This window comes from Anomaloglossus baeobatrachus, chromosome 5, assembly GCF_048569485.1.
Source record: "Anomaloglossus baeobatrachus isolate aAnoBae1 chromosome 5, aAnoBae1.hap1, whole genome shotgun sequence".
NCBI classification, from domain to species: domain Eukaryota; kingdom Metazoa; phylum Chordata; class Amphibia; order Anura; family Aromobatidae; genus Anomaloglossus; species Anomaloglossus baeobatrachus.
The window spans coordinates 257782586-258070943 of NC_134357.1; the positions used below are offsets into that span (position 1 = coordinate 257782586).

Sequence of the window (288358 nt, forward strand, 5' to 3'; positions counted from 1 at the left end):
ATTGAGGATTAATGCCCCTTAACTGCTACCATTTTAATGTGTAATGGTGGTCATTAAGGGTGAAAAATGATACTTTTGTTATTTTTCATGATTTTGTAATAATTTTATAGGAAGAAAAAAAATCTTACTTTAATTTCCCTCAAGAACAGTGGTCCCCAACCTTTCTTACATTGAGAAACATGTTCAATTCTGAGATATAATTGCGAGCTATATCCGGCCCATCAACCCTTCCCCACTGTAGTGTAACTCAGGGCTCCAATTACCAATGCAATGACAGCCAATGCTTTTCCACAGGCTGTCAGGAGGTCAGAAGTTGCTTAGCAAGCTCCCAATGGTAACCAGAACGAGGCTCTCATCAAGATGTATTGATTTGTGACCTCCAGAAACACTGGAGCACGCTGGAACGTCACAAAACACCGGAGGTTGACCAGAACAACAACGATAGAAGGTGAAGCCACCAGAAGATGAATATCAGACAAAAGCAGGGTACTTAGATTTAAAGGAGCACTCCAGCAGTGCAATAAAAAAAATAATCACTTGAGTGGTACTGTTATGGAAACTATAATGCTTAATTTCACCAGGGCTGGTGCTGCAGGGAAATGTAACACTTGTTATAAGGTTCAATTCCACATTACTGCTGAGTTGCTGAAAGTTGTAGCTTTAGGATGCCCCGTCATAAAAAAGAATAGTCCCAAATGGAACTACCCTTTCAAATCAGATTTTTATCTAAATTCTGGTTAAAAAAGCACTCCCATTAACTTTTTTTTATTCAGTAAATGTGTTTGTAAATGCATGTAATGTACTGAAAGTGTGTTTCTATACTCATGTAAGCATGGTGGAGTAGTAGCCGTGGCCGTGCAATTTACTAGCTGGCTCGTTCTATGTGCTATGCATGAGCTGGAAGTCAATTTTACAATCAAAATCTACTGTATGTAGGCTTAGTTTTATGCTGCATAAGCTTTCATTGTAAAAGTGACTTCTGGGTCACACAGCGCAGCCTGTCCTGGCCAGTCTGAAGAGCGGTGATGTCACAGAGAAGTGTGCCGCCCGCGTGACAACAGCCGGCGCTGATCAGGTCCGGGCCTTCAGGGGTGGTGGCTCGAGGGATTCCACACCCAGGGGTCTCGCAGACACACCGAATAAATGGGGGGGACGTAGATATACGGGCTAGGCCGTAGTAAGTTTGTGACGCCACCCACGGTGCGTGGTGAGTTGGGACACCACCGCTACAGTTACGGGGCACCCGGGGGAGATGTTGTGCAGCAAGTTGTTAACCCCTCCGTGGGCAGGGATGGTGGCCCCAGGACCCGGTGGCTTGGTACAGGGGATGGTAACCGCCGGGGGTGCTGGTGTACTCACGGTTAGTAACACACACAAGTCTCTGGTAAACCAAGGTAATGGTGGCCGGTGCCGCGGCCGGTTGCGTTCAGGTCCCCCACCCGGTTGGTGGTCTCTATCCTCCTCTTGCACTGTTTTGTGTAAAGTGGACGTTCCTAGTGTGAAACTCAGGTGTCCGCTCCTGGCTGGATGTGGCCTAAGGAGCCGTGCCCGCAGACGCTGGCCCGTGAGATCTATGGGCCCTGGCGGTGACCTCCTATCCCAAATCGGTGGGCTGTTGTCTTCTATGAGGGACTTTGGGTGGGACAAGACCTCTAGTCCTGGCCTCAATCGGTTAATTAACCAGTCCGCTTGTTTCCGGTTTCTGGCTTCAGGGTCCAAGTACCCCCTTAGTGCTACGGTTTCCGGGTCGGTTCCCCATGTCGGTACCGTCAGGCCACTACCCTGTCCCGGTCCACCTCGGTTCCACCGAGCCATCTTCCCGTCTCCTGCTGATGGAGACCACCGTCTGCCACCTAGCCAGGGGCACCAGGGCTCCTACCATGGTACTGTTCAACTTGACCTCCTGTGCTGGAGCCGCACACAGCTCCAGCACACCTCCTCTCATCTTGAACTACATATTAGACTACTCTTTTCCCGCCCCCGGGTTGTCTAGACCCCTTGGTGGGCGTGCGCCAACCGCCTGGTCACGCCCACTGGTCTGTCTATCCTCCCTAAGGGGGGGTGACTACGATTCAGGTTGGCTGTGTGTTGCCTAAGTGTGTGAAGATGTTATGCAGGGGCCTAACTGTGACTACCTGGGTTATCCAGGGCGTCACAGAAGCATGGTGCTGGACACTTGAGAAAACAGTGGTAGGTGAGTATAATACATACATTTACTAAATAGAGATGTTAGTGAGAGTGCTTCGTTAGCATACTTGCCTGGTTAGCAATGCTCATACCATTACGATAAAATGCTAATGTGACGCCCTGGCCTATCAGGTTGTCACAGGGTATTCTGCAATCTGCCCTTCTGCACAGTATCCACTCCTCCTTGGTTACGGATCCTGGTCCATCCCCAACCTGCTCCAAAATCGGGGTACTAGCGCACCGATGGGATAGGACTTTCCCAAATACAGTCCAAAGAAATCCTACGCGTGAACCCTGAGAGCAAGCTCACTCCGTTAGCCATACTGGTGAGCGGGACCTGAAAAGTTTCAAGCTTGAGGGTCCAACTAGTGAGAAGGTGCCACGGAGAAGGCCACAGGCTAACAGCAATACCAAGGGCACGGATCCACGCGTGCTCCCTCCATGCTGCAGCGGTGCTCAGAATTCTGGTTTACAACCTGTCGGTGTGATTATTCCTGGACTGAGTGAGTACGCTGAAAAGCCCCTTTTCCTCCACCCAACGGCACCCTCCTACACCAACACCCAACGGGCCCCAGGGCACAAACCCCCTACCCACGGAGGGGTTAAACATCCTGCTGCTACACCATCGCCACCGGGCTCCCCAACAGCAGCGGTGGTCTCCTACACTACCACGCACCGTGGGTGGCGTCACGAACTGACACATCCCCTGTACATACTATCCCCCCCTCTTTTTGAATTCCAGTGTCCGCGCGAACCCTCGGGTCCAGAGACCCCTCGAGCCACCGCAATTCTGGATCCAAGTGGCTCGGCCGCTGGCACGGGGGTGGTACACTAACGATAGAGCTTATTTTCTTGTGTGACAGCTCCTCTATTCAAAATGGAGGACTGGTGAAAGGGAAGAGTCTCAGAGGTCAAATAGACCAATCTACTAGTTATTAGCTATTCTGTGTCAAGTTTGTGCCTTAAGTGGGGATTCGGTAGAATCTACACCCACAATCATTATTGTATGGTGTTACGGAGCATTGTGTTTATTTATGTCTGTTTTCTGTTTATTACAGATAGTTCCCTATCCAACATGAATTTTAGAGCCAGAGATAATACCTGGCAATCCCAAATTGATGACGTACTGAAGACTGGAGGTGGTTTAGGTGATGGGAGTGATGGCACCCAATCTGATGAGACCATGATAATTAAGTATAAAGAGTTATTGAAAAAAAGAACAAAATTATGGTGGAATAAGGCATTCTTGGGGAAATACTTAGAGAAAGACTTGGTACCTCGCGGTCTCCGTATACAGGTTTTCCCGTCCTTCACCCTAGATGATGAGGGATTCAAAAACAAGTGAGAAAAACTTTCCCAGAGCTGTTCCCGGGGTTTTTTGGCCTTATTATGGGACCATAACTCATCCTCTCTGACTTATATTGAAGCAGAGTTGGAGTCCCTCGAAAAGAATCTTACCGATGTCTGTACACCTGCTGTCATGACTCGCTTTAAGTCCGAAATAGACCAAGAACTAGAGAAGTGGGAACGAGAGATCAAGGCATACAAAATAAAAAAACTGAACTGAGACATATCTGATTATTCCACACGGAAGGCTTACAAATGGAGAACAGACACAGGGAGAGGACGTACAGGTGGTTACCCAAATAGAAATCAGCGATCAAGGTCCTCCTCTATGGTGTCACACACCCCTGGCGATGGGTCCTCCCCAGAGGCATTGGTGAGCTTTATTGTTACTGCTGAGACGCTTGGTGCACGGGTGAAGCAGAGGGCTTGCCCACCGATATCATATGGAAAGAACAAACGCCAAGGAAACAGATTGCAGGTAATTAATCTGTCTACTCGGGTGCTTGCAGATGCTCAGGTGGAGGTTCTATTGCATGGTCTAACATTCACCCCCTCTAATTCATTTCATCTGTTCACAGCCTTGAAGGATATCAATGTATTTTCCCGCAAACTAATTCTCAAAAAACTTTTTCACAAGCGAAATACGACATCTGACAGCCAGGTGGAGAGGGAGGCCATACAGAACTTAGAGGATTTACTTCAGGAGCAGGAGACCTCACCAACAGGTACGTTTCCTGGCTCACTCATGCCGAAATCCACAAAATTTCCCCCCTTGTCTTTAAGTCCAGCGGTGGATATTTTCACCAAGATGGTTAGTGAGGACTTTAAACGAATTTCAACCAGATGCAAATGTGATAACCTAACACAAACACAGAGATCAGCTCTGGTTGAACTGCAGGACTGCTGCAATATTGTGATTAAACCTGCGGACAAGGGGGAGAATATTGTTGTATTATCCACTGAAAAGTATGAGTGGGAGAGACAGCTACAGGATAGGGTGACGTACAGGAAACTTCCCTCTAACCCCCTGATTGCATTTTTCGGTGAACTCACTGCCATTCTAAAAAGGGCTCTCGAGAAGGGTCTTATCAATAAGAAAATGTTCTAGGGGTTATGTAAGAAATAACCCAGAATACCCACATTTTACATATTGCCTAAAATCCACAAAGATGCCGTTAACCCGCCCGGGCGTCCGATTGTGTCCGGCATAGAGGGATTGTGTGATTCAGTGTGTAAATTTATAGATCATTTAAAACCTTTGGTAGAAACACTGCCCTCTTATGTTCGGGACACCACGGACGTCCTGTGGCGGCTCAATGGCATCTTTGTGGAGGACGATATGATCCTGGTGACAGCTGATATCGAGAGCCTGTATACCTGCATATCCCACGATGACGGAATTCGAGCGGTCCGTTTCTTTGTTGAGGCGTCCGGTCGTGATGGCGATTTGGGTGAACTGAAGAAAAGAGAAAGGTATACCTATAAAGGGATCACCAAAAGATTGTATCATATAAAAATAGAATCTTTATTACAGAAAGACAATACATGGATCTCCACACTGGGAGTGAGGCACACAAAGTGACTTTTAAAAACACTAAAAACAGACATGTGTCCCCAAGCCAAAAAAACAGTGACAATGGTTATACAAATGTATCAAAAATATTTAAACCCCTCTTATATTCAATGCGGCCTGCTATGTAACATGCACAGAAATAGTATCTAGATATGGTTAGGGCGCCGTAAAGTAAGCACATTTTATCATCATCCGGTGGCGGATAAGGAAGGAGAGAAGGCAATGGGGCCCCTTAGGTTACAGATAGAAGGGCACTCCCACTAGAGCCAGGGGGTATGAATCCGACCCAGGACTAGCATGTTATGGCATATGCACAAGGTGTGGAAATGGGTGGCAAATATAGACTCCCTGAAGTGAGCTCATCAATATTGAATATTCAATACCTAGGCAAAATACAAGAGTAGGTTCAGCCAGAGTACAACAATTGTAAAGCAGGATGGTAGCCAATGTCTATATTTAGCCAGTGCAATTAGTATGTATAGGTCAGCCCCTGTATCCACCAAGTGAGCTAATCAATATTAAACATTCAATATCTAGGCAAAGTACAGAGGTAGGTACAACCGAAGTACAACAATTATTATGCAGGATGGTAGCCAAAGTCTATATTTAGCCAGTGCAGATAATAATTGTAGGTCAGCCCCTGTATACACAAAGTGACACTGTCAGACCAGAAGGTCAGTTGTCCTGGTCGCAGCACACAAGATGCGGAGCAAGCAAAATTAACGCATACATATAAGGAAACTGCACAGGCACAAAGTGCCGCGGTTATGCATGCTAACCTTGCAGTGGTAAAAAATGCCCTATTCGGTGGGAATCAAGAGGCCCATACTCACTATCCCAAAAGGTAGAGGCGCAAGCATAGCAGAGTACAGACAAATTGTATAAAGAGGGGTGGGTTATTTTGGCAGCGTTACCCCACGCGTATTGTCTCCATACGGGAGGCTTCCTCAGGGGAAGAAAAAGGCTGACAGTGTGAGTTCAGGAATGTGCCTTATTTAAGTCATACCAAATTAAATAATCACTCACCAGCTTGCAGCATTGGAGAGTGCAGCGTTGTAGTTTGTAGCGTTTCTGTATGGCGGCCGCCATATTGGCCGAATCACATGATTCGGCTGGAATACTCCCTAAGACCCTACAGCGCATGCGCCGGTAAAACAGCGCTATTAGTCATCAAAACATATATTCCTCCCTCTGTAATAAAGATTCTATTTTTATATGATACAATCTTTTGGTGATCCCTTTATAGGTATACCTTTCTCTTTTCTTTGGTTCATGTAACTGTATACTTGGAGATCCCATAAGGTGGTTCCCTTCTCTCCTATATACTACTAAGTCGATTTGGGTGAACTGATAATCAAGCTGCTCCGGTTTACCCTGTCCCACAACTTCTTTGTCTTTAAAGACTGTTTCTACCTGCAGCAGCGTGGCACTGCCATGGGCATGGCGTGTGCGCCCTCATACGCTGGCCTCATCCTGGGATACTGGGAAAGGCTGGTGTTTGGCGATGGGAGCTCTGAGCTTTGCGCCCATGTGCAGTGTTGGCTGCGATATATAGATGATGTGTTATTTGTGTGGCAGAGCTCCACCGAGCAGCTCAGTTTATGGGGCATTTAAATACCAACAGCCTTAATATCAAATTAACCTATAAGAGCAGTAGCTGCAGGATCGATTTTCTGGATATACTGATCACTGTGGATGACAGGGGATTGGCCCAAATGGACGTCTTCCGTAAGGAGACTTCCGTGAATGCACTACGAGACAGATCTGCTCGTCTAATACAACCTTTGAGACACAGTCGGCAGATCTCAGGGACCGTTTTCGTGACAGGGGATATAGTGGTAGGAGCATCAGGTTTGGCTATAATCGCGCCAAAAAAACCCCTCGAGTGCAACTACTGACTAGTACCCCCAAAAAACAGGAGAAGAGTGTGCATTGAGGTTCATTGGAACCTACAATCAGGAGTGGGAGACAATGCGGCAGATTATGAAGAAACATTCAAATAGGTACAAGGCACTCTCAAGGGTTCATTTTCATAAATTTATTCCAAAAGTCTAAAACATGTGACGTTTCAGCCACTAGGTGGCCTTCATCAGACAACTGGTATCATAAACTGGCCAAAATTGGAGTGTAAAGGCAGCGGTGTCCGCAGCATAGCGGTGGACACCGCTGCCTTGACACTCCAATTTTGGCCAGTTTATGATACCAGTTGTCTGATGAAGGCCACCTAGTGGCTGAAACGTCACATGTTTTAGACTTTTGGAATAAATTTATGAAAATTAACCCTTCAGACTGCCTTGTACCTATTTGACTTACGGTTTGGAAACCAACAAGTGCACCTCAATATACCTCCACTATAATGGCTGTGCCTTATCCTTCTACAAACTATGAAGAAACATTGGCCGGTACTTCTAACAGACCCAGTGTTTGCAGAAGTATTAACCCAAAACCCGTTGATGACCTTTAGGAGAGCCAAAAGTCTGAAAGACATCTTGGTCCAGAGTCATTAAATTCATCCAAGGTCTAATCCATTCGGTTCTCGGGGTCCTCTACAGGGTTGTTTTCCTTGTGGACACTGCCTGGCCTGTAGTAATGTCCTTTGTAGCACAAGCTTTCACTCGTCGGATGGACAAAAGAACTTTCAAATCAGACAATACATCACATGTAGCACCACACACGTGGTGTATTTTGCTACATGTACATGACCCCTGACCTACTTGGGCCTCACCTCGCGTGAGCTCCACGTTAGGGAGCACGTGAGGGACATTGCTGCTGCCAGGTCAGAGACTGACCCTACTCTGCTTAAGACACTGCCCAGGCACTTTAGATCTCACCACTCCTGTGACCCCTATAAGTTAAAAATCAAGGGCATTGATGCCATAGAGGGTGGGATCAGGGGTGGTGACCTCAAAAAGCGCCTGGCGTAGTGTGAGACCAAATGGATTGTGACCTTGGACACTCTGGTCCCTCGAGGTCTCAATGAGTCTGTCAGTTATTCCCCATTCCTGTGAGATCTTGGACTTGCTAGTGTGCATGGTGGTGGGTTTTCCCATAGTTGTGCACACTGGTATGTACATAAAGATATATATATATACAGTTAGGTCCAGAAATATTTGGACAGTGACACAAGTTTTGTTATTTTAGCTGTTTACAAAAACATGTTCAGAAATACAATTATATATATAATATGGGCTGAAAGTGCACACTCCCAGCTGCAATATGAGAGTTTTCACATCCAAATCGGAGAAAGGGTTTAGGAATCATAGCTCTGTAATGCATAGCCTCCTCTTTTTCAAGGGACCAAAAGTAATTGGACAAGGGACTCTAAGGGCTGCAATTAACTCTGAAGGCGTCTCCCTCATTAACCTGTAATCAATGAAGTAGTTAAAAGGTCTGGGGTTGATTACAGGTGTGTGGTTTTGCATTTGGAAGCTGTTGCTGTGACCAGTGACCAGACAACATGCGGTCTAAGGAACTCTCAATTGAGGTGAAGCACAACATCCTGAGGCTGAAAAAAAAGAAAAAATCCATCAGAGAGATAGCAGACATGCTTGGAGTAGCAAAATCAACAGTCGGGTACATTCTGAGAAAAAAGGAATTGACTGGTGAGCTTGGGAACTCAAAAAGGCCTGGGTGTCCACGGATGACAACAGTGGTGGATGATCGCTGCATACTTTTTTTGGTGAAGAAGAACCCGTTCACAACATCAACTGAAGTCCAGAACACTCTCAGTGAAGTAGGTGTATCTGTCTCTAAGTCAACAGTAAAGAGAAGACTCCATGAAAGTAAATACAAAGGGTTCACATCTAGATGCAAACCATTCATCAATTCCAAAAATAGACAGGCCAGAGTTAAATTTGCTGAAAAACACCTCATGAAGCCAGCTCAGTTCTGGAAAAGTATTCTATGGACAGATGAGACAAAGATCAACCTGTACCAGAATGATGGGAAGAAAAAAGTTTGGAGAAGAAAGGGAACGGCACATGATCCAAGGCACACCACATCCTCTGTAAAACATGGTGGAGGCAACGTGATGGCATGGGCATGCATGGCTTTCAATGGCACTGGGTCACTTGTGTTTATTGATGACATAACAACAGACAAGAGTAGCCGGATGAATTCTGAAGTGTACCGGGATATACTTTCAGCCCAGATTCAGCCAAATGCCGCAAAGTTGATCGGACGGCGCTTCATAGTACAGATGGACAATGACCCCAAGCATACAGCCAAAGCTACCCAGGAGTTCATGAGTGCAAAAAAGTTGAACATTCTGCAATGGCCAAGTCAATCACCAGATCTTAACCCAATTGAGCATGCATTTCACTTGCTCAAACCCAGACTTAAGACGGAAAGACCCACAAACAAGCAAGACCTGAAGGCTGCGGCTGTAAAGGCCTGGCAAAGCATTAAGAAGGAGGAAACCCAGCGTTTGGTGATGTCCATGGGTTCCAGACTTAAGGCAGTGATTGCCTCCAAAGGATTCGCAACAAAATATTGAAAATGAAAATATTTTGTTTGGGTTTGGTTTATTTGTCCAATTACTTTTGACCTCCTAAAATGTGGAGTGTTTGTAAAGAAATGTGTACAATTCCTACAATTTCTATCAGATATTTTTGTTCAAACCTTCAAATTAAATGTTACAATCTGCACTTGAATTCTGTTGTAGAGATTTCATTTCAAATCCAATGTGGTGGCATGCAGAGCCCAACTCGCGAAAATTGTGTCACTGTCCAAATATTTCTGGACCTAACTGTATATATGTATATATATATATATATATATATATATATATATTGACAGTAGTAATAATCTACTTGTCTCTATCTCGTGTTGTGGTGCCGTTCCACTCCTTTTACCCACATCTTCTGTGCTTTTATGATTTTAAGATTTTGTGTGCCCCCAGAATGATACCAGGTTTTGTACTTACAGGCCAATAAAGTGACACGCATTTACATCAAGGTTAAATGGATGACATAAGGATGAATGGAGAATAAACTCACGTTACATGAAAAAGAGGAAAACCCTTTCACCTGTGTATCCGGCATGATATTATTAACCTTGTATGATATGTGCGTTACGGTATAACATTATTTATATATCGCTTACCATCTAGCGCCACCCGGCGGTCCCAGTGCGAACGCGCTGGCTCCGGAGCTCGTCCGTGCGTGACTGCCTCTGTCTTAACGTCTCCCGCCTGCGCTCCCGCACATGCGCGATAAGGACGTGACGGCCGATGTCTCGCGAGATGTGACCGGAGCATCAGTGTGAGCGCCGCCCTTGGGACTTCCGGTAGGCCTGGATCATCCATCATTACTATTTAAACCCGGTACATTGGCGGACGCAATTAGGATTCCTCTCCCCTGATGAAGATTTGAAAACACCATAAGAAACATCGAAACGTACGTTGGGCGTTTTCCTGAGGTTCCCTCCTGTGACTGGCTGTTGATAATGTTCTTTCCACTGTTTTGGCAGCTTGCCTACAGCCTTAAATTATATGCATATTGATGCATATGGGATTCTGGAGTTATAGGCCACCTGTGACACTGCTCAGTATGGTGTATATGACATGATTAATAAAACTACTATTTTTGTATTCTGTAAATGGCCTATTTACCCAGGGATCCCTAATGGATTGCATTTGATACCTGGTCCAGGTACCTTTTAAGTGCTTTTATGGTTGTTCCCCTCATGTCTTAATAAAAATTTTGTACGATTTTGCACTATAAAAACTCTTTTCTTCTTTTCTGCAATACCAAGTTTCAAACTTGTAGTACTTGAAACAACCCTTTATTACCAAAATCCTCTCACCTAGTAGATTTGGCTTCCAAATTAAGTTTTCTATTTCTTGGTTTAATATTAAAGTGGAAACGTCAGTGTCTAATTACTCCACTAACTGAAAATGACACAAGATTTCTTTTCACTTCTACTTATTTAGGGGACCAGATCTGAAGCAGGTGAGTTCTCTAATGTATTCTGTATAACCTGCCCTAGCATCTGTACACTGTAATGCACTGTACTTGTCATCTTGTATGAACTGTTCTTTCTCTAGATAGACAGATAGATAAATAGTGCTTTGAAAATGTATTCATACCTCATGCACTCTTCCACATTTTTTCACGTTATGACCACAAACCTAGATGTGTTGTATTGGAATTTTATATGATATACCAACCTTAAGTATAAAGTAATTGTGAAGAGTAAAGGAAATTATATATGGTTTTCTAAATATTTTAAAACTTTAAATTTAAAAATTGTGATGTTCACTTGTATTTAGCTGCCCTGAGTCAATACTTTAAAAGACTAACTTTTGCTGCAATTACTGCAATATGTCTTTTGGGGTTTGTCTCTTCCAGCTTTACACATCTAGAGACTGATAATTTTGCTCATTCGTCTTTGAAAACTCACTCAAGCTAAGTGAGATTGGAAAGCATCTGTGAAAAGCAATTTTTAAGACTTGCCAAAGGTTCTCAGAGGGATTTATGCCTGACATTTCATGGTGAAGATGGTATTTTCCGGGTAATGAGCAATGTTCATTTTACATCACACGTAGTGGTTTGCAACCAGCCCCAAAAGTTCTGCTTTGGTCTCATCTGACCAGAGCACTTCCTTCAACATGATAGCTGTGTCTCCGACATGGCTTTTTGCAAATTGCAAAATGGATTTCTTATGCCTTGCTTTCAAAAATGGCTTTCTACTTGCCACTCTTCCATAAAGGACAGGTTTATGGAGTACATGACTAACACTTTTTTTTGTCGACTGATTCACCCACCTGAGCAGTAGATCTCCACAGCTCTTCTACGGTGACCATAGGCTTCTTGGATGCTTCTTTAATTAGTGTTCGCCTCACTTAGAATTTCAGTTTATGTGGAAGGCCATTTCTTGGTAGCTTTGCAGTTGTGCCACACTCCTGTTTTTCTGATGATGGATTGAACAGTGTTCTGTGAGATGTCCTGAGCTTGGGCTAGTTTTTGATTACCTAATCCTGCTTTATTCTTCTCTACAACTTTCTCCCCGGCCTGTCTGGTGTGTTCCTTGGTTTTCATATTGCTGTTTGATCCCTAGTTTTCTCAAACAAACATCTGAGGCCTTCACTAAACAGCTGTAGTTATACTAAAAATTAATTACACACAGGTGGGCCCAATTGATGATTTAGGTGGCTTCTGTAATTAAATTGTTACTAAGGATTTTATTTAAGGGCATTAGACTTCAGGGGGCTAAATACAAATGCACGTCACAATTTTCAGATTTATCTTTTTAAACTATGTACCATTTAATTAACACTTAATTGTTACTTAGTATTATTATATCACGTAAAATCCCCCCAAAACACATTTAAGTTTGTGTGTATAATGTGAAAAAATGTATAAAAGTTCACAGGATATCAATACTTTATATGTATGTACAACGTGTTGCAAGTTATTATGTAAAACGCTATTTTTCTTTGATGTTCCTAAATTGGCAATGTAAATTAGTCAGTACATTGTATAAATCTTCAACTGCTACAGTATAAATAAATGTTATTAGTCAAACCTCCTTATAACAACAGTCTGTTTTCAAAACTAAAAAAAGCCCCTCAAAATGCATTGTTCTAAATAATTATGCACAACAGTTTCCAAACATTTTATACAGTGGCGTACTGCCAAAGCAATTATGAGAGAAGGAGCGGAGCGCTCCCTCTACCTGATAGAGAGGGCACGTAGAGCCGTAGAGGGTACACGCACTGTCGCCTCAGCAGCTTTGAACTCCTGGTGCGATCGCGCTAGCAGTTCAAAGTTGTGCCAAAGCGGAGGAGACATTTCTCGTTGCTCTAACACTCCTCTCCTAGGTTGCAGGCCTGTTGCAAAGGAGACACCGGGAGCGTCATTAAGCCCCGCGCTGTCGTGTAATGATGTTTTGTGGCCACACGGGAACTGAGGGCCCAGCGGAACGCAGCAGTTGTTGAGCAAGTGTTGGAAGGTGAGTATGTTTGTTTTTTTTTGTACTGTGTGTGACTGTACCAGAATAGGGAACCAGCCAGGATAGGGGACCTGCAAGGATGGAGAACATGTCAGGATGGGGGAACTGTCAGGATGGGGGACATACCAGGATGGAGAACACACCAGGTTGGGAGAACCTGCCGGGATGGGGGAACTTCCAGGATGTGTTACGGGGGGCTGTCTGATAATAAAACCTAAAGGAATGTCAGACAGTCAGGGTCCACCATGCAAAGACTCTGCTGCAGACTATGGCAGAGGATAAGGGGTATATAAGTGTGCCATTGTAAATAATGATAGTGACTCGCCCACCCCAGGGCTATGGGACACCCGGTGCCGGGCTGGACTAGTCCGGGGGTAGTCAGTGGTGGCGGGGCCCGACTCCGTGGCCCTGGTGGGTGTCAATTAATATGGCTGGTGACTTGGGAGTAATTAAAGTTTTTATTTCGTGACGCCACCTGTGGTTTGCGGCTATTAAGCCACCGCTGCTGTATGAGGCCTCCGGGGTGATAATATGGCAGCAATGGTGGTACTGCTCCCCACAGGTGGAGCGGTGCCCCGGGGACACTGTTGGTGCTCGTGAGAGTCTATGGTGTTGTGTGGATAACACGGTGCAGGGTCGACAGGCAATGAAAGAAACAGGCACAAACAACAGTCTCTTTACCTTCTCCTCTTTTACTTCACAAACGGTTAGTCCTGGGAGACCTTTACAGGTGGTAGAGGGCTCCGGCCGGCCTGGAAGTAACTGAGATGTTGTTTTGGCCAGATGAGTATGAGGCCTACTCCTGTTCTTTTCCTTACTGTGATAGGACCCTGCTCTCTGAATTTAGCAATGGCCCTCTTGCTGCTGGGACCGGTGGTACGTCCCTCTCCCTGTGTGGTAGGCTGCGCAGGCCCTCTCTGGTGCTTCTCTGCTAGAGTCCACACCGGGCCCTGATGATGCAGCTGTACCTTCGGGCTGTTTATGGGCCAGGTGCTTGCAGCTCTCCTGCCCTTCGTATTCGGCTACCAGGGAGTATTTTAGGCCCTGGTGGCCACAGACTCCGATGTCCGAGTCTCTTCTGTGCCTCTCTGCTCCGCCTGCTTCACTGGGCCAAGCTGCTCCAGCTCTAGGCCACAGTTCCACAGGACAGCACACTCTGCGTCTGCACTCTCTGTTTTCTCCTACAGACTGAACACTAACTCCTCCCTCAGGCCAGACTTAAGGAATGCTCCCTGGAACTCCAGGTTCAGAGCTCCCCCTGCTGGCCTGAGGGAGAACTGCGTTGGATGTTAAACTTACTGGCCAATAGACCTCCCAATTACCTCCAGGCTCAGCATTAACCCTTTGGAAGGGCAATGCTGTTGTGGCGACCAGGTCCTGGGGCTCCACAATAGCACAAGTGCAGAGCGCAATACCTCTGTTATACCCACAGAGGAATATAATTAGAAAATAAAGCAATTCCTCCCTTACTTGGAGGGTGTGTGGAATGGTCTCTGTTAAAGATCACAGAGACAAAAGCAGTGAGTGTGAAATGGCACCTACCTAGGTCCGTTCCTCTATTGGTGCCAGGAGACGGACAGCAGCGTAAGCCGCACAAAGCTCCTACCTGCGTTCGCTCCACTAGTGTGCGAGGACACGAACCACTAGATATGGCACCTGCCTAGGTCCGCTCTTCTAGTGGTGCAAAAGAGACGGACAGCAGCATAAGCCGCACAAAGCTCCTACCTCCGTTCGTTCCCCTAGTGTGCGAGGATACGAACAACTGCCAGACGCAGTATAAGGAACGTTACCCTAGCGGCAACGTCCACCTACGAGTAGAATCACAAGGCCCAGCCGGACCATGTGCCTCAGGCACCTGCCTATGTCCACTCCACTAAGAGGTAAGGATACAGACTGCAGCCGAAGCTGTAAGGTATAAGAACGCTACCCTGCCGGTAGCGCTCACCTAACATAGACAGAGAGATGCCTAGAGGAACGTGCACAGAGCGTCTACTCGCATGCATGAACCAAGAGGACTGAGCGCCGGGCGGCGTGCGTCAGGGTCTTATATAGACTCTGTGCCTCATCCAAGATGGAGGACACCAGAGCCAATCCGCTGCCAGAATGACAGCAATGACGTCACGCTGGCCTATCGCCGAGCAAAGCGTCACAAGCACATGACCAGCGCCCAATCGGCATAGAAGGTGTCAGAGACATGTGACCACGTGTCACAAGCACATGACCAGTGGCCAATCAGCTTAGAAGATGTCAGAGACATGTGACCTCGTGTCAGCGATAATGTCACCCGCACATGTGCAATGGCTCCAAGATAGGACTTAGTCTCCAGCGCTTGCACATGTGCAGTAGCAAGAAATCCGGACATAGTCCCCAGAGCCACAGCAACTGTAACAGTACCTCCCCCTCAAGGGCCCCCCTCCCGGCGATGCAGGAAATCGGCAACTAAGTCGGGAGCATGGACCGCCTCCTCAGGCTCCCAAGAGCGATGTTCCGGGCCATAGCCCTCCCAATCTATCAAGAAGAACCTGTGCCCTCTAACCATCTTAGAACCAACTATGGCTCGTACCTCATAGCTAGAGCAAGAGGAATCAGAGGCAGGAGAGTGCACCTCACGAGCGTGAGGTAAAATAGCCGGCTTTAGCAGTGAAACATGGAATTTGTCATGGATCCTAAGATGGACGGGTAACTTCAATTGGTAGACTACAGGATTTACCTGTCGAAGAACCTCATAAGGACCCAGGAAGCGAGGAGCAAATTTGACAGAGCTCACTCTAAGTCTCACATGTTTTGCAGAGAGCCACACAAAATCCCCTGGAGAAAAGACAGGAGCCGGGCGACGAAACCGATCGGACACCGTCTCATACGGTCCTTAGCTGCTTGGATCGACTCTTGAGTCCGATCCCAAACCTCTCTGGCATTAGTTGCCCAGTCGGCCACAAGATTGATTGGTACGCTCAACCAAACCATTGGTCTCCGGATGGTATGCCGAAGAGAGATTCAACTCAATTTGCAGAAGGCTACAAAGATCTCGCCAGAAACGGGAAGCAAATTGCGGGCCTCTATCACAAATGATACGATCTGGCATCCCGTGAAGCCTAAAGACATGCTTGAGGAATAGTTTAGCTAGTACCCTGGAAGACGGGATTCTCGATAACGGTACGAGATGAACCATCCGGGAGAAATAGTCCGTAATGACCCACACAAATCTATGTCCCTGTGAACACGGAAGATCAACCACAAAGTCCATGCCTACCACCTCCCATGGTCTATCTGGCACTGGTAAAGGATGCAAGAGCCCAGCCAGTCTCTGCCGTAATGGACAGTTGCGAGCACACGAGTAGCAGGAACCGACATATCTCTTGACGTGGCTGGCTAAGTGTGGCCACCAATACCACCTCTCCAGTAACTCTCGTGTCCGCCTAATACCAAAATGCCCACCCACCTTTGAGGTGTGGGCCCACGACAGTATATCATTCTGTCGATCAGGCGGCACAAAGGCCTTGCCCAATGGGATTTGGTCTAACGTCACAGGGGAGAGCGTATGAAAAACCCTGGAGGGAAGGATAAGACGAGGTTCGTCAATCTCTTCCTGGGTAGAAACCATAGAGCGAGACAGAGCGTCTGCCTTGTTATTCTTACTCCCAGACAGATAGTTGATGGAGAAGTGAAAGCGGGAGAAAAACAAGGACCAGCGGGCTTGGCGATGATTCAGACGCTGAGCGGTTTGTAAGTACGTCAGATTCTTATGGTCTGTATAGACCTGGAAAGGATGTTTCGCTCCTTCCAGCAAGTGACGCCACTCCTCCAAGGCTAATCTCAGGGCGAGCAGTTCCCTATCCCCAATGGTATACTTTCTCTCTGCCGGTGAAAAGGTTTTAGCAAAGAAGAAACACTGCCTTTTTCTACCTGCACCGTTCTTTTGATACAAGACCGCACCAGCACCCACTGAAGAGGCATCAACCTCCAAGAGGAAGGGCTTATTCTCATCGGGTCTTTGAAGAACGGGAGCAGTTGAAATGTTTTTTACTGCCTCAAAAGCCTGAGATGTCTCAGTAGACCAGACTTTTGGATTAGCACCTTTCTTAGTCAAGGCCACCAAAGGGGCCACCAAAGTAGAGAAATGGGGTATGAACTGCCTGTAATAATTTATGAATCCTAAGAAGCGTTGCACCGCCTTCAAAGAATGAGGTTCAGACCATTCCAGGACAGCAGAGAGCTTCGCAGGATCCATAGCCAGACCCTCTTGTGAGATAATGTAGCCCAAAAAAGGCAAGGATGGCTGCTCAAATACACATTTTTCGAGTTTAGCAAACAATGAGTGCTCCCTTAAACGGGAAAGGACACGAACGACATCCTGACAATGAGTCTCCAGATCAGGAGAAAAAATCAGGATGTCGTCCAGATACACCACGACGGAGGATAACAGTAAATCCCTGAACACATCGTTTACGAAGTCCTGAAATACTGCGGGTGCATTACATAACCCAAAAGGCATGAGGAGGTATTCATAGTGACCGTCTCGGGTGTTAAAAGCGGTCTTCCATTCGTCACCCTCTCGAATTCGTACCAAGTTATACGCACCCCGCAGATCCAACTTCGTAAAAATCTGAGCTCCCCTCAGTCTGTCAAAGAGCTCCGAAATTAAAGGTAATGGGTATTTGTTCTTTATTGTGATTGCGTTGAGACCCCTGTAATCTATGCAGGGACGCAAATCACCCTCTTTCTTCCGAACAAAGAAAAACCCAGCTCCCGCGTGAGAGACAGACTTACGAATGAACCCCTTCTCTAAACTCTCTCTTATATAGGTCAACATGGCCTCCGACTCAGGTATCGACAGGGGGTAAACCCTGCCCTTAGGTGGAACCGAACCTGGGATAAGGTCTATGGCACAGTCATACGGCCTATGGGGTGGAAGAACCTCAGCACCCTGTTTGGAGAACACGTCAGCGAAATCCAAATAGGGTGTAGGTATGGGAGAGAGATCAGTTGATGCAACCGCAACGACCTTAGGTGGTAAGGGAAGACATCGGGACTGACATTTCGAACCCCAACTAATAATGCTGTCGGACTCCCAGTGAATGTGAGGAGCATGAGTCCGAAGCCATGGGAGACCCAGAAGGACGTCGTCGATACCCTCAGGCAAAACAAGAAAAGAAATCTCCTCTATGTGACCCTGAGGCAGGGAAAGGCTCAAGGGAACTGTCCTCAATGTAATGGAGTCAGACAACATAGTCCCATTAACAACACGGACAGGAATAGGCGCCTCTAACATGATAGAGGGAATATTGTGTCTCTTTACAAATCCTGAGGACACAAAAGTCCCGTCAGCTCCGGAATCCACAAAAGCCATATAAGGCCATGTATTCTCAGAGAATGAGAGCTGACCTGGGATACTACACTTAGAGGGTGCAGAAGACGTCTCTAGTAACCCCCCTCTAATGGTTACTAGGCCTGGGAGTTTCCCTGACGACTAGAACACTTGTTGGCATAATGCCCAGCCTGATGACATACGTAATATATAGGAGGACCAGACTTGCGTAGTCTGGAGGATGTATGACCTAACTCCATAGGAGTGGGAGATGTTTCAGATGCTGAGGAAGATGGTAGTGGACCCTCAACAACTGGAATAGCCCGATGCTTAGGGCGTGAGGAAGAGACCTCGAGTCTACGTTCCCTATGGCGTACGTCGATCCTCGTTGCTACTGTGATCAAGTCCTCCAGAGAAGCAGGGACCTCACGAGTAGCAAGGGCATCCTTGACATAGCCTGCCAACCCTCTCCAGAAGATAGGAATCAACACCTTCTCTGGCCAATCTAGTTCTGCCACCAGAGTTCTAAAAGCAATGGCATAAAAGCTAGTGGATAACAAACCCTGAGATAGATCTAAGAGTCTCAGGGCCGCATCATGGGTAACCTGCGGACCCATGAATACCACTTTAAGAGCATCAAGAAAGTCTTGATGTCTCAGAGTAACCACATCAGATCGCTCCCATAAGGGAGTCGCCCATTCTAAGGCTTTGTCCTGAAGTAAGGAGATGATAAAGCCTACTCTGGACCTCTCCGTAGAGAAGCGAGAAGAATTGACCTCTAGGTGTATCTGACACTGACTAATGAAACCACGACATGATCTGGCATCGCCAGAATATCTGTTTGGCAGAGCAAGTTGAGGATCATGTGCAGATGTCACCATGGTCTGAGGTTTATCCTCTATACTCTTGAGCCGCGACTCAAGTACTTGTATGTAACGGTGTAACTGCTGATATTCTGCCATAACTGCCAGACCCTTGGCTCAGTCCTAATGTTATGGGGGGCTGTCTGATAATAAAACCTAAAGGAATGTCAGACAGTCAGGGTCCACCGTGCAAAGACTCTGCTGCAGACTATGGCAGAGGATAAGGGGTATATAAGTGTGCCACTGTAAATAATGATAGCACAAGTGCAGAGTGCAATACCTCTGTTATACTCACAGAGGAATATAATTAGAAAATAAAGCAATTCCTCCCTTACTTGGAGGGTGTGTGGAATGGTCTCTGTTAAAGATCACAGAGACAAAAGCAGTGAGTGTGAAATGGCACCTACCTAGGTCCGTTCCTCTAGTGGTGCCAGGAGACGGACAGCAGCGTAAGCCGCACAAAGCTCCTACCTGCGTTCGCTCCACTAGTGTGCGAGGACACGAACCACTATATATGGCACCTGCCTAGGTCCGCTCTTCTAGTGGTGCAAAAGAGACGGACAGCAGCATAAGCCGCACTAAGCTCCTACCTCCGTTCGCTCCCCTAGTGTGCGAGGATACGAACAACTGCCAGACGCAGTATAAGGAACGTTACCCTAGCGGCAACATCCACCTACGAGTAGAATCACAAGGCCCAGCCGGACCATGTGCCTCAGGCACCTGCCTATGTCCGCTCCACTAAGAGGTAAGGATACGGACTGCAGCCAAAGCTGTAAGGTATAAGAACGCTACCCTGCCGGTAGCGCTCACCTAACATAGACAGAGAGATGCCTAGAGGAACCTGCACAGAGCGTCTACTTGCATGCATGAACCAAGAGGACTGAGCGCCGGGCGGCGTGCGTCAGGGTCTTATATAGACTCTGTGCCTCATCCAAGATGGAGGACACCAGAGCCAATCCGCTGCCAGAATGACAGCAATGACGTCACACTGGCCTATCACCAAGCAAAGCGTCACAAGCACATGACCAGCGCCCAATCGGCATAGAAGGTGTCAGAGACATGTGACCACGTGTCACAAGCACATGACCAGTGGCCAATCAGCTTAGAAGGTGTCAGAGACATGTGACCTCGTGTCAGCAATGATGTCACCCGCACATGTGCAATGGCTCCAAGATAGGACTTAGTCTCCAGAGCTTGCACATGTGCAGCAGCAAGAAATCCGGACATAGTCTCCAGAGCCACAGCAACCGTAACAGGATGGAGGACATGCCAGGTTGGGGGAACTGGCAGGTTGGAGAACATGCCAGGATGGAGAACATACCAGGATGGGGGGACCTGCCAGGATGGAAAACATACCAGGATGGGGGACTTGCCAGGATGGGGGAACTGCTAGGATAGAGAACATACCAGGATGGAGGAACTGCCAGGATGGAGAACATACCAGGATGAGGGACCTGCCAGGATGGAGAATATACCAGGATGGGAGAACTGCCAGGATGGAAAAACTGCCAGGATGGGAAAACTGCCAGGATGGGGGAAACACCAGGATGGGGGACATGCCAGAATGGGGGCATGCCAGGATGGGAAACATACCAGGAATAGGGAACTGCCAGGATAGAGAACATGCCAGGATGGGGTACAGACCAGGATGAGGGAGCTGCTAGAATGGAGAACATACAAGAATGGGGGAACTGCCAGAATGGAGAACATACCAGGATGGGGGACATACCAGGGTGGGGGACATTAGCCTGGATAGATTATACTGAACAGAACAACGTACTGGTAACCAGGCAACCACATTAAACTGGATAGGGGACAATTATCAGCATGGGGGACATTTCCAGGATGGAGGACATTTTCCAGGATGGGGACATGATAGGAACAAATATACCAGAATGTAGGAAATGTATATAAGGATATGCAAAATCATACAGTTAGGTCCAGAAATATTTGGACAGTGACACAATTTTCGCGAGTTGGGCTCTACATGCCACCACATTGGATTTGAAATGAAACCTCTACAACAGAATTCAAGTGCAGATTGTAACGTTTAATTTGAAGGTTTGAACAAAAATATCTGATAGAAATTGTAGGAATTGTACACATTTCTTTACAAACACTCCACATTTTAGGAGGTCAAAAGTAATTGGACAAATAAACCAAACCCAAACAAAATATTTTTATTTTCAATATTTTGTTGCGAATCCTTTGGAGGCAATCACTGCCTTAAGTCTGGAACCCATGGACATCACCAAACGCTGGGTTTCCTCCTTCTTAATGCTTTGCCAGGCCTTTACAGCCGCAGCCTTCAGGTCTTGCTTGTTTGTGGGTCTTTCCGTCTTAAGTCTGGATTTGAGCAAGTGAAATGCATGCTCAATTGGGTTAAGATCTGGTGATTGACTTGGCCATTGCATAATGTTCCCCTTTTTTGCACTCATGAACTCCTGGGTAGCTTTGGCTGTATGCTTGGGGTCATTGTCCATCTGTACTATGAAGCGCCGTCCGATCAACTTTGCGGCATTTGGCTGAATCTGGGCTGAAAGTATATCCTGGTACACTTCAGAATTTATCCGGCTACTCTTGTCTGCTGTTATGTCATCAATAAACACAAGTGACCCAGTGCCATTGAAAGCCATGCATGCCCATGCCATCACGTTGCCTCCACCATGTTTTACAGAGGATGTGGTGTGATCATGTGCCGTTCCCTTTCTTCTCCAAACTTTTTTCTTCCCATCATTCTGGTACAGGTTGATCTTTGTCTCATCTGTCCATAGAATACTTTTCCAGAACTGAGCTGGCTTCATGAAGTGTTTTTCAGCAAATTTAACTCTGGCCTGTCTATTTTTGGAATTGATGAATGGTTTGCATCTAGATGTGAACCCTTTGTATTTACTTTCATGGAGTCTTCTCTTTACTGTTGACTTAGAGACAGATACACCTACTTCACTGAGAGTGTTCTGGACTTCAGTTGATGTTGTGAGCGGGTTCTTCTTCACCAAAGAAAGTATGCGGCGATTATCCACCACTGTTGTCATCCGTGGACGCCCAGGCCTTTTTGAGTTCCCAAGCTCACCAGTCAATTCCTTTTTTCTTAGAATGTACCCGACTGTTGATTTTGCTACTCCAAGCATGTCTGCTATCTCTCTGATGGATTTTTTCTTTTTTTTCAGCCTCAGGATGTTCTGCTTCACCTCAATTGAGAGTTCCTTAGACCGCATGTTGTCTGGTCACAGCAACAGCTTCCAAATGCAAAACCACACACCTGTAATCAACCCCAGACCTTTTAACTACTTCATTGATTACAGGTTAACGAGGGAGACGCCTTCAGAGTTAATTGCAGCCCTTAGAGTCCCTTGTCCAATTACTTTTGGTCCGTTGAAAAAGAGGAGGCTATGCATTACAGAGCTATGATTCCTAAACCCTTTCTCCGATTTGGATGTGAAAACTCTCATATTGCAGCTGGGAGTGTGCACTTTCAGCCCATATTATATATATAATTGTATTTCTGAACATGTTTTTGTAAACAGCTAAAATAACAAAACTTGTGTCACTGTCCAAATATTTCTGGCCCTGACTGTATTTACCAGGAAGTTGCCCAGGAAGGGAAACTGTTGTGAATACGTTTTCCAGTTTGGGGCTCCCTCTTGTGGTCAGTGCTGGCGGTGCAGTTGACCTGTGGATTGAAAGCCACACACCTGTGGAGGACTTGTAATCAGGGTCAGATTGGGCTATTTAACTAAGTAGTTTTCTTTTGTTACTTGCTGGTGGTCAATGTCTCCTCTGTGTTAAGGACATTCTATAACCAGCTCTGCTCACTACCAGAACTCCTCTCAGATAAGTGGTCTTTATACCTCTGCTGCTTGTTTTCCACTTTCTTGTTGTTTTTTCTGCTTTAATACTAAGGCTTGATTCCTATTTTGTCTGTGTGGAGTTCTTGGTGGAATGGGATCATTCCCTGCTGGGAGTGTCTGTATACTTAGCTCCATGATTCTGCAAGGTATTGTGTTTGTCATGCTTGGTATTAATTCAGTCCCTCATCTGTATTAGTGTTTTTGGATCCCAGTAACATCAGAATGCTGATACAGTGGGGGAGAGGTTGTGTGACCTCAGGATTTTTCCATATCAGAAGTCCTGGTATATATTAGGGTTTTTATGGCTGCAGACAGTTGCTCTTTCCTATCCTTTCCTATAAAGATAGTTTGGGCCTCACCTTTGCTCATATATGTCTTTTCTGGCTTTGTATTCTGTTGTTCTATATCACCGAGGCCTTTACATGTGGGGGGGCTATCTATCTATGTTTGGGGACTACCCTGAAGCAGATTAGCTTTCTTATATCTCTATCTGTGAGATTATTTATTTCTCCGGCTTTGTCGAGGCGTCCGGGTCATCGTAGACACGCCCCACGGCTACTTCTAGTTGTGTGTCAGGATTAGGTCTGCAGTCCGTTAAAGTTTCCAGCCACTCTGTTACCTTTTTGGGATTCCGCATTTTTTGATCCTCCTCGGTCCCGGAATCCCATAACAGAAGACATTAGTACAGGATGGGGGACATTACTACATAATGAAGGAGGAGGGGAGCAACTCATATGTCTTTATGGGATTTAGTGATGCTCACACTGAAATATAGATGTGGGTTTCAGGGAAGAATCTGATTGCATTCTATTCTAAAATCTATCTAATATACTGCATTTGTTTTCTCATAAAGATCAATCCAACTACTGTGTCTAGAAAAGGCAGTGGGAGTGACTCAGCTTCAATGTGTGGTAAGCACACATGAGCTTGATGCCCCCCTGCAAAAATAAGTTTAAAATCAATAAATTGTTTACATTATAAATTAGTTAAATTGTCATGTTGGCACTTCGCAAAAAATATTGAGTTTTGGGTTGCAGTTTGGGCACTCGGCCTGCGAAAGGTTCGCCATCACTGCTTTATCATAATTCTCCTGCTGTGTCTGTGGCACTCTGACGTGTCAGCTGTGCTGAGATGTGCAGAGAGAGGCAGAACAGTGGACATGCTGAGGAGACCAGAGCAGTGGGGGAACGAGGAGAAGTGAGTATTTATGTATTTATTCACGGTAGCCTGACGACTATGGGGGAGGCATAAAAGTATATGGAGATGCATAATACTATAAGGAGGCGCACAATACTATATACGGGTTGCATAATACTATGTTACGGTTGCTGCGAGCACTGGAGACTAAGTCCAGATTTCTTGCTACTGCACATGTGCGAGCGCCAGAGACTAAGTCCAGATTTCTTGCTACTGCACATGTGCGAGCGCCGGAGACTAAGTCCTATCTTGGAGCCATTGCACATGTGCGGGTGACATCATCGCTGACACGAGGTCACATGTCTCTGACACCTTCTATGCCGATTGGTCACTGGTCATGTGCTTGTGATGCCTTGCTCGGTGATAGGCCAGCATGATGTCACTCCTGTCGTTCTGGCAGCGGATTGGCTCTGGTGTCCTCCATCTTGGATGAGGCACAGAGTCTATATAAGACCCTGACACACGCCGCATGGCGCTCAGTCCTCTTGGTTCATGCATAAGAGTAGACGCTCTGTGCGCGTTCCTCTAGGCATTCCTCTGCCTATGCTAGGTGAGCGCTACCGGCAGGGTAGCGTTCTTATACCTTACAGCTTCGGCTGCTGTCCGTATCCTTACCTCTTAGGGGAGCGGACATAGGCAGGTGCCTGAGGCACATGGTCTGGCTGGGCCTTGTGGTTCGACTCGTAGGTGGACGTTGCCGCTAGGGTAACGTTCCTTATACTGCGACTAGCAGTTGTTCGTATCCTCGCACACTAGGGGAGCGAACAGAGGTAGGAGCTTTGTGCGGCTTACGCTGCTGTTCGTCTCTTTTGCACCACTAGAAGAGCGGACCTAGGCAGGTGCCATATCTAGTGGTTCGTGTCCTCGCACACTAGTGGAGCGAACGCAGGTAGGAACTTTGTGCGGCTTACGCTGCTGTTCGTCTCTTTTGCACCACTAGAAGAGCGGACCTAGGTAGGTGCCATTTCGCACACATTGCCTTTGTCTCTGTGATTATTAACAGAGATCATTCCACACACCCTCCAAGTAAAGGAGGAATTGCTTTACTTTCTTATTATATCCTTCTGTGAGTTAACAGAGGTATTGCACTCTGCCATAGTCTGCAGCAGAGTCTTTGCACGGTGGACCCTGACTGTCTGACACTCCTTTAGGTTATTATCAGACAGCCCCCCGTAACATTAGGACTGAGCCAAGGGTCTGGCAGTTATGGCAGAATATCAGCAGTTACACCGTTACATACAAGTACTTGAGTCACGGCTCAAGAGTATAGAGGATAAACCTCAGACCATGGTGACATCTGCACATGATCCTCGACTTGCTCTGCCAAACAGATATTCTGGCGATGCCAGATCATGTCGTGGTTTCATTAGTCAGTGTCAGATACACCTAGAGGTCAACTCTTCTCGCTTCTCTACGGAGAGGTCCAGAGTAGGCTTTATCATCTCCTTACTTCAGGACAAAGCCTTAGAATGGGCGACTCCCCTATGGGAGCGCTCTGATGTGGTTACTCTGAGACATCAAGACTTTCTTGATGCTCTTAAGGCGGTATTCATGGGTCCGCAGGTTACCCATGATGCGGCCCTGAGACTGTTAGATCTATCTCAGGGTTCGTTATCCACTAGTTCTTATGCCATTGCTTTTAGAACTCTGGTGGCAGAACTAGATTGGCCAGAGAAGGTGTTGATTCCTATCTTCTGGAGAGGGTTGGCAGGCTATGTCAAAGATGCTCTTGCTACTCGTGAGGTCCCTGCCTCTCTAGAGGACTTGATCACAGTAGCAACGAGGATCGATGTACGCCATAAGGAACGTAGACTCGAGGTCTCTTCCTCACGCCCTAAGCATCGGGCTATTCCAGTTGTTGAGGGTCCACTACCATCTTCCTCAGCATCTGAAACATCTCCCACTCCTATGGAGTTAGGTCATACGTCTTCCAGACTACGCAAGTCTGGTCCTCCTATATGTTACGTATGTCGTCAGGCTGGGCACTATGCCAACAAGTGTCCTAGTCGTCAGGGAAACTCCCTGGCCTAGTAACCATTAGAGGGGGGTTACTAGAGACGTCTTCTGCACCCTCTAAGTGTTGTATCCCAGGTCAGCTCTCGTTATCTGAGAATACATGGCCTATTATGGCTTTTGTGGATTCCGGAGCTGACGGGACTTTTGTGTCCTCAGGATTTGTAAAGGGACACAATATTCCCTCTATCATGTTAGAGGCGCCTATTCCTGTCCGTGTTGTTAATGGAACTATGTTGTCTGACTCCATTACATTGAGGACAGTTCCCTTGCGCCTTTCCCTGTCTCAGGGTCACATAGAGGAGATTTCTTTTCTTGTTTTGCCTGAGGGTATAGACGACGTCCTTCTGGGTCTCCCATGGCTTCGGACTCATGCTCCTCACATTGACTGGGAGTCTGACAGCATTATTAGTTGGGGTTCGAAATGTCAGTCCCGATGTCTTCCCTTACCACCTAAGGTCATTGCGGTTGCATCTACTGATCTCTCTCCCATACCTACACCCTATCTGGATTTCGCTGACGTGTTCTCCAAACAGGGTGCTGAGGTTCTTCCACCCCATAGGCCGTATGACTGTGCCATAGACCTTATCCCAGGTTCGGTTCCACCTAAAGGCAGGGTTTACCCCCTGTCGATACCTGAGTCGGAGGCCATGTCGACCTATATAAGAGAGAGTTTAGAGAAGCGGTTCATTCGTAAGTCTGTCTCTCCCGCGGGAGCTGGGTTTTTCTTTGTTCGGAAGAAAGAGGGTGATTTGCGTCCCTGCATAGATTACAGGGGTCTCAACGCAATCACAATAAAGAACAAATACCCATTACCTTTAATTTCGGAGCTCTTTGACAGACTGAGAGGAGCTCAAGTTTTTACGAAGTTGGATCTGCGGGGTGCGTATAACTTGGTACAAATTCGAAAGGGTGACGAATGGAAGACCGCTTTTAACACCCGAGACGGTCACTATGAATACCTCGTCATGCCTTTTGGGTTATGTAATGCACCCGCAGTATTTCAGGACTTCGTAAACGATGTGTTCAGGGATTTACTGTTATCCTCAGTAGTGGTGTATCTGGACGACATCCTGATTTTTTTCTCCTGATCTGGAGACTCATCGTCAGGATGTCGTTCGTGTCCTTTCCCGTTTAAGGGAGCACTCATTGTTTGCTAAACTCGAAAAATGTGTATTCGAGCAGTCATCCTTGCCTTTTTTGGGCTACATTATCTCACAAGAGGGTCTGGCTATGGATCCTGCGAAGCTCTCTGCTGTCCTGGAATGGTCCGAACCTCATTCCTTGAAGGCGGTGCAACGCTTCTTAGGATTCATAAATTATTACAGGCAGTTCATACCCCATTTCTCTACTTTGGTGGCCCCTTTGGTGGCCTTGACTAAGAAAGGTGCTAATCCCAAAGCCTGGTCTACTGAGACATCTCAGGCTTTTGAGGCAGTAAAAAGACACTTTTCAACTGCTCCCGTTCTTCAAAGACCCGATGAGAGTAAGCCCTTCCTCTTAGAGGTTGATGCCTCTTCAGTGGGTGCTGGTGCGGTCTTGTATCAAAAGAACGGTGCAGGTAGAAAAAGGCCGTGTTTCTTCTTTGCGAAAACCTTTTCACCGGCAGAGAGAAACTATACCATTGGGGATAGGGAACTGCTCGCCTTGAGATTAGCCTTGGAGGAGTGGCGTCACTTGCTGGAAGGAGCGAAACATCCTTTCCAGGTCTATACAGACCATAAGAATCTGACGTACTTACAAACCGCTCAGCGTCTGAATCCTCGCCAAGCCCGCTGGTCCTTGTTTTTCTCCCGCTTTCACTTCTCCATCAACTATCTGTCTGGGAGTAAGAATAACAAGGCAGACGCCCTGTCTCGCTCTATGCTTTCTACCCAGGAAGAGATTGACGAACCTCGTCTTATCCTTTCCTCCAGGGTTTTTCATACGCTCTCCCCTGTGACGTTAGACCAAATCCCACCGGGAAAGACCTTTGTTCCGCCTGATCGACAGAATGATATACTGTCATGGGCCCACACCTCAAAGGTGGGTGGGCATTTTGGTATTAGGCGGACACGAGAGTTACTGGAGAGGTGGTATTGGTGGCCACACTTAGCCAGCCACGTCAAGAGATATGTCGGTTCCTGCTACTCGTGTGCTCGCAACCGTCCATCACGGCAGAGACCGTCTGGGCTCTTGCATCCTTTACCAGTGCCAGATAGACCATGGGAGGTGGTAGGCATGGACTTTGTGGGTGATCTTCCATGTTCACAGGGACATAGATTTGTGTGGGTCATTACGGACCATTTCTCCCGGATGGTTCATCTCGTACCGTTATCGAGAATCCCATCTTCCAGGGTACTAGCCAAACTATTCCTCAAGCATGTCTTTAGGCTTCACGGGATGCCAGATCGTATCATTTGTGATAGAGGCCCGCAATTTACTTCCCGTTTCTGGCGAGATCTTTGTAGCCTTCTGCAAATTGAGTTGAATCTCTCTTCGGCATACCATCCGGAGACCAATGGTTTGGTTGAGCGTACCAATCAATCTATGATTATATACCTTCGACACTTTGTTGCTGAGAACCACGATAACTGGTCCTCCCTCCTACCCTGGGCAGAATTTGCCCTTAACAATTCGCTGGCTGAGGCCACTGGGCAGACACCGTTTGTACTCAATAATGGGCAACACCCTAGGGTACCGGTACCGTTTCCCGCTGCTGCACCTCCTCCTCTTGTGGCCGACTGGGCAACTAATGCCAGAGAGGTTTGGGATCGGACTCAAGAGTCGATCCAAGCAGCTAAGGACCGTATGAAGACGGTGTCCGATCGGTTTCGTCGCCCGGCTCCTGTCTTTTCTCCAGGGGACTTTGTGTGGCTCTCTGCAAAACACGTGAGACTTAGAGTGAGCTCTGTCAAATTTGCTCCTCGCTTCCTGGGTCCTTATGAGGTTTTTCGACAGGTAAATCCTGTAGTCTACCAATTGAAGTTACCCGTCCATCTTAGGATTCATGACAAATTCCATGTCTCACTGCTAAAGCCGGCTATTTTACCTCACGCTCGTGAAGTGCACTCTCCTGCCTCTGATTCCTCTCACTCTAGCTATGAGGTACGAGCCATAGTTGGTTCTAAGATGGTTAGAGGGCGCAGGTTCTTCTTGATAGATTGGGAGGGTTACGGCCCGGAACATCGCTCTTGGGAGCCTGAGGAGGCTGTCCATGCTCCCGACTTAGTTGCCGATTACCTGCGTCGCCGGGAGGGGGGCCCTTGAGGGGGAGGTACTGTTACGGTTGCTGCGAGCACTGGAGACTAAGTCCAGATTTCTTGCTACTGCACATGTGCGAGCACTGGAGACTAAGTCCAGATTTCTTGCTACTGCACATGTGTGAGCGCCAGAGACTAAGTCCAGATTTCTTGCTACTGCACATGTGCGAGCGCCGGAGACTAAGTCCTATCTTGGAGCCATTGCACATGTGCGGGTGACATCATCGCTGACACGAGGTCACATGTCTCTGACACCTTCTATGCCGATTGGTCGCTGGTCATGTGCTTGTGATGCCTTGCTCGGTGATAGGCCAGCATGATGTCACTCCTGTCGTTCTGGCAGCGGATTGGCTCTGGTGTCCTCCATCTTGGATGAGGCACAGAGTCTATATAAGACCCTGACACACGCCGCATGGCGCTCAGTCCTCTTGGTTCATGCATAAGAGTAGACGCTCTGTGCGCGTTCCTCTAGGCATTCCTCTGTCTATGCTAGGTGAGCGCTACCGGCAGGGTAGCGTTCTTATACCTTACAGCTTCGGCTGCTGTCCGTATCCTTACCTCTTAGGGGAGCGGACATAGGCAGGTGCCTGAGGCACATGGTCTGGCTGGGCCTTGTGGTTCGACTCGTAGGTGGACGTTGCCGCTAGGGTAACGTTCCTTATACTGCGACTAGCAGTTGTTCGTATCCTCGCACACTAGGGGAGCGAACAGAGGTAGGAGCTTTGTGCGGCTTACGCTGCTGTTCGTCTCTTTTGCACCACTAGAAGAGCGGACCTAGGCAGGTGCCATATCTAGTGGTTCGTGTCCTCGCACACTAGTGGAGCGAACGCAGGTAGGAGCTTTGTGCGGCTTATGCTGCTGTTCGTCTCTTTTGCACCACTAGAAGAGCGGACCTAGGTAGGTGCCATTTCGCACACATTGCCTTTGTCTCTGTGATTATTAACAGAGATCATTCCACACACCCTCCAAGTAAAGGAGGAATTGCTTTACTTTCTTATTATATCCTTCTGTGAGTTAACAGAGGTATTGCACTCTGCCATAGTCTGCAGCAGAGTCTTTGCACGGTGGACCCTGACTGTCTGACACTCCTTTAGGTTATTATCAGACAGCCCCCCGTAACATACTATATGGAGGAATATTGGTCCTGCATAATGCTATATGAAGAAATATAAGGGGAACATAATACAATATGGGGACTGTTTAATACTATATATAGGCTACATACTACCCTATGGTGGAATATGGGGCTGCATAATTCTACACGGAGGAACATGGGGTCTGCATAATACTATGTGGAGGAATATGGGGTCTGCATAATACTATACGGAGCAATATGGGGCCTGTATAATACTATATGGAGGAATATGGGGTGCATTATAATACATGGAGGACTATGATTAGTGCATTAAAGTATATTAAGGACTATGGGGTGCATTATATAATGAAGGACTGTGGGGGATGCATTATAAAATATGGAGGACTATGAGGTGCATTAGACAATATGGAGTACCATGTGGGGCCCATTATACTTTATGGAGGACTTTGGGGAAGCACATTATACTATATGGAGGACTATGTGGGGCCCATTATACTATATGGATTGCTCTGAAGGGCCAATTATATTATTTGGAGGGCTATAATGGAGCCAATATACTTTATATACAGGCTACAGTAGGGTCATCATACTGTGGAGGAATTTACTGTGGGGGATTGTGTAGTGTTTGTGAGGCCCTTTTTGTTGCCATCATACTTTATAGCTGCAATGAAAGGGGAATCTTGGGGTTTCAATAGGAGGAAAATTACCTTGTAATAACGGCTGTTAAGTTGTGAAAAATGCTCTTCTGTGACCTAGCCAAATATTATTTTTTTATTTTTTTTTTGTTGGGGGGGGCAAATAGAATTTCTGCTATGGGGCCCCATGAATTCTATGTACACCCCTGATTTTATAGGTTGCACAGAATTGGAAATGGTCATGTGTTCAATTTGCAGCATTAAGAAGTCACATTTACGGGAATGAAAATCTTTTCAATCAAAAACATCTTAACAGGCCAAGTCACATGCTATCATGGGACCCCTTCTTTGATATCACCTTCACAATTCTTGCATGCATTGAACTTGTAAGGTTTTGAATAGTTTCTGCTAAAATTTGTTTGCAGGATATCAGAATAGCCTCCCAGAGCTACTATTTTGATGTGAACTGTTTCCCACCCTCATAGATCTTTGGCTTGAGGATAATCAAAAGGTTGTCAAAAAGGTTGAGGTCAGTTGAGGTTCATGGCCACACCATGAGGTTCACTCATTTTATACCCATAGCAGCTAAAGACTCAGAGTTACCGAATTCTTTGCAACTTGGGATGGTGCATTGTCAAGCATGAAGATAAGTTTGCTACGGAATGCACTGTTCTTTTTATACCATGGAAGAAAGTGTTCAGTCAGAAACTCTACTTTTGCCAGGGTCATTTTTACATCTTCAGGGACCCTAAAGGGGCCTGCCGGCTCTCTCCCCATGATTCCGGCCTAAAACATTACTTTGCCACCTCCCTGCTGGCCTTGAAGCCTTATTGGGACATGGTGGTCATCCACGAACCATCCACTACTCCATCCATGTGGACCATCCAGGGTTGCACGGTGCTCTTCAGTTGATAATATAGACTGTTCATAAGAAGACTGTTTCAAAATTAGTCTTCATGTATGTCTGGGCCCACTGCCACCATTTCTGCTTGCGAGCACTGATTAGGGATGGCCAAACAGTAGGTTTATACACAACTGCAATCCTTTGGAGGATTCTACACCTTGAGGTTCACGGGACTATTTGCTGCTTTGTAATGGTTTTAGCAGTACTCTCTTATGTGATGAATTTGGCACAAACCTTCCTCATTATGGCTTAATCTGTACAAACTCTTCTGTACTGTGTATCAGCCACAAATGTCTTCACAGAACAATAATCATGCTGAAGTTTTCATGAAATATCTAATCTACTGTTTTCATACCCTGTCCAAGGCATTGCACTATTTGATGCTTTTCGGCAGCAGAAATACTTTTTCTTTCCAATAATGCTTATATATTGTGGTCTGCGTAATAATATGGAAAGTCCTTTATAAATATAGTCAAATCTATATGAAATAACACAGCTATAAGGAACAAGTATCACTAAAATTTCATATAATTAATACAGCTACAGTTTCAAAACCAACTGTAGCGCCCCTGAAACCCTGAGGGTGCTACAAGGTTCTGCATCCCCACCAGGATGCAGGGCCTACCCCCTTAGGGACCCAGAACCCCAGTGCCGGTGACAACAAAAACCCAGGTATTTCCAGTTTTCCCCAACAATCCCCCATACAATGGTACCCAGCTAGGGTGGGACCAATGGATGGCCGCCTAGAGGTGGAGCCACTCCAGTCCACTAGTTGACCTGGTGGGAGAGGCAGACTTTGGAGAGTAGTCTAGACTAGAGTTGACAGTAAAGAGTGAAGGTGTGACTGAGCAATGTCCTGACTCGGGTTGACAGTGACCTGGTACCCAGGAGAAGTGGTTGCCGGTGGAGTACTCCCGGAACTATGCACCGACGGGGTACAGGACCCTAGGACAGGAAAGAGCTTTAAGCCGACCTGCAACTGTACAGCAAAGGGAACCATCAAGGACCTTGCTGAACCTAAAGAATCCGAAGACTCAGTAGCAAAGGCAGAACCGGGGATAGGACCAGAGACTCCAACCCCACAGGATTCACGCTACCGTCAGGCGGACAGAAATGGACAAACCACAGAACGAGGACCCGCAGTGTTCTATACCATGGGGACCCACTTACCAGAGACAGGTGCCGGGGAAGAAGGTACCAGAGAACCACACTGGCACTGGGACGAAGGGGACCTGGAGGCATAACCAGCCGGCCTCAGGCAACCAGTTAACATCTCAAGTGAGTAAACCAGTTGCACTGAATACCTGTCTGGACTCCCTTCTTCCGACGCCCACTGCACCATCCACCCGCTGAGGCAATACCCTACTTGCGGAGGGACTACCATGCTAGCTACTAATACCACAAGCCCCAGCGGAGACAACTTGCAGCGGCAGCTCCCTACACTTAGCCACAACACCGCAAGTGGCGTCACGAATAAACTTTATTGACCAATCCCCTGTAAATATCCCCATTACAAAAAGGGCCCAGGGCACGGAACCGGGTAACGGCCACCATCGTGACATTCCCAAGACGTGCACTGCCCGCAACCGAGTACCCAATACTAGACTGAATACTACAAAATATTCACACACAGAAAAATATATATGGCACATCCAAAAAATTAGTGCATACAGTACAAAAAATATATGTATAAAGGTACACAAACCAGTGTATTTTAAAAACAATAAATAATACACAAATGAATATACTAATAAAAAATAATATATTCATATATACTGTATATGTAGGAATAAATAGATATTGCATAGCCAAGAAAGGAAGATATATAATTCACAGAATCTTAATTTATGGAGAAACGCGCGTCAGGGGGACATGTCCCTCCTGGTTACATAGTTACATAGTTACTTAGGTTGAAAAAAGACCTAGGTCCATTTAGTTCAACCTTCCTCCACCGATTCTACACCCGCAGCATGGTATTCGCAGCCTGACACTTTGTCTTTTATCTTATGTCTGCTCTGCACATCATTTTCATTTTGATTGCTTTCCAGTTTTCTTTCTTATATTGCATTGATATGTGTCAGTGCTATACTTACCATCTAGCATGCTCTTCAGCATATATTTAGCTGTATTAATTATATGAAATTTTAGTGACACTTGTCCCTGATAGCTGTGTTATTTCATATAGTTTTGTCTATATTTATACATTTCTTTACTGAGGAGGAATTTTCTTAGTTTATCCCCTTTTTCTGTTGTTCATGTTTTTTTTTAATAAAGACACATTTTATATATTTTTTGGCTGCAAACTCTAGTTGCGTACTTGTAGGTTTTCTGATGAGATTCTATGTAGATAGAAAAGTGGGGAGGAGCTCTGCCTCTAGCTCCTCCCTCTGCCTCTAGCTCCTCCCTCTACCTCTAGCTCCTCCTTCCTCTCTCACCATAGACTCTCATCAGTAACACTGCCATCTCCTATTTCAGTAATGGGAAAGTTTTCACTGAATACAGATTTTACCTCAGAATTCAGAATTTTGATAATATCTGATCAATTTTGGCAGAAAAAGAAGCAGAGTTGTCTGATAAGATACATTACAAAGTGGCTTATTTTCATGTGTACTATTCATTTATGAAAAAAAAAAAAATTAAAATGATGATTAATCTTTAACCCCTTCACGACCTTAGACGTACCCATACATCCTGGCTCGGCAGGGCTTCCCGACCTAGTACGTATGGCATATGGGTACGTCATGGTGATCATGCACCCCAATAACTGCAGCAATGGTAATCGCATGAAGTTGCCTGCTGTTTCTGTCAGCAGGACACCATGAGTCGTCATCATGGGGGGTTTTGTCGCCCCTCCCTCCCACAATTACGAATTGAACAGCTAGTTACAGCAATTCGGCCAGCAGCTGCCATTGGAATAGCTGTGCTTGAGTCAGAGCTTGTCTCTACGCATTGCCTGCAAATCAATTACTTGAAATAAAGTGCTGACTGCAGCAGCCTCTGCACCAGCCATAATCATCAAAGGGGTCTGCAGGCTGTAAGATGCCTCATGCTGGAGACCCCTGATCTAGAGGGTGAGAAATAGCTGTCAATGCAATCATATGTGCAATAGAAGAATTTAAATTGACAATGTCACAGGTCAAAAATTGAAAATTATCCTGCCATATTAGATTATCAAATGCTTGTATGACCAATGCACTATCTTTTCAAAAACCTGGTACATGTGGAATTAAGGGCTGGAGTTGTTGATCCACCCAGGGGCTTAATCCATCAGAAAGAATTGATGGCTGAAATAACAGGGAGAAGAGGAGGCGGAAATGTAAGTTTGTGCAGCCTCGGCAGACTGTGAAACATGCAATAAGTTTCTTTCAGTAAAAATTTAGAAAGTCTATGATCAAAGCCTAATTCTGAAAAAATCCCGCTACTGCGTTAAAAACCGCGGGAAAACCGTACCCTCGTTTTTGCCGCGATTTTGCCACGGTTTGCCGCGGATTTTCCGCAAGTTTATCCCCGTGGATTTTTACCATTATCTATGGCAAAAACCGCAGGTACCTGAGGAAAAGAGGTGACATGCTCATTAATTTCCCAGTGGTAAATCCACAGGTATAAAAAAACGCAGCATTATTTCAAACCCATAGGATTTGCTGGGGAATGACTGCAGCAATATGCGTTGCATCTTGGCCCAATAGGTTGCTGGAACATAGACCGGAACCATCTGAATCAAATACAACAATCTCGGCAGAGCCGTCATCCTGAGTGCGCTGATCCTGCCAAACCATGAAAGAGTGCCCCTATGCCACAGAGCCAAATCCCCCTCGAGCCGTGACAGGAAGCTTTGGTAGTTTAACTGAAAGAGCCTGGACAGGTCAGAAGGGATCTTGATGCCCAAATATCCAATACTACCGTTGGGTGGCCACCTGAAGGGGAAGTTTGGTTTTATAACATTCACAGTTGCTTGGGGTAAAGAGATATTTAGGGCCTCTGATTTATCGAAATTAATTTTAAAATTGGACCACTTGCTAAAACGGTTTAGCTCCATCACTAAGGACGAGAGGGATGTGATGGGATTACACAGATACACAAGGAGATCGTCGGCGAAGGCAGCGCACTTATGCTCCCGATTGGCGATCCTGATTCCCTGTATGTCTGGGTTAGCCCGGATGGCCGACAACAAGTGTTCCATAACTAAGACATACAGTAACGGTGACAAGGGGCATCCCTGCCGGGTCCCGTTTCGGATGGAGAAGGGTCTCGAGAGAGTGCCATTAATCTTAAGGTGAGCAGTCGGGGAATGATATAAAGCCATAATTTTAGACGAGAAAACCGGTCCCAGGCCTATATGGTCCAGGGTCTGAGAGAGCGACTGCCAGGAGACTCTGTTGAAAGCCTTCTCAGCATCCAAAGACAGCAACATCAAGGGAAGTTTTTTAGTATGTGCGTGTTGGATTAAATCCAGGGTTTTTATGGTGTTGTCCCTTGCCTCTCTACCTGGGACAAACCCGACCTGATCGAAGTGGATCAAGTCGGGGAGCAAAGGGCCAAGTCTATTTGCCAAAAGCTTGGCATAAATTTTTAAATCTACATTAAGAAGCGATATCGGTCTAAAACTGCTACACGCCGTGGGGTCTTCTTACGGAGTAGTGAGGTATGAGCCGTGGTGGAATGGGGCGGAAAGGGGACAGATTCCGAAATTGAATTAAATGAAAGGAGCATTAGAGGCGCTAATTGTTCTGAAAAGGATTTATAAAATTTGGCGGGGAACCCATCGGGGCCAGGACTCTTATTGCCAGGAGTATCGCGAATCACTGCCAATAAATCCTCTAGTAGAAATGAGCTTTCCAGGTTATTAATTACAGAGCTGTCGAGACATCTAAAAGGTGAGGGCATTGAATGACACCCATCACTCAACCTGGGGGGCTCGACAGGTAAATTATACAACTTGGAATAATAGTCGTGAAAGGTATTTGAGATGCCCGGGGTGGCATAAAGAAATTTGTCGCATGAGTTCGTGATGCAGGGAATGAGGGTATGGGCTCTCTCCTCCCTCAGCGCATTTGCCAACAGTCTGCCGGGTTTATCGCCAAACTCATAAAACCTCCCCTTTCCCACCTGTATTAGACGCTGATATGAGGAATCAAGCAGTTTTTTAACCTCGAACCTAGCTCGTAAGAGGGCTTGTAAATTTGAGGCCGATAAGGCTCGCTTGTGGATGAGCTCCAGTTCAGAAACCCTATGGAGAGCTTTTACTATGTCTTGGGCCTTTTCTTTCTTGATTCGGGACCCGTGCTTAATAAAAATACCTCGTAGGACACATTTCAATGCTTCCCACTTATAAGTGGGGGCTGTGTTATCTACTGAGAGGTCCTCCATGAACCTTGCAATAGAGGTCTGGATATCAGAAACACAAAGCTCATCCAGTAGCAATGACTCATTCAGCCGCCACGACACTCTAGGATCCGAAAGAGAGGGGATCTTAATCGTGCAATAAACCGGCGTGTGATCTGACCATAGTATGTTATCCATTCCCGTGTGTTGGATCCAAGAGAGCGCGCTATGTTGTATTAGTATGTAATCAAGACGACTATAGGAATCCTGAGTGTGAGAATAGAAACTATAGTCTCTGTCCGACGGGTGTTGTATTCTCCAGGTGTCGAACAATTTAATGCGCAGTAAAACTTTTTTAATACGTTTAATGGTAGTGTATGCAATGCTAGATTTCCCCTTGGAGTTGTCTAAAGTAGGGTCCAGGGTGACATTAAGGTCACCACATAAAATCAACGTACCCTGTATCAGGGGGATCGCGGCGTCGATCAAACGGGAAACAAAACTGTCCTGTTTTTGATTTGGGGCGTATGGGTTAATTATTGTGAAGATATGGGTCCCCACCCTCAGCGAGAGAATAATATATCTTCCAAGACTATCTGTCGTGTACTTTAGGATTTGATGTGGGAGGGATTTATGGATGGCTATCGCCACCCCTTTAGAGCGGGAGTCAGGGTTATCCGAGGACACCCATGTCTGGTAATATTTATTTTTAAGAATAGGGGCATGTCCTTGTTTGAAATGTGTCTCCTGGAGACACGCTATTCTCACCTTCCTTTTATGAAGATGATACAGTATCTGTGACCTTTTCTCTGGAACATTGAGGCCCCTGGCGTTGAAAGAAGCGATGGTTAGGTCCGCCATCTATAAGAGAATAGGACATGAGAGATATATAAAAGAAGGGATCGAATACGATCAGCCCGGCCGCCGGACATAGAGAGAAGAGAAGACTTGAGGAAGGTAGAATGTAGCGGGAAAAAAAGGAAGAGAGAAAAGAAAACAAGAAGAACAACAGGCAAAAAAAGCCTAGCACAACAGACTAAATACAAACAAACGTTCCTAGGGAACATATCCGCCTCATCTAGGCAGGACAGGGGATCCCAACCTATTTGGGGAAAAAGGATGTCAGACATAACCGAGAAGAGCTCTGTATATACTAAAAAACATTAAGGATAACCATAGACACCGGTAAAAGTGACAAATGCTTATGTAATATGAGCTATGAATAGACTGGAAGGCAACGTGTGGAAGCCAAGTAACTCAAAATACTGTAAAAGGTATAAGTCATACAGGCGTATTCCGCTATTAATTTCCTCTATATAGGTTACCGCAGACGGCCCGCCCTACGGTCCCATTCTCCTCTTGGAGGTAACCCCCTGCTGGACTCAAAAGGTGGAGTTGGTCTAGAAGAGGTAGGCCATCCCCTGGGTACCCAGGGCTGGAGTAGAGTAGTCGGCCAGGTTGCAATAGAGAATGTAGGCAGATTCAGACTCTCAGTAAAAGCCGGGAGGTCCTCTGAGGAACGTAGGACCATCCATCGGGAGTCCTTCTGTACCGATAGGGAAAATGGAAATCCCCACCAGAACGGTAGACCCCTCTCTTTTAGGCATCAAGAAGGGGCTTAAGAGTCGCACGTTGGGCCAGAGTGTGCCGTGAGAGATCTGGCATTATGCGAATGGTAGAGCCATTATATGACAAGTTCTGTTTCCTCCTGGCTGCTTGTAGAATGGCCTCTTTTACAGCGAAAAAATGCACTCTGCACACGATATCTCTCGGGCGGGAGTCATCTGGATCCAGAGGGCGTAGAGCCCTATAGGCGTTATCAAGTTCAAGGGTAGCTCCAGGTGGCCTCTTCAGCAAATTATTAAAAATGGAACGGAGAGCAGCAGGAATATCAGGAGCAGTAATAGATTCCGGGAGACCTCTAACACGTAGATTGTTCCGTCTGTTTCTGTTTTCTAAATCATCTATATGTTGTTGAAGGGCAAATAGTTGCTTGGATTGGTTTTCTACAGTCTCTTGGATAGATTGAATAGACATCTGGGAATTTGATTGCTGCTCTGCCAGGGTGTCAACCTGTGAGTAAGTGAGGAGAGATCCTGCCGCAGTTGGATAAATTCTTGTTTACACTTCGCCACCACTTGATTAGCCAATGCTGCAATGTCGTTCTTGGTGGGGATCGCTTGTAACAGTGACCATAGGTCTGCCAGGGATGCAAGACTATCCTCGCCCATCGAGGCGGTAGCGTGAGACATAGTGGGGTATGCATAGAAAGAGTCCTGTAGGGCTGGACCATATATTAGCGTCTGCGTGCTTTGGGGGCTTTTTATGTCGTCCCATACTTGTGGCACAGATACATGACAAATTGGGGGTGACCCCAGTACCCTGGGTCCCCCATTCATGGGGATCAATGGACCCCTTTCCAGGTCCCCGCCTGCGGCTGTCGGGTTCTCAGCCCAGGATGATCCAGTGGACCACCGATCTGGGGAGGGAGGGGGTACTTCCCTCTTAGGTATCCCCCAGGACTCATTGGCAGCCACCCAAAATTCAGGGGGACCTCCTCTATTTCCAGCTCCCACTGGGGATCGTGTGGCCCCTGATAAATGGCTGATGATGCTGCCGCCCCCCTCTGGCTTGGGCCCCGCTCCCCAGGTCTTCCTGTGGGCCCTGTACCTGGGTCTTGTAGTCCAGCAGACCATCAGGGTTAGCTGCCGCTCCCTCCTCACCTCTGATCGCTGTGCTTGTGGGTGTAGACGGGGGCACTGGTGCCTGTAGTGCAGCCTCTCCGTGCAGCGCCTGCTTCTTCAGTGCTCGGGCCCGCAGCGGTGAGTCATCTCCTGAGCCCGAGCACATGTGCGCCCCGCGCCCGCACGCCGCACTTCCCCCAGCTCCACTGGTGCCGGCCTCAGGTAAGTTAGCAGGGCTCCCCGGCTCTATCAGAGACACAGCGGAGGGCGAGGCGGGCAGAGCTGCAGTCGTGGCCGGCCTGTCCTCCAGCCCTGGTCCGCCTGTCAGCATCTCTGGATCGCGGCCGCCATCTTGGAATGGTACCGCTGATGGTATTGCTTCCTCCATTGCGGGGGATCCGCCAGCTCCCGCCGCCGCCGTGGGTCCTTTGGAGGGTCCTCCTGGATCGCGGGGGGTTCCTGCTGCCTCACATCTTCCTTGGGTCTCCAGACTTGTCGCCCCCTCGGGCACCGGGATAGTGCGCCATTCAGGCCCTGCAGGCCGCAGTTCACTTCCTGGCTGTGGAAGGGTCCCAGGCTTTCGAGAACGGGTGAGGTAAGCCCCGATTGTGCCCTGGGATGCAGGGGGTTGCCCTAAGGTATTGGGCTTATTCTTTTTTGGTGCAGATTTGCCCATTGTAAATAATAAACCGGCTCTATAGGGGATTATTTAGAGGAGCTCCAGCAAGCAGCGTCCTCACTCGGCCATGTCCGGCTCTCCCCCCTACAGTAAGATTTTTGTAGGATTTCAGTAGCTGCTCCCCCTAGTAATTAAGATTGGAAAATATCAAAGTTTAAAAAAAAATTATATTTTCCTCAATTAAAAACAAATTCTAATTTTTAAACAAAACATTACAACATTAATACTTGACATTTTTTCGGATATTGAATTTTTTTTTACGCATCCTTCCCTTTAAGTTTGCACCTGGAGGAAATCAAGGATTATTGATTCTGCTGGTAATCTGATGAATCCCTTTGGAACTTCCTTTTTTATGGGACATAATGCTGCTTTCTAATTTCTTAATAGTTTTTTTTTTAAGTTTCTCATGCAGTATTTCATAGTCAAAACATCAGTTATAAAAGGGTCGATCTTTGCTTTGATATTAACCATTTCTTTTCGTAAAGTTTCCAAAATTATTTCCTCCTACTTTATAAGGAGGTTCATTAATTCCAGGGAAATTAAGTAACATGTTGTTCCATTTGTTCAAAAAATCTTCTGAAAAAATGTATGAAGGGATTTTTTTAACCATTAAGCAGCAGGGAATCATTTGTTTCTCATGCCTCATATCCATAGTAAAAAAAGGGACATATTAAGCCATGGTATAAAAATGGGCAGCATGGCAGAGTAAAAATAAGTCAATAATTAAGCGGCCTATAAAAAGCAATATAGTACTGGCGGGGCAGGGTCAAAATTGTCATCACGGCTACTAATATGTATGGTTATCAAAAGGCTACTTTCAGTATGCAGTACAACAGTGTCAAAAATATTGTTAATAAGTATAGCCACAATCTTTTCCTGGATGATGTTTTGCAGAACATTTTAGTGTCCTTGTGAACATTTGGACATTGTGATGTCCAAATACTGACTACTTCTCTCACCACGCCTTCGGACCAAACAACAATCAACAGAAAGTGAGTGGCAGCCGCAGTGTCACTTCTTGTTGATTTACTCATTTGATTCGAAGGTGGGGAGAGAGAAGCCAGCGGGTATTGGATGCGGGGCTTCCATAACTTAATATAGTCATGCAGGCAGGCCCGGATTTAGGGGGGCCCAAGGGGCCCGGGCCCTGGGCCACCCACCAAGTGGGGACCTTAGCAGCATGGGGGAAACCATGGAAAGATGGGGGAAACATGGAAGAATAGGGGGAAAATTGAAGGATGGGGAAACCATGCAAGGATGGGGGAAAACATGCCAGGATGGGGGAATACATGGCAGGATGGGGGAATACATGGCAGGATGGGGGAAACATGGCAGGATGGGGGAAAACATGACAGGATGGGGGAAACATGCAAGGATGGGGGAAACATGGCAGCATGGGGGAAACATGCAAGGATGTGGGAAACATGGCAGGATGTGGGAAACCGGCAGGATGCGGGAAACATGCCAGGATGCGGGAAACATGCCTCAATGGGGGTACATTTTCCAGGATGGGGTTACATTTACCAGGATGGGGTAACATGCCAGGATGGGATACATTTACCAGGAAGGGGACATTTACCAGGATGAGGTACATTTACCAGGAAGTGGGATATTTACCCGGATGGGGGAACATGCCAGGAGTGGGTACATTTACCAGCAAGGGGGAACATGCCAATATGGGGTACATTTACCAGGATGGGGGGCATTTACCAGGATGGGGTCATTTACCAGCATAGGGGAACATGACAGAATGTGGTATATTTACCATGATGGAGGACATTTACCAGGATGGAGGACATTTACCAGGAAAGGGGTACATGTCGTAATGGGGGAACATTTACCAGGATGAGGTACATTTACCAGGATGGGGCCATGATGGGGACAAATATATCAGAATATAGGAAATATATATCAGGATGGGGGACATGTTGCCCAGGAAGGGGGACATAACTATACAATAGTATAGGGTAGTAACTTGTACGTCTTTATGGGATTTCAAGATGTTCAGACTTTGAAATGTAGATGTGGATTACAGGGTGAAATCTGATTGCATTCCAAGCTAAAATCTCTGTCTGTCTAATATGCTGAAATTTTTTCCAGAAAGATCAATCCAACTGCTGTGTCTGGAAAGGGCAGTGGGAGAGGCTCAGCTTCAATGTGTGGTAAGCATGCATGAGCGTTATGCCCCCTGCTGAAGAGAAGAGAACACTGCAAAGGTAAGGTTAAAATGAATTATTTACATAATAGCATTGGTTGACAATTCGGAAAAAAAAATTGGGTTTAGGGCTACAGTTTGGGCACTCGGCCTATGAAAGGTTCGTCATGACTGTTCTAAGTGCTACCTATTCAGCTATATTGCTCCCTCGGATTAGATCAGAGTTTGTTCAGCTACCTTAGAGTTCACTGCTTCGTATCTCTGCATAGAAGTGTTGTGAACTGTATTTTGTTCGGAAATCTGCGTGTTTGTTAGATGATCTTCAAGTATCATCTGTTGTAGTACATTATGAACTACGTTCCTTTGGTAAGTATCTAAATAAATTTCTACAATATACATACACACAGTACAGACCAAAAGTTTGGACACACCTTCCCATTCAAAGAGATTTCTATATTTTCAGGACTCGGAAAATTGTAGATTCACATTGAAGGCATCAAAACAAAATACTTAAAAAAATGTGTAAAACAACTGAAAATATGTCTTATATTATAGGTTCTTCAAAGTAGCCACCTTTTGCTTTCATTACTTCTTTGCACACTCTTGGCATTCTCTTGATGAGCTTCAAGAGGTAATCACCGGAAATGGTTTTCCAACAGTCTTGAAGGAGTTCCCAAAGATGCTTAGCACTTGTTGGCCCTTTTGCCTTCACTCTGCGGTCCAGCTCACCCCAAACCATCTCGATTGGGTTCAGGTCTGCTGACTGTGAAGACCAAGTCAACTGGCGTAGCATCCCATCACTCTCCTTCTTAGTCAAATAGCCCTTACACAGCCTGCAGGTGTGTTTGGGGTCATTGTCCTGTTGAAAAATAAATGATGGTCCCACTAAATGCAAACCGGATGGAATAGCATGCCGCTGCAAGATGCTGTGGTAGCCTTGCTGGTTCTTTATGCCTTCAATTTCGAATAAATCCCCAACAGTGTCACCAGTAAAGCACCCTCACACCATCACACCTCCTCCTCCATGCTTCACGGTGGGAACCAGCCATGTAGAGTCCATCTGTTCACCTTTTCTACAAAGACACGGTGGTTGGATCCAAAGATCTCAAATTTGGACTCATCAGACCAAATCACAGCTTTCTACTGGTCTAATGTCCATTCCTTGTGTTATTTAGCCCAAACAAGTCTCTTCTGCCTGTTGTCTGTCCTTAGCAGTGGTTTCCTAGCAGCTATTTTACCATGAAGGCCTGCTGCACAAAGTCTCCTCTTAATAGTTGTTTTAGAGATGAGAAGGTGTGTCCAAACTTTTGGTCTGTACTGTACATATGTACATATTTTAATCTTTATTTCCCTTTCAGGACTTCAAGGGTTGATAAGGTCAGTTTGTTACTTTTAGATTACCATCATGGACAATCGTGAAGAAGATAGGCGAAGACATCGCACAAGAATTTGGGAGTCTGGGGCTTCTAAAAGACATAAGGCAAAAAAAGCAACAATGAAACCACCAGAAGAGATAGCGAAGACAAGAAAATTGGACACGTTCTTCACTGTTCATTCAAGGCAATTGTCAGAAAGGAGTAATGACCTTGTAGAATCTGATCAACCTGACAATCTTCAGTGGAAGTAGTTGTTGATCCTGGCAAAGAAAAGGCTGAAGTAGTACAACTGAAGAACAGAAAGAAAAGGAGACTGATAGTGGCACTTCTTATGAAGAAGGTGAAGCTGAGGGCCCACCAGGGGGTGATGATATTGGACTTTGGCCATCCATTATTTCAGAACAGATGCAAGATTACTGGCTGAAAAGGGGGTTTATCAACAATCCAGCATTGTGATGAAAGTTTGTTCATTGCATACTCGGTTCAGCAACCTAGAAAGGACCGTAATATTTCAAGAATGTGCACACTTGGGCTTTTCCGTCGTCAAAATCATAATGTTGAAGTCATAACGAGGAATTGGTTATGCTTCTCTCCCTCTACAGGACGCATTTACTGCTTCACGTGCAGATTGATGTGCTTTATTACAGCATATGAGTCCTCTCAGCTTTCGTCTAATGGATTCTGTGATGCAGTCAGCAGAACATCTGAACTCTAGAATTGCTTTCAATATGAGGTTAAAAGTGATTGGGCGAATTGATATGGAGCTAACACAACAGGTCGAGGCTCAGGAGAATTATTGGAGGTCAGCATTGAAATGAGTAGTAAATGTTATTCAGTTTATTGCTGAGTGTGGCTTAGCATTTAGAGGAGATAACAAATTGGTTGGATCACCTTGAAATGGAACTTTCTGGGCATTCTTGAACTCATCGCCCAGTACGATGACTTTCTTGCACAGCATATCAAATCTCAATCCAATCGCGGCAAGGGTCATACAAACTACCTGTCATCTACAATTATGGAAGAAATTATCAATACAATGGGCGAACAAGTCCTCAGATAAATTATCTCTTGAGTTAACAAATCAAAATACTACTCCATCTCTTTGGACTCCACACCCGATGCAGCTCACGTTGACCAACTAACCCTTGTATTGAGGTATATGGAGAAAGATGGCCCTGTTTAATGCTTTGTAACATTCATGGAAAACAAAGGCCATGGCGCTCAAGACATGTTCAATGCCTTGTTGGAATTTTTGAAGAGACATGACCTAGATCTGGGAAAATACCGCGGTCCAAGTTATGACAATGCATCTGCAATGAGTGGCAAATGCAATGGCCTGCAAGCCAAAGTGAGAGAGAAGAACAATGTTGCATCCTGGATTCCTTGTACGGCACACTCTTTAAATCTGGTTGCTAAAAATGCTGTAGAAAGCTGATCGAGTGCTGTACATTTTTTTGATTTCCTTGAAAAGCTGTTCCTCTTCTTCACACTTTCAACGCATCGGCATCAGCTCCTGACTGAAGCTTTGAAAAATATTGACTCAGCAACAGCATTGAATCTCAAACGTGTCACAACAACGCATTGTAATATAAAGACTATAGCACACATATGTGCTATAGTCTTTATATTATTTTGAGTATTTTTGACTATTTAGCACCATATAGTCCGGTTGAGCCAGAGCTAACCCTTTTCACAACAACGCATTGGTTCTGCAGAGCTGACGCTACTAAGGCCCTTAAGCATCAAACAAACTAGCAACAACCACCAATACATGGTTAAGTATTTCTAAGGCACATTTCCACAATTGAATATGTGATAACCAAAAATATATGGATGCATAATATAACCATGTGTAGGCAAGGACTATATAGGGCAAATCACTAATAATTAACAACACAGAGAAAAAAATGATCAAACGCCCATTATATTATAAATGCAAATTTTATTGTGACAGATCGAACAGACAACATGAAATGGGTGGAGAAAACAAGGTACAGAAAATTCATTCACCCCAAGATAAGTCCCGGACACCTCCGTATACAGGATATAATTGCAAAGACTAAAAAATGCAATATAACACAGTGCATTAATCACTAAGTCCACTAGATGTCGCCATATACCCATAAACATCCCTGAACATATGGCCATTGGAAATAACTTCTGAAAGGTGAATCACCTAATATATAATAAGCCGGTTGTTAAAATATACTTACATGAACAAAGTACAGATGCTGGATGTCAGGGGGGTAAAGGAGGGTCCCGCAGACCATCCTACGGCCATTTCGGAAACACTAGATTACCTTCGTCAGGGACCATGCTTAAAAGGGCAAAGGTGGGAGGCTATTATATGTCAAACAGCCAACCGCAGTACATCACCTCACTGATGTATGCATCCACATGGTGATGGCTCCGCCGCCAGGTCACCTGCCGCGTCACCAGTCACGTGATCCCAGGCACCTAGGACCCGAGACCACCTGACCAGAAAAGACACAGCGTGACGGCCGGGCGACGGACAAACCACGCAGCGCATGCGTATCAGTGTGCACTGCCGTTGGATAAGAGGTGCCAGTACCTGATTGTTAAATAAGCCATGTAGCTCATATAGCAAAACAGCTAAGTCATATCCAGGCGCCTACAATGGAGCGGCACACTCAGGATCTAATCCACCATATAGATCGATCACTAATAACTGGGACATATTAATTTAAAGAGCATTTTAATAAAGATAAAGACTATAACTCATATAATCATATCCAACACACGTCATGGCCCCGTGACTATATAAGGACAAGATCCCCAAATCGTGGGATATAGTGGAAAAACCATAAGTTGCATGTGTACACCAACCATATTATATTTTATTTTACTATAATGTCACACTATATACAGGTACACAGGCAGACCACATGGTCCCATATTGATGGCTACATAGTCAATCTTAGCATGCTCAACTATACAATTTAGTCCACATCCTTTAACACCATAGCGACGGCCTAACGACTCAAGACGTCGGAAAAACAGGGTACTTGTTCTATAACGACGCTTTGAGACGTCATGCCAAAAAAAGCTTGTAGCGCCCCCCAGCGATGGAAAATCTCTGGGGTTTCAGCTACCGGGGGTAGCTGAGACACACCGTATACCGATGATCACGTTACAGTAAATGAGAGCGCCGGTAAAAAATTATTTATCACCCATCTGGCATGATCAAACATGTCAGCTGGGAGATAAATCTCCCCTCCGGTCCCCCAGTATCACCAAAGTGCCCCCCCCCGACCCCACACACCCGCCATAATCCAAGATGGCGACGCGCACAGCAGCGCACTGCCCGCATTCATCTTCCTCCTCTGATTTCTGTCGCATGTGCCATGACACATGTGACAGAAAATTTCTCCCCAGGCCCTTCCAGGTCACCCCCTATTCCCCCCCGGTGTCCTCTGGTGTTCCCCCGTACCTGTCGCAGCGCTGATCCCCCGCGGCCCCCTCCTCCTTCACAGTGCACGCTGGTCACATGTGCAGAGAGCGGCTGTCAGCTCAGCTTCCTGATTTGCTTTCAGAAACGCTGGCTGCTGCTCACACTCTGCTGCTGTGACCCAGGGAGAGTGGGTGCAATGTCATTGCACCCACACTCCTCACATGGAGGGTCTGCACTCCTAGAAAATGGGGTACACGTTCCCTGAGCGTGCCACCCATATTCTAGAAAGTCCAGAATCGTCGTGGGACTTTCAAAATGGATTACAGCAGACCCGATTTTTTTTTTCTCTTTTCAATATATTGGTGAAAGAGGCAATGTTTTGGGAAGTGTTTTTTCAAATATTTTTTTTTTTTGTTGTCATTTTTTTTTTTATTACTGTCAATTAGTTATGTCTGGTATCAGATAGACGCCGTTACATAACTAACTGCTGGGCTTGATGCCAGGTGATATTACACATCTGGTATCAACCCCATTTATTACCCCATTTGCCACCGCACCAGGGCAACGGGATGAGTTGGGGTGAAGCGCCAGGATTGGCGCATCTAATAGATGCGCCACTTCTGGGGCGGCTGTGGTCTGCTATTTTTAGGCTGGGAAGAGTCCAATAACCATGGCTCTTCCTACCCTGAGAATACCTGACCCCAGCTGTCAGCTTCACCTTGGCTGGTGAACTAATTTGGGGGGGACCCCACGTTTGTTTGTTTTTTTTAAAAAAACAAAAACAGCTGTAGCCTGGTTTGCAGGCTACAGCTGTCTGCTTTACCCTAGCTGGCTATCAAAAATAGGGGGGACCCCACGTCGTTTATTTTAATTATTTTTTGGGGGGCTAAATACAAGGATAGGCACCCTTTCGTGCCACATGAAAGGCACTAAAGGGCGCCAGCTTGGAATATGCAGGGGGTGGGACGTTATATTTGTTTGACATCTATCCATTGTAGCATTTTAAGCTATGCGCCCACGATCAGGGTTTGCAGCGTTTTGGGCACAGAGTGTTTTCCCTGCGTCCATAGCGCTGCGTTGTGCAGTAGAAGCACAGTAGAAGGATTTTTAGAAATCCCGTGCCCACTGTGCTTCTTTCCTCCGCAGCATAAACCGACCTGTGGTGCAGCTTCCCGAGCCTCAGCATGTCAATTTATGCTGCGGAGACCAGAGTGTTCTCTGCAGGTAGAATAGAGCTAAAGTCCACAGCAGCCTGAACCCAAATCGTGGGCATGGGCAGCTGCGTTCTCCCGTAGACAACACTCGCATCTCTGCAGGAAGGCTGACACTGTGTACTAGACGCCGTGTCTCTGGATAATGGCCACATAGCCTAAAAGTGAGAAATTTGTTGCTACAGCAACATTTTTGTGAAGTACCTGTGGATTCAAAATGCTTACTATACTCCTGAATAAAATCCTTGAGGGGTCCAGTTTCCAAAATTTGGTCACTTGTGGGGGGGTTTCTGCTGTACAGGTACCAAAGGGGCCCTGCTAATGTGACATGGTGCCCGCAATTTATTTCAACTTTTCCATAATTCAAATGGTGCTCCTTCCATTCCAAGCCCTCTAATTTATTCAAACAGATGTTTTTGGCCACATGTGGGGTATCCCTGCGCTCATAAGGCATTGGATAACAACCTGTGGGGTCCACTGTTTGTTGCTGCCTCTTGAAAAAGTAAGAAATTTGATGCTAAGGCAACATTTTTGTGAAAAAAATGAAAATTTTCAATATGGCAATCTAAGCTTATCAAATTCTGTGAAGTACTCGTGGATTCAAACTGCTTACTATACACCTAGATAAAAGCCTTGAGGTGTCTTGTTTCCAGAATGGGGTCACTTCTGGGGGACCTCCACTGTTTAGGCACCATAGGGGCTTTCCAAATGCAACATAGCGTCCGCTAATGATTCCAGCCAATTGTGCAGTCAAATGGCGCTCCTTCCCTTCCGAGCCCTGCTGTACACCCAAACAGTTGATTTCCATCACACATAAGGTATCAGCATACTCAGGAGAAATTGCACAATAAATTTTATGTTGAATTTTTTCCTTTTACACTTGTTAAAAAAAACGCTACCTGGTTGAAGTAACAATTTTGTGGTAAAAATGTATTTTTTTTATTTTCACAGCCTAACATTATAAACTTCTGGGAAACACCTGAGGGTTCAGGGTACTCACCAAACATGTAGATAAATTCCTTGAGGGGTCTATTTTCCAAAATGGGTCCACTGTATAGGCACCTCAGGGGCTCTCTAAATGCAACATGGAGTCCGCTATTGATTCCAGCCAATTTTGCAGTCAAATGGCACTCCTTTCCTTCCGAGCCCTGCCATGCGCCCAAACAGTTGATTTCCACCACATATAAGGTATCATCAAACTCAGGAGAAATTGCACAATAAATTTCATGGTGATTTTTGTCCTGTTACCCTTGTGAAAAAAAAATATACCTGGTTGAAGTAACAATTTTGTGGTAAAATGTTATTTTTTTTATTTTCATGGCTCAACGTTCTAAAATTCTGTGAAGCACCTGGGGGTTCAGGGTACTCACCAAACATCTAGATAAATTCCTTGAGGGGCCTAGTTTCCAATATGGGGTCACTTGTGGGGGGTTTCTGCTGTTTAGGTACCTTAGGGGACCTCCAAATGCGACATGGTGCCCGCAATCTTTTACAGCCAAATTTCCTTTCCAAAACTCAAATATTGCTCCTTCCGTTCCAAGCCCTCTCATTTGTACAAACAAAGGTTTCAGACAACATGTGAGGTATCACCGCACTTATAGGAAAGTGGGTAACAAATGTTGAGGTCAAATTTTTGGAATTACCTCTTGAAAAAGTGAGAAAATTGATGCTAAAGCAACATTTTTGAGAAAATTATTAAAATTTTCAATATGACAACGTAACGTTAACAAAATCTGTGAAGTACCTGTACCTGTGGGTCCAAAATGCTCACTATACCCCTAGATAGAAGCCTTGAGGGGTCTAGTTTCCAAAATGGCATCATTTGTGAGGGGTTTCTTCTGTTTAGGTACCTTAGCGGACCAGTAAATGCAACATGGTGCCCGCAATCTATTTCAGCCAAATTTGCTTTCCAAAATTCAAATATTGCTCCTTCTGTTCCGAGCCCTCCCATTTGTCCAAACAGAGGTTTCTGACCACATGTGGGGTAATGGCACATTCATAAGAAAGTGGGTAATAAGTTTTGGGGTCCATTTTGTTGTGTTATTTCTTCTAAAAGTGAATACATTTGGGTTAGAGCAACATTTTTAGGTAAAATTAAATTTTTGCTTTTTTTTCATTCCACATTGCTTTTGTTCATGTGAAACACCTGAAGGGTTAATAAACTTCTTGGATGTGGTTTTCAGTACTTTGGGGGGTGTAGTTTTTAGAATGGTGTCACTTTTGGGTATTTTCTGTCATCTAGGGCTATCGAAGTCACTTCAAATATGATGTGGTTCCTAAAAAAATGGTTTTGTTAATTTTGATGTAAAATAGAGAAATCGCTGATAAACTTTGAACCCCTCTAACTTCCTAACAAAAAAAAAATGTGTTTACAAAATTGTGCTTATGTAAAGTAGAGATGTGGGAAATGTTATTTATTAACTATTTTGTGTCACAGAACTTTCTGGTTTAACGCTTTTAAAATTCAAAAATTGAAAATTGCTAAATTTTCAAAATGTTTGCCAAAATTCAACTTTTTTCATAAATAAACGCAAAAAATATTGCCCTAAATTTAGTACTAACATGAAGTCCAATATGTGATGAAAAAACAATCTCAGAATCACTGGGATCTGTTGAAACGTTCCAGAGTTATAACCTCATGAAGTGACACTGGTCAAAATTGCAAAATTTGGTCTGGTCATTAAGGTGAAAATTAGCTCCGTCATTAAGGAGTTAATCTCATTTATCATAACTAGATACCCTGCAAGAAGCAGTCACATGTAAGAGAATGAGGAAAAACTGATACAATTTAGGCATTATATACATGTAGACACCATAACAGTCAAAATGTTGCACTACATATAACACACATATATATCCTAACCTTTCATATCGAACATCTAACGTTTAATAATCATTACATATTATTGCAGTGTGAAAATGAGTACAATTATCTCATGAGTACTCTCATGTATATGCCTATAACACCAGGGAAAACTATATGTACAAGAAATCCTAATATTAAATACCAATATATTCCCCATATTCGTTCACATGCATGAAGGATGCATATGTCCATGACTCTAAAGCCTGCTTTACACCTTTCAATTAAGCATACGATATCGTATGCGATGTGACACGCCCCCATCGTATGTGCAGCACGTTCAATTTGTTGACCGCGTCGCACAATCGATTAAAAGCTGTCACACGTACTTACCCTTCCATACGACCTCGCTGTGGGCGGCAAACATCCACTTCCTGGAGTGGGAGGGACGATCGGCGTCACACCGACGTCACACGGCAGCCGGCCAATAGAAGCGGAGGGGCGGAGATGAGCGGGACGTAAACATCCCACCCACCTTCTTCCTTCCGCATTGCCGACGGGACGCAGGTAAGATCTGTTCATCGTTCCCGGGGTGTCACACACTGCGATGTGTGCTGCCTCGGGAACATTGAATAACCCGACGTGCAATTTTCAGAAAATCTACGACGTGCATACGATGAACAGTTTTACGTTGAATCGCAGTCGCACATAGGTGTCACACGCTACAACACCACTAACGATGCCGCATGTGCATCACTTACGAAGTGACCCCGCCGACACATCGTTAGATATGTTGTAGCGTGTAAAGCCTGCTTAAGAGTTATGAATATCAAGCTCCGAAAATATCCAAATCAAATCTCCAAGTGGTAGGTAATAGATAGAAGAGTAGCCATATTGCAAAGTGCCCGTTCCATATGATGGAAAAATTTAGGTCCAAGCCTTCAACCAAACCCGATTCTAGTGAAAATTAAATAAAATTAAAAACATACAAACCACACACTTAAAATGATTAAAATAAATAAAATCACCGCCGCACAGGGTCAAGTAGCCATATACCATAATTAGCAAGCAGATGTACCTTACAGAAAAGGCGCAAAACTAATTTTCTCATTGAGGCCAGACGGACACACAGTATTCAATGTGTAAATCCATCTTACCTCTAACTGGGCCAGTCTTCTACTCACTTCACCACCCCTGATCCCAAGATCGATCTGATCGATCCCTAGGACTCTAAATAAGGCACTGTTGGAACTATGGTATACAAAAATGCTGGCTGGCTATGGATCCTGCAAAGCTCTCTGCTGTCCTGGAATTGTCCGAACCTCTTTCCTTGAAGGCGGTGCAACGCTTCTTAGGATTCATAAATTATTACAGGCAGTTCATACCCCATTTCTCTACTTTGGTGGCCCCTTTGGTGGCCTTGACTAAGAAAGGTGCTAATCCAAAAGTCTGGTCTACTGAGACATCCCAGGCTTTTGAGGCAGTAAAAAGACACTTTGCAACTTCTCCCGTTCTTCAAAGACCCGATGAGAATAAACCCTTCCTCTTGGAGGTTGATGCCTCTTCAGTGGGTGCTGGTGCGGTCTTGTATCAAAAGAACGGTGTAGGTAGAAAAAGGCCATGTTTCTTCTTTGCTAAAACCTTTTCACCGGCAGAGAGAAACTATACCATTGGTGATAGGGAACTGCTCGCCCTGAGATTAGCCTTGGAGGAGTGGTGTCACTTGCTGGAAGGAGTGAAACATCCTTTCCAGGTCTATACAGACCATAAGAATCTGACGTACTTACAAACCGCTCAGCGTCTGAATCCTCGCCAAGCCCGCTGGTCCTTGTTTTTCTCCCGCTTTCACTTCTCCATCAACTATCTGTCTGGGAGTAAGAATAACAAGGCAGACGCTCTGTCTCGCTCTATGGTTTCTACCCAGGAAGAGATTGACGAACCTCGTCTTATCCTTCCCTCCAGGGTTTTTCATTTGCTCTCTCCTGTGACGTTAGACCAAATCCCACCGGGCAAGACCTTTGTGCCGCCTGATCAACAGAATGATATACTGTCGTGGGCCCACACCTCAAAGGTGGGTGGGCATTTTGGTATTAGGCGGACACGAGAGTTACTGGAGAGGTGGTGTTGGTGGCCACACTTAGCCAGCCACGTCAAGAGATATGTCGGTTCCTGCTACTCGTGTGCTCGCAACCGTCCATTACGGCAGAGACCGGCTGGGCTCTTGCATCCTTTACCAGTGCCAGATAGACCATGGGAGGTGGTAGGCATGGACTTTGTGGGTGACCTTCCGTGTTCACAGGGACATAGATTTGTGTGGGTCATTACGGACCATTTCTCCCGGATGGTTCATCTCGTACCGTTATCGAGAATCCCATCTTCCAGGGTACTAGCCAAACTATTCCTCAAGCATGTCTTTAGGCTTCACGGGATGCCAGATCGTATCATTTGTGATAGAGGCCCGCAATTTGCTTCCCGTTTCTGGCGAGATCTTTGTAGCCTTCTGCAAATTGAGTTGAATCTCTCTTCGGCATACCATCCGGAGACCAATGGTTTGGTTGAGCGTACCAATCAATCCATGATTATATAGCTTCGACACTTTGTTGCTGAGAACCACGATAACTGGTCCTCCCTCCTACCCTGGGCAGAATTTGCCCTTAACAATTCGCTGGCTGAGGCCACTGGGCAGACACCATTCGTACTCAATAATGGGCAACACCCTAGGGTACCGGTACCGTTTCCCGCTGCTGCACCTTCTCCTCTTGTGGCCGACTGTGCAACTAATGCCAGAGAGGTTTGGGATTGGACTCAAGAGTCGATCCAAGCAGCTAAGGACCGTATGAAGACGGTGTCCGATCAGTTTTGTCGCCCGGCTCCTGTCTTTTCTCCAGGGGATTATGTGTGGCTCTCTGCAAAACACGTGAAACTTAGAGTGGGCTCTGTCAAATTTGCTCCTCGCTTCCTGGGTCCTTATGAGGTTCTTCGACAGGTAAATCCTGTAGTCTACCAATTGAAGTTACCCGTCCATCTTAGGATCCATGACAAATTCCATGTTTCACTGCTAAAGCCGGCTATTTTACCTCACGCTCATGAAGTGCACTCTCCTGCCTCTGATTTCTCTCGCTCTAGCTATGAGGTACGAGCCATAGTTGGTTCTAAGATGGTTAGCGGGTGCAGGTTCTTCTTGATATATTGGGAGGGCTATGACCCGGAACATCGCTCTTGGGAGCCTGAGGAGGCTGTCTATGCTCCCGACTTAGTTGCCGATTACCTGTCGCCGGGAGGGGGGCCCTTGAGGGGGGAGGTACTGTTACGGTTGCTGTGGCTCTGGAGACTATGTCCGGATTTCTTGCTACTGCACATGTGCAAGCGCTGGAGACTAAGTCCTATCTTGGAGCCATTGCACATGTGCGGGTGACATCATCGCTGACACGAGGTCACATGTCTCTGACATCTTCTAAGCTGATTGGCCACTGGTCATGTGCTTGTGACACGTGGTCACATGTCTCTGACACCTTCTATGCCGATTGGTCGCTGGTCATGTGCTTGTGACGCTTTGCTCGGTGATAGGCCAGCGTGACGTCATTGCTGTCATTCTGGCAGCGGATTGACTCTGGTGTCCTCCATCTTGGATGAGGCACAGAGTCTATATAAGACCCTGATGCACGCCGCCCGGTGCTCAGTCCTCTTGGTTCATGCATGAGGGTAGACGCCCAGTGCACGTCCCTCTAGGCATCTCTCTGTCTATGTTAGGTGAGCGCTACTGGCAGGGTAGTGTTCTTATACCTTACAGCTTCGGCTGCAGTCCGTATCCTTACCTCTTAGTGGAGCGGACATAGGCAGGTGCCTGAGGCACATGGTCCGGCTGGGCCTTGTGATTCTACTCGTAGGTGGACGTTTCCGCTAGGGTAACGTTCCTTATACTGCGTCTGGCAGTTGTTCGTATCCTCGCACACTAGGGGAGCGAACAGAGGTAGGAGCTTTATGCGGCTTACGCTGCTGTTCGTCTCTTTTGCACCACTAGAAGAGCGGACCTAGGCAGGTGCCATATCTAGTAGTTCGTGTCCTCGCACACTAGTGGAGCGAACGCAGGTAGGAGCTTTGTGCTGCTTACGCTGCTGTCCGTCTCTTTTGCACCACTAGAAGAGCGGACCTAGGCAGGTGCCATATCTAGTGGTTCGTGTCCTCGCACACTAGTGGAGCGAACGCAGGTAGGAGCTTTGTGCGGCTTACGCTGCTGTCCGTCTCCTAGCACCACTAGAGGAACGGACCTAGGTAGGTGCCATTTCACACTCACTGGTTTTGTCTCTGTGACCTTTAACAGAGACCATTCCACACACCCTCCAAGTAAGGGAGGAATTGCTTTATTTTCTAATTATATTCCTCTGTGAGTTTAACAGAGGTATTGCACTCTGCACTTGTGCTATTATTTTTTACAGTGGCACACTTATATACCCCTTATCCTCTGCCATAGTCTGCAGCAGAGTCTTTGCACGGTGGACCCTGACTGTCTGACATTCCTTTAGGTTTTATTATCAGACAGCCCCCCGTAACAGTTAGCTGCTCCTTTTAAGGCAGGAATGCAATGATTTTGAAATGTGTTTTGGGGGTTGAAGTTAATTTTCTTAGCCAATATTGACTTTGCAAGTAATTGCTCTTAAGCTGATTACTCTTTATGACATTCTGGAGTATATGCAAATTGCCATTAGAAACACTTAAGCAGTAGACTTTGTAAAAATTAATATTTTTAGCATTCTCAAAACTTTTGGCCATGACTGTAGATGTGAGAAGGGCACCACCCTCCGGGATCTCCTGGCATGCAGCAACGTCATAGACAAAAAAAAAAAAAAAAAAAGAGTATGCCACATAAAGGATCACCAGAAGAAATGTTTTTTTTAGGAAATTGAAAAAACTTTATTACATCATAAGTGTACAAAATAATGGCTCAAGGGACAATCGAACACAGAGCACAAGGATTAATGTACAAAGGAAAACACACATTGAAACATTAAAAACATTTGCCCAAATAGGGTATGGTTACTGAACACGCTAACCCCAACATGAATGTCAACACCGTTATGTGTCAAATAGCAGTTTTCTCATATATGATAGATAAGGCCCCACTGAGGATTTTATATTCAATATCCTCTTTTAACATGCATTATCCTGAATTGGTCACTGTAAAGCCTGTATCAGGTCGGAAAATTCATCAAAAAGTTGGTACAACTAAAGTCCACTGTTTTGTAGCATGGTATTCAATACATATATTTAAATCAGTGGTGAATTAGTATCAAACATACCACATGTGGAAAAGACTTTCATTATTGGTATTGAACCTTATCTTTCATTGGCTGGTCAGACACTCAACAATACAGAACAGGTACATATAAGTCAGCATAGGTTTAGTGAGGCATCTCGACAGATATCAGATTAGACCTTGAATCAGCACCTATTGGGTTCAGATCATCAGCCCTGGTAGACAGTGATATACACAAGGGGAGGGATAAGATAGTACAATTTCCCACATCAGAGTCTCCAATGATCCTGACCCAGTCACCAATGGGTTAAACACAGAGAACCTCACAGACTCATGACACTGTGGTCACTTTAACCCCGAGTAAACTGACTAGCCTATTAGTGATACAGGGAGGGAACAGCCATGCCAACAAGAATTCATCACAGCTCAGAGGAAAATAGCATGTTATATAGCAGTATAGTTACCAGATGTACCTCAGCAGCAAGACCTAGTGGCGACACGCTTGGGGTTCACCACGCTAACCCCTGTAATCTGTTTGTTTTCTTCCCCCATGCATTACAATAGGGACCCTGTCTTCTTGTTAGTACCCATTTAGGTCTTAACCCTTTTACCTCTAACCCATCAGTGTTCTTCGCACAATAATATTTTAACCACAATGACTATTAATTTGCTCTCCTATAATGTTAACGGTCTAAACTCACCTAACAGAAGATACCAGAACTGGAAAGAGGTAAAGCTTTCTAACGCTGATGTAATTTGTTTGCAGGAAACTAAGTTGGTTAGAAATAACCACCCAAAATTTGAGAACAAAAATTACCCACACTTATTTAGCTCGCTGAATGAGAGAAAATTTTCAGGAGTGATTACAATTATTAGGAATTCCGTTTCATTTCAATTACTATCAGAAACTAAAGACAATGAAGGACGATTCCTAATAGTGACATGTGTAATTAACAACTGTCCATGTACGATCGTTAATTTATATGCCCCTAACCATGGCCAAATTGTTTTCTTGAATAAACTCTGTAAAAAAATCCAAGAAGTTCAGAAAGGGGATCTAATTGTTTTGGGCGATTTTAATTTAATACCTGATAGTAACTTAGACACAACAGCCCCACCCAGACATTACAGACACACTTTAAAACATTGGCTTATTAACCAGAATTTTTAGATATTTTCCGTTGTCTGAACACCTCATCATGAGAATACTCATTTTACTCTGGCATCTATCAGACCTTCTCCCACATAGATTTGGCTCTAACAACCTATCAAACAATTTCCAAATTTAAAAATATAACAATAGGTCAAAGGACTTTCTCAGATCATTCACCAATCCATTGTGAATTAATACTCGGTCCATCTTTCTTGAACAAACCATTTTGGAAAAGTAATCCATACTTAATTAACTCACCAAAATACAATAAACAAATTAAAGGAAAAATTGACCTATATTTTAAGGAAAATAATACTGAGGATATTTGCCCCTTTATTCTTTGGAACGCGCACTAGGCCGTGTTGAGGGGAAGTTTGATCCAGATTTCGTCCATTCACAAAAAAATACAACGTGAAAAAGAAATTAAGATACTTTTTGAAATTAGGAATAAAGAACAAATACAGCAAAATCTATCATCCCCCTCACCTGAGTTACACAGGGAAATCCTATCCCTTAGATTAGCTCTAAGAGCCCTACTCCTTAAAGATTATGAGAATTTCTCCCACTCCATGAGATCAAATTCTTATTGTTTAATAAACAAACCATCCACCTTAATGGCCAGAAAGATCAAACAAACAAGAATAAAAAAAGCGTATACATCAAATTAAAAACCCCAATGGATCCATAGCAATGCACCCAAATGATAGTTAAATCATTTGCAGAGTACTATACTAAACTTTACAACTTAAAAGACGACCATTCGACCCCTCAACCAGATGACACCATAATAAAAAAATTTTTAAATGAAATTAACCTCCCTCAATTAACCCAAAAACAATTGGAAACTCTAAATCATCCATTTTCAGAAAGTGAAATAATAAGAACAATTTCCACCCTTAAAAATGGAAAAGTACCGGGTCCCGATGGCTTCGGCAACGAATATTTTAAGGCCTTTTCGACAACTCTAGCGCCTTATCTGTCTAAATTATTTTCTAAAGCAGCTCTCCTTGGAACTTTTCCTGGAGAAATGCTAGAAGCGGTGATTACTGTGATTCCCAAGCCTAAAGGTGCTGTTGATCAAGTTACCAACTACAGGCCCATTTCGCTTATCAATACAGATATAAAGATTTATGCGAAAATCCTTGCTAATAGATTAAAAGAAATACTTCCAAAATTAATTAATTTTGATCAAATGGGCTTTGTCAAGGATCAACATACTTCTGACGGCACTAGGAAAGTTTTAAATCTTATTTCCCTCATCAATGCCAAAATAATATCATCAGTTTTGGTGGTGTTGGATGCCGAAAAGGCCTTTGACAGGGTCAACTGGAATTATTTAGCAAAAACTTTGTCAAAGTTTGGCTTTAATGACCATAATATAAAAACAATAATGGCCTTATACTTGTGCCCGTCAGCCAGAATTTTTGCGAATAATCATTTGTCATCACCATTTCACATCACGAATGGCACCAGACAAGGGTGCCCATTGTCGCCCTTATTGTTTGTGCTCGCTATTGAACCGTTGGCCGAGAGGATAAGATCGGACAAGGAAATTATTGGCATTCAGACAAATAGCTATCATCATAAGCTGGGTCTTTTTGCTGATGATGTTATTTTAACATTATCAGACCCAATCACATCTGTTCATAAAGTACAAATGGTGTTGAACAAATTCTCAAATGCATCTTATTACAAAATCAACCCAAATAAATCTAAAATCCTACCCTTCATCCTGGATAATCAGACTATTCAGACCATACAAACCATATCGCGATTTAATTGTGAGTCAGATTCTATAACCTATCTAGGGATCCAAATCACCAATAATCTACCATCTTTGATAAAAGTGGAAAACCTCATAGAAGTGTCTCAAAAGGAAACAACTATCCTTGCTAAAACCGAAATGACCTGGCTTGGCAGAATAATGTCATATAAAATGTTAGTTCTCCCTAAAGTATTATAAAAGTATTATATTTTTTTAGAGCAATTCCACTTATTATTCTGACACCATTTATAAGCAAGTTCCAAAGTATTTTAAAATGAGTATGTATGGGAACGTAAAAAACCTAGGATCTCTAGAACCATTCTCATGAGACGCAAAATCAGAGGCGGCTATGGACTGCCAAATTTGGAGTGTTATTACAAAACTAACATTATTCAGCAAAGCCTCCATTGGATATATAATAATTACCATCTTCCATGGCTTGATCTGGAGCTCTCCCTAAACAATTATTCTTCTCTTAAATCCCTTATTTTCCTTCACCTATTAAACCCTAACCTATCTCTCCCAAACTTTCCTACACTGGCTGCTACTATATTTGCATGGAAATCTCTTTGCAAAATTAAAACAAAACTCCCCAAATACAACCAAATTAGTAATTTACCACTAAAATTTCTTTCAAGTTTATCTAATGTTGTGATCCCCCCAACCTGGCATGATCTCGGACTACGATATATACGTGACATACATAACGGTCACGATTTTACTCTATTTTTGAACCTCAAAATTAAATATAAAATAGTAGATTCTGAATTTAAACAACTGTCCATCAGAGGGACTCTCCACAAACTACTCAGCTACAAAAATTTGCTTCCAGAAATTGTAAGTCTACTTCTTTGCGATCTCGACAGCAAGTCAATCTAGAGTACTAAGAACATCTATGATGCCATAAATGATGATACTAAATTACACAATACTAGTTTTATGCTGAAATGGGAGAAGGATCTTAAGAAAAGCTTTACTGAAGACAATTGGCGATCTAGCCTTAAAGCGACATACTCTTCTACTCTTTCAGCAACTCTACATGAATCTTTTTATAAGATTTTGACAAAATGGCATTATGCGCCACTGAGATTAAGTAAATTTGACACAAAACACTCTGATCTGTGCTGGCGAGACTGCAATGAAAAAGGTACCTTGCTCCATATTATGTGGGAATGTCCAAAATAAGAACAATCTGGAAGGAAGTAACTGATTTGATATCATGTATTACCAAATCTAAATTAGTAATCTCTCCACAAATGGCTCTATTATCTTTAGACCTCAAAAATATAAATCTATTACATAAATCAATTAGGATTCATATATTCCTAACCACTAAACAACTGATCTTGGCCAACTGGAAAACCAGAAATGTTCCAACAATATCTGACGTTATCCATTCAGTATTAACTCATCACGATTATGAAAAAACACATGCCATATATAATAACCTCTTCCACTCCTATTATAAAAGATGGAGCACTTGGAGATCTTTTATCAACCAAAACTAATTACCTCATGTATTCCTGATTTATTGATATAAATTCACTTAACTCTACTCTAACAGGTCTTCGATGTTACAAACGATTAATCACCTTCCCTTTCCCTTCTTTTTTCTCCCTTTTCTAATTTCCTTGCCCCTCTTCTCTCCCATTAAAGTTTGTTGTTGTTTTTTTTTCTCATTGTTTTGTTTTGTTTTCACACTTATGAACTCTTCTGTTTTCAAATACTGTGAGTTATTACTAAGCTATTACTAATATAGCCATATTTGTTTCATAATTTTATACATATTTTGATCAAGATGGTTCTCCTTCTACCCTTCTCTTCCCATCCCATTTTACCTCCCTTAAGCGGGCTTTACACACTGCGATATCGGTCCCGATATCGCTAGTGTGGGTACCCGCCCCCATCTGTTGCGCGACACGGGCAAATCGTTGCCCGTGCCGCACAACGTCGCCCAGACCCGTCACACATACTTACCTGCCCGGCGACGTCGCTGTGACCGGCGAACCGCCTCCTTTCTAAGGGGGTGGTCCGTGCGATGTCACAGCGACGTCACTGAGCGGCCGCCCAATAGCAGCGGAGGGGCGGAGCTGAGCGGGACGTAACATCCCGCCCACCTCCTTCTTTCCGCATAGCGGCCGGGAGGCAGGTAAGGAGAGCTTCCTCGTTCCTGCGGTGTCACATGGAGCGATGTGTGCTGCCGCAGGAACGAGGAACAACCTTGTTACTGCTGCAGTAACGATTTTTGAGAATGGAGCCCCATGTCACCGATGAGCGATTTTGCAAGTTTTTGCAACGATGCAAAATCGCTCATCGGTGTCACACGCAACGGCATCGCTAATGCGGCTGGATGTGCGTCACCAATTCCGTGACCCCAACGAGTTCGCATTAGCAATGTCATAGTGTGTAAAGCCCCCTTTATTCCTCTATTACCCCCAATAAGTTGCTCTCTTTCCCTAATACTTTCCTTGTCCCCCAATCTTCCATATGCCACCCCTCCACACACAATTTGTTAATTAGCATAGTTACTTCTAATGCTTTGTTATTATTATCATTATATACACAAAATGCACAAGCTTTTGTTACAACTTGTTCACTTTCAAAGACCAAAATAACGTTTGAAAACAGAGACAAGAAGTCTGACACATAGTCAACAGCTGGAGAGGATGATACAGGAGCATCTCCAAATGAACATCGATGCCATGACTTTGCAACTGGAGCCTTGCTCATTTTGGGCTTCAAATCTTGAAAAATGGCCTGAGCTCTCCACTTACGCCTTGGAGATCTTGTCGTGCCCAGCTGCCAGCGTTGTCTCAGAACGTGTCTTCAGTGCTGCTGGGTGTGTGCTGACAGATAAGCGCACGCGTCTGTCCAGTGACAATGTGGACAGACTAACGTTCATCAAGATGAACAAGTCATGGATCCGCAAGGACTTTACTACCCCTGTGTCATCCTGGGGAGAGTTAAGGCTTGTGGATTTGGAATGTGCTTGATGCAAATGTACCTGTCAAGTTTGCAACTGGGACACAAGTGATGCCACTGAAGGGGTTAGTGTCTGTGTGGCCCAATTTTTGGAAAAAAGGGCGACTCTGCTTGGAGTCCCCCTGCTGTGTTTTTAAAAACGAGCCAAGATGAACAAGTCATGGTTCAGCAAAGACTTTGCTACCTACCCCGGTGTCATCCTGGGGACAGTTAAGGCTGGCGTATTTTGGAATGTGCTTGATGCAAATCTACTTGTGAAGTTTACAACAGGGGCACAAGTGCTGCCACTGAAGTGGTGTCTGTGTGGCCCAATTTTTGGAATAAAAAGGGAGACTCTGCTTGGAGTCCGCTTGCTGTGTTTTACATGATTTTAGAAGGGCGTGCCATGCCTATATCTGTGCCTCGTCCTCTTTTTCCTTGTCCAGCTGTTTTGTTTTCGCAGGAGTATATGTCCTTGTCACTTTCCCATGTGTTTGTGTTGCCTTGGGAGTTGTTTGTCACCTTTTGGACACCTTTGAGGGTGTTTTCCAGGTGTTTTTAGGTGTTTGTGATTGCCTCCCATTGTTTCCTATGGGGTTCGAGAGGTTCGTCGAATGGTTCGTCGAATGGGGCACCGTTCGACGAACTGAATTCGAACTCTAGGGGGGTGGCTCATCTCTAGTTAACACGTGCACATCGCCCAGGACCAGTAGTCATGTGCAAAATTGCTAGATACAAAATCTTAGCTACAGACAGATTTTTTGCTGAAAAAAAAATCCCTTGGGCGAGGTCATACGAGGGACAGACAATATATTGTGTTGAGAATGGTTTATATCACAGTCACCATTGTCAGTAGAAAATAGTGGTGAAAACACAGTGGTAAAAGACAGTGGTCCTAAATAGCACTGTGATTAAACTCAAATAAGGATAATTCAATATGCATAAGGCTAAGTTCACACTTCCGTTGTTTTGCATCAGTCACAATCCGTAGCCTTGAGGAATTACGGTATCCTGCAAAATATTTTGCAGGAATCCTGTTTTTCCCCATAGGCTTCTATTAGTGACGGATTGTGACTGATGATGCTGCGTTGCATCCGCTGCGTCTCGGTCAGTCGTTTTTTAACTGACCGCCGGGCGGGAGCAACGCAGCATGTAACGTTTTTTGAGCAGCGCGATCCGTAGGATTTCGCTGCGCATGCGCTCTCTGGTTCCCCACCCCCATAACCAGGATAAACATCGGGTAACCAAGCAATGCGCTTTGGTTAGTTACCCGGTATTTACAGTGGTTACGGGTGCAGGGAGGCCACGCTAAGCTGGTATCCAAGATAAATATCGGGTAACCAAGCAAAAATTGCTTTGCTTTTAGTTACCCGATATTTACCCTGGACACAGTATGCAAGGAGGCCGACACTTCACCACTCGGCTCCGCCCCCTCCCTCACTCCGAATGTGTACACTCACACACACACACACTCACACTCACACACACACACTCACTTGTCCCCAGCCCTGCAATCCCCGTGGCACTGATGTCCTCAGCTCCACGGCTCCGCCCCCTCCCGCATTCCGCATGTACACACGCATGTAGACACACACACACACACACTCTCTCACCTGTCCCCAGCCATGTAGACGGCGGCACTGACGTCCTCAGCTCCGCCCCCCGAACTCCGCCCCCCGCACACAACGGAGTCCGACAAAGAAATTCTTTTCTTTGTCACCGTTGTCATCCGTTGTACAATGCATTAGTCACATGCGTCAAGCAACGCATGTGACTGATGCAAAACAACGGAAGTGTAAACTTAGCCTAACAAGCTCAACAAATAGCACAATATATGTAGAACAGCATACAATTTTCTCATAACCAATACCAAAACATTAACTGGCAGAAAAAGGAAAGATCTCACCCATTTAGTTGATATTTACTGCCCATCACAGCATTCCTTGTTGACAGTCGGAGTCAGTGGAGGCTGGAAATCCAGCATGGAATAAGCTCACCCAAACCCCCAGTAACTCCCGTCCTAGGAGAAACCAAAACATATGTACAAGAGGCACCCTTTCTGCCACCTATAACCTGGTGTCCCTGGGAGGTATGTTGCCGGTTACTATGACGACTGGGTCTCTGCCTCCTCTGCCGCAAATCCTTCCTGCAACCTTTCTGTGAGGTAAATCCGGAGAGATGACGATAAATCATGATATTCAAGTATGTCAGGAAGCCCTCTCCTGGTGTCAACCCCCCTTTCCTTCACACAACTGGTTTAGCAACAAACTCCATGGCCATGTCCTGTGATATGGAAATGAGGTGGCTTTAGGACAAAGGACACAGGATGACTCCCTGCCGTCACCCTGTAACAAGAGTTGTATCTCATTAGCAAGGCTATGGAACTAGCAGACAGAACGACTCCAGTAAAAAATGGTTCATATCTCGCAAGCCATATTTCCGATAAATATGGCAACCATAAAAATGGTGTCTCCGCATGTGGACGATGCCGGCACCCCCTTTTTATGGGAGCAGGACATTGGGAAATGCCCCAGGCGTGATATCAGCCAATGGGGAACTGGCAGACAGGTCATGAGTCCCCTCGTTCTGTAGCTAAATTCATAACTGTCACAATGAGAGCATTGGCGTCCGCCTACGACGCTCCCAGGCAAAGTTATGGCCAATATCCCCTTTGCTGGATAATTCTGATCCATGCAGGGGGAGTGGCAGTGCTTCCCTGTGAGGTCACTAAGGTAGGAGGGGACCTGGATCTGCCCAGGTTGATAACCCTACTTCGGCCATTTTCCAGGGTTCTTCTGCTCGGGGGCCTGGTTGGGAAAGACCTGGAGAGGGAGTTCCTGGAAACCTGGTCTACAGCGCCCCCCTGTGGCCAGACACACAAGGTAACTGATGTAATTGTATACCTGTTTGTAACCCATGCTTTATCTGTAACTGTACTCTGACATAACTGTATATTCTGTAGATTCCCTATTGTATATATTGTAGTTTCTAGTGTGCTTTAGGCTGATTAAATTATATAATTAATCTTGGGCTGTTCTGTTATCTCGATCTTGAATCCCACGTCTGTGTGTTCGGCTAATAGTTACCGTGAAGCGGTTGGTGGCAGCGAGTTGTGCCAAGGATTATTGTGGGGAGGCCAGTGAGATTCGGGAAGATATTATATATTCCGCCCGCGGAGGTCGGGGGAATATATACCTTACTCTCACCGGGGACCCTTCAATAATCGGCATAAGTAGTATAGCGGCCTCCTTGCTTATTGTCGGGCAATTCCATAATTGGCCTGACTATAAGAGGGGCGCTAGAGAGCGCGTCACGTGCTCTGTCTGTCGGTCGGGAGGTATAAAGGAGGGGTGACCCCCACTTGTTACCCCCCGATTGTGACGTACTGGTAGCCAGCGCGGGGGATTTCTGAGTGACCCCCCGGTGGTTTGTGACATATTGGTGGCAAGCGGTGGGATCGAGATAATAGTGTGTGTGAGTGTGAGACCCATACTCCCAGACACTAAAGACTGCCTGCAGCAGCTGTGGCTGCTGGGGTCTTCAGACTAGCTCAACACTAGAGTGTCAGAGTGCAGATACTGTAAGGTGTGTGGAGGCATCAGGTGTCAGTTCTGTGTCAGTGACCAAAGGTCTGCAAGAATGGCTGATGGCACCAGGAGCAGAGCTATGCAACTGGCCAATGCTAAAGCAGGAGCCGAAGAGAGGGAGGACGGTGCTGTGGACAGTAATGAGGAGGTTGCCCACGAGTCCTCCAGGAGCTCGACGCCAGAAAACAGCTCTGCAGAGGACATTGCACAACCGGGCACTGCTGGACAAGATGAGGAGCAGCTCGCCCAAGGGTCCTCAACGAGCCAGACGCCAGCCCTCCGCTCTGCAATGGACAGTGAAGCACCAGGCTCCGCAGCGGGCCGCAGATCACCACGTGCCATTCCACCGAGCCTGGGAGGCTCGGATAGCCTTCTTCAAATGGCTATGGCCCTACGCCAGGCTGGAGACCGGGAGGGCTACAAGGAACTCATGGCCGAGCGTGAGCGGCAAGCAGCGCGTGAAGAGCGCCAGGCAGAGCGTAACTACCAGCTGCAGCTAGCTCAGCTCCGGCCCTCATCAGCCACCCGTGACCTTCCAGACACCAAACTTCCAAAGGTCCGTGTTGAGGACTTCCCAGTGCTGGAGAAGGATGGAGACTTGGACTCTTTCTTGACTGCTTTTGAACGGACTTGCTTGCAGCATCATCTGAACAAGGACCAGTGGGCCAAATACCTGACCCCCCGTTTAAGGGGTAAGGCCCTGGATATCCTTGGGGACTTGCCTGCTGAGGCAGATCAGGGCTACGACACCATCAAGCGGGCCCTGATCCAACAATACAACCTCACCCCGGAGTCCTACCGCAAGAAGTTCCGGACGCTGCAGAAGGGACCAAAGGACTCCTGGGCTGACCACCGGCGGGCACTTGCCCGAGCTGCCGACCACTGGACCCAAGGCCTGCAGCTTTCCACCGGACCGGAGATCCTGGACTTGGTCATCACGGAGCAACTCTTGTGGAACTGCCCTGAGGATCTCCGCCAGTTCATCCGAGACCAGAAGCCAAAGGGGTCCACGGCTACAGCTGCCCTTGCCGATGACTACACCAACAACCGGGCCCCTGAGGCCAGGAGAGCGGCCACCAGCAGCACCTGGAGAGGGGGTAAGATGAATTCTGCGACTGCCCCACCTGCCCCTAGACTGCAGGGGGTGTCCCCCTCAACTCCCCTCTCCAGGCCCGTGGCGGAACCAAGACGGTGCCACCAGTGCAACCTACCTGGACACTTCAAGGCCATGTGCCCTCAGCGTCCCAAGGCCCCGGCTCCGTCCCCGTCCCAAGGGCCGCCCAAGGTGTATTGTGTGGGTGGGGGTGGTGGTAGGTCCCTGGACAGCTTCCAACCTGTCACCGTCGGCCGGTCTGTGACCATAGGACTGCGAGACAGCGCCTCGGAGGTGACTCTGGTGCGGCCTGAGATGGTGTCCCCCCAAGACTTGATCCCTGGAAAAACCCTCGCTGTCTCCGGGATTGGAGGCACTGACCCGGCGCTGCCTGTTGCTGACATTTATGTGGACTGGGGCGCAGGGCGGGGGGTGAGGGAGGTGGGGGTAACTGATCGGATCCCCGCAAACGTGCTACTTGGGACAGATTTGGGGCAGATAACCTCCCAGTTTGGGCCCCAACCAAGGGCTGAACCTTCAGCCAGTGCTGACATGACTCCTGACAATGTTAGTGTGTTATCTATGAATGATGTAAGGGAGGAGGGAGTGAACTCTGATATTTCTGCTTGCACAGACACCATAGACACACACGCAGCTGCAGCTGTGACAGGGGAGGGGGTCAGAGAAAGGTGTGACAATGCCTCTACAAGTAACCAGCCTGTGAGCTGGGATCTGCTGCCCTCTGCAGGGATAAGCAGAGAGCAGGGTGCTGCAGGGGGAGGACCAGTGTGTGGGGTGGGGGCTACCACAGCAAATGTGGGGTCCCCAGAGATTTCACAGCGGGGTTCTGTTGCTGCAGGGGGGGAACAGGCAGGTGAGATTGGGGCCGGTCCAGGAGCGGAAGTGCTCCCAGGTAAGATCTCGGTGCAGGGTTCCCCCACAATCGGGGTGTCAGGAAGCCAGGTAGGTCTGCCTGAACCGGCGACTTGGTCAGGAACGGAGGAGGAGCAGGCACGACCCACGGTCGCAGCGGCTGTGGCCGCTGTCACCCGCAGTGGGAGTGCTGGAAGCCAAGGGGCCTCCCGGAGGTCCGATAGCTCTTCCCCTTCTGACCAAGTGGCAGCCGAGTCAGGTGGAGGCCAGGACACAGGTCCCGGGGTACTGACCGAAGATGTGACAGTCTCGTCGATTCTGGCCACATCTAGTCAGGAGTTTCAGGCAGCGTTAGAAGCTGACGACAGCCTGAAAGCTCTAAAGGAGCAGGCGGCACAGCCTCCCTCGGACTCGGACCCGGAGCGAGTGGTCTGGGACCAAGGACGGCTGTACCGGGCCACGGTCCAGCAGGGTTCACCGGAGGCGTGGCCCAGGGACCGACAGTTGGTGGTACCCTATCCGTTCCGGACGGAGTTGTTGCGGATCGCACATGAGATTCCGATGGCCGGACACCTAGGGATCGCTAAGACCAAGGCCAGGTTAAACCAGCATTTCTACTGGCCAAAAATGGGGGCCGATGTGGCTGCCTACTGCCGTTCGTGTGAAACCTGTCAGAGAGTGGGGAAGGCGGGGCCACGCCCCAAAGCCCCACTAGTATCTCTGCCAATCATCGATGAGCCTTTCAGGAGGGTGGCTGTGGATCTGGTCGGCCCGCTGGCCATCCCCAGCAGCTCCGGGAAACGCTTCATACTGACGGTAGTGGACTATGCCACCCGGTACCCAGAAGCAGTGGCCTTGTCGTCCATTCGGGCTGACAAGGTGGCCACCGCATTGCTGGAGATTTTCTCCCGAGTGGGTTTTCCCCAGGAAATGCTCACTGACCGGGGGACCCAATTCATGTCCCAGCTGATGGAGGCCCTCTGTAAGCAAGTCCAGGTGCGACATCTGGTGGCCAGCCCGTACCATCCACAGACTAATGGCCTGTGCGAGCGGTTCAATGGCACCTTAAAGCAGATGCTTAAGATGTTGGTCGACTCCCATGGGCGTGACTGGGAGCGGTATCTCCCACACCTGTTATTTGCTTACCGGGAGGTTCCACAGGCCTCAACAGGATTCTCACCGTTTGAGCTCCTGTACGGGCGACGTGTGCGGGGCCCCCTGGCTCTGGTGAAAGAGGCTTGGGAAGGGGATTTGGCCACCCCTGGAGTGTCGGTTATCGAGTATGTCATGCGCTTCCGGGACAAAATGCAGGCCTTGACGCAACTGGTACACGACAATATGGCTCAAGCCCAGGCCGATCAGAAGCGTTGGTACGACCAGAACGCTTGTGAGAGGACCTACCAAGTGGGTCAAGAGGTGTGGGTACTGGTCCCCGTACCACAGGACAAGCTTCAGGCAGCCTGGGAAGGCCCATACCTCGTGTACCAGCAGCTCAACCCTGTGACGTACCTGGTCACCCTGGACCCTGCCCGTGGAAGGCGGAAGCCCTTCCATGTGAACATGATGAAGGCACATCATGAGCGGGAGGCATGTGCGCTCCCCGTGTGCAACCTGCCCGAGGAGGGAGAAGCGGAAACCCTCTTGGATATGCTAGCCCAGGTTAGGGCAGGCGGATCCATTGAGGATGTGGAGGTTGGCCACCAGCTCTTGGAGGACCAACGGTCCCAGCTGTGGGCCACCCTACACCCCTTCCGGGGGTTGTTTACCAACCAGCCCGGAAGGACTGACTTGGCTGTCCATCACGTGGACACTGGGGATCATCCCCCGATCCGGCGTTCAGCATATCGGGTCTCCCTGGAGGTGCAGCAACACATGCGCCAGGAGATTGACGAGATGCTGGAGCTGGGGGTGATCCAGGCATCCAACAGCGCTTGGGCCTCGCCTGTAGTCCTCGTCCCTAAGAAGGACCGAACCACTCGGTTCTGCGTGGACTACAGGGGGCTCAATGCGGTCACGGTCGCCGATGCGTACCCAATGCCACGCATCGATGACCTGCTCGATCAGTTGGCCGGGGCTCAGTACCTGACCATCATGGATCTGAGCCGGGGATATTGGCAGATCCCCCTGACTCGCAAGGCCAGGGAACGCTCTGCCTTTATTACCCCATTTGGACTGTACGAGTCCACGGTGATGCCATTCGGGATGAGGAATGCCCCTGCCACTTTCCAGCGGATGGTCAACACCCTGCTCAAGGGACTTGAAGGGTACGCGGCCGCGTACCTAGATGACATTGCCGTCTTCAGTCCCACCTGGGAGGACCACCTAGAGCATCTAGCACAGGTGCTCAGGCGGATCCACCGGGCAGGTTTGACCATCAAGCCGGGAAAGTGTCAGCTGGCCATGAGCGAGGTCCAGTACCTCGGTCACCGGGTAGGTGGGGGAACGCTGAAGCCCGAGCCTGAGAAAGTGGAGGCCATCGCATCCTGGCCCACCCCCAGGACCAAGAAGCAGGTGATGTCCTTCTTGGGGACCGCTGGGTACTATAGGAGGTTTGTTCCATGCTATAGTAGCCTGGCAAAGCCCTTGACGGACCTCACCAAGAAGAAGCTGCCCTCTGCAGTCGATTGGACAGTGGACTGCGAGACAGCCTTCCGGGCCCTAAAGGACGCCCTGTCCAGCCCGCCCGTGCTACAGGCAGCCGACTTCACGCGGCCGTTTGTAGTACAGACCGACGCCAGTGACTTCGGCCTCGGTGCGGTGCTCAGCCAGGTGGACTCTGCGAGCCAAGAGCACCCAGTCTTGTACCTGAGCAGGAAGCTGTTACCAAGGGAAGTGGCCTATTCTACAATGGAGAAGGAGTGCCTGGCCATAGTGTGGGCCCTGCAGCGTCTGCAACCCTATCTATACGGGCGCCACTTCATCGTGGAGACGGACCACAATCCCCTCAGCTGGTTGCACACCGTCTCTGGGACGAATGGGCGATTGTTGCGATGGAGCCTTGCGCTCCAGCAATACAACTTCACCATTCGCCACAAAAGGGGCCGTGACCACGGTAATGCAGACGGGCTGTCCCGACAAGGAGAGGTCGCGGACGGGCGCACGGGGGAACACCGGAGTGTGCTGCCCCCTAGCGCCCTCAAAAGGGGGGAGGTGTGAGGTAAATCCGGAGAGATGACGATAAATCATGATATTCAAGTATGTCAGGAAGCCCTCTCCTGGTGTCAACCCCCCTTTCCTTCACACAACTGGTTTAGCAACAAACTCCATGGCCATGTCCTGTGATATGGAAATGAGGTGGCTTTAGGACAAAGGACACAGGATGACTCCCTGCCGTCACCCTGTAACAAGAGTTGTATCTCATTAGCAAGGCTATGGAACTAGCAGACAGAACGACTCCAGTAAAAAATGGTTCATATCTCGCAAGCCATATTTCCGATAAATATGGCAACCATAAAAATGGTGTCTCCGCATGTGGACGATGCCGGCACCCCCTTTTTATGGGAGCAGGACATTGGGAAATGCCCCAGGCGTGATATCAGCCAATGGGGAACTGGCAGACAGGTCATGAGTCCCCTCGTTCTGTAGCTAAATTCATAACTGTCACAATGAGAGCATTGGCGTCCGCCTACGACGCTCCCAGGCAAAGTTATGGCCAATATCCCCTTTGCTGGATAATTCTGATCCATGCAGGGGGAGTGGCAGTGCTTCCCTGTGAGGTCACTAAGGTAGGAGGGGACCTGGATCTGCCCAGGTTGATAACCCTACTTCGGCCATTTTCCAGGGTTCTTCTGCTCGGGGGCCTGGTTGGGAAAGACCTGGAGAGGGAGTTCCTGGAAACCTGGTCTACAGCGCCCCCCTGTGGCCAGACACACAAGGTAACTGATGTAATTGTATACCTGTTTGTAACCCATGCTTTATCTGTAACTGTACTCTGACATAACTGTATATTCTGTAGATTCCCTATTGTATATATTGTAGTTTCTAGTGTGCTTTAGGCTGATTAAATTATATAATTAATCTTGGGCTGTTCTGTTATCTCGATCTTGAATCCCACGTCTGTGTGTTCGGCTAATAGTTACCGTGAAGCGGTTGGTGGCAGCGAGTTGTGCCAAGGATTATTGTGGGGAGGCCAGTGAGATTCGGGAAGATATTATATATTCCGCCCGCGGAGGTCGGGGGAATATATACCTTACTCTCACCGGGGACCCTTCAATAATCGGCATAAGTAGTATAGCCTCCTTGCTTATTGTCGGGCAATTCCATAATTGGCCTGACTATAAGAGGGGCGCTAGAGAGCGCGTCACGTGCTCTGTCTGTCGGTCGGGAGGTATAAAGGAGGGGTGACCCCCACTTGTTACCCCCCGATTGTGACGTACTGGTAGCCAGCGCGGGGGATTTCTGAGTGACCCCCCGGTGGTTTGTGACACTTTCCTCTCCCAAAACTTTGTTCTGCAGCAAAATCTTTCGAAGAGGACTTTTGTTTTTCAACACAGGTCCACTTCGAAAAGGCTTTGCTGCAGTATTAGTCTGGTAGTGTGCACAAATGGTGCAACTATTTACAAGGCAAATTTTTGCTACTATCAGTCCAGCAGCTGGTGGTCCATTTTTTATCAAAACCAACATTATGCAAAACCAGGTTAAAAAAACAAAAAAGAAAAAACCGAACTAGAAGGTCACTTAATATATCTTTATTAATATAAAAAAATTGTATACATGAATAAAAAACACAGGGCTGTTGACTGGAAAAACGGCGTCAAAAACCTACATATCATATAATAATAATAATAGTCATAGTCATAATCAGACAGTAGTACAATAGGGCAAAGGGTAGTGTAAGGGAATTCAGAGGCTATGCATAAATATAATGAATGAATAAATAAATAAATATAGACATAGCAAAAAGTATCAAGTGCTAAGGGTTATAGCAGCAATTATATCGCAGTATGGAAATACAATCAACAAAAATTACAGCTGCTAACACCCAACAGAATCATCATGCATGAATTCCACGAATCACTAAGCCGATGGCCTAAGGAATGCAGGTGAAATGTAGAGGGAGGAGGACGGCTCAATTAGTATTAGCCAGTAGGGAAGAAAAATATACTTTTGTTTAAGTAAAGTTAAGAAAGTGTCAGAATCGGCACAATAGAGGTGTCAGAATCAACAAGATAAAGCATTGGATAATGGTATAATCACCTATGGCCACAGAGCACAGCCTCCTCCAGGTATGCGACGCCTGCCCCGACGCGTGCACGTTTCGTAGCCCTGAGGAAGTCGCTACGAAACGTGCGCGCGTCGGGGCAGGCGTCGCATATCTGGAGGAGGCTATGCTCTGTGGCCATAGGTGATTATACCATTATCCAATGCTTTATCTTGTTGATTCTGACACCTCTATTGTGCCAATTCTGACACTTTCTTAACTTTACTTAAACTAAAGTATATTTTTCTTCCCTACTGGCTAATACTAATTGAGCCGTCCTCCTCCCTCTACATTTCACCTGCATTCCTTAGGCCATCGGCTTAGTGATTCGTGGAATTCATGCATGATGATTCTGTTGGGTGTTAGCAGCTGTAATTTTTGTTGATTGTATTTCCATACTGCGATATAATTGCTGCTATAACCCTTAGCACTTGATACTTTTTGCTATGTCTATATTTATTTATTTATTCATTCATTATATTTATGCATAGCCTCTGAATTCCCTTACACTACCCTTTGCCCTATTGTACTACTGTCTGATTATGACTATGACTATTATTATTATTATATGATATGTAGGTTTTTGACGCCGTTTTTCCAGTCAACAGCCCTGTGTTTTTTATTCATGTCTAGAATTTTTTTATATTAATATAGATATATTAAGTGACCTTCTAGTTCGTTTTTTTCTTTTTTGGTTCAGTATCTAATCCGAATGGTCCCATTGATCCTATATCCCCACATTTTGGTTATATATCATTGACCTTATATTTAATATATACTAGCAATTTAAATGTGGTACGGATTTTATCCTTTAATTATTGGTGTTCAAAACCAGGTTAAAGGATAATCAACATTTATCAAACATTATGTTAACTGGTGAAACACTCTGGTAGCAACAGGTTTCAGCTACCGGGAACTTGATAACAGGGAATCCGGTTCAGCCAGCGTCCTGGTTTGGGTGTGTGACGCCCTGGCGCCGCTGTACCGCCCCGCGCTCGGCTGCAGCCGAGCCGCTCGGATCCGGGCTTGTTGGTGGGTGGCTCGAGTGCCTCCGGCTCGGGGGTCACTTCGCTCTGAAAGGGGGCTGGTGCTACTTAGGGGGTAGGTAGGTGTACGGCCAGAGCCGTGTATGAGTTCGTGACGCCACCCACGGGACGTGATGAAGGTGCACCACCGCTGCAGCTATGAGGCACCCGGGGGAGATGGTGATGCAGCAAGATGTTAACCCCTCCGTGGGCAGGGATGATGGCCCCGGGGCCCGTTGGGGAGAATAGCCGGGCGGTGCAGGGCGGCGTGCTGCCAGATGGCACTGTTGTACTCACAGTTACTGACACACACATGTCTGTGGTAAGCAAAGTTGATGGTGGTCGGTGCCCGCAGATGGCTGCGTCTGGTCCCCCACCCGGTTTGGTGGTCTTTGCCTTTCTCCTGCACCGTGTTGTAAATGTATTGACTGCCTATGCTTCAGCAACGAGAGTCCGCTCCCCGGCTTTGTGTATGTCGGAAGAGTCCATTTGCCCACAGAAGCTGGCCCGTGGGATCTCTCTGCTTGTGCGGTGGCTTTCTATCCCCCTCGGTGGGCTGTTGTCTTCAGTCGGAACTTGTTTGGGAAAGGACCTATAGTCAAGACCGCAATCAGTAGATTTGACTCGGCCCAGTGGCTTCCGGACCTCGTTCAGGGTCTGAGTACCTCCCTTGTGCTCCGGTTTCCGAGTCGGTTCCCCGGGTCGGTACCGGCGGGCCACTATTCTGTCTCGGTCCACCACGGTTCCACCGAGCCGTCTTCCCGGCTCCTGCAGGTTAGGCCACGGTCTGCCTCCTAGCCAAGGTGTGCAGGCTACGACCCTCACACCTGTCAGTCTCCGCTGCAGACCTGTCACCACAGGCCTGCTGCACTTGAACTCCAAACTCCTCACTAAACTGACAACTGACAACTCACTAACTCATTTCCTGCCTCAGGCTCTCTGAACTCCTCGGAGTGCGTGGAAAACCGCCTGGCTCCGCCCCCTGGTGTGTCCATTAAGCTCTGCGGGAAGTGACTACGGTTTGTAATGTCGTTGGCTGCTGTTACCTTAGTGCCCCGCACAACACCTTCCCCCAATATCTGTGACTACCTGGCTAGTCCAGGGCGTCACACCGCCAGATGGTCACAGAGAAACAATACACCCGACACAACACCATCCCACATCAGGTACCATCTGCCACAAAATCCTAGCCACCCCCCTCAGGGTAAGAAGGACACACCAGTGGGCAGGACCAGGCTGATTGGGAGCACCCACCTAGGGGTCTTGAGGATCCGGGGGAGGGAACCAGTGAGTTGCGCTGCAGTTTAGTTTGAGTTGAGTTCGGAAAGAGTCAAGTGGAGGTGCAGTTTGGAGTTGAAGTCTGAGCCTAGTGAAGGGTAGCCAGGGTAGTGGCCCTGGTCTACTGGCTAGGTGGCAAGCAGTGGACCGTGTACAAAGGCGACAGGAGTCCGGTCGCCGAAAATCCAAAGTGGACCGGGGCAGGGATGGAGCCTGCCGGTACCGACAGTGGAGATCCGATCCGGAAACCGTGCACAGGCGGGGTACCTGGACCCTAGTTAGAAGACGGTTGCAAGCCCCTTCTCTAATTTACCAGGCCGAGGACAAGGTTCCATATGTTATTCCAAAGTGTAAAGCGGGCTTTACACGCTGCGACATCGCTAATGCGGAGTCGTCGGGGTCACGGAATTTGTGACGCACATCCGGCCGCATTAGCGATGTTGCTGCGTGTGACACCGATAAGCGATTTTGCATCGTTGCAAAAATGTGCAAAATCGCTAATCGGCGACATGGGGGTCCATTCTTAAAAATCGTTACTGCAGCAGTAACGAAGTTGTTCCTCGTTCCTGCGGCAGCACACATCGCTGCGTGTGACGCCGCAGGAACGAGGAAGCTCCCCTTACCTGCCTCCCGGCCACAATGCGGAAGGAAGGAGGTGGGCGGGATGTTACGTCCCGCTCAGCTCCGCCCCTCCGCTGCTATTGGGCGGCGGTTCAGTGACGCTTCAGTGACGTCGCTGTGACGCCGAACGGACCGCCCCCTTAGAAAGGAGGCGGTTCGACCGTCACAGCAACGTCGCCGGACAGGTAAGTATGTGTGACGGCTGTTGTGCGACACGGGCAGCGATTTGCCCATGTCGCTCAACAGATGGGGGCGGGTACCCACACTAGCGATATCGGGACCGATATCGCAGTGTGTAAAGTAGCCTTTAGCCCAGATGGAGTGAAACGGCAGCCCACCACGGGGGAGAGGGTATCCGCAAACACCCACTGAGATCCTAAGGGTCAGTTTTCGCGGACATGTCTCCCAACCAGAACATACCGGGAGCGGACTTTCCCGTTCCATACGAGGTCGTCCAGAGGAAAAGTACAGAGTGCCGGAGGAAGGGACATTGGTACTGCAGCCGGGTGTGGGAACCGAGTACACCCGGACGCCGCGGCCGGCCACTGACACCTTGGTTTACCAGCAGACTTGTGTGCAATTATTCAACTGTGAGTACACCAAAACCTTCCGGTCCGGCGTGCCACCTCCGGCAGCCATTATCTCCCGTGTCCTGGACACTGAGCCCCGGGGCATCCACCCCTACCCACAGAGGGGTTAAACAGCCAGCTGCCACTCCATCGCCCCTGGGTGCTCTCCAACAGCAGCGGTGGTACTCCATATTACCACACACCGTGGGTGGTGTCACAAAGAATCTATAACAATCCCCTGTACAAGTTACGTCCCCTTTTTATTTGAGTGTCTGTAGACCCCTCGAGCCATTGCGGATCCGGATCCGAGCAGCCCGGCTGCTGACGTGGGGGGCGGCACAGGTGCACTGATCCTTTGCACTTCTACTGCCACCTGGTGGTACTGTGGTGACTGGTGCTGGTGGGTAAGACTGTACCTGGGAACCGGTCCCGACTCCCTGGTTCTGGGCATCCACTGGGCACACACGGGTAAAGTGCCCTGGCTGATCACATTGATGGCAAATCGGTATCAGGACGTCGGTTGCGTTTGAAGCAAGCTTCTCACCCAAGGTGGACTCCTCCTCTCGCTCCAGCACCAGGATCTCAGCACTAAATGCATGGTGAGCAACGCACAGAAGCCATTCGCCCTTGTGCGCAGTACCCACGCTGCCTCCGGAGTGCTGGAAGCCAAGTCTGACTCCCCCGGTTCTGAGATAGCTCTCCGCAAGTAGAGCTAGGCTCCAGGGGAGAAGGTTGGTGGTTTAGGAGTTGCTGCCACTCGGTTTGTGCTGTTCCTTACCAATACGATATTCCCTTTGTTCCAGTGCTGGTGTAGTGAACTGGTGATATTTACCTCCATGCATCCTGTAGTCTGTAGTTGGTGGGTCCCCATAGCGTGGAGCGGATTTGAGATCCCCTCCTGTTGTCTGCGTCCTGGCCCGTACGGTAGGCAGCTTGAACCTCTCAAGGGTCTGACCTCTTTCACCGTTCCCAGGTTCCCTCTCTGCTGCTGTGCTCTGGACACCAATGTCAGTAAGGTCCTTAATGAACCCCTCACCGTTCAGGTATTTATCAGGCACGCCTGTAACGTCTTCCTGAATTTGGGCCCTGTGCCCCACCGGTGCTCAGTCCTGTGAGAACTCACACATACTCTCCCAGCGACTGTACTCCTTTTTTTTTTTTTTTTAACATATCATAACATAAACATGAGATAGACATTAATCACAATTGGGTCATAATAACATTGGACTGTACTCGTTTTTACCCACGATTGGATGTGTCCCAGCCTATAGGTGACCACCCGTCAAGTCCATCTCTAGCCCGTCACCTTGTCTGGGGAAAAGGGCGTGGTTTTGTGTGTGCTGTGTTGTTTTACCAGCACTGGTCTTCTAGTAATCCGGGGTTGAATGTAGTACCCTGTGGAACCTGACAGTCAGGGGCGCCACAATTATATAGGATTTTTTTATGTTAATAACCTCTATGGATTAGTTGTTTGACAGTTTATACATAATCTCCTACTACAATTAAGGTTGAAAACTGAATAACATATTGAGCTGCAAAATATTGTATTGGTGTTTTTTTGCATAACAAAATTATATTTGCGTGAGTTAATTTTATTTCATCACCACTTTTGTAGTTTTCAGAAAGATTACACTTTTAATTTGTGGGTCACAATAAAACTGGTATATAACATGATAGCTCTTATTGTTTTGTGCACTCAATTTTAGTGGAAAAAAGGAGGAGGATCCAGCTTCCGAATAGTTCTAACATTCTTTCAAACTTTATTTTCCAACGATAAAAATAGGGTACAGTACAGGTCAGGAAGCCCCAGCATGGCAACGCGTTTCGAACACAGCCTGCGTTCTTCGTCAAGCCCAAAGGCTGAGTTTGAAACGTGTTGCCACGCTGGGGCTTCCTGACCTGTACTGTACCCTATTTTTAACGTTGGAAATAAAGTTTGAAAGAATTTTATTACTATCCGGAAGCTGGATCCTCCTCCTTTTTTCCTCTTGAACTGCAGCACATTCAGAGTGCTTTGATCCGTGCATGCTGGACCTCCCAACAGATGAGCTGGATACCTCTGCTTTTTCCACTCAATTTTAGTACATTGTTCCCAGGTGGAAAATCCAGAAAGGGGGAAAAACAGACGTTAGGTGGCCAATGAGAAGTGTCTGTAATAAGAACCATACACACAAGTTTTCCAGACCGGGGAAAAACCTGCTAAGGTTACAGTCACAAAGTCAGTTCTGAGCAAGAAGCAGAACATTTTACTTCTTCACACAATTTTATAGTAGGAAACCTACTGTGAACAATGCCTGTATGGGTGTGATCCTTGTTTTGTGTGATCTATCCTTTAATAAATCATCACATTTTTAGAAATAAAAGTCAAAAATTCTAACGTGTATAAAATGTTCTAATTTTTTTCCCGTTTAGAATGTTGGTCCTGACTTGTTCTTCAAAGCTTGCCTCCCTCAGAAGACTGCTGACTAATAACCTTCCAGAGTCTTTAAAGGTAGGAGCTGAAATACAGAAATGTTTGTTTTACTTTTTGCATGCGTTTCAATAAGTATTACCGGTAGTTGCTCTTTTTGCTATATGTTCATGTTGTTTTTTATGTGCTTCTTCTCTGCATATTGCATGTTTTGGCAGGAAAAATGGAGCAGAATAAAAGCACATTTTTTTTGCATTTGTGCGTTTTTTCATATGCGTTTTTCCTGCTTTTTTAAGTCATGGCGATTGCAGGGTTCAGACGCTGTACCTCAGTGGTAGCCGCCGGGTCTCCACCTGATGTTACAGCCGGGACTCGGCTCTCACTGTTCGGAGTGGTGGCCGCACCGCTTCTGGTAGCTTAACCCTCTAAATTCTGTGATCAATGTGATTGCAGCATTTAGAAGGGAGGAAAAGGGATCGCTTATCTTTCCATGGTGATCGGGTCTCTGGAATGCGATCACAGGGACCCGATCGCTGCTATAGTAACCCTGGGTCGTCACCATGATGACCCCGGGTTACTGAGCTACGGAGAGCCTCACATACCATGCTGTATGTAGAAACAATTGATATGCTACTTCTTTTTTCAATAACAAAATCTGCAAGGAATAAAGAAGCAACATGGCACAGCAAGTCACAATTCTCATAAACTTTGCTGGGATGCTTTTTCCTTGCTATTATTTATTATAAGAAGCAAGGAAAGTACCATGAAAAAAAATGCAACCCCCCCCCCACAACATGTGCTTGTAGCCTTAATAGTTTTTTTTTTTACCATATCAATAGAGTACATCATAATCCTCTGATGGGAACCCCATCATTCAGAAAAAGAGGGATCCAAAATTCTTGGTAGAAAGATTGCTGCACATACTTGGTTCTTCTTCATTGTCTTGGATGGAGATACAGAAATAGCTGAGTGAGCAAGACCATCTTCTATGGCGAGAATGAGGATCTTCCGAGGTGTTAGACATTCACTACTGAGCTCATTATGGCATATGCAACCAAACGGATATACTGTTATGCCTTGAACAGGGTCTGATTGGGAGCACGAACTTTGACTTCTTAATTCAGTGATTTATTAATCCTTATTTCTTGTCCTGCTCCCTCTGCATCAAGCAGGGAAACAACTAATTTGGACAGCACAGTTTACCTTTAAATATCCCGTTTCAAATTGCAAAGTAGGTTGATTGGACAGCCAGGAATTTCATGGTACCAGGGTGATGTCCTGCCAGTTTTTTGGCTGTCAAGAAAGCCATTTTAGGAATGTACGATAGCATATGGGGCACTTGCACCTTGACATAGGCTGGAACAGTGGTGTAATAACAACACACTTCCCTGCACCAAGCTGCAGGAGAGGCCTATAACCTATGCAGTACCATTCATCAAGAGCACTAGGTAAGGTGAATACTAAATAGAATATTTTTCAGCGGCACTATTACTAAGTTGGGGTACAAACAAGGCCCTGTTATTGTGTGGAAGGCATTAAGATGGGTCACTTTTATGAAGTTGGAGGCACTATTACTGTGTAGATGCTGTAAGAAAGCTGTGGCCATCCGACATGACCGATATGGTGGCATGAAGTTTATTCTTTATTGAAGAGTGTACATACAGTACAGACCAAACGTTTGGACACACCTTCTCATTCAAAGAGTTTTCTTTATTTTCATTACTCTGAAAATTGTAGATTCACATTGAAGGCGTCAAAACTATGAATTAACACATGTGGAATGAAATACTTAACAAAAAAGTGTGAAACAACTGAAAATATGTCATATTCTAGGTTCTTCAAAGTAGCCACCTTTTGATTTGATTACTGCTTTGCACACTCTTGGCATTCTCTTGATGAGCTTCAAGAGGTAGTCACCGGAAATGGCCTTCCAACAGTCTTGAAGGAGTTCCCAGAGATGCTTAGCAATTGTTGGCCCTTTTGCCTTCACTCTGCGGTCCAGCTTATCCCAAACCATCTGTCTGGTGACTGTGGAGGCCAGGTCATCTAGCGTAGCACCCCATCACTCTCCTTCTTAGTAAAATAGCCCTTACACAGGCTGGAGGTGTGTTTGGAGTCATTGTCCTGTTGAAAAATGAATGATGGTCCAACTAAACACAAACCGGATGGAATAGCATGCCGCTGCAAGATGCTGTGGTAGCTATGCTGGTTCAGTATGCCTTCAATCTAATATATAAAGCTGAATGTGTGCGTGTCTGTATGTATTTATGTGTGTGTGTGTGTGTGTGTATCCGGGATTGGCATCTGCACTGTCGCAGCTACAGCCACAAAATTTTGCACATTCACACATCTGGACCCAGAGAGCGTCATGGGCTATGTTGTGAGGCGAAATTTTAACCCCACACGTTCCAATTTACCAATCAATTTTGCCACTATCTACATAATGGGGAAAAAGTGAAACGAAAAGTGTTGGCGCAAATTGACAGCTGCCAGATGTGATCAAGGGGGACTTAAAGAATGAGAGCGATGGCGCCAAAGAGTATATACCGTACAGTTGCTAAAGTGGGGAACGGACATGGGATACTCACCACACTCGGGGATATGAACAGACACACAAAATGTGCCACACACTACCACGTGCTTGAACACATATACCACCCTCAGCACACATCTCACCACACATACATCAACCTCGCTACATAATCGCTCTAAAACACACACAAGTCTGGTATTATCCTTCAAAAATAAAAATCTGATTAATAAGCAGCCAAACTACAAGAACAACAAATGTACCATATAGGAAATACAGCAGCTGTCCGTCACATGGCCTGTCTATTATGTGTATGTGTGAGCTAATATATACTGTCAGGGGGGAGGGCTTTCTGTTGCCTGGGGATTTATCAGGCTGCCAATAGCAACCAATCACAGCTCAGCTTCTAATTTGCTACAGTTAATTAATCTGAGCTCTGATTGGTTAATATAGGCAACAAAGGGCATTCTCAGTATAACAAAGCTTGTGTGAGGTAATAGGATGTCAGTTAGGGTATGTTGGTGGGAAGGCTGATATCAAGCGAGGCTTGCAGATATAAAAACAAGAGCTGCTTCCTTAAGAGCCAATGAACTTTCTGAGGAGAGGTAAGTGAGGCTTGCTGACATGAAAACAAGAGCTGCTTCCTCAAGAGCCAATGATCTTTCTGAGGAGAGGGAAGCAAGGCTTGCAGATAAAAGAAGAGCTGCTTCCTCAAGGGCTAATGAGTCATCTCAGCAGAGAGAAGGCCAACTTGCCACTAAAGGTCCAGTCACACTAAGCAACTTACCAGCGATCCCAACAACGATAGGGATCGCTGGTAAGTTGCTAGGAGGTTGCTGGTGAGCTGTCACACTGCGACGCTCCAGCGATCCCACCAGCAACCTGACCTGGCAGGGATCGCTGGAGCGTGGCTACACGAGTTGCTGGTGAGCTCACCAGCAACCAGTGACCAGCCCCCAGTCTCCTAGTTACAGCACACATCAGGTTAATTAACCCGATGTGTGCTGCAGCTAAATGTGCACAGAGCAGGGAGCAGCGCACAATGCTTAGCGCTGGCTCCTTGCTCTCCTAGTTACAGCACACATCGGGTTAATTAACCCGATGTGTGCTGCAGCTACATGTGCACAGAGCAGGAGCCGGCACTGACAGTGAGAGCGGAGGAGGCTGGTATCAAAGGTAAATATCGGGTAACCAAGGACAGGGCTTCTTGGTTACCCGATGTTTACATTGGTTACCAGCCTCAGCAGAAGCTGGCTCCCTGCTCACTGCACATTAGTTGTTGCTGTCTCGCTGTCACACACAGCGATCTGTGCTTCACAGCAGGACAGCAACAACTAAAAAATGGCCCAGGACATTCAGCAACAACCAACGACCTCACAGCAGGGGCCAGGTTGTTGCTGGATGTCACACACAGCAACATCGCTAGCAACGTCACAAAAGTTGTTCGTTACCAGCGATGTTGCTAGCGATGTTGCTTAGTGTGACGGGGCCTTAAGAGAATTGCTATTTCTTCCACCAAGGAACAGGAAATGGTTGGAGATTTGAAACATGCTGCCTTTTGTTACCAGTCAACTATCAAGATCATCCTAAAGTTCAGATAGGAAAAATGGATGTGGTCTGCATGTACTGCAGTGGCCTGAAATGGAAAGATGAACTGCCAGGTTTATGCTGTGCAAATGGCAAGATAAAACTTTCACCTCTCCTGTCACCACCAGATCCCCTAAAGTCTCTTATGACAGGTACCAGTACAATATCAAACCATTTCTTGGACAACATTAGGAAGTACAACTCCTGCTTCCAAATGACATCATTTGGTGTAACAAAAGAATGTTTATCAAAAGGCTCTCGAATAATGAGTAGAAGATTACTTCACATTACTTGGCCAATTTAGTTAAATCTGTGTGGAATATCTGTGGCGTTTAAATATATGTTGTGAAATGCTTCTATTAGTTTAGTTTTTGCCTTTTAATAATTACATTTCTATCTATCTGTTTTGTGGTTTTTGTGTGCAGAATACATTTTTGTTAATACATTCTATTTTATTAACAGCAGTTATTAACCCGGGCGAAGCCGGGTAGTACAGCTAGTAATTCCATAAAACATGACCATAAAACATAACCACCAGCAAAGGAGGGGAGGTAATTGAAGAGTACTGTTGTACATGATTGCAACATCAGCTCCACCATCATGTGCCCTCAGCCACACCACACCGACTTGAGGACACCCAGACGAGTGTTGCCCAACCACTGCCCTGCTGGAACCGAACCCAGCAGGGACCCATATTAACATGTCCTGATGTGACCCAGCACAGCAGGGACCCACCTTAACCACCATACCATTGCACCACCAGGGGTAACCTGTTCCTGCACTGGGTTCCCCCCAGCTCTTTGTGCAATCCACCGACTTCAAATAACCCCGTCCTTTCCGCTGACTGCTGCGACAAGTGAAATCTTCTCTCTGCGTCGATTCAGAAATCTCGAAAATAGGGAGGGTGGGTGGGCGATTCCGGATGTCTTCCAGGTACCAAATGACCAGCCCCCCAATAGCTCTGCCCTATATATACTACCCCACACTGACCTGCTGCTGAGCAATCAAATGTCCCTACAACTCCTATAACCCCAACTTCCAGTTTACCCTCCCAAAATAGCTCACACCTTAACCTTTTGCTATACCCTCTGGCCTAGCATCCCTCCTATTCATGTCGCCCTTCCTTGAGCCCCTTTGAGGCAGCAGACCGGGCTGTCTTGATTCTGGAAAGTCTGACTGACGGCCTTACCTGCTGTACCTCCCTAACCCAGTAACCCCTAACCCAACTTCTTAACCTAAAATAAAACACAAGACTGTGTGACATTGGATGTAAAAGGCCACAGCAGCCCCATTTATTATCACCAAAATAATCAATAACACTTTATCCATAAACATAGTAATAATTCCATAAAACATAACCATGAAACATAACCACCAGCAAAGGAGGGGAGGTAATTGAAGAGTACTGTTGTACATGATTGTAACATCAGCTCCACCATGCGCCCTCAGCCGCACCACACCGACTCGAGGACACGCAGCCGTGTTGCCCAACCACTGCCCTGCTGGGACTGAACCCAGCAGGGATCCACATTAACATGTCCCGCTGTGACCCAGCACAGCAGGGACCCACCTTAACCACCATACCATTGCACCACCAGGGGTAACCCGTTCCTGCACTGGGTTCCCCCTCCCCGCTCTTTGTGCAATCCACCGACTTCAAATACCCCCCCTCCTTTCAGCCACAGCAAGCACGTATGACACCTTGTACGTGCGAGTCCCGCCACCAAAGACCAACCAGAGCCGACACCACGGCTCCATTAACCAATACCTGAATGTCCACACCAGTCAGACTAAACCGAACCCCATTAGACCTCAAAATTCACCAGAGACTCCAAAGCTCCCCTGCCCCCAAACCATCCATAAAACCTGTACCCAGCTGGCTCTCAGCATCTGCCCAATGCACAGACTGCGTGACCAGTCCCCAACAAAAAGCATGAGACACCGGCCCCATCCTGAAGGAATTGGATGCAAACTCTGCCTCGTTTAGACCGCAACACTGCAGGCACCTCCAAAAATGCAGACAAACTGATAATTGAACAAAGCCAACCAGTCTTGATGTAACCAACAGGGCCCACATGTATTCCCTTAACCTCTGACACCTCTATGAAAACATGCTCTGTCAACCAACAAAGATGTCCCCAAAAGAAGTGACCCTCTACAAATGACCACACGAGCACAAACACCCAGGCGGGCAGACATGGGCCCAAGGCGGTCATGCCTGATGTCACGGAACAAACCCCTTGACGTCCCGGCACTCAAGTCCCTTCCAACTGGGTGCAGTACCAAAACATCCATTCAGTGGTCGCTCCTCCTAATGGGATAGCACCAATCCTAATATACCCCACTTCATGGCCATACCAATCACAAACCATTAAAACATCCCAATTACCCTAGCGCCATCAACTGAAGCCAGTCAAGACAAATGGAACTACTTAATATTATCGCTGAGCAAAAGTTCCATCCCCAAAAGAGGGTCCAAAACATCTAAAATAACAAGACACCTGACCGTTCGAGTAGTGCCCAAACAACCTAAACAACAAATCAGACCTGGCGTGCAATCCGCGGCCAGCCAATAACCCCGGTCAATTGTACGCCTCAAAAAGCAGCCCTAAATCCCAAACAAACAGCCAACCCCACCCTATTAAACTGAATAGGTCTCGACCTACTCCCTGAGATTGCCACTGTCAAGCAAACCCGTGGAAAACTCATAAAACCACAAGAAGGCGATAAGGCTTGTCATGTGGTTCCAAAGGATTCTGACCTTTGCTAATTGAACACCGTAAGGGCACCTCAGACAATTGAAAAAATCCTAATGGCAGTCCCGATTTGCCACCGCTGTCCCTTGCTTCAAATAAGTCCAGACACCACAATTCCAAACTGAGAAACTTGAACCAGACCTCTCACGGAACCTTGCATCCTCAAAAGACCAAACACCAACCACATTCTCACAACTCATCCTTGAACAACTACATCCAACACCAAACTCCCTTTGCTGGTAGCCGCCAGTCATGCCTGCCACTATACGACCATCAATCCTAACTAGTTGAAGAAAAAACCTGTGCCTGTTAAATGGCCCAGCCCTATTAAACAAAACTGCCTCCCAAATCACCAGAGTCATACAAATGGCGAAACACTTAGTACTAAAGTTGAGCGATGTTCGAGGTTCGCCAATTTCATGTTCGAGTGATTTTGGGGGGTGTTAGAGAGGCTCGACGAACTCGAGCTTTTTGCTAAGACTTTGCTTCTCGAGTTACGTTCGAGAACGGTTCGAGCACCAAAAAGCCAAGCTAGTTACTCGCTGGCTTTTCACTGTAATAGTGTGAGTCACTGTGTGAATCACGCTATTATCAAAATTCAGCGTATAGTGTGCGGGGGGGGGCGCGGTTTAGATCAGTGCTGCTGCTGAGCTGAGTGCTGAGAGAATGCCGATCGCCATTTTTTTTTTTTCACCCTAACCGCGCGTACAGTGGGGCGGGCCAGGCTGTCAGCAAATCACAGATACACACACTGCACAGTAGATTTTGGCCAGACAAGCAAGGGCTTGTGTCATAGGCTGTGCATGTCACATGTCTTTGCTCTATAAGATCCGGCCATTTTCCCCGTCGCCGCCATTATCTGTCTGCTGCGTGTGGGTGACAGTCACTGCTCCCGCTCCCACTGCTACTGCTGCTGTGTGCACTATAGAGATACAGTGCAATCTACACAGCGCTTTAGGAATTAGGGATTACTGGTTATTTAAGCCCTTTTCAGGGCTGATTTAAAGGCGTTCATAGCCATAGCTGCTAGGCAGGTCCGTGCAAACGCTGTGCTGGGCTTTGCTGTCCTGCTACCTACAGCACCCGTGCATTCTACCCACCTGGCCATTTTTTTTCACGCTATTTTATTTCCCCAAAGAGCTGACACTTTTTGTGGCATCCTAAAAGTGTCTGGAATACTAAGCTAGTGTTCCTTTGCTGTCCACTGACCCACAGCACCATGCATTCTACCCACCTGCCCATTTTTTGCCAGGCTATTTTATTTCCCCAAAGAGCTGACACTTTTTGTGGCATCCTAAAAGTGTCTGGAATACTAAGCTAGTGTTCTTTTGCTGTCCACTGACCAACAGCACCCGTGCATTCTACCCACCTGCCCATTTTTTGCCAGGCTATTTTATTTCCCCAAAGAGCTGACACTTTTTGTGGCATTCTACAAGTGTCTGGAATACTAAGTTAGTGTTCCTTTGCTGTCCACTGACCCACAGCACCCGTGCATTCTACACACCTGTCCATTTTTGGTACGCAATTCTAATTGCAAACTGTGCTGCCACTGTTAGGGGCATACTAAAATTGTCTGGGATACTACCTTAGTGTTCCTTTGCTGCCAATCACTGTACAGCACCTGTGAATGCTACACACCTGTCCATTTTTGCTACGCAATTCTAATTGCAAACTGTGCTGCCACTGTTAGGGGCATACTAAAATTGATCGGGATACTTAGTGTTGGCTCTTCAGCTGTCAATAAAGCTAGACCATCTCTGCATTGTACACACCTGTCAATTTTTAGCTACGTAATTCTAATTGCAAACTGTGCTTCCACTGTTAGGGGCATACTAAAATTGACCGGGATTCTTAGTGTTGGTTCTTCAGCTGTCAATAAAGCAAGACCACCTATGCCTTATACACACCTATCAATTTTTAGCTACGTAATTCTAATTGCAAACTGTGCTGCCACCGTTAGGGGCATACTAAAATTGTCTGGGATAGTCAGTGTTGGTTCTTCAGCTGTCAATAAAGCTAGACCACCTCTGCATTGTACACACCTGTCAATTTTTGCTACCACATTTTAAGTGTCCAATCTTGTTGCTAACAAAATGAGTGGCAAAAGGACAAGTCTCCACCCGCCATGCAGACTATGGTGTAACAGAGATGGCTGAGTCTGCAGAGCTGTTCAGTCACACTATACCCTGGGAATCAGAGGTCTGCTCCCAAGCTACAGTGAGTACAGACCAGTAAATGGTCTGCAGTGATGCCCAGAAGCTTTGTGAGTCTGATTAAGGCCCCGATGACCAGGTTTCTGAGCATAATGTAGACCCTCATTCCCCAACTGTAACACCTGTTGGTGGAGACAATGAGGAACATACTGATGGCGATGAGACGCAGATACCTGATTGGGATGACAACTTAACTATTCAGTCAGGGCAGGAAGAGGTTAGGTCTGAGGGCGAGGGTAGTGCAAACACAACGCTTGATGATGAAGTTCTAGATCCCACTTAGGCGGGCTTTGCACACTACGACATCACAGGTGCGATGTCGGTGGGGTCAAATTGAAAATGACATACTTCCGGCATCGCATGCAACATCGTAGTGTGTAAAGGCTTGATGATACGATTAACGAGCGCAAAAGCGTCGTAATCGTATCATCGGTGCTGCGTCGGCGTAATCCATGATTATGCTGACGTGACGGTCTGATGTTGTTCCTCGCTCCTGCGGCAGCACACATCGCTGTGTGTGAAGTCGCAGGAGCGAGGAACATCTCCTACCGGCGTCACCGCGGCTTCTGTAGGATATGCGGAAGGAAGGAGGAGGCGGGATGTTTACATCCCGCTCACCTCCGCCCCTCCGCTCCTATTGGCCGCCTGCCGTGTGACGTCGCAGTGACGCCATACGACCCGCCCCCTTAATAAGGAGGCGGGTCGCCGGCCAGAGCGACGGTCGCAGGACGGGTGAGTCCATGTGAAGCTGCCATAGCGATAATGTTCGCTACGGCAGCTATCACAAGGATAACGCAGTTGCGACGGGGGGCGGGGACTATCGCGCTCGGCATCGCAGCATCGGCTTGCGATGTCGTAGTGTGCAAAGTGCCCCTTACTGTCAACCCACATTCACGCACTAGAGGAGGTCAGCAGAGGCGGTGGAGGAGGATGCGACTGACGACAAAGTTACCTTGCGCCTTCCTGGACAGAGTCGGAGTACTGGAAGCACGTCTACAACTGCATCCTCAGCCACAACTCGAGCCCTGGTGCAATACATTATGACGTATAGCCTGGGCCAACGAGATGCAGAGGTGGGGCAGATTACGCTGCTGGAGTGGTCTCAGATCAAGGACCTATGCACCTTTCTGCAGAGTTTCGACATGGCGACGAATATGTTTAGCAATGACAATGCCATTATCAGCATGACAATTCCAGTCATTTACATGCTGGAGCACACGCTAAACACTATTCGGAGTCAGGAGGTGGGACAAGAGGAAGGGGAGGAAGTACAGGAGGAGTCATATGCACAAGGGATACCAACATCTACAAGGTCCAGACGTTCAGCATTACCAAGGCGGCAGGCATGGGACAGTGAGGGAGAGGGATTAACAAGGGCGCATGGTAGCAGCCAAAATGTTGAGGAAGGTGCAGGAGACCAGGAAAAAATGGAGGACGAACTCTCGATGGCCATAAAAAACTCAGCAGATGAGGGAGACCTCGGTCAAATTTCAGTTGAACGAGGTTGGGGGGAGATGTCAGAAAAAGAAAGCACGGTTCTCACCTCACCGCTACAAACACAGCGAGGACTTGGTCCACATTGATGTGCAAGACACATGTGCTCCTTCTTGCTGCACTGCCTACAACATGACCCTCAGAGTGTCCGAATTAGAAGTGATGATGACTACTGGGTTGCCACACTATTGGATCCCCGGTACAAGTCCAAATTTGGCGAAATAATTCCAGCCATAGAAAGGGACGCACATATGCAGAAGTATCAGCAGAAGCTGTTACTCAATCTTAGCTCGGCTTTTCCACCAAACACCAGTGGTGCACGGAGTGAGTCTCCCAGTTGTAACTTGGCAAGCATGGGACTGTCTCGTCATTATCAGTCAAACCGTACCAGCAACACTGTATCTGGTGTTGGTAACAGCAATTTTATGGAATAGTTTCATAATTTTTTTAGACCATCCAATGCAAGGCCACAAGAGACAAGACGTCTGACACATAGTCAACGGCTGGAGAGGATGATACAGGAGTATCTCCAAATGAACATCAATGCCATGACTTTGCAACTAGAGCCTTACTCATTTTGGGCTTCAAATCTTGAAAAATGGCCTGAGCTCGCCACTTACGCCTTGGAGATCTTGTCGAGTCCCGAAGCCAGCGTTGTCTCTGAACATGTATTCAGTGCAGCTGGGTGTGTGCTGACAGATAAGCACACGCGTCTGTCCATTGACAATGTGGACAGACTGACGTTCATCAAGATGAACAAGTCATGGATTAGCAAGGACTTTACTACCCCTGTGTCATCCTGGGGAGAGTAAACGCTGGCGTATTTTTGACTGTGCTTGATGCAAATCTACCTGTCAAGTTTGCAACTGGGGCACAAGTGATGCCACTGAAATGGTGTCTGTGGGGCCCAATTTTTGGAAAAAAGGGAGACTCTGCTTGGAGTCCCCTTGCTGTGTTTTTAAAAATGAGCCAAGATGAACAAGTCATGCAAGGACTTTGCTACCTACCTCGGTGTCATCCTGGGGACTGTTAAGGCTGGCGTATTTTTGACTGTGCTTGATGCAAATCTACCTGTCAAGTTTGCAACTGGGGCACAAGAGATGCCACTGAAGTGGTGTCTGTGGGGCCCAATTTTTGGAAAAAAGTGAGACTCTGCTTGGGGTCCCCTTGCTGTACTTTACATGATTTTAGAAGGGCATGACATGCCTATATCTGTCTACTCCTCTTTTTTCTCGTCCAGCAGTTTTGTTATCACATGAGTATATGTCTTTGTCACTTTCCCATATGTTTGTGGTGTCTTGGGAGTTGTTTGTCACCTTTTGGACACCTTTGAAGGTGTTTTCTATGTGTTTGCCTCCCATTGTTTTCAATGGGGTTCGAGAGGTTCGTTGAGCCTAACTCGAATGGGGCCTCCGTTCGACGAACCGAACTCGAGCCTTTAGAGGCTCGCTCATCTCTACTTAGTACATCAACCTGGCATACAGGGCTCGACGTGCACAAAGTTCGATAAGCCAACGTAGGCTAAATTGCCACGCCTTGACTTGTGCAGATTTGCCAAACTCATCCCCCCAAAACAGTACATGGCATGAAAACCCAAAATTAAAACCAAGACTGTCAATCCCAAGTCGCAACAACTCATGAACCAGCCACACCCAGTGGTATGATTAACCAATGCAGCGCTGGAAGAACTGACCCCACCCAAATTATCCCCTGACCAATGTACAAATACCATCCCCTCCCACTAGAGTCAGGGGCTACTCAAAAAGGGGGAAAAATCCAAACATGCCTGATATTGAAAGGAGCCAAGATGCCCAGCTACAACCATACCCTGTGGTACTAGAAACGGACATGAAAGCCCAAAAGTTTAACCCACAATGACCGTTGAAACCCCTGTCAATGTGAAATGATCTTCTAACCCCATGGTCGAACCTTGCAAAGTCCAGAAACCAGAACCGCAGTATTCAGTCCACTTATGCTTACCCATCTACCATCAAAATGCCAAGGTAAAACCCTGCAAATGCATGTGCCTATCGGTTAGAAATCCACACTTAGAAAGAAGTCTGCCAGCAGCGTCTGCTAACCCCTCAAAGGACTGCAAATCATGCCAGAAAACTATGTTGGTGTTCAAGAGACCCATAGCAATGGGCAAAGCTACAACGTTAACCACCAACCAGCCCAGAAACCTTCTAGAATAGCGGACTCTACTCCAATACCCATCCACGGCTACCCAAACAAGCACTCAAAAATACAGTGTGGCAAAACCATGAAGCACCGTACCATAGCTCGAGTGCCCCGCCACATTAAGCACAGGATGAAGCACCCCACTTGGCCCGAAAGCCAGCCAGACAATACAGACCCATAGCGGGTTCGGCCCGGCCACACTTTGCACCCAAACCCGAAACAACCAAACTACACAAAAGACAACTGCAAATTACAAACCTGTGAACAAGCAGGAATCCGCCTCATGCTTAGCCACGTACAGCAACTCTACCAGTGAAAGATCAAACAACGCTGCAAACTGACAAACGGCGGCCAAATGTTATCGTATCTAGAAGGATAACTCAGCCAGCGCACACAACCATGCCACTGCTCCGACCCATCAAAAACTGAGACAGACCTCTTACTCTGGAAATTTACAATTGAACTGTAAGGGAAGACACACTATGAATCCACACCAACCCTACGTGTCCCTGCTGCGGGGCAACCCCGCCATTGCCGTGGCTAGAAGGGGACTCCTAACAAACCCCTGACCAACAGGCTTAAAATCCTCTATAGCCTGCCACAACAACCCACTACCGCTTCTGTGACGCCCTGGCCTATCAGGTTGTCACAAGGGTGCCGTGCAACCTGCTCTTCTGCATGGTACCCGCTCCTCGTTGGTTAGGGGTCCTGTCACTTTGGTGTTGCTACCAACAGGTGTACACAAATCCTGAGGAACACTCTGCACCACACCCACTAAACACCCATTGGGCAGCCTTTCGCCACCCTAAACAAACCCCCCTTTTTATTCCTGGTGTCCGCGCGACCCCGCCTCTGATCCGGAGACCCCTCGAGCCACTGTGGATCCGGGTCCGAGCAGCCCGTTGGCTGTCGCGGGGGCGGCACACCTTAGGAAAACTTGGCGTCACGAACAGGATGCGAGCAGGACCCACTAACCTGGGTGAATTGCGCCTTGAAAAGTGAAAATCACAGTCCAAAAAAGAAGCCGAAGCCCCGCCCTTTGTCTTCAGCCTGAAACAAGAAATGGAAGTTCCCAGAGGGCCACAGCGCGCGAAAGAGTGCTGGGAGAAAATCGAGGGGGCGTGCCCGAACGTAGCAAAAGAGGAAAAGAAGCAGGGAAGCCAGGACTCTGCCATTTTGTTCCTGGACAACGCAGAGGCAAGATGGCGGAGCAGAACTGGTCACCGGAACGTGCTGTTCCCGGGACCGCAACGTAGATTGAAGAAGAGACCAAGCAGCTGTGCAGGAGGATGCGAACGCAGTTCCTGTTCATACTAAACCACTGGAGGGAAGAGATGAGGAGTCTGGCAGTGGCGGTGCGAGCCCCTGAGATTGAAATCCGACGTGAAGAAAGGGTAAGCGGTTACACAGTCCCTATTGATTATCCTAATCCGGCCATGGCGGCTGAGGGATCGGTCCGCCCCCGCTTTTGGCAACCACTCCACTGTCACCTACCCCGTCCTCGGCGGACGCCGAGCTGCAACTATCCATCCTGGCAACGGAACCTGCAGTCTGTTTTTATGAAGCTCCAGCAGCAGCCCCAAGGTCCATCGTCATCCCAGTCACGTCAGCGGTTCCCCCGGAGCCCGGCCAGATCAGACCCGGCCGCATCACCGGGCCCGTCCTTATAGGCGGAGCACCCGGACCCTACCACACCGGCTGCGGAGCAGTCTGTTTTCTCATCTACAGCTGCAGGAGTGGGACTTTCCAGTTCAACGGTTCCAGTACCGCGCGGTATCCCGACAGCTGTTGGGGCCACACGAGTCCAGTTCAAGCCGGAGCCAGTTGAGGAGCTGAGGCCGGACTCCGACGCCCCCTACTGGGAGCGGCACAGTCAGGAATTGCAACAGGAGATTGCTACCAGGAAACAGCGGCGGCAGGAGCTGCCCGCTCGCAACAGTTCGGAGAAGGAGCAAGTGAGGAGCACTGCTTCATGTGTCAAAGGGCCATGGTGACGCGGTCTGGTGGATCGCTTCGACCCCGAGCAGGGATGGGGTTTCATCCGTGAAGCAGACCTCACAGCGGGGATATTTGTGTCCCGGCGGGACGTGGCCCCACACCTTCCTTGGAAGCATCCTGGCCGCAACCTAGAGCCTGAAGAAATGGTCAGCTACACCCGACACTGCGGGGAGAGGGGCTGTTATGCCCTAGAGGTGACCAAACATGTCATGTTTGAGGAAGGGTACGTGTCCGCAGAGGTAGCACGCAGGCGGAAGGAGGCGTGGCTATGGGACCCGACCGTATATTACTAGCAAAAATATGGTACCATAAAATTGTTAGGTATCTGTGTTTTCCATTTGTTATTTTCCACAGTTTGATATTTTCCATATAGAAAATGAAAGAATTAATGAAAAGCTAATTGTACGGGAAAGTAACCTGATTTTCTCTAAATTGACAACAGTTGTACTACGGTACAGGAACGTTTGGTAGGTTTTACAGAGACTTCCACATTTTAATAGTTGATTAAAAATGGACCATGGTCACAGGACTGGCGTGACCAACATAAACTTGTGTCTTGTAAAAAAAACTGCACCCGTTGTGCCATCAGAGTTGTCTGACCTACCCCGAGACCTTAACCCGACCCAGGGACTTATCTAGGTTTCCAGGGGAAGTAGGTTGTTTGGGAGGGGGGTTGTTGGGATCCGAGACGTTGGGACTGGACTGTCGCAGTTAGGGACTGCAACGTAGAACGTTGGGTCCCCGCTGCCATCAAAACCGGTGGTGTCCCCTGTGGCAGACGAACTCTAAGCTAAACATTGTTGGTAACGGTTTAAGAGAGTACCTCCCCTGTGTGGGATGAACCCGTTTAAAATAAAAATGTTTGTTAACGCTTTTTCTTCCTTTTCAAAAAAAATAAAAATAAATGCTTGGTGTTCTGTAGCTCGCGGACGAGCTACATTTAACCAGGGGGAAATGTGATGCCTTGGCCTATCAGGTCATCACAAGGGTATCGTGCAACCTTCCCTTCTGCATGGTACCCGCTCCTCCTTGGTAACGGGTCTTGTCACTTTGGTGTTGCTACCAACAGGTGTACACAAATCCTGAGGAACACTCTGCACCACACCCACCAATCACCCATTGGGCAGCCTGAGGGGAATAGGGCCACCCAGATGGAGGGGTGGAAGAGGGAGGGCAGAGATGTCAGTTGTAGAGTAGTAGTTGAGCAGTGAGCAGCGGTGACAAGACAGGTCACGCTGTGGAGCTGGGGTCCTGTACCCATCCCAGGTGCCAGACGTTGGCCTGGCCAAAAGGACCTGGAACCCCGGTTGCAGGGGGTAGTGACAGGGGACACGGTGCTGCTACAGAGAGCAGGCCGGCTGCCTTGTGCTACAACCGGGCAGGGACCAGGACACGACGGGGTATGCGGACCCTAGGCTGGGAAGAAGCTTCACGCAGCCCAGTAATTCACTCGACGGGAACGGAGTCTTCAGGAACCGTTCACCACCCACTCCAGAATCGGGGGTACTAGCGCAACGAGGGGGATAGGACTTCCCACAAACGTCCAAAAAATCCCAAGCGTGAACCTTGAGAGCAAGCTCACCCTGCTAGCCATGCAGGCGAGCGGGACCCGAATCGCTTCAAATGATAGGGATCCATACGTAGGACACACAGTGCCAAGGGACAAGGCTTCAGGTTAACCTGCAACACCAAAAGGGCACGGAGTCAGCGTGCTCGCCCAAAAGAAGCAGGACATTCAAGAGTTTGGTTTACCTGGTGTCAGCGTCAGTGACTTTGGACTGTTTGAGTACCCGATATCCCTTTGCACCCGACGGGTTCCCCACTCCATCTATCACCGGATCCCAGGACACTACTCCCTCTGCCCACGGAGGGGTTAACATCTCGAGCTGTCCCACACCATCGTCCCCGGGCTCCCCCCAAATGGCAGCGGTGGTCCCTCATGTTACCACATACCATGGGTGGAGTCATGAACACTATCCCCTTTCACCACCCTAAACAAACCCCCCTTTTTATTCCTAGTGTCCGCTTGACCCCGCCTCGGATCTAGAGACCCCTCGAGCCACTGTGGATCCGGGTCCGAGCAGCCCGTCGGCTGTCGCGGGGGCGGCACACTTCAATAAACAGAAAACACACAACTCTGCCAAGTTTGGTAACCCAAACAGGGCGGTGACTACCAATATGCATCCCAATCGGGTCCACGGGGAGTTTTTTTTTTTATATACATATGACCTTCTCTCAAATTATTTCATCTGAACCAAAGCACCGAAGAAACTGTAGAGTCCCCAACTACTGTAGGATGTGAGGAACATCTCCCAGACCATAAGAAGTCTGTGAAACACAATCTAATTCAACCTATCCTGATAGTTAAGGGTCAACAATGCTCCACACACAATGAGACAATGAGTTGCTGATGTAGTACTGTCTTATAGATGATGCCTGTATCTGTCTGTCCTGCTCACTGGGTGGAGACCACAAGGGACATAATGTGGAGCCACTGGATGTGGCCTCTGAGAAAAGGAAAGAAAAACTGAGGAAATGCTTGGATCTAAATCCACATAAAGTTCAGAATCTGCTCTATCATAAGAGGAAGAACATCAGTAAGATATTTATAGACTCCTAATTTGACCTAACGACCCAGAACTGCGCTTCATATCAGTGAACAGTCTGCGTATACCCCCACCTCCCAAAGAGAATGCGAAACCTCCATAAGTGCGGTGACTAATTCCATCCATCAAACTTCCAGGAGACCCTCCCCAAGCTGAGGACCTTTGTCCGGGTCGACCCGCCAGCAAAGGACCACCAAACCATCCCACCAGGCTTACAACATTTCCCCATATGAAGCCTAGCCACAATACCTGTACCAAAGCACGACTAACTACACCACAACCATAACACTATAGTTATCCCCAGCACCCAAGCACAACTTGCCAAACGGGCATAACTGCAAAGCATCGCTTAAACCCGCGAAAGGGCAAACAACTCGAAATCAACCGTAACCTTTAAAGAAACAAACCCTTGAACAAAACTACCATCAAAATACAAACCCGAAACGTGCTGCATCACCAACCCCCCCACCTATATCAAAAAGCAGAGTACGAGGTGCAAATGAATCATAATTCTTACCAGGCTGACTCAAAGGTGTCCTCGAAACAGCAGTCACGTATGCTCCACGTTGAGCAGCCCCAGGCCCCGGGACCTCACCAGCTTCACCGGCAAGGTCGACCAACTGCCCAGGCTGGAAGCCATTTTTGAGATGGTTGTTGACCCAGAGCAGGAGTTGGGTAGTTCCGGCTGCTCCTCCATTATGCATCTGCCAGTTGTCATCCAAAAGGGGAGTGGGGTGTGGGGCCACCAACCCTCGGTCCATTGTCATCCCACCTCAGCGCAGCTCCAGGACCACAGGGCTCGTGCCCCAGTGTGACCCTGTGCCTCGTCGACTGACATGCTCCGGTGCTGTTAAGATTTCCAGGGTCTGGGCCTAGCTTAGCCCTGTGCTCCGCTGACCTCCTAACCCAGTGGAACAGGCCGCTGCTGCCCCATATCCCGCATAGGCCCTGCACAGCTGCACGGCTGCATTTCATGTGTCAGCTTTCGGTCACATGGATTCACAATGTCAGGGCATGTGATCGCGGCACCAAGCCACGTGACCATGCCCCGGGTCATGTGGCCGCGCCGCCTGCACCCCTGCTCAGCTCCGGTATCCAGGTCTTCGCTCGGCTCTGTCACCCGCTGTCCGCCTGAACCATGGGACAAACCGCCGCAGTCCAGAGTCCCACACTGGCCCTGCATGGCTGCGAAGGCTGCACTTCCAGTGTAAACTTCTGGTCACATGAGTGCCCTGGCGGGCCATGTGGCCATGCCGCCAGCGCATGTGACCACACCCATGTTCAGCTCCAGTCTCTGCCGCTGCCCGGGATCCTGCACCGGCTCTGCGCGGCCTAGCAGGCCGCACTTCCGGGTTCAAACGCCTGGTCACATGACTGCAGTGCCGGGCCATGTGACCATGGTGTCCGGACACCAGGGCCATGTGACCATGATGTCCGGACGCCAGGGCCATGTGATTGCGACGCTGGACCACGTGACCGAGCCGCCCAAATCACCATGCTGACCCCGCGCCGCAAAACAGAGGAGGTAGGAGGCCGGTGACATCACTCACCCCCTCATCGCTGCACTCTGCACGGCGTTGCTATACCTCCAACGTCCTCGATGCCGCTGCTGTCCCGGGTCCTGCTGCCCTCTGGATCCTGTGAGCCACCTGGATTTGGATCCTGCGGAGGCCTGGAACTCCTCAACCATCCTGGAAGCAACGGGAGCTTAGTCATCTCAGCTTCCCAATCGTCTACCATCCACCGCTGCCGTGTCCCCTGGAACCAGCGCTGCCCACGCCGCTCCACCAAAGCCAACATCCTTTAGGACAGGGGCCTCCTTTCTGGACCATTCTGGGTTCAACCACGATTCCGGACGTCTTACAGGTACCGAATGACCAGCGCCCAATAGCTCTGCCCTATATATACTACCTCACACTGACCTCCCCCTGACTAATCAAATGTCCCTACAACTTTTTTTACCCCTTTAACCCCACCTTCCGGTTCACCCAAAATAGCTCACACCTTAACCCTTTGCTATACCCTCTGGCCTAGCATCCCTCCTAGTCATGTCGCTGTTCCTTGAGCCCCTTTGGGGCAAAATTCTGGGCTGTCTATATGGATCAGGGACATTTTCAGCCCCCTAAACTCTAGAACTCAAGTGTGACTGCAAACCATATGCTTTCTGTAGCTTCTCCTCTGCATAAGTTACACGTGAACAGTAAAATGCAATTATCATCACAGCATAATATCTGGAGCTGAATCTCCACAATGCCCCTGTATGATACCATTACATGGGCTCTGCAGAGCTTCATCTTGAATAGAAAGTTTCCATGTTCAAATCCAGTACATTCATTGTTTATAGAACGGATGTAGAAAACCAAGTACAGTGGTACCTCGCTTAACGAGTAACCCTCTTAACGAAAATTTCGCTTAACAAGCAAAGCTTTCTGTAAATTTTTAAGCCGCTTTACGAGAAAGCTTTGCTGCATGAGCGAAATTCTCACCGCACACACTTCCGGTTTCGTCCATCCACCACACTCTGACCCGCACTTGCAGTCCACACAAACACACACATGCACGCACAAACACACACGCACGCACACACATACAGTATTATGCTCACCTTACCTTCCGTTCCACCGCCGGGCTCATGGTTCTTGTAGTTCCTGGGTACATTGCGACGTCCTCGCGGCGAACTACAAGACCCAGGAGGCTTGCGATGGAACGGAAGGTAAGGTGAGCATATAATATAACATAATATGTTTACCTTTCGTTTCATCGCCGGCCTCCTGGGTGCTGTAGTGCACCGCTGTGCTCCAGTCCACGCTGTGTATCTGCATCCATAGCGACGAGGGAGGAACTTCCTGTCACCGCTAATGGAAGGCAGAGCGCTGGCCAATCAGAGGCAAGCGGCTCTGCCTTTGACGTCAGCGCTCTGGCCAGGAAGTTCCTGCCTCGTCGTTATGGTAACGCGTTACACAGCCCAGCCCCGTACCAAAGAACAGCAAGTCCCAGCAGACCGGCGATGGAACGGAAGGTAAGGTGAGCATCTAATATGTGCGTGTGCGTGCTTGTGTGTTTGTGTTTCTGTGAGTTTGCTTGCGTGTGTGTGTGTGGTTGTGCATGTGTGGAATGATAGAATAGGGGACCAGGATGGGACATTTTAGAAGTTGTGGAACGGATCGTCAGCATTGCAATGATTTCCTATGGGAAATCTTGCTCTGCTGAACGAGTACCTTGCTTAACAAGCACACTCCCAGAACGGATTGTTCTTGTTAAGCAAGGTTCCACTGTACAGTAATCAGCTATTTCCAGCAGTCTCATAGACAGTGGAATGAAGGTTGAGCATACAAACCTTTGCGCTATTCAAGAAGGGTTTTTGCAGAGTCCATTTCCTTTTGAGCCCTGCTTTCTGAATTGTTGGGAGATCAATATTCGGTTCTCTACTAGTGAATCCCAATGGAACTGTGTAACCACCCCTATTGCATATGCCCATCTGTCTAAGACTAAAGTCACATATGTTTCATGGATCCAATTTGGAGCCCCCTGTCAAATGTTCCATAAATTTCATTACAAGAAAAAAGCAGCATCCAGTGTTATTCAAGCAATCAAAAAGGCAGAAAGAATGACAAAACCTCAATTAACTCCATTATATGTCACTGAGGTCTCTTGGAAGCCTTAAGGGTTTATTATACGACGGCTCCTACATAGCGTTGTAGCATTTTTTATGAATATATAACTACACAAATTATACACAATTCTTAAAACTAGTCTAAAAATTAAAGCATATATTTTTTTGGACATCTGTAGAACTATAGATTTGTTACAGTATAAAAAAGTCCATGAAGAAATAAAATATAAACAGGTGTAAAATTCACAGTAGAAAAATCTTAAAATTAAAAATTCTATTGGGTAAAATGCTAATTTATATTCCAGAATACTGGCCTATAACTGAAATGCAAAGTGATAATGGTTCATGATTCACTTCAATATTACAAGTTTAAAGTTTCCACCAATAGTGTATCAGTCAGTGGTCTACAAATATCTGAAAGGTAGTCACAGTGCAGAGGGAACTACCCTATTCTCACAAGTACAAGAAACAATGGGATGAAATTAAAAGGAAGGAGATTCAGATTAGACATTAAGAAAAACTTTTTGACAGAGAGTGGAACAGGCTACCAAGGGAGGTAGTGAGCTCTCCATCAATGGAAATCTTCAAGCAGAAACTGGATAATCATATAGCTGGGATTATTATTATTAATAATAATATTTTTTTTATAGAGCACCATTAATTCCATGGTGCTGTACATGAGAAGGGGTTACATACAGAATACATTTACAAGTTACAATAGACAGACTGGTACAGAGGATAGAGGACCCTGCCCTTGCGGGCTTACATTCTATAGGGATGACTTAGGAAAGCCTGCACTCGCTGGTAGTTGGACTCGATGGCCCTTGAGGATCCATCCAGTCTTCAATTCTATTATTCTATGTGCCTGCCTCAGCCTTAAAATGCATTTCATGCGTCCACTTCTTCAGGGAGTCTAAGTGGTGCGCCCTGTTACAGGGATTTTTCAGCAATAGGAAAAAGTAAATAGCTAAAAGAAATGCATTTAAATAAATTCCTATTTACTCTAAGGTAACAAATGACACTCCTTATGACTAAGACAATAATCGCTACAGAGTTAAAATGGCCTCTGTCTGATAACACTGATCGAAATTTGTCCTAGAATGTCAATAGGACAAGTGCCTGTGAGCATGTGCAATAGGAAGGTCAGCTGAAAACCAGGAGATAACCTAAACCATAATATATCAATTTCACTCTCACAGCAGTCTCAGTATTCAGAATGAGGAGGGGGGCAGCAGTGTGAGCAGCCTTTTCTTACCTCAGGACAATGGTATTGCCAGAATTATATCAGAAAGACAGGCTGGACTGCAGTATAGGCAGCCTCTTATTACCTCAGCACTTTTGGTATCTTAGGTAATAAATCAGAAAGATAGGATGGAAAATGGATAGCAGTGTGAGCAGCCTCTCATTACCTCAGCAGCACCCCTGGTATCTCTAATATTAATTCAAGAGGTCATTAGTATACCTCAAAAAGCAATGCACTTGGTTCTTGGTCTGCCCACCATTGTCATCAAACACCAGCCTACCTGAAAAACAGAGTTGCATATGAAGGCGCACAGGTCATGCCCATAGCAGTGCCTTTTTTCTGTAAAAGCAAAAATAATTTTTAGACAAATTATGTGTCAGTATTAGAGTTAGTGCTAATGGATTTGCAGAATCCAGTCCAGTGACCAGGTTGGCAATCTCTGACCTGAGACCCATTTTCTAAACACTAGTCCTTGCGGCTCTTTTTTTTAATAGCAGCTTGGTGAAACATCATCATTGTCTCTTGCTGCTCATGTATTGATGTACCAGGAGGTCTGATCAATAGATGAACCACAGACACTGGCAGAAAGGAGGTATCTATCAGGTCTCCTGTCAATCAGTCAGAGATTACAGACCTGGCTGCTGGAATGGCTCCTGCAAATACATTTCTACCAACTCTAGTCAATATATACTTAACAGTTTCAATAACAAATCAATCATAGACCAATGGTTATCCCCTTCGAGAAGCGAACCCCTACTTGCAGACCCTAATAATGTTTAATACTTGTGTATAAAGGTTCGATATCTGCAGTCACTAAATACATTTTAGGTTCCAAGATTCCAGTGAAACTTCCTCAGGACGTTATTTGCATCTCTGATATAGAAGGACAAGCAGTCGTCCACTGGCTAATCAATACACTTACAAATTAAGTCACATAGATGTTTTAGCAATTAAAATGCCACTTGTATTGAATGTTAATCTGAAGCCTTTTCCTTCTTTGTAGGTGTGTGGTGCTTTACATCATGTTATCAACCAAAATCCTTTTGGGCTTCAGGTTCTGGTGGACCAGTGGCCAGACGTTACTTCTGTCATATGTCGCCCACCAATGGAAGTGAGTTCTAAAAGAGATATTAAGGTTGATCAATGCCCCTGGGAAATTGTCCCTCTTGCTTTCCTTATCTGAAATTTAAGACACAGAAGATGAAATTGCATTTAAAAATGAGATTTAAAAAATCTGGATGTAATCTTGCAGATTAAGGATCACTCTAACCCGGCACTAAGTCCATTGGACCATGTCCAGCACTGATTGGATTTGGTGACCTGCAATACCAGACACAGCCTATGGATAAAAGTGGCACGGTCTTTGAAGAAAAAAAAAAAGAAAAAAAAAAGAAAACAGCCTTTAGATATATTTAGAAATGATATGAATCAAAATGAACCACTCTTTCCCCTGTAGCTCTACAAAAGCTTTAGCGTTTCTCTGGTCAGTGTTGGGATATACAGCTCTGGCAAAAATTAAGAGACCTCTGCAAAATTGTCAGTTTTTCTGATTTTTTTCTTTACAGGTATATTTTTGAGTAAACTGTAAATTATTATTTTATTCTATAAACTACTAACAACATGTGTCCGAATTTCCAAGCAATACATTTTGTATTTATTTTCTAAAAATGAGAAATGATCAAAATAACAAAAAAATGCATTGCTTTCAGACTTCAAATATTGCAAAGAAAACAAGTTCATAATCATTTAGAAACAACAATACTAATAATGTTTTAACTCAGGAAGAGTTCAGAAATCAATATTTTGTGGAATAACAATGATTTGTAATCACAGCGTTCATGCGTCTTGGCATGCTTTCCACCAGTCTGTCACACTGCTTCTGGGTGACTTTATGCCACTCCTGGTGCAAAAATGTAAGCAGTTCTTCTTTGTTTGATGTCTTGTGACTATCCATCTTTCTCTTGATTAAATTCCAGAGGTTTTCAATGGGGTTCAGGTCTGAAGATTGGGCTGGCCATGACAGGGTTTTGATTTGGTGGTCCTTCACCCACATATTGATTGACCAAGCTGTGTGGCATGGCACATTGTCCTGCTGGAAAAAAACAGTCCTCAGAGTTGGGGAACATTGCCTGACCAGAAGGAATCAACTGTTTTTCAGGATAACCTTATATAAGGCTTGATACATACGTCCTTTGCAAAGTTTAATCTGCCAAATTTCTATAGAAAACTGAAAACTTTACAGTGGTCCCTTAATTTTAATTTTTGCGAGAGCTGTATGTTGGTCTGTATAAGTAATTGGAAATAACTATATTCCTTAAAAGGGATCAGTCATACGTGAAAAGTGACCTTATTGTATGTTATGTCAAGTGTTCTCATTAGTTTGTAGAATGCATGTTTTACTGTTTTATGATAATGAGAAAAGCTGCGGGACGTGGCCGGATGCAGTGCTGAGCAGACGCTGTTAATCTCGGCTCCTTGCTTTTGTGCCACCCCCGTGACAGCCGACGGGCTGCTCGGATCCGAATCCAGATCCGCAGTGGCTCAAGGGGTCTCCGGACCCGATGCGGGGTCACGCGGCCACTCGAATTGAAAAAGCGGGGGGGTATTTACAAGGGGTGGAAAATAAAGTTTGTGACACCACCCAGGGGTCGTGGTAATGTGGGATACCACCGCTGCAGCGTTTGGGGGAGCACCCGGGAGCGATGGGATGGCAGCTTGTGATGTTAACCCCTCCGTGGGCAGGGGGAAGGTGTCCCGGGGCTCGGTAGTGTAAGGATGGGGACCCGTCAGGAGAAAAGGGGCACAGCGTACTTACACCATCCAGAAATTCTGACACCAACAATGGGTAAACCAAAGTCCTGAATGCCCTGCAGATGTTGTTGGAGTACGCTGGGTCCGTGCCCTTTTGGCATTGCTGGTTGGTCTGAAGCCTTGTTCCTTGGCACTGTGTTTACTCTTTGTGGATCCCTTTTGCCTGAAACTACTCGGGTCCCGCTCACCCGTGTGGCTTACGGAGTGAGCTTGCTCTCAGGGTTCACGCTTGAGATTTTCTGGACGATCTTGGGAAGTCCTATCCCCCTCGTTGCGCTAGTACCCCGATTTTGGAGTGGGTGGAGAACGGCTCGTGAAGACTTCGTCCTCGTCGGGTAAATTACTGGGCTCCGTGAAGCTACTTCCCAGTCTAGGGTCCGCGTACCCTGTCGTATCCTGGCCCCTGCCCGGTTGTAGCACAAGGCCGCCGATCTGCCCTCCATGGCAGTACTGTGCCCCCTGTCACTACCCCCTGTGACCGGGGTTCCAGCTCCTTCCAGCCCAACGTCTGGCACCTGGGATGGGTACAGGAACCCAGCTCCGCAGTGTGACCTTTCACTATCACTGCTGCGCACAAACTCTCTACTTTCTGACCTTTCTGGCCCTCCTTCTACCATCCTTCCATCTGGGCGGCCCTATTCCCCTCAGGCTGTCCAATGGGTGTCTGGTGGGTGTGGTGCAGAGTGTTCCTCAGGATTTGTGCATACCTGTTCTTAGCAACACCAAAGGGACAGGACCCGTGACCAAGGAGGAGCAGGTACCATGCAGAAGGGCAGATTGCATAGCACCCTTGTGATGACCTGATAGGCCAGGGCGTCACACTTCCATGTAAAGCATCTCAAACCAAACAAACACAGCTGGAAACTCCTGATAAGAGGAGATCAGAGACCCCAGAGCAGCGATGGGTCGCATTACCAGGAGGAGAGGAGCCGCTCCGGGCAAGATGTTAATTTTCACACCGGCCCTCAGGAAAAACCAAGATGGCCATAGCAGCAGTGAGAAAGAGGCTGGGGAGAGCCCAGCACACTCCATGAGGTCTGAGTCAGATCCCTCTGATCAGAAGTTACCAGGCATGTCTGGAAACCTCAGCTCCGTGCAGGTGCACCTCCCTCACACAGAGAATACAATCACCTCAGCACCGGCAGCCTAACAGCAGGTATCTGCAGCCCCTGATAATGACCTGAGCTCAGCCCCTGTAACAAAGGCCACTCTGAAGTTTTACATGGAGGAACTGAAGAAGTCCATACACAGGGACATCACCTCAGCCGTCACTGCTCTGCAGAAAGACATAGTACACATTGGTGACAGAACCTCACACATAGAGGAGAAGCTGGAGGAGTTCACCACAGCCCAAATCCAGCTTGTGGATGCTCATAATGAGGCAGATGAGGAGATCACTGCCCTGAAGCTGAAGCTGGCTGACCTAAAGGACCGCTCCAGGCGTAATAATCTGCACTTCAGAGGGATCCCGGAGAGCGTGACCGCAGACGCGCTGAAGGAGTTCCTAACAGACTTCTTCACTGCACTAATCCCCGACACAGAGCAGCGAGACCTCCTCATAGACAGAGTGCACAGGATCCCGAAACCCAAAAGTGCCCCTAACTCAGCACCCAAGTATGTGATCGCCCGGCTCCATTTTTACCACTTCAAAGAAGCTGTGACCAGAGCGACGACAGCAGAACTGGACCTGCCGGACGGGTTTAAAGAGGTGCTGGTGTTCACTGATCTGTCCGCCGCCACCCTGAACAGGAGACGAAAGTTCTCAACAGCCACCAAAGTCCTGAGGGATAATGGCATCTTATACAAGTGGGGCTACCCAGTCAAGCTCACTAGGAATGGAGTCACGCACGCCGTCATATCCCCCCTGGAGGCCATGACCCTGCTGTAGAGGTGGTCGCTGGAGACTGTGGATGAGGATACAAGCTCATGAATGAAGAAGAGGCCGCCGATGCTGATGAAGGAGTGGTCCTGATGCAGACGCAAGTTACATGTTTGTTTCTCTGTTGTTTACTGCTCTGCTTGTCTCCTTTTTATCACCAAAGCAGAGTTATATAAATACTTTCTCCATAACAGGCTGTGGAGGCACGAGGAAACTATCCTAGTTTTGTAGTTTCACCTCCCCCCATTATATACTGGATAACGGTGCATGTCCAGTGGGTTCACTTAGAATCGGACTCTATTTTTGGAACTGTTATAGTTACAATTTTGAGAATTAATATTTGTTATCCCCCATTTTTCTATCTTTCCTAATTTTCTATTGGTGACAAATAGATTTTATTTGTAATTTGTACTTCTAGATTGTATCTGTATATGGTACTTCACATTTCTAGCATCAATGCTAAAAGGTTAAACAGCGCATTTAAGAGATCTCTCCTATGAAGAGAAGCCCGGTCACTTAAAGCCGACATACTGTGCGTTCAAGAAACGCATCTGAATAACATGGATGCACACAGATTGCAGATCAGGCACGTCCCACATATGTATCACTCCCATGCAATAGACAAAAAGAGAGGAGTAGCAATAGCCATCAAAAACACTGTGGCCTTCCAGCTCATCCGCAGCATTGTAGACAGTGAGGGCCGGTATGTTATCCTGGTGTGCAGCATAAACAATAAGACTTACACCATTGGTTCCGTATACGCCCCAAACGCCAAACAAATCGGATTTGTCAAGGACACTATGGCCATAGTAGCTGATGTTAAAAAAGGTGCCCTTCTGGTGTGTGGGGACTTTAACATCACTCCATGTCCCAACATTGACAGATCCGCACATCCCAAACCTGGGGACAAGTCCTGATCACTTTCTCAAAATCTCCTATCAGAAGAGCTGTATGACATGTGGCAGGTCCTGCACGCCTCTGAGCGGGATTACACCTTCTATTCACACTCACACAAAAGGATATTCAAGAATCGATCTAATACTTGCAGACAAATGGTTGTTACAGGATATCCAGAAGGCCACGATAGGCACTATCACGTGGTCGGACTATGCTCCTGTCTCATGCTACATTACAGAGGGATATAACTACCCGACATACTCCCCATGGAGAGTAAACTTACCTGTTCTGCTCTCATATTAGTAGGCCCCAACTACAAGAGACATTAAAATAATACTTCACAATTAACAGTACACCTGACGTATCCTTATCAACAGTATGGTGCGCACACAAGGCTTATATTAGGGGAAAACTCATCCAAATAGCCTCCCGAAATAAAAAGCCATATTACAGCAAATAGTGGAAATCAACCAGAACATAGCCTCATTAGAAGAAACGCACAAGCAGAGTCCCACAAATACAACTCTCTAAAACCTGCAAAAACTGCGGCATGAGCTATACCAATTGCTCCAACAAAAGTACGAGCATACCCTACGGAAGAGTAAAGCCACATACTACTGGCAGGGAAACAGGGCAGGTAAAATACTGGCCAATAAAGTGAAAGCCAAAATGACCAAACAAAGACTACCCCACATATGGAACGATAAAGATGATAAAATATATATTCCTAAAGAGATCGTTAACACATTTGCAAACTATTACTCCTCCCTTTACAACCTCCAGGAAGACAACTCAACGCCACAACCTAATGCCCAATTAATACACCAATTCTTAGATAGCATAAACCTGCCCTAAATACCAGAAGACAAATTAGAGACATTAAACCAACCAATAACCCAATTAGAAATAAAACAAGTAATCAGAGCAACAAAAAGCAACAAGTCTCCCGGCCCTGACGGACTGACAGGCGAATACTTCAAATTATTTGAAGATATATTAATCCCCCATATGGCACTAGTTTTCCAAAATTCATTTGAAACAGGGGAAATCCCTAAAGAAATGATTCAGGCAACAATCGTACCCCTTTCCAAGCTGGGGAAAACACATGATCGAGCCATCAATTTCAGGCCGATATCATTATTGAACATCGATTTAAAAATCTATTCCAAAATTTTATCCAATAGAATATCAGATGTGATCCCGTTGTTGGTGCAAAAAGACCAGGTGGGATTTGTAAAATCTAGACAGACGTTGGACGGCACAAGGAGGATGATTGATATCATCCACATGACGGGGAAAAGTCGGAAGCCTTCTCTTCTCCTTTCCTTGGATGCGGAGAAGGCGTTCGACCGGGTGCATTGGGGGTTCCTATTTGAGGTCCTGTCTAAATTTGGATTCAGCGGCAATATATTCAGAGCCATCACCCCCCTATACTCTAGCTCATTAGCCTCAGTTCTCGTATCTGGTATGATATCAGACAAATTTGACATTACTGGTACGAGGCAGGGGTGTCTCCTCTCACCATTGATATTTGCACTAATAATTGAGCCCCTGGCAGAAAAAATCCATTTGCATTCTGGCATAGCAGATATTAAAATTGGGAAATCAGAACACAAAATTGGATTGTTTGCAAACGGTATTATTTTAGCTCTCACCAACCCCACAGAATCAATAGCTAGAGTCATGGAAGTAATAGATTCCTTCACTAAGCTCTCGTACTATAAATTAAACATCTCCAAGTGCCAAATATTAAACTTATTGCCCTCTGTCTCATATCCTGTGGAGCTGAAAACGAAATATCCCTTCAACTGGGACAATGAGAGTATAACCCACCTGGGAATCCATCTAGTCCCCTTCTCAGATAAAATGCTCTCACTAAATTATGAGGCTCCTAAGAAAAAGATGAAAGCAGATCTGCTGCGCATGAGACAACATGACCTGTCCTGGCTAGGAAGAATCGCATCCATTAAGATGTTCATCCTCCCCCAAGTATTATATCTATTCTGCAATCTGCCCATTGCTCTCCCCATGAAAATGCTCAAGGAAATACAATCCATTATAATGAAGTATATCTGGCAAGAGAAACAACAGAGAGGCAGAGCAGAAATTTAATATATCCCCATGAAAAAAAGAGGTCTGGGATGCCCCTCAGTGCTCAGATACTACAGAGCAGCCATACTCGAGCAGATACGCTTTATGTGGAATAATAACGACGATATGCACTGGATAGTGATCGAAAAACACTTGATCGGAACTACAAATGTGGCATCTTTCTTTTATTCATGTGCCCTAACCAACCCCAATAGAAAGCTGTGTATCTTGCCGACAGTGGACGCTGCTCTGGGGGTGTGGGGTGTACTGACTAATAAGCTGAGCTCTATAAAGGTGGTGCTCTCTAGCGCTCCTGTGGAGACGCTGGAGAAGTGCTTCCCGGACCTCCAGATCCAGACCTGGAAGCCCCTGGCGATCACAATGATCGGACACCTGTATGAGGGAGAGACACTGTCTCCCTTCATTGCATTTACACAGAAATATCACATCCCATATAAAGACTTCTATAAATATTTACAAATAAGACACTGACACTTCTTACATGAAAAGAGAGAGCTGATCTTCTTACAACCCTCTGCACTCCTCACAATGCTGCACAACCCGGATGAAAGCGTTATCCTTAAGTTATAACCAGCTGCTGGAGGACACGCTCCCCTCTCTGGACACATAGCTCCACAAGTGGGAGGGACCTACAGTGCACCATCACGCCAGGGCAATGGCAGACGTCATTCTCAATGATAGGAAAGCATACCAAATGTACAAACCACCTAGAAAATGCACGAAAAGTCCTGTACAGGTGGTACTTCACTCCATATAGATTGTTGCAAATCTACCGCAAGTCCTCAGTGGAAAGAGCGTGGTTTTCAGAGGATGATTCTACAAGTCATCTCCTACATCCAGTTCCTGCAAAACAGAATTCATGACACACAGAGCAATATTGCCCCCCATAGCAGCCACCAGGGTTTCCTGCATCTTTGGATTCTGAAAGGTTCTGTTGATGTCACCAGTAAACATAAAAGAGTTTGCCATGGGGTGAGAAGATGGCGGCCAAAGGGTTGTGAAGTGAAACCAAAACTACATTCCAGGCAGATCTATAGGCCGACGCTGATCCCATATGTCTCTTCTTCCTCCTCGGATAAAGAAAGGGCTGGAGCAGAAAATGAGCAGAGGCCCATATGACAGAGGTTGGTCCATGAGGGAATGGAGGGGTAGCTTTAAGGGAAAGAGATGGGGAGGGGCATGTGACACGGGGTGGGGGTAATACATAGGAAAAGTGCGGGAAGAGGAGCCATTTTAGGGTGCCTCAAAGACTGGAGTGTACCCTCTCTCACAGTCACCTACCTTATGGCAAACATTGAGGCTCTGTTGCGGGAGCTGAGGGCGGCTGCAGGCATTCGGGGTGAAGATTGGCTGCAGGAGCAGGTGTCCAGCCTGCTGGGTGAGGTGGAGCCGCAGCGCAGCACTGAGGGGTCCAAACGGCAGCAACGGAGGACCAGGCCTCCAGAGAGACTGAGCCCAGAGACAACCTCTCGCTCCTGGTGTTGGCTATGGAGCCCCTCTGGGGACCCTCCCACCAGCGGACACCGGAACGCTCCATCAGGTCGACGCTTGCGGTCGGGGAGGAATCCGGTCAGCCAACCTGGGGCTGCGGGAGGTGGCAGGCTGCAAAGCATGGTCGGCGCGAGGCCTGCACCTCCTCAGCAGCATGGACAGATGAATACTGTGGCAGGCCCTGGCGGCGATGCTCTGGTCGCAGGGTCTGCTGGGCGACGTGATGAGGAAGTGAGGAGTTCGGGTCCTGCAAGCTGGAGAGGCCGGGAGTTAGAGCAGAGGAGGCGGTGCATGCACAGTGGCAGGCTGGGGCCTTCTGTGGGTCCTTCGGATGAGGTGCCTTTTCAGGTGCCTGCAGCTAGGTCAGCTGAGGACAACCCCTGCACCGAGGAGGATGAATGCAGGGGGAGACAGCAAGCAAGGAGCAGGTGCAAGAGCATCAGAAGACAGAGCGGGCAATCATTTGTGCAACCTGACAGCTTGGAAGTATCTGAACTTTTGCCACCCCCAGCCTTCTTAGAGGTGAGGGGAGACAGCGGTGAAGCAGATGGAAGCGGTCAGGAGCCCCCCAGGTCGGGATCGGCACTGAGCGTATGGCAGGATTCAGGAATGGCGGCTGGCGGTGTCACAGCAACCGTGCAGCCTGGTGAGTATGGCTCTGTGTTGTGTACGTCCCAGAACTTAAATGTGTTAGGATTAGGATTGGGGGAGCAGTTGGCGTTCCCGGGTGCGGCCTTTGTTGGGGGGGTCCGTCAGCAGAAGGTAGCGGGGTCAGGGACCTATTAGGTAGCATCCGGGAGATTTTGGTGCGCGTCTGGAGCGCGGTTACGGGGGGTGGGGAGCAGCGTCTCCAATGGCAGCCTGGGTGGGTACCCAGGATAGTGCAGCAGTGTTAGGCAGTAGCCGAGGGAGTGTGTCAAGGCAGTGAGACAGTTACCAGTGGAGTTTCGGTGCCTGTTCAGACAGAGAAAGATAAGGCGGATGCGATAAAGTTAGATGATAAAGCAAAGGGTGAGGTTTACGTGTGTTTTGAGGGGCCATTGGGGGCTCATTTAAAAAAGGAGACGAAGGAAAAAATCTGGAAGGACAAGTACGTGGAGATTTTTTCTCTGCTTCCATTGGAAAAATTTAATTTGGATAAAGGAAAAAAGGATGATAGTAATAAGGAAAAAGAGGAAAAAAGGAGGTGGCGCCTGATACCGCAGACTTTTATGAACTGGTTACAGGCTTTTGCTATACTAGCAAGTGTGGTGGGTGAGAAGGCGCCGGAGAATTGTTCACCATTGTTCTGTTATTTAGATTTCATAGGAGAGGCACATAGGACATACGGAGGCCAGGCGTGGTTTCGTTACGATGAGCAATTCCGCCAAAGAAAGGCAGTTCATCCCAGTATTAGGTGGGATCAAAAGGATATTGGGCTTTGGTTGAAGGGCATGGCTCCATCGCGTTATGCTCAGTCCTTTCTTTGGGATGCAGGCGGAGGGTCTCAGGCAGGAAGCGGTGACAGCGGTGGCCAGGTCGACAAGTCTGGGGCATGCTGGAAATTTAATCAGGGGCAATGTACCTATGGGACCAGTTGTAAATTCAAACACGTCTGCTCGCACTGTAGCGGGTCCTCACATGGGGCAGCAAAATGTTTTAAGAAAGTGAAAGGGAAGCCCGGCGCTGGTAATAGCCAAAGGGGGACACCAGTTCGGCTTCACGCGATGGCCCCCTTTCTAAATAGATTCCCGGACAGGGATAGGGCAGTTCTTTTGTTTCAGGGTTTTCAAGATGGTTTCAGGATTCCTCCGCTGGTGCATCGGGTCCCTTTCTCTTTAAAAAAATTTGCGGTCAACATTGTTGTACCCAGAGGTAGTGAGAGAAAAAATTCAAAAGGAGGTGGGGCTTGGCCGGATAGCTGGCCCATTTCAGTTTCCTCCGGTTGAGGGTTTGGTAGTTTCTCCCTTGGGTGTGGTGCCTAAAAAAGAGATTAACAAATTCCGTCTTATTGACCACTTATCGTATCCGAAGGGTTTGTCAGTTAATGACGGCATAGATCCTGAATTGTGCTCGGTGGTGTACACGTCGTTTGATGAGGCGTTGCGGTGGGTACGACGGTATGGTCAGGGGGCATTGCTTGCAAAGACGGATATTGAGGCGGCCTTTAGGCTGCTACCTGTGCATCCGGATAGCATATGGTTGCTGGGCTGCCATTGACAGGGAGGTTTTTATTTGGATTGTTGTTTGCCGATGGGCTGTGCAATTTCTTGTTCGTTTTTTGAGGCATTCAGTTCATTCTTGGAATGGGTGGTGCGAGACGTTTCTACCATTCAGTCAGTTATTCATTATTTAGACGATTTTCTGGTTATGGGCCCACCTAACTCGGCGGTCTGTCAAAATGTGCTGGCAACGGTGGTTTGGGTTGCGCGGCGATTTGGGGTTCCTTTAGCACCGGAAAAGACGGAGGGTCCTTGTACACAGTTGAGTTTTTTGGGCATTTTAATTGATTCTGTGGCAATGGAATGTAGGAAAAGTTGGTGTCCTTGCGACAGGAGGTGGAGAGGGCCTTTGTGTTTTGCTGCTCACTCATTCCGGATAGGGGCAGCAACGGAGGCGGCGTCTAGGGGATTAGGTGCAGAAGATATACAATAAATTGGTAGATGGAGCTCGTTGCATTATAAATCATACATTCGTCAATGAGTTAATTTGTTCAGGTTTTGGTGAGGTGGACGGGGGTTTTTATTTCCTGTCAATTAGTTGGTACTTAGGTGTGTTTTGGTTCGTTTCTCTCTTTATTATAGATGGTGGTCCATACCTGGCGTGGATATTGGGGCATTCGTATGTGTACTGGGGAGTGAGACGTGCGGATGTCCGGCCAGATGGATGGCAGTTAGGTTTTCGTGGAGAGGTAGTGAAGATTAGAGGGGGTTTAAGGGGGATGGTGTGGAGTCGAGTGTTACCAGAGGTTCATAAGGCGGCTCGGTTAGACAGGATGCCTGACATCCTAGATTTGCATGTGGGGGGTAACGATCCTGGTTCTAGATCAGTGCGGGAGTTAATTAAGGACATTCGTTTTGACTTATTGAGGTTGTGGTCAACATTCCCGAAGGTTGTGATTGTGTGGTTAGACATCGTGCCCAGGAAGAAGTGGCGGGTTGCAAGATTGGAGAGGGGTATCAATACGGCCATGGTGAAGGTGAATAAGGTGGTAGCGTGTTTTGTAGCCCGTAATGGGGGTGTTGGAGTACGACATCACGACTTGGAGTCAGGTGAGGGAAATTTTTGGTTGGATGATGGCGTGCATCTGAACGCCATTGGAATTGGCTTATGGACTCTCGCAATCCAGGATGGGATCGAGCGAGCCCTGGAGTTGGTTGGGGGCGCAAACACCTAAGGTTTCATGGCGCGTGTGCGTTGGCGGTGGGGTGGGGTCCTGTTGGTAAAGTTGGTAAAGTTGGGGGCGGAGTTATATGGATAATTCCCTCTCGGATGGAATTGGGGTATTGGGTGATTTGGCACTTAATGGAGCTCTGGACGGGGGTGTGCCCTGGGAGCCGGTATTTATGGTATTTACACATTTTTGGGCCACTTATTGTGGCATGGTGCCTTTGAGCTGGGGGTTCACGGCTGAAGATAAAATAGAGATACCTTGCAATGTGGTGGTATGTGCCAGATCTGGTAAGTTCAAGGACCTCCCCCAATTGTCAGTTATTTAATTGGTTATTGTTATTTATGTTAATAAAATGGTCGCTGTGGCCAAATTTATCCAAAAGATGGTGTGGTGTGTTTATTTATATAGATAAGTAAAAGGGGAGGAAGGGTATGGAAAGGAATAAGGAAGGAATGCAGGAATTGGGCCATACACTATTATGGTGATGGCAATCCATGGCTCGTGTCTGTGACCCCAGACTCTCCTCCCAGTCCCTGCATCCCACAATCATCTTTAGCTACAGCTCTGGAGCTCAGCCCTTTGCTCCTGTAAACTCCTGCTGATTATCTCCCACAGCCTTTATTTGAGGAGGTGGAGATTGACTCTTGGTCATCTGAAGATGTTCAGGACCCTGTACTAGCCTCTGCCTTCTCCCTGGATCACAGCTATCTGTCCTCTGATAAGAGCCACACCTGCCCCTTGCTGCCAACAAAGAACACCCCTCAGGTACCACCAGAATCTGCATGAAGGAGACACATTCATGTGCATGGCAACAAAAGCAAAGCCAAGCGGCAGCAAGCTTCGGTCATAACCCAGGAAAGACCATAGCACCTAAACAACGCAAGTTGTCCCGTCTGCAACTGATCAGAAAGAAGTGTGTGAATAGATTCATCATGTTCTGTAGATTAAACAGGCATCCATACCTGAGAGCACACCCGGGAAAAGCATCAACAGCCGCAACAAAGGACCTGGTAGAGCTGTGGAGACTGATGTGAGCCCGCGAGAGGCGCCCATACTGTATTAAGGCTCTGCAGTTCAGTCTGCTCCATGATCGTCCGGTGAAGGGTGGCTCCTCGCGGCTGCCACATGAGAACGTCTCTCCACCCAAACCTGTGTCTTTGCTGCTGGCGGAGAAAGCTGTTCAATCCCAAGAAGTAATCGAGCCCTAACATGCGCTCCTAGTACTTACCACTGAGGACCCCAATGTTACTGATCCGTTGTACCCCAGTTTAGCTGTTGATGTTCCCCTGCAAAGTTGTGTTTGTTTTTCTGCATTTATAATACAGGATGATAATATTGAAAGAAAAACAAAAAAAAAAAGATCCAGCAGGTAATGTCATCTAGCTGCCCCACTCCATCACCCCGGGTACTCCCAACGGCAGTACTCCCTATCACCGCACACCATGGGTAGCGTCACGAACTATATATATCTCCCCTGTAAATAACCCCCTTCTTCACTCGGGTGTGACCCTTAGCCCCCGGGTCCGGAGACCATCGAGCTACGAGTAGTGATGTCCGGATCCGAGCGGTTCGACTCCTGCTGGGGCATTACAAATACGTGTGATCAATATAAAGGACTGGCACATGACTTATTCCTTCCAAAGACAATACTAAGGACCAGGGGACACTCACTAAGAGTGGAAGAAAAGCGATTCCGACGGCTAAATAGGAAAGGGTTCTTTACAGTTAGAGCAGTCAGACTGTGGAATGCCCTACCACAAGAGGTCGTAATGGCAGATACTATAACAGCTTTTAAAAAAGAGCTGGATGATTTCCTCAGTACACACAACATTGTCAGTTATAGATGATTTAGTGATGAAATGTATAATTGGTGGAGGAAGGTTGATCTAGATGGACCGAGGTCTTTTTTCAACCTATGTTACAATGTAATAAGTAGGTGCCTTTCCAGTGATCAGTTTATTTTAGCTATGTATTGTGGACAGAAGCAGCACAGAATATATCAATCTGCCCCTTTATATCTACCCCATCCTCCAGATTACAAATAAAATGTATCTATGATCATGTCTAAATAACACTGCTTTTTTTCCATAGGAAATGACGGATCCCTCAGATCCTTACACCAACACCTATTTTCTCTTCAGTAAAGACCCACAAGGGCTGCGACAATTCCTCCAAGATCCCCAAACTGTGAACTGGAAGCAGGAGTTACAGATACAAGGTAATGATAGTCTTGGTGATATAACAATTTACAAGGGGGAGATCTGTTCTCCGTGGGTGATATCACGCTTAGGGATGAGTAAACAAGAATGGTAAAGTTTGGGGTTCATCCCCGACACTGGGTGTCTGCTGCTTAAACTCCAACACCAACTTTAAAAAAAGTCTGTGTCCTAATTTGGAGTTCAGGTCTTGTTTGTATGCTAATAAAGTTTGTTGAACAACTGCAGTGTTTTTTCCACCTATTATTGATAAACAGCACAGGTAAAGCAGACATCTATGGGCTGGTATTATCCTGCTGGGAAAGCTCATGGGTATTTGGCCCTTTTCAGCCCACAAATAGGAGCCCGCAGCAGTCCCAGAAGGGGCACATCCATGCTTGTATGACGCCCCTGAACTATCAGGTCGTCACAGGGTATTGCACAATCTACCCTACCGTGCAGTATCCACCTCCCTGCACCACACCCACCAGACACACCAGTGGACGGCTTAAGTGGAACAGATGAGGTGAGAGAGACAAGAGTTGCTTGGAGGCAGAAATTAGAGTATATGAAAAGAGACTACAAGACTCCTGAAAGGAAAAATTTCTAAGTCGTCAGAAAAAGCAGAATTCAAGAGCGCTGAGAAGAGTGGCGAAGAATTGCCTGGATGGTTCTTTTGATATATGGCTGATAAGTGTGGAGGAAAACCCTGTGTATGTAATATATGGATGTCTGATGAGACTGGGATAAAGAAAAAAGATAACTCCCCAATCAGTATGGAAAGGCCCCGGTCTGGAAATTCATTGACAAAAGAAAAAAAAGAGAGAAAATCCAGCGATATAGTATTGCTGCAATCCAAGTGTGATGCCCTGGACTAGCCAGGTAGTCACAGTTAGTGCCCCGCATAACACCTGTCCCCTAATAAGGTGTCATCAGCCAACCACTAAAACCCTAGTCACCTCCCTCAGAGCTGGATGGACACACCAGGGGGGCGGAGCCAGGCAGTTGGCACGCCCACCAAGGAGTTCAGAGAGCCTGAGGAGGGAAAAGTAGACAGATTAGTTTTTGGGAGTGGAGAGTGGCAGCAGGCCTGTGTAGCAGATCTGCAGCAGTCTGACAGGTGCCAGGGTTGGAGCCCGGGCACCTTTGGCTAGGAGGCATATGGTGGCCTCAGCCTGCAGGAGCCGGGAAGACGGCTCGGTGGAACCGTGGTGGACCGGGACAGGGTAGTGGCCCGCCGGAGCACAAAGGGGGATACTCAGACCCTGAAACGAGGTCCAGAAGCTACTGGACTGAGTTAATTAACTGATTGTGGCCAGGACTATAGGTCCTTTCCCACCCAAAGTCCCGACTGAAGACAACAGCCCAACGAGGGGGATAGAAAGCCACCGCTCAGGCAGAGAGATCCCACGGGCCAGCGTCTGTGGGCAAAGGGCTCTCCCGACATCCACAAAGCCAGGGAGCGGACTCCTGACGCTGAAGCGCAGGCAGCCCACCAATACTCAAAAAGGTGCAGGAGAAAGGCAGAGACCACCACCCGGGTGGGGGACCAGACCGCAGCCGGCTGCGGGCACCGACCACCATCATCTTGGTTTACCAGAGACTTGTGTGTGTTACTAATCGTGAGTACAACAGTGCCCTCCGGCCGCACACCTCCCTGCACCACCCAACCGGCTCATTCCCAACGGGTCCTGGGGCCACCATCCCTACCCACGGAGGGGTTAACAACTTGCTGCCTAACATCTCACCCGGGTACCCCGTAAACAGAAGCGGTGGTGTCCACCTTCACCACAACCCGTGGGTGGCGTCACAAAGTCAAACACGGCTCCGGCCGTGCCCCTACGTCCCTTAAAGCGACATCCCCCCCTTTCAGATCGAAGTGGACCACAGGGCCCCCGGGTCCGAAGACACTCGAGCCACTACCCGGCGAGTCCGGATCCGAGCGGCTCGGCTGCAGCCGAATGTGGGGCGGTACACAACCACTTTATAAAGGAAGAGGTCAAGAGTCTCCAAGTTGTGTAGAACTGGGACAGCCCCAATCAGGTGTTTGATTAGATGAGGAAGTGCCTTTTATTAGCTGCAAATCTGTCTTGATGTGCTTCATAGTAAGAGTTATATGGAACATATGCACAAAATATATGAAGACATGATATTTTGAATCTATGAAAAGGACAGTATTGCATACAGTAGTGTTAACTCTGAACACAAATATATATTTTAAATATAAATACATATATATATATATATATATATATATATACACTATGTTCAGAATTACTAGGGCAAATGAGTATTTTGATCACATGATACTTTTTATACATGTTGTCCTACTCCAAGCTGTATAGGTTTGAGAGGCAACTACCAATTAAGTAAATCAGGTGATGTGCATCTCTGTAATGAGGAGGGGTGTGGTGTAATGATATCAACACCCTATATAATGTGCACTTAATTATTAGGCAACTTCCTTTCCTTTGGCAAAATGGGTCAGAAGAGAGATTTGACGGGCTCTGAAAAGTCCAAAATTGTGACATGTCTTGCAGAGGGATGCAGCAGTCTTGAAATTGCCAAACTTTTGAAGCGTGATCACCGAACAATCAACTGTTTCATGGCAAATAGCCAAAAGGGTCGCAAGAAGCGTGTTGGGCAAAAAAGGTGCAAAATAACTGCCTATGAATTGAGGAAAATCAAGCGTGAAGCTGCCAAGATGCCATTTGCCACCAGTTTGGCCATATTTCAGAGCTGCAAGGTTACTGGAGTATCAAAAAGCACAAGGTGTGCCATACTCAGGGACATGGTCAAGGTAAAAAAGGCTGAAAAACGACCACCTTTGAAAAAGAAACATAAGACAAAAAGTCATGACTGGGCCAAGAAATATCTTAAGACTGATTTTTCAAAGGTTTTATGGACTGATGAAATGAGAGTGACTCTTGATGGGCCAGATGGATGGGCCAGAGGCTGGATCAGTAAAGGGCAGAGAGCTCCACTCCGACTCAGACGCCAGCAAGATGGAGGTAGGTACTGGTATGGGCTGGTATAATCAAAGATGAGCTCGTGGGACCTTTTCGGGTTGAGGATAGAGTGAAGCTCAACTCCCAGACCTTCTACCAGTTTCTGGAAGACATAAAAAAACAGCTTTAGAATGCACAGCCAAAGGGTTCAAATAATGACTATAAGATGGGGGTGCACACGTCAAGCAATACACATATTAGAAAAGGAAGAGCAAGAAGCTTGACCATAAAAGGCACTCACTCCAAAGGTATATGAAAAGTTAAAAACAATTTTATCTGTGTACAAAATGTTAAAAACAACAATTGCAAAGCATGATAAAGTGCACAAAAATGTGATAAGACACCAAAGACAACAAACAATACCCAATTAGTCTTCCTACAAGAATATATGTAATGAATTCACCATAGAATTCACAGGGATTAGGTCAACCAATTTAATTTATGTCAGATAAGCACTGAAGTTCAAACAATGTGGTTCAGGCTAAATGACCCAATGATCAAAATATATTTCAGTGCATCAATACCAATACCTGGAAGTCCATAGCTGAACTCCAGTTTAAAGCAGCAAAAGAGATTGATTCAGTGGTCAAAATTCAGATCCACTGACCTAAATAAACATGATCCCTGTTATGGCAAATACTTAACTTATAATAAGATTGAAGACCTAGCCCGACGCGTGTCGCTAGAACAGCTTCATCAGGGGCAAAGGGTGTTGTACACAAATAAAATTGTTTTTAACTTTTCATATACCTCTGGAGTGAGTGCCTTTTATGGTCAAGCTTCTTGCTCTTCCTTTTCTAGTTTCTGGAAGACAACTTCTTCAAGCAGTGGTACAGGAAGAAGTCGGTATCGTTCAAGAAAAACATGATTTTCATGCAGGGCAATGCTCCATCATATGCATCCAACTACTCCACAGCGTGACTGGCCAGTAAAGGTCTAAAAGATGAAAAACTAATGACATGGCCCCCTTGTTCACCTGATCTGAACCCCATAGAGAACCTGTGGTCCCTCATAAAATGTGAGATCTACAGGGAGGGAAAACAGTACACCTCTCGGAACAGTGCCTGGGAGGCTGTGGTGGCTGCTGCTTGCAATGTTAATCATAAACAGATCAAGCAACTGACAGAATCTATGGATGGTAGGCTCCTGAGTGTCATCATAAAGAAAGGTGGCTATATTGGTCACTAATTTTTGGGGGTTTTGTTTTTGCATGTCAGAAATGTTTATTTCTAAATTTTGTGCAGTTATATTGGATTACCTGGTGAAAATAAACATGTGAGATGGGAATATATTTGGTTTTTATTAAGTTGCCTAATAATTCTGCACAGTAATAGTTACCTGCAAAAACAAATATCCTCCTAAGATAACTAAATCTAAAAAAAAAACACTCCAACTTCCAAAAATATTAAGCTTTGATATTTATGAGTATTTTGAGCTGATTGAGAACATAGTTGTTGATCAATAATAAAAAAAAATCGGATTAACAAAAATTATCAGGTGCGGGTACGGAGCTAATTCAGACTAACAAAAATCCTCGACCCCAATTAAAATACAAGTTTATTATAAATTCTTAAAATTCCCAATAAACACACAACATAAACAAACATAGGGTCAGGAAAACCCTTACACCGACTGATGCTAGAGTGCAGGGACGGGAGGGGCGGGGCCCTGATGACCCTAAATAGGAGGGTGTCCCTACCTAGCAACGGAGGGTATGACACCTTACGTTTCCGGGCGCCCCCGTTCCACGTCGGCTATCCCTTTTGCTCACCCTAAATATAGGAAAAGATGACCAGGAGTGAGGGGGGGCTGTCTCAAGTTGGTAAGGGTTTTAACAAAAAGATAATTAAAAGATGTGTATACTAGTTCAGATTTCTGACCCAATTGAAATAGAATACAACCAGGAGAAATTATTGGGTACAAAGTCAACTTCCCTGGCAGGGATGAAGACCTGCTTTTTTCAGGGAAGTTGATTTTGTCTTCCTTTGTTTTCCTACGTTACTGACCAGTATTATCTGTTGAAGGTGCGATTGGCACTCACGTTAGGGTAACAATATCTTTGGATGGTAGTGATTTTTCTGCCGATTATAGCCCTATTGTAATTATAATAAGATTATGAGGGCTCCCTTGTGACATACTATTGTGTGACATATTATTATGTGTCTGATAATTTGAATTGTGCAGAAAACTGTAATCTTTGTACCCAATAATTTCTCCTGGTTATATTCTATTTCTATTGGGTCAGGAATCTGAACAAGTATACACATCTTTTAATTATCTTTTTGGTAAAACCCTAACCAACTTGGGACGGCCCCCCTCACTCCTGGTCATCTTTTCCTATATTTAGGGTGAGGAAAAGGGATAGCCGACGTGGAACGGGGGGCACCCGAAAACCTAAGGTGTCATACCGTCCGTTGGTAGGTAAGGACACCCTCCTATTTAGGGTCATCAGGGCCCCCCTCCCATCCCTGCACTCTAGCATCAGTCAGTGTAAGGGTTTTCCTAAAATAAAAAAAAATCCTCTAAAATACAACTTGCCTAATAATTCTGTACACGGTGTATTGAAGTATATACTGTATGTGTGTTGAAGTATAATACATAATTATACAAAATATCCATAGTACAATGCATAATGAGAATATGTCGTGGGCACAGCAAGGTGCTTATATCAGATTCAACAAAAATAAAATGAAAATAAATACTGACAACACAAATTATAATCATCAAATTCCAGATTTTTAAACTCAATTTAGACATTCTGCATGCCGACTGTATTATACCTGATATTCACAAGAAAAAACTCACAAAGAGTCTTTAACGCATGAATTTTTGAAAATATAGAAAGCTATTTTATTGAAACAAAGATTTTTAAAACCACATAAATTTCAGTGTATGACCCACACAAAAAAGGGTGAACATGATCCCCAAAAATAACGTGCATATATAATTCAATTAATTTCTAAGGCCCGGTGAACACTTGACGTTTTTTGCAGCGGATTTCCTGCGGTTTTGCTGCATGTTATGTTCATAACATCTCTGCAGTGAATCACCAGAAAATCCTATGGGAAAAAAAATGCTGTGCGCACTATGGGGATTTTGACAGCTGCATGTTTTGCTGCGGGATTTCCGCAGCAAAAACAATTGCATGTGATTTCTTTTCCGCAGGTAGCTGCGGGATTTCACTCAATTGACTATAATGTAATCGTGAAATCCCGCAGGGAATAACGCAGGCAGCAAATTCTGTGCGGTTCATTGCGTTTTCCTACATTATTCTCTGCGGTATTTCACTTTTTTGGGACATAATGTTCATCACTGCCTGCGTTTTGCAGAGAAGTGATGTCATTATGACAGGAAGAGAAAGTTGAGCAGAGAGTAAACACACACTTCACACTCACACACAGACACAGACATATAGAATACATACAAATCAAACGTACATATAAAAATAAAAAAACAAAAAAACCAAAAACGTGGGCTCCGCCGTATTTTTACCGTCCAGCCAAGGTAAACATACAGCAGCGGCCCGGTATTCTCAGGCTGGGGAGGGCGAGGGCCAGGGTTAATGCCCCCCCTCCCGCAGCCGAGAATATCAGCCCGCAGCTGCCCCGGGACTGTCGCATTCATTATGCGACAGTCCCGGCGTTTTACCGGCTCTTCCAGATTGCCGTGATGCGGTGGCAATCCAGGTAATAAGGAGTTAAATGGCAGCGTATCGCTGTCATTTAAGTCGAGGCTTAATCATGGCAGCGTCTATGAGACAACTTACATGATTAACCCGTAAGTAAAGTGAATAAACACACACACCGAAAAATCCTTTATTTTAAATAAAAGAAAAACACAAAAAAGCCCCCCCCTTTCTTTTCTTTATTAACCCCTCCCAACACACAGCTCCGGCGTAATCCACCAAGGTCCCACGACACTTGCATACAGCCGCGTCTGACACACTGTACTGAATTCAGCCTCGTAACGAGCCTGCAGAGGTAATTACAAGTCATTTCTCATGGTCAGTAATGTGAACACACTACCGCTCGCGAGAACTGCAGTGTGTCCTCACAGGGACTATCTATTGATAGATAGATGGATAGATAATCAATAGATTAATCTGTCCTCTATCTATCTATCTATCTATCTATCTATCTATCTATCCTTCTATCTATCCATTATTTATTTATTTATCTATCTATCCATTATCTATCTATTTCTCTATCTATCTATAGCAGAAGGAAAATACCATTTTTTTCCCCAATGTGCTTTATTGCATTAAATGCATTAAAACACATGTACCAACTCGCGTAAAAACCGCACCAAAACCGCAATAAAACGCATGCGGATTTCGGTGCGTTTTTTTTTGCGGTTTTTTTTCAGGGCCTGTGGAATTTTCTTAAGAAAATTCCATTTTCTAGTGCGCACAGGGCCTTACTGTGCTCAAATATCATGCATATTACATAAAAAAATAATGTTACGGGTAGAGAAAGCACAAAAGGGAGGCTATAGGATAAGAAAAGAGGCCACTATAACATAGGATACAGCGGTATTTACAGTTGTTTACACCATCATTTCATTTATATAAAATAAATCAATTATTGATAGTAAATACAGTTAGGTCCAGAAATCTTTGGACAGTGACACAATTTTCGCGAGTTGGGCTCTGCATGCCACCACATTGGATTTGAAATGAAACCTCTACAACAGAATTCAAGTGCAGATTGTAACGTTTAATTTGAAGGTTTGAACAAAAATATCTGATAGAAATTGTAGGAATTGTACACATTTCTTTACAAGCACTCCACATTTTAGGAGGTCAAAAGTAATTGGACAAAAAAACCAAACCCAAATAAAATATTTTTATTTTCAATATTTTGTTGCGAATCCTTTGGAGGCAATCACTGCCTTAAGTCTGGAACCCATGGACATCACCAAACGCTGGGTTTCCTCCTTCTTAATGCTTTGCCAGGCCTTTACAGCCGCAGCCTTCAGGTCTTGCTTGTTTGTGGGTCTTTCCGTCTTAAGTCTGGATTTGAGCAAGTGAAATGCATGCTCAATTGGGTTAAGATCTTGGCCATTGCAGAATGTTCCACTTTTTTGCACTCATGAACTCCTGGGTAGCTTTGGCTGTATGCTTGGGGTCATTGTCCATCTGTACTATGAAGCGCCGTCCGATCAACTTTGCGGCATTTGGTTGAATCTGGGCTGAAAGTATATCCCGGTACACTTCAGAATTCATCCGGCTACTCTTGTCTGCTGTTATGTCATCAATAAACACAAGTGACCCAGTGCCATTGAAATCCATGCATGCCCATGCCATCACGTTGCCTCCATCATGTTTTACAGAGGATGTGGTGTGCCTTGGATCATGTGCCGTTCCCTTTCTTCTCCAAACTTTTTTCTTCCCATCATTCTGGTACAGGTTGATCTTGGTCTCATCTGTCCATAGAATACTTTTCCAGAACTGAGCTGGCTTCATGAGGTATTTTTCAGCAAATTTAACTCTGGCCTGTGTATTTTTGGAATTGATGAATGGTTTGCATCTAGATGTGAACCCTTTGTATTTACTTTCATGGAGTCTTCTCTTTACTGTTGACTTAGAGACAGATACACCTACTACACTGAGAGTGTTCTGGACTTCAGTTGATGTTGTGAACGGGTTCTTCTTCACCAAAGAAAGTATGTGGCGATCATCCACCACTGTTGTCATCCGTGGACGCCCAGGCCTTTTTGAGTTCCCAAGCTCACCAGTCAATTCCTTTTTTCTCAGAATGTACCCGACTGTTGATTTTGCTACTCCAAGCATGTCTGCTATCTCTCTGATGGATTTTTTCTTTTTTTTCAGCCTCAGGATGTTCTGCTTCACCTCAATTGAGAGTTCCTTAGACCGCATGTTGTCTGGTCACAGCAACAGCTTCTAAATGCAAAACCACACACCTGTAATCAACCCCAGACCTTTTAACTACTTCATTGATTACAGGTTAACGAGGGAGACGCCTTCAGAGTTAATTGCAGCCCTTAGAGTTCCTTGTCCAATTACTTTTGGTCCCTTGAAAAAGAGGAGGCTATGCATTACAGAGCTATGATTCCTAAACCCTTTCTCCGATTTGGATGTGAAAACTCTCATATTGCAGCTGGGAGTGTGCACTTTCAGCCCATATTATATATATAATTGTATTTATGAACATGTTTTTGTAAACAGCTAAAATAACAAAACTTGTGTCACTGTCCAAATATTTCTGGCCCTGACTGTATATACCACTGGATGCGAATCAATTATTGATATTAAGTACGTGCCACTGGATGCATCTATTTTGGGGATCAGGTTCACCCCTTTTTGTGTGGGTCATACACTGAAATTTATGTGGTTTTAAAAATCTGTCTTTCAATAAAATAGCTTTCTATATTTTCAAAAATTCATGCGTAAAAGACTCTTTGTGAAAACACAAATTACCTGAAAAAAACATCATACTTCTGTAAATCCTATACATAACTATTAATATATGCAGAAATCTGGCGAAAAGTAAGGGTGAAACAACACACCAAATTTAGTATAAATGTATGCAGTCATGTACTGAATCCCAAAACAAAAATGTACACATTTGCTTTGTAAATTTTTTTTTACATGAACTAAGTGAGCAATTGAAATCAAGTTTGAAGGATTCTGAATAATATACAATATCCTATTAATAAAATGGAAGTATATTACGATTAAATCATCCAACATAAATGCGCGCTGCATATATCCTTCACATGTATGCACCCGGAGAGCCAAAATAAAGACGTATAGGTGATGAGTGACCAAGGTTGTATTGTGCCATAAGTTCTAATATCTAAGAACTTACCCCAATCATACATCAGAAGCAAATTATAGATCATACCACAAACAAATAAATAATATCATAATACACTATGAAGAAAAAGACATGGATCGCACATCCCAAAAATACAATGATCTAAAGCCGCTAGGCAAAAAATTAAATTATAGGACATGAGGTTCTTTGTTACCATTCTGATCAGATTGTATTAAGCCCACTCCCACGTCACGGCAAACCTCTGAGTGGCTTCCTATTCTAAACCTTATAGTGCGGCACTGTGCACTAACCGCTGCTGCTCCTTTGGATCCTAGACCGTCACGCTGCCTCATCTGGGTTGGAGAATCGGTATATTGGGGACGCGCCTTATCTGTGGCTGCTGACCTGACAGCATGGGACGTCCTTTCTACAGGGAATCTGGTTTACCCTGAGTGTCTGTGTATGTGGTACCAATATAATGAGAAGATAAGTGACAAATTTCATTTTCTTGAGCATGATATAGCCATATGGAATATGATTTGGGATTTCCCTTATGAAGTATAGCTGGGATGTGGGCATTATCCCTTATGTGCTGAATTTTTGTCCTGACCAGGGAATATATGCATTGTTTTTAGGAATATTGTCTTTCAACTGATGTCCTGCCTGCAACCATACAGAGGGATGTTTTTTCTGAGCTCGAGCCCCAACACAGTACATACAGTATATATGTCTTTAACATCTGATATATTAAATCTGGTTATGTGTGATGTACAGTTAATAGTCTTGTTTATTCACTCCTGAAGAACCCTAGACAAATAGGGGTGGGTGGTTCCCTCCAATTTTTGGTAGGAATAGGTAATGAGTATATATAGGGCGTATTGCCATTGTATATCTCTGATGAAATTACATTGGTCAGATACGTATCTGAACATCTTTCTTTGATTTTTTCACACATTTATCTCCCATTTTTTTCCATCATTGTTGACTGGGCTATTTTTTTTGTTTTTGATCCTATGTTGTGAATCTCCTTGACATCCCATTTAGGGATTGATAGGGTCAACAGGTAAATGTCAATGGTGAGCGAGGGCGCCAACAGCGCAGGTAATAGGGCACTGACCTCCGCTGCAAGGTAGGGGCAGCTACAGGGCCTATTAGGGTCAGCTCCTTGTGTGTTGTGTTTTATTTCTAATATATTATAAACTACACCGTAGCTGTAGCAGTGTAAGTCCTTACAATTGTATATATAGTACATGAAAGGGCAGAGGTCCTTAGAGATAGCCGACACAGGCGCCAAGCCGCGCTCAAGTTTGTCTCCCAATTAACCAGGAGTTGAAAAATGTAACAGAAACATATGTTGAAATCTAGACAGCTTACAAAGTGGAGTTGAATCATTCCACAAGATTTACATGGAGAGAATCGAAAGGAGAAAATGAAATCCAGCTTGGAAATCCAGTGTGGAATTATATGGGTATAACATGAGCATAGTGCAGTCATATAACCGTAGGGCTGAAAATCCCCAGGTCCCAAATAGTGGCAGACACCACATGGAGATGTCTTAGTCTGACTGTTTTTTACAGTTTGGATTTATTAAAAGCTTTTTTTCCGTCAATGACAGAAGCTTCCTCCATGTCGCCGTATTTTCTCTCTTTTTTTGTCATCTGATGAGACTGATCTCGTGTCACTGTATAATCCATATTTAATTTCTGCAGTAAAGTTGTGTTATACTGTATCTACCACCTGCCTGCTTTATGTGTTCATACAGTGCAAGGATAAAACCATCTTTACATTTTGGTGTATTCGGCAAGATATGAACAATTATATCTGAATATGGTGGATTTGCCAAACTTATCTGCATATCGCAGTTCTTATCTCCTACTTCAGACACAATCACATCATGTCTTTGAGTCTGAAGAAGAAGATGCCATCTCCGAAACGCATTACACATTAAATCGCTCTCAAGTTTTCTTGGATTGTCTTTTCTTGCATGGCAGCATGGTGATAAACCCTTTTTACACTGTTTTACTTGAAAATACATGGGTTACAACATGTTCCTGAAAGAGTGGGCAGAGATACTGGAATGTGTAACTCGCCCATATAGGGTCCCACATGGATTTGGCCATACTGCTGCTGGCTGCTGGAAGGAGAAGCCCGTAAAGCTGTGCTGATGGCTCCCAACAATATCAGAAAAAGCCTGTATGATGTTGTGATCTTGTGGAGAATTTAGACTTTTTATATGGCGACACCTCCTCTGCCGCCTCATTGAGAAGTTAATTCTTCTCTGGGTGTCAACATGAAGGCGAGACCTTCCGGCAGTTTGCACAGGCACTGTGAGGCCCAAATGAATAGGTCACACAGCAGTCCATCAACAGTCCAAAGACTAATTAATGGTGCACTTCTTCTAGAACCTCTGCATTACTTGTCAAAGGCAAACCTTTAAACCAGTTTTTGAGAAGAAGATTTCAGTGTCTCCTAAATTTTAATTGTCCAAAGTTACTCACAGAGGCGATTGAGTACAAAAAAAAAGTATTCAAAGTGAATGTACAAGAGGAAGCCACAGAGATCCCAGCCCCAGAAAAAACAAACAAAAAAAAACCAAACCAAAAACACCTCCCCAAGCCCCCAAAACTGTCTTTGGAGTTCTGAATTGATTTCTCTTGACAACCTCACAAATCAATTTGATGACCTGAAGGAAAAGGCAAATGCGCCAAGGCTAGTGATAGGCAGCCATTGTGTGAATCTTGTTGTGGTGCTGTCTGTGGGGAGAGATGCCAGTGTACTTTAGATCAGTTCTGAAAGATAGTCTAAAGAATATGCAAGATGACTCTATGATGTTTCCTACTGCCCAGAGAAGTCGGTGAGTAGAAGCATGCAGACCACTGGCACAGTGAGAACAACTACTGCCAAGTCAAACGTAGATGCAGTGTTTGATGGAATATGACAAAGATGAAGGTGTAACAAACCAGCAGTGGGAGCTGGAGCACCAAGAAAGTGCTAGGCAGAAAATCTCCACTAGATGGCACTAGTCTTCCTAATGGAAATAGCGGATGGTCGTGTGAGCCGGGTTCAGAGCCAGGAGGGTCACGTGGTACCAAGGGTGAGACGGAGTCCAGATAAAGAGCCAAGTCAGAAACCGAAAGAGAATGTCAAAGATCGGAGGAGCGCGGAAAACAAAGTTAAATAACAAGCCAAGGTCGGGACCTGGGAGAGCAGGTAATAGCAGGGTGCACAGGGGGACAGAACAATAAAGGAGGGAGGACGGGTGTCAGAGGGGACGGACACAGTCAAGAGGACGGGAGGCAGGAGGATGGACATAGTCAAGACGGGAGACAGGATCAAACAACTTACATTGACCAGCGACACACTGCTCTGGCATATATATAACTGGCACTGCAGGAACGGAAATAATAATAATTCGCCGTGATTCTGGAAACGAGGTACAGAGGGGGGGCCCCTTCCCCTGGCCACGCTCCAGGAAACACTGACAGCTGTGACTCATGACAGAAGGTTTCAGGAGCTGTGCAGTGGTTCAATGCTAAAGTTATGGCCTCATTAAGAGACATGATAACAACAGTAAAGTATATGTCAGTAGAATTGTAAATAGTCGGCCTGATCAGCTTTCCGGCCATCTAAAAAAGGGGCAATCTCTGGAATTCAACATTATTCATGGACTGCTAGGTCTAAAGGCAGACAATGTAACTGGTGGGCCTGCTCCTGTCTCCCAATTTTCCACTGGGTATCCTGTGCAATGTATTAAGAGTATCCAATACAGGACTGATATGACTACAGCATTGTAGAGGACTACAATAGACAATCAGAAAGGAAGTGTAAAGGGTGCGTGAAAGCACCCGCACCGTCGTTTGTGCGTCACGGGCAAATCGCTGCCCGTGGCACACAATATCGCTAGTATCCGTCACACGTACTTACCTTCCTAGCGACGTCACTGTGACCGGCGAACAGCTTCTTTTCTAAGGGGGCTGTTCGTGCGGTGTCACAGCGATGTCACAGGGCAGGCGTCCAATAGAAGCGGAGGGGCGGAGAGCAGCCGCATGAAAGACACGCCCACCTTGTTGCCGTTAGACGCAGGTACGGTGTTGTTCGTCGTTCCTGGGGTGTCACACGTAGCGATGTGTGCTGCCTCAGGAACAACGAACAACCTGCGTCCAAAAGCAGCAACGACATTTGGGAAATGGATGACGTGTCAACAATCAACGATTTGGTAAGTATTTTACATCGTTAGCGGTCGCTCGTACGTGTCACACGCAATGACATTGCTAACGAGGCCTGATGTGCCTCACGAATTCCGTGACCCCGACATCTCGTTAGCGATGTCGTTGCGTGTAACGGGGCCTTTAGAGAGTTGGATATACAGGTACATCTCAATAAATTGGATCATCATCAAAAAGTTAATTTATTTCAGTAATTCAATACAAAAAGGAAAAGGCATTGTTAGGCTCTCCGGGCGAGCAGAGATTTTAGTAGACCCACTGGGCCGCAACACACAGAAAACCCAGAGGGGCTTGACTATGGACCCGAACCTGGTTTTCAACAGAGCTCCTGATGGTGGAAGTGTTACACTGCAGGTAAAATCCAGGTGCCACTGGGGAAGACTGGTGATGCGTTGGCTGCACCCAGGAGTATGGGAGTGACAGTCTCTGGTATAGGCGGCATGGTGGCTCAGTGGTTAGCACTGCAGCCTTGCAGCACTGAGGTCCTGGGTTTAAATCCCACCAAGGACAACATCTGCAAGGAGTTTGTATGTTCTCCCCGTGTTTGCGTGGGTTTCCTCCGGGTACTCCAGTTTCCTACCACACTCCAAAGACATACAGTTAGGGACTCTAGATTGTGAGCCCCAATGGGAACAGTGTTGCCAATGTATGTAAAGTGCTCTGGAAGTAATAGCGCTATATAAATGAATATATATTATTATTATATTATTATTATATTATAGAGTTATAACCTATAATATATAATATATATTATATAATATATCCTATTATTATATTATAGGATGGATGGACGGGTAGATGGATGGACGGGTAGATGGATGGACGGGTAGATGGATGGATGACAGCGGCTGGAGTAGCGGAGCCATCCGGGATAGATGGACCGCAGCAGCTGGTGACAATACTTCATGGCAACGAGTATTGTGGTAGGCAACCGATGTGGAGGCTCGCAGCAGCAAATACTAGAAGTGGCACTATGCAATACAGGAAAGTATAAGCAATATGTCTAGCACAGCAGAACAGCAACAGCAGCGCAGAACTAGGGGACCTGACAACTAGCAATGACTAAACTGATTTCCTAGGCACCCATCATAGGGCTAGGGTGCCTTAAATACCTACAGCTTCCCAGCTGACCTGAGAAGCACTTCCTGGTTAAAGGGTGCTGGCCTTTTAAGAAAGGGTCGTGACCGTGGGTGCACCCTACGGGCAGAGACTGAAGCTCTGCATGGTGCAAAGATGCTCCTCCGGAAGCCTGTGTCGCGGGCGGAGGAGGGGACGCTGCGCTCTCCCACTGCTCGGGTCCGGCTGCTGCTGCTACTGCTGCTCAGTGGTGGCTCGAGCGGTGGGCCGGATCCCGGGGACTCGAGTGGCGTTCCTCGCCCGTGAGTGAAAAGGGGAATGGTTTTGGGAATTTATTGTCCGTGACGCCACCCACGGTTGTGGTGAGGTTGTGACACCACCGCTGCTCTGGACGGGGATCCCGGGAGCGATGACTGGGAGCAGCTTGGATGTTGGTTCTCCCCTCCGTGGGTAGGGGGTTGGTTGTCCCGGGGCCCGGTGAGGGAGGTAGGGATGGATGGCAGGCAGGTTACTGGGCCTGGCGAGGTGCAGGGTCGCGGGGGCAGCGCTGTGCCGCACGGCACGGTAGTACTCACTCAGCCAATCATGAAGACACAGTCCTTGGTAAAACACACGGCTGGATGGACGGGGCCCACTGACGGCTGCGGTGGTTTCTGCTCCCGGTAGGTTGATGGTGACTGCCTTTCCCTGCACCTGTGTAGTGTGTACGGTTCCAATGGGTTCCCACCGGTAACCCGCTCCCCAGCTTGGATGGGTGCTGAAGGAGCCCCTTTTGCCCGCAGGCTCTGGCCCTGGGAACTTTAGCCTTGGCGGTGACTGTGTTTCCCTTCACGGTTTGAGCTGTCGCCTTCTATCGGGACTTGACTGCTGGGAAACCCAGGAGGTTCCCTTTGCTAACGGATTTGACAAATTGGACGGCGACTCCTAGCCTTGTCGGGGTCCGTAAGCCCTGCCGGATGGTGCTGGCTTCTCTTTCCTCGCCGGTCCGGTACCGCCGAGCCACCGCCCGTCCACGGTCCTTTCGGTTCGCTCCAATCAGCCTCTCCTGCAGACGGTCACCACCATCTGCCAACCTTGCTGTACCGTCCGGGCCACACACCCGGATGTGTTTAGACAGTTGCTCTGCTACCACTTTACTTCCTTCTACTTCCACCTCAAACTCTCAACTCCTCAAACTTCAAAACTGAACTGACTCCTTTTCCCGCCTCCAGGACTGTGAACTCCTCGGTGGGCGGGACCAACCGCCTGGCCCACCCCCTGGTGTGGACATCAGCCCCTGGAGGAAGGCAACAAGGATTTTGTGTTTGGCTTAGGTGTGCCTAACCGGGGTGTGGGGTGTGTTGGTGTAGTTCTGTGACGACCTGGCTTGTCCAGGGCGCCACACCTGCAGCATGAGAAAGACGGGACTCCTGCAGCAGGACATCAAGACAGGTGAGAATGCCAGTGTCCTCACCGGGGGAGGGGAGCAAAAACATGCGAGGACACTGGCCTGGGTGTTACAGGCATATATCATATAAAGTTATTACAAACAGAGTGTTCTTTTTCAAGTGTTTGTTTCTGATAATGTTGATGATTATGACTTATAGCCAATGAAAACCCAAAAGTCATTAGCTCAGAAAATTAGAATATTATATAAGACCAACTGAAAAAAATGATTTTAAACTCAGAATGTTGGCGTCTACTGAAAACTCTATACAGTAAATGCACTCAATACTTGGTTGGGGCTCCTTTTGCATGAATTACTGCATCAATGCAGTGTGCTATGGAGGCGATCAGCCTGTGGCACTGCTGAGGTGTTATGGAAACTCAGGTTGCTTTGATAGCAGCCTTCAGCTCATCTGCATTGTTGGGTCTGGTGTCTCATCTTCCTCTAGACAATACCCCATAGATTCTCAATGGGGTTTAGGTCAGGCAAGTTCGCTGGCCAATCAAGCACAGTGATACTGTGGTTATTACACCAGGTCTTGGTATCTTTGGCAGTGTGGACACATGCCACGTCCTGCTAAAAAATAAAATTTACATCTCCCAAAAGCTTGCCATCAAAGGGAATCATAAAGTGCTCTAAAATTTCCTGGTAGAAGGCTGCGCTGACTTTGGTCTTGATAAAACACAGTGGACCTACACCAGCAGATGACATGGCTCCCCAAACCATCACCATCATGATTGTGGAAACTTCACACTAGACCTCAAGCAGCTTGGATTGTTTGCCTCTCCTCTCTTCCTCAAGATTCTGGGACCTTAATTTCAAATAAAATCCCAAATTTAGTTTAATCTGAAAACAACACCTTGGACCACTGAGCAATAGTCCAGGTCTTTTTCTCCTTGGACCAGGTAAGACGCTTCTGGCGTTGTCTATCGGTCATGAGTGGCTTGACACAAGGAATGTCCTGGATACGTCTGTGTGTGATGGCTCTTGAAGCACTGACTCTAGCAGCAGTACACTCCTTGTGACTCTCCCCCAAATTTTTGAATGACTTTTCTTAACAATCATATCAAGGCTGCGGTTATCCCGGTTGCTTGTGCACCTTTTTCTACCACACTTTTTCCTTCCACTCAACTTCCCATTAATATGCTTGGATACAGCACTCTGTGAACAGCCAACTTCTTTAGCAATGACCTTTTGTGGCTCACCTTCCTTGTAAAGTGTGTCAATAACTGCCTTCTGGACATCTGTCAAGTCAGCAGTCTTCCCCATGATTGTATAGCCTACTGAACCAGACTAAGGGACCATTTTAAATGCTTAGGAAGCCTTTGCAGGTGTTTTGTGATAATTATTCTAATTTTCTGAGATGACGTTTGGGTTTTCATTGGCAGTAAGCCATAATCATCAACATTAATAGAAATAAACACTTGAAATAGATCATGAAGGAGTGAAGGAACGGCATCTTCCAAGGAGCAATACCGTAAAATCAAAAAACCTTTATTCAAAGCATTTTAAAAACACAAAAAAATGCAGCATGTTAACACCTGACACGTTTCTGGTGCACAAAAAATCCCCTTAGTCATAGGAATTCCACCATCCTGATCCCCATCTTGTAGTAATGTCCCCATTCTGGTTCCCATCTTATAATAATATACCCATCTGATAATAATGCTGCCATCTTGTACTGATGCTTCTATTCTGGTCCACATCTTAAAGCAATGTCTCCAATCATGGTCCCATCTTGTAATAAGGTCTTCATCCTGGTCCCTATCTTATTGTAATGTCCCCTGTTATGGTCCGGAACCATGGAAGACCACCACAAATCATTGGTAAAAGGTGACAAGAGCATTGGCAACTAATCTGGCCGCCTTCCCCTCACTAACCATCACAACTAGAAGTAGCCGAGGGGTGAACTAACATCCTGTGCACCGCGAACCCAGCCGGAGAACTAACTATCCTAAAGGAAGGAAAGATGAATAACTGCCTCAGAAAATAGACAAGAATAGCAAGCCCCCCACATTCAAAGACTGCGGTGATATAGGAAAAACACAATACACAGATAGATGATAGGATTATCAAAACGTGAGGCCCCCACTGACTAAAATAGGAAAGGACAGGAAAGGGGCTGATGGTGGCCAGAGTAAAACCCTGCAAAATTCCAAATTCCTGATAGTACAAAAAGGCCCTCAGATCGCACGATCTGAACTCCGTCCTATACCAGGTGCTTTTGTCATAGCAATGAACAGAAAACAAGAATCATAACAAATTCAACAAGCCACAAACACATGTACCCAAAGGAGCTATACTCCAAACAGAACTGCAGGGAGTTCCCCAGCCAAGCGACTGAGGGGAAAATCCCTGCATGCAAATAACTGAAAACAACCACAGAAAATGACAAATCCAGATAAGAGCAAAAGAACCAAACAATAAATAAAGAGCAAGCACTTATCTGGGGTAGATGTGGTGTGGAGCAGAATGAAGCAGGCTGGTGAAACAAAGAACAACTGACATACGGCATAGCCAGCTATCAGACCAGGATTTAAATAAGCAGAGAGTTAGCAAAGGAAACGCCCATTGCACAACACACCTGGTCCAAGTCCAAACCATTCCTGGCCACCAGAGGGAGCCTTCCAGCAGCCAAAACATAACTAACATTCACAACAGTCCCCACCCTGTTCCCCATCTTGTAGTAATGTCCCTCAACCTGTAGTAATGTGATATGATAATAATGTTCCTCATCTTGTAGCAATGTCCCCAATCTTGGTCCCCATCTTGAAATAATGTATCCATCCTGATCAACATATTAATCAGGATAGATACATCTTGTAGTAGTGCCCACCATCATGGTATCCACCTTGTAGTAATGGAAAGTAGTTCCAATCACAGAGCAATGTTCCCATACTGGTCACCATCTTGCAATAATGATCCCACCATGTAATAATGTCCCTTATTCTGATCTCCATCCTGTAATAATGTCTACCATCCTGATCCCTATCTTTTAATTACGTCCTCCATCCTGAACCTCATCTTGAAGTAAGGACCCTATTCTAGTCCCCATCCTGTAGTAATGTCGGCATCCTGGTCCCCATTTTGCAATAATGTCCCCCATCCTAATCTACATCTTGTAATAATGTCCCCATTCTGGTTCCCATCTTGTAGTAGCGTCCTCATTCTGATGCTCTTCACAGAAAAAAAAGACTATTCTCAGCTGGTCTAGCTCCATCAGCAAATAGCATCTTCTTTTCTTCCACAGCCATGGTGGGGCTTGGCAGTGACGTCATATGCCACTCACTACCATGCATGCCGACATCAGCAGCCAGCCTCTGATTGGCTGGTGGTGGGTATAGGTATTCAGGTGCAGAGAACCAGTCTCTGCATCGCAATATACATTTCCATTGAATGTGTGTCCGAGGACACAAATTTAGCTGAAAAAAGTCATAGCATATGTGGTCCTCTGAGTCAGTCTTTAATTATCTTGGGAGCTACAGTGCAAACAGGCACCAGGATACAGCATCAGGGGCTGCATGAGACCTGTTGGTTGGAGACCCATGCTCTATGCGATGCACAAACTGTCACGATTTCCCTGTATTCCCCATGCAGGTAAATGATCACATGATAGCATATATGTGATTTTCATCATTGCAGTCATCTGCTGACTAGTCTCAGGCAGCTTCTCACAATTCTTTTCTACTGACAGAAGCTGGGGCAGACTAGTCCGCACATGACCACATGTATACAAATCACATTCACCTGCATGGGAAATTGTAACAGTATGTACATCACTGTTACGATTCTGCATTCTACAGTCACATAGTGAGTGTAGACTTTTCTTTTGTGACTGGACAGATTATCCCTTTAACCCCTTCAGCCCATTTCCATTTTTGCGTTTTTGTTATTTGCTCGCCTTCTTCCGAGAGCCGTAACTTTTTTATTTTTCCATGAATCTTGCCATAAGAGGGCTTGTTTTTTGCGAGACGAGTTGTACTTTTAAATGAAACCATAAGTTTTACCATATAGTGTACTGGAAATCAGCGCAAAAAAATTCCAAGTGTAGAAAAACTGCAAAAAAGTGTGATCGCACAATAGTTTTTGGGATGTTTTATTCACCGTGTTCACTATATGGTAAAACTGATATGTGGGTGTGATGCCTGAGGTTGGTGCAAGTTTGTAGACACCAAACATGTATAGGTTTACTTGTATCTAAGGGGTTAAAAGAAATTCACAAGCTTGTCCAATAAAAGTGGCGTACGTTTTGCGCCATTTTCTGAAACCCGTAGCGTTCTCATTTTTTGGGATCTATGGCTCAGTGATGACTTATTTTTTGCATCTTGAGCTGACATTTTTAATGGTACCATTTTTGCGCAGATGCTACGTTTTGATCGCCTGTTATTGCATTTTGCGTAAAACTTGCGGCAACCAAAAAATGTAATTTTGGCATTTGGAATTTTTTTGCCACTATGCCGTTTACCAATCAGATTAATTGATTTTATATTTTGATAGATCGGGCATTTCTGAACGCGGCGATACCAAATATGTGTATATTTCTTTTTTTAACCCTTTAATTTTCAATGGGGTGAAAAGGGGGTGATTTGAACCTTTGGGGTTTTTTTTGTTTTTTTTTATTTTTTAAAACTTTTTTTACCTTTTTTTTATTTTGTTTTACTAGTACCCCTGGGAGCTATAGCGATCAGCAATCCGATCGCTCTGCCCTATCTGCTGATCACAGCTATACAGCTGTAAACAGCAGATATGGTCGCTTCCTGATTCATTCGGCTCCGGGCCGAGTGAAACTGAAAGTGACTCGTCATAGCTACAGGTGTCATCACATGACCCCATGCTACCATGGCAACCATCACCGAAAGTCACGTGATCACGCACATGACTTCCGGTGGGGGCGGCGGTAAGTGAAAATCATTGCCGCGCGCATATACATCTCGCTGCCAGACTTTGGCAGCGAGATGCAAGGGGTTAAATGTTGCAAGTGGACGCAATTCCACTCGTAACATGCAGGCACACAAGTCAACTGTTAAACACAGCTGATATCTGCGCGGATCGCCGCATCCTGCCCGCGACAGGGGGCGGGGCTTAACGTCACACGCTCCATGACGGATAGATCCATCAAGGGTCGTGAAGAGGTTAATGCCAAGGCCTCGATAGCGTATAGCATCTGATGTGAAAGCATCGGATGTGACATGCTAATGACACTTGGCTTAAACTCTGCTGCAAGCGTGAGCCAAGTGTCATACTACTATGATATGATTTTTAAGCATGCGAGAATTGGAACATTGGTGAGGAAAAGATGGAGAGATGAATGTTCCATCTTCTCCACTGCCGGCCTCTGCATATATCAGACCACACTCGGATGACATCCAAGTGATGTTTGATGTTGCACTCACACCCATAGACTTGTATGAGTGCAAGTGAACCAAGATACGCAGCCAATTGCACCATGCAATGTCAAATATTGGCCCGAATGCAATGTGAGATATAAATGCTAATGTGTGTGAACCCTAAAACAAACAGCAGATGGCGCTTGTGCCTAAACAATATATGAACCACCTGTATTCCAACAGACTTTACCAGAACCGTGAATACAAGTCTCTTTGTCTCTTTCCTTCCAGTGAGCCTTTTGTGACTGATTCTAGTTTCAAATTCACCAAAGACATAGCAATAACTATCATGGTCATTGCGTTTCATCTAATTTATGATATGAAGCATAACTACTTTTCTCTGAAGAAGGTTGTCAGCAAGAAGGGTTGTCAGAAATAAGCAAAAAAGCTTACTGGTTTTTTTAATTAAAGCTTAATCAATTAAAGTAAAAATAATCTTTACTCATTCCAGCAGCGTCATCATTCCAGCAATATCAACGCTGCAGTTGCCGGAAAGTGACATGACTTGTGCCAAAAACCAAGGCCCTGACATTGCTGGAACGTTGCTGGTGTGGGAGGGGAGTATAGATTGTTTTTATTGTAATTGTGGTCTTGAATTAATTAAGTTGGGGTTGGGCAGTAGTGAATAAATTCATAGCTCGCAACCGTCCTGGATTCAGCGGGACTATCCCGATTTGAGGGCTCAGTCCTGCTATTCACTGCTCTTGTCCCCATTCCGCCTCTCAATGCAGTGCATAAATAAAAAATTCTCTGCAGTTCCTTCTCCTCCTGTCAGTGCAGAGCATTAAATAAATTTTCCACTGTTTTGATTTCCCCAGGTAGAAGAACTCATGAAATCTTTGTCCACGGGACAGTATTTCTAACATTGAGCCACTTGCCTGGACGGAGAGCTAGAATAGGATTTTATAATTTTGACCTGTATTGCAGACAAGGAGCCTGGAAGTAGAATATTCATAACTATATATATGTACATGTATATATATATATATATATATATATATATATATATATATATACATATATATACATACATACAAAAAATATTTTCCTTATATACACACATATGCATGCACACACACATCCCTAGAGGTAAAGGAAAATATTTTTTGTTCCTATAAAACTAGTATAAAATAATGATAAATCCCATCCTCCACCCTACTCTCTGTTTATCACCCCACCCATTCTCTACGCTCTGCAAGCGACTTTCGACTAACATCCACACTAATTCGAACCTCCCACTCCCGGATCCAAGACTTCTTCCGAGCTGCACCAACCCTCTGGAACGCTCTATCCCAAGAAGTTAGGACAAATCACAACTTACTCAGCTTCAGACGCACCCTAAAGACGCATCTTTTTAGGGCAGCCTATCACACTCCCTAATCAGATTCGATTCACATAGTCCCTCTACAATTTCTTACAACATAACTCCACATCAAACTCCATGGCACCCGAAGGCATCTCAAGGCTCGGGCCCACTGGTCCAGGAAACCACTATCTAGCCCCATTTCCGTGAGATGGCTGGATTGTCATTGTAAATAAGCACTTGAACCTTGCCTCTCCCCCCCCCCCCATCTCATTGTAGATTGTAAGCTCTCACGAGCAGGGTTGTGTTTTTTCTTTTTTTTTCCTCTAAATATTGTATTTCTATAACTGTTACTTGTTTGTATATGATCCTCCTGAATTGTAAAGCGCTGCGGAATATGTTGGCGCTATAGAAATAAAGGTTATTATTTATTATTATTATAAATAATTACAAAGATGTCATTTTTTAAAAAATTATCATCGCTCACTGGGACTCAAACCAGCAAGTTACAAACATTTTGCCAAGACACCTAACATTTGAGCTACAGACTCCAGTGATGGCACATGGAGAATTTTCCTTGCTTGAAGCTGCATTGCTCTGGATATAGACACGCATTCTACAGAGTAGTGCAAACATGGACTGATTGATTTTTTTCACTATTAAACCCATAAAAAATGTAATAAACATCTAGCGCTGAGACCATGTTCACATATAGCTTAAACACTACATTTTTTTCTGCAAGTGTTCACACCAAGCAATGCAACAACAATCTTATCTAATTATTGCATGTTTGCTGCTTTTTTTTATGCTTTTTCCCCCATATTTGATATATGTTTGGTGCAGGTGTGAATTCTGTTTCTTAATGCTTTTTAATACTACAGAATAGCTTTGATTCTGCAGTTTAAAAACGCAACAGCATTTTTTTTTTGCTTGCGTTTCTTCCAGGCTTCACAAAGAAGCCAATAGAGAAAAAGAAACCACCACAAGTGCACAGTTAAGCAGCATCTTTAGACAAACTGAGTATGGAGATTTCATGAAATCACATCCACTTTGATTGGATATTTAGTATGGGCTCACATGTAGCGTAAATGTTGCATTTTTTGCTTAGAAATTCTGCTGTTTTTAACTGTCCAAGCAAAGTGGATGTGAGACACGGGGGTCAGTGGGTGCTCTCGTCCGCTGATCCGGCCGCCTTTAGAAAGACAGCATGGTCCAGGGCTCATCCCAACTGAATGCCGACCTCCTTAACCTTGGGCGGAACACTACTCAGACAACACAGGGTGAGGGAATCACAATATTAAGACTTTATTGGATCCCCAAACAATTAACGGCACATAGCACATAACCAGCAAAACACACAAATGTAACAGGCAACAGAGTCTCACCCTTCCGCTAGCTCACCAGGGATTAGAATTTCCATGCCTCAGAGCTTCCAGGGCTACTTACTCCCAACCAGCAGCACCCCGCTTTCGGCGGGCACCCAGCGAGAATGGAATAACGCCGGATTTAGGAAGCTGGCTGAGGACCGCAAAGCCTGTAGTCAGGTGACTGGATTGTCCCAAGCTGGATTTCTTCCTTAGGTAGTCCTTGATATCTCACCCGAATCCTTGCTTTCGATGCTGAAGTCCATGTAGTATTATAATTCAGGTTCAGTTATGGCTTGCCAATCGGATCCGCAGATCCTAGATTGGTATCATGTAGCAAGAGTCTGCCTGGGCAATGGACAGTCCTTCTTATACCCCTGACCTCTCCATTCAGACCATTGGGGTCTTCACGATTGGTGGAAAAACTGGGCTCATATTGGCTAGATTTCAAGCCATATACAAAATATCCCTAGTAGTAATGGTCTCTGGCAGAGATGAGGGAGAGACAGCTAAGTTACATCGTATCTAGCAATACACACAGTAATACAATGGGAGGTTTGCATAATTGATTTGTCTGGGTATCTGACCTTCACTGGCCAAGGCAATTACATGAGTCAACAAGAACTTTAACACTAAACTCCTAAAGCTGGTGTCACACACAGCGACAACGACGTCGCTGCTACGTCACCATTTTCTGTGACGTTGCAGCGACGTCCCGTCGCTGTCGCTGTGTGTGACATCCAGCAACGACCTGGCCCCTGCTGTGAGGTCGCCGGTCGTTGCTGAATGTCCAGCTTCATTTTTTGGTCGTCACTCTCCCGCTGTGACACACACATCGCTGTGTGTGACAGCGAGAGAGCGACGAAATGAAGCGAGCAGGAGCCGGCACTGGCAGCTGCGGTAAGCTGTAACCAGCGTAAACATCGGGTAACCAAGGGAAGACCTTTCCCTGGTTACCCGATGTTTACGCTGGTTACCAGCCTCCGCCGCTCTTGCTGCCAGCGCCGGCTCCTGCACTGTGACATGTGGCTGCAGTATGCATCGGGTAATTAACCCGATGTATACTGTAGCAAGGAGAGCAAGGAGCCAGCGCTAAGCAGTGCGCGCGGCTCCCTGCTCTCTGAACTGTGACATGTAGCTGCAGCACACATCGGGTTAATTAACCCCATGTGTACTGTAGGAGAGCAAGGAGCCAGCGCTAAGCGTGGCTCCCTGCTCTCTGAACATGTAGCACAGCGACGTTATGATCGCTGCTTCTGCTGTGTTTGACAGCTAAGCAGCGATCATAACAGCGACTTACAAGGTCGCTGTTACCTCACCGAAAATGGTGACGTAACAGCGACGTCGTTGTCGCTGTCGTTTAGTGTGAACCCAGCTTAAGAGTCTTGTAGAAACAATGAGGGGCTTATCCCCCATTTATAAACAAACTATCATCAAGTTTGGCTGAATTTTAAGAAACTTAACCCATGCTAGGCACTGACAAAGTCCATGTCGTCACAGATGTGATTTCATGAAAAGATACCGCTGAACTCTGCAGTTTTTTCCATGCTTTTTTATAAGCTCCACATAGAAGCTTCTGGAAAAAAAAAAGCACTGCAATTACATGACCCTGGAATTGTAGATTCCAGACTTTTAGATATAACTATGCAGACACCATTTTATCTTTAGATAATTTTGGCCATAGCAGCCATTTATTAAACAATACATAACATGAAAACATTACAGTGTAGTAAGGTCCTTGAAGCTAAAAACACTGGTGATTCACATATCAAACCATATATCCAACTTGCTCCCAGCTGTTACCCACACTGGCTCAGGAACACCAAACAGTAAGTTTTATTTCCTCCATTAACCAAAAACACCCAACCAAGGGTGACTAACCATTCTGCCAATGAGGGGATCCATACCCGGAAGGATTCCCCGAACTAATTTGAACCAACTTCAAGGACCCACCAGTAAACCTGCCACAACAAGGGCACCTTGATAACCTTCAAGTGCCTGAGACCCCCCCCGCAGCAGCAGAGCCCGCTCAATACCACTTTGCAATCCGAGGGCCCATAAATCAATGCCCACTGCTTTCAAATGCACCCTGTCTGCCAACCAAAATTTTTCCTCTTTTCGTTCCAGCTCAAAATGTCGGACTGAAATTCCACCATTGCAGCTAACAAATTTTAAGATAGCCCTATTGACCTTCACTCGTGCCTTATTCAACTTTTCCACAGACTGCGCTTTTCGCCAAGTCCTCCTCGGAACCATCTCTGACCAAACAATTATCATACCTGGAAAAGACACAAATGATCGCAACAAATCATGTTTGACATCTTTTACTAGAATACAAAAAGGACACCCACCCAAATCATTCCCCCTGACGTGTAATACCAAAACATCAGGGGGCTATCCAACCGGGCATACCAATGAACTTCCTGCAACAGCCTATTCCACCCCATTCCCCTGATCCCGAGCCACCTGATGAGAGCCTTATCCCTCTCAAAACCGAGCTGTCTCCCGTTCTTTCTCGCATCTGCTCGCCGCACTCCCCAGTAAACAGATGAATGGCCCAAAATTCAGACCAGACGGGTAGGTAGGAGGGTTTCTGAAATACAAAATGTACAAAACAAAAAAGGCACAAATTAATTCCATTACTAACACCATATGTGAAACCCCCCCAACCACACCCCTTCTGAACAAGCCAAGTTCAGTTGCCCGCCACAGCCTGGGAGCAAACATATGACTTAAAACGCTGAGACTTTCACCCAACAATACGCTTGACTGTCTCAGCAGAAAGACCACACATTGAGGCCTCCGTCACTGCTCCGATGTGGAAAGAATGTAACGCAAAAGTTCCCGGATCTAACCCCATCGAACTCAGACAGGCCCGAAAAACGCTACTGAATTAATATCTGGACAAAAAAGAACCATCCTCTTGACATAACAAGGGGCTGTCCTGATTCGGGCGGACCCTTCTAAATCTCAAAAAACACTTCACCGGGCACATGCCCTAAACGAACTCGCCTACCCGCTCCTAATTGATCCGTTTTTGATTTCCGGATCCAAAATTTAATCCCATCCTCCAAAGTGATGATGTCACTATGACCCAAACCCCCAGGAGACATCTTACCAGGAGATACTAGCTCACCGACCCGCAATGCCTCGAAAAATGACAATGACAAGGCTAACTGAAACAATAATTTCTCAAACGCAGATGTACAAATTGCTCCCAATTCCCTACCCATACGTTCCAATAAGCTAAAACACACAGGCCTTCTACCATCGCACGGCCTATGGCCCTTACGAAAACCCTTCAACACCTGTACTATCCAAAAACTCTTTGTCAAGTCCCGTAAACCTCGCAACCTGAAACCGAACGCCAAACCTGCAATGAAACGTCTCACCTTCGAGGCAGACCAGCCTGCCACCGCCACTTCACCCAATTTTTCCAGCAGTACTCCTAACTGATCATCCTCAGGCAACACGCAACCGTCCACTCCCAAACACTGCTCCCAAATAACCCATGTGGACTGATACGCCGCCCATGTGTTACAAGACAATGAAGCCCGAATCAGCAATCCTGCTACTTGAAGACCACATTCCAGAGCTGTGCAGAGCACTCCAAGCCGCTGGCCTCTGCCTCCAGAGCGCAAACCCGGAAACGATCACACTGAAAACGAGAGAGGGAATCGGCTATTAGGTTCTCCACTCCTGGCACATGAGCTGCTGTGATGCACGCATTAATTTCCAAACAGATCAACACCAGCTACCACAACACCCGAACAATTGGGGGAGAAGATGCCGAGACATTAATAATTGCCAACACCACCCCCATGTTGTCGCAATTAAAACAAATTTTGTTATTCGACAACTGCTCCCTCCAAAGATGAAGTGCAACTAATATTGGAAAAATTTCCAATAGCGCCACATTCCTGGTCAAGCCCTCCACAATCCAGCTCTCCGGCCACCGACACGCACACTATTGGCCCTGAAAGAAGGCCCCAAAATCTGTACTGCCTGTAGCATCCTTAAACAATTCCAATTCGAAACTGTCCTGTACATCATTCATTAGTAGTGATCGACCGTTATACTGGTCCAAAAACTCGCCCCAAACCAATGAGTTCACTCTATGTTACGCCGACAAACGTATGTATTGGTGAGGGGCGAGTACTCCCGCCGTGGCACAATTTAGCTTCCGCGAAAAAACTTGGACCATCGGCATTACCCAACACGCAAAGTTGAGTTTACCCAATAGAAACTGAACCTCCCTCAATTGCAACTTCTTCACCAGGCATGCCCTCGCCACCTCATCCTTTAGCACGGCGACCTTATCGTGGGGGAAGACAAACTTCCCAAGCTACTATATCAATCATGATACCCAGAAAGCATATACAAGTAGTCGGCCTAACAGTTTTTTCAGGTGCCAAAGGAACCCCAAAACACTTTGATACCCATTCCATTGCTGCAACAATGCTCACACAATGTGCTGAATCAGCAGGTCCCGCGCACAAAAAATCATCCAAGTAGTGCACAAGCGAGGCTAGGCCAGAAACGTTCTGAACAGCCCATTGCAAAAATGAACTAAAAGTTTCAAAAAATGCGCATGATATCGAACAATCTATGGGCAAGCAGTGGTCCACAAAATACTCCCCCTCCCGAAAACAACCCAACAACCTAACACAGTCTGGATGTACGGGCAAGAGCCGAAATGTTAACTCAATATTCGTCTTTGCCATCAATGCACCCCTCCCACATCTTTTTACCCACTTTGTGGCCTCGTAGAATGACGTATATACAACGGAACAAAGCTCAGGCGGTATACCATCACTAACTGACTTGCCTCTGGGATGAGACAAATGATGAATCAGCCGAAATTTTCCTGCCTCCTTCTTAGGAACAACCCATAAAGGCGAGACCACAAAATCAGGAAAAGGAGGGGTCCAAAACATGCCCGCCTTTCTCCCCAACGTGACTTCCTTCCTTAATTTTTCAGCCACAACTGCCGCATGGTGATACGCTGAAGGGAGATTCCTAGTTCTCACCGGAACGTCAAAAGCAGGAGCAGGAATCCTGAAACCTTCCCCAAATCCCAACCTCAAAACTTCAGCCTTTTCCCTATCAGGGTACCCATTTAAGTACGGAAGCTCACTGGCATCTGTCCCTTGGAAATTGGCGGATTTGGGCATACCCTTCTTCACTTGGACACCCTATGGGACGTTCCATTACAGTGGGTACAGAGATATTTGAAACGGCAAGTGGCACCAAACTTGCATTGTCCCTCATTAAATTGTCAACACAAGCTCAGCTTTTTGGACCCTGACTGCCCGTACTGACCACTGCCTCCCTGACTGGCCGGAAGACCCGGCCCCACCCTGAAAGAACTGGCCAAACCTAGCCGGCACCATCACACACAACCACAAACTGATATCTTTTTGATCCCATTTTATGGACGGACGGATAGCCTTCCGCTAACGAAACTGTTCGTCATAGTGGAGCCAAGTTTGCTCCCCGTAGACTCTATAAGCCTCACTAATCAAATCCATATAGCAGAATAAATGAGAAAAATTCTCAGGCACCTTTTCACCAATTACATTAGCCAATATCGCGAACGCCTGCAACCAATTAGCAAATGTCTGAGGAATCAAACGCCACCGCCGCTTCTCTTCATCCTCCTTCTTGCTGTCATCCTTCTTTCCCTTATCCAAATTAAATTTTGCCAAGTGAAGGAGGGAAAAGATCTCAACGTATTCGTCCTTTCAGATCTGTTCCCTCACCTCCTTATTAAGATGGGAACCCAGTGAGCCAAATTAATCCTATCCTCCTTATTTTTTTCTGTCTGAACAGACACAGACACCGGGGAAGAAATGCTCGCGACCGAGGGCTCACTTGCCACAACGACGGACGAATTAACCACTCGCCCAGCCCCCCAATCCACGCAAGCAAAGTACGAATGCTACCTAAGAGCTTCAACAACTCCCCCATCCAACGTAACTCCCCCAATACCCGTCACTACCCCCCGTCCTAACCCCAACTGCCCTATCGCTCTCCGCACATTGAGTACCTGACCAGTTTGTGAAGACAAACATGATATAAAACCATACTCACCAGGCTGCACAAGGGTAGAGGCCCCGCCAACTGGACCGCCTGCATCCTAACGTTCGTCATGCCAATCCATCATGACCTGGCTCCTCCCCACCAACTCCTTGACCCCTGAACCTGTAAGGCCCAAGGACCCCTCAGGCCGCACATCCTGGACTTGTTGCTGATCGACGGCGCAGGCAGGACCAGGGGGCTGCAGACATTGTTCCCGGTCCCATAAGCGCAGCCCCCATCCACTCTCCACAGAGCCCCAATCCCAGGCAAGGCCTCTGCAGCTTCAGGCACTGGACGCCATGCCCGATTTCCAGCAGACCGCCACAGCCGTGGCCTGCCTGCATCCATATTACAGGGACCTGGCCGGATCATTCTCAGTGCAGTGGTAGTGCTCAGAGCGCTGACCAGAGTGCCCCGCCGCACCGCTGACATCACACGCTGACAAGGCGGCAGGAGGCACCGCTCTCAACTCCATCACAGGTCTGCTAACCGCTGCTGGGCCCAGCTGCCCATTAAATTCCTCCTAAGGCGGAGGGCTGCTGTACTTTCTTGCGGCGTCCGGCCTGGAGGGTCCCTAGAGGGGCTTCTGTGGCAACGCTGGGCCCTGAGAGTCAGGTCAGGCGACAACTTGTCTGGCGGCCTAGATGATCCCCGCAATCGTGTCCTGCAGCCAGCCAGTGGGATGGTCGCCAGCAGCAGCTCTCAGCCGCTCCAGGAGTTGATCCACGGACTCCATCTATGCAGGTAAGGGGATCGGGATCTCACTTCTGTCCCAAAAGAGCAGAAAGGTGTCGCTCCTCCCCCAGCTTGCCCTTTTAAACTCTACCCGGGCCCACTCCCCCCCACCCATTACACCCTGACCTCCCCTCCAATCAGTGTCATGCTGGCCTCCACACATGCCCGAAGGGGGGCAGTGCTCTGGCCATTCTTTATTAAGTGCAGAATCAAGGCTTTTCAGTAATATAAAAATGCAGCATCACATCTGCACCAAAAACACATGAAATAATGGGGAAAAGGCATAAAATAAATGCAGTAAAAATGCAATAACCAGAGAAGGTTAATATTGTGTAGTTTGGTGCAGACACCTGCAGAAAACAAAGAAACACGGATTTATGCAATGTGTGAACATGGCTTTATAGGCACAAATAAGAAACATGTTAATCTACTTAAAGAGATGGTGTCGTAAAAAAAAACAAATTTCAATAACTGAAAAAATGTAAAGTAATAATGTTTTAATGTTTTGTTTAAATATTATTTGTTTTTAATTGAGAAAATATAAAAAAAAAAATTAAAAAGTTTGATATTTTCTACTGTTAAACACTAGGGGGAGCAGCTACTGAAATCCTACAGAAATCCCACTATAGAAAAAGCTCACATTACAGCTGCAGTAAAGTGGGTGGAGTCTGCTCTCGTGTGTGATGTCACAGACCCCCCTCCTAATCTGAGTGTTTTCAACAGATAACAGAGAATGACATATAGGGATATAGTGCAGAGCCATTTTGTTGTTGACCAGAAATGTCTAAAGTGTCACCAAGGACAGCAAGAGCATCACACCGGATAGGATTAGATACACAGCTCAGCAGACAGTATCACACAGGAGAGGATTAGATACACGGCTCAGCAAACAGTATCACACAGGATAGGATTGGATACACAGCTGTGCAGACAGTATAACACAGGAGAGGATTAGATACACAACCATGCAGACAATATCACACAGGATAGGATTAGATACACAGCCCTGCAGACAGTATCATACGATAGGATTAGATACACAGCCGTGCAGACACTATCACACAGGAGAGGATTAGATACACGGCTCAGCAGACAGTATCACACAGGATAGGATTAGATACATGGCTCAGCAGTTTCACACAGGAGGATTAGATACACAGCCCTACAGACAGTATCACACAGGATAGGATTAGATACACAACCCTGCAGACAGTAGCAGTAACGGGGGCTGGGTAGAGTGGAGGGAGGGGGTGTCATCAGAGATGGTAACGGTGGGGGGAGGGGCGGCAGCAGTAGTGGGGGCAGAGCGGGGGGAAGGGGTGTCATCGGAGACGATAACGGCGGGTAGAGGGGGCGGCAGCAGTAGCGGGGGCAGAGCGGGGGCTGGGGAGAGTGGAGGGAGGGGGTGTCATCAGAGACGGTAACAGTGCGGGGAGGGGCGGCAGCAGCGGGGCTGCAGAGAGCGGAAGTGTCATCGGAGATGGTAACGGTGGGAGGGAGGGGCGGTGGTAGCAGTAGCGGGGGCAGAGCGGGGGCTGGGAAGAGCGGAGGTAGGGGTTTCATCGGAGATGGTAACGGGGGGAGGGGAGGTGGCCCGTACTCACACATCCCGGCGGTTGACAGGGGTATAGTGGAGCAAACAGCATACGCTGTGAGCTCCACAATGATGGCGCTGATCTCCTCCCTCTGCTATGATCCTGACAGCCCAGGGGGCACGTCCAGGTCACAGCAGACGCCCACTGTAACGTTACTGATGGGGTCGGATCCCGACCACTGTTCTCTATGCACATGGGCTGCCATAAAGGAGTAACTGTTGTTACACACACAGTAAATCCAGCATGGCCCCCAGTGTCTCCAATAAAATTAGAATTAAATAAAAACTAAATAAGCTGCAATTTTCATTTTGTATTAAAAATACTTGGATTTCATAATCACTATTTTTAATACAAAAATAAAAAAACGCGATACGTTACCTTTAAAGATAAAGATCTGCCTTTTAGAAATATGAATAAATGAACATTCCTGGGCATCTACTGAATGTCCCTCACTGCCAAATGGGTGTTTCTTGGGGTGTGGCTAGGGGAGTGGTCAAAACGTGCCGCTGTGCGTGCCTCACAATTTGTTCCTCTTTCTGTTTCTCACAAGTTGGGAGCCATGATAAACCCTATAACAAGATACAGCAGCACTTTAGTCTATAAGCTGTATCTGGTATTGCAGCTCAGCCCCATTAACTTCCATTTAATAAGATGCAATATCAGACACAACCCAACTATCATTTTATCCTTCAATGTAATTTACAATTTTGCAGGGTGTCAACCATCACTGACTGATGTGCTTCAAGAGGTCAGCTCCAAACATGGCAGCCAAATGCATACCACAAGTAATCCGTTATATATGAGAGATGGGATAGAGAGTGAAGACCTGGAAAAGATGAGACAAATAAGGTACATCATTTAGGCTGCAATAATGCATGTCATACGAATGGTGGCACAAGTGCCCATGGTGTTTTGGTTTGTATTGTTTCTATGTCATCTGTATATATGTATGCCATCAGCAAAAAAGCTATCACCATGAGTTATGATCATGAAAATGGTATTGAAGGGGTTTTCCACACTTTTTCATCCCTTGCCATATATCATAGCTCTTCAAAACAATACCTTTTGTAATATATTTGTATTGGATGTATAGCTTCTATGAGCGCATCTCAGGAGGGATCACATATTACTTGATTGTTATGCAATTATTTTTCCTCCTCTGTTATGTCTGATACTTCCAGAAATCAGACCAAATGAACGGAAGTTGTCACTGGAGTCTTAACCCCTTCACGACCGGACGATTTTTCGCTTTCCGTTTTTTTGTTTGCCATTCTTCTTCCAAGAGACGTAACTTTTTTAATTTTCAGTCAATATGGTCATGTGAGTTATTATTTTTTGTGGAACGAGCTGTAGTTTTAAATGAAACCATGAGTTTTACCATAGAGTGTACTGGAAAATGGCAAAAAATTCCAAATGCGGAAAAATTGCAAAAAAGTTCGATTGCACTATTGTTTTTAAGATATTTTATTCAATGTGTTCCCTATATGGTAAAATTGATGTGTCGGTGTGATGCTTAAGGTCGGTGTAGGTTTGTAGACACCAAACATGTGTACGTTTACTTTTATCTAAGGGGTTAAAAAAAAAATTTGAAGTTTGTCCAAAAAAAGTGGTATACATTTTGCGCCATTTTCCGTGACCCGTAGCGTTCTCAATTTTTGGGATCTATGGCTCAGTGACAGCTTGTTTGCGTCTCAAGCTGACGTTTTTTAACGGTAACATTTTTGCGCAGATGCTACGCTTTGATCGTCTGTTATTGCATTTAGTGCAAAATTTGTGGCGACCAAAAAACTTAATTTTGGCGTTTGGAATTTTTTTTGTCACTAGGCTGTTTACCGATCAGATTAATTGATTTCATACTTTCAGAGATCGGGCATTTCTGAATGCGGCAATACCAAATGCATGTATATTTTTTTGTAACCCTTTAATTTCCAATGGGGCGAAAAGAGGGTGATTTTAACTTTTAGTTTTTTTTCTTTTTTCTTTTAATTTTTCAAAACTTTTTTTAAATCTTTTTTTTTTTTTACTTTACTAGGTTTCCTAGGGGACTATAACGATCAGCAGTCTAATCGCTGATTCATTTCTCCCGATTAGAGCAGCAATGCTCAGCCTAGGAGAAATGATCATCTCTTGTAACAAGCAGCACCTGGCTGTTTCTTAAAGGATCTGAGTCATGTGAGCACAGGAGTCATCACATGACCCTGTGCTACCATGACAACCACCGGATCCATGTGATCACATCACGTGACTTCCAGTATTGGCCGGTGAGTACGGATCTACTGCTATCGCCGTTAATACGGCGTTGTCACATCTTAACAGCGCCATTTGAGGGGTTAAAAAGCACTGGCAGATAGTGATTTCGCTCGTGCCTAGCAGGCACACGTCAGCTGTATAAATCAGTTGAGATGTGCGCTGATCCCCGCCTGCAGCTCGCAGCAGCAAGTGGGGATTAACACTATGACCGCTAGGACGTAACTTTACTGCCCGTGGTCGTTAAGGGGTTAATGGTGGGTGTAAACATTCTGGTGTATCACAGTTAGGCTACAGTCACACTGGCATGAGTGTAAGGCAAGAAAATCTCACATTGCTTTCGGCCCCATTTAAGACAATGGTGCAGCTCATATTTGCGAGTTTTTTCTCAGCCCTAATTGGACTGAGGAAAGAAACACAGCATGCTGTAATTGTCTGCAAGTCTTCTATCACTCGCACCCGTACAAGTCTATGGGTGCTAGAGGAACTTCGGACTGCACTCGGATGACATCCAAGTGCAGTGTGATATACATACAGGCTGACAATGGAGTTGATGGAGAGATTAATCTCTCCCTTTCCTCTGCAGCTATGATCTGATTGCAAGAGGGAATTACAGTTGCATGACACTCGGCTCACACTTGCAGCAAAGTGGGAATAGAGGGTTATTAGCATATCTCATCACATGCTATATGCTAGTGTGACTTTAGCCTTATTCTGCACTACTGTCTCTCAAGCTAAGCTTCATTCAGCAGTAACTACAGGGTCACACCTTTTGCTTTTGATATGCAGATTACAACCCTTCACTAGCAAAGGGTTTAGGTAATTCAATCACTGATGAGGAAAGCTGAAGAGCACCAAAATTTGCATTAAAAACACAAGGACAGGGCTGTACTGGTCATCTGGCAATTGCCATATAGGCTAGTACCTACGCTGGGCTGCTCTGACATAATATCTCCCAATATCTTCCGCAGCACAGGGTGCAGAAGGGAGGGGGCATGTTAAGTGTTGGATCACAGGCTACTGCATTGCATAATGGAACTTGTAGTAATAGAGCACGGTAAGCCTGGAGAGAGGAAGTGATGGATGTAAACATCAGAGCTGCAGCTGGCAGACACTATTTAATGCTATCTGCATGATAACAGGTTTATATTACTATAATAAGAGTATGGATGCATTAAGTGGCACATAATAGCACGACTGATGAATAAAAACTGAAATGAGTTAGGGTCATGGATAACTTCTTTAATGATTAGGATTTGCAATCTTTCACCCATCTTATTGCAGTAAAACGGTTTCAGATATGTAGAACATTACTGTCTGAGATGGCGTGAACAAAAAATAAAATACCAGTACCTATGCGAAAGTAACTGGCAAACATATCCAGTGCCAAACCAGGTGTAGAAAAGATTTAAAGTAATATAGAATCACAAAGAACCACATGTACAACACTACCTGGCAATTCGTGTGGTATGGAAATGCCTTCTTAAACTAAATCTACTCTTATCGTAACTGACACCTCTTCTCCCCAAAACACTTGCCAATTTTTTCTCATTAATAAATGCCTGAGATTGAAATAGAAAAGGAAAATAGAACTTACAACTGAGATTCCACCACTTCTATGGCCAATCTAATGTGCACCTACATTGAAAATTAAAACTTTATATTGCTTAGACAAACTAATGTCCAGTACCTATTTTTCAAGGTACAATCAAAATGGTAGCCTCCCATGCACCACTCAGTAGTCTGTGCAGTCTTAGTATAACTCTCCACAAAGTTGTCAAAACATACAAGGCCCAAAATCCAAGGCACCAGACGTGTACATCTTCACCCATTTATAGCTAGAAAAAGGCTCCATGAGGATGAAATGTTGCATGTTTTCTGCTCTGTATATGCTGCATCTGATGTATAGATCAAAGGAGAATGTCTGGTGCCATGGATTTTGGACCTTGTAATTTTTACTAGGACACAAGAGATGTAGCCCAGTCATTGCTCTCTGCTTATTGTGTAGTGAGTAGTGATGGGCAGACACGCAGATAACTGTGACCGGTGGGTCTAAGCTGGTTTAAAAAAAAAAAAAATGGTTACAGATTGGTCCTGGATATCTGGCCGGATGCCAGTCTCCATATAAATATATGGGGACCAAAACCAGGCAATTAAAAATGGTGGTAGAAAAGATAGGGGGATAGCAGTTGTACTTATCGAGTCTCCGGCGCAACTGTAACTGCTTCCAGGCCACTCATTCACTTTCGGGGCCACTCATTACCTTCATTCTATATGCACTGCTTTCCCTGCCCATCAGTGTCTGTGACTGGTTGTAGTCATAGGCGCCCTCACCCTGAGTGTCAGCTGACTTCTATTCAAAGACGCTATGTGTGTCTATCATGGTATAAAAATAAATATATAAATAAAATATTTGGCATAGGGTCCCCCTATGTTATGATACCCAGAACAGATAAAGCCAACGGCTACAGGCTGCAGCCCCCAGCCGTGCGCTTATCTTGGCTGTGTATCAAAATAAGAAAAAAACACATGCAGCTTTTTTTTATTATTATTATTATTATTATTTAAATAATTTAAAAACAGTGTGTGGTCCCCCCCTCCCCCAATTTTGATACCTGGCCTTGATAAAGCCAAACAGCTGGGGGCTGGTATTCTTAGGCTGTGGGGACCTGTGTTTATTGGCCCCTTATCTAAAAAGAAAACATCAAAAAATCCTATATTTGAAATAAAAGACAAAGAAACACCATCTTTCATCATTTTATAAACCCCCAAAACACCCCTGCAGGTCCAACGTAATCCACATGATGTCCCATGATGATTCCTGAAGGCCGAGTATCAAAATTGGGGGGGGGGGGGGGGACCGCACACTGTTTTTAAATTATTTAAATAATAATAATAATAATAAAAAAAGCTGCATGTGTTTTTTTTTTATTTTGATACACAGCCAAGATAAGCGCCCAGCTGGGGGCTGCAACCTTTAGCCGTATGCTTTATCTGTGCTGGGTATCATAATATGGGGGACCCTTTGCCAATTTTTTTTATTTATTTTTACTGTACAATAGACCCGCAGACAGGGTTTGTCATTGGAAGTGTCAGACAAGCTGTCACTCAGCGTGGGAGGGTGTCTGACTTCAAACAATCCCAGACGCCAGTCAGAAAGCTATATTCAATGAAGGATAATGAGCAGCCCCGGAAGTAAATGAGAGGTCAGGAAGCATTTATAGCCACTCCAGTGCCGCCGTAAGTACAGCCCACTTGCTTTATTATTTTTTTTACTTTATTTTTCCTTTATTCTTTTGTATTACACTAGTTGCTGGACTCGGATCATTAGTTGGAATTCCCTGAGAATTCTGGGCCCGGACCCGGCACTCTGGTACCTTTTGACTCCGCGCGGGCCCAGACTTTTACAGTCCGGGTCCGGGCATCACTAGTTCTGAGTCATCAACAGTGGATTAAATAAAGGAGGGGTATGCTGGTCCATTGGAAATACAACCAAATAACACAGAAAAATAAAAAAATATATATGTGATAAATAATAAAAATAAATACTCAAATATATTGTGCTATGTATTTGGTAAAGCAAAGCAATCTAGGTGAAATTATTACATTGGATGAATATTTATTTAATTATCCAGAGATACATAAAATTATTAGGGATGATCGAATACCTCAAATATTCGGCTTTACGAATATCCGAAGAATAGGTCGCTGCTATGCGAATATTCGATGCACAATGTAAGTCTATGGGAAGTCTGAATAGTTCCGAATAGTTGTTATTCGGGTTTCCCATAGACTTACATTGTGCATTTAATATTCGATTAGCGGCGACCTATTCGGCAAATATTCGCGAAGCCGAATATTTGAGGTATTCGATCATCCCTAATAATTATGCATGCATAAAATGAATTAATATGATCGGCAAGGTTAACGCTAATAAGTACATTATATCCATGTAAATTCATGCACTGAAAGAAGTTGCTAAAAAAATCTCTCTCATCTGTTTTAGATATAGGAGGTTTAATATAAAGTCCCTATCCCATTGTTTAGATATAGCAGGAAGGTAAATAAACATATTACATAGTGAGTGCCCAAATGTGTAAAAGTCATAGGTATGAGTTTCCATGTACAGGATACTGCAGATGGAGAATCATGAATTAAGATGGATCACCATGTGTATTGGTTGCCCCAAATACTTTATACACTGAGCAAAAATATAAACTCAACCCTTTTGTTTTTTGGCTCATTTTCATGAGCTGAACTCAAAGAACTAAGACTTTTTCTATGTACACAAAAGGCTTTTTTTCCTCAAATATTGTTCACAAATTTGTCTAAATCCGTGTTAGTCAGCTCTTCTCCTTTGCCGAGATAATCCATCCACCTCACAAGTGTGGCATATCAGGATGCTGATTAGACTGCATGATTATTGCACAGGTGTGCCTTAGGCTGCCCATACTAAAAGGCCACTGTAAAATGTGCATTTTTGTCACACAGCACAATACCACAGATGTCGCAAGTTTTGAGGGAGCGTGTAATAGTCATGCTGACTGCAGGAATGTCCATCAGAGCTGTTACCTGTCTATTGAATGTTCATGTCTCTATGTTAAGCAGTCTCCAAAGGCATTTCAGAGAATTTGGCAGTACATCCATCCGGCCTCACAGCAGCAGACCACGTGTAACCACACCAGCCCAGGACCTCAACATTCAGCATTCACCTCCAAGAGACCAGCCAACCGAATATCTGCTGCAAAAATCGGTTTTCATAACCAAAGAATTTCTGCACAAACTGTCAGAAACCGTCTCAGGAAAGCTTATCTGCATGCTAACTGCAGTTTGTCTTCATAAACTGACTTGAGTGGCAAAGGTTCACATTCAATGGCGTCTGGCATGTTGGGTAAGTATTCTCTTCACGGATGAATATAAAAAGAGATCAAGAAAAACAGCCGTACAAAACACCCGAGGGGAGCAAGGAACTTGCATCACCAAAGTGTGGTATATGGGTGGATGAGCTGAGTAGATGTAGTGAGACCCACGGATGAAATGACATAAAGCACCAAAAAAGTAGAAATTAATTCTACAAAAACCGAATTAAGGTCAAAAAGAATTCATTTATTAGTTACACAAAGGTAAAAAGATACAGTGTTAAGCCACAAGGCAGGAAAACCAAGCAAAAAGACGGTGTCACATGTGAGTAAATACATAATGTGGGGGCAGAGGCTCCATGTAAGACATACAATTTTGTGTGAGCAGGAAAAGAGGGGAGATAAGAGTTCAGTATAGTAATGTGTGGGGGAGGAGATTCCAGTGCACAGAAGTGAAGCATCAAATGGCAGGAGCATTTTACGAGATCGCAAACATACTAATAACAGAAGTAGAAACAGAAGGAATTTTTAATACAGGATTGATCCCTACACAGATTATTAATAATAATACTTCAACACAAAGAAATGAAGCGCAGAACAGTAATGGAAATGTAGCAATCCTAGGGACCACCCATTACTCTGATCTATCCCTATTAACACTACACGAAGATACAAACACACAAGATCCCATACAAACAAATTCAAATACACCAACTACTCTAATAGAATTACAAAAGAATAATAATCCAACAAAAAATGAAAATAAAATGAAGATTACGCAGTTTTTTCAATTGGCTCCAGGCCGCCACCCCAATAGAAAAAGAGGAAGGAGGGGATGTAGAGGAGGAATCAAGCAAAACCGAGGGAGAAAAAAACAAACAAGAGCTGACCACGAAAAAAACAAAGACAACATAGCTCAAATGAACGAATTATTAGGACAAATAAATTCGGACAGAGAAAAAACAGGGATTTTCAATATCTCTAACTATGCACTAACAGATAATGAAAAATCCTTACTGGAACATGGTCTATCTTTCAGTCCAACCTCAGGCCTTGATACATTTTCTTTATATCTTGATCTAAACGAATTTTTTAAAAAACTAACAGTGCAACGTCACATTTTAATAGAGGAAAAGGGTAAACAGGGAATCTGCCCCACACAGGGACAAAAGTATACAGAAGGATCACCCTCTCAGGTGAAACATGTAAACCCAAAAAAACGTTAAAAGCAAATTTTATCCACTACACCATAAAGGTTCCCATGTAGAGACCTTTCAGCAACTAGTATTAAAAGATATTAGAACCCTCGTCCTCCCTAAGAAAAGGAACAACCTAACATTTGAAGAAAGAAAGGCTATCACATCACTACGTGAAAATAATATAATTATTAAAAGAGCGGATAAAGGAGGGGGCATAGTGATAATGGATCGATCCTGGTATATAAACGAAGGGAATAGGATACTCCAAGACCCAGAATATTATGAACTATTGGAGAAAGACCCCTCAGCCACTATTCTCCAAGAATACAATAAAGTCATTCAAGATGCCCATCAAAAAGGGCTACTAAATAAAAAAGAGAAAAGATTTCTAGATGTTACTTGCTATTCAATACCATATTTTTACTTCCTACCTAAAGTGCATAAAGACCCAAAAATCCCCCGGGTCGCCCAATCATATCGGGTATAAACTCCATAACCAGTCACTTATCCCATTATATAGATTTATTCCTCCAGAGTTATGTAATAAAACTAGACTCTTATTTGAAAGATTCCACTCAACTGATCAGAGAGCTGATGGAATTACCTCTAATAGAGAACAGTATCCTTCTCACATTGGATGTCTGTTCCCTATATAACAATATAGCACATGACAAGGGCCTACAAGCAGTTGAATATGTACTGTCTAGAGATATGGAAATATCTGACTCTCAAAAATACTTCCTACTAATAGCAATAGAATTTATATTAGAAAATAATATTTTCACTTTTGAAGGCTCACATTATAGACAAACCAAAGGCAGTGCGATGGGGACTAGATTCGCACCCAGTTATGCAAATATATTTATGAGTGCATTCGGGTCATTCTCCATCGCACAGTCCAAATATGCAAAACATGTAATAATGTACCGCCGTTTCATAGATAACCTGTTCTTGATCTGGAAAGGTCCTAAAGCAATGGTGGATGAATTTGTAGGGGATCTAAATAAGAATAACTGGGGCCTATCCTTTACAGCTACATATTCGGATAAGTTAATACAGATATACAAATCATGGTGGATGGGTCAGGGAAGGTTACAACATCCACCTTTTTTAAACCAGTGGATGTCAACAGTTATTTGAGATTTAACAGTGGACATCTACCCAGATGGATTCAAAACATCCCATACGGACAGTATAGAAGAGTAAGAAAAAACTGCACGGAAGATGACGATTTTAAAATAGAATCAAAGGTCCTAAAAAAACGGTTCCTTGAGAAGGGGTACCCAAAAAAACTAATACATGATGATTACAAGAGAACCAACTCCCTCTCAGAAGAGATATGCATAAAACCAAAAACTGATACCCTGATGGAAAAAAGCGAAAAAAAATGATATGACCAAATTTACAAAATGGAGTCTGGTGACCACATATTGCCAACCACGAACAATTATTGAAAACCTGTTGGAAAAATACTGGTTCATATTGAAGGGAGACCCTATTTTATCTGAACACATACCAAAAAAACCTGTTATTATATATAAAAATGTTTGGGGAACGTGGTCGCACCCAGTAACACAACAATAAAATCAAGAATATCTACAATTGAAAACACTAATATAAATGGATGCTACCCATGCCTAACATCAAAATGCATGTGTTGTAAAGTGATCTCCAAAGGGGCAAAGACATTCACTTCTAAAACTACAGGTGAAATCTTTCCAATAAAATTCAGATTAAACTGCCAATCAAAATATGTAGTTTACCTGCTAGAATGTCCATGCGGTATACAATATGTTGGACGGACTGTACAAGAAATGCACCAAAGATTGAACAAACACCGCCATAATATAAGATCGGGATATCAACTGCATAGTAGGGGGAAGGGGGAAAGGGAGAAAGAGGAGAGAAAAAAAGAGAAAAAAAGGGAAAAAAGGAGGAAAAAAAATAAAAAAGGAAAAAAAGAAAAAAAAAAATTTTTTTTCTTTTTCCTTTTTCTTTCCTTTTCTTTTCTCTTTTTTTTCAAAAAAATTCTAGAAAAAATTATAAAAAAAGGAAGAGAAAAAAAGGAAGGATTTTATAAGGAGAAAGGAAAAGAAGGAAGGGGGAAAAAAGAAAGAGCGAAAGGAAGAAAAGAAAAAGGAAAAAGGGGAGGAGAGAAAAAAAAAAAATATTTTTTTTATTTTATTTTATTTTTATTTTTTTTTATAATTTTTTGTTTAACTTTATCCCTATAAATTTTCTCTAAAAAAAAGATACCCCAGAATAAGGCAACCAGATGGTTATAGACGGATAAGAAAATAATATCCCAGAATACTTTTATCTATAAAATCCTGAAAGGACCCACTTCCCTAGTTCAATAATAATATAATAAAAACAATAAAACCATAAACCAATGAAAATGTCAGAAAAAGACATATACATACACACAAATAAGAGAGAAAAAAAGGGAAAAGAAATTATGTAGGCACATATACATCTAAACAATTAACGGTCATATAGGTTTAGATATATAAAGAAATGTATATGTGAATGTAAAGAAAATATGAGGGAGATGACTTATACTGTACTGACTATTTTTGACCTGAATTTTATTAATAGTAATTTTTTTTTATAAACATAAATTTTAATAAATTTTATAAATATTTATACATATTTTTATATTCATTGTTGTTTAAAATCTATATATACAGATACAGAGATATACGTATAACATTAATATATACAAAATCAGCCATAGTAAGAGTAACTATACAGTTTATTCAACTCCATCTTAGTTTATTTATAATACATTTGGAAAATAGTATGTTTTTAATAGTATATTATTTTAATAGTATATTATTTATTTTAATAATATATCTTTTAGTGGAATTCCTTATACGAGCTCCAGCTATCAGGGGGTTTAAGGGTTAAAATTCTAATGTTCCAAGAGCGGCACACCCAAAAGGTCCACCCTTTTGGTTTTTTAATCTATATAAGAAGTTTTAAACACTGCTCCTGTTATACCTGATGAAAGCATATTGTCTGCTGAAACGCATTGTATTAATAGGAGCTTATAATTAATAAAGTAAAAAAAAAAAAAGTATTAATAGGAGCTTATAATTATAAAGTACAACATTTAATATCAGCAAGTGGTTCCATATGCGCTACATCAGACCGAAAGAACTCTTTTCCACATGGATGTAGCCGACCTATGGGGATAATGCAAGGCACCAAATTTTTAGAACAAAAAATTCTAAGAGAAACTGATTTGGTCAAAGATAACAATTTTATTAATGATTAAAAGTTAATGAATGCCAACTGGCAGAAAGACTAGAACAGGGGCATCACATGTATAAATATTAAAAACTCAAGACCCCCTGACGAAGGTGACGCCGAAACGTGCGCGTCGGGGCTGGCAACACATGTGTACACAGGTCTTCTCCTGCACAGGTAAATACTTCCTATTTATCATGTCTCCTTTTGGGCGGTTTCTTTACATACCTGCCCTGGACATCAATGCTTAACAAGCCATATAAGTTATACCTTTTTGCTGTAATTATACATTTTTCACAGAATTTTTTCACAGCATATTTACAATGCATATTACAGCTATAATCACTGTACATACAAATGTGTTATCTCTCTCTCTCTCTCTCTCTATATATATATATATATGTATATATATATATATATATATATATATATATATTGTTTTAAACACTACATATCCTGGCTTCTATTATCACATGTTTGCTATACAGTGCCTACAAGTAGTATTCAACCCCCTGCAGATTTAGCAGGTTTACACATTCGGAATTAACTTGGCATTGTGACATTTGGACTGAAGATCAGCCTGGAAGTGTGAAATGCACTGCAGCAAAAAAGAATTATTTCTTTTTTTATTTTTTTTTTTTTAAATTGTGAAAAGTTTATTCAGAGGGTCATTTATTATTCAACCCCTCAAACCACCAGAATTCTGTTTGGTTCCCCTAAAGTATTAAGAAGTATTTCAGGCACAAAGAACAATGAGCTTCACATGTTTGGATTAATTATCTCTTTTTCCAGCCTTTTCTGACTAATTAAGACCCTCCCCAAACTTGTGAACAGCACTCATACTTGGTCAACATGGGAAAGACAAAGGAGCATTCCAAGGCCATCAGAGACAAGATCGTGGAGGGTCACAAGGCTGGCAAGGGGTTGGGCCTACCTGTCTCCACTGTTGGGAGCATCATCCAGAAGTGGAAGCTTATGGAACTACTGTTAGCCTTCCACGGCCTGGACAGCCTTTGAAAGTTTCCACCCGTGCCGAGGCCAGGTTTGTCCGAAGAGTCAAGGCTAACCCAAGGACAACAAGGAAGGAGCTCCGGGAAGATCTCATGGCAGTGGGGACATTGGTTTCAGTCAATACCATAAGTAACGTACTCCACCGCAATGGTCTCCGTTCCAGACGAGCCCGTAAGGTACCTTTACTTTCAAAGCGTCATGTCAAGGCTCATCTACAGTTTGCTCATGATCACTTGGAGGACTCTGAGACAGACTGGTTCAAGGTTCTCTGGTCTGATGAGACCAAGATCGAGATCTTTGGTGCCAACCACACACGTGACGTTTGGAGACTGGATGGCACTGCATATGACCCCAAGAATACCATCCCTACAGTCAAGCATGGTGGTGGCAGAATCATGCTGTGGGGCTGTTTCTCAGCCAAGGGGCCTGGCCATCTGGTCCGCATTCATGGGAAGATGCCAAGAACCTCCGCTCCTCCATCAAGGATCTTAAGATGGGTCGTCATTTCATCTTCCAACAAGACAATGACCCAAAGCACACAGCCAAGAAAACCAAGGCTTGGTTCAAGAGGGAAAAAATCAAGGTGTTGCAGTGGCCTAGTCAGTCTCCTGACCTTAACCCAATTGAAAACTTGTGGAAGGAGCTCAAGATTAAAGTCCACATGAGACACCCAAAGAACCTAGATAACTTGGAGAAGATCTGCATGGAGGAGTGGGCCAAGATAACTCCAGAGACCTGTGCCGGCCTGATCAGGTCTTATAAAAGACGATTATTAGCTGTAATTGCAAACAAGGGTTATTCCACAAAATATTAAACCTAGGTAGGGGTTGAATAATAATTGACCCACACTTTTATGTTGAAAATTTATTAAAATTTAACTGAGCAACATAACTTGTTGGTTTGTAAGATTTATGCATCTGTTAATAAATCCTGCTCTTGTTTGAAGTTTGCAGGCTCTAACTTATTTGCATCTTATCAAACCTGCTAAATCTGCAGGGGGTTGAATACTACTTGTAGGCACTGTACATACTATACCTGTGAACACTTGATTCTAATTTTTATGGTATTTTATATCCACACTTACCCTGTATATTTTTTACACTGTTAAATAATTTAACAGCTATAGTATTTTTGTATCCAATTTAATACCTATGCAGTGACACCTGTTCATGACTTTTTAATATTTATACATGTGATGCCCCTGTTCTAGTCTTTCTGCCAGTCGGCATTAATTAATTTTTAATCATTTATAAAATTGTTATCTTTGACCAAATCGGTTTCTCTTAGAATTTTTTGTTCTAAAAATGTGGTGCCTTTCTTTTGTTTCTTGCACACGAGACAAAAAATAGAGAATTTCTACTGTGTAAGTCCCCGTTACCCCCTGGGGCTCAGAAGAAATTGTGTAGGAGTTGCATTTTGGAGTCCATCAGAGAGGAGAACCTACACTTCGCCTCTAGTCTTAGGACTATGGTAAAGACTGAGATTAAGGAGTCCCTTAAGGCCATGTCCCACTTACACCCCAAAGGGTCGCAGAAGGTTGTGTCCCAGGACATAGTCTCAGAAAAATCTTCTGAGTCAGAGGGAGACTCGGCTTCCACCTGCTCGTCACCTTTATTGTCATCTTCAGAAGGGCCAGAACGAAGGCCCTGTTTTGCACAGACTGAGGTTAACCGAATGATTAAGGCAGTTAGATCCACAATGGGTCTGAAGGACACTCGTGAACCTGAGTCCCTGGAGGACCTTATGTTTGGGGGCCTGGAGCGTAAGAAGAGATGCTCCTTTCCTGTTAATCACAGGGTTAAGCAGGTGGTAGAGGAGCAGTGGAACAAACCCGACAGGAGGGCTGCATTGTCATCTACTTTAAAGAGGAAATATTCCCTTTAAGACTCCAGAAGCCGCTTGCTGGGCAGAAGCCCAAAAATTGACTCAGCAGTAGCTAAACTGGCCAGAAAATCTTCCCTTCCATTAGAGGTTCTGGGCTCCTTAAAGGATCATTTGGATCTAAAAGCGGATGGCATTCTAAAAAGCTCTTGGGAGGCATCTACAGGTTCCCTGAGACCCTCTGTTGCCTGAACCTGTGTGGCCAGATCCCTCATGGTATGGCTCCAGTAGTTAGAGGCCAGGTGAAGAACAACACACATAGATATAAGATTCTTTCCTCCCTACCTCTTTGCAGGGAACAGCAGCCTTCCTGGCAGACGCGTCCACAGACTCCGTTAGACTTTCAGCAAAATAATCAGCGTTGTCCAACTATGCCAGGAAAGCACTCTGGCTTCAGAGCTGGCCGGGAGATGCCCAGTCTAAAGCCAAACTTTGTAGCATTCCCTGTGTCGGAAACTTCCTTTTTGGGGATGCCTTAGATGACATTTTGAAGAAGGCTGTGGACAGTAAACAAGGGTTTCCCAGGTTTTCTTCACGGCAATTCCAGCGTCATTCCTTTTGTAACAGAAAATACCCCAAGAGGAAGTCATCCAGTGATCAAGTCACCTGGAGAGATCAAAAAAGGAAATGCTCAAACTTCATGTTCGGTGGCTCCTCCAAGGACACCAAAAAATCAGCCCAATGACATCAGATCCCAGGTAGGAGGAAAACTCTCCTACTTTTTCTCAGGCCTGGGAAAAGATAACAGCAAGCAGCTGGATTATGGATATCGTACAGCATGGAGTCAAGTTGGAGATTCACTCGACCCCCAAGGGGTCCCTAATTATAACATCACTCAGCAGGGTGGAAGAAAGACGCCTTGCTCTACAGGAAGAGGTGTTAGACCTCATCTACAAAGCAGTCCTCATGGAAGTTCCCAACATCGAAGTGGGCGAGGGATTCTAGTCCCTCCCGTTTTCCTGGTTTCAAAACCAGAGGGCACTTACAGGACAATAATAAATCTGAAGAGGTTAAACAAACATCATAAATATCGTCATTTCAAGATGGAGTCAATTAAGATGCTGTTTCCGAATTGCTACAGGGGAGTGTTAGATCTCAAGGATGCATACTACCATGTCCCCACTGACCTCAGCAGATAAATCCTTACTAGAAAGGGGGTTGTCATTTTCACCAGTGGCTAAATTTGATCCGTTTATAGCCACTAAAGACCTCCATATTTTGGCCCGTTCTTTAATTTTTAAGAAATATTTTTTTGATGACACCTTAAATTCTATGTTTCCTTCAGCACAAGAACAGGAGGCTCTAAGGATTCTAGAGCAGTTATCTGATGAGAGCTCGACTAGTGGAGAAGGTAAGATTCCACCCTCCATTAGACCACGTTCCAAAAAGTTTCCATCATTTGCATCATGCTCTAATATTGAACTGTTTATTCAGATAGTATCTGAAAATTTTAAGGAAATTGCCACACAGGTAACATCGAGGAATGACAATCTTTCCCAGGAGGAACGAACTCTTCTATATGAATAAAAAAAATCTATCGAATGTGGTGCTGAAGCCGGACGATAAGGGTGGCAAAATCGTCGTCTGGCCATCGGATATGTATGAGAAGGAGGCATTTCGCCAGTTATCTAATAAAGAGTGCTATAAAAAATTAACATACAATCCTCTGTCTAGCTTCTCTAAATTACTCAAGAACATATTGAAAAATGCCTTAGACGACGGTGTTGTCACCTCCGACCTGGCTTCAGCGCTACAGGTTAATGAGCCATCTGTGGCGACTATGTACCTACTTCCTAAGGTGCATAAAAATAGTTCGATTCCTCCCGGTAGACCTATCATCTCCGGTTGTGGCAATTTCCTTGAGAACGTTAATAAGGGGATAGAGTCCATCCTTCAGCCCCTTGTCCAAACCCTCCCATCCTTTTTAAAGGATACGGGTGATCTACGTAAACGTGTTGATGGTATGCATCTTGGGGATGATACACTATTAGTTTGTGCAGATGTGGAATCGTTATATACTAATATACGCCACTCTGATGGATTGGCAGCCGTTCAGTACTTTATAAATATGTCTAATTTATCATCGCGGATGGTCAATCTTGTCATGGCACTTCTTGAATTTTCTTTAACCCATAATTTTTTTCTTTTTAAGAGGGCCTTTTACCTGCAGCTCCAGGGTACAGCGATGGGCGCGGCCTTCGCGCCCTCGTATGCCAACTTGTTCCAGGGGCTGTGGGAGAGGGACCTCCTCCTATCAGATCAATTGTCGTCAATGGACCATGTCCCATTTTGGGCACGGTACATTGACAACATTTTTTTGATCTGGCAGGGGTCTTCTATTTTGTTACAAGAGTTTTTTTCTGTAATTAATAATAATGACCGTAATATTTATTTGACCTATTTATTTTCTCCTGACAAGATTGACTTTCTGGATGTGGTCCTGAAGCGTGATGCTTCGGGATTCATACAAACGGACCTCTTCCGTAAACCAACGGCTACCAACTCATTTTTACATGCTTTATCCTCCCATCCTGCTTATATGATCAAAGCGGTCACTGTGTGGCAATTTTTAAGGATCCGTAGAGTTTGTTCTACTGATGAAGACTTTGAAACTCAAGCCAGAGAGCTGATGATGATGTTTAGAGATCGCGGATATAGCAACCGATCTATTAAGCATGCTTACCATCGTGCAAAGTATGCTACACGTGACCAGTTTCTGTATCCTAAAAGGAAACAGCAATGCAATGAGGTAGTCAGGTTTGTTGCACAGTACCATTCTCAGTTTCCTGCTATGAGAGACTGTTTATCTAAGTCATGGTCCATTCTTAGGGCAGACTCTATCCTCCGCAAAATTCTCCCTGTCAAGCCCCTATTCGGAATTAGAAGATTAAAAAACCTATATGACCACCTTGTTCGTTCTCAGTATAGGCCCCCCTTGGGCCAGACTATGTTCGGCCAGAAAATACCATCGATTCGGGGTGGATGTGTCCCCTGCGGTAGGTGTGTCGCCTGTCCCAACATATTGCGCTCTGACTCCTTCTGTGATTCATCTAACCACAAAACATTTCCTATTAAACAACGTATCACATGCACTAGTTGTGCGGTCGTGTATCATGCGACCTGCACTTGTTGCAAAATTTATGTCGGGTTAACTACCCAGCAACTTAAAATACGGGTCAGGGAGCATGTGTTTGGAATTTTGGCGGCGGCTATAGTTGAGGACACATCCACCCTTAAGACATTGCCAATAATGATGAGCGAGTATGCTTGTTACTACTCGGTACTCGCACGAGTATCACTGTACTCGGGCTACTCGGCGGGGACCGAGTAATCTCGCGATACTCGTGCTGTACTCGTGGTCTTCATCCCTGCATGTTGGCGCTCTTTTGAGAGCCAGCCCTCATGCAGGGATTGGCTGGCAGACCACTGCAATGCCACAGCCCTGTTAGTTGTGGAATTGCAGTGATTGGCCGGCCTGCACAGCGTGACCGAGCCTTTATACCGGCGGGCGCGCTGTGCTCTGCACACAGCCATCCAGACAGTCAGTGCAGGGAGAGTGTTGCTGCTTCAGGGAAAGGTTTGCGGCCCTTTATAGTTATTTCCGTAGCAGGGCTGCAAACAGTGTGACCAGAAGTCCTTCTCAGGACTATTATATTTGTATACAGGCAGGCAGGGTATAGCCAGGTCGGAGTACAGTAGCAGAGTCCTTCTCAGGACTATTGTTGCTGTATACAGGCAGGGTATAGCCAGGTCGGAATACAGGCTAGCGACCAGAAGAGTCCTTGTCAGGACTATTGTAGAAGTATACAGGCAGGCAGGGTATATAGCCATTCCTAGTGGTGACCGTATACCAGCCTTCATCATATCTGGGGCTGGTGTACACAGTCTAAAACAGTCCTGATAGTGTCAGACTTCTCAGTAATTGTCGCTCCTAAAAACCTGTTAGGTTCTTAGTGCGTCTGTGCTTGCATTTAAAAACCGCACGTGTGTGCCTGTCGGTGGCAGCGTACAGGTGCACGTTTTGCACAAACTATTATATAACGCACAAGTCTAGTGTATAATACACGTCAGTCAGCAGTGTCTGATAGTGTCAGACTTCTCAGTAATTGTCGCTCCTAAAAACCTGTTAGGTTCTTAGTGCGTCCGTGCTTGCATTTAAAAACTGCACGTGTGTGCCTGTCGGTGGCAGCGTACAGGTGCACGTTTTTCACAAACTATTATATAACGCACAAGTCTAGTGAATAATACACGTCAGTCAGCAGTGTCTGATAGTGTCAGACTTCTCAGTAATTGTCGCTCCTAAAAACCTGTTAGGTTCTTAGTGCGTCCGTGCTTGCATTTAAAAACCGCACGTGTGTGCCTGTTGGTGGCAGCGTACAGGTGCACGTTTTGCACAAACTATTATATAACGCACAAGTCTAGTGAATAATACACGTCAGTCAGCAGTGTCTGATAGTGTCAGACTTCTCAGTAATTGTCGCTCCTAAAAACCTGTTAGGTTCTTAGTGCGTCCGTGCTTGCATTTAAAAACCGCGCGTGTGTGCCTGTCGGTGGCAGCGTACAGGTGCACGTTTTGCACAAACTATTATATAACGCACAAGTCTAGTGTATAATACACGTCAGTCAGCAGTGTCTGATAGTGTCAGACTTCTCAGTAATTGTCGCTCCTAAAAACCTGTTAGGTTCTTAGTGCGTCCGTGCTTGCATTTAAAAACCGCACGTGTGTGCCTGTCGGTGGCAGCGTACAGGTGCACTTGTGTGCGTTTTGCACAAACTTGGATATAACGCACAAGTCTAGTGAATACACGTCAGCACAGCATTGCAAAATGCGCAAGGGTGTTGGCAACGAACTAGGAAGTGGACGTGATGGTGGTGCAGGCAGAGGCCGAGGTCGTGGGCAAGCTCTAATTTCGCCACAACAAAGGGCCACATCTACTCGCTCGCACGTCCTGTCCCAAATTCTTGGGGACCGCAGCAGTACACCGCTCTTGAACCAAGACCAGTGTCAGCAGGTTGTTAGTTGGATAGCGGATAATGCTTCCAGTCAGATTGGCACCACCACAAACACTCTGTCTTCCACACGGTCAAGTGTCAGTAGCCGTGATACTGCACCGCACATTTCAGAACCTGATCCTCCTTCCTACCACAAAGCTGAGTACACGTCCTCGGACATTACTGATCCCACACTTGGACACTCGGAAGAGCTGTTCACGTTTCTATTCGCACATTCTGGCCTCTCGCCAGCTCATGTTGAAGTGGGTCATGAGGAGATCGTATGTACAGATGCCCAAATATTTGAGCAGCCACGTTCTCACGAAGTTGGCAACGTGTCTCAACAAGGGGTGGACGATGATGAGACACAATTGTCAGGAAGTCAGGAGGAGGAGCAGGGTGCAGAAGAGGAAGACGACGAGGTGGATGATCCAGTAACTGACCCAACCTGGCAGGAGGATATGCAGAGCGAGGACAGCAGTGCACAGGGGGAGGGAGGCATAGCATCCCAACAGGCAGTAAGAAGCAGGGTGGTGGCTCCAGGCAGAAGTCAGGCAACCGTTCCCCAGAACAACAACACGACACAAGGTGCCTGTACAAATGTTAGGTCTTCCCGAGTCTGGCAGTTTTTTAAGTTGGCTCCAGATGATTCTAAAAAGGGCATTTGCAACACCTGCCGTGCCAGCATCAGCAGGGGTACCAAAACTAGCAGCCTGACCACCACCAGCATGATCAGGCACATGTCAGCCAAGCACCCGACTTTGTGGGAAGTACAACAGAGTCGAGGAGCAGTGCTTGCTGATGTCACTGCTACGTCTTCGCTTGTTGTGCATGCGAGCCAATCCCCTGTCCATGCTGCCTGCGAACAAGCCTCCTCCGGTCCTGCACCTGCAGTTCCCTACGCAGAAATAACACCATCATCAAGCACGTCCTTGTCCAAGCGCAGCGTTCAGTTATCCATTCAGCAAACCTTTGAACGCAGGCGCAAATACATTGCCAACACCCCACATGCCACAGTTCTAAATGCTAACATTTCGCGACTGCTTGCGCTGGAAATGTTGCCTTTTAGGCTGGTGGAGACAGAAGCATTCCGCGACCTGATGGCGGCAGCTGTCCCACATTACTCGGTCCCCAGCCGCCACTATTTCTCCCGGTGTGCCGTCCCCACATTGCATAACCACGTGTCACAAAACATCACACGTGCCCTGAACGCTGTTTCACCCAAAGTCCACCTAACCACAGACACGTGGACAAGTGCTTGTGGGCAAGGCCGCTACATCTCGTTGACGGCACACTGGGTTAATATTGTGGAAGCTGGGACCCAGTCTGAGCGAGGGACGGAACACGTCCTTCCCACACCAAGGTTTGCAGGCCCTACCTCAGTCAGGGTTTCACCCACACTCTACAGCTCCGGAATGTCATGCTCTTCAGCCTCCTCCTCCTGCGCATCCTCATCCACTTTACCCTCCACACCAGTCCCAAGCTGGAAGCACTGCCTCGGCGAAGCGGCAACAGGCTGTGCTGAAGCTAATCTGCATAGGTGACAAACCCCACAATGCAGAAGAGGTGTGGACAGCTCTGAAACAGCAGGCAGATCACTGGCTCACACCTCTAAACCTAAAGCCAGGAAAGGTCGTGTGTGACAATGGCCGGAACCTGGTGGCGGCTTTGAGGCGAGGCCAGCTGACACATGTTCCATGCGTGGCTCATGTGCTCAACCTCGTGGTTCAGCGGTTTCTAAAGTCATACCCAGAGCTGTCTGATCTGCTGGTAAAAGTTCGCCGCCTGTCTGCACATTTTCGAAAGTCACCTACTGCTTCAGCCGGCCTTGCCGGCTTTCAGCGCCGTTTGCATCTTCCGGCTCACAGACTGGTGTGTGATGTCCCCACGCGTTGGAATTCAACTCTGCACATGTTGGTCAGGATATGTGAGCAGAAGAGGGCAGTTGTTCAGTACCTGCATCACCTAAGCCGTCGGGAAATGGGTCAAACTCCACACAACACCTGAGGAGTGGAGATGGATGTCCGACCTATGTACCATCCTCCAAAACTTTGAGGACTCCACCAAGATGGTGAGTGGTGATGACGCCATTATTAGCGTCACCATACCGCTTCTCTGCCTTCTAAAACGGTCACTGCTCAAAAACAAACATGATGCATTGCAGGCGGAGCGCGATGAGTTGGAGCAAGAAACAAGAGTGGGTGTCGGTGATAACACACAGCCCAGCCTCGTCTCATCACAACGTGCAGTGGAGGACTATGACGAGGAGGAGGATGAAGACATGGAGCAACTCTCCGGCCAAATTGAGGATATGACATGCACACCAGTCATATCCTCGGTTCAGCGTGGCTGGCCAGAGGACAGGGTAGATGAGGAGGAGGAGGAGGAGGAGGACAGCATGTTCAGTCATCGTGTTGGTCAGGATACTGAAGTACTGGCTGTTAAGAGTCTGTCGCACATGGCTGACTTTATGGTAAGCTGCCTGTCTCGTGACCCTCGCGTTAAGAACATCTTGGCCGACAATCATTACTGGTTGGTAACACTGTTAGACCCACGCTACAAGGAGAACTTTATGTCTCTTATTCCCGAGGCGGAGAGGTCAGCCAAAATGCAGCAGTTCCGGAAAGCCATAGTCACGGAAGTAGGCAAAGCATTCCCCTCACAAAACGCTAGCGGCATAGGTCAGGAATCAGTGGACAACCAAGGCGTACAGCCGAGAGGGGCACAAGTCCAATCCGCCAGAGGTAGGGGAACAGTCTTTAAGATGTGTGACAGTTTTCTCAGCCCCTCACGTACCACAGCCCCTGAGGTGCGGGGTAGTGCCACAAGAAATCCTAAGTTTGCCCAGATGCTCAAGGACTACCTTGCAGATCGAACAACTGTACTCCGACATTCCTCTGTGCCTTACAATTATTGGGTATCCAAGCTGGACACGTGGAATGAATTGGCTCTCTACGCCTTGGAAGTCCTGGCCTGCCCTGCCGCTAGCGTTTTGTCAGAGCGTGTTTTTAGTGCCGCAGGTGGAATCATTACAGATAAACGCACCGGCCTGTCAACTGAAAATGCTGACAGGCTGACTCTGATCAAGATGAACAAGGGTTGGATTGGGCCAGACTTCACCACACCACCAGCAAATGAGAGCGGAATTTAAAGTTTGTAACGGGAATTTGCCATGTACCTCCACTCACCCATGGGTACACACTTCTGGACTTTGGATAATCGCTGGACTGCTCCTCCTTCTCCTCATGCGCCACCATGATGACCGTTACAATAGTTAGGCCTTTGTTTGAGGTATACCCCCAGTGGTAAATTTTTTCGCCCATTCTTTCAGAATGGACATTACAACGACAGGAGACCCGCTCCTTTGCAATGGGAACAATGTTTTGAGGCCCTCATGCACGTCTCTATCCAGGGACAATGTGGAGCCTCCCAATTTTTGGCTGCCCTGCCTAAGGGCTATACTACAATAGACCCACTTCCTGACAATGGACACTTCAGGTTTACAGGCCCTCATGCACGTCTCTATCCAGGGACAATGTGGAGCCTCCCAATTTTTGGCTGCCCTGCCTAAGGGCTATACTACAACAATAGACCCACTTCCTGACAATGGACACTTCAGGTTTACAGGCCCTCATACACGTCTCTATCCAGGGACAATGTGGAGCCTCCCAATTTTTGGCTGCCCTGCCTAAGGGCTATACTACAATAGACCCACTTCCTTACAATGGGCACTTCAGGTTTACAGGCCCTCATGCACGTCTCTATCCAGGGACAATGTGGAGCCTCCCAATTTTTGGCTGCCCTGCCAAAGGGCTATACTACAATAGACCCACTTCCTTACAATGGGCACTTCAGGTTTATAGGCCCTCATGCACGTCTCTATCCAGGGACAACGTGGAGCCTCCCAATTTTTGGCTGCCCTGCCAAAGGGCTATACTACAATAGACCCACTTCCTTACAATGGGCACTTCAGGTTTACAGGCCCTCATGCACGTCTCTATCCAGGGACAATGTGGAGCCTCCCAATTTTTGGCTGCCCTGCCAAAGGGCTATACTACAATAGACCCACTTCCTCAAAATGGGCACATTAGACTCAAGAGGCCTTCATGTACGTCTCTTCTCAGGGACATCGAAGTGCCACACAATGTTTTCACGTAAAATCTTTCATGTAATCTCCAAAAGTAACATACACCAGCTCTATCTCACTATTGGGTATGTGCCCTTAACATTTCCGCCATGAAAATTCATTTTGGTGTCATTTTGGAAGGTTTTCTGGTGAGTCTATAAAAATGGCGTAAAACGCGGACAATATTGATCACAGCTGTGACTTTTGAGTGATAAATGCTTCAAGGGATCTTCCCCATGCTGTTGCCATGTCATTTGAGCACTCTTCTGAGACTTTTGTGACATTTTTAGGGTTTCTACATGCTGCCGGGGGTAATTTCATAAAAATACTCGGGTCTCCCATAGGATAACATTGGGCTCGGTGCTCGGGCCGAGTACACGAGTATCTTGGGATGCTCGGCCAGAGCCTCGAGCACCCGAGCTTTTTAGTACTCGCTCATCACTAATTGCCAAGACATTTTAGGCTATATTATGGTTCGGATGCAAGGGGTCTCAAGGTTAACGGCATCGATATGCTTAATGTCGATGCCAGGGGTGGTGCTGTTAGTGTGCGTTTGGCTCAACTTGAGGCCAGATGGATTTGGACGTTGAATACGACACATCCATCTGGCCTTAATGAAAATAATAGCTTTTCCTCTTTTTTATGATGTTTTTAGTTTGAAAGTACTGATTTTAATTTTTCTCCTCCCCTTTTTTCATTTTTTAGTAAACTTATCATGCTTTCTCACCCGCGTGTGAACCTGTTGCTACGTAGAATTCTTCACCAGCAAGCGTGGCAGTGGAATTTTTTCTCATGAAGATATTATATTATTGTGGCCATGTTTTATGCTTGACAAAAAAAAAACAAAACAGTTTTTAAACCAGAGAGAGACTTCAGAATAGCGTTAGGTACCCAGTTACGACATATGCCGTGAAGGGGCAACTGGGCAGATATACAAATGGCCATTTATATATGCTAAATATCTCATTTTTCTTAAGATTTTCCTTAGCAGTAATGCAGGTCCATGTTCACACATTCATTGTTTCCATACTTTAGCATTATCAGAGTGCAAGCTGTCTTTTTTTGTATTGTATGTTTTATGCTTGAGATATTTGTATTATGTATCATCATGTTATAATGTCTTTTGAAAAATTGTGTATGTTTGACTGCACTTATTAATCTGGTCTTTGACTATTTTCCCATTTTTTTGCACTATATGGCCACAATATATGCATGTTTATTGTGTTTCTTAGTTCTAGTTCTCATGAGCGTGTGTAATTTTATGCATGTATTAAATGTCCTCACATGCCGATTTTTCGATTGCTAAAATGTTTATTTGCCTATTCACTATTGGTGTAAATAGTAATTGCTATCTTTGCGGTATAATGGCGCCGGATCTGGGGTTGACTACTGTACGTTCGGGTTTCCGTAGGTATGGGCCGCGGACCGGCCTGTCGCGTCTGTATGGGTCACGTGACTATGAGCTCACTCGGTCATGTGGCTCTGACGTGGCCGCCTCTCGGCGTCCCGTGACTTTGCGGTGGCGCGAACGTCATCACGCGGTCCGCCTTTGATTGGCTGCGTAACCGGATATAAACATGGTGCTCTTACCTGGTTACCGCCCCGTGACGAAGGTGTTCGAAACGGCCGTCGGGCTGTCTACTGCTGCATCTCTGTCGCCCAGGTATAACCACTACACCGGCTTAGGCTTACCTTATATGGTTATTATGCTTTAGAACCGACCTCTTGTGCGATCTTTTGTCAGTTTATTCAGGTATTGGCTATTTGTATATTACTGTATTGGGTAATTATATACATCATATTATTATGCTAATAATGGTAATGATGACACCATGTTCCATATTTTAGGGTTCGTGCTGGTAATTTAGATATTTACCCTTATTCACTAATTGACCATGCTCTAAACACCATATATGATTATTTATGGATTCATGATCCCCTTTCTTGTAGGTGTATATTATACACCATATATTATATATTATATTAATAATTCTAGTATGCCCCATATTGGTGGTTTGGGACTGGTCTATTAGTCATTTACTCTGACTAATTACCTTGCTACTCTGACATTATATATGGGTGATATCGATTTTTGGCCCTATTTTTTCAACAGTAACAGTCTGGTCCTTGCTGATCATCATTCGGTCTATTATGAATATGATTATATTTTACATCTGATTACATACCGGATCATGCATTGGTGTAGTATATGCTAATCTTTAGCCTTACTTTTAGCCCAATAATTTGTGTCTATGTGACCTCTAGTATGTGGTAGATTTATTTTGGGCATGAGATTCAGCAGTTTTTTTTAATTGCTCACCACTGATCTACAGTTAGGTCCAGAAATATTTGGACAGTGAAACAATTTTCGCGAGTTGGGCTCTGCATGCCACCACATTGGATTTGAAATGAAACCTCTAGAACAGAATTCAAGTGCAGATTGTAACGTTTAATTTGAAGGTTTGAACAAAAATATCTGATAGAAATTGTAGGAATTGTACACATTTCTTTACAAACACTCCACATTTTAGGAGGTCAAAAGTAATTGGACAAATAAACCAAACCCAAACAAAATATTTTTATTTTGAATATTTTGTTGCGAATCCTTTGTAGGCAATCACTGGCTTAAGTCTGGAACCCATGGACATCACCAAACGCTGGGTTTCCTCCTTCTTAATGCTTTGCCAGGCCTTTACAGCTACAGCCTTCAGGTCTTGCTTGTTTGTGGGTCTTTCCGTCTTAAGTCTGGATTTGAGCAAGTGAAATGCATGCTCAATTGGGTTAAGATCTGGTGATTGACTTGGCCATTGCAGAATGTTCCACTTTTTTGCACTCATGAACTCCTGGGTAGCTTTGGCTGTATGCTTGGGGTCATTGTCCATCTGTACTATGAAGCGCCGTCTGATCAACTTTGCGGCATTTGGCTGAATCTGGGCTGAAAGTATATCCCGGTACACTTCAGAATTCATCCGGCTACTCTTGTCTGCTGTTATGTCATCAATAAACACAAGTGACCCAGTGCCATTGAAAGCCATGCATGCCCATGCCATCACGTTGCCTCCACCATGTTTCACAGAGGATGTGGTGTGCCTTGGATCATGTGCCGTTCCCTTTCTTCTCCAAACTTTTTTCTTCCCATCATATTGGTACAGGTTGATCTTTGTCTCATCTGTCCATAGAATACTTTTCCAGAACTGAGCTGGCTTCGTGAGGTGTTTTTCAGCAAATTTAACTCTGGCCTGTCTATTTTTGGAATTGATGAATGGTTTGCATCTAGATGTGAACCCTTTGTATTTACTTTCATGGAGTCTTCTCTTTACTGTTGACTTAGAGACAGATACACCTACTTCACTGAGAGTGTTCTGGACTTCAGTTGATGTTGTGAACGGGTTCTTCTTCACCAAAGAAAGTATGCGGCGATCATCCACCACTTGTCATCCGTGGACGCCCAGGCTTTTTTTGAGTTCCCAAGCTCACCAGTCAATTCCTTTTTTCTCAGAATGTACCCGACTGTTGATTTTGCTACTCCAAGCATGTCTGCTATCTCTCTGATGGATTTTTTCTTTTTTTTCAGCCTCAGGATGTTCTGCTTCACCTCAATTGAGAGTTCCTTAGACCGCATGTTGTCTGGTCACAGCAACAACTTCCAAATGCAAAACCACATACCTGTAATCAACCCCAGACCTTTTAACTACTTCATTGATTACAGGTTAACGAGGGAGACGCCTTCAGAGTTAATTGCAGCCCTTAGAGTCCCTTGTCCAATTACTTTTGGTCCCTTGAAAAAGAGGAGGCTATGCATTACAGAGCTATGATTTCTAAACCCTTTCTCCGATTTGGATGTGAAAACTCTCATATTGCAGCTGGGAGTGTGCACTTTCAGCCCATATTATATATATAATTGTATTTCTGAACATGTTTTTGTTAACAGCTAAAATAACAAAACTTGTGTCACTGTCCAAATATTTCTGGACCTAACTGTATATATTCTTGTGCCCTCATTTCTTGCTCCTAAATATCTCTATATATTTATTTATTGGAATAAACATTTTGTTAGCATAAACTTGGACTGTGTTCGCCTCTTTGCTCTTTTTTACTTCACGGCAATTTCAGCGTCATTCCTTTTGTAACAGAAGATACCCCAAGAGGAAGTCATCCAGTAATCAAGTCACCTGAGAGATCAAAAAAGGAAACGCTCAAACTTCATGTTCGGTGGTTCCTACAAGGACACCAAAAAATCAGCCCAATGACATCAGATCCCAGGTAGGAGGAAGACTCTCCTACTTTTTCTCAGGCCTGGGAAAAGATAACAGCCAGCAGCTGGATTATGGATATCGTACAGCATGGAGTCAAGTTGGAGTTTCACTCGACCCCCAAGGGGTCCCTAATTATAACATCACTCAGCAGGTTGGAAGAAAGACGCCTTGCTCTACAGGAAGAGGTGTTAGACCTCAACTACAAAGCAGTCCTCATGGAAGTTCCCAACAGCGAAGTGAGCGAGGGATTCTAGTCCCCCCCCGTTTTCCTGGTTTCAAAACCGGAGGGAACTTACAGGACAATAATAAATCTGAAGAGGTTAAACAAACATCTTATACATCGTCATTTCAAGATAGAGTCAATTATGTCGGCAATAAAGATGCTGTTTACGAATTGCTACAGGGGAGTGTTAGATCTCAAGGATGCATACTACCATGTCCCCATTCAACCAGCACATCAGCAGTTTCTGAGAGTGGCCCTTCCTTTGGCATATTTACCAAGGTGGTAGCAGAGGTGATGGCTCACATAAGAAAAAGGAATGTACTCATTATACCATACCTGGTCGATTTCTTAATAGTTGGACACTCACAACATCATTGCAGCACCCAGTGACCAAAATTCTGGAAGACCCGGGGTGGCTAATAAATTTGAAAAGATCCAGGCTAAAAATCCCTTTTTAGGGCTGATTCTAGATTCTCAGACCCAGCTGTACCATCTCCCTGTAGATAAGATCTTCCATATCCAAGCCTTGGTGTCCTCCAGGATACAGGAGCCAATCAAGTCCCTCAGGAAGGGCATGTCTCTCCTAGGCTCTCTCATGTCTTGCATCCCAGCAGTGTTGTGGGCACAGTTTCACACTCGTCCCCTACAGTGGGGGGTATTAAGAGCCCACAGGTAGCTAAGGGGGTCCTTAGAAGTGAAGATAGACCTCCACCTCCCTGTCATAGATTCCCTTCGGTGGTGGTTGGAAAAAGAGAATCTCTCAGTGGGGGTTCATTGGGTAAATTAATATATCAGATACCATCACTACGGATGCGAGCGCCTTTGGTGGTTCACACCTGAGAAGACACATAACCCAAGGGAGAGGGAATTGTCACGAGAGTCAGAGTTCCTCCAATCTGAGGAAGCTATGGGCGGTGGGACGGGCCTTCAGACAGTTTCTGACTTATTATGGGGTCGCCAGGTCCATCTTATGTCTGACAACAGGGTTGCAGTGTCTTATTTGAAAGGGGTGTGGTCTCTGAACCAGGATATTTTCCAGCAGATAGTGGAACTTTGGGGGGTACCGATAATAGACCTATTTGCCACCAGAGCCAACAAAAAGTTCACAGGTTCTGTTCCCTGAATCCTCACGAGAAGTCATGGGCAGTAGATGCCTTTCAGATTAATTGGGGCTCGGGCCTGTTATACGCCTTGCCTCTGCTAATTCTCATACCTGCAGTTCTCCGGAAGATTTGGGAGGACCAAGCAAGGGTTATTCTGATTGCCCCCTTTTGGCCCAGGAGGCCGTTTTTTTTGGCTAAAAAGAATGTCTCTTCAGACCCATGGGTTCTTCCGGGAATTCCGGACCTTCTCTCTCAGTGCCCAGTTGTTCATCCTGAGGTTCCAGGTCTGCATTTGATGGCCTTGAATTTGAGAGGGACCTGTTAGAAAGCCATGGATTCTCAGAAAATATAATTTCTACACTATTAAAGAGCAGTAAACCTATTACCACTAAAAATTACGGTAGGCCCTGGAACAAGTTCCTCTTCTCCTCTGGGGAGCTTCCGGTTGGGGAGGTTCCTCTGGGTTCCATTATTGAATTCTTACAGAAAGGACTGGAACTGGGCTTAACAGTTAGCACTCTTAAAGTCCAGGTTTCGGCTTAGCGGCCCTATACAACTGTGATTTAGCAGGTAATCGTTGGGTCAGAAGGTTTTTGAGATCCTGCCAGAGGACTGCTTCGGTTCCTTCCCCAAAGATTCCTCCCGGGGATTCAAATTTAGTATTGGATTCCCTTCGAGCCCCTAGGTCAGGTTTCACTAAAGATACTCACTTTAAAAACTGTTGCAGTCACATCAGCCAGGAGAATAAGCGATCTACAAGCTCTAGCTTCCAACCCTCCTTACACTCTTTTTCAGATAATAGAATAACCTTAAAAACTGACTCTGCCTATTTACCCAAAGTGACTGGATTATTTCATAGATCCCAGGAGATAGTCCTACCTTCCTTTTTTCCCTTCTCCAAAAATCTGAAAGAGGAAAAACTTCATAATCTGGACGTAAAAAAATTGACTAATTCAGTACTTAGTCTACTAAGGGGTGAAGGAGGAGTCAGGCACTGTTTGTTTGCTTCCAAGGGTCAGGAAAGGTTTGGTGGCCTCTAAAAGTACCTTAGCTAGGTGGGTCAAAGAAGCAATTAGTCTGGCCTATTGTTACGGGGGGCTGTCTGATAATAACTGAAAGGAGTATCAGACAGTCAGGGTCCACCGTGCAAAGACTTTGCTGCAGACTATGGCAGAGTGCAATACCTCTGTTAACTCACAGAAGGATATAATAAGTAAGTAAAGCAATTCCTCCCTTACTTGGAGGGTGTGTGGAATGATCTCTGTTAATAATCACAGAGACAAAGGCAATGTGTGCGAAATGGCACCTACCTAGGTCCGCTCTTCTAGTGGTGCAAAAGAGACGAACAGCAGCTTAAGCCGCACAAAGCTCCTACCTGCGTTCGCTCCACTAGTGTGCGAGGACACGAACCACTAGATATGGCACCTGCCTGGGTCCGCTCTTCTAGTGGTGCAAAAGAGACGAACAGCAGCGTAAGCCGCACAAAGCTCCTACCTCTGTTCGCTCCCCTAGTGTGCGAGGATACGAACAACTGCCAGACGCAGTATAAGGAACGTTACCCTAGCGGCAACGTCCACCTACGAGTAGAATCACAAGGCCCAGCCAGACCATGTGCCTCAGGCACCTGCCTATGTCCGCTCCCCTAAGAGGTAAGGATACGGACAGCAGCCGAAGCTGTAAGGTATAAGAACGCTACCCTGCCGGTAGCGCTCACCTAGCATAGACAGAGGAATGCCTAGAGGAACGCGCACAGAGCGTCTACTCATATGCATGAACCAAGAGGACTGAGCACCATGCGGCGTGTGTCAGGGTCTTATATAGACTCTGTGCCTCATCCAAGATGGAGGACACCAGAGCCAATCCGCTGCCAGAACGACAGGAGTGACGTCATGCTGGCCTATCACCGAGCAAGACGTCACAAGCACATGACCAGCGACCAATCGGCATAGAAGGTGTCAGAGACATGTGACCTCGTGTCAGCGATGATGTCACCCGCACATGTGCAATGGCTCCAAGATTGGACTTAGTCTCCGGCGCTCGCACATGTGCAGTAGCAAGAAATCTGGACTTAGTCTCCAGCGCTCGCACATGTGCAGTAGCAAGAAATCTGGACTTAGTCTCCAGCGCTCGCACATGTGCAGTAGCAAGAAATCTGGACTTAGTCTCCAGTGCTCGCAGCAACCGTAACAGTACCTCCCCCTCAAGGGCCCCCCTCCCGGCGACGCAGGTAATCGGCAACTAAGTCGGGAGCATGGACAGCCTCCTCAGGCTCCCAAGAGCGATGTTCCGGACCATAGCCCTCCCAATCTATCAAGAAGAACCTGCGCCCTCTAACCATCTTAGAACCAACTATGGCTCGTACCTCATAGCTAGAGCGAGAGGAATCAGAGGCAGGAGAGTGCACTTCACGAGCGTGAGGTAAAATAGCCGGCTTTAGCAGTGAGACATGGAATTTGTCATGAATCCTAAGATGGACAGGTAACTTCAATTGATAGACTACAGGATTTACCTGTCGAAGAACCTCATAAGGACCCAGGAAGCGAGGAGCAAATTTGACAGAGCTCACTCTAAGTCTCACGTGTTTTGCAGAGAGCCACACAAAGTCCCCTGGAGAAAAGACAGGAGCCGGGCGACGAAACCGATCGGACACCGTCTTCATACGGTCCTTAGCTGCTTGGATCGACTCTTGAGTTCGATCCCAAACCTCTCTGGCATTAGTTGCCCAGTCGGCCACAAGAGGAGGAGGTGCAGCAGCGGGAAACGGTACTGGTACCCTAGGGTGTTGCCCATTATTGAGTACGAACGGTGTCTGCCCAGTGGCCTCAGCCAGCGAATTGTTAAGGGCAAATTCTGCCCAGGGTAGGAGGGAGGACCAGTTATCGTGGTTCTCAGCAACAAAGTGTCGAAGGTATATAATCATAGATTGATTGGTACGTTCAACCAAACCATTAGTCTCCGGATGGTATGCCGAAGAGAGATTCAACTCAATTTGCAGAAGGCTACAAAGATCTCGCCAGAAACGGGAAGTAAATTGCGGGCCTCTATCACAAATGATACGATCTGGCATCCCGTGAAGCCTAAAGACATGCTTGAGGAATAGTTTGGCTAGTACCCTGGAAGATGGGATTCTCGATAACGGTACGAGATGAACCATCCGGGAGAAATGGTCCGTAATGACCCACACAAATCTATGTCCCTGTGAACATGGAAGATCACCCACAAAGTCCATGCCTACCACCTCCCATGGTCTATCTGGCACTGGTAAAGGATGCAAGAGCCCAGCCGGTCTCTGCCGTAATGGACGGTTGCGAGCACACGAGTAGCAGGAACCGACATATCTCTTGACGTGGCTGGCTAAGTGTGGCCACCAATACCACCTCTCCAGTAACTCTCGTGTCCGCCTAATACCAAAATGCCCACCCACCTTTGAGGTGTGGGCCCATGACAGTATATCATTCTGTCGATCAGGCGGAACAAAGGTCTTGCCCGGTGGGATTTGGTCTAACGTCACAGGGGAGAGCGTATGAAAAACCCTGGAGGGAAGGATAAGACGAGGTTCGTCAATCTCTTCCTGGGTAGAAAGCATAGAGCGAGACAGGGCGTCTGCCTTGTTATTCTTACTCCCAGACAGATAGTTGATGGAGAAGTGAAAGCGGGAGAAAAACAAGGACCAGCGGGCTTGGCGAGGATTCAGACGCTGAGCGGTTTGTAAGTACGTCAGATTCTTATGGTCTGTATAGACCTGGAAAGGATGTTTCGCTCCTTCCAGCAAGTGACGCCACTCTTCCAAGGCTAATCTCAAGGCGAGCAGTTCCCTATCCCCAATGGTATAGTTTCTCTCTGCCGGTGAAAAGGTTTTAGCAAAGAAGAAACACGGCCTTTTTCTACCTGCACCGTTCTTTTGATACAAGACCGCACCAGCACCCACTGAAGAGGCATCAACCTCTAAGAGGAAGGGCTTATTCTCATCGGGTCTTTGAAGAACGGGAGCAGTTGAAAAGTGTCTTTTTACTGCCTCAAAAGCCTGAGATGTCTCAGTAGACCAGGCTTTGGGATTAGCACCTTTCTTAGTCAAGGCCACCAAAGGGGCCACCAAAGTAGAAAAATGGGGTATGAACTGCCTGTAATAATTTATGAATCCTAAGAAGCGTTGCACCGCCTTCAAGGAATGAGGTTCGGACCATTGCAGGACAGCAGAGAGCTTCGCAGGATCCATAGCCAGACCCTCTTGTGAGATAATGTAACCCAAAAAAGGCAATGAGGACTGCTCGAATACACATTTCTCGAGTTTAGCAAACAATGAGTGCTCCCTTAAACGGGAAAGGACACGAACGACATCCTGACGATGAGTCTCCAGATCAGGAGAAAAAATCAGGATGTCGTCCAGATACACCACTACTGAGGATAACAGTAAATCCCTGAACACATCGTTTACGAAGTCCTGAAATACTGCGGGTGCATTACATAACCCAAAAGGCATGACGAGGTATTCATAGTGACCGTCTCGGGTGTTAAAAGCGGTCTTCCATTCGTCACCCTTTCGAATTCGTACCAAGTTATACGCACCCCGCAGATCCAACTTCGTAAAAACTTGAGCTCCTCTCAGTCTGTCAAAGAGCTCCGAAATTAAAGGTAATGGGTATTTGTTCTTTATTGTGATTGCGTTGAGACCCCTGTAATCTATGCAGGGACGCAAATCACCCTCTTTCTTCCGAACAAAGAAAAACCCAGCTCCCGCGGGAGAGACAGACTTACGAATGAACCCCTTCTCTAAACTCTCTCTTATATAGGTCGACATGGCCTCCGACTCAGGTATCGACAGGGGGTAAACCCTGCCTTTAGGTGGAACCGAACCTGGGATAAGGTCTATGGCACAGTCATACGGCCTATGGGGTGGAAGAACCTCAGCACCCTGTTTGGAGAACACGTCAGCGAAATACAAATAGGGTGTAGGTATGGGAGAGAGATCAGTTGATGCAACCGCAACGACCTTAGGTGGTAAGGGAAGACATCGGGACTGACATTTCGAACCCCAACTAATAATGCTGTCAGACTCCCAGTCAATGTGAGGAGCATGAGTCCGAAGCCATGGAAGACCCAGAAGGACGTCGTCTATACCCTCAGGCAAAACAAGAAAAGAAATCTCCTCTATGTGACCCTGAGACAGGGAAAGGCGCAAGGGAACTGTCCTCAATGTAATGGAGTCAGACAACATAGTTCCATTAACAACACGGACAGGAATAGGCGCCTCTAACATGATAGAGGGAATATTGTGTCCCTTTACAAATCCTGAGGACACAAAAATCCCGTCAGCTCCGGAATCCACAAAAGCCATAATAGGCCATGTATTCTCAGATAACGAGAGCTGACCTGGGATACAACACTTAGAGGGTGCAGAAGACGTCTCTAGTAACCCCCCTCTAATGGTTACTAGGCCAGGGAGTTTCCCTGACGACTAGGACACTTGTTGGCATAGTGCCCAGCCTGACGACATACGTAACATATAGGAGGACCAGACTTGCGTAGTCTGGAGGACGTATGACCTAACTCCATAGGAGTGGGAGATGTTTCAGATGCTGAGGAAGATGGTAGTGGACCCTCAACAACTGGAATAGCCCGATGCTTAGGGCGTGAGGAAGAGACCTCGAGTCTACGTTCCTTATGGCGTACATCGATCCTCGTTGCTACTGTGATCAAGTCCTCCAGAGAAGCAGGGACCTCACGAGTAGCAAGGGCATCCTTGACATAGCCTGCCAACCCTCTCCAGAAGATAGGAATCAACACCTTCTCTGGCCAATCTAGTTCTGCCACCAGAGTTCTAAAAGCAATGGCATAAGAACTAGTGGATAACGAACCCTGAGATAGATCTAACAGTCTCAGGGCCGCATCATGGGTAACCTGCGGACCCATGAATACCGCCTTAAGAGCATCAAGAAAGTCTTGATGTCTCAGAGTAACCACATCAGAGCGCTCCCATAGGGGAGTCGCCCATTCTAAGGCTTTGTCCTGAAGTAAGGAGATGATAAAGCCTACTCTGGACCTCTCCGTAGAGAAGCGAGAAGAGTTGACCTCTAGGTGTATCTGACACTGACTAATGAAACCACGACATGATCTGGCATCGCCAGAATATCTGTTTGGCAGAGCAAGTCGAGGATCATGTGCAGATGTCACCATGGTCTGAGGTTTATCCTCTATACTCTTGAGCCGTGACTCAAGTACTTGTATGTAACGGTGTAACTGCTGATATTCTGCCATAACTGCCAGACCCTTGGCTCAGTCCTAATGTTACGGGGGGCTGTCTGATAATAACTGAAAGGAGTATCAGACAGTCAGGGTCCACCGTGCAAAGACTTTGCTGCAGACTATGGCAGAGTGCAATACCTCTGTTAACTCACAGAAGGATATAATAAGTAAGTAAAGCAATTCCTCCCTTACTTGGAGGGTGTGTGGAATGATCTCTGTTAATAATCACAGAGACAAAGGCAATGTGTGCGAAATGGCACCTACCTAGGTCCGCTCTTCTAGTGGTGCAAAAGAGACGAACAGCAGCTTAAGCCGCACAAAGCTCCTACCTGCGTTCGCTCCACTAGTGTGCGAGGACACGAACCACTAGATATGGCACCTGCCTAGGTCCGCTCTTCTAGTGGTGCAAAAGAGACGAACAGCAGCGTAAGCCGCACAAAGCTCCTACCTCTGTTCGCTCCCCTAGTGTGCGAGGATACGAACAACTGCCAGACGCAGTATAAGGAACGTTACCCTAGCGGCAACGTCCACCTACGAGTAGAATCACAAGGCCCAGCCAGACCATGTGCCTCAGGCACCTGCCTATGTCCGCTCCCCTAAGAGGTAAGGATACGGACAGCAGCCGAAGCTGTAAGGTATAAGAACGCTACCCTGCCGGTAGCGCTCACCTAGCATAGACAGAGGAATGCCTAGAGGAACGCGCACAGAGCGTCTACTCATATGCATGAACCAAGAGGACTGAGCACCATGCGGCGTGTGTCAGGGTCTTATATAGACTCTGTGCCTCATCCAAGATGGAGGACACCAGAGCCAATCCGCTGCCAGAACGACAGGAGTGACGTCATGCTGGCCTATCACCGAGCAAGACGTCACAAGCACATGACCAGCGACCAATCGGCATAGAAGGTGTCAGAGACATGTGACCTCGTGTCAGCGATGATGTCACCCGCACATGTGCAATGGCTCCAAGATTGGACTTAGTCTCCGGCGCTCGCACATGTGCAGTAGCAAGAAATCTGGACTTAGTCTCCAGCGCTCGCACATGTGCAGTAGCAAGAAATCTGGACTTAGTCTCCAGCGCTCGCACATGTGCAGTAGCAAGAAATCTGGACTTAGTCTCCAGTGCTCGCAGCAACCGTAACACCTATATAGGCCAAAATGTCCCGGTTCCTAAAGCCATTACAGCTTATACCACCAGAGCAGTCTCAATTTCCTAGGCTGAAAAGGCTGAGGTACCCATCGATCTGATTAGTAAAGTGACTACTTGGTCATCCCCTTGCACCTTTTATAGACACTATAGAGTGGATTTGTCTTACTCAGTGGATTATCATTTGGTAGAAGGGTTCTACAAGCGGTGATCCCTCCCTAGGCTTTGGATCTATCATAATCTCTCTAATGGTACTGTCATAGGGGAAGGGAAAAATCTAAATTATTTACCGGTAATGTTTTTTCCAAAGCCCATGACAGCACCACTGCTTCCTTGTATAGACACGAGGTGCTAGTCCTAGGTTTTTTTACTATGTTGGTGTTGGTTGAATTAATATTATTTTTTGTTTGGTATTCCTCTCTTGCTCTGTAACCTAACTGATGTGGTAGAGAGGTACCACCCCTTTTATTTCAGTGGGTTTCCTGTCTAAGATGGGATGACCTCTCTCTCTGGTGGTTGTGTCATGGGATCTGGAAAAAAACATTACCGGTAAGTAATTTTGATTTTCCCCCATATTCCATTGTATTTTGTGAGTCTATAATTCACTGGCTGATGAGGACAGGAGATAGACATAAGCCATGCTCGCAATAAGGCTCTCTGTTGTAGCCCATTGACTTCTTAAAATATTTTTAACATTTTGATGTCCGTCTTTGTTAATATGTAATAAAAGCTTTGTAATTTGGAGATCCCAGTGTCTTTGCATATTTCTTTCCTTCTTTGTATGTCAATATTGCATTAAGTATGCTCACTGGATGATCCCTTTATATTTGTAGTACCCTCATTCTTTTTTCTGTTTGTGTCTGAACCAATTACAGAGGGTAGAAGTACCTATAAGCTGCTCACCTCAATGAGGAAAAACTCGCAAAGTAACAAGTAACCCGAATGCCATACTATTCGTGCGAGTAGCAAATAGTACTTCATCGGGTTACTCGTTACTTTGCGAGTTTTTGCACATTGACTTGCATTGCACATGCTATTAGAAACGAATACTCGAGTATTAGACAGTATTCGTTATGAGTATAGCGAGTACCAATAGTTAGGTACTCGCTCAACTCTACTGCTAATATGAACCTGTATGCAGTCTGCTCTGTTATTTTGAGCTTTTCGAACATCATAGTTTACAGTACATTGATCGATTTGTTAGAGAATCAAGTGTGAAGAACTTCTGAAAGTAGTCTGATTAATCCCATTGTCTTGCAGTAATGGAGTCCTAGTTTCAAATTCAATGAAGGATAATATTCCTTGTCTGTGTTGCACACAAGTGCCTGAAACTGAACTTGTTCTAGCAACTTTATTGTTCACCAATATCCTTAAATTTGATTATCTGTGACACTTTTCTGTTTCTACATTTTTTGTTTCCTGCAGTGACCTACAATTCTCTAGCCTGAAACCTGAAGAAGCCAACCTGGTCAATGAAGTCTGGGCATTTGGTGGGAATCCACACAGTGAACATTACATTAGTCGGTGCATCCAGAATTTTCCCAATATTTGCGCAAGAAGATTAGGGGTTGGGAAGCCTGTTGCTTGGACAATAAGTGAACAATCTGCCGAAATGCGTATGGGGTTCACCGAAAAAAGTTACAGGAATCAAGGAGTGTTTCAAGCATTGATAATTCAATTGACACATGAATTAAATGCTAAGGGATTTCCGCTCTACGGCCACGTGGCCGCAGACAATAAGAGCAGTCAAGCAGCTACTTTTGGCGCAGGATATCTGTTGGCTGGAAGATGGCAACAGTGGAACTTTCAACCCCAATGACCTTTTCTCAATTTCTTTATTATTCATGTTAACTACTGTAAGAACATGATCATACATGGAGATTATTAAATGTGTCTAACATAAATACATTGTGTTTTATGTATTGCTCTAGTTTCATGCTATGGTTTTCAGCAGCCTAACTGAAGTCTTATGTGTAGATTCCCTTGCAGATTTTGCTTTTCTCTGTCCTTGCTTTACCCTTGCCTGCACTAAATGTTGTGCTGGTTAACCAATAGGAATGATGAGAAAATAGAGAGCCTGTTGTTTTATGAGTGGAGTCTTCCCTTGGCAACCCCATAAGCCTGTCACCAAAGATTGACCGGCTGTTGTCCATGCACTTATTTTTTTTATTTAACACGAGCACATGACATCTTTAAGATGCTGGTGTACCCGCCAAGTTTTTCTACAGGAAAACTATTCAGAAAAATGCTGGTGGTGTTTCTCCTGGAGCCACTTCTTTGGCATCTTCTTTTTTGTAATATTTGTGGCAGCTCAGCTGTCTTTTTTTTCACTTGCATGTATTGAGTAGCTTTCAACCGCAAAGAAGATGCTGTGTGGACATACTCTATCCTGTACGGTGTTGCAGTCTATCATTACGAGTGATTCCCCACTGAGAGATAGTAGAATGAATGCAGGTGTATCCAGGAGACAGAGGGGATTTGGGGTATTCCAATAAGCATGCTGTTAGGATTTTCCGACATTGCCAGTGACAGTGAGTGGTCACAAGAGCACAATTATGTGATTTGCATACTTCCAGACACGTTCTGACTAGACTTGCTCGTCATCACTCAATTCACTTGTATTGAGCAAGGTGAAGCACGGCTAGTTCAGAATATGCCCAGAAGTCATGTGACTGCCAACTCTTAATTGCAATACAGGAAAATCCTGACAGCTTGCAATTTGCATGCTGTAAGGATTCAGAAATATGACATTACATAGAATGACTGCAAACTTTTATAAGAAGACCAAACATCCCCTTTAAATAACTTCTATCCTGAGGAGGAAAGCTGTTACTCTATCCAGAGGCAGCAATCTGGTTGGGTTTAACAATTATACAAGAGGCAATGATATATTTTTAACATAAGTAAATTGTTTGTGTAATGCCCCTGCAGCAGTCGGACTGCTCGGGTCCGGGGTTACTGTGGCTCGACGGTCTCCGGACCCGGGGGTTTGCGGCCACTCGAAAATAAAGGGGGTTATTTACAGGGGATAAGAGTTCGTGATGCCACCCGTAGTTTGTGGTAAGGGGAGTACCGCCGCTGCCGATGGGTGTACCTGGGGAAGATGGAGTGGGGCAGCCAGATGACGTTCCCTCCACGGGTAGGGAAGACCCGGGACTCTGGATGGTGAAAGTGTAGGGGAGCGTGGTGCAGGGGAGGACAGCGTACTCACTCAGGCCGTGCTGGTGTCGGTTTGACCATTAAGCAGACTCTGACACAGGAGTAAACCAAGTCTATGGGTGCTGCTGCCACTTTAGGGGAGCTCGTCTGGGAATCTGCTCCCGTTGGTATTGCTGGTGATCTGAAACCTGCCTCCATGCACTTGTATTTAGATGTTCTTCTGAGTGACCCCTTGGCCTGAAGCTGTCGGAGTCCCGCTCCCTACTGTTAAATAGAGGAGCTGTGCTCTCAATGGCTGACACTTGGGATTTCAGTGAGCCACATAAGCTGGAAAGCCCTATGCCCCTCGTTGTGTTGTTGCCTTAGATCTCTGAGCTCTTGGGGAAAGTTCATAAAGAGACTATCCTCCGCATGTTAATTATCCGGTTGCGTGAAGCTACTCCCTGATCTAGGGTCCAGTACCCCGCCGTGCTCGGTACCGGTTCGGTTACTAGATACTCCGGTGCCAACCGTTCTCCAAAACTAAGTCTGAGCACCCTTCTCCAATACCTTGCGACCTTGTCTCGGACTCCTTCGGTCCCAGACTACTGCGACCTAGCCAACGTCTCCCAGGGAGCTACAACTCCCAGCTCCTCACTCTTTGGGAGCTACTACTCAACTGACTCTAAGCTCTGCTCTCCACTTCCTCCCTCCCACCAGTCTGCCCGACCCCTAGGTGGGTAGCCCTGTTCCAGCTAGACCACGCACTCTTGTGCCTGACAGGGTGTGGTGTGAGGTGTGGCTAGGATTTGAATGCTGATGGAAGCAATACCAATGGTTAGGATCCCAGAACCATGGGGGGGTGAGCTCTGCACCATAAGAGAAGGGAGTGCAGTTCCCTGTGACACCCTGATAGATTCAAAGGCATCACATTTGTATTTACAACCTCAGTAGGCTTGTACTGGCAATACTTCATACAGCCTGTTGGCAATGTCTTCAGCAGCGCTGGGTGGGGATCACAAACTGGAGCGGGCTGGCTTGGGGGGAAGAGGGGCAAATGCTCCCCCAGCAGCAGTTTCGGGCCGCTTGGCTATCAGCGGCCGACACAATACTTTACAAGTGCCGGCCCGGCCTAGTGCTTCAAAATCAACCACACTTAGCACTGACGTCCCCAGCGCGCCAGGCGCGCTGCTTCTTCATTGGAGTCTTAAAGAAGAGAAGAGGTCAGCAGTGTCCATGCAGGGTAGGTACAGGGCCAATCCTGTGTGTCTGTGAAGTCTTTGAGATGTGGGGAGCTATTGCTCCAGCTTCAGCCTCCACACAAATGTTCCCCAGTCAAGCTACCTCAATAACTCACAGTGAGCGACAGCAGACAACAATAAACAGCATCAGACACTGACTGCTCCTACGCTCCAGAACATTATGTATCATATACAGTGCCTTACATTATATATGTGATGTTCTGCAGCCAGGTCCAGGTGTCATCAGTAAGCGCACACACACATATATATATATATATATATATATATATATATATATATATATATATATATATATAAAAAAGACACTGTATATATACAATTAGTGTGGCTGGTATATGACATATTGTGATACAGACATCACACATTACAACATAAATTGCGGTATGATGTGTTTTTTTTGCCAGGAGGTGCAGATTGGGTGCAGGAATATACTATGGAAGTTCCAGCAGCAAATCTGCATCTCTTGGTAAATAAAAACCAGGATTTTCTTCCAAGAGATGCAGGTCTGTGAACTGAGGTCACCTTAGGTCAGTTACCTGCGATCACAGGCAGAGGGCCGTGGGAACCTCCAGCTGTGCCCGCAAATAACCTGAGTGATATTACCGGTTATTAAGCGGCTCATTCTCTGCCTGAAGCTCACAGCGGGCGGTCACGTTCTATGGCTGCATGCTGTGGCTTCAGATGTAGCAGAACTGGAATTGTTGTGGGACCTTGTGTAGATTACGTTGGACCTGGGTGTTTTGGGGGTTAATAAAGGGGTGAAAGAGGGTGGGGTTTTTTTGTATTTTATGTCAAACATAGGATTTTTTCAGTGTTTGTGTTTATTACTTTCCACTTACAGACTAGTAATGAGGGGGGTCTAATAGACACCTCTCAGTGCTAAATCTTAAAAAGGGCTTAGTGGCAGCTATAAGCTGCCATTAAGATCTTATTACCCTGATTGCCACCCCACCAGGTCAATAAGGATGAGCCGGGTAAAGTTCTGGGATTGTGACATCTAATGGATGCGGCAGTCCTGGTGGGCTGCAGGCTGTTATTTTTAGGCTGGGAGGCTACCAATAACCTGAGTCTCTCCAGACTCAGAATACCAGTCCTCAGCTGTCGGGCTTTGTCATGGCTGGGATTCAAAATAAGGGGGACCACATATTAGTTTTTTAAATTATTTATTTAAATAATAAAAAAACAAAAACACGCCTGCATGCGGTTCCTTTTATTTTGATACACAGCCATGATAAGCACATGGCTGGGGTTGCAGCCAGTAGCTGTATGCTTTATCTGTGCTGGGTATCATAATATGGGGGAGCTTAATCCAATTTTTATGTATTTATTTATTTATTTAGTTTTACACCACGATATTGACCTGTAGAAAGGGTCTGTGATTGGTTGCAGTTAGACACGCGGTTATAAAGTGCTTTCTGACTGTAATCAATCACAATAAGGAATAATAAGGAATAATAAGGAATAACGTTTGGAACACCATTCTATGGATGATATGGATTGGCAATAGGTGTGGTTGGGGAGGGTTCACAAACGAAAAACTACTAACAATAAGGAATAACGTTTGGAACACCATTCTAAGTCTGAACTGGGTGCAAAAACCTAAAAAAACATCACTATGGGGAGATAAGGTATGCACACCAGTGACTATGTAAGGGGAATACATGAAATAGCAGAAACTGCTGTGTAAATACTGACTTGAAAAATCCAATAGCTATATGTAAGAGTGAAAATGTGAAAAATGGAATCTGCATTACTGCCATGAACATATGAATAAAGAGAAATTTAGCTACTGAATTGATCAATGCAATAGAGCCCCAACACTACGCCAAAGTATTTCTCTACGTTGGGGTCCCTAGCTTGTGTGTGTCCTCTCATGCAGTTAAAAAAATTATTGTTAGTAGTTTTTCGTTTGTGAACCCTCCCCAACCACACCTATTGCCAATCCATATCATACGCATAAATAGCCTGGGTCTCAGCTTCCCATACACGGTAAGTTTTTTAACTGCATGAGAGGACACACACAAGCTAGGGACCCCAACGTAGATAAATACTTTGGCATAGTGTTGGGGCTCTATTGCATTGATCAACTCAGTAGCTAAATTTCTCTTTATTCATATGTTCATGGCAGTAATGCAGATTCCATTTTTCACATTTTCACTTTTACATATAGCTATTGGATTTTTCAAGTCAGTATAAACACAGCAGTTTCTGCTATTTCATGTATTCCCCTTACATAGTCACTGGTGTGCATACCTTATCTCCCTATAGTGATGTTTTTTTTAGGTTTTTGCACCCAGTTCAGACTTAGAATGGTGTTCCAAACGTTATTCCTTATTGTTAGTAGTTTTTCGTTTGTGAACCCTCCCCAACCACACCTATTGCCAATCCATATCATACGCATAAATTGCCTGGGTCTCAGCTTCCCATACACGGTAAGTTTTTTAACTGCATGAGAGGACACACACAAGCTAGGGACCCCAACGTAGAGAAATACTTTGGCGTAGTGTTGGGGCTCTATTGCATTGATCAATTCAGTAGCTAAATTTCTCTTTATTCATATGTTCATGGCAGTAATGCAGATTCCATTTTTCACATTTTCACTCTTACATATAGCTATTGGATTTTTCAGGTCAGTATTTACACAGCAGTTTCTGCTATTTCATGTATTCCCCTTACATAGTCACTGGTGTGCATACCTTATCTCCCCATTGTAATCAATCACAAACACGAGGACTGCCGGTGGGCAGGGAAAGTAGTGCATATGGATGAGCGATAATGAGCGGCCCTGGAAGCAGTTACAAATGCGGGTTAGACTCAGTAAGTATAATGCACTTGCTTTATTTTTGTTTTGTTTATTTTTCCTTCCCAAGTTTCCGGACCCGGATCGTTACCCGGAGTTCCCTAAGAACACCTGGATACTTTTGAAACCGCGTGGATCTGGACTTTTCTAGTCCAGGTCTGCCCATCACTATTCGCAAGACCTACACCCATTGTATGAATGCCTAAAAGCAAAAAATGTTCAATTGACCTCAGAGCCAGTAGACGCCTTTCACATGTTGAAACAGACATTCACCACAGCACCTGCCTTGGGCATCCCCAATTACACATTACCATTCACTTTGTTCTGCCATCAGCAGAAATGATTTTGCCTCAGAAATGCTCACCCAAAAACATGATGATCGGATGCGCAGATTAGCATATTACTCCAGTGGTCTGGACAGTATAGCCTGAGCACTGCCCACACGGTTCAGAGCTGTGGCTGCAGCCTCAAAGTAAATCCAGCCACACTTATGCCTTTAGACTTATCAAAGGGGGAAAGTGAGAGTGATAGCAACTTACAAGTCTTGCAGGAAGCGGAAGCAGAAAAACATACAGAGTAGGTTGGTAATGATAGTGACTCAGCTATAAATCACAGTGTACATGATTGCTAGGAACTGATGATGGCTGAAATGCAAGGCTTGCCAAATGTGAAACACCTCTAATTAACCCTGATTCAGAGGTTTTTTTGTAGATGGTTCCAGATGGTTCAATGAGCAACAAGGATATTTTGCTACCGGGTATGCAGTAGTCCAAGATGGTAAGGTAACAGTTCAGAAGCCACTCACATCTTGTGAATCTGGACAAGAGGTGGAATTGAAGGCTTTCACTAATGTATGTACATTAGGAAAAGGATTAAGAAATAATTTGCAACAAACCAACAGGGGTAGCTAGAGCACCAAGAAGGTGCTAGTCATAAAATCTCCACTAGATGGCACTAGTCTCCCTAATGGAAGGAGCGGATGGTCCCATGCGCTGTGGGAAATTCTCAAGTAGATGATGCAGCTAAGCAAGCAGCCAGTCTGCCATTACTCACCTTGTCCTTGCCAAAAGCACCAGATTTGACTCTATAAAAATGTGGCGCCCCTGAATATATCAGGATGCCACAGGGTACTGCAATCCTTGCCAAGGGTGCATGGCCTACCTTCCCGGTTCCAGGTTCCTAAGAAATCGGTGTCACTAACATCAGCACAAATCCATATCACACCTCACATCAAGACCTGTAAGACACAGCAGTGGGTTGGATAAGCGGAATAAGGCCACCCACCTAGGGGTCAGGCAGACTGGTGGGAGGAAAAAAGGAAAGTAGTGAGAGCCCTCAAAGAGTGAGAAGCTGGAGTAGTAGCTCCCGGGGAGCTAGACTGAGTTTGGGTCGCAGACAGCGGTCTGGGACCAGAGGAATCTCTGGCAAATAAACAACAAGATTCATATTCCCAGGAGCCTTTATCTAATGATGGTCAATCAGGCACATGGCCCAACACACCTGTCAAAGGGAGCAATGTGCTCCCTGGTTCTCAAATATTGGTTTGCCCCTGCAAATTCAACCCTCATTGCAATGTTTGTTCAGGGATGTCTTACATGTGCAAGACACAACCCTGGGGGGTTATCAAAACCCCTAAGAAACACACTCCTAGATCATTGTATCCATTTCAGAAACTGCAGGTGGACTACATTCAGCTACCCAAAGTAGGTACATATGAGTATGTCCTTGTGGCCATAGATTTGTTCTCAAACTGGCCAAACGTTAGGCCAGTAACTGCAGCTACATCCAAAAACACACCCAAAAAAATATCTGAGGTGGTCTGCAGATATGGGGTTCCTGAAGTGATAGAGAGTGACTCAGGTACACACTTCATGGGTGAAGTAATGGGACACATACTGGAGTCTCTAGGAATTACACAGACCTTACACATTACAAATCATCCCTAGAGTAGTGGTAAGGTTGAAAGGCTTAGTGGGACGAGTAAGCTAAACATTTCAAAACTGTTGGGAGTCACAGAGGTTTATCAATTGGGTAGTGGCCTTACCTGTGGTAATATATGCTATATGTACTGCCCCTACAGGGCAAGAGGAGCTCAGTTCATATGAAATCCTGTTTGGCTCAGATGTCATGAACATGGTTGTACTTCCCACGATAGCTGCATGCAGGCTACCCCCCCCAACTTCCTATTTGGTGGAACTACATGAACACTTGTCAAAAATTCACTCACATGTTTTCTCTTCAATTACAGAACCTAATTCCCTTGAAGGAATGCATTAATTGAATCTTGGAGACTGGGTGGTTTTAAAGAAACACGTCCCAAAAATCCTTGAACCCAGATTTGATGGACCCTATCAAGTGCAATTGATCACGCCTGCTACTGTTAAACTTGAAGCAAGAAAAATGTGGCTGCAAGCCAGCCATTGCAAGAAGGTTCTGGGATCTTCTGCACAAAATGAGAAGGGAAATGACTTTCCTGATTCCATTGCTGATATGGATCAATAACATACGAACAAATAGCGCAGACAGCGTTTATATTGCAACACCACTAGACCCAGAATAGGTTTTTAACAAGTCTTATATTCATGCCACCATAGGGGGATGACCTTCATGACCCAAAAGATTCTACAGGGGTAATCAGGAATATAATTAGCTCAAAGGAGTATCCATGGCTTCTCTTGGATTTAACAAGGAGAAGACATACGTACTCAATATTTAACAAAACAACTAAACTCATTGTTCGAAACATGAAATATCCTGTAGTAAATTTTGGGGAGGTGCCTATGGACAAGGTATATTTCACAGATCAGACAGATTTTCACGGGCAGCTAAATTGTTTGCCAGTAATGACATTTCTGCAGCTCTGCAACCTGAGTTACAAGATTATACACAGCAGCTAGAGAAATTATCTTTAAAAGGGACTCGGATTTGGTGGGATCACACCACACTGAACAATTATGTTCTTAAAAAAATGATTCCCCGTGGTCTGAGAATCAAAAAGATACCAACAACTATTTTCTCTGAAAGTTTCACTGTTGAATGGAACTGCATTTTGTCTGAGTGTTCATTCAAATTAATGAAATTATTCATCAAATATGCAAATGATGAACTCCAGAAATTACAAAAGGAGATTGCTAACCATACCGATGTTATCAAAAATCATTTGCAAGGGGAGGATTTTGACTAGAGTTGAGCGCGGTTCGCGGTTCGAGGTTCTCCAGTTCTAGGCTCAAGTGATTTTGGGGCCTGTTCTAGATCGAACTAGAACTCGAGCTTTTTGCAAAAGCTCGATAGTTCTAGAAACGTTCGAGAACGGTTCTAGCAGCAAAAAAACAGCTAATTCCTAGCTGGCTTTCCGCTGTAATAGTGTAAGTCACTCTGTGACTCACACTATTATGACATTTCAGTGTATAGTGTGCGGGAACAGCGCCTTCAGATCACTGCTGTTTGTATAATGGCGATCGCCTTTTTTTTTTCCTTGTTTTCCTTCCCTAAGCGCGCGCGTCTTGTGGGGCGGGCCAGCATGTCAGCCAATCCCAGACACACACACAGCTAAGTGGACTTTTAGCCAGAGAAGCAACGGCATGTGTGATAGGATGTCCATGTCACATGTCCCTGCATTATAAAAACGAGTATCTGCCCGTCCGGACGCCATTATCTCTTCTGCGTCCTTGGTGTCAGACATCACTGGCGCAGCTCCGTCCTTTGTCCTATCGCCGATACTGCTGTATGCGCTCCATACACAGCGCTAGACAGCTTAGGGAGAGCACTTTCTATCAGTCCTTTTAAGGGCTCGTACCGGCAGGGTCAGAGCCATAGGTGAGGAAGTCCTGAAAACAGAGACAGCGTCTGTGTAGCCAAGGTCAGGGATTTCGTCGCTGCATTTCCCCATTAGGAGGGAATAGAAAGGCAGGCTTCCATTCCTCTACCCAGAGCCCCACAATCCTGGCACTGTACCCTCCTGTCCTCTGCACACTCCAACTCTTTTTAACTAAGCCATTATACTAGCAAACAGTCAGTGTACCTAGTGGCATCCTAAACGTGGCTATTGTACTTTTGTGTAGTCACACTAGTGGAAAGATATTTGCAGCACGTCTGCCTGCATTGCACACTCAAACTCTTTTTAACTAAGCCATTATACTAGCAAACAGTCAGTGTAACTAGTGGCATCCTAAACGTGACTATTATACTTTTGTGTAGTCACACTAGTGGAAAGATATTTGCAGCACGTCTGCCTGCATTGCACGCTCCAACTCTTTTTAACTAAGCCATTATACTAGCAAACAGTCAGTGTACCTAGTGGCATCCTAAACGTGGCTATTGTACTTTTGTGTAGTCACACTAGTGGAAAGATATTTGCAGCACGTCTGCCTGCATTGCACACTCCAACTCATTATAACTAAGCCATTATACTAGCAAACACTCAGTGTACCTAGTGGCATCCTAAACGTGGCTATTGTACTTTTGTGTAGTCACACTAGTGGAAACATATTTGCAGCACGTCTGCCTGCATTGCACACTCCAACTCTTTTTAACTAAGCCATTATACTAGCAAACAGTCAGTGTACCTAGTGGCATCCTAAACGTGGCTATTGTACTTTTGTGTAGTCACACTAGTGAAAAGATATTTGCAGCACGTCTGCCTGCATTGCACACTCAAACTCTTTTTAACTAAGCCATTATACTAGCAAACAGTCAGTGTACCTAGTGGCATCCTAAACGTGGCTATTGTACTTTTGTGTAGTCACACTATTGTAAAGATATTTGCAGCAGGTCTGCCTGCATTGCACACTCCAACTCTTTTTAACTAAGCCATTATACTAGCAAACAGTCAGTGTACCTAGTGGCATCCTAAACGTGGCTATTGGACTTTTGTGTAGTCACACTAGTGCAAAGATATTTGCAGCACGTCTGCCTGCATTGCACACTGCAACTCTTTTTAACTAAGCCATTATACTATCAAACAGTCAGTGTACCTAGTGGTATCCTAAACGTGGCTATTGTACTTTTGTGTAGTCACACTAGTGGAAAGATATTTGCAGGTCTGCCTGCATTGCACACTCAAACTCTTTTTAACTAAGCCATTATACTAGCAATCAGTCAGTGTACCTAGTTGCATCCTAAATGTGGCTATTGTACTTTTGTGTAGTCACACTAGTGGAAAGATATTTGCAGCACGTCTGCCTGCATTGCACACTCAAACTCTTTTTAACTAAGCCATTATACTAGCAAACAGTCAGTGTACCTAGTGGCATCCTAAACGTGACTATTGTACTTTTGTGTAGTCACACTAGTGCAAAGATATTTGCAGCACGTCTGCCTGCATTGCACACTCCAACTCATTATAACTAAGCCATTATACTAGCAAACACTCAGAGTACCTAGTGGCATCCTAAACGTGGCTATTGTACTTTTGTGTAGTCACACTAGTGGAAAGATATTTGCAGCACGTCTGCCTGCATTGCACACTCAAACTCTTTTTAACTAAGCCATTATACTAGAAAACAGTCAGTGTACCTAGTGGCATCCTAAACGTGACTATTGTACTTTTGTGTAGTCACACTAGTGGAAAGATATTTGCAGCACGTCTGCCTGCATTGCACACTCCAACTCTTTTTAACTAAGCCATTATACTAGCAAACAGTCAGTGTACCTAGTGGCATACTAAACGTGGCTATTGTACTTTTGTGTAGTCACACTAATGGAAACATATTTGCAGCACGTCTGCCTGCATTGCACACTCAAACTCTTTTTAACTAAGCCATTATACTAGCAAACAGTCAGTGTACCTAGTGGCATCCTAAACGTGGCTATTGCACTTTTGTGTAGTCACACTAGTGGAAAGATATTTGCAGCACGTCTGCCTGCATTGCACACTCCAACTCTTTTTAACTAAGCCATTATACTAGCAAACAGTCAGTGTACCTAGTGGCATCCTAAACGTGGCTATTATACTTTTGTGTAGTCACACTAGTGCAAAGATATTTGCAGCACGTCTGCCTGCATTGCACACTCAAACTCTTTTTAACTAAGCCATTATACTAGCAAACAGTCAGTGTACCTAGTGGCATCCTAAACGTGGCTATTGTACTTTTGTGTAGTCACACTAGTGGAAAGATATTTGCAGCACGTCTGCCTGCATTGCACACTCCAACTCTTTTTAACTAAGCCATTATACTAGCAAACAGTCAGTGTACCTAGTGGCATCCTAAACGTGGCTATTGGACTTTTGTCTAGTCACACTAGTGCAAATCTATGTGCAGCACCTCTGCATGACACCCTCCTGCTCTGTTTTTAATAAGCTATAATGATAGCAAAAAATACTGCCATTTAGTGGCATCATAGAACTGGCTGTTGTATTCCATTAGTGCCCCACTGGTGACAAGCTATTTCTAGCACCTCTACATGACACCCTCATGCACATTTTGCTACGCTAATGTTATAGCAAACTCAGGGAATTCATTGCTGCATTTGATAATTCGGAGGGATAGAAAGTGAGGCTTCCTTTAGCTTTTCCTTCTGTTCATAGACAGCATCTCCAAGTTCACACCCGAAGAGCAATTTCTCCTCCACGTCTAAGTGTGGAGAGGCAGCTAGTGCGCATGCGTGTGCCGATTTACCCCAGCTGCAGCCTAACTACAGTGTTTCGCCTAGTGAGTATGCTCAGCCTGACTGTGCCATTCCTGACGCTAAGTCTTCATTTCGGGATACAGCGCATGCTCCCACACTAAGTGTCAAAAGCCTCTTTGCACAGGTGCTTGCATTCCGTGCCAAGTCTAAGTCCTGTTTTGTGCCTAGACACCATACTAAAGCTGATAGTCTTTTTTCAGAGACTGTATTTCATGCTACTGAGCATGCTCAGGCACTTACTGCATCAGAGACTAGGTCCGGTAATGAACTCTTTGGCCCTGCCCCTGATGTGGGGGTCCCATATAGACCACAGGGCATCAGGTGTCCTCCCAAATGGCTGGCAGAGGCCCGCCCCTATGACTTGTCACCGCATTATTGATGGTCAGACGATGACTGGTGAGGTGTTTGTGTCGTAGCAGCCATGAGGTCATCATTGAAGTTGCGGTTCCAAATAGGACGCTAGTTATGCCACTCATGACGTGTCACTCTACTTTTGTCTCCAGGAGGTTCATTGTGGTTCACCCTGGTTTGGGGCGGACCCAGGTTATAAAAGGGGCTGGAGCCAACAAGGAGATGCGCATTCTTCTATTATGCTCCGAAAGAGCACACCTCCATGTGTTGAACCCATTGCGGCTTTAGGCCAGAGGTAGGCAGGGATAGGGTGTCGATGCAGGCCACCACCACAGTTGGTAATGCAGAACGGTTAAGACGAGCTCCTGTCCTACCAGTCCTGCTTGTGCAGCCCAGTGGCATTAACAGGCCTGCTGCTGCTGATGCGCCTGCTGTCCACAGGTGTGGCCCCTACGCACACGGTCAGCGTACTCAATGGCCCCTGTGTTGTTAACAGGGAGTTCCTGGGCTGGGTGGGCATGTGGACCCTGTGACGCTAACAGGGCTCCCAGTCTCCAGATCCGAATGGCGTCTAACTCGGTTCAGGCTACTATTAGTTTCATAGCCACACAGCTCTGTATCCTCCACCAAACCTTCCAGTTGCCAACCTCTCCTTTTCCAACTGGGAGCACGGTGGACACTGACTGCTGATGGGGATATATACCTTTCTCTTTCTTTTCTTATTAATTTTCGTTATATAGCGGTAACATAGTATATACCACCTTATCCAAATCTGCCAGTCCCACTGTAACAGATGGTGTTTCTTCAGCAAATGTTACTGTTGCTTAACCACCAAATCCACGGACCAAAACTTTTTTCCCCTTTCCAACACACCTGTTCCCCTTTCCACCAGCATCTGTCCTTTTTCAACTCATTTTGGTATATGACCAAAAGTGCAACTCTGCAGGGACACCGTACTCAACGCCTTCTCAGCACAGCAGCCAGCCCTCGGTCCCTCAGATGTGGACAAGTAAAAGACCATTTCCTCCTATCCATGACAAAGCGTTGAGATTCACTCTGTGCAGCACTGGTGTTTAGTGGAAAAGCAGATCTAAGATTGCGTACCACATTCTGCAGATACTCCTGTATACGTGCGTCCATTTCTATGGCAGGAATCGCCAAATTTTGTCTTGTACCGGGGATCTAACAGTGTGGCAACCCAGTAGTCAGGATTACTTCGAATTCGTACAATCAGAGGGTCATGTAGGTAGTGCAGCAAGAAGGCGCTCATGTGTCTTGTGCATCCAGGAGGACCAAGTCCTTGGTGTGTTGGTGGCAGAGAGGTGAGAATCGTGCCTCCTTCCTCTGCCCTCTCCCCACAACCTCGCACAACCGAAATGTGAGCAAGCTCTCACTCATCTGCTGAGTCTTCCATGCCCATCGCCAGTTCGTCCGCCATTTCTTCATGGGCTCCTGCACGTTCCTCAACACTTTTTGCTGATACTATGCGCCCTTGTTAATCCCTCTCCCTCACCATGACTGCCGCATAGGTGCCGCTGACCATCTGGACCTCGTAGATCTTGTTATCCCTTCCGCATATGACTCCTCCTGTACTTCCTCCCCTTCCTCTTGTCCCAACACCTGACTCCGAATAATAATTACAGTGTGCTCCATCATGTAGATGACCAGAATTGTCACGCTGAGAATGACATTGCCAGTGCTAAACATCTTCGTCGACATTTGTAAACTGTGTAGCAGGGTGCATAGGTCCTTGATCTGACACCACTCCAGCAGCGTGATCTGCACCACCTCTGGATCAAGTTATCCCAGGCTATATGTCATAACGTATTGCAGCAGGGTTCGGCGGTGCTGCCACAAACGCTGCAACATGTGCAGATTCAAATTCCTGCGTGTCGGCACATCGCATTTCAGGCGTTTAACCACCAGACCTAAAGACTTCTGTAGCGACGAAAGTTGTTGAGCGTGCCCGCTGCACAAGGCCATGTAGGCCGGGATGGTGTTTTAAAAATTGCTGGAGAATTAGGTTCAACACGTGAGCCATACAAGGCACGTGTGTCACATTGCCCTGACGATGGCCCGCAGCCAGGTTTGCATCATTGCCGCACACGGCTGTTAAGTCACCAACGGAGTACGCTCCGTCAATTTGTACTCCGGTCGCCAGGTGACAACGTGTTCCTTTCATGCATAGTGCTGATGATGGGAGAGGAGTCGATGCCAGCGGCGCAGGTGGACGCAGGTTATGCTCACCCACTGGGCTGCATTACCTTGACAGATGCAGAATCTCTGGCTGAATGTAGCTGGTGGGTATCTCACAGATGAAATACCATCATTCAGCTACAACCAATGGGAAGACACCACACCCTTTTTTATGCCCATCCTGTCTGCAGACCACTGCCAGACATAGCTCTGCTTTTACCCCCAGTTCAGTTTTATGATTTTGTGTGCTTGTTACCTGACTACTTTTCCTGCTTGCTGTTTATGTACCGTGTTGGCCGATCCGCATTTCACCTCTGCTTGTTTTCTGATTAAGCCCTGGCCGTCCCATTCTGTTCCTGTTCCTCAATTAATGTTTTGACCCTGCCTGACTACTATTCTCTGGAACTGCAGCCTTCCACAGGTATTAATCACCTTGGGCCCTGTGTAATTCCTAATCCCTGTATAGGGGTTAAAGGGTTTCAGGGTTCTAGGGGTCCTGCTTGGTGAGTGACTTCCCTCTAGCCTATCATTTACAGCCCATCTGAGTGTGTGGATCAAGGAAGGCGTTACACCGTGCTCTCTGCAGAAGGCCATGTGGGCCAGAATAGTGCTTTAAAAATTGCTGGACAACCAGGTTCAACACGTGAACCACACAAGGCACGTGTGTCACATTGTCACAGCGAAGGGCCGCACCCATGTTTGCATCATTGTCGCACCCGGCATTCCCTGGCTGCTGGTTGAGTGGAGACAACCATTGATGAAACTCGGTCTCCAGAGCTAACCGTCCACAACTTCTCAGCGGTGTGACTCACATTTCCCATACATTTCAAAGTAAACCTTTGACCGCCTGATGGCATTGAGCTCTGCTGCCAGCATAGTAAGGAGGTGTGTGGTAGTCCTTGTGCGCAGTTACAAGGAAGGGTGGCCTGACCACACAGGGTTTGCGCCAAGGTGGAGGACCCACACGAGGTTGAAGAGGCAGAAGCAGTGTATTAACTTCTACATACAGAAGAAGGATTGACACAACTCGTGGGGACGGCAAGACTTGTACAACAGACCCTTCTCCATCTCTCCCCACAGTAACCCATTGCCCAGTCAGCGACATGTAACGCCCCTGTCCATAATTACTGGGCCAATTATCTGTGGTGAAATGCACCCTGTCACACAGAGTTTCTCAAGGAATCAGTGATGTTTAGTGCGACATGCTGGTGTAGCGCGTGCACGCCTTTGTTGGAGAAGGAGTGGCGCCTGGGCATCGGCTCTTGGGGCACTGCGATTGGCATAAGGTCTCGAAAATCATCGGTTAAAAAGGATGGAAAGGCAGCATTTTGGTAGCCAACAGTTTCCAGATGCTGAAAGTCAACCTCTAAGCCATGTCATGCCCTTCTAAAAGCATGTAAAACACAGTAAGGGGACTCCAACCACAGTCTCCCTCATTTCCACTAACTGGGCCAAACACACCCCACTTGACTGGCATCGGTTGAGCCCCCTTTTGAAAAAGAAAAAGATGCTTTGCATGAAGCACTCTCAAAAATACGCGTGCCTTTCCCGTCCCCTGGCTGACCCAGGGGAAGAAAAGTCCTCTGAGAGCCATGACTTGTTCATCTTGGTTCTTTTAGAAACACAGCGAGGGGACTCCAACCACAGTCTCCCTCGTTGCCACTAATTGGGCCACACACACCCCACTTGACTGGCATCAGTTGACCCCCCCTTTTGAAAAAGAAAAAGATGCTTGGCATGAAGCACTCTCAAAAATACGCGTGCCTTTCCCGTCCCCTGGCTGACCCAGGGGAAGAAAAGTCCTCTGAGAGCCATGACTTGTTCATCTTGGTTCTTTTAGAAACACAGCGAGGGGACTCCAACCACAGTCTCCCTCGTTTCCACTAACTGGGCCACACACACCCCACTTGACTGGCATTGGTTGAGCCCCCTTTTGAAAAAGAAAAAGATGCTTTGCATGAAGCACTCTCAAAAATACGCGTGCCTTTCCCGTCCCCTGGCTGACCCAGGGGAAGAAAAGTCCTCTGAGAGCCATGACTTGTTCATCTTGGTTCTTTTAGAAACACAGCGAGGGGACTCCAACCACAGTCTCCCTCGTTGCCACTAATTGGGCTACACACACCCCACTTGACTGGCATCAGTTGACCCCCCCTTTTGAAAAAGAAAAAGATGCTTGGCATGAAGCACTCTCAAAAATACGCGTGCCTTTCCCGTCCCCTGGATGACCAAGGGGAAGAAAAGTCCTCTGAGAGCCATGACTTGTTCATCTTGGTTCTTTTAGAAACACAGCGAGGGGACTCCAACCACAGTCTCCCTCGTTTCCACTAACTGGGCCACACACACCCCACTTGACTGACATCAGTTGACCCCCATTTTCAAGCTTACAAAGATGCTTTGCATGAAGCACTATCACAAATACGCGTGCCTTTCGCCTCCCCTGGATGACCCAGGGGAAGACAAGTCCTCTGAGAGCCATGATTTGTTCATTTTGGTTCTTTTAGAAACACAGCGAGGCGACTCCAACCACAGTCTCCCTCGTTGCCACTAATTGGGCCACACACACCCCACTTGACTAGCATCAGTTGACCCCCCTTTTCAAAATGAAAAAGATGCTTTGCATGAAGCACTCTCAAAAATACACGTGCCTTTCCTGTCCCCTGGCTGACCCAGGGGAAGAAAAGTCCTCTGAGAGCCATGTCCACATTGTCAGTGGACAGACACGTGTGCTTATTAGAGATGAGCGAACCGGTCGCGGTTCGGCTCGAGGTTGGTTCGCCGAACGGACCTCCCGTTCGAGTTCGGTTCGTCGAACGTTCGACGAACCGAACTCGAACTGCATAGGAAACAATGGCAGGCAATCACAAACACAGAAAAACACCTAGAAAACACCCTCAAAGGTGTCCTAAAGGTGACAAACAACTCAAACACATTGGAAAGTGACAAGGACATATACTCATGCGAAAACAAAACAGCTGGACAAGGAAAAAGAGGAGGACACACAGATATAGGCATGGCACGCCCTTCTAAAATCATGTAAAACACCGCAAGGTGACTCCAAGCGGAGTCTCCATTTTTTCCAAAAATTTGGCCACACACACACCCACCCCTTCAGTGGCAGCAGTTGTGCCCCAGTTGTACACTTCACAGCTACATTTGCATCAAGCACATTCAAAAATACGCCATTCTTATCCATCCCCAGGATGACACCGGGGTAGGTAGCAAAGTCTTTGCTGACCCATGACTTGTTCATCTTGGCTTCTTTTAAAAACAATGTAAGCAAGGGTTACTCCAAGCGGAGTCTCCCTTTTTTCCAAAAATTGGGCCACACAGACACCCACCCCATCAGTGGCAGCACTTGGGCCCTAGTTGCAAACAGGATGTTTTGATTTGCATCAAGCACATTCAAAAATACGCCATTCTTATCCGTCCCCAGGATGACACCGGGGTAGGTAGCAAAGTCTTTCCTGATCCCAGCTCTGTTCATCTTGGCTTCTTTTAAAAACACATCAAGCAAGGGTTACTCCAAGCGGAGTCTCCCTTTTTTTCCAAAAATTGGGCCACACAGACACCCACCCCATCAGTGGCAGCACTTGGGCCCTAGTTGCAAACAGGATGTTTTGATTTGCATCAAGCACATTCAAAAATACGCCATTCTTATCCGTCCCCAGGATGACACCGGGGTAGGTAGCAAAGTCTTTCCTGATCCCAGCTCTGTTCATCTTGGCTTCTTTTAAAAACACATCAAGCAAGGGTTACTCCAAGCGGAGTCTCCCTTTTTTTCCAAAAATTGGGCCACACAGACACCCACCCCATCAGTGGCAGCACTTGGGCCCTAGTTGCAAACAGGATGTTTTGATTTGCATCAAGCACATTCAAAAATACGCCATTCTTATCCGTCCCCAGGATGACACCGGGGTAGGTAGCAAAGTCTTTGCTGATCCCAGCTCTGTTCATCTTGGCTTCTTTTAAAAACACATCAAGCAAGGGTTACTCCAAGCGGAGTCTCCCTTTTTTTCCAAAAATTGGGCCACACAGACACCCACCCCATCAGTGGCAGCACTTGGGCCCTAGTTGCAAACAGGATGTTTTGATTTGCATCAAGCACATTCAAAAATACGCCATTCTTATCCGTCCCCAGGATGACACCGGGGTAGGTAGCAAAGTATTTCCTGATCCCAGCTCTGTTCATCTTGGCTTCTTTTAAAAACACATCAAGCAAGGGTTACTCCAAGCGGAGTCTCCCTTTTTTCCAAAAATTGGGCCACACAGACACCCACCCCATCAGTGGCAGCACTTGGGCCCTAGTTGCAAACAGGATGTTTTGATTTGCATCAAGCACATTCAAAAATACGCCATTCTTATCCGTCCCCAGGATGACACCGGGGTAGGTAGCAAAGTCTTTCCTGATCCCAGCTCTGTTCATCTTGGCTTCTTTTAAAAACACATCAAGCAAGGGTTACTCCAAGCGGAGTCTCCCTTTTTTTCCAAAAATTGGGCCACACAGACACCCACCCCATCAGTGGCAGCACTTGGGCCCTAGTTGTACACTTCACAGCTACATTTGCATCAATCACATTCAAAAATACCCCATAATTAACCGTCCCCAGGATGACACCGGGGTAGGTAGCAAAGTCTTTGCTGACCCATGACTTGTTCATCTTGGCTTCTTTTAAAAACAATGTAAGCAAGGGTTACTCCAAGCGGAGTCTCCCTTTTTTTCCAAAAATTGGGCCACACAGACACCCACCCCATCAGTGGCAGCACTTGGGCCCTAGTTGCAAACAGGATGTTTTGATTTGCATCAAGCACATTCAAAAATACGCCATTCTTATCCGTCCCCAGGATGACACCGGGGTAGGTAGCAAAGTCTTTCCTGATCCCAGCTCTGTTCATCTTGGCTTCTTTTAAAAACACATCAAGCAAGGGTTACTCCAAGCGGAGTCTCCCTTTTTTTCCAAAAATTGGGCCACACAGACACCCACCCCATCAGTGGCAGCACTTGGGCCCTAGTTGCAAACAGGATGTTTTGATTTGCATCAAGCACATTCAAAAATACGCCATTCTTATCCGTCCCCAGGATGACACCGGGGTAGGTAGCAAAGTCTTTCCTGATCCCAGCTCTGTTCATCTTGGCTTCTTTTAAAAACACATCAAGCAAGGGTTACTCCAAGCGGAGTCTCCCTTTTTTTTTCCAAAAATTGGGCCACACAGACACCCACCCCATCAGTGGCAGCACTTGGGCCCTAGTTGCAAACAGGATGTTTTGATTTGCATCAAGCACATTCAAAAATACGCCATTCTTATCCGTCCCCAGGATGACACCGGGGTAGGTAGCAAAGTCTTTCCTGATCCCAGCTCTGTTCATCTTGGCTTCTTTTAAAAACACATCAAGCAAGGGTTACTCCAAGCGGAGTCTCCCTTTTTTTCCAAAAATTGGGCCACACAGACACCCACCCCATCAGTGGCAGCACTTGGGCCCTAGTTGTACACTTCACAGCTACATTTGCATCAATCACATTCAAAAATACCCCATAATTAACCGTCCCCAGGATGACACCGGGGTAGGTAGCAAAGTCTTTGCTGACCCATGACTTGTTCATCTTGGCTTCTTTTAAAAACAATGTAAGCAAGGGTTACTCCAAGCGGAGTCTCCCTTTTTTCCAAAAATTGGGCCACACAGACACCCACCCCATCAGTGGCAGCACTTGGGCCCTAGTTGCAAACAGGATGTTTTGATTTGCATCAAGCACATTCAAAAATACGCCATTCTTATCCGTCCCCAGGATGACACCGGGGTAGGTAGCAAAGTCTTTGCTGATCCCAGCTCTGTTCATCTTGGCTTCTTTTAAAAACACATCAAGCAAGGGTTACTCCAAGCGGAGTCTCCCTTTTTTTCCAAAAATTGGGCCACACAGACACCCACCCCATCAGTGGCAGCACTTGGGCCCTAGTTGCAAACAGGATGTTTTGATTTGCATCAAGCACATTCAAAAATACGCCATTCTTATCCGTCCCCAGGATGACACCGGGGTAGGTAGCAAAGTCTTTCCTGATCCCAGCTCTGTTCATCTTGGCTTCTTTTAAAAACACATCAAGCAAGGGTTACTCCAAGCGGAGTCTCCCTTTTTTTCCAAAAATTGGGCCACACAGACACCCACCCCATCAGTGGCAGCACTTGGGCCCTAGTTGTACACTTCACAGCTACATTTGCATCAATCACATTCAAAAATACCCCATAATTAACCGTCCCCAGGATGACACCGGGGTAGGTAGCAAAGTCTTTGCTGACCCATGACTTGTTCATCTTGGCTTCTTTTAAAAACAATGTAAGCAAGGGTTACTCCAAGCGGAGTCTCCCTTTTTTCCAAAAATTGGGCCACACAGACACCCACCCCATCAGTGGCAGCACTTGTGCCCTAGTTGGGCACTTCACAGCTAGATTTGCATCAAGCACATTCCAAATCCACAAGCATTTACTCTCCCCAGGATGACACAGGGGTAGTAAATTCCTTCTGGATCCATGACTTGTTCATTTTGATGAACGTCAGTCTGTCCACATTGTCACTGGACAGACGCGTGCGCTTATCTGTCAGCACACACCCAGCAGCACTGAATACACGTTCAGAGACAACGCTGGCAGCTGGACACGACAAAATCTCCAAGGCGTAACTGGAGAGCTCTGGCCATTTTTCTATGTTTGAAGCCCAAAAGGAGCAAGCCTCCAGTTGCACAGTCATGGCATCGATGTTCATTTGGAGATACTCCTGTATCATCCTCTCCAGCCGTTGAGTATGTGTCAGACTTGTTGTCTCTGGTGGCCTTGCAAAAGAGGGTCTAAAAAAATTATGAAAAGATTCCATAAAATTGCTGTTACCGGCACCAGATACGGTCCTACTGGTACGGGTAGACTGGTGAAGATGACGAGACCGTCCCATGTTTGTCAAGTTACAACTGGGAGATTCCCTCCCTGCACCTGCACGGTTGTTTGGTGGAAAAGCCGAGCTAAGATCGAGTAACAGCTTCTGCTGATACTCCTGCATACGTGCGTCCCTTTCTATGGCTGGAATTATGTCACAAAATTTGGACTTGTACCGGGGATCTAATAGTGTGGCAATCCAGTAGTCATCATCACTTCTAATTTTGACAATACGACTGTCATGTTGGAGGTAGTGCAACAAAAAGGCACTCATGTGTCTTGCGCAGCCATGCGGACCAAGTCCACGCTGTGTTTGTGGCATAGAGGTGCTACCCGTTCTTTCTTCCTCTGACATCTCCCCCCAACCTCTTTCAACTGAAATTTGACCAAGGTCTCCCTCATCCGCTGAGTCTTCCATGTCCATGGACAGTTCGTCCTCCATTTCTTCATGTTCTCCTGCACCTTGCTCAACATTTCGCCTGCTACTATGCGCCCTTGTCGATCCCTGTTCCCCATGGTCCCATGCCTGCTGCGTTGGTGATGATGAACGTCTGGACCTTGGTGATGTTGTTGTCCCTTGCACATATGAATCCTCCTGTAGTTCCTCCCCTTCATGTTGTCCCACCCCCTGACTCCGAATAGTGTTTAGCGTGTGCTCCAGCATGTAAATGACTGGAATCGTCATGCTGATAATGGCATTGTCAGAGCTAAACATATTCGTCGCCATGTCGAAACTGTGCAGAAGGGTGCATAGGTCCTTGATCTGAGACCACTCCATCAGGGTGATCTGCCCCACCTCTGCATCTCGTTGGCCCAGGCTATACGTCATGACGTATTGCACCAGGGCTCTGCGGTGCTGCCACAGTCGCTGTAACATGTGGAGAGTTGAATTCCAGCGTGTCGCCACATCGCATTTCAGGCGATGAACCGGCAGGCCGAAAGACTTCTGTAGCGATGCAAGTCGCTCAGCTGCGGCGCTTGAACGCCGGAAGTGAGCAGACAGTTTTCGTGCCCTGTTCAGAAGGCCATCTAGGCCGGGATAGTGTGTTAAAAATTGCTGCACGACAAGGTTCAACACGTGAGCCATACAAGGTACGTGTGTCACCTTGCCCAGGCGAAGGGCCGCACCCAGGTTTGCAGCATTGTCGCACACGGCCTTACCAGGCTGCAGGTTGAGTGGAGACAACCATTTATTAAACTCGGACCGCAGAGCTGACCACAACTCCTCAGCTGTGTGACTCTTATTCCCAAGACATGTCAAGCTAAAGACCGCCTGATGCCGTTGCGCTCGACTGCCAGCATAGTAATGAGGCGTGCGTGATTCCTTCTGCGCAGTGAGAACGCTGGTGGCCTGACCAGGCAGGCTTGGGGCGGAGGTGGAGGACCCAGATGAGGTGGAGGATGCAGAAGCTGTGGCGGAACTTGGACAGACAGAGGATTGACACACAAGTCGTGGGGACGGCAAGACTTGTGCAGCAGACCCTTCACCATCTATCACCATAGTTACCCAGTGCCCAGTCAGCGACATGTAACGTCCCTGTCCATGCTTACTGGTTCAAGTATCGGTGGTGAAATGCACCCGTTCACACACAGAGTTTCTCAAGGAAGCGGTGATGTTGTGTGCGACATGCTGGTGTAGCGCGGGCACACCTTTCTTAGAGAAGTAGTGGCGACTAGGCATCTGGTACTGGGGCACAGCGACAGACATAAGGTCTCTAAAATCCTGTGTGTCCACTAGGCGGAAAGGCAGCATTTCGGTAGCCAACAGCTTACAGAGGGATAGAGTCAACCTCTTAGCTTTGTCATGGGTCGGAGGAAGTGGCCTTTTATTTGACCACATCTGAGGGACAGAGATCTGGCTGCTGTGTGTAGACGGTGTTGAGTAGGGTGTCCCTGGAAAAATGCAGGTTTGTGAGGAAAGTGCAGGCGGAGACATGATGTTGCCTTCATCCAACGTTGGTGCTATCGATGTCTGAGAGAGCTGTACACACTCACTTGTTTCCCCTTCCAAACCAACTGACGACCTTACAAGCAAACTGCCTGTTGCGGTTACAGTGGTGGAAGTTTTGCGTGGAAAAACAGGTGTGACAGCTGTCCCCACAGTCCTAGAAGATGAAGAGCGCGCGGATGCACTGGAAGGGGCGGGCGGTGGATGGTTCGCTCCGCTAGCCGGCATTGCAGCACGGTGAGCTTCCCACCGGGACTTATGATATTTATTCATGTGACGATTCATGGAAGAAGTTGTCAAACTGCTGAGGTTTTGACCTCTACTAACAGAATCATGACAAATGTTACATATCACATGAGTTGGGCGATCTTTTTCGATGTGAAAAAAGGCCCAGGCTAGGCAAGGCTTAGAGGCCATGCGACCTGTTGATCCACCCCGAATAATGCTCATAGGCAGAGTGGTGGCTGAGGATGCAGTTGTAGACGTGCTACCAGTGCTCCGACTCTGTCCAGGAAGGCGCAAGGTAACTTCGTCGTCGGTTGCATCCTCCTCCACCGCCTCTGTTGACCTCCTCGAGTGCCTGACTGGGGGTTGACAGTAGGTGGGATCTAGAACGTCATCATCAATTGTTGTGTTCGCACTCCCCTCCCCCTCAGACCGAGCCTCTTCTTGCCCTGACCGAATATTTAAGTTGTCATCCCAATCGGGTATCTGCGTCTCATCTTCATCAGTATGTTCCTCATTGTCTATAACCACAGGTGTTACAGTTTGTGACAAAGGGTCAACATTATGCTCAGAAACTTGGTCCTCACGGCCTGAATCTGAGTCACAAAGGTTCTGGGCATCACTGCAGACCATTTCCTGTTCTGTACTCACTGTAGCTTGGGAGCAGACCTCTGATTCCCAGGCTATAGTGTGACTGAACAGCTCTGCAGACTCAGCCATCTCAGTTCCACCATACTGTGCAGGGCTGATGGAGACTTCAGAGCTGGGAGAAATCAAGTGTGATTGGGATGACAACTCAGAGGAATGGTGTTTTTTGGATGCGGTACTTGAAGTGGCTGAGAGGGCACTTGTTGGACCACTTGAGATCCATTCAAGCATTTTCCTTTTTTGCCCATCATCTACCTTTGTTCCTCTTGTTCGTGTCCGTAAAAAAGGGAGCACATCGGATTGTCCACAATAAGTAGTAGACATCTTACTTTTGCTAGTAGATGGTCTATCTTCAGCAGATGATAATGGAGCTTTGGCACCTTCCCCACTGACAAAACCTTTTTTGCCTTTTCCACCACGCCTCTTCCCCTTTCCACCAGCATCTGTCATTTTGCCACTCATGTTGATTGCGACAAGATTGTGGACTGAAAATGTGGTAGTAAAAATTGAGAGGTGGTGAAGATTGCAGTGGTGGTCTAGCTTTATTAACAGCAGAATAATAAAGAATAAATATCCCTGACAATGTAACTTAGTTATAATTCGTTGGAGTGTGCAACGCAGGCAGACGTGCTGCAAATGTCTTGGCACTAGTGGGACTATAGCAAAGTCCAATAGCCACGTATAGGATGCCACTAGGTTCACTGAGTGTGTGCTAGTATAATGGCTTAGTTATAATTAGTTGGAGTGTGCAACGCAGGCAGATGCGCTCTGCAAATGTCTTGGCACTAGTAGGACTATAGCAAAGTCCAATAGCCACGTATAGGATGCCACTAGGTACACTGAGTGTGTGCTAGTATAATGGCTTAGTTATAATTAGTTGGAGTGTGCAACGCAGGCAGACGTGCTGCAAATGTCTTGGCACTAGTGGGACTATAGCAAAGTCCAATAGCCACGTATAGGATGCCACTAGGTACACTGAGTGTGTGCTAGTATAATGGCTTAGTTATAATTAGTTGGAGTGTGCAACGCAGGCAGACGTGCTGCAAATGTCTTGGCACTAGTGGGACTATAGCAAAGTCCAATAGCCACGTATAGGATGCCACTAGGTACACTGAGTGTGTGCTAGTATAATGGCTTAGTTATAATTAGTTGGAGTGTGCAACGCAGGCAGACGTGCTGCAAATGTCTTGGCACTAGTGGGACTATAGCAAAGTCCAATATCCACGTATAGGATGCCACTAGGTTCACTGAGTGTGTGCTAGTATAATGGCTTAGTTATAATTAGTTGGAGTGTGCAACGCAGGCAGATGCGCTCTGCAAATGTCTTGGCACTAGTAGGACTATAGCAAAGTCCAATAGCCACGTATAGGATGCCACTAGGTACACTGAGTGTGTGCTAGTATAATGGCTTAGTTATAATTAGTTGGAGTGTGCAACGCAGGCAGACGTGCTGCAAATCTCTTGGCACTAGTGGGACTATAGCAAAGTCCAATAGCCACGTATAGGATGCCACTAGGTACACTGAGTGTGTGCTAGTATAATGGCTTAGTTATAATTAGTTGGAGTGTGCAACGCAGGCAGACGTGCTGCAAATGTCTTGGCACTAGTGGGACTATAGCAAAGTCCAATAGCCACGTATAGGATGCCACTAGGTACACTGAGTGTGTGCTAGTATAATGGCTTAGTTATAATTAGTTGGAGTGTGCAACGCAGGCAGACGTGCTGCAAATGTCTTGGCACTAGTGGGACTATAGCAAAGTCCAATATCCACGTATAGGATGCCACTAGGTTCACTGAGTGTGTGCTAGTATAATGGATTAGTTATAATTAGTTGGAGTGTGCAACGCAGGCAGATGCGCTCTGCAAATGTCTTGGCACTAGTAGGACTATAGCAAAGTCCAATAGCCACGTATAGGATGCCACTAGGTACACTGAGTGTGTGCTAGTATAATGGCTTAGTTATAATTAGTTGGAGTGTGCAACGCAGGCAGACGTGCTGCAAATGTCTTGGCACTAGTGGGACTATAGCAAAGTCCAATAGCCACGTATAGGATGCCACTAGGTACACTGAGTGTGTGCTAGTATAATGGCTTAGTTATAATTAGTTGGAGTGTGCAACGCAGGCAGACGTGCTGCAAATGTCTTGGCACTAGTGGGACTATAGCAAAGTCCAATAGCCACGTATAGGATGCCACTAGGTACACTGAGTGTGTGCTAGTATAATGGCTTAGTTATAATTAGTTGGAGTGTGCAACGCAGGCAGACGTGCTGCAAATGTCTTGGCACTAGTGGGACTATAGCAAAGTCCAATAGCCACGTATAGGATGCCACTAGGTACACTGAGTGTGTGCTAGTATAATGGCTTAGTTATAATTAGTTGGAGTGTGCAACGCAGGCAGACGTGCTGCAAATGTCTTGGCACTAGTGGGACTATAGCAAAGTCCAATAGCCACGTATAGGATGCCACTAGGTACACTGAGTGTGTGCTAGTATAATTGCTTAGTTATAATTAGTTGGAGTGTGCAACGCAGGCAGACGTGCTGCAAATGTCTTGGCACTAGTGGGACTATAGCAAAGTCCAATATCCACGTATAGGATGCCACTAGGTTCACTGAGTGTGTGCTAGTATAATGGCTTAGTTATAATTAGTTGGAGTGTGCAACGCAGGCAGATGCGCTCTGCAAATGTCTTGGCACTAGTAGGACTATAGCAAAGTCCAATAGCCACGTATAGGATGCCACTAGGTACACTGAGTGTGTGCTAGTATAATGGCTTAGTTATAATTAGTTGGAGTGTGCAACGCAGGCAGACGTGCTGCAAATGTCTTGGCACTAGTGGGACTATAGCAAAGTCCAATAGCCACGTATAGGATGCCACTAGGTACACTGAGTGTGTGCTAGTATAATGGCTTAGTTATAATTAGTTGGAGTGTGCAACGCAGGCAGACGTGCTGCAAATGTCTTGGCACTAGTGGGACTATAGCAAAGTCCAATAGCCACGTATAGGATGCCACTAGGTACACTGAGTGTGTGCTAGTATAATGGCTTAGTTATAATTAGTTGGAGTGTGCAACGCAGGCAGACGTGCTGCAAATGTCTTGGCACTAGTGGGACTATAGCAAAGTCCAATAGCCACGTATAGGATGCCACTAGGTACACTGAGTGTGTGCTAGTATAATGGCTTAGTTATAATTAGTTGGAGTGTGCAACGCAGGCAGACGTGCTGCAAATGTCTTGGCACTAGTGGGACTATAGCAAAGTCGAATAGCCACGTATAGGATGCCACTAGGTACACTGAGTGTGTGCTAGTATAATGGCTTAGTTATAATTAGTTGGAGTGTGCAACGCAGGCAGACGTGCTGCAAATGTCTTGGCACTAGTGGGACTATAGCAAAGTCCAATAGCCACGTATAGGATGCCACTAGGTACACTGAGTGTGTGCTAGTATAATGGCTTAGTTATAATTAGTTGGAGTGTGCAACGCAGGCAGACGTGCTGCAAATGTCTTGGCACTAGTGGGACTATAGCAAAGTCCAATAGCCACGTATAGGATGCCACTAGGTACACTGAGTGTGTGCTAGTATAATGGCTTAGTTATAATTAGTTGGAGTGTGCAACGCAGGCAGACGTGCTGCAAATGTCTTGGCACTAGTGGGACTATAGCAAAGTCCAATAGCCACGTATAGGATGCCACTAGGTACACTGAGTGTGTGCTAGTATAATGGCTTAGTTATAATTAGTTGGAGTGTGCAACGCAGGCAGACGTGCTGCAAATGTCTTGGCACTAGTGGGACTATAGCAAAGTCCAATAGCCACGTATAGGATGCCACTAGGTACACTGAGTGTGTGCTAGTATAATGGCTTAGTTATAATTAGTTGGAGTGTGCAACGCAGGCAGACGTGCTGCAAATGTCTTGGCACTAGTGGGACTATAGCAAAGTCCAATAGCCACGTATAGGATGCCACTAGGTACACTGAGTGTGTGCTAGTATAATGGCTTAGTTATAATTAGTTGGAGTGTGCAACGCAGGCAGACGTGCTGCAAATGTCTTGGCACTAGTGGGACTATAGCAAAGTCCAATAGCCACGTATAGGATGCCACTAGGTACACTGAGTGTGTGCTAGTATAATGGCTTAGTTATAATTAGTTGGAGTGTGCAACGCAGGCAGACGTGCTGCAAATGTCTTGGCACTAGTGGGACTATAGCAAAGTCCAATAGCCACGTATAGGATGCCACTAGGTACACTGAGTGTGTGCTAGTATAATGGCTTAGTTATAATTAGTTGGAGTGTGCAACGCAGGCAGACGTGCTGCAAATGTCTTGGCACTAGTGGGACTATAGCAAAGTCCAATAGCCACGTATAGGATGCCACTAGGTACACTGAGTGTGTGCTAGTATAATGGCTTAGTTATAATTAGTTGGAGTGTGCAACGCAGGCAGACGTGCTGCAAATGTCTTGGCACTAGTGGGACTATAGCAAAGTCCAATAGCCACGTATAGGATGCCACTAGGTTCACTGAGTGTGTGCTAGTATAATGGCTTAGTTATAATTAGTTGGAGTGTGCAACGCAGGCAGATGCGCTCTGCAAATGTCTTGGCACTAGTAGGACTATAGCAAAGTCCAATAGCCACGTATAGGATGCCACTAAAAAACACTTAGTGTGTGCAAGTATAATGGCTTAGTTATAATTAGTTGGAGTGTGCAACGCAGGCAGATGCGCTCTGCAAATGTCTTGGCACTAGTGGGACTATAGCAAAGTCCAATAGCCACGTATAGGATGCCACTAGGTACACTGAGTGTTTGCTAGTAAAATTGCTTAGTTTAAAAAAGTTGTAGTGTGCAATGCAGGCAGACGTGCTCTGCAAATGTCTTTGCACTAGTGGGACTATAGCAAAGTCCAATAGCCACGTATAGGATGCCACTAGGTACACTGAGTGTTTGCTAGTAAAATTGCTTAGTTTAAAAAACTTGGAGTGTGCAATGCAGGCAGATGTGCTCTGCTAATGTCTTTGCACTAGTGGGACTATAGCAAAGTCCAATAGCCACGTATAGGATGCCACTAGGTACACTGAGTGTGTGCTAGTATAATGGCTTAGTTATAATTCGTTGGAGTGTGCAACGCAGGCAGATGCGCTCTGCAAATGTCTTGGCACTAGTGGGACTATAGCAAAGTCCAATAGCCACGTATAGGATGCCACTAGGTACACTGAGTGTTTGCTAGTAAAATTGCTTAGTTTAAAAAAGTTGTAGTGTGCAATGCAGGCAGACGTGCTCTGCAAATGTCTTTGCACTAGTGGGACTATAGCAAAGTCCAATAGCCACGTATAGGATGCCACTAGGTACACTGAATGTTTGCTAGTATAATGGCTTACTTAGAATGAGTTGGAGTGTGCAGAGGACAAGAGGGTACAGTGGCAGGATTGTGGTGCTCTGGGTAGAGGAATGGAAGCCTGCCTTTCTATTCCCTCCTAATGGTGAAATGCAGGGAGGAAATCCCTGACCTGGGCTACACAGACGCTGTTGCTGTTTGCAGGACCTGTCACTTATGGCTCTCTGACCCTGCCGCTTTGAGCCCTTAAAAGGACTGCTAGAATGTGCTCTCCCTAAGCTGTCTAACGCTGTGTATGCAGCGCATACAGCTGTATCGGCTATAGGACTCAGGAGGACGGAGCTGCGACACTGATGTCTGACACCAAAGACGCAGAAGGCAGATAATGGCGTTCGTGAAGAAAATGTCCGGTTTTATAATGCAGGGACATGTGACATGCAGATCCTATCACACATGCCGTTGCTTCTCTGGCTCAAAGTCCACTTAGGTGTGTGTGTGTCTGTGATTGGCTGACATGCTGGCCCGCCCCACAAGACGCGCGCGCTTAGGGAAGGAAGACAAGAAAAAAAAAAAAAAAATGGCGATCGCCATTATAGAAACAGCAGTGATCTGAAGGCGCTGTTCACGCACACTATACACTGAAATGTGATAATAGTTTGATTCACAGAGTGACTTACACTATTACAGCAGAAACCAAGCTAGGATTTAGCTGTTTTTTGGCTGCTAGAACCGTTCTCGAACGTTTCTAGAACTATCGAGCTTTTGCAAAAAGCTCGAGTTCTAGTTCGATCTAGAACATGCCCCAAAATCACTCGAGCCGCGAACTGGAGAACCACGAACCGCGCTCAACTCTAGTGCTTATCTGCCAGCAGACCCCCAGCAGCACTGAAGACAGGTTCCGAGAGAACGCTGGCTGCAGGACACGACAAGATCCCCAAGGCGTACGTGGCGAGCTCAGGCAATTTATCAAGATTGGAAGCCTAAAATGAGCAGGGCTCAAGTTGCACAATAATGGAATCGATGTTTCCTTGCATATACTCATATATCTGTGTGTCCTCCTCTTTTTCCTTGTCCAGCTGTTTTTTTTTCGCATGAGTATATGTCCTTGTCACTTTCCCATGTGTTTGTGTTGTGAGTTGTTTGTCACCTTTTGGGCACCTTTGAGGGTGTTTTCTAGGTGTTTTTATGTGTTTGTGATTGCCTGCCATTGTTTCCTATGCAGTTCGAGTTCGGTTCGTCGAACGTTCGACGACCCGAACTCGAACGGGAGCTCCGTTCGGTGAACCGACCTCGAGCCGAACCGGGACCGGTTCGCTCATCTCTAATTTTCAGAAAAACGTAAAATCCAAAATTAAATGTTGCTTATAAAAAACGTAAATTTGAGAGACACACAATGGACTACTCAAAAAAACAAGTTTATGAGTGGGGTCGGTGGTCAAAATTTCACAGAACTCCTAGACCCTTTTAAAACATCGCAACAATAACAGCTTTGATAATACCAGAAGATCTTGCATCATTTTTTCCTCATCTGATAGAGAGTTGTCTGATTTCTCTCCCGGTAGTACAGAGGATGAGTACTCCTAAAAGATCTCAATCAAATTATTATAAGACATCGAAAAAATAAAAAAAAATAAAAAAAATGCACAAGACGGGGTGGACGCAAACACCATGGAAATGGATGGCACCGTGAGGAGACAACTAAAAAGTTACAACAGTGCCACCTGCATGTTATCAACTTGTCTTCCGCCCCTCTGAGTGACTCTGATCAACAACTTCTTTCCAAAGGGTTACATTTTGCCCCTATGAATAACAAATTTGCCATTTTTTCTACTGTCAAAGATATAAATAGATTTATTCGGAACATCACAGTAAATAAACATTTTATTTCGGACTCTGACCTGGATGCTACATCCTTCAATACCTTATTTGCAATGAATTCAACAACTTGAATTTTTGGGAACAAATTGGTTTGATTAAAATGATGGATTTGCCATCTGCAGATTCTCTTAATCCTGATATTAAAAAGCAATCTGATTTTGGTGCAAAAAAGATTTTATCCAGTGGAGGCAAGTACACCTGCAATGGATAAATTCCAGGATGTTTTGAACGATTTAAAATATTACAGAATTCCATAAATCCAAAAAAAAGTAACTTAACCACTGCTAGACATACTGTAAGTCTTTAAAATCTTTACGTGACAAAAGTGATTTAACTATTAAAATGTCAGACAAAGGCGGATCACTAGTGGTTATGAATACACATGATTATATCTCCTCTATTGAAAGGTTATTGTCGGATTCTGATGTTTATGTGTAATTGCCTGTAGATCCGTCTATGGTTTTCCATAAAAAGGTTAATGATATTGTATCTCAAGGATTTTCTCTTGGAATTTTTGAAAGAAACATGTTAATTATTTAGTGGTTGAAAATCCTGTCATTCCCATCATGCATGCGTTATTCAAAGTCCACAAAACTATCTCTCCATTTGCTATGAGACCCATAGTTTCAGGTATCGGCTCTATGTTTGAACACTTGGGGGAATGGCTGGATTTTCATCTTCAGCCTTCGGTGACCCGTATTCCTGGTTATTTACAGGACTCACGAGATGTCCTTAAAATGTTTAATGGTGTAAGATGGTCGGAAAAATGAATTTGGGTTATATGTGACCTTTCTTCGTTATATACTAGCATACCACGTCATGTTGCAATATTAGCTATTGATTATCATTTGAATAGCAGCTGTTTTAAGGACATTTCTGATATTGTTCACAACAATCTTTTTTTCCTTAAGGAAGATCCTATTATCAATTCTATTCTAAATAATGGCATTAGAGTTGTTTCTAGAAAAGCACCGACATTAGGACTATTTCTTCCACGTAGTCTGATTAAATCGCATAACTAGGCTTTTTCTGGAAAAACTTGGTTGAGCACAAAAGGATACTTTAAGTTCGTTTTTTTCCCCTGTAAAACATGCTCTTTTTCAGTAAAAAACATCCCTTTTTATAATTTTGATCATAACATATCATATAAGATCCAGAGCTTCCTTAACTGCAACACCGATTTTGTAGTCTATATCATGTTTTCAAATGCCTGTGATGTCAAAGATGTAAGTTCAACCAAAAGAAAATTAAAATGTAGAATCAGAGGACATCTATATGACAGAACAGAAAGTTCAAATAGAAACATTTCCAATGTGGCAAAACATTTTGTCACTGTTCACAATCGAAATACTAATAGCTTCCAAGTTTTTGCTTTAAAAACAATACACAAACATGTTCGTCGAGGTGATCGTGAACAGGTGTTGCGGGATAGGGAAGCTTTTTGGATTTTTTTCATTAAATACACAAATACCGCATGGTTTCAATTCAAAAAGTGAAGTTATGCTTCACTATTAAAAGATGATATTTATGTGTAGCTGGTTGATATCGTTGGTATTTTCATTATTTCTGTCCATTTAGCTGGTATTTTATGAATAGTTTTATCTACTTGTTTTTGTTTTACGTGGATTTTTCGTCACACACGTCACTAATTATGTATAATGAATGTAATTCGTTTAAGATTGTGTGGTGACCTATTCACAAACTCACCAAGTCTAAGGGCGGCTTTGCACACTACGACATCGCAGGTGCGATGTCGGTGGGGTCAAATCGAAAGTGACGCACATCCGGCATCACTTGCGATGTCGTAGTGTGTAAATCCTAGACGATACGATGAACGAGCGCAAAAGCGTCGTTATCGTATCATCGCTGCAGCCTCCGACATTTCCATAATGCCGGTGCAGCAACAGGTGCGATGTTGTTCCTCACTCCTGCGGCAGCACACATCGCTGTGTGAGAAGCCGCAGGAGCGAGGAACTTCACCTTACCTGCCGCCGGCTGCAATGAGAAGGACGGAGGTGGGCGGGATGTTTACATCCTGCTCATCTCCACCCCTCCACTTCAATTGGCCGCCTGCCGTGTGACGTCGCTGTGACGCCGCATGACCCGCCCTCTTAGGAAGGAGGCGGGTCGCCGGCCAGAGGGACGTCGCACGGCAGGTATGTGCGTGTGAAAGTGCCGTAGCGATAATAATCGCTACGGCAGCTTTCACTAGATATTGCACGTGCGACGGGGGCGGGACTATCGCTGCAGCATCGGTAACACATTGTTACCGATGTCGCAGCGTGCAAAGCCCGCCTAAGATCAGTCTCTGATCGAAACACATATGTTCAGTGCTGGTTGTGACGCCTGTCTTTTTTCATGTGAGATTTACTATTTTGTATGATTTTAAGAATTCAATAAAAAAGCTGATTTTATTGGAACATTTTCCTGGAAGCTGGTCCCTTTCCTTCATCTGTGGATAGATAAAGGCTGCCTGAACCAGTCAGCCAATCTTTGAGATGCTTCAGATGCAGCGGAGTTTGATGGAGAGTTATGTTGTGAGAAGTCATGGAGGGACTGTGTGTTACACTCCAAGGTGCTGCCGTGCCTTCAGTGTCACCTCCCGTTGCTCCTGATCCTCCTCGGCGGCGTTCTAGTCTCCTGGTGGCAGAAAATGCTGTAGGGAGGAATTTTTGGAGTTCAGAGACTGTCTCGATTGTCTCCTACTGCGTAGGTGCAAACTGTGGTTTCTTCTCCTGAGCCTAAGTGGAGGAAAGGCTGTAATGCGCATGCGTGTCATGTGGCAGCCGGTGATGTCACCGATGACACGCTATCTTCCCATTGGTAGCATGTGACGTCACCAATAAACACTCTGTAGCGCTATTGAGTAAGCCCCGCCATCTTGTCGGCAGTGGCTAGATTATAAAAGCCTCTGGAGCCCGCACATGGGCGCTCAGTCGTCTTTGTCCATGCACACAGTAGCCGCTGGTGCATGTGCTCTTTTGCTGAGTAGCTGTAGGTTTAGGAGCCATGGTCAGTGTACATCCGCCATTGTCTGTCAGTATAGTGAACTGTTACCTCGGACCTGTTAGGGTTAGAGTTAGCCGGTTAGGTAGGACAGCTGTCTCCCTCTGAGCAACCTTACTTCTACCAAGCAAAACAGTGTGGTTAGCACTGACTTTGCTGGCTGCTACCTTGCAAGGCAGTGTGGTTAGCACTGACCTTGTATCCTCCTACCACACAGTACTGTACAGTTAACACTGCCCTTTATATATACTGTGTATATTCCTATTGGCCTCTGTGAGGTAACAGCGGCCTTAATATTTACACATACTATAATTTCTGTAGTCACTATAAGGTTAATAGCGATCTACTACATTTGCATATATTCTAATTTAGTAGTCTCTGTGAGTTAACAGAGACTACCGTATATAATCACTTCGCCACTGTGAAGTAACAGCGGCAAGTACTGCTTCTGTAGTACAGTTCTGGTGTGGAGGTTAATACCAACCGTGTACCATTTATCAGTGTGTACATTTGGTGGTATCTTCATATTTTTGTTCATCACCAGCTGCAGATTAATAACACTGCACAGTGGACCCTGATTTTCTGATAACTTACCATCTATATTCTATCAGACAGCCCGACAACAACAGTACGACTGAGCCAAGGGTCTGGCTGGCATGGCAGAAATCCAGTAATTACACCGATACATCCAGCAACTGGAGTCTGGGCTTAAAAACCTGGAACAGGCTTCTCCACCAGTGGATATTGCTGCTGTAGCTGCATCAGCAGCCGGTCAAGCAGTGGCATTGGTTTCACCTGCAGTGCAATCCACACGCACTGGATCCCAACTGTCTTTACCCAATAAATTTTTGGGAGATAGTAAGACATGTCAGGGTTTCCTTAACCAATGTAAAATCCATCTGCAGTTGTTGGCCTCCCGGTTTCCCACTGAGAGGTCAAAAGTAGGCTTCATTATCTCTCTACTGCAGGATAGAGCTCTTGAGTGGGCCATTCGTTATGGGAGAGAGATGATGTGGTTACCAACTCTGCTAACGCCTTTCTTGAGGCGATGAGGAAGGTATTTGTAGGCCCACAAGTCACGCATGACACGGCCTTGCAATTATTTGAGTTGGTCCAGGGGTCATCCTCAGCTAGCCTTTTCACGATAAAATTTAGAACTTTGTCCTCTGAACTTAATTGGCCTAATAAAGTTCTAGTGCTCATCTTTTGGAAAGGCTTAACAAGTCACATCAAGGATGCTCTAACCACTAGAGAAATTCCTACCACATTAGAGGAATTGATTAAGGTAGCAACCATGATTGACATTAGACACATCGAGCGAAAGCTTGAGACAGCTCCGTCTCGTCCTCGGGTACTGTTAGCTCTGAATTTTTCCTCTCCGGTAGCTACCTCTCCAGCCTCAGACTCCTCTCTTACACCCATGGAGGTAGGACTGACGGGTTCTAAGACTCAATGGCCAAATATTCTTCTGATATTCTTTGCATGTCGTCAGACGGGGCATTATGCCAACAAATGTCCTACCCGACAGGGAAACACTCCCGTCTAGTTACGCTTAGAGGGGGGCTACTAGACATGTTTCCATTAACCTCTAAACTATTTTTTCCGGCACCCACTCTTTTTTTACCACTAACCTACCCATAAAGGCTTGCGTGGATTCAGGGCCGGATGGGAATTTTGTTTCCTCCAACTATGTACGCCAACACATTATTTCACTAATCCTCCTGCCCAAGCCTATTCATTTTCAGGTAGTAAATGGGTCTGTGTTGTCTGAGGTGGTTATAGGACTATTCCTGTGTCTTTATCCTTGCCACATAACCATGTAGAGGAGATAACATTCCTGGTCTTACCTTAGGGCATGGATAAGGTACTTTTGGTATTACCTTGGCTCCGGACTCACTCCCCACTAGAGATGAGCGAACCGGTCCCGGTTCGGCTCGAGGTCGGTTCGCCGAACGGAGGTCCCGTTCGAGTTCGGCTCGTCGAACGTTCGACGAACCGAACTCGAACTGCATAGGAAACAATGGCAGGCAATCACAAACACAGAAAAACACCTAGAAAACACCCTCAAAGGTGTTCAAAAGGTGACAAACAACTCACAACACAAACACATGGGAAAGTGACAAGGACATATACTCATGCGAAAACAAAACAGCTGGACAAGAAAAAAGAGGAGGACACACAGATATAGGCATGGCACGCCTTCTAAAATCATGTAAAACACCGCAAGGTGACGCCAAGCGTAGTCTCCCTTTTTTCCAAAAATTGTGCCCCACACACACCCACCCATTCAGTGGCAGCACTTGTGCCCTAGTTGTACACTTCACAGCTAGATTTGCATCAAGCACATTCAAAAATACGCTATTCTTAACCGTCCCCAGGATGACACCGGGGTAGGTAGCAAAGTCTTTGCTGAACCATGACTTGTTCATCTTGGCTCCTTTGAAAAAACACATCAAGCAAGGGTTACTCCAAGCGGATTCTCCCTTTTTTTTTCAAAAATTGGGCCACACAGACACCCACCCCCTCAGTGGCAGCACTTGTGCCCTAGTTGTACACTTCACAGCTAGATTTGCATCAAGCACATTCCAAATCCACAAGCATTTACTCTCCCCAGGATGACACAGGGGTAGTAAATTCCTTCTGGATCCATGACTTGTTCATTTTGATGAACGTCAGTCTGTCCACATTGTCACTGGACAGACGCGTGCGCTTATCTGTCAGCACACACCCAGCAGCACTGAAGACACGTTCAGAGACAACGCTGGCAGCTGGACACGACAAAATCTCCAAGGCGTAACTGGATAGCTCTGGCCATTTTTCTAGATTTGAAGCCCAAAATGAGCAAGGCTCCATTTGCAAAGTCATGGCATCGATGTTCATTTGTAGATACTCCTGTATCATCCTCTCCAGCCGTTGACTATGTGTCAGACTTGTTGTCTCTGGTGGCCTTGCAAAGGAGGGTCTAAAAAAATTATGAAAAGATTCCATAAAATTGCTGTTACCAGCACCAGATACGGTCCTACTGGTACGTGTAGACTGTTGAAGATGACGAGACCATCCCATGTTTGTCAAGTTACAACTGGGAGATTCACTCCCTGCACCTGCACGGTTGTTTGGTGGAAAAGCGGATCTAAGATCGAGTAACAGCTTCTGCTGATACTCCTGCATACGTGCGTCCCTTTCTATGGCTGGAATTATGTCACAAAATTTGGACTTGTACCGGGGATCTAATAGTGTGGCAAGCCAGTAGTCATCATCACTTCTAATTTTGACAATACGAGGGTCATGTTGGAGGTTGTGCAACAAGAAGGCACTCATGTGTCTTGCGCAGCCATGCGGACCAAGTCCACGCTGTGTTTGTGGCATAGAGGTGCTAACCGTTCTTTCTTCCTCTGACATCTCCCCCCAACCTCTTTCAACTGAAATTTGACCAAGGTCTCCCTCATCTGCTGAGTCTTCCATGTCCATGGACAGTTCGTCCTCCATTTCTTCATGTCCTCCTGCACCTTCCTCAACATCTCGCCTGCTACCATGCGCCCTTGTTGATCCCTGTCCCCCATGCTCCCATGCCTGGCGCCTTGGTGATGATGAACGTCTGGACCTTGGTGATGTTGTTGTGTCTTGCGCATATGAATCCTCCTGTAGTTCATCCCCTTCCTGTTGCCCCACCCCCTGACTCCGAATAGTGTTTAGCGTGTGCTCCAGCATGTAAATGACTGGAATCGTCATGCTGATAATGGCATTGTCAGCGCTAAACATATTCATCGCCATGTCGAAACTGTGCAGAAGGGTGCATAGGTCCTTGATCTGAGACCACTCCATCAGGGTGATCTGCCCCACCTCTGCATCTCGTTGGCCCAGGCTATACGTCATGACGTATTGCACCAGGGCACGGCGGTGCTGCCACAGTCGCTGTAACATGTGGAGAGTTGAATTCCAGCGTGTCGCCACATCGCATTTCAGGCGATGAACCGGCAGGCCGAAAGACTTCTGGAGCGATGCAAGTTGCTCAGCTGCGGCGCTTGAACGGCGGAAGTGAGCAGACAGTTTTCGTGCCCTGTTCAGAAGGCCATCTAGGCCGGGATAGTGTGTTAAAAATTGCTGCACGACAAGGTTCAACACGTGAGCCATACAAGGTACGTGTGTCACCTTGCCCAGGCGAAGGGCCGCACCCAGGTTTGCAGCATTGTCGCACACGGCCTTACCAGGCTGCAGGTTGAGTGGAGACAACCATTTATTAAACTCGGACCGCAGAGCTGACCACAACTCCTCAGCTGTGTGACTCTTATTCCCAAGACATGTCAAGCTAAACACCGCCTGATGCCGTTGCGCTCTGCTGCCAGCATAGTAATGAGGGGTGCGTGATTCCTTCTGCGCAGTGAGAACGCTGGTGGCCTGACCAGGCAGGCTTGGGGCGGAGGTGGAGGACCCAGATGAGGTGGAGGATGCAAAAGCAGTGGCGGAACTTGGACAGACAGAGGATTGACACACAAGTCGTGGGGACGGCAAGACTTGTGCAGCAGACCCTTCACCATCTATCACCATAGTTACCCAGTGCCCAGTGAGCGACATGTAACGTCCCTGTCCATGCTTACTGGTCCAAGTATCGGTGGTGAAATGCACCCGTTCACACACAGAGTTTCTCAAGGAAGCGGTGATGTTGTGTGCGACATGCTGGTGTAGCGCGGGCACACCTTTCTTAGAGAAGTAGTGGCGACTAGGCATCTGGTACTGGGGCACAGCGACAGACATAAGGTCTCTAAAATCCTGTGTGTCCACTAGGCGGAAAGGCAGCATTTCGGTAGCCAACAGCTTACAGAGGGATAGAGTCAACCTCTTAGCTTTGTCATGGGTCGCAGGAAATGGCCTTTTATTTGTCCACATCTGAGGGACAGAGATCTGGCTGCTGTGTGTAGACGGTGTTGAGTAGGGTGTCCCTGGAAAAATGCAGGTTTGTGAGGAAAGTGCAGGCGGAGACATGATGTTGCCTTCATCCAAAGTTGGTGCTATCGATGTCTGAGAGAGCTGTACACACTCACTTGTTTCCCCTTCCAAAACAACTGACGACCTTCCAAGCAAACTGCCTGTTGCGGTTACAGTGGTGGAAGTTGTGGGTGGAAAAACAGGTGTGACAGCTGTCCCCACAGTCCTAGAAGATGACGAGCGCGCGGATGCACTGGAAGGGGCAGGCGGTGGATGGTTCGCTCCGCTAGGCCGCATTGCAGCACGGTGAGCTTCCCACCGGGCCATATGATATTTATTCATGTGACGATTCATGGAAGAAGTTGTCAAACTGCTGAGGTTTTGACCTCTACTAAGAGAACCATGACAAATTTTACAAATCACATAATTTGGGCGATCTTTTTCTATGTTAAAAAAGGACCAGGCTAGGCAAGGCTTAGAGGCCATGCGACCTGTTGATCCACCCCGAATAATGCTCAGAGGCAGAGTGGTGGCTGAGGATGCAGTTGTAGACGTGCTACCAGTACTCCGACTCTGTCCAGGAAGGCGCAAGGTAACTTCGTCATCAGTTGCATCCTCCTCCACCACCTCTGTTGACCTCCTCGAGTGCCTGACTGTGGGTTGACAGTAGGTGGGATCTAGAACTTCATCATCAATTGTTGTGTTTGCACTCCCCTCCCCCTCAGACCGAGCCTCTTCTTGCCCTGACCGAATATTTAAGTTGTCATCCCAATCGGGTATCTGAGTCTCATCTTCATCAGTATGTTCCTCATTGTCTATAACCACAGGTGTTACAGTTTGTGACAAAGGGTCAACATTATGCTCCGAAACTTGGTCCTCACGGCCTGAATCAGAGTCACAAAGGTTCTGGGCATCACTGCAGACCATTTCCTGTTCTGTAGTCACTGTAGCTTGGGAGCAGACCTCTGATTCCCAGGCTATAGTGTGACTGAACAGCTCTGCAGACTCAGCCATCTCAGTTCCACCATACTGTGCAGGGCTGATGGAGACTTCAGAGCTGGGAGAAATCAAGTTTGATTGGGATGACAACTCAGAGGACTGGTGTTTTTTGGATGCGGTACTTGAAGTGTCTGAGAGGGCACTTGTTGGACCACTTGAGATCCATTCAAGCATTTTCCTTTTTTGGCCATCATCTACCTTTGTTCCTGTTGTTCGTGTCCGTAAAAAAGGGAGCACATCGGATTGTCCACGGTAAGTAGTAGACATCTAACTTTTGCTGGTAGATGGTCTATCTTCAGCAGATGATAATGGAGCTTTGCCACCTTCCCCACGGACAAAACCTTTTTTGCCTTTTCCACCACGCCTCTTCCCCTTTCCACCAGCATCTGTCATTTTGCCACTCATGTTGATTGCGACAAGATTGTGGACTGAAAATGTGGTAGTAAAAATTGAGAGGTGGTGTAGATTGCAGTGGTGGTCTAGCTTTATTAACAGCAGAATAATAAAGAATAAATATCCCTGACAATGCAACTACAGCCCTTAAACTGGCAGCAAAAATTGCTAGTATAATGGCTTAGTTATAATGAGTTGGAGTGTGCAATGCAGGCAGAGGTGCTGCAAATGTCTTTGCACTAGTGGGACTATAGCAAAGTCCAATAGCCACGTTTAGGATGCCACTAGGTACACTGAGTGTTTGCTAGTATAATGGCTTAGTTATAATGAGTTGGAGTGTGCAATGCAGGCAGAGGTGCTGCAAATGTCTTTGCACTAGTGGGACTATAGCAAAGTCCAATAGCCACGTTTAGGATGCCACTAGGTACACTGAGTGTTTGCTAGTATAATGGCTTAGTTATTATGAGTTGGAGTGTGCAATGCAGGCAGAGGTGCTGCAAATGTCTTTGCACTAGTGGGACTATAGCAAAGTCCAATAGCCACGTTTAGGATGCCACTAGGTACACTGAGTGTTTGCTAGTATAATGGCTTAGTTATAATGAGTTGGAGTGTGCAATGCAGGCAGAGGTGCTGCAAATGTCTTTGCACTAGTGGGACTATAGCAAAGTCCAATAGCCACGTTTAGGATGCCACTAGGTACAATGAGTGTTTGCTAGTATAATGGCTTAGTTATAATGAGTTGGAGTGTGCAATGCAGGCAGAGGTGCTGCAAATGTCTTTGCACTAGTGGGACTATAGCAAAGTCCAATAGCCACGTTTAGGATGCCACTAGGTACACTGAGTGTTTTCTAGTATAATGGCTTAGTTATAATGAGTTGGAGTGTGCAATGCAGGCAGAGGTGCTGCAAATGTCTTTGCACTAGTGGGACTATAGCAAAGTCCAATAGCCACGTTTAGGATGCCACTAGGTACACTGAGTGTTTGCTAGTATAATGGCTTAGTTATGAGTTGGAGTGTGCAATGCAGGCAGAGGTGCTGCAAATGTCTTTGCACTAGTGGGACCATAGCAAAGTCCAATAGCCACGTTTAGGATGCCACTAGGTACACTGAGTGTTTGCTAGTATAATGGCTTAGTTATAATGAGTTGGAGTGTGCAATGCAGGCAGAGGTGCTGCAAATGTCTTTGCACTAGTGGGACTATAGCAAAGTCCAATAGCCACGTTTAGGATGCCACTAGGTACACTCAGTGTTTGCTAGTATAATGGCTTAGTTATAATGAGTTGGAGTGTGCAGAGGACAGGAGGGTACAGTGCCAGGATTGTGGGGCTCTGGGTAGAGGAAAGGAAGCCTGCCTTTCTATTCCCTCCTAATAGGGAAATGCAGGGAGGAAATCCCTGACCTTTGCTACACAGACGCTGTCGCTGTTTTCAGGACCTGTCACCTATGGCTCTGACCCTGCCGGTTTGAGCCCTTAAAAGGACTGATAGAAAGTGCTCTCCCTAAGCTGTCCAGCGCTGTGTATGGAGCGCATACAGCTGTATCAGCGATAGGACAAAGGACGGAGCTGCAACAGTGATGTCTGACACCAAAGACGCAGAAGAGATAATGGCGTCCTGGAGGAAAATGTCCGGTTTTATAATGCAGGGACATGTGACATGGACATCCTATCACACATGCCGTTGCTTCTCTGGCTAAAAGTCCACTTAGCTGTGTGTGTGTCTGGGATTGGCTGACATGCTGGCCCGCCCCACAAGACGCGCGCGCTTAGGGAAGGAAGACAAGGAAAAAAAAAAAAAAATGGCGATCGCCATTATAGAAACAGCAGTGATCTGAAGGCGCTGTTCCCGCACACTATACACTGAAATGTCATAATAGTGTGATTCACAGAGTGACTTACACTATTACAGCGGAAAGCCAGCTAGGAATTAGCTGTTTTTTTGCTGCTAGAACCGTTCTCGAGCGTTTCTAGAACTATCGAGCTTTTGCAAAAAGCTCGAGTTCTAGTTCGATCTAGAACAGGCCCCAAAATAACTCGAGCCTAGAACTGGAGAACCTCGAACCATGCTCAACTCTACTCCCCACTGATTGATTGGGCTACAGACAAAATCACTAAATGGGGTTCTTCCTGTCAGGGGCATTGTCTACCAGCCACGGTAGAGTCAGTTCAAATTGATAATTCCCCTGACCTGTCTCTCTTGCCTAGTTCTTACCACTCATATGGGGATATGTTTTCCAAAAAAGGAGAAGAGAAATTACCCCCTCATAGGCCGTATGACTGCGCCATAGATCTTGTTCCCGGGGCTGAACCACCCCATGGGAGAGTGTACCCGTTGTCTACCCCTGAGACAGAGGCTATGCCAGCTTACATAAGAGAGAGCCTAGATAAGGGGTTTATTAGGAAATTCGTATCACCTGCCGGTGCAGGATTCTTTTTTGTCCGCAAGAAAGAGGGTGACCTTCATCCTTGCATTGACTATAGGGGACTCAATGCAATTACGATTAAAAAAAAATATCCCCTACCGTTCATTTCCAAACTTGACCTGCGGGGAGCTTATAATCTTGTGCGTATCCGAGAGGGTGAGGAGTGGAATTGAACACCAGAGATGTACCTCATCATGCCTTTCGAATTATGCAATGCCCCCGCAGTGTTCCAAGATTTTCTAAATGACGTCTGTTGAGATCTATTGTTATCATCTGTGGTGGTATATCTAGATGATATACTAATATTCTCACCAGATCTCGAGACACATCATTGTGACATAATTCGGGTCCTTTCTTGGTGACGCCAGAACTCCTTGTACACAAAGCTCGAGAAATGTTTGTTCGAGCAACCCTCTCTGCCCTTTTTGGGATATACAGTCATATGAAAAAGTTTGGGCACCCCTATTAATGTTAAACTTTTTTCTTTATAACAATTTGGGTTTTTGCAACAGCTATTTCAGTTTCATATATCTAATAACTGATGGACTGAGTAATATTTCTGGAATGAAATGAGGTTTATTGTACTAACAGAAAATGTGCAATCCGCATTTAAACAAAATTTGACCGGTGCAAAAGCCAAACCCAAATTGTTATAAAGAAAAAAGGTTAACATTAATAGGGGTGCCCAAACTTTTTCATATGACTGTATTGTGTAATATTAGGGTTTGGCCATGGATCCCTCTAAGGTTGAGGCGGTGAAGAATTGGACTGAATCACAGTCTCTAAAAGCCATTCAACATTTGCTCAGTTTTATTAACTATTACTGACAATGTATACCCCACTTCTCCACTCTGGTGACTCCCATGGTGGCTTTACCCAAAAAAGGGGCTAATCCCAAAGTGTGGTCTGCAGAGACTATTCAGGCGTTTATGGCTGTAAAGTCACATTTCTCGGGTTCACCCGTATTACATAGGCCTGATGAGAGCAGACTATTTCTTATGGAAGTGGATGTCTCTTCTGTGGGAGTCGGAGCGGTAATATACCAGAAAGATGTGAATGGCAGGAAGAGACCATGCTTTTTCTCTTCCAAAAAGTTTTCTCCCACCAAGGGGAATTATACAATAGGGGACAGAGAGCTTCTTGCCATGAAATTGGTCTTCTCAGAATGGCGACACTTGCTTGAGGGTGCGAGACACCCATTTCAGGTTGAAACGGACCACAAAAACCTGGTTTATTTGCAGACAGCGCAACGCCTAAATCCCAGGCAACTAATATGGGCTCTGTTCTTCTCACGCTTTAATTTTTCACTGCACTTCTTGGCCGGTGAGAAGAATGTTAGAGCTGATGTCCTGTCTAGGTCTGTGGTGGATCAAGATGAAGGATGAGGAGCCTCGTATGATCTTATCATCTAACACCTTCCATACAGTGTTTCCCATCCCCTTGGTTAAGATTCCCCAATGTAAAACTTATGTTTCACCTAAAAGTCAGAACGACATTTTGTCTTGTGCACACATGTCCAAAATAGGAGGATCAGATGTACCCAGGAGCTACTTTAGAGGTGGTATTGGTGGCCACGACTGGCTAGGGATGTCAGGGGATATATGGTCAATAGATGGTCGAGTCAGGCTTTACTCTTTCTTTAGGAGATATATACATGCCTGTCTCTCCTGTGCCAGTAACCATCCCCCTTGTCAGAGACCGACTGGTTTAATCCATCCATTGCCGGTTCCAGATATACCCTGGGAAGTAATGGACTTTGTAGTTGACTTACCCCGGTCCGATAGACACAAGGTTATCTGGATGATCTCAGATCACTTCTCACACATTGTCCATTTAGTTCCCTTACTGCATATTCCCTCCTCTCGGGTTCTGGCTAAGCTTTTCATTAAGCATGTGTTCAGGCTTCATGGGATGCCTGATAGGATTGTATATGACCGCGGTCCACAGTTTGCCTCCTGGTTCTGGCAGGACCTATGTAGGTTATAAAGCATCAAGTTGAACATCTCCTCTGCTTATCAGCCAGAGACTAACGTGTTGGTTGATTGTACAGTCATGGCCAAAAGTTTTGAGTCTACTGGTTAAGTTTTTCTAATGGCAATTTACTTGCAAAGTCAATATTGGCTAAGAAAATGAACTTTAACCCCCCAAAACACATTTCAACATCATTGCATTCCTGCCTTAAAAGGAGCAGCTAACATTGTTTTAGTGATTGTTCCATTAACACAGGTGTGGGTGTTAATGAGGACAGGGCTGGCGATCAATCAGTCATGATTAAGTAAGAATGACACCACTGGACACTTTAAAAGGAGGCTGGTGCTTGGTATCATTGTTTCTCTTCAGTTAACCATGGTTATCTCTAAAGAAACACGTGCAGCCATCATTGCTCTGCACAAAAATGGCCTAACAGGTAAAAGTATCGCAGCTACAAAGATTGCACCTCAGTCAACAATCTATCGCATCATCAAGAACTTTAAGGAGAGAGCTTCCATTGTTGCCAAAAAGGCTCCAGGGCGCCCAAGAAGGACCAGCAAACGCCAGGACCGTATCTTAAAACTGTTTCAGCTGCAGGATCGGACTACCAGCACTGCCGAGCTAGCTCAGCAATGGCAGCAGGCTGGTGTGAGTGCTTCTGCACGCACTGTGAGGCGGAGACTCTTTGAGCAAGGCCTGGTTTCAAGGAGGGTAGCAAAAAAGCCACTTCTCTCCAGAAAAAACATCAGGGACCGACTCATATTCTGCAAAAGGTACAGGGAGTGGACTGCTGAGGACTGGGGTAAAGTCATTTTCTCAGATGAATCCCCTTTTCGATTGTTTGGGACATCTGGAAAACAGCTTATTAGGAGAAGAAGAGGTGAGCGCTACTGTGGCGCCCTGTACAAGCCAGGACGTCACAGGTACTGCAACAACACACCCCACACCCTGGTTAGGAACATCAGAGTCAGACACAAATCCTTGTTGCCTCCCTCCAGGGGTTGATGTACACACCAGGTGGGGTGGAGCCAGGCGGTTGGCCCCACCCACTGAGGAGTTCACAGTCCTGGAGGCGGGAAAGGAAGGGAGTTGAGTTCCGTGAGGGAAAGTGAGAGGAGTGAAGTGGTAGAGGAGCTAACTGACCGTGTCCGGGTACGTGGCCCGGGCACCTAAGAGCAAGGTTGGCAGACGGTGGTGACCGTCTGCAGGAGAGGCCGATTGACGCACAACCGTAAAAACCGGGGTCTGGCGGTGGCCCGCCGGTACCGAACCGGGGAGCGAAGAAAAGCCAGCACCATTCAGCAGGGCCTACGGACCCCGACCAGGCTTGGAGTCGCCGTTAAACCGGTCAAATCCGTCAGCGACGGGACCCTCCGGGGTTTCCCAGCAGCAAAGACCCGACTGCAGGCAACCGCTCAACCGTTAGGGGAAATACAGCTACCACCACAGCTAGAGTTCCCAGGGCCAGAGCCTGCGGGCAAAGAGAGGCTCCTCTGGCAAACACACCACTGGGGAGCGGGCTACCGGTGGGAAGCCATCGGGGCCGAAAACACATCAAAGGTGCAGGGAGAGACAATCACCACCAACCTACCGGGAGTGACCACCGCAGCCACCTGTGGGACCCGTCCATCCAGCCGTTTGTTTTACCAGAGACTTCGTGTACGTTACTGGCTGAGTGAGTACCACCGTGCCGTCTGGCACTGCGCTGGCCCCGTGACCCTACACCTCCCCAACTCCTGCCATCCACCTTCCAATTGCCATCACCGGGCCCCGGGACCCCCAAATCCCCCTACCCACAGAGGGGAGAGAAACATATCGGCTGCTCCCTGTCATCGCTCCCGGGATCCCCGTCCAGAGCAGCGGTGGTGTCCCATTATCACCACAAACCGTGGGTGGCGTCACGGACTACATCCCCAAATCAAACCACCCCTTTTACTCACAGGCGAGGAGTGCCGCTCGAGTCCCCGGATCCGGCCCCCCGCTCGAGCCACCGAGCAGCAGCAGCAGCCGGACCTGAGCTGCAAGCGCGGTCGAGCAGTGCACCCACCGCCCGTGACACTACCACCAGTCTTGTCTCATGCCAACTGTTAAGCATCCTGAAACGATTCATGTGTGGGGTTGCTTCTCAGGCAAGGGAATCGGCTCACTCACAGTCTTGCCTAAAAACACAGCCATGAATAAAGAATGGTACCAGAATATCCTCCAAGAGCCACTTCTCCCAACTGTCCAAGAGCAGTTTGACTCCCAACAATGCCCTTTCCAGCATGATGGAGCACCTTGCCATAAAGCAAAGGTGATCACTAAATGGCTCATGGAACAAAACATAGAGATTTTGGGTCCATGGCCTGGAAACTCCCCAGATCAAAATCACATTGAGAACTTGTGGGCAATCATCAAGATACGGGTGGACAAACAAAAACCAAAAAATTCTGGCAAAATTCAAGCATTGCTTATGCAAGAATGGACAGCTATCAGTCAGGATTTGGTCCAGAAGTTGATTGAGAGCATGCCAGGGAGAATTGCAGAGGTCCTGAAGAAGAAGGGTCAACACTGCAAATATTGACTTGCTGCATTAACTCATTCTAACTGTCAATATAACCTTTTGGTACTCATAATATGATTGCAATTATTTTTCTGTATGTAATGTAAACATCAGACAAACACAATTAAAAACCAGAGGGCAACAGATCATGTGAAAATATAATTTTGGTGTCATTCTCAAAACTTTTGGCCTTGACTGTACTAATTAGACCCTAGTTACATATCTGATGCATTTTGTTTTAACCAATCATGATGATTGGTCTGTGCTGCTCCCGTGGGCTGAGTTTGCGCTGAACAATTCGATGGCTAATGCCACGTTGAAAACACCATTTGTCCTTAACAACGGACAACACCCTCGGGTTCCTATTCCTCTACATATTTCCACTCTTTCGCCCAAGGTGGCAGATTGGGCGTCCAAGACTAGAGAAGTATGGGATGAAAGCCAAGAGGCTATTCAGGCAGCTAAAGACCACATGAAGTCTGTAGTAGACAGATTTCGCCATCCCGCTCCTATATTTTCTCTGGGTGACTATGCCTGGTTGTCGGCAAAAAATGTGATGCTCAGGGTTGAGTCTGCCAAATTTGTCCCACGATACCTGGATCCCTAACTTCGCATACCAGCTCACCTCCGGATTCATGATACATTTCATGTATCTCTATTGAAACCAGCACGACTTCATAGAGTCGTTGAGCGGTCTCCGTCTTCCACTTCCTCCGCAAACAACTTTGCCGTTCGGGCTATAGTCAACACTAAGTTGGTTCAGGGTCCGAGGTACTACTTTGTTGATTGTGAGGGATATGGTCCAGAGCATCGCTCATGGGAGCCAGAGAATGCCATTCAAGCACCTGACCTTATTTCTGCCTTCAAGCGTTAGAGCAGAAAAGACGTTAGAGGTAAGGGTACTGTTACACGCCGGGGTGATGCCGTGCCTTTGGTGTCGCCTCCCGATCCTCCTTGGCGGTGTTCTAGTCTCCTGGCTGCACCACGTACTGTAGGAGGAACTTTTTGGAGTTCATAGACTAAAGGCCCTGTCACACACAGAGATAAATCTGCGGCAGATCTGTGGTTGCAGTAGACAATTAGTGCCAGGTTTGTGGCTGTGTACAAATGAAACAATATGACCATGATTTCACTGCCTTTAGTCTCGATTGTCTCCTACTGCGCAGGTGCAAACTCCGATTTCTTCTCCTGAGTCTAAGTGGGTGAAAGGTTGTAATGCGCATGCGCGCCACGTGGTGGCCACTTATTGATAGCGGGTGATGTCCCCGCTGACACGCTATCATCCCATTGGTGAGTTCACCGCTGAAGCACTGATTTCCCATTTTTAGCGGGTGATGTCACTTATTACGCTCTAAAGGGTGGTCGCCACAAATGCATATTACTGGGCCACCTCTGGCCCAGCTGAAAACACGCTCTCACTTCACAGAAGCAGACAGGCAGACCTGCACCTCCCAGGCGTATAAAGAGAGGTGCATTTAGTGTATCAGGCAGCACAAAATGCTAGTAGTCCTGCCTTGTATTTTCAAAGGCTACTAGCAACGTATTAATGTGGCTTATGTGGACGGATGGCACAAGTCAGGCTGTGAACCCCTAAATATTGTGGAAACAGGACTGATGCATTTACTGGATCAGGCAGCACTGATTGCTAGAGTACTGCTTTGTAACTATTTTCAAAAGCCACTCGCAACATATTAATGTGGCTGATCTGGATGCCACAAAGCAGTTGTGAACCCTTAAATATTGTGGACACAGGTCCGGATTCCCTACCTAATCCACAATCTCTCCCTCCCTGCTGTGTTCAATGCTATCAGCTTTTAAAAGATCTATTGTATTCTGGTTTCTGGATGGTACTATGGAGGTAGTGACACACACTGCTTTAAACACTGTCTCTGCTTGGAAATCTGTCCCTCCCTACACTGACCTTCACTGCAGGTAGCCCTGAAAGGGCTTTTTGTGTTATTAATAGGCCTACACTCTCCCTAGCAGCTGCTTGCCCTATCACTATGCTGATACAACGCTGGCTCTGGATGCAATATAAGTCTACGGGGACCAGAATCCAGCAATTAAAAATGGTAGTAGAAGGGATGGGAGCAAGTGAGCTATGCTTACTGAGGCTCCGTCACAGCTGGACACTGCTCCCATGGCCACGCATTAGGTTCCAGTGCCCGCATTATCGTTCATGCATATGCACTGTTTTCCCTGCCCACTGGTGTCTATGACTGGTTGCAGTCAGAGGCACCCCCACCCTGAGTGACAGAATGTCTGACACTTCCAGGCGCTGCATCTATCATGGTATAAAAATAAATGAATAAAATATTTCGCATAGGGTCCCCCCTATATTATAACCAACACAGATAAAGCATACAACTACAGGCTGCGACCCTCAGCTGTGTGGTTATCTTGGCTGTGTATGAAAATAGGAAGGAACTGCATGCAGCTTTTTTTAAAATAATTTAAATAAATAATTAAAAAACGGAGTGCGGTCCCTTTAATTCTGGTACCCAGCCAAGATAAAGCCCAACAGCTGGGGGCTAATATTCTCAGACTGGGGAGGACCATGGTTATTAAGTCACCACCCAGCCTAAAAATAGCAGCTTGTAGCTGACAGGGATTGTCGCATCCATTATATCCAATGAGCCTGGCGCTTTACCCGGCTCTTCCCTATTGCCCTAGTGCAGTGGCAATCGAAGGTAATATAAGAGGTTAAAGGCAGCCTACAGCTGTCACTAAGCCCTAGATTAGTAATGGGGAGGGACTATGAGAGCCCCCATTACAAATCGGTAAGTGAAAGTAAATAAACAAACAAAAAAATCCTTCATTTAGAATGAAATACACAAAAAAAACCCTTTCACTAATTAATTAACACTCAAAGCACCCTGCAGGTCCGATGTAATGCACATGAGGTCCTACAACTATTCCAGCTCTGTTACATCTGAACTGACAGCATGCGATCATGGAACATGACTGCTCGCTTTGAGCTGCAGGCAGAGAATAAATGAGTCACAGCGATCAGCGGAGATGTCACTCAGGTTAGTTGCGGTCATAGCTGGAGTCCTCTACCTGTGACCGCAGGCAACCTGACCTCAAAGGACCTCAGGTGACCTCATTAAACTCCGTTAACTCACCTGCATCTCCTGGCAGAATACTGCGGGGTTTTTTTGCCTATATATACAGATTTGGTGCTAATATGTTTACACCATATTCCTGCACCCATTCTACACCTCCTGACAAAAAAATCTCATCACTACCGAATTATACCTCATGCGGTTTTGAAGTGGGTATTTTTTGCCAGGAGGTGCAGATTGGGTGCATGAATATGGTGTGAAAATTTCATCACAAAATTTGCATCTCCTTTGGTCCGCCCATTACTATTAACGATGTTTTTGATCCTAGATGATTAAATATATGCAAGTGTACAGTGAGTACATATACAGTATATACGTGTGTGACCTAATGTATGGTTTGTTTTTCATAAGTCAATAGAGAGAAAGTTTCCAGCTCTGTAACGTTAGATGACACCAGTACCACAGGGACTATGCATGACGTACAGCACGCCAGATTGCTCAAGGAAAATCCATTTCCCAAGAAGACTGGGACTCCCAGTGGCCCAATTGGCTCAGGCAACTTAACTCTGCCAACCGGCTCAAAAGAATAAGATAATGACTGACAAGTGTTGTATATCTGTTGCACAGATGTTGCTGATGATAATTTTTTGAACAATTAAGTTGGTGTCTGGACTCTGCATTTGCTTTGCAAGCTTAGAGCCAAGCATGATAGGATTTAAATTGATGTTATATTAATTTTTTTTGTGAGCCCCAAAAACACAGACTCAAGGATAACCCAAAAGGTGACAGTCAGATGGCCTAGGTCAACTATCCCTCCTTTTTGAAAGCAGATACCCCCAGTGTTTAAAGGAAGAACAGAGGACTTCATCTCTGGAGGGGTTCCCATTGTTGAGTTAGCACTTTGGGTTGTTCCCCTGTGTGGAGGCCGCTACAGGCATGCCTCCACATACGGCAACAAGGTTGTTATACCATAGGCCTGTGTTGGGGTTCACCTCTAGATAGTTATCAACATTAGTTTAGCAATAGAGAAGGTGTGTGTTCCTCAATGGAAAATAAACCAAGAGTGCTTGATTTAGCCAGTGAGCAACTGACTCAGCCTGGGGACGGATCATTGTATTTCCTTGCGTGAGTGGCCTCTCTACACACCCCAGCTAAGTACCAGCTGACATAGGGGTTCACTGGTATAGACAGGTGTAAACTAGGTAAATTTGTGGTACACGATAATCCAAGGCATAGGTGTATGTTTATAAATTCAAACAAGAGGAAGGAAATGTTAGGGAAATCATTGGATTTACGAGCTGCACACTATTATTATTATTGTTTGAATTTGTTATGGTATAATAATAATACACCTGTCATTCTGGCGAACGGCAAAAAAAGAAAAACTCATCTTACCGGATCCGTTGTGTGCTCAATGCATTTTCAATGGACTTGCGGTCAGATGTGTTTGCATGCGGTTGCGTGCGTTACTGTCCGGATCCGGTAATTTGCGGTATTTTATTCTGATACAAAAACGCAACATGTTGCATTTTTATATCAAGATAAAATACCGCATCTCACCGGATCCGGTACATTGCGGCAAGCTCTGCAATGCTTTTCAATGAGCGCCAGATCCGTTTTGTACTGCAAGTCACCGCATCTGATTTGCAGGATCCGGTTTCCAGTACTGAGCATGCCCAGAAAGTAGGAAAAAAAAGTTATCTTGAAGTATATATACACAGGAGCATCCACATTGTCTCAGAATTGCCTGAACACCCCAGAGCGTTGACCAAATGGAAGTTTTGTCACACTGTGCTTTTATAACGGCCAGCTTTATTTTTATTTGTTCTAATGTACTTTCTTTATACCTTCACTGCTTGGCCCCCCAAGTCTTCAAAACAGTGAGTATATTTAAATTGTATCTATTTCTCCATGCTTTCACTACACGGAGTTGTAATGTACTTCCTTTATACATTCACAGATACATTATGTCACAGAGACGTGGTGGCGGAGCCTCCCCCTCCCTGACAAGTGAAACTTCCCATTCAATGGAAGTAAGTCAATTTTGAATGACAAATTGGTCCTGCATCTGATAAAATGTTTTTCCTTCTTGAATTGTGATACGTCCTCTCTTTCAGAATAGTCCATCGGCAGCGGAGCAGGTTGAGGAGGATGAGGGAGGAGCGATGCAGGTCCAGGAATCTTCCGCTAGAAGTACTTGATCAGCATTCAGCAAACATTATCCTAGAGGAATCATGATCTCAATACTAATAATTTTATTATTTTCAAGGAGCTGATGCTGATGCTGGTCCTACAGGTTCTGGGACCTCATCCTAGAGCCGTGCTCGCGCGCACCGTGGCGGTGTAAGTTTTTTTTTTAAATAACAAGTAATATACTCCCTTTGCATTACATCTCAGTTGTCAGAGTACTCGTGTACCTTTCTAAAAAAAACTTTGTTTTTGTATTATTTTCAGGTTTCAAGACCCAGCAGCAGCAGTCCCCAGGTTAAAGAGCAGGAGCTGGAGGCCTTCATAGATGGGGATCTGGTGATCTGCGACGTCGAGGCACGACCAGCTTTGTGGAACACTGCCAACCACCACTACTGGGATAATGTTCTCACACGGCGACTGTGGGATGAGGTCTCCCGATCTCACATTGATTGTTGGGAGGACCTGGATACAAAGACGCAGTGTCAGCTCCGTAAGTATTCCACTTTTAAGTGCATGAATGTCAATACTTTATTAATTTTTTTTACAGGGATTGTATTTGTAGGTTGTTTTGAAGTTTTGAAATTTTTCTACATTTTATTTTGCAGGTGAAAAGGTGATGAAAAGGTGGCGGTCTATTCGTGATCGCTACAAGAAGGGCTTCAATAATGAGATGAGGGCTCCCAGTGGTTCTGCAGGTCGACGCCAGCGTTACAAGTATTATAATGCTTTGTCTTTCCTGAGACCAACGTTGGCGACACGCAGGTAATCAGATGTAACTGCTGTGTTATCTGCAACAGGTCTATGCATTAAAATTCATGTACTAATACTTTTTTTTTTAACACCCCACAGCACTACTGGGAGTGTATCCAGACCCTCAGAAGTCCGTCGTGGAGCAGTCCGAGAAGAAACCGCCACCTGCCCACCTTAAGCCGACGACACTGCTGACCTCTCTGGTAACCCCTCATCCTCCCAATCCTGCCAACCCTCCCAACAAAACACCAGTGCTACAGATTCCTGCCAGGCTGCAGATATTCCATTGGAAGGACCTAGTGTAGGCTTTCCCCTATCCCAGGCCTCTGACACTGCTCAAACACGTAGACCCGGTTTCCTGTCTGTTCGTCAGTGCCAGAGGCCTATGGATAGGAGCCTTATGCCTGAGTTTGTGCACATGAGCTCAGTGTTCCAAGAATCTCTGAAGTACCTACATGAAAAAGTGACATCAGGTTTTGTCCAAGTTCAAAGAAGATTCAGAGATGTCAATGACTGCTTGGACAAACTTGAGGCCGATGCTACAAAATCAGTCAACCATTTGTTTTTGTTGACTGTACTACGGCATATGGAAAGTCTACCCAGTGACATCCAGTTAAATATAATGCAAGCCTGTCAGGAATCTCTAGCACATGAAATGACTCGCACTCATCCCACCCAACCTTACCAGGCCCCTGTCCCACCTCAAACAAAAACCTCCCAATCCTATCAGCCCCTCACCCAACCTTACCAGGCTCCTGTCCCACCTCAAACACAAACATCCCAACGTTATCATCCTCCCACCCAACCTTACCATGCCCCATCTCAACAGTACCCTGCACCCTCCCAACAATCATCTCCGCCTACCCATTATCCTGAATGTCATCCTTCCCCTGCCACTAATCGTGACTCTCCTGCCATCTTGCCCTCCCCCCATTTCCACACCACTACCACCACCCACCCATCGTCCTGAGTCTTCCCATAGTTTTTTTCTCAGATCTCCTGATTCCTACACCTTCACCTGTTCCATCCACTCCCTCCACCAATGACCAGGCCCTTCACACCCCCACAACCAGAGAGGTCAGCCTGGCTAATTTATGCGGAGATTCCTTGATTCCAAGTTCACCGGACAGCGAAAGCAGTTCCACCCCTACCCGGCACCACAGTTTTACCAGTCTTTAATTTTGTAAATAATAAATTCTTAGTTTTGTTTTACCATCTTGTGTATGTTTTCATATTGTATACAATATGCATTGTATTACACAATCTACAAGTTGAAGAGTCTGTGTGTGTGTATCAGGTACATTGTGTGTGAAGCGACATAGTATGTGTTTCTGTATACTGATACATTGACAGTTTTTGTGCGATTCTGTTTGTGAGTATGAAAGGAAGTCTGTCTCTGTGTTGCTTTAAATAGTTGTACACTATCCATTTCATCGTTTGTGACGCCATATTTTTTATTTTGAAAGCCAGCTATTTATGTGGTTCCGAAACTATATATAGGAATATATAGTTTGGGAACCCCATAAGCTGACGTGTTTTATCTGTTTATACATATACATACAATATATACACAAATATTCATATATTGTATTTAAATATATACAATCATAGAAAAAAATATAAATTTTAACATATATACACACGTGTGTGTATTTAGACACACAACACCACGTGTGTGTATTTAGACACACAACACATGTGTGTATTTAGACACACATACATATATATTTTATATATATATATATATATATATAATGTGTGTGTCTAAATACACACACATATATATATATATATATATAATATATAAATATAAAAATATATGTATATTATAAACATAAAAATAGATATATATAGTTAACTATCCACCAACTATTTGACCCACCTGTATAGACAGACACATATGTCTGTCTATACAGGTTGGTCAAAAAGTTGGTGGACAGTTAAATATATACACACACACACACACACACACACACACAGAGTGTATATGTATACAGGGCCGTATTTGCCACTAGGCACCCGTGGTCCCGTGCCTAGGGCGGCACGTTGCGGGGGGCGGCACTTTCTGGCAGCAAAAAAAAAAAAAAAATATATATAAATTTTTTTTTTTTTTTTTACATCCCCGCCCCCCATCCCTCCCTCCGTTACACTCGGCTGTGTTCCGGGGGGGGGGGGGGGAGGCGCACTTCTGCTGTCTATTTAAATACATGGCGGGCGCCAGGCATAGTGAGCTGACTAACCCCGGAAGTTCCATGGCCTGCACTTCCGGGGTCAGAGGCGCGCGGGCGCGACAATCAGCTCACTGCCCCGTGCTGCAGCGTCCAATGCTGCAGATGACACACGCCGCGGAGGAGGACACGTCTGCAGCTGGAGCAAGCCAGAAGAGGAGCCAGCCAGAGCAGGGCGGCGGGCACCGGAGCAGGTAAGGCAGAGCCTAGAATGTATGGGCACCTTACAGGTTAGTTGATGATCGTTGCAAATTGCGATGCCTCTTTTTGTCCACTGTAATCATGCAAGGGGAGGCTGGGGGGAGAGAGGCTGAGGCTGGGGGAAGCTGGGAAGAGAGGGAGGCTGGGAAGAGAGAGAGGCTGAGGCTGGGGGGAGGCTGGGAAGAGAGAGAGAGACTGGGAAGAGAAAGAGGCTGAGGCTGGGGGGAGTCTGGGAAGAGAGAGAGAGGCTGAGGCTGGGAAGACAGAGAGGCTTAGGCTGGGGGGAGGCTGGGAAGAGAGAGAGGCTGAGGCTGGGAAGAGAGGCTGAGGCTGGGGGGAGAGAGGCTGAGGCTGGGGGGGAGGCTGGGGGGAGAGAGAGGCTAAGGCTGGGGGAGAGAGAGGCTAAGGGGAGAGAGAGGCTGAGGCTGGGGGGAGAGAGAGGCTGAAGCTGGGGGGGAGGCTGGGAGAAGAGAGGCTGATTCTGGGGGAGTCTGGGAGGGGGAGGCTGATGCTGAGGTAGGCTGATGCTGAGGGAGGCTGGGAGGAGGGAGGCTGATGCTGGGGGAAGCTGGGAGGGTGAGGCTTGGAGGAGGGAAGCTGATGCTGAGGGAGGCTTGGAGGAGGGAGGCTGATGCTGAGGGAGGAGGGAGGCTGATGCTAAGGGAGGAGGGAGGCTGATGCTGGGGGAGGCTGGGAGGAGGAAGGCTGATGCTGGGGGAGGCTGGGAGGAGGGAGGCTGATGCTGGGGGAGGCTGGGAGGAGGGAGGCTGATGCTGGGGGAGGCTGGGAGGAGGGAGGCTGATGCTGGGGGAGGAGGGAGGCGGAGGCTGGGGGAGGCTGGGAGGAGGGAGGCTGAAGCTGGGGGAGGCTGGGAGGAGGGAGGCTGAGGCTGGGGGAGGCTGGGAGGAGGGAGGCTGGGAGGAGAGAGGCTGATGCTGGGAGGGGGAAGGTGAGGCTTGGAGGAGGGAGGCTGATGCTGGGGGAGGCTGGGAGGAGGAAGGCTGATGCTGGGGGAGGCTGGGAGGAGGAAGGCTGATGCTGGGGGAGGCTGGGAGGAGGAAGGCTGATGCTGGGGGAGGCTGGGAGGAGGGAGGCTGATGCTGGGGGAGGCTTGGAGGAGGGAGGCTGATGCTGGGGGAGGTTGGGAGGAGGGAGGCTGATGCTTGGGGAGGTTGGGAGGAGGGAGGCTGAGGCTAGGGGAGGAAGGGAGGAGGGAGGCTGAAGCTGGGGGAGGCTGGGAGGAGGGAGGCTGAGGCTGGGGGAGGCTGAGGCTGGGGGAGGCTGGGAGGCTTAGGCTGAGGGAGGCTGGGAGGAGGGAGGCTGAGGCTGGGGAGGCTGGGAGGAGGGAGGCTGAGGCTGGGAGGGGGAAGGTGAGGCTGGGAGGAGGGAGGCTGATGCTGGGGGAGGCTGGGAGGAGGGAGGCTGATGCTGGGAGGAGGGAGGCTGATGCTGGGGGAAGCTGGGAGGAGAGAGGCTGATGCTGGAGGAGGCTGATGCTGGGGGAAGCTGGGAGGAGAGAGGCTCATGCTGGGGGAGGCTGGGAGGAGAGAGGCTGATGCTGGAGGAGGCTGATGCTGGGGGAGGCTGGGAGGAGAGAGGCTGATGCTGGAGGAGGCTGATGCTGGGGGAGGCTGGGAGGAGAGAGGCTGATGCTGGAGGAGGTTGATGCTGGGGGAGGCTGGGAGGAGAGAGGCTGATGCTGGAGGAGGCTGATGCTGGGGGAGGCTGGGAGGAGAGAGGCTGATGCTGGAGGAGGCTCATGCTGGAGGAGACTGGGAGGAGAGAGGCTGATGCTGGGGGAAGCTGGGGGAGAGAGGCTGAAGCTGGGGGAGGCTGGGGGGAGAGAGGCTGAAGCTGGGGGAGGCTGGGGGGAGAGAGGCTGATGCTGGGGGAGGCTGGGGAGAGAGAGGCTGATGCTGGGGGAGAGGCTGCTGGTGAAGGCGGGAGAGAGCGGCTGCTGCTGGGGGAATGGGAGAGAGGGGCCAATGCTAGAGACAGAGGACAAGGGTTGAGGGATAGAGCAATGACAATATCGATGGGGGGGAGTGTAAGGACTCAGAATAAGAGGGGGCCAGCATTGGGAGCTCATTATGGAGAAGGGCAGCATGTCTGGGCTCAGTATGGAGTGGAACAATGTAGGGGAGTCAATATAAAGAGTGGGGTAGTGTGTGTGGGGGGGTCTCAGCATAAGCGTTAGTGTGGTGGTCTTAGGATGAATGGGGCAGCATGGAGGTGTCATTATGGAAAAGAGGAAGGCAGCATTAGGAGCTCATGGAGAGGGGCAGCATGCACGGGACACTGAGGAGGGGGCAGCATGCATGGGACATTGTGAGGAGGGGACAGCATGCATGGGACACTGTCAGGAGGGGGCAGCATGCATGGGACACTGTCAGGAGGGGGCAGCATGCATGGGACACTGTCAGGAGGGGGCAGCATGCATGGGACACTGTCAGGAGGGGGCAGCATGCATGGGACACTGTCAGGAGGGGGCAGCATGCATGGGACACTGTCAGGAGGGGGCAGCATGCATGGGACACTGTGAGGAGGGAGCAGCATGCATGGGACATTGTCAGGAGGGGGCAGCATGCATGGGACATTGTGAGGAGGGGGCAGCATGCATGGGACATTGTGAGGAGGGGGCAGCATGCATGGGACACTGTGAGGAGGGAACAGCATGCATGGGACACTGAGGAGGGGGCAGCATGCATGGGACACTGTCAGGAGGGGGCAGCATGCATGGGACATTGTGAGGAGGGGGCAGCATGCATGGGACATTGTGAGGAGGGAGCAGCATGCATGGGTCACTGTGAGGAGGGAACAGCATGCATGGGACACTGTGAGGAGGGGGCAGCATGCATGGGACACTGTGAGGAGGGGGCAGCATGCATGGGACACTGTGAGGAGGGGGCAGCATGCATGGGACACTGTGAGGAGGGGGCAGCATGCATGGGACACTGTGAGGAGGGGGGCAGCATGATGTGAGGACAATGTGCAGATTATATTTCATAATTGAGGAAGGTGTGGTGGATATAATTTATAAGGGAGGGCAGTGTGTAGTTTATTAGTTTATTAGGGGCAGTGTGACAGTCACAGTATATAAGTGGGGACGGTGGGAATATTTTATACTCATGCTATGTTTTGATGTGACTGTGGTGATTCCCATTGGGGGGGGGGGGGGTTAGTGCCCTTCGTTTCTCATTGATACTTTTTCAAGTGTTTTACAGAGTAGATCTGCCTTAAACAGAGGTCGTGTGCGAAAACTCAGTTTTACGTTGTCAATAAGGGGTGCGACCACTTAAAGTGCCTAGGGCAGCACGAAGGCAAAATACAGCCCTGTATGTATATATTTAACTGTCCACTAACTTTTTGACCAACCCGTATATACGGTACAGACCAAACGTTTGGAAACACCTTCTCATCTCTAGAACAAACTGTTAAGAGGAGATTTTGTGCGCAGGTCTTCATGGTAAAATAGCTGCTAGGAAACCACTGCTAAGGACAGGCAACAAGCAGAAGAGACTTGTTTGGGCTAAAGAACACAAGGAATGGACATTAGACCAGTGGAAATCTGTGCTTTGGTCTGATGAGTCCAAATTTGAAATCTTTGGATCCAACCACAGTGTTTTTGTAGAAAAGGTGAACAGATGGACTCTACATGCCTGGTTCCCACCGTGAAGCATGGAGGAGGAGGTGTGATGGTGTGGGGGTGCTTTGCTGGTGACACTGTTGGGGATTTATTCAAAATTGAAGGCATACTAAATCAGCATGGCTTCCACAGCATCTTGCAGCGGCGTGCTATTCCATCCGGTTTGAGGTTAGTTGGACCATCATTTATTTTTCAATAGGATAATGACCCCAAACACACCTCCAGGCTGTGTAAGGGCTATTTGACTAAGAAGGAGAGTGATGGGGTGCTACCCCAGATGACCTGGCCTCCACAGCCACCAGACCTGAACCCAATCGAGATGGTTTGGGGTGAGCTGGACTGCAGAGTGAAGGCAAAAGGGCCAACAAGTGCTAAGCATCTCTGGGAACTCCTTCAAGACTGTTGGAAGACCATTTCCGGTGACTACCAGTTGAAGCTCATCAAGAGACTGCCAAGAGTGAGCAAAGTAGTAATGAAAGGAAAAGGTGGCTACTTTGAAGAACCTAGAATATAAGACATATTTTCAGTTGTTTCACACTTTAAGTATTTCATTCCACATCTTTTCATTCATAGTTTTGATGTCTTCAATGTGAATCTACAATTTTTAGAGTCATGAAAAGAAAGAAAACTCTTTGAATGAGAAGGTGTGTCCAAACTTTTGGTCTGTACTATATTTATATACATATATATATATATATATATATATATATATGTCTGTATATACAGGTTGGTCAAAAAGTTAGTGGACAGTTACATAAATGTATATGTATATAGGGACGGCACGGTAGCTCAGTGGTTAGCACTGCAGTCTTGCAGTGCTGGGGTCCTGGGTTCAAATCCCACCAAGAACACCATCTGCAAGGAGTTTGTATGTTCTCCCCATGTTTGCGTGGGTTTCCTCCGGGTACCCCGGTTTTCTCCCAGACTCCAAAGACATACAGATATGGAATTTAGATTGTGAGCCCCAATGGGGACAGTGTTCCTGATGTATGTAAACCGCTGCGGAATATGTTAGCGCTATATAAAAATAAAATAAAGATTATACAAGGTGGTCAAAAAGTTGGTGGACGGTATCAAATATGGTGTAAAGTGAAAGTGGGTCAGTTGACCTTAGGTGGACAACCATTCCGATTCCACCTATCATTTTTCAAAGATGAGTAATGTAAAAGTAAAGTAAAAGTGGACAACCATTCTGATTCCACCTATCATTTTTCAAAGACTCTGAGTAATGAAAAGTGGAATCAAATTTGTTGCTAAGGACAACTGAACCAGTTACAATTTACACCATGTTTGATACTGTGCACCTACCTTTACACCAGCCTTATACACATACACAAATTTGATTCCACTTTTCATTACTCACCAAGTCTTTGAAAAATGATAGGTGGAATCAGAATGGTTGTTCACTTTTACTTTACACCATATGTGATACCGTCCACCAACCTTTTGATCACAGGGTATATAAAGATTAATGCATATATATATATATATACATACACACATACATAGATACTGTCTGTGTATATATATACACTGTACATATATATATACATACATAGATACTGTGTGTATATATATATATATATATATATATATGTATATATATATATATACACATACAGTTAGGTCCAGAAATATTTGGACAGTGACACAATTTTCGCTCTGCATGCCACCACATTGGATTTGAAATGAAACCTCTACAACAGAATTCAAGTGCAGATTGTAACGTTTAATTTGAAGGTTTGAACAAAAATATCTGATAGAAATTGTAGGAATTGTACACATTTCTTTACAAACACTCCACATTTTAGGAGGTCAAAAGTAATTGGACAAATAAACCAAACACAAACAAAATATTTTTATTTTCAATATTTTGTTGCGAATCCTTTGGAGGCAATCACTGCCTTAAGTCTGGAACCCATGGACATCACCAAACGCTGGGTTTCCTCCTTCTTAATGCTTTGACAGGCCTTTACAGCCACAGCCTTCAGGTCTTGCTTGTTTGTGGGTCTTTCTATCTTAAGTCTGGATTTGAGCAAGTGAAATGCATGCTCAATTGGGTTAAGATCTGGTGATTGACTTGGCCATTGCAGAATGTTCCACTTTTTTGCACTCATGAACTCCTGGGTAGCTATGGCTGTATGCTTGGGGTCATTGCCCATCTGTACTATGAAGCGCCGTCCGATCAACTTTGCGGCATTTGGCTGAATCTGGGCTGAAAGTATATCCCGGTACACTTCAGAATTCATCTGGCTACTCTTGTCTGCTGTTATGTCATCAATAAACACAAGTGACCCAGTGCCATTGAAAGCCATGCATGCCCATGCCATCACGTTGCCTCCACCATGTTTTACAGAGGATGTGGTGTGCCTTGGATCATGTGCCGTTCCCTTTCTTCTCCAAACTTTTTTCTTCCCATCATTCTGGTACAGGTTGATCTTTGTCTCATCTGTCCATAGAATACTTTTCCAGAACTGAGCTGGCTTCATGAGGTGTTTTTCAGCAAATTTAACTCTGGCCTGTCTATTTTAGTAATTGATGAATGGTTTGCATCTAGATGTGAACCCTTTGTATTTACTTTCATGGAGTCTTCTCTTTACTCTTGACTTAGAGACAGATACACCTACTTCACTGAGAGTGTTCTGGACTTCAGTTGATGTTGTGAACGGGTTCTTCTTCACCAAAGAAAGTATGCGGTGATCATCCACCACTGTTGTCATCCGTGGACGCCCAGGCCTTTTTGAGTTCCCAAGCTCACCAGTCAATTCCTTTTTTCTCAGAATGTACCCGACTGTTGATTTTGCTACTCCAAGCATGTCTGCTATCTTTCTGATGGATTTTTTATTTTTTTTCAGCCTCAGGATGTTCTGCTTCACCTCAAATGAGAGTTCCTTAGACCGCATGTTGTCTGGTCACAGCAACAGCTTCCAAATGCAAAACCACACACCTGTAATCAACCCCAGACCTTTTAACTACTTCATTGATTACAGGTTAACGAGGGAGACGCCTTCAGAGTTAATTGCAGCCCTTAGAGTCCCTTGTCCAATTACTTTTGGTCCCTTGAAAATGAGGAGGCTATGCATTACAGAGCTATGATTCCTAAACCCTTTCTCCGATTTGGATGTGAAAACTCTCATATTGCAGCTGGGAGTGTGCACTTTCAGCCCATATTATATATATAATTGTATTTCTGAACATGTTTTTGTAAACAGCTAAAATAAAACTTGTGTCACTGTCCAAATATTTCTGGACCTAACTGTAGATACTGTGTGTGTGTGTATATATATATATATATGTATATACATATATATATAGATACTGTGTGTATATATATATATATATATATATATACATAGATACTGTGTGTATATATATATATATATGTATATATATACATAGATACTGTGTGTGTATATATATATATATATATATATATATACACACACAGTATCTATCTATATATATATATATATATAGATACTGTGTGTGTATATATATATATATATATATATATATATACATAGATACTGTGTGTACATATATATAAATATATATATATATATACCGTATACACATAGATACTGTGTATATATATATATATATATATTATATATATACACACAGTATATTTATTATATACATACATATGTGTACATAACTGTTAAATTTATATATACTGTTACGGAGGGACTGGCGGATTAGGATAAGGATATGTATTCCCAATCGCCAGTCGGGGTCCACCGTGCTCCCAGATGGAAAAGGAGCTGCTGGCAACCCGAAGGTTAGGTAGAGAATACAGAGCTGGGTGGCTCTGAGATAACCCAGGAAACCTTGGAACCGGTCACGTGTGTAGGGACACGTTAGACAGGACCGGTTAGCATTTCGGTGCACCTGGCGCTACACCCACCACGTGTGCAGGGAACACATCAGGCCAGGTGGTGACCAGGTAGCGTTGACTGGAAGAGCGCCGCGAAAGTGCCCTGTGGGCCACGTGTGTAGGACACGTCAGACCGAGCGGTGCCTCGATTAGCGTTTCTGGTCACCTCTTGACTGGTCACGTGTGTGAAGGACACGTCAGGCCAGGTGGTCACACCGGTAGCGTTGACTGGGATGCCGAAGAGGATAACAGGGTCCACACAACCAGCCTAGGAACTCCCTGTTAACGCCACAGGGGTCCTGGGGTATGCTGTCCGTGCACGTAGGGGGCACAACTGGACAGGTGGCGCAGCAGCCGCAGCCCAGTTAAGCTCCACTGGGCTGCACTAGTAGGACTGGACGGTATGAGGTGGAAGCCCAGCGCCTGACCCTAATGTGCTGAGCCACAGGTGTCTTGGCATGACAAGCACCAGACGCCTAACCCTACCTACCGCTTCCAAACAAAAGCTTGAGCCGCAATGGGCTCTAACATGGAGGTGTGCTCTGTCTAAGCATAGGTGAAGACTGCGCACCTCCATGTTGTCTCCAGCCTTTTATAACCTGGGTCCACCCCAAACCCAGGGTGGACCACAATGGCACCTCCAGGGACCAATAGCGGAGTGCCACATCATCAGTGACAACACCAGCGGCCTATCCGTCACCGCCACGTCACTGATGACATCATGGCAGCCACGCACCAAACACCTCACCAGTCATCATCTGACGACCAATGGTGGGGTGCCAGGTCATAGGGGCGGTCACCTGATGCCCTCTGGCCTATCAGGGCCTGCCACCTTACGGACATGGCCAGTGAAGTCCTTCCCGGACTTTGCCTCCAATGCACTAAGTAGGAGCATGCTCAGTAGCCTGAACCAAGGACTTATCCTCAGAAATGGCACTATCCGGCTATGCATGCTCACTAGGCGAAGCACTGGACTTAGGCTCTGGCTGGGGTAAATCGGCACACACATGCGCACTAGCCGCCTCTCCACACTTAGACAGGGAGGAGCAAGAAGCCAGCTGGACGACCCGAGGCACGGCCAAAAACGGCAGCCGGCGCCTGGGTGCAACTAGAACCGCAGCAGCCCGCTTGCGGCTATGGCAGCGCCGATTCGTAACAGTACCCCCCTCTAGCGGCCTCCACATTCCGATGGTCTATAGTCGCCACAGGTAACACTGTGCGACGGGTGGGAGATGGAGATATGCAGTGGGAGCTACAAAACTCACTCTACCGCACAATCTCCCCTGACGACCACTCGATATGTGGGGAATGCCGCTTCAGCTAAGGCATGCCCAACAGAATATCATCTGCACCCTTAGGGAGAACCCAGAACGAAATGGTCTCCCTATGCCCAGATGACATGGCAAGGGTAATGGGCACCGTCCGGTGGAGAATTAACTTGGGCAAAAAGGACCTATCCACTACACGGACTCTTACTGGCCTTGGCATTTGCACCAGTGGGATGGCATGCCGCTGAGCAAAAGAGGAGATACGATTACCCCCAGCCCGTGTGGACCAGCTTGACCCCTTAAGGGATATGGACAAAGGAAACGTCACCCTAATGGATGACGCCTGGTCCAGTCTGCCACCAGCTATGGTCACTGATCGCGGTCACTTAACTTGACGCTTTGGGTACCGGTTGGCATAATACTGCCCACAAGCAAAACAGGAAGTACCCTTGTGACTCGATGACCTAGCTTCAGCAACCCTAGAGATGTCCATAGAAACAGGGACGTCCCCTAAGGGTGGTGCAGTGGGAGAGACCATTACAGTGGCTGAACGACCCTCTGACCTGCGCTTCAGCTGACGTTCGGAAGTCTGCAGGCCAATGCGGGTAGCCAGAGTCATGAGGGCCTCAAGGGTAGTTGGTATCTCGCGCGCCGCTAAAGCGTCCTTCACATGCGAGTCCAACCCCTTCCAAAAAAGTGGAATGAGGGTCCTCTCTGGCCACCCCAGTTCTGCAACAAGTGCCCTGAACCTCACAGCCTACTGACTCGAGGGGTACGCCCCTGATCCAAAGTCAGTAGCTGTAGGGCCGAGTTGTGAGTGACCTGAGGCCACAGGAACACTTGCCGCATGGACTCCAAGAACTCATCGGAGTCCTGAACTACGGGGTCATTCCTCTCCCACAATGGTGTGGCCCACTCCAGTGCTCTATCAGAAAGCAAGGAGAAGATAAACCCCACTTTCGACCTCTCTGTAGGGAACCGTGTAGCCAGCAGCTGCAGATGGACTGAGCACTGGTTCACAAATCCCCTACATGCCTTGCTGTCCCCTGAAAACTTGTTGGGCAGCGAGAAGTTAGGGAGGGGTGGAGTGGGCTTGGTGGCAGACACCATTGCAGCCGCTCCAGCCACCACATCATCCATATCAGCAGAAAGAGCAGACTGCTCCAGAGACCTCACTCTGGCCTCAAGCTGCTGTATGAGCTGACGTAGCTGCTGTATCTCTGCCATGCCAGTCAGACCCTGGCGCAGTCTTACTGTTACGGGGGGACTGGCAGATTAGGATAAGAATGTGTATTCCCAATCGCCAGTCGGGGTCCACCGTGCTCCCAGATGGAAAAGGAGCTGCTGGCAACCAGACGTTTAGGCAGAGAATACAGAGCTGGGTGGCTCTGAGATAACCCAGGAACCCTGGCAACCGGTCACGTGTGTAGGGACACGTCAGACCGGACGACAACCTGGTTAGTGTTTCGGTGCACTATACTGACCACGTGTGCAGGGAAAACGTCAGGCCAGGTGGTGACCAGGTAGCGTTGACCGGAAGACCGCTGCACAAGCGCCCTGTCGACCACGTGTGTCGGACAAGTCAGACCGAGCGGTCCCCCGATTAGCGTTTCTGGTCACGTGTGTGAAGGACACGTCAGGCAAGGTGGTCACACCGGTAGAGTTGACTGGGACGCCGAAGAGGATAACAGGGTCCACACAACCAGCCTAGGAACTCCCTGTTAATGCCACAGGAGTCCTGGGGTATGCAGTTCGTGCATGTAGGGGGCACAACTGGACAAGTGGCGCAGCAGCTGCAGCCCAGTTAAACTCCACTGGGCTGCACTAGTAGGACTGGACGGTAGGAGGTGGAAGCCCGGCGCTTGACCCTAACGTGCTGAGCCACGGGTGTCTTGGTGTGACAAGCACCGGACGCCTAACCCTACCTACCGCTTCCAAACAAAAGCTTATGCTGTAATGGGCTCTAACATGGAGGTGTGCTCTGTCTGAGCATAGGTGAAGACTGTGCACCTCCATGTTGTCTCCAGCCCCTTTTATAACCTGGGTCCGCCCCAAACCCAGAGTGGACCACAATGGCACCTCCAGGGACCAATAGCGGAGTGCCACGTCATCAATGACAACACCAGCGGCCTATCCAGCACCGGCACGTCACTGATGACATCATGACAGCCACGCCCCAAACACCTCACCAGTCATCATCTGACGACCAATGGTGGGGTGCCAGGTCATAGGGGCGGGACTTCGCGAGCCAGTCCGGAGTGGCCACATCATCAGGACACCTGATGCCCTCTGGCCTATCAGGGCCTGCCACCTCACGGACATGCCCAGTGAAGTCCTTCCCGGACTTCGCCTCCAATGCACTAAGTGCCTGAGCATGCTCAGTAGCCTGAATAACAGTCTCGGAAATCAGACTGCCTGAGCATGCTCAGTAGGCACAACACAGGACTTAGACACAGCACGCTGTCCAAGTACCTGTGCAAGGAGGCTTTTCGCACTAAGTGTAGGAGCATGCTCAGTAGCCTGAACCGAGGACTTAGCCTCAGAAATGGCACTATCAGGCTGAACATGCTCACTAGGCGAAACACTGGACTTGGGCTCTGGCTGGGGTAAATCGGCACACGCATGCGCACTAGCCGCCTCTTCACACTTAGACGTGGATGAGCAAGCAGCCAGCTGGACGACCCGAAGCAAGGCCAAAAACGGCGGCTGGCGCCTGGGCGCAACTGGAACCACAGCAGGCTGCTTGTGGCTATGGTGGCACCGATTCGTAACATATACAACACACTAAATTGTGTATATATGCACTAAATTGTGTACATATGTTTATATAAGTATATACAAACACATATAGTATGTATATGTTTATATGTAAGGACAGATATTTTTTAAAAAAATATTTATTTTTAAAAATATATAGAATAGAAATATATGGATATATTAATAAGTGTATACAGATACAGTATATACTTGTTGATATATGTGTATATATAAAATATATATCTAAGTCTATATATGAATATGTTTATATTTAATAGGTATGGAATGTCAAATTATATATATATATATATATATATATATACTCATATATCGGATGAACAGACACCTTTTACAAGACAGAGATATTGCAGGAGACACTTAAGGTACCGTCACACTTAGCGACGTTCCAGCGATCCCACCAGCGATCTGACCTGGCAGGGATCGCTGGTGCGTCGCAACATGGTCGCTGGTGAGCTGTCAATCAGGCAGATCTCCACAGCGATCAGAGATCAGCCACCCGTGTAACGACACTGTGCTTGGTAACCATAGTACACAACGGGTTACTAAGCAAAGCGCTTTGCTTATAGTTACCCAATGTGAACCTTGGCTACGTGTGCAGGGAGCAGGGAACCGGCTTCTAGAAGCAGCGGACGCTGGTAACCAAGGTAAATATCGGGTAACCAAGCAAAGCACTTTGCTTGGTTACCCGATGTGTACCTTGGTTACCAGCGTCCGCAGACATTCAGATCGTTGCTCTCTCGCTGTCAAACACAGCAATGTGTGCTTCACAGAGGGAGAGCAACGACCAAAAAATGGTCCAGGACATTCAGCAAAGACCGGCGACCTCACAGCAGGGGCCAGGTTGTTGCTGGATGTCACACTCAGCGACATCGCTAGCAAGATCGCTGCTACGTCACAAAAACCGTGACTCAGCAGCGATGTCGCTAGCAATGTCGCTTAGTGAGAGGTCAAGTCAACAGAAAGACGGAGTTTACTACTTGGTCACCCTACTTAAAAAAAAAGCAATACAAACAACATGTGAAAAAAGGAACCGGTTTATTTATTTATTTATTTAGTGAAAAAGCAAAATGAGGAGCAATGCAGAATGAGAACTACAACATACAATCAACAGTAAATGTAATTTATTTCATAAAGGGTGTAGAAAACACACCACCCTCACACATAGTAATCCTGCCATGACACTCGACCTGCGTCAGAGATGAAATAAGCTGCAAAACGGTCCCTGAGTTCGCATACAGCTGTTGTGGTCCGAAGGCGATTATTATACAAAAAAAATACAAAAAAAGAAAGGTTGCACTCTGATAATGCTAAAGTATGGAAACCATGAATGTGTAAACATGGACCTGCATTACTGCTAAGGAAAATCTAAGAAAAGTTAGATATTTAGCATATATAAATGGCCATTTGTAGATCTGCCCAGTTGCCACTTCACGGCATGTCTCAACTGGGCAGATATACAAATGGCCATTTATATATGCTAAATATCTAATTTTTCTTAGATTTTCCTTAGCAGTAATGCAGGTCCATGTTCACACATTCATGGTTTCCATACTTTAGCATTATCAGAGTGCAAACTGTCATTTTTTGTATTTTATGTCATGTTCAGTTATGCACCTGTTCACACCTCAGTTTGGTGAGCGAAGGCGATTATTGGCATAATTGTCCAATGTAATTTCCAAATCCACAGGGTCAACAACAAGTCTTTCTTGACTCAATACATAATTCTGCAGAACTAAGCACGCTTTCACAACATCATCAACCGTCTCTGTTTTCAGTTGAATGGCTGTGGTCAGAATGCGCCACTTTGCAGTCAATATACCAAACGCACATTCCACCATTCTTCATGCCCTCGTTAGGCGGTAATTAAAAATACGTTTTGTGCGATCAAGGCCACGACTGGAGTATGGTTTAAGAAAATTTACACACATCTGGAATGCTTCATCGCCAACAAGAACAAATGGCATTGGTGGTTCAGACGTGTGGGCAAGGGGTCTGGGTGGTGGTAAATTAAAATCATTACCATATAAACGGCGGCCCATTGCAGACAGCTTGAAGACCTGTGAGTCATTGCATCGGCCGTATGCCCCAATGTCCACAGCAACAAAACGGTATTGGGAATCCGCTATTGCCATTAACACTATAGAAAAATATTTTTTATAGTAATAAAATTGGGACGCCCTGCCTGATGGTTTTTGGATCCTGATATGTTTCCCATCTACCGCACCAATACAATTAGGAAACTGACATGTTTCAAAAAACTTCTCAGAGATTTCAAGCCATTGCTGTGTGGTAGGATGGGGGATGAAATCTGGCTGTAGTACTTCCCACAAAGCCTAGCAGGTCTCTTTAACAATTCCAGAAGCTGTTGAAATTCCAACTCTGAACTGGAAGACAAAGTCTAAGAATCTGTGTCAAAGAGTGAAAAAAAAACACAAAAAAAACCAATAAATTTGTAGGTGCAACACAAGAAGAAATAAAAAAAGACAGGTGACAATGGAAAAAACACAGCAATCAATTTGTGAGAAAAATTATGGAAACAAAGGTGATGTAAAACAATACATAACAGTAAAGCAATAATATAAAAATTGCATACCTTAACGTCAACATAAGACGCTCCTCAGCAGAGGTTGCCCGTCGAATTTGGGTGTCCTGTTTTGAAATTAATGATAGAACACGTTGCAACAGATCTTCAAAACAGGACTTGGACATCTGGAAATAGTCCATAAATTTCTCCGGGTCTTTACACAGCTCAGGGTACAAACAGGAGAAAGCACCGCGTGTCAGACGATGAGAATTGAGTGGATGCAGCCAAAAGCGCTGACGTCTCAACACCCATCTTTTGATCGGCTCCTTCTCCACCACTCGAGCATGCAAGCAACAAATCTCCAAAGCCATAGCCATAAAATGATTGTAATCCCGATCGACATATTCAGCAAAGTCCATAGAGCCTGACATCCTCGCAGAGTGACAGCAACAAATGGGGTCCAGAGAACAGTCAAACAATCTATATATACACCCTTGTGGGGGTGTAAAAAAAAAAACGGATCCGTCAAAATTTGGCAAAAAAAACAGCAGGGAAGCCTGTACACAAATCTTCACATAATGGTGGACTATGGCGTCAATTTGTTAAAAGAACCAATAAGCATCATGTGCAAATGTGACGCCCTGGCCTATCAGGTCGTCACAGGGTATTGTGCAATCTGCCCTCCTGTGCAATATCCATCTCCTCCTTGGTTCTGGGTCCCCAACCAATGGTGTTGCCAACAGCAGCTAATTAAAATCCTAGGAACACTCTGCACCACACCCACCAGACACACCAGTGGACGGCCTGAGTGGAATAGGGTCGCCCACTTGGGAGGTTGGTTAAGGGGAGGTCAGGAGTGTCAGGAGACAGAAAGTTGGAGTCAGAGTCAGGAAGTGAGAGGAGGTCAGGAGCTGGGCTCCTTGGAAGTACTAGGTGGCAGACGGTGGTCTGGGCTTGGTAGGAGCTGGACCCCTGGTCGCAGGGAATCGTGACAAGGGGCACGGTATTGCCAAGGAGGACATCTGGTGGCCTAGAACCATCACCGGGCTGGGACCAGGGTACGACGGGGTACGTGGATCCTAGGTCAGGGAGTAGCTTCAGGCATTCTGACAATTGACCGGACGAGAATGGAGCCTTCAAGATCCGCTCTCCACAAGCTCCAGATTTGGGGTAATAGTGCAACGAGGGGAATAGCACTTTCCACTACAACGGTCCAGGAAATCCCAAGCGTGAACCCTGAGAGCAAGCTCCCTCAGTTAGCCACACTGGGGAGCGGGACCCGACTAGTTTCAGGCTATAGGGGCCAACTAAGAAGAGAACAGTGTGCCAAGGGAAAGGTCACAGATCATCCGGCAACACCAGCGGGAACAGGACCCAAACTTGCTCCCCTCAGCAGTAGTGAGTGGTGTCCAGAACTTTGGTTTACCAAGTTGTCGGTGTCAGCTTTATGGACTGACTGAGTACGCAAGTGACCCTTACCTCCCCAACGGCACATCCCTGTCACCATCACTGAGTCCCGGGGCATTCCCCCTCCCCGTGGATGGCTTAAACACCAAGCTGCCCACTCCCTCCATCGCCACCGGGTACTCCCCAGCTGCAGCGGTGGTACTCCATCTTACTACACACCACAGGTGGCGTGACGAACTTTAACCATACAGCCCCATGTAAATACCCCCTTTTATTTTAGTGGCCGCACGACCCCGACCCCCGGGTCCAGACGCCCCTCGAGCCACCGCGGATCTGGATCCGAGCAGCCCGGCTGCTTGTCGTGGGGGGCGGCACACAAACAAGGGTGTAACCAAAAATATTAAAACTGTATTGAACTATTAAATACATTTTCTATATAAACCCAACAATAGGTGGGGCTCCACCTATTTGGGATAGTGCTGATACCAACATCTGTGTGGTGTCTGTTTATATTCACTCGTGCACGATAGGCCTCCACTACATCATGCTGAAGCAATAAGGTCATTTCATTATCACATTAGTTCATAATTTAAGAAACCTAGTATTAATGTAGTCTTTTCCTTTAAGACTCCTCTAGCCTTTGAATTGGGTAGAATTAGGGGAAAACATCAGACCTCTAGTTTTTAAAGGCTTCACCAAAACCTTTCAAAACTTTCCACAAAGCAGGGAATGTGTCAAGCGAAAGAAGGTGAGGGGAGTCCTGTGCAGAGCAGGGAGATAGAGAGACGAAATGCAAGCCAGGATATTATAAATCAGATCTGGGGAGTGGGAGAGCCCTTGACAGCTTCAGAACAGCAGCAGTCCTATGATCAAAGGAAGGCCATAGAGGATGTACTGGTGCTGAGCCCATACAGTGACCCATCGGGACATGGCCACTCACCCAGACCCCAGAGGGAAGAGAGAATCCAGTGGCACATACTGTACATCATACCCACCATAATTCTGGTAAAACTAGCAATACAGAAACGCAAGTCGGATTAATTTGGGGGAACCAACCTCACCCCAACATGGGACCCTGAGGCCAGCCAGCCAGTAGTGGGAACCCCACTGGATTGGTGGGCACAAGTACCACAACTACCCACAAAACAGGACTTCAAAGCTTTGATAATGGAGGTTAAAGAGACCTGCCGTGCTGAAATTGCAGTGGTCAGACAGGAGGTGCTATCTATGACGAAAATTGAGGAGAACCACAGTGAGGCAAGAACAGTGATACGTAACCTACAGACACAAGTCTCTACCCAAGCGACTACCATCAAAGATCTTCAGTACTATGTAGAAGACTTAGAGAACCGTGGAAGGAGACACAACATCAGAGTGCGGGGAGTACCGGAAGTCCGGGAAGGAGAAGATGTGAGAAAAATCTTACACTCTATCTTCAATCAGGTTTTACACCAACCGGATGACCAAGCTATCAAGATGGATAGAGCACACAGAGCCCTGAGAGCAAAAAATATGGAGAGCAATCCCTGAGATATAATCTGCCATATTACGGACTTTGCCTTTAAAGAAGAGATAATGGCAAGAGCCAGCCCTCCAAGGCAAATCAGCTTCCAAGGATCTAAAGTTCAGCTATTCCAAGACCTATCCTGGATCACACTACAACAGAAGAGAGCTCTTTATCCACTCTTGTTCAGCCTCAGAGAAAAGGAGAGCCCATATAAATGGGGTTTCCCGTTTAGTCTTACTGCTGGGAAGAAGATTGAGAAAAAGAGTTTTCAGGCTGATTATAAAATATAACAACTTTATTTGATATGAAAATTTAAAAGAAATTCAGTTTATATAATTACAATATCAAGGTGCAAAATAATGGGTGAGAAACCCACATTTTTTCTGAATGTCCCTTATGGAGTGGCATTTGCATTAAATACGAGATGTGCATTGCACAATTGTTTATGTGTCTTACTGCTGGGAAGGGTGACAAGGTTGCGATCCTGAAAGTTCCGGGGGATCTTGGAAGATTCTGTGGGACCTTTGGGTTTAGTCCTCCTGAGCTCCCGGACTGGTGCTCGGATGTGTCTCCTGAGCCTCTACCCCTCATCTGGTAGAGGGTATCTCCTTGAAAGAGGCGATCGAGAGGCCCCTGTAAAGATGGGTGTACCTGAAGATGACCGTAGTCATGTAATGTGTGTTAAGATCTTAACTTGCCTTTGTTCCCAATAGGTTTCAATATGTAAAATAGGGGATTGAATAGTTGTAGTTTATTATCTGATACACCCTCTGTTTCCGAATATGTGTATAGTGCTCAGAGAGGTGGGACAAAATTGCCTACCGTTTATTGTTCATGAAAGGTTTGACGTGCTCCCATTACAGGAGTTGGTGGGATACTGAGATAGTGGTGAGTGAGGCATAAGTAGAGGAACAGTGTCCACAACGCCTGTGTTTGTTGCATAGATAATCTAATTTATATTACAGTCTAATAAATGTTGCCAAATTTGTCTATGTTATCAAGTTATGTTCTAAGATGTTCTATACCGCTCCTAGCCCTTATCTTTCCTAGAGTCCAAAAGCGTAGCCGAATCTCTCGGACAGAGGTCCCATACACCACAGATCCTTTAATACTAATCAGATCATATGCATGGTCCGTTTTGAAAGCTCAATATGGTTAACATATTTTCACTTAATGTCAAGGGCTTAAATTCGGTAACTAAGAGACGACTGATGTCTCGAGAGTTGCGTAACGAGAGGACGGATATAGTCTTTCTTCAGGACACATTTCTCTGCATCTGGGCCATTTAAATTCATACAGCATTTGTATCCACAATCTTTCTCGGCCACATCGTCGACCAAAAAGGCGGGAGTGGCAATTCTGATTTCCCGTCTGTGTCCCCTTCAGATACTTGAATCAAAGATTGACCCTTTGAGCCGATATGTCATACTCAAGGGAAGCCTGAAGAGAACACGGGTCTTGCTCTGTAACCTATATGCTCCTAACACAAACCAAACCCAATTTATTTCATCAGTTCTTTCCCAGCCACCTACAAACTGGGGATCGGCACAGATAATCGGAGGAAACTTCAATACGTAAATAATAATATTTCAGAATCCATGAACAAGATGCCCTCGACTAAGAACAACTCTAGCTCACGGAAAGATAAGCATCTCTCCATGAACTTCTGAAAAATCTATAAGCATTTACTATATGATCTTTGGAGCGTGGACAATCCATCGGCACGACAGTATACTTTATATTCCAACCGCCACCAAACACATAGCCGAATAGATTATATATTTATAATCTGGTGACTTTGAGGACCTTGCGTTGGGCTAATGTGGGTAGCATCTCATGGTCAGACTACGCTCCTATTTCGATAGACCTAGAATTAGAAACTAATCCTCCCAGAGTGACTCATTGGCGCTTTAATGAGCTCTTGTTGACAAATAACATCACACAGGAAAAGTTAAGGGAGGCCCTTCAAAATTATTTTTACAGACAATAGTCCCTCAGCTCCCTCCCTCCCCATATTGTGGGAAGCCCATAAATCAGTATTGAGAGGGGAGTGCATTGCACTTTCCTCCCACATGAAAAAAATGGCTAAACTAGATAAGTCTAGACGTGAAAGTAAATTAAAAAAAACAGTCATGCTTACTAACCCATCCCTCTAAAGCTCGATTAAAAGAAGTCATAGACCTTAGAGCCCACTTAAAAATCTTGGCTCATGGTGAAGTGGAAAAACTCATTAGGTACTCCCATCAACAGTATTACAAATATGGTAATAAGGCACATACATTACTAGCCAGAAAACTGAAAGATCAGGCCCCTAATAACTCCACTTAGGCATGAAAGGATTTTGCTATTTTTGTAGGGTCGTAGTGTATAGTCCCTGATGAGTCTTTAATGCTATATTATTCTACTCTTTACTCCTTACCCTCTAATCTACTGTCGTCCCCTAGAGACAGAGAGTCCTACGCGATTATTTGATTTTCTGCCATCTTCCAAAGTTACCTGAGGAAGCACTACAAGATCTAAATATAAAAATAACTATAACTAAGGAAGAGGTAGATCTAATTATTAAAAATCTCCCGTAACACAAAGCTCTGGGCCCAGATGGTTTCCCTTCTTTATATTATAAAACCTATGTAGAGGCGTTGTCCCCTCACCTTGCGTCCTTATTCAACAATTTCATGAATGGGGAAGAGATTCCTGACTTGTTCCTCTATTCATATATTATAGTAATACTGAAGGAGGGTAAGGATCCCATGGACTGTGCCAGTTACCGACCCATAAGCCTTCTTAATTCTGATTTAAAAATATTTACGAAAATGTTAGTAGAGAGACTGTGTGTCTGGCTCCCACAACTGGTACATAAAGATCAAGTTGGCTTTGTACGATATAGACAAGCAGCTGATAACACTAGAAGCTTGGTGGGTTTGGTGAAGGTGGCTCACAGGGGGCGAGTGGAGACGGTTCTACTAGGTCTGGATGCGGAAAAAGCCTTTCATAGTTTCATAGTTTTTAAGGTTGAAGGGAGACTCTAAGTCCATCTAGTTCAACCCGTAGCCTAACATGTTGATCCAGAGGAAGGCAAAAAAACCCCAATGTGTCAAATAAGCTCCAATCGGGAAAAAAATTCCTTCCTGACTCCACATACGGCAATCAGACTAGTTCCCTGGATCAACACCCTGTCATAAAATCTAATATACATAACTGGTAAGATTATATTTTTCAAGAAAGGCGTCCAGTCTCTGCTTAAATGTTAGTAGTGAATCACTCATTACAACATCATGCGGCAGAGAGTTCCATAGTCTCACTGCTCGTACAGTAAAGAATCCTCGTCAGTGGTTATGATTAAACCTTCTTTCCTCGAGATGTAGCGGATGCCCCCGTGTTCCAGTCGCAGGCCTAGGTGTAAAGAGATCTTTGGAAAGGTCTCTGTACTGTCCCCTCATATGTTTATACATTGTGATTAGATCCCCCCTAAGCCTTTGTTTTCCCAAACTAAATAACCCCAAGTTTAATAACCTGTCTTGGTGTTGCAGCCCACCCATTCCTCTAATAATCTTGGTCGCTCTTCTATCTACCTGTAAGATTATGCTATTTATAACCTTCTATACTTTTGCTATCAAGAAAAGCATCCATTCCTCTCTTAAATTCATTCAGTGAGTTGGCCATCACCACTTCCTCAGGAAGAGAGTTCCAGAGCCTCACTGCTCTTACCGTGAAGAACCCTCTTCTATGCTGACCGATTAGATTGGTTGTTCATGTTCCAGACACTAGATTAATTTGGACTCTCAGGCCCTTTTATCATAGCGCTAAAAGGCCTCTATTCGCGTCCAACTGCAGTGGTCAGTCTGCCACATGTCCACTCGGGAAACTTCCACATAAGAAATGGGATGAGGCAGGGATGCCCACTATCACCACTATTATACGTCTTGAGTGTCGAACCCCTGGCTATGCAAATAAGGGAGAATCCTAATATCCAGGGCATACAAATCAGAACTAAAATCTTTAAAGTCGCGTTGTTTGCGGATGATGTGATGTTGTCCTTGAGTACTCCAGGGGTGTCATTACCAAATCTCCACCAGACACTGGACAAATATGCCAAGGTGTCTGGATACAAACTAAATACGAATAAAACTGAAGTGTTACCCTTAAATATCCCAGACTCTAAACTCCAAAACCTAAAGCAAACATTTAAATACAATTGGCACACCTTTTCTATACGCTATCTAGGGGTACAGATTCCAAATACAAAACACTATTCCAAGCAGATTTCCCCCACTAATCAAGAAAGTGTCAGCTGACCTCCAAAAGTGGTCTTCTCTTCAACTGTCCTTTTTAGGCAAGATAGCTGTAGTGAAAATGTCGATCCTTCCACGCTTCTTATACCTATTTGAGACTATACTAGTAAAGGTACCCTTAGCAGTGTTAAAGAAGGTTCAGTCGTCTCTTATGAAATTCACATGGCATTCCGGCAGACATAGAATCCCAGATTCTGCATTGACGGCCCCTAAAAAACGAGGGGGACTATTGTGCCACGACCTAACATTATACTACTACGCCACATATTTATGCAATCTCTCCTCCTGGTCTACCCTCCATGCTTATAACAAGTGGACAGAAATAGAAAAATTCTAATGTAATCACAGCTCACCTAGACCTATATGTATCCCAAATGGTGGATGGTGCCAGGCACATCAGGCCGGATCCTGGTGTAGTAGCGATGAACAAGAAAAGTGGAAAAAGCCAACAACCATCTTGGAAAAACTTTGAAGCTTTATTGTGAAAAATCCATAAAAAACACACAGTAATTAATATTTCTGCTTGTGTGTTAAATGCTGATGAGATTAGAGTCCTACAATTGGGTCTTAATTATGTTCCTACTTCTAATAGTGATCTTTTTCAGACCCTTATGGATGTTAACCGTTTTGTTGGGCTTTTAACTATCAAAAGGCATTTTTTTCAGGAAAATAATATGGAACAAAATAATACCAGCAATGAACACAATGAGTCTGAAAGGGCTCTATCCTTAGCACATAATATTGTGTCAATGCCTGAGCCTTTAACTAGTGCACACAGTCTTGGAAATCAGGTTAGTTATTCATTTCATTTTTCTGATCACTGCATATTGAACCTGCTAACAGATCTACAGGGAGATACCGTACAAGATGGCTCTAATGCCATACCCAGATTTCCTGTACCCAATCCTGATTACTACCCTTTACAACCCAGAACCTCTTTTATGGACATTTTTCAGCATAGGGTAGAGAATGCTTTGAGGGAGCGAATTTCCTCCCATAATGTCAACACTGCTCAAAATCTACCATTCAAATTCAAACAAGCAGTTAAAACCCTACAATCCAACACCAACGTCACAATCAGACCCTCCAACAAAAAAGGATTTGTCATGGTTGTTGGGGTTTTGACAGTGGTCTCTATTGCAGAGAAATTGTAAATTAGCTAATTTATATATGGCTTGGTAGGAGGAAACAGTATTATACATGCCCACCAATCCATTCAAACAGTCTATATCCTGGTATGCAAGGTATATAGACAATTTGATCTTTATTTGTGACAATAACATCAACGAACTTGAGTTTGGGACATTCATGAATAACAATGTATTAAACCTGACCTTTGTTACTAGTACCCGGGGCACCATTACTCCCTTTTTAGACATTCTCTTGGAAGATGATATAGTCTCACAGAAAATGATCACAAAAATGTACAGGAAACCAACAGTTCACCAAGGAACTGACTGTACCAGGGATCATTCAACAAGTGAAAAATCAAAGTTCACCACCCGATATAATTAATTTAACACAACAAGAAGTACGCCTACGTCTGAGTAAATTAAACATTGACAAATCCCCAGGGCCAGATGGCATTCATCCACGAATATTGAGGGAATTGAGCTCCGTAATTGACAGACCGCTGTATCTCATCTTTTTAGACTCGCTTGTAACAGGGTTGGTGCCTCAGGATTGGAGGATTGCTGATGTGGTACCGATATTTAAGAAAGGTAAGAGGGTAGATCCAGGCAACTACCATCCAGTAAGCCTGACATCAGTAGTATGCAAAGTTTTTGAGGGCATTTTAAGGGATGACATGCAAAATATATTGCAGAAAATAATATAATAACTGACAGACAGCATGGATTCATGAAAGATAAGTCGTGTCTAACCAAGCTGTTGGGGTTCTATGAGGGGGTAAGTGCAAACATGGATATTGGTAATGCAGCTGATGTGATTTATTTGGACTTTGCAAAGGCATTTGATACTGTACCACATAATAGCCTTATACTAAAGCTCCAGAAGCAAGGACTGGGGGAAACTATATGCAACTGGATAAGGAATTGGCTAAAAGATAGGAAACAAAGAGTAGTCATAAATGGAACATTCTCTAAATGGGCCATAGTCAGCAGTGGGGTGCCGCAGGGATCTGTGCTAGGACCAATTCTTTTTAATCTCTTTATTAATGACCTTGTGGATGGGATTGATAGTAAAGTGTCAGTCTTTGCTGATGACACCAAACTATGTAGGATATTAAAAACTGACCTTGATATTATAATATTACAAAAAGATCTAGATAAGATGTCAGAATGGGCAGATACTTGGCAAATGAGATTTAATGTTGATAAATGTAAAGTAATGCACCTAGGACGGAGTAATCCTATAACTGCGTATACATTAAATGGAAGTAAACTTGGGACTACAGAACAGGAGAAGGACTTGGGTATTCTCATTACAAATAAGCTGAGCAGCACTCAATGTCAAGCAGCAGCTGCTAAAGCAAACAAGATTCTAGGGTGTATAAAAAGAGAGATTAGATCCCGCGATCCCAACGTATTATTACCCCTCTATAAATCACTTGTAAGGCCACATCTGGAATACGGGATCCAGTTTTGGACTCCACATTTTAAAAAGGACATTCAGAAGTTAGAGTCAGTTCAAAGGCAGGCAACTAGACTACTACAAGGAACGGAAGGCTTCCCATATGATGACAGGTTGAAAAAGTCAGATATGTTTAGCTTAGAAAAAAGACGTCTCAGGGGAGATCTCATTTATATGTATAAATACATGTGTGGTCAATATAAAGGACTGGCACATGACTTATTTCTTCAAAAGACAATACTGAGGACCAGGGGGCACTCACTGCGAGTGGAAGAAAAGCGATTCCGGCAGCTAAATAGGAAAGGGTTCTTTACAGTTAGAGCAGTCAGACTGTGGAATACCCTACCACAAGAGGTAGCAATGGCAGATACTATAACAGCTTTAAAAAAGGGCTGGATGATTTCCTCAGTACACACAACATTGTTGGTTATAAATGACTTAGTGACCAAATGTAGAACTGGTGGAGGAAGGTTGAACTAGATGGACCTAGGTCTTTTTTCAACCTTAGTAACTATGTATACGTAAGGGCAACATGGACTTGTTACGAGTCTATAGTATAGAAAGAGTTAATCTGTCCTTGCGAGGAAGGAAATTGAATACATTTACTTAGGAAATGCGGAGCACTTTGGATACTAAAATTAAACACTCGCATTCCAATGGGTTTAAATTATAAAAATGATTTATTTTATTTATACTAACATTTTATGTAAGCATTATTTTTATATTTATTTTTATCATTAAACTAAATAAATATAATTGTAACATACAGCATACTATCAGCATAAATGCGTTTTTTTGCATGATTACTTATAGATTTTTGTAGTATATATTCACACTATACATAATTGCAAAATGCAACATATTAATAGTACATATACAGTACAGACCAAAAGTTTGGATACACCTCATTCAAAGAGTTTTCTTTATTTTCATGACTCTAAAAATTGTAGATTCACATTGAAGACATCAAAACTATGAATTAAAACATGTGGAATGAAATACTTAAAGTATGAAACAACTGAAAATATGTCTTATATTCTAGGTTCTTCAAAGTAGCCACCTTTTGCTTTGATTACTGCTTTGCAAACTCTTGGCATTCTCTTTATGAGCTTCAAGAGGTAGTCACCGGAAATGGTTTTCCAACAGTCTTGAAGTAGTTCCCAGAGATGCTTAGCACTTGTTGGCCCTTCTGCCTTCACTCTGCGGTCCAGCTTACCCCAAACCATCTCGATTGGGTTCAGGTCTGGTGACTGTGGAGGCCAGGTCATCTGGTGTAGCACCCCATCACTCTCCTTCTTAGACAAATAGCCCTTACACAGCCTGGAGGTTTGTTTGGGCTCATTGTAATGAAAAATAAATGATGGTCCAACTAAACGCAAATATGCAATAGCATGCTGCTGCAAGATGCTGTGGTAGCCATGCTGGTTCAGTATGCCTTTAATTTTGAATAATTCCCCAACAGTGTCACCAGGAAAGCACCCCCACACCATCACACCTCCTCCTCCATGCTTCATGGTGGGAACCCGGCATGTAGAGTCCATCCGTTCACCTTTTCTACAAAGACATGGTGGTTGGATCCAAAGATCTCAAATTTGGACTCATCAAACCAAAGCACAGATTTCCACTGGTCTAATGTCCATTTCTTGTGTTCTTTAGCCCAAACAAGTCTCTTCTGCTTGTTGCCTGTCCTTAGCAGTGGTTTCCTAGCAGCTATTTTACCATGAAGGCCCACTGCACAAAGTCTCCTCTTAATAGTTGTTCTAGAGGTGAGAAGGTGTGTCCAAACGTTTGGTCTGTACTGTATGTGTTCTTTTTACTGATACATAACCACACATGGACTCATTAGAGTATTGTTGCTTGTTAGTCCCTGTCTCAAAAGAGGTAGTAAGGAAGTATCTAAAAAGTGTTTTGTGGGGCGTGGTCTGGCCATGCAGGAGTGAGGACGCACAATAGCTTTGCTCCTGCTCCTGGATCGGTAATTAGCCGTCGCAATCAGCTGCATGAGCTCCTTACCGGACCATGAGTCAGAGGAGAGGCAGGAGATTACAAGGGAGCGAGGACCGAGACCATCAGAAAGCAGAAAGAGGCATTCAGCGGTTCTTTCCCAGCAAGACACAGACAGCAGCCTCCCACAGCACAGATAAGATGGCCACTGCAGCTCCACGAGGTGCAGCTGCAGTGCGAGGCAGATGAGGAAAGACAGGCGGGCAGAGAGGAGGGCCCCTCCAGCAGTTAGCACGGGACTTCCAGACTCACAATACGAGCCCTGGAGCAATAACAAAAGGACCCAGCAGGCAGCAGGATGCATCAGTGTTATCTGACCACACACTGACAGAGATGGCTGGAGGAGAGATCATAAGACATGGCAGCCCTGGAATGCAGGAACAGCAGGTACAGGAGGGGAAATCTCCTTTCTCAGGATCACAAGCAAACTCCTCACCAGAGACTGGGGGGCAGGGGAGGCTGCAGAATCCGTAAGGCCCCTTGAGTGGAGGAGGGGGGTTGGGCCTTGTTAGGGCCATTGGGGGTCCAGACCCTGCCAGCTTTAAATTAACCCCGGAGGGAACAGGGGTTCTGGGAGAATTAAAGGAGCTACGTGCTCACATAACTGCCATGCCTTCCAGGGAGGATAAGGAGGCTTACATAGCCAGATTGGAGTCTGCCTATAAGGATGAACTGGCTGCGTTACAGGGAGATGTGGAAAAGGTGGAGGCACAAGGACAGGCACATAAAGGGAGACTTCAGGCCCTCGAAAAAAACGTCCAGAGTCAGCAAAAGATGACAGAACAAAACTCTCAGCAATTGCAATGTATAATTGAAGCTATGGACGATGCAGAAAATAGGGGGAGAAGAAATAATATTAGAGTGAGGGGGCTGCCAGAGTCTGTAGAATCCAGAGACCTTCCAGACACTTTACAAGCCATCTTTAATGAAGTTCTGGGAGAACCTACTGGTAAAGAACTGGAGCTTGACAGAGCCCATAGGGCCCTGGGCCCTAAACCTGTGGAGATGGATCGTCCAAGAGACGTTATCTGCAGAGTGCACCACTATGTTCTCAAAGAAGCTATTATGCATAAGATCCGCAATAGGGCTTCAGTGTCTTTTCAGGATAGAAAGCTTTTTATTCTCCCAGATCTGTCTCGTCTCACCCTGCAGAGAAGAGCCCTGAGACCCCTGTTGGATATGCTACGAGCTTATGACTTTCCTTACAGCTGGGGATTCCCGTTCCGCCTACAGGTGCAGCACGCGGGGCGCTTACATCTCCTGCGGTCCCCATCCGATATGGTAGCATTCACTATGGCTCTGGACATTCCGATGGTCACCATAGAGGACTGGCCTGCTTTTCCACTGAGCCCGACGGGCGGTGTGCCGCGTGAGAGGCGAGAGGCAGGAGACCCTGACCCGAAAAGGAGGAAGAGAATGGAAGGCCCCGAATCTCCCTTGAGAAGGGGACGAGTAGCTTAGAATGGCGGATCTTAGATAGTGCAGGAATGTGGCAACTGAATGAGGATCTTTATTCATGGTTGATTTGAAATAGATTGGAATATAGGGAACTGTATAGAGGGGACCTGTTAGGGTTAATATGATTCTGTTCCCATTGGGGTTTAACATAGATCCTCCTTCTCCCTTCTTGAGGGTATTGACTGGGTGGGGAGCTCTGTTTGGTTCGCCGTGTCTGGGGATATAGTTTGTTTAATGTTAAGACTAATCTTATTGCCATAAAGTTTAGCTTGATTCATAGCTGGAGCGTGAATGATGTTGTACTCTCCGATCCGGGGTAGGTAGCTCCGCATTGGAAAGCACTCCCTGACTGGGATTGTACGTCACAAAGTAGTGACGTCGGTGTTATATCCCGTAGTTAAATATTTTTAAGTATCTGTTAACCAGTTCAAATTATAACGTGATTTGGGGTACGGTGGTACCCATGAGAGGTTTTTTTCTTATCTTTTTTTCTCTCTCTCTTCTTCACCTTCTTTCCCCCTCTCTGATTTCTATATCTTCCCTGCTCACTTTCTTTCCTAAGCTCCTCTCTTTTTCCCACTACACCCGAACCTCTCTTGAACTCAACTCCGCCCCACTAGTTACCTTTCCTCATTTACACCTACCCTCCCATTTTCATAGCTGAAGTCTCCTCTCCCCCTCAAGATGACACAACTAAAATGGGGATTCCTCAATGTGAGAGGGTTGAATATTCCGCAAAAAAGAACCCAGGTGCTATACGATATGCATAAGAAAAAGGTTCATATCCTATTATTGCAAGAACTTCAGAACTGACCATCTTCCCTGCGTCAAAGACAGATACTATACATCATGGCTGCATAGCACAAATCCTGAATCTAAGTCAAAAGGGGTTTCTATAGGCCTTCATAAGTCCCTGGTACTCTCGGTCCTGGACACTGTGATTGACCCAGAGGGTAGGTACATCTTTTTAAAAATTAGGGTTAACTCTACACCCTTGTTATATCCCGGTGATCAGATGTCAGGATGGTAGCTCTACCCAGAATCCGGTGCAAATAACAGAACAGTTCCAGAAATATTATAGGGACTTGTACCATATTAAGGGACAATTTGGGGACATGGACCCAGAGGCCCTTGAACACAAAATTGAGGAGTATATACAAAAAACGGCTCTCCCGACTGTCCCCATGGACTCGACAGAGGCATTGGAAGAGGACTTCTCTGAAACAGAGGTGGCATCTACCATTGAAGATTCCCCGGCGGGGAAGAGTCCAGGGCCCAATGGATTTACTCCCAGGTTTTACAAATGATTTAAGGAACAACTGGCCCCATTTTTAACAAAAGTGTTTAACTCCGTTTCTGATAGTACTCCTTGGGTAGCACAGTCCCTGGAGGCCCATATCAGTGTTATTCCCAAACCAGGAAAGGATCATAGCATAGTAACTAACTATAGACCCATATCTTTAATTAATATAGATATCAAATTGTACTCCAAGGCTCTGGCCAATTGGCTTGCTCCATTGCTCCCGGAAATAATACATACAGACCAGGTAGGGTTTGTTAAAGGGCGGGAGGCCAGGGATAATACCAATAAATTGCACTTCCTTATGGCTCGGTCGAGGGCTCACTCCATACCTTTGTGTCTTCTATCGGTGGATGCAGAGAAGGCCTTCGACCGGGTCAGCTGGAGGTTTATGCTGGCCTCATTGCGGCAATTGGGATTGGGATCCAGATTTATTGAGAGGGTGGCTTCCCTTTACAATAGACCCACGGCAAGGGTGCGAGCAAATGGATTCCTGTCCCTTCCGCTTCCTATTCATAATGGAACCAGACAGGGGTGTCCCTTGTCCCCCCTGCTGTATGTTATCATAATGGAGCATCTGGCGGTAGCCATTAGAAGCAATAACCACATAAATGGAGTGGAGGTGGGAGGGAGACAATGTAAAACGGCCCTTTTTGCTGACGATCTTCCCTTGTTTCTTACTCAGCCGCGGGCATCCTTCCCATCCTTGATTAAGGAATTTGAGGAGTTCGGGAACCTCAGCAATTTTAAAGTGAATTTTTCCAAGTCTGAGGCCTTGAATGTGACATTGCCCGACGGGGAGGTGAAGTATCTGGGGGACAACTTCCCATTCAGATGGCAGAATTCAGCCTTGAAGTATTTGGGGATTATGGTCCCTAAGGATACTGCACAAATTTTCTCCTTAAATTATTTGCCCCTTCTAAACAGAACAATTAGGGAACTAAACAAATATAACAAACGAAGACTCTCCTGGTTTGGTCGTATTAATACAATTAAAATGGATGTTCTACCTAGGTTTTTGTTTCTGTTCCAGACACTCCCCATTGGGCTGCCAGCAAGTTTTTTTTCCAGACTCCAATCGGCTCTGTAGAGGTTTGTTTGGGGAAGTCGGAGACCCCGAATTGGATTTAAGACTCTATCTAGAAACAAAGAAAGGGGTGGGGAGGGGCTCCCCAACTTTAGAATTTACTACAAAGCGGCCGTTCTGACGAGACTAATTGATTGGCAATTTCACTACAAATCCAGCAGTGGGTGAGTTTGGAGCAATCCAGCGCTGATAAACCTTTGCGGTATCTCCCGTGGTTGGGTGGAGCGAGTAGGAGACGGTTAGGAAATGAGGCAGACCTTGTAAGGGCAGCCCTGAAGATTTGGGATATAGAGGTCAGAAGAGGGGGACTAACCTCAGGTAGGGGACCGTTGAGTCCCCTCTTTGACAACTCAGAGTTTCCTCCTGGTCTCACTTCGGGACGTTTTTTGGGGTGGAGTAGAGGGGAGGAACCTCGATTTTATTTGAAACATGTTGCCTCCTTGGGAAATACTTGGGGGAGAGAGAGGGTGGAGGTGTCTTGGATGAAATATTCGCAGTTGAAATAGTTTCTTTCCTTTGGGGGCAGAGAAAAAATATTCGCTGCTTGCCCTACACAGTTTGAAAAATTGTTCTTATTGGAGTTGCCGCCTACTCACTAAATTTCACTGCTCTATAATCACATGAACCAGAAAGATGACGCTGCTGGCATTAAATTCGCCGCAAGATGGAGGGAGGAGCTTGGGGTAGACGTGACAGAGGAGGAATGAAAAAGGGCCTTTTTTTGGACCCACAGGTTGTCAATGGCTTGCTCAGCACAAGAAAAAAATTACAAAGTCTTCACCTGATGGTACCGTTGCCCGGAGACCCTACACAAGATCTTCCCTCAGGTATCTGATAGGTGCTGGAGATGTGGGGTGGATAGAGGCTCCATGTTACATATTTGGTGAAGCTGCCCTAAAATTCAAACTTTCTGGGAGTCAATATTCTATGTGTACAGGAAGATGAGTGGAAACCAGGTACGTAGCTCTCCACAGGTGGCTCTTCTCTCAGTTCTTCCGGGCTCTATCAAATCCCAGAAGGGCGACTTGTTGAGATTTTGTTTAACTGCAGCTCGGATGGTTATCCCAAGACTGTGGAAGTCCACAAGGAGCCCCTCCTTGGCGGATTGGGTAGGGGCGATGGTCAGCCTTCAGAGGATGGAAGACCTCACTGCGGAGAGGGACGGAACAGGGGATAAATTTGCTCGGATCTGGGGACCTTGGATTGTGTATCTGGACCCCCCAAAATTCAGGGAGGTACTTGAAGGGGTGTGAGTGAGAGAGGAGACTATATTCCCATTCCCCTTCCCCTCCCCCCTTCTTTTCCTTTTTCTTTCTTTTTTCCATCTTTCCCTCTTCTTCTTTCTTTCTTACCTCCCTTATATTCTTCACTTTTTCGTTATCTATTTCCATCTCTTCAATCAGATCCTTTTTCTCTTTTCTCTGGTCTGTTATTTTATTTTATGTGTAGTCAAGGTTTTTTAGTTACTTTGGACATTACCGAAACAATAGAGGATAAGTTGTTTGCCTCTGGCGCCAATACTTATGTAAGGTCTTTTAGTACCTTGGCTATTACTGAATAGGTAAATGATAAGTTGCTAATCAAGCACAATTATACAGAAAGGTTCTCATATAATAAGTTTGTTTTTCTTTTCTGTATTTCATGGAAAAATGTATATGCATATTGTACTGATATTCCTTTATACGATATTGCTTAATAAACACAGTTTAAACATAAAAAGTGTTTTGTTGCTACCTAAATTGCCAACTCTAAATTACACAGTGAACTACATGTCTAGGTATTGTTATTGGTGCCTGCTAAAAAAGGCGTCTTGGCACTTTACTGTGTCTGCTCCAAATTATGCAGTGAACCGCCTTTGTAGGTAGTGGCACTTTTTAGTTCCTTCACAATATTGCCAACTCAGGCAAAAAATAAATAATTTATCTTTTGTGTCAAGTGTCTCACAGGTGTGGTTGTAGAGTTATGAAATATCTTTTTCAAAGGGGAGGGGTACATTAACCATGAGTGGTAAAGCACGATGAGGTGTCGTGGAAGGGGGAACAGGCGGGGTGTTTGAGGTGTATGTCTGGGAAGTTCTGTTATTCTAGTGAGCAAACGCCACCTCACCCTATCCCAAGAGAAATTAGAACAACTTCCGTTAGTGGACAGCCTACTCCACTAAATTTGGCAGCCGCACATTGCTTCAACTTTGAAGTGAGGCTGATAAAAAGCAGGTGCTAGAATGGATGGCAAGCGTTGCATCAAGTGGCCTCTGCACCTCTTCCCCCACCTCAACATCACACACTCTTCATTCTTCAGGTGTCATGCCAATTACACTTGTTTGCACCCTCGTCACAAATCTCCAACCAACAAACTGACTGTGGGGAACCGCACATGGGCAAGTCTGCAGAGCTGTTCACACATTCTATTTCATGGGCATCACAGGTCCGCTCTGAAGATTCCCAGACTCTTGAATAGGAAAGCATCTGCACCAATGTCCAAAATTTTAATTAGTTGGATCCTGGCTCGGATGAAGTAGGGCCTCAGCAGGATCCAGACCCTCACCAACTGATGTTAACCCTTGGGGGTGGATGTGATGATGATGAGACTCAGACACCTGAGGCACATGCGTACTGTGTTATGATGTCAGATCAGGAAGAGGAGGAGGGGGACAACATACAGCATGACGATGAAGTTGTAGATCCCACTTGGTGTGAACCCAAGGCACTCAGCTGAGTAGCTCAACAGATATCAAGGAGGACAAAGCTGGGGATGTTACAGTGGTGATTCCCGCACAAACATGTAGTGATGCGACTCAGTAGAGGCAAAAATTCAAATAATGTGACTACTTCATGCATGAACACGCACATGCGCAACCAACATGCATTACTGTGGAAATCTCACTGCACTAAAATGCAGACTACCAAGCCTACCCAACCACCGGCCACCAATCAACCTCGTCTGTTGCTTCTTCCTCCTCCTATGATCAACATCTCATGAGCCAAGTAGTTGGGTGTCCCACACAAAGTTGTCAATAATGAGGTTTCGCCAAGAATTTTGGACTGCTCAAAATCTGTGATCTTTACACAACATTCTTCATTAGTGGACGATAGCACCACATTTTCAAGTTTTAGATCGTGATGATCCCTTTAAAGTGTAGACCGCCTAATGTTAATTAAGATGAACAAAACGTGGATGTCCAGTGTCTTTGCTACCCCAGTCCCAGACTGTGCAGAGTAGGCAATGGTGTACTGCCAGGCTTCTGTAACCAAGTGTCCTACACCTGCCACTCAGGCATGTCTTCATTTTTCAAACTAATATGAAGGCCCACAGCCTGTGTGTTGCATGGACTGTATCTCCCTGCTGTTTTAACGCCCTATGGGGAGGGGGGCAATTGATGCTACTGTACTGCTGTTTGCCTGAAAGGATTTAGCATGTCAAAACTCAAAAATGCGTCTGAAACTTATGTCTTATGGGTAGTGCCAGTTTTCTGGGAGGGACAGGCCTACACAATTCAAAAATATACTGATAGGGACCTTAGATTGTGAGCCCTAGTGGGGACAGTATTGCTAATGTATGTAAAGCGCTGTGGAATTAATAGCGCTATATAAACGAATAAATATTATTATATTATTACACGGTCACTGTAGCATGTCTTCATTTTTCAAATTAAAATGCCGGCCCACAGCCTGTGTGTTGCAAGGATCGTACCTGCCTGCTGTTTTAACGCCCTATGGGGATTGGGACAATTGATGGTACTGTACTGCTGTCTGCCTGAAAGGATTTTTAAGATTTATATTTTCATATAATACAAATATTAACAAACGGTAAAAATATATAACAATCTTTAAAAATGCCTTGTCAAAGTTTTTATTTGTAATACTGTTGACATAAATATCCTTTAAAACAAGAATAATGGTTTCTCCAAATGTAGTCTAAAATCTTATGACATGTGGTACAAACCTAATGGTATGTTGCTTTTAGAAAGTATAACGGTTACAGACAGATGGACCACACATGGTTGATGGATCAAACATGCCAGGAGGATCATTACCAAAAGAAACAGCCTGCAAAGTAGGCGCCATGGGATATGATGGCCAAACAGGGGCTGCTGCTGGTATGGTATTTGGTGGCGGAGTAAGTGAATAGCTGGGTAATCTTAAAACGTAGCTTTTAATAATATTAATTAAAATGCAGGGGGAAATTAAACAAACTAACAAACAAAACATAAAACATAGTGTCCCTCTTGAATAATAGAAGGAACAAAATTAGGTACCCTACCGTGGACCACAAAATAATGTATTGGTTCCTAATATTACAGCTGCTGTGTATATATAACCCTATATATGTTGTTCACCACACAATCAAACAGGGAAAAAGGTTACAACAACATGCAGAAGAGGAAACAGACCACAAAAAAGAAAGAGGCCCTAAATATTATTTTTGGTCTCTGAAAACTCACTAACTGTGTTTAAAAAAACTCCCGTATGAAAAAAGGATTGTTGATATTCAGTATTAAGACATATAATAAATAGAGTTGAGCGCGGTTCGTGGTTCGTGGTTCTCCAGTTCGCGGCTCGAGTGATTTTGGGGCATGTTCTAGATCGAACTAGAACTCGAGCTTTTTGCAAAAGCTCGATAGTTCTAGAAACGTTCGAGAACGGTTCTAGCAGCCAAAAAACAGCTAAATCCTAGCTTGGTTTCTGCTGTAATAGTGTAAGTCACTCTGTGAATCAAACTATTATCACATTTCAGTGTATAGTGTGCGTGAACAGTGCCTTCAGATCACTGCTGTTTCTATAATGGCGATCGCCATTTTTTTTTTTTTTTTTCTTGTCTTCCTTCCCTAAGCGCGCGCATCTTGTGGGGCGGGCCAGCATGTCGGCCAATCACAGACACACACACACCTAAGTGGACTTTGAGCCAGAGAAGCAACGGCATGTGTGATAGGATCTGCATGTCACATGTCCCTGCATTATAAAACCGGACATTTTCTTCACGAACGCCATTATCTGCCTTCTGCGTCTTTGGTGTCAGACATCACTGTCGCAGCTCCGTCCTCCTGAGTCCTATAGCCGATACAGCTGTATGCGCTGCATACACAGCGTTAGACAGCTTAGGGAGAGCACATTCTAGCAGTCCTTTTAAGGGCTCAAAGCGGCAGGGTCAGAGCCATAGGTGACAGGTCCTGCAAACAGCAACAGCGTCTGTGTAGCCCAGGTCAGGGATTTCCTCCCTGCATTTCACCATTAGGAGGGAATAGAAAGGCAGGCTTCCATTCCTCTACCCAGAGCACCACAATCCTGCCACTGTACCCTCTTGTCCTCTGCACACTCCAACTGATAACTAAGCCATTATACTAGCAAACACTCAGTGTACCTAGTGGCATCCTATACGTGGCTATTGGACTTTGCTATAGTCCCACTAGTGCAAAGACATTTGCAGAGCACGTCTGCCTGCATTGCACACTACAACTTTTTTAAACTAAGCAATTTTACTAGCAAACACTCAGTGTACCTAGTGGCATCCTATACGTGGCTATTGGACTTTGCTATAGTCCCACTAGTGCCAAGACATTTGCAGAGCGCATCTGCCTGCGTTGCACACTCCAACTAATTATAACTAAGCCATTATACTTGCACACACTAAGTGTTTTTTAGTGGCATCCTATACGTGGCTATTGGACTTTGCTATAGTCCTACTAGTGCCAAGACATTTGCAGAGCGCATCTGCCTGCGTTGCACACTCCAACTAATTATAACTAAGCCATTATACTAGCACACACTCAGTGAACCTAGTGGCATCCTATACGTGGCTATTGGACTTTGCTATAGTCCCACTAGTGCCAAGACATTTGCAGCACGTCTGCCTGCGTTGCACACTCCAACTAATTATAACTAAGCCATTATACTAGCACACACTCAGTGTACCTAGTGGCATCCTATACGTGGCTATTGGACTTTGCTATAGTCCCACTAGTGCCAAGACATTTGCAGCACGTCTGCCTGCGTTGCACACTCCAACTAATTATAACTAAGCCATTATACTAGCACACACTCAGTGTACCTAGTGGCATCCTATACGTGGCTATTGGACTTTGCTATAGTCCCACTAGTGCCAAGACATTTGCAGCACGTCTGCCTGCGTTGCACACTCCAACTAATTATAACTAAGCCATTATACTAGCACACACTCAGTGTACCTAGTGGCATCCTATACGTGGCTATTGGACTTTGCTATAGTCCCACTAGTGCCAAGACATTTGCAGCACGTCTGCCTGCGTTGCACACTCCAACTAATTATAACTAAGCCATTATACTAGCACACACTCAGTGTACCTAGTGGCATCCTATACGTGGCTATTGGACTTTGCTATAGTCCCACTAGTGCCAAGACATTTGCAGCACGTCTGCCTGCGTTGCACACTCCAACTAATTATAACTAAGCCATTATACTAGCACACACTCAGTGTACCTAGTGGCATCCTATACGTGGCTATTGGACTTTGCTATAGTCCCACTAGTGCCAAGACATTTGCAGCACGTCTGCCTGCGTTGCACACTCCAACTAATTATAACTAAGCCATTATACTAGCACACACTCAGTGTACCTAGTGGCATCCTATACGTGGCTATTGGACTTTGCTATAGTCCCACTAGTGCCAAGACATTTGCAGCACGTCTGCCTGCGTTGCACACTCCAACTAATTATAACTAAGCCATTATACTAGCACACACTCAGTGTACCTAGTGGCATCCTATACGTGGCTATTGGACTTTGCTATAGTCCCACTAGTGCCAAGACATTTGCAGCACGTCTGCCTGCGTTGCACACTCCAACTAATTATAACTAAGCCATTATACTAGCACACACTCAGTGTACCTAGTGGCATCCTATACGTGGCTATTGGACTTTGCTATAGTCCCACTAGTGCCAAGACATTTGCAGCACGTCTGCCTGCGTTGCACACTCCAACTAATTATAACTAAGCCATTATACTAGCACACACTCAGTGTACCTAGTGGCATCCTATACGTGGCTATTGGACTTTGCTATAGTCCCACTAGTGCCAAGACATTTGCAGCACGTCTGCCTGCGTTGCACACTCCAACTAATTATAACTAAGCCATTATACTAGCACACACTCAGTGTACCTAGTGGCATCCTATACGTGGCTATTGGACTTTGCTATAGTCCCACTAGTGCCAAGACATTTGCAGCACGTCTGCCTGCGTTGCACACTCCAACTAATTATAACTAAGCCATTATACTAGCACACACTCAGTGTACCTAGTGGCATCCTATACGTGGCTATTGGACTTTGCTATAGTCCCACTAGTGCCAAGACATTTGCAGCACGTCTGCCTGCGTTGCACACTCCAACTAATTATAACTAAGCCATTATACTAGCACACACTCAGTGTACCTAGTGGCATCCTATACGTGGCTATTGGACTTTGCTATAGTCCCACTAGTGCCAAGACATTTGCAGCACGTCTGCCTGCGTTGCACACTCCAACTAATTATAACTAAGCCATTATACTAGCACACACTCAGTGTACCTAGTGGCATCCTATACGTGGCTATTGGACTTTGCTATAGTCCCACTAGTGCCAAGACATTTGCAGCACGTCTGCCTGCGTTGCACACTCCAACTAATTATAACTAAGCCATTATACTAGCACACACTCAGTGTACCTAGTGGCATCCTATACGTGGCTATTGGACTTTGCTATAGTCCCACTAGTGCCAAGACATTTGCAGCACGTCTGCCTGCGTTGCACACTCCAACTAATTATAACTAAGCCATTATACTAGCACACACTCAGTGTACCTAGTGGCATCCTATACGTGGCTATTGGACTTTGCTATAGTCCCACTAGTGCCAAGACATTTGCAGCACGTCTGCCTGCGTTGCACACTCCAACTAATTATAACTAAGCCATTATACTAGCACACACTCAGTGTACCTAGTGGCATCCTATACGTGGCTATTGGACTTTGCTATAGTCCCACTAGTGCCAAGACATTTGCAGCACGTCTGCCTGCGTTGCACACTCCAACTAATTATAACTAAGCCATTATACTAGCACACACTCAGTGTACCTAGTGGCATCCTATACGTGGCTATTGGACTTTGCTATAGTCCCACTAGTGCCAAGACATTTGCAGCACGTCTGCCTGCGTTGCACACTCCAACTAATTATAACTAAGCCATTATACTAGCACACACTCAGTGTACCTAGTGGCATCCTATACGTGGCTATTGGACTTTGCTATAGTCCCACTAGTGCCAAGACATTTGCAGCACGTCTGCCTGCGTTGCACACTCCAACTAATTATAACTAAGCCATTATACTAGCACACACTCAGTGTACCTAGTGGCATCCTATACGTGGCTATTGGACTTTGCTATAGTCCCACTAGTGCCAAGACATTTGCAGCATGTCTGCCTGCGTTGCACACTCCAACTAATTATAACTAAGCCATTATACTAGCACACACTCAGTGTACCTAGTGGCATCCTATACGTGGCTATTGGACTTTGCTATAGTCCCACTAGTGCCAAGACATTTGCAGCACGTCTGCCTGCGTTGCACACTCCAACTAATTATAACTAAGCCATTATACTAGCACACACTCAGTGTACCTAGTGGCATCCTATACGTGGCTATTGGACTTTGCTATAGTCCCACTAGTGCCAAGACATTTGCAGCACGTCTGCCTGCGTTGCACACTCCAACTAATTATAACTAAGCCATTATACTAGCACACACTCAGTGTACCTAGTGGCATCCTATACGTGGCTATTGGACTTTGCTATAGTCCCACTAGTGCCAAGACATTTGCAGCACGTCTGCCTGCGTTGCACACTCCAACTAATTATAACTAAGCCATTATACTAGCACACACTCAGTGTACCTAGTGGCATCCTATACGTGGCTATTGGACTTTGCTATAGTCCCACTAGTGCCAAGACATTTGCAGCACGTCTGCCTGCGTTGCACACTCCAACTAATTATAACTAAGCCATTATACTAGCACACACTCAGTGTACCTAGTGGCATCCTATACGTGGCTATTGGACTTTGCTATAGTCCCACTAGTGCCAAGACATTTGCAGCACGTCTGCCTGCGTTGCACACTCCAACTAATTATAACTAAGCCATTATACTAGCACACACTCAGTGTACCTAGTGGCATCCTATACGTGGCTATTGGACTTTGCTATAGTCCCACTAGTGCCAAGACATTTGCAGCACGTCTGCCTGCGTTGCACACTCCAACTAATTATAACTAAGCCATTATACTAGCACACACTCAGTGTACCTAGTGGCATCCTATACGTGGCTATTGGACTTTGCTATAGTCCTACTAGTGCCAAGACATTTGCAGAGCGCATCTGCCTGCGTTGCACACTCCAACTAATTATAACTAAGCCATTATACTAGTACACACTCAGTGAACCTAGTGGCATCCTATACGTGGCTATTGGACTTTGCTATAGTCCCACTAGTGCCAAGACATTTGCAGCACGTCTGCCTGCGTTGCACACTCCAACTAATTATAACTAAGCCATTATACTAGCACACACTCAGTGTACCTACTGGCATCCTATACGTGGCTATTGGACTTTGCTATAGTCCCACTAGTGCCAAGACATTTGCAGCACGTCTGCCTGCGTTGCACACTCCAACTAATTATAACTAAGCCATTATACTAGCACACACTCAGTGTACCTAGTGGCATCCTATACGTGGCTATTGGACTTTGCTATAGTCCCACTAGTGCCAAGACATTTGCAGCACGTCTGCCTGCGTTGCACACTCCAACTAATTATAACTAAGCCATTATACTAGCACACATTCAGTGTACCTAGTGGCATCCTATACGTGGCTATTGGACTTTGCTATAGTCCCACTAGTGCCAAGACATTTGCAGCACGTCTGCCTGCGTTGCACACTCCAACTAATTATAACTAAGCCATTATACTAGCACACACTCAGTGTACCTAGTGGCATCCTATACGTGGCTATTGGACTTTGCTATAGTCCCACTAGTGCCAAGACATTTGCAGCACGTCTGCCTGCGTTGCACACTCCAACTAATTATAACTAAGCCATTATACTAGCACACACTCAGTGTACCTAGTGGCATCCTATACGTGGCTATTGGACTTTGCTATAGTCCCACTAGTGCCAAGACATTTCCAGCACGTCTGCCTGCGTTGCACACTCCAACTAATTATAACTAAGCCATTATACTAGCACACACTCAGTGAACCTAGTGGCATCCTATACGTGGCTATTGGACTTTGCTATAGTCCCACTAGTGCCAAGACATTTGCAGCACGTCTGCCTGCGTTGCACACTCCAACTAATTATAACTAAGCCATTATACTAGCACACACTCAGTGTACCTAGTGGCATCCTATACGTGGCTATTGGACTTTGCTATAGTCCCACTAGTGCCAAGACATTTGCAGCACGTCTGCCTGCGTTGCACACTCCAACTAATTATAACTAAGCCATTATACTAGCACACACTCAGTGTACCTAGTGGCATCCTATACGTGGCTATTGGACTTTGCTATAGTCCCACTAGTGCCAAGACATTTGCAGCACGTCTGCCTGCGTTGCACACTCCAACTAATTATAACTAAGCCATTATACTAGCACACACTCAGTGTACCTAGTGGCATCCTATACGTGGCTATTGGACTTTGCTATAGTCCCACTAGTGCCAAGACATTTGCAGCACGTCTGCCTGCGTTGCACACTCCAACTAATTATAACTAAGCCATTATACTAGCACACACTCAGTGTACCTAGTGGCATCCTATACGTGGCTATTGGACTTTGCTATAGTCCCACTAGTGCCAAGACATTTGCAGCATGTCTGCCTGCGTTGCACACTCCAACTAATTATAACTAAGCCATTATACTAGCACACACTCAGTGTACCTAGTGGCATCCTATACGTGGCTATTGGACTTTGCTATATTCCCACTAGTGCCAAGACATTTGCAGCACGTCTGCCTGCGTTGCACACTCCAACTAATTATAACTAAGCCATTATACTAGCACACACTCAGTGTACCTAGTGGCATCCTATACGTGGCTATTGGACTTTGCTATAGTCCCACTAGTGCCAAGACATTTGCAGCACGTCTGCCTGCGTTGCACACTCCAACTAATTATAACTAAGCCATTATACTAGCACACACTCAGTGTACCTAGTGGCATCCTATACGTGGCTATTGGACTTTGCTATAGTCCCACTAGTGCCAAGACATTTGCAGCACGTCTGCCTGCGTTGCACACTCCAACTAATTATAACTAAGCCATTATACTAGCACACACTCAGTGTACCTAGTGGCATCCTATACGTGGCTATTGGACTTTGCTATAGTCCCACTAGTGCCAAGACATTTGCAGCACGTCTGCCTGCGTTGCACACTCCAACTAATTATAACTAAGCCATTATACTAGCACACACTCAGTGTACCTAGTGGCATCCTATACGTGGCTATTGGACTTTGCTATAGTCCCACTAGTGCCAAGACATTTGCAGCACGTCTGCCTGCGTTGCACACTCCAACTAATTATAACTAAGCCATTATACTAGCACACACTCAGTGTACCTAGTGGCATCCTATACGTGGCTATTGGACTTTGCTATAGTCCCACTAGTGCCAAGACATTTGCAGCACGTCTGCCTGCGTTGCACACTCCAACTAATTATAACTAAGCCATTATACTAGCACACACTCAGTGTACCTAGTGGCATCCTATACGTGGCTATTGGACTTTGCTATAGTCCTACTAGTGCCAAGACATTTGCAGAGCGCATCTGCCTGCGTTGCACACTCCAACTAATTATAACTAAGCCATTATACTAGCACACACTCAGTGAACCTAGTGGCATCCTATACGTGGCTATTGGACTTTGCTATAGTCCCACTAGTGCCAAGACATTTGCAGCACGTCTGCCTGCGTTGCACACTCCAACTAATTATAACTAAGCCATTATACTAGCACACACTCAGTGTACCTACTGGCATCCTATACGTGGCTATTGGACTTTGCTATAGTCCCACTAGTGCCAAGACATTTGCAGCACGTCTGCCTGCGTTGCACACTCCAACTAATTATAACTAAGCCATTATACTAGCACACACTCAGTGTACCTAGTGGCATCCTATACGTGGCTATTGGACTTTGCTATAGTCCCACTAGTGCCAAGACATTTGCAGCACGTCTGCCTGCGTTGCACACTCCAACTAATTATAACTAAGCCATTATACTAGCACACACTCAGTGTACCTAGTGGCATCCTATACGTGGCTATTGGACTTTGCTATAGTCCCACTAGTGCCAAGACATTTGCAGCACGTCTGCCTGCGTTGCACACTCCAACTAATTATAACTAAGCCATTATACTAGCACACACTCAGTGTACCTAGTGGCATCCTATACGTGGCTATTGGACTTTGCTATAGTCCTACTAGTGCCAAGACATTTGCAGAGCGCATCTGCCTGCGTTGCACACTCCAACTAATTATAACTAAGCCATTATACTAGCACACACTCAGTGAACCTAGTGGCATCCTATACGTGGCTATTGGACTTTGCTATAGTCCCACTAGTGCCAAGACATTTGCAGCACGTCTGCCTGCGTTGCACACTCCAACGAATTATAACTAAGTTACATTGTCAGGGATATTTATTCTTTATTATTCTGCTGTTAATAAAGCTAGACCACCACTGCAATCTTCACCACCTCTCAATTTTTACTACCACATTTTCAGTCCACAATCTTGTCGCAATCAACATGAGTGGCAAAATGACAGATGCTGGTGGAAAGGGGAAGAGGCGTGGTGGAAAAGGCAAAAAAGGTTTTGTCAGTGGGGAAGGTGCCAAAGCTCCATTATCATCTGCTGAAGATAGACCATCTACTAGCAAAAGTAAGATGTCTACTACTTATTGTGGACAATCCGATGTGCTCCCTTTTTTACGGACACGAACAAGAGGAACAAAGGTAGATGATGGGCAAAAAAGGAAAATGCTTGAATGGATCTCAAGTGGTCCAACAAGTGCCCTCTCAGCCACTTCAAGTACCGCATCCAAAAAACACCATTCCTCTGAGTTGTCATCCCAATCACACTTGATTTCTCCCAGCTCTGAAGTCTCCATCAGCCCTGCACAGTATGGTGGAACTGAGATGGCTGAGTCTGCAGAGCTGTTCAGTCACACTATAGCCTGGGAATCAGAGGTCTGCTCCCAAGCTACAGTGAGTACAGAACAGGAAATGGTCTGCAGTGATGCCCAGAACCTTTGTGACTCAGATTCAGGCCGTGAGGACCAAGTTTCTGAGCATAATGTTGACCCTTTGTCACAAACTGTAACACCTGTGGTTATAGACAATGAGGAACATACTGATGAAGATGAGACGCAGATACCCGATTGGGATGACAACTTAAATATTCGGTCAGGGCAAGAAGAGGCTCGGTCTGAGGGGGAGGGGAGTGCGAACACAACAATTGATGATGACGTTCTAGATCCCACCTACTGTCAACCCCCAGTCAGGCACTCGAGGAGGTCAACAGAGGCGGTGGAGGAGGATGCAACCGACGACGAAGTTACCTTGCGCCTTCCTGGACAGAGTCGGAGCACTGGTAGCACGTCTACAACTGCATCCTCAGCCACCACTCTGCCTATGAGCATTATTCGGGGTGGATCAACAGGTCGCATGGCCTCTAAGCCTTGCCTAGCCTGGGCCTTTTTTCACATCGAAAAAGATCGCCCAACTCATGTGATATGTAACATTTGTCATGATTCTGTTAGTAGAGGTCAAAACCTCAGCAGTTTGACAACTTCTTCCATGAATCGTCACATGAATAAATATCATAAGTCCCGGTGGGAAGCTCACCGTGCTGCAATGCCGGCTAGCGGAGCGAACCATCCACCGCCCGCCCCTTCCAGTGCATCCGCGCGCTCTTCATCTTCTAGGACTGTGGGGACAGCTGTCACACCTGTTTTTCCACGCAAAACTTCCACCACTGTAACCGCAACAGGCAGTTTGCTTGTAAGGTCGTCAGTTGGTTTGGAAGGGGAAACAAGTGAGTGTGTACAGCTCTCTCAGACATCGATAGCACCAACGTTGGATGAAGGCAACATCATGTCTCCGCCTGCACTTTCCTCACAAACCTGCATTTTTCCAGGGACACCCTACTCAACACCGTCTACACACAGCAGCCAGATCTCTGTCCCTCAGATGTGGTCAAATAAAAGGCCACTTCCTCCGACCCATGACAAAGCTAAGAGGTTGACTCTATCCCTCTGTAAGCTGTTGGCTACCGAAATGCTGCCTTTCCGCCTAGTGGACACACAGGATTTTAGAGACCTTATGTCTGTCGCTGTGCCCCAGTACCAGATGCCTAGTCGCCACTACTTCTCTAAGAAAGGTGTGCCCGCGCTACACCAGCATGTCGCACACAACATCACCGCTTCCTTGAGAAACTCTGTGTGTGA

At 45.9% G+C, this 288358-nt stretch overlaps 1 protein-coding gene across 2 annotated transcripts; it reads left to right on the forward strand.

Moving 5' to 3' along the window:
• Positions 1 to 10970: 10970 nt before the first annotated feature.
• On the forward strand, positions 10971 to 188000 carry LOC142309939 (glycine N-acyltransferase-like). Of its 2 annotated transcripts, none has more exons than XM_075347411.1 (6): positions 10971 to 11058; positions 79600 to 79678; positions 102822 to 102929; positions 116473 to 116599; positions 150271 to 150406; positions 187522 to 188000. In XM_075347411.1, exons 2-6 carry the CDS (start codon positions 79601 to 79603, stop codon positions 187913 to 187915), a joined length of 843 nt encoding a protein of 280 aa, XP_075203526.1. In that variant the 5' UTR covers positions 10971 to 11058; position 79600; the 3' UTR covers positions 187916 to 188000. The 2 variants fall into 2 exon arrangements, with proteins under 2 accessions (XP_075203526.1, XP_075203524.1); XM_075347409.1 differs by lacking the exon at positions 10971 to 11058 and adding an exon at positions 42952 to 43067.
• The last annotated feature ends 100358 nt before the right edge of the window (positions 188001 to 288358 follow it).

What these genes read in the sequence shown, in the direction of transcription:
- LOC142309939 (XM_075347409.1), top strand. Translation starts at nt 43,024, where the DNA reads ATGAGCGTTATGCCCCCTGCTGAAGAGAAGAGAACACTGCAAAG. An exon ending in GAGAAGAGAACACTGCAAAG is followed by an intron (nt 43,068 to 79,599) that starts GTAAGGTTAAAA and finishes TTTCCCGTTTAG; the next exon opens with AATGTTGGTCCTGACTTGTT. An exon ending in GAAAAGATGAGACAAATAAG is followed by an intron (nt 150,407 to 187,521) that starts GTACATCATTTA and finishes TGTTTCCTGCAG; the next exon opens with TGACCTACAATTCTCTAGCC.